General features: G+C 50.0%; 1 protein-coding gene across 1 annotated transcript; it reads left to right on the top strand.

The window, feature by feature from the left end:
- Positions 1 to 73002: 73002 nt before the first annotated feature.
- arhgap31 (Rho GTPase activating protein 31) lies at positions 73003 to 268747 on the top strand. Its single transcript, XM_072514045.1, has 12 exons — positions 73003 to 73606; positions 157874 to 157976; positions 208470 to 208614; positions 211382 to 211464; positions 212822 to 212929; positions 224610 to 224755; positions 229627 to 229825; positions 238011 to 238135; positions 250110 to 250169; positions 254449 to 255069; positions 256567 to 256865; positions 265636 to 268747. Exons 1-12 carry the CDS (start codon positions 73504 to 73506, stop codon positions 267853 to 267855), a joined length of 4212 nt encoding a protein of 1403 aa, XP_072370146.1. The 5' UTR covers positions 73003 to 73503; the 3' UTR covers positions 267856 to 268747.
- Positions 268748 to 288358: the final 19611 nt, after the last annotated feature.

Genomic DNA, 288358 nt, shown 5'->3' with positions numbered 1-288358 from the left:
AGCTTGGGCCTCCTTTTCGACGGTTGAGTGTCGAATTTCAGAGGCATGAAGGGTGCGGGAAAAGAATGCCACGGGTCTGCCTGCCTGGTTTAGAGTGGCAGCAAGGGCGAGGTCTGAAGCGTGGCTTTTTACTTGGAAAGGCAGTGACTCGACCACTGGGCGCATCCCGGCCTTGGCGATGTCTGCTCTGATGCGGGCGAAAGCGTGTTGTGCCTCGGCCGCAAGAGGGAATTGGGTGGACTGGATGAGTGGGCGGGCCTTGTCCGCATAGTTTGGGACCCACTGAGCGTAGTAGTAAAAGAACCCCAGGCAGCGTTTGAGGGCCTTGGGACAGTGGGGGAGGGGAAGTTCCATGAGGGGGCGCATGTGGTCGGGGTCGGGCCCGAGAAGTCCTTTTTGGACTATATAGCTGAGAATGGCTAACCGGGTCGTGCTGAACACAAACTTCTCTTTGTTGCAGGTCAGGTTGAGAAGAGTGGCAGTGCGGAGGAATTTATCGAAGTTGGCATCGTGGTCCTGCTGGTCATGGCCGCAGATGGTGACATTATCTAAGTACGGAAAGGTGGCCCGCAAACCGTACTGTTCGATCATTCGGTCCATCTCTCTTTGGAAGACCGAGACCCCATTTGTGACACCGAAAGGGACCCTAAGGAAATGGTAGAGGCGACCGTCCGCCTCGAAGGCAGTGTATGGTCGGTCCGACTTCCGGATGGGGAGCTGGTGGTAGGCAGATTTCAGGTCAATTGTTGAGAAGACCCGGTACTGTGCAATCTGATTGACCATATCAGATATGCATGGGAGGGGGTACGTGTCGAGCTGCGCGTACCGATTGATGGTCTGGCTGTAGTCCACGACCATCCTGGGGTTCTCCCCAGTTTTAACCCCTGCCACTTGGGCTCTCCAGGGGCTGTTGCTGGCCTTGATAATACCCCCCTTAAGCAGCCGCTGGAACTCGGACCTGATGAAGGTCTTGTCCTGGGTGCTGTACTGTCTGCTCCTCGTGGCAACGTGCTTGCAATCCGCAGTTTGTTTGGCAAAAAAGGAGGGGGGATCGACCTTGAGGGTCGCGAGGCCGCAAACGGTAAGGGGGGGTAAGGGCCCGCCGAATTTGAGGGTGAGGCTCTAGAAGTCCAGGCCCAACAGGAGTGCAGCGCAGAGATTAGGAAGGACATAGAGGCGTAAATTCTACGCCCTGGACCGCACAAAAGCCTCGGATCGGGACGGAGTGGGATCCGGAGGCGAGGGAGATCCTTTGATTGGCAGGGTGGACCGCGAGGGAGCAGCGCCTTACCGTATCTGGGTGAACAAAGCTTTTGGTGCTCCCGGAGTCCAGCAGGCACGAGGTCGCGTGGCCGTTGATTTTAACAGTCGTCGACGCGGTGGCCAGGTTGTGCGGGCGAGATTGGTCCAGCGTCATCGAAGCGAGCTATGTGTAGCCATCAGATGCTTCGGGTGGTTAGCGTGTGCGGTTCCGATGTTGGGATGGCTGGGGACAAAGTGGGGAACAAGATGGTGGCGCCCATGGTGCGCACATTGCGGGGTTGGAACAAGATGGCGGCCCCCATGATGCACACATTGCGGGGTCGGGACAAGATGGCGGCGCCCATGGGGCGCACATGGCCGAAGGGGGACAAGATGGCGGCACCCCTTGGTCGCACATGGACCCGGGAGAAGATGGCGGCTCCCATTGTGCGTCTGGCCTGGGGGAGGGGTGATAGCGGGCGCGATCACAGCGACTGCGCGGGCCTGGCACACAGCCGCGAAGTGGCCCATTTTACTGCAGGCTTTACAAACTGCAGTGCGGGCCGGGCAGTGTTAGCGGGGATGCTTCTGCTGACCACAGAAGTAGCAGCGGGGACCCCCGGGGTGCACGGATTGGCGTGCGGCGCAGGCATATTGTGAAGGCAGGGCCCCAGCTGAGGAGGTCGTTGGCGGGGTCCAGGAGGGGTAGGAAGGGGTAGAAGGGTGGGCAGCGTGGCGGGAGAGGTACGATTGTACGTTACGGGATGCGATGTCATGGAGAGCGCCAAGGTTTTCGTCTCCGCTTGTTTGAGCGTGTCCCCTTCCAGTAATCGTTCTCGGATGCAGTCCGACGCAATCCCCAGCACGAAGGCATCGCGCATGAGGAGATTCGCCTGTTCAGCGGCCTGACAGTCACAGTCCCGGACGAGTGGGATTAGGGCGCGCCAGAAGTCTTCGATGGACTCACCAGGTAGTTGCGAGCGGGTGGCAAGTACATGCCTGGCGAAGGGCGTGTTCGTGGCATCTTGGATCAATGGGAACACGCTGGAGCTCAGTCTGGAGTACAGGACGTTGATCTTCTGAGCCTCCATTGGCACGGGGTCCGCGCGTTGACGTATGCCTCGAAACATGCTAGCCAGTGAGTAAAGTCTTTCCTGGCGTTGGGCGAGTGAGGATCCAGCTGCAGGCGATCGGGCTTAATTCGGATATCCATTCTGTGGAAAATCTGACTGTAATAAATTGATGCACGATCAATTGCACAAAGACTAAAGTTGGGTACCACTGTGGCTTTATTACAGTCAGATGTGTGACCTCCTGCTGCAGCTGGCGAAATGGCAGGGCGTTGGAGGTCATGCATATTTATACAGTTCTCCGTGGGCGGAGCCAGCCGGCAGGAGCTACCGGCGAACCTGTAGTGCAGGTCCTACCTTACATCTCCTATTACAGTGGATCACCACAGAGATCTTCTCGAAAAACCCTTACAACATGATGGCAGCTAATGAGCAAACTCCGAACCAAAGAGGCTGATGGATACCAGAGTCTGGAAAAACTAAAAGAATAGAATCACGACTCACTGAATGTCCATATGAATCAAAGACACTGCTGGAGATCGCCTAAGAAGAATGTCCAATGCAGATGTGTTGGAAGAAAAATACACTCTGCAGTTAAAAGACTGCAGCAGTGCACATGGAGGTCCATTGTGAACCCCCATCGATTATAGAGCCAAAGGGCTAGCGAAGTTGAGCAAATAATTCAGTTCAAAAGTTGAACTTGCCTTTAAATGTCTTCAGGCTATTAATCAAGCAAATCAGTCTATTTCATGGTGGCTGCTAATGAACAAACCCAGAACCAAAGAAGCAAACGGAGAGCGGAGTCTGGAAAAGCTAAAAGAACACCATCCTGACTGACTGAAGTGTATCTGAACCGAAGACACAGCTGGAGGTCACCTAAGAAGAATGTCCAATGCAGATATGTTGGTTGAAGGGCAAAATTGAGGCCTTTGGCAAAAAAAGACTTTCAGGATACATGATAGCTTTGGGATTAGATAAGAAGACAGAGGCTGACCAAATGAATACAATCATGTTCTCAGTACGGTAGCCAATCACATCATTGCAAGGTAAGGAATAAATTAATCTTCAGGTAAGTTTGAAGATGCTCAAAGCCTGGAGAACCCATTGGCAGGTTAGCTGAAGGCTGGGACTATGGCGACCTTAAGTCAGAGCTCAACTGTAACCAAAAAGAAGTTGGAGTGGTTAATGAACCCTATTCAGGAAAAAGAAGACCTGACTCTAGAAAAGGCCATTCAAATAGTCAGGCAGCCTGAAGTTCGCCAACAACACCAGTCCATGTCACATGACTATGTACAGACTATGTCATGATATGCAGGCACACACACACACACACATAATGATACACAGACAAGCAGCTAATGGACACAGAGAACAGGACATGACCAATAAGCAGGCAGGACACTCAGGGGTGGGATCTGACTAAAAAAGACACGAGGCACTCACACTCCGCCTCTTTCCACTGATGAACATCTAGAGAATCAGTCAAGGGTGTTGTTACAATCTCACACCTCCACCACGTGGCTAAGAGCTAGTCTGGTTCAGTCAGACAGAGTAACCACACTTAAGTTATCAGAGAGTCGAACTCACAGAGAACTGTGCTAACTGTGCTATTAGTTCAATAAACCTGATTGAACTAACTTCAAGGTCTGGAGTATCATTCTGATCTAAACTGCATCCAGTTGCAGCCAGTGTTAGACCAGTGTACCTAACACAACAGACTAGACAACACCAAATGCCCAGTTCATCGAGCAACAAAAGGGCAGGGAGACTACAAGCCAAGGAAGTCAATACCGAAACACACCACACAATGGTGGGGACCACCAGCATTGTGGAGTCAAAAGACCTCACAGGTGAGAGAAATATCTAGCAACCTTTGGGCAGTGTTTATATTGTAACTGGCTGCAGCATTTTGGAAAACCGTGCAAGTGTAAGACAGAGACATATGGAGGATCCCAAAACAGTCCATGAGATTGAGGTACCACATCAGAAAGAAGTCCAACCGTACTTTTAAAAAAAATTTATAATGCCCAATTAATTTTTTGAAATTAAGGGGCAATTTAGCATGGCCAATCCACCAAGCCTGCACATCTTTGGGTTGTGGGGGCGAAACCCATGCAAACATGGGGAGAATGTGCAAACTCCACACGGATAGTGACCCAGAGCCAGGATCGAACCTGGGACCTCGGCGCGTGAGGCAGCAGGGCTAACCCACTGCGCCACCGTGCTGCCCCAACTGTACTTCCTGTGAAAGATCTAGGATCTCAAATTATCCTTTTGGAATGTTGACATCTCTGTAAATGGTCACCTCGCCAATTTCAAATTAGCCTTGGAAGCCAGTGTTACTGTTTCCTCGGGTAAGGGACCATAACCGGTGAAGCAATGCCGAGTGCCTCCTCCAACACAGCTGTACAAAGCAGGAAACATTAAGCTCCTAGTTAAAGATACACTGCAAGCCACACTCCAATACAAAACAAAACTAATACAGAGACATTTGTGCTCCACAGTCAAGGGTTTCCCTTCTTGAGCATGGATGCCTTAACCACCTTCAGAAAGTTGCCGAGGTTAACAGTAAGGGTTTGGTTCCATGATGAAGAAAGGGTTTCCGAAACTTTTCACTGGATTGGAGTGACTAAAGACTTTCTACAGTATTACACTGAGAGAGGATGCCAAGCCCATGTGGGGGCCATCGGGGGCCACCGATCCACGGGCGGATGCGATCTGAGGGGGGGGGGGGGCTATGTTTTTGGTGCCAAACCACAGCGTGAGTCAGCCATGTTGCGCGGGGTAACCGATGCAGGCCGCCGCCGTGCGCATGCACGGACCCCCGCCCAGAAGTGCAGGGTCCCGTATCGGCAGCCGGAGCTGTGAGGACTACTCCAGGCCCTGCTAGCCCCCTGCAAATCGGAGAATCACCCTGGATTTTCTCCAGGTAAGTTCAGACTGATTCGCACGCGTTTTGTCGCGGGCGTCGGGACATAGGCCCATTATTTGAGAATCCCGCCCATGGGATGCTGTTATTATAAAGGAAGCTGTCACAGTCACATGTGTTTGAAAGAAGTTCTCTGTCTATCATTGGCCTAAAAGTCACCTTTGAAATGGATAATAAGCCACAGTTACTTGTGAAAATGCCCCCCTCAGAATTCAGGGGTTCCATTTGCAACTTGTGAGCTTGTCACACAATACAGTGTATGTTCAAGGGAAACATCAACCAACAACAGGTACACTATCCGGGGCTACAGTCGATCCCCTTGTGACAGAATATGTCAACGTAGTTGATAAGCTCGAGTCATATTCCCAATAGGTGAGCTAACAACTAATGGCTACCTCAGGAAAGCTTCAGAAAGTACACCTGGAGCAGTTGCAAGATAAGAGTGTGTCTGCATTCATCATTACTGTCAAGAAGGGTGGCCACAGTAGAACCCACGGGACAACGTCATGAACGTCATGGGAGGTTTGATCATAATTACAAAAGGTTTTTATTGGGTAATATGGGTATGTGTTTCTGCTGCTTTGGAGCTCGATAAACAGAGGACACAGATTTCAGGATAATTGTCAAACAAACCAAGGAGGTTAGGAGAAATTATTGTTTATGCAGAAAATTGTTGGCCATGTTTTGAACACCAGAAACACTCTATTGCACTAAATGACCCGCTAAAACTATGTACTATAAAAACATTGAGTAAAGACTTGGGGCAGGTTAGCATAAGGGTATTTGGCATTGCAAGGGTTAATGTGAGACTGGAGAATAGTAATGCCCACAATATGATGTAAAGCAGTGATGGGCAACCTAGGCTAGTGAGTAGGCCACACTTCATCTCAGTGGGCCACAAGATTAAAATTAGGCTTGCTCACTAACCCCATGAGTAAGATTAAATATATTTAATATATGCCAAATATTTCCTAACGAGTTATAGAAAATGTTTAATCATTTCTATATTAACAGAACTCTCATCAACTTCAAATGGTAAAAGTAAAAAAGATATTTACACTTTGGGCGCATGGCAGCTCACAGCTCTCATGGTCAATGTTGTGTTGCAATCTGACTCCACTTACCATTGTTTTACGTGCCTATCGCTTCAATCATACCAGGAGGAAGAAAATCAGTGGAATGTGGCAACCCAGCACGCGGGCAACGGTCAATAAAATGTCTCAAAGGCCGCACTCCAAACCCAGATGGGCTGCATGTGGCCCCCAGGCCGCAGGTTGCCCACCACTGATGTAAAGGGTCCCATGATAGGGACCTAGGACTACCCAAGAGTATGCAGAGACCTGTGTTGAAGTAAGCATGAAGTTAACTCATAGTCTGGGCTATACTTTGCACATATATCCGGGTGGTACAGTTGTACAGTGGCAAAATGGTTAGCACTGCTGCCTCATAGCACCAGGGACCGAGGTTCGATTCTGGCCTTGGATGACTGTCCGTATGGGGTTTGCACGTTTCCTCATGTCTGCGTGGGTTTCCTCTGGGTGCTCCCATTTCCTCCCACAGTCCAAAGATGTGCAGGTTAGGTGGATTGGCCGTGCTAAAATTGCCCCTTAGAATTCAAAGATGTGCAGGTTATGTGGGGTTACAGGGATATTGCGGGGGAGTGGACCTGGGTAGGGTGCTCTTTCACAAGGTCAGTGCAGACTCGATGGGCTGAATGGCCTCCTTCTGCACTGTAGGGATTCGATGTAAAAAGTTATGTGTTCCCAATAAACACTACTGTTCAACCTTACAAGCTTCTGAACTTCTGCATGAGACCTACTGAACAAACCATTACAATAGGTCCAGCAGTATTTGTGGAGACAAACAGTCTTTATGGTCATAGGAGACCCTGTGGCTGAAAATAAATCTTGTAATACACGGAAGTTGAGGGAATCCTTTTCATGTGAGGTAGTAGTTTAAAGCAGATAATTTTGGATTCGCATGCATTCTACATCTCTTCTGATTTGCATTAATGCTGCTTACTTTAGACGAGAAGATCATCTGTTCTGACCTGTTTAAAATCTCCAAGTGATCAAGTGAAGAGCCAATGAATAACAGCCTAATTTTTAACTGCTAACTCATATCATTTTTGCCTGGAAGTTTGGGGTAAGGTTGACCCCCAATGACTGGAGAACTAGCACAGTACTTTGAAGCTTAAAAATAGATGTCTTTTTACTCCCTCAACTGCAGTCAATGTTTCTATTCTAAGAGCCCCACTTTATATCCACTATTTTTTTATAGCCTTCCTGTTCTGCTGAGCGCTCGTAAATGCTTCACCTACAGTCAGCTTTCCGGTTATTTTGCAGACATTACGCTATCTTTTCCAAACATTGTTGTTCTGTACAAACACTTCACATGTTCATACTGAGACGCTCTGTGATTTATTTTATTTTACTTTAACTCACATGCAATAGCTAATTTAATGTCTGCCTTCAAAGATTTTGTGTAAGGCCATGTGGAATTCAGGTAGAATTCAGGTATTCAGTTTTGTGGAAGACAGGAGAAGCTGGAGTGATCGCCTTAACACAGAGAAGATTATAGAATCATCATAGAATCATAGAATTTACAGTGCAGAAGGAGGCCATTCGGCCCATCGAGTCTGCACCGGCTCTTGGAAAGCGCACCCTACCCAAGGTCCACACGTCCACCCTATCCCCATAACCCAGTAACCCCACCCACCACTAAGGGCAATTTTGGACACTATGGGCAATTTAGCATGGCCAATCCACCTAACCCGCACATCTTTGGACTGTGGGAGGAAACCGGAGCACCCGGAGGAAACCCACGCACACACGGGGAGGATGTGCAGACTCCGCATAGACAGTGACCCAAGCCGGAATCGAACCTGGGACCCTGGAGCTGTGAAGCATTTGTGCTATCCACAATGCTACCGTGCTGCCCAGGGGAGGTTTGATCATAATTACAAAAGGTTTTTATTGGGTATTTATTGGGTAATATGGGTATGTGTTTCTGCTGCTTTGGAGCTCGATAAACAGAGGACACAGATTTCAGGATAATTGTCAAACAAACCAAGGAGGTTAGGAGAAATTATTGTTTATGCAGAAAATTGTTGGCCAGGTTTTGCTGTAACAGGATATCTAACAGCATCTGCTGTTAGCGAGACTTCCCCTTGCATGTTTAGGTTTTAATTTTTTCCCATGGCAAGTTGCTGAAAGTATAAACTGTTAAAGTCACAGTAAAGGAAAGTGGGCAGCTGTGTACCTCCTCAACCAATCAAATTGAAGATTTATGAAATTAACAGCGCCAAAGATGAGAAGCGAGTATAAAATAGAGATGGGCAGTGTTATGTTTTAACGGGTTTTGAGTTTTACTTCACAGTGGAGACAAAGGTTAAGCAGGTTGCCACGTACACCATAGGTTACTTAACCAGTTTATGACAGGGGTGGTGCTTTCTAAAAGTCCTAGGTGAGAAAAAGGGAAATCTCCCAAATGCCTCTGGTGATGTCACCACATATCACGTGACATACTATACAGAAGGACATTGGTTACAATACATAACAGGTAGGAAAGTAAATTGTGAAGAGGAAATTAGGAGTCTGCAAAGTGACATAGATAGGTTACGTGAGTGGGCAATAATTGGGTAGATGGAGTACAATGTGGGAAAATGTGACCTTGTCCAATTTGGCAGGAAGAATGAAAAAGCAGTGTATGATTTAATTGGAGAGAGATGCAGAACCCGGTGGTACAGAGGGATCTGGGTGTCCTGGTACATGAATCACAAAAAGTCAATATGCGGGTACAGAAAGCGATTGGGAAGGTAAATGGAATATTGGCCCGTAACATCCGACCAGCGGTGGGAAGCCACGAGCTACCGATTTAAAGGAAAAATCTGCATAGTTACCTGTGCTCCGATGATGTGACAAACCTTCCTTTACCTTCAGCAGCCTCAGGCCTCCTGATTCAGGCCTTCAGGTCTCAATTGCCAAAGTTAAGCTTCTTCACTCAGCTCAAGGAAGCATCCCAAACAACAGGAGGACAAAAGAAGCTCTTCAAAGACACCTTGTAGTCTTACCTCAAGAAATGGAACATTGACGTCGATGCCTGGAGCCTTTGCTCAGAAGAGATCTACTTGGAGCAACCTCCTGACTGAAGGGTCACAATTCTTCGAGAATTCCTGACGGCAAGGGGAGATCCGGAAAAGGAGCTTGAGAAAGGAATACTCGTAACTTAGCGTCCAAGGTCCGATCCCACCTTTTGGAAACTCCTGCCAAGTGAGTGATTGAAGATGTGGCTCTAGGATCGGGCTCATCAGCCACACAAGGACCCACTAAACCCACGGCCAGTAACGCAGAGTATCTTAGGTGGACAATCATACCTGTTAGCGAATGATCACCGCATTCTATCCATTATAGTTCCTTTAATGGAATTAACATCCTCATGACTAAAATAAATCACTGTTTTACCTTCTGTAACTTCAAACTCACTTTACACAGTAAAGTATCCTTTTAATGGAATTAACAGCCTTGTGATGAAGCAAAGTTTAAGAAACATAAAAAATATATCTTCCTTATTTGCATTTTAAACATATTTATAAATGCTAAATACTAATTATATAAAACATTAACCCACCCAAAAAATGTCTCCCGATGTCTCCTGCTTCTGCTAGACTGAAACATTTCCATGTAATACAAAAGGTGCAAAAACTCACCAAAAATCTGGGTAAATGGTCCAGGTTAGCGCTGCAGCTGGATTTTTCATTCTGCAGCTCCAGCTTAGATCATAGATCATAGAAAATAGCATTTACAGTGCAGAAGGAGGACATTCAGCCCATCGGGTCTGCACAGGCTCTTGGAAAGAGCACCCTACCTAAGCCCACACCTCCGCCCTATTACTGAAACCCAGTAACCCCACCTAACATTTTTGGACGCTAAGGGCAATTTACCATGGCCAATCTACCTAACCTGCACATCTTTGAACTGTGGGAGGAAGCCGGAGCACCCGGAGGAAACCCACGCAGACACAGGCAGAACTTGCAGACTCCGCACAGACAGTGACCCAAGACAGGAATCGAACCTGGGACCCTGTAGCTGTGAAGCAGCTGTGCTAACCACTATGCTACCCTGCTGCTTCACGCTGTCAAAATAAAACCAGCTGGGAGGTTGAGCGCCACGTCTATACGCCCACACTTCCGGATCGTCGCGCTATGCAAGTGCGACGCACCAGCAACTTTAAGTCAATGGCCGGAGAGGAAGTTAAGGGCCATTGTTGTTTATTGCAAGGGAGCTGGGATATAAAAATTGAGAATTTTTGTTACAGTTGCAGTAGAGTTTGCTGCAGTGAGGAGGGGTGATATGTCAGCAGCTCCTCAATTGAGGTCATATAGGATGAACTTAAAAACAAAAAGGGACAATCACTTGCTGGGAGTGTACCATGGGCCCCCAAACAGTCAGGGAGAGATAGAAGAGCAGTTACATAGGTAAATCTCAGAGAAGTGTAAAAATAATAGGGTAATAATAGGAGGGGATTTCAGCTTCTGGAGTGTGAAAGGCTTAGAGGTGGTGGAATTCTTAAAGTGTATCCAGGAGACCTTTTTGAGCCAGCACATAGAAAGTCCTTCAAGAGAGGGGTGATACTTGACTTAGTTTTAGGGAATGAAGTTGGGCAGGTGGTAGAAGTGACAGTGGGGGAGCATTTCAGTGATAGTGCCCATAACTCAGAAAGATTTTAGACATTATGGAAAAGGACAAGGGTGGACTGGAAATAAAGGTTCTGAATAGGAGTAGACTGATTTTAATAGAATAAGACAGGAAGCAAGGGTTTCAGGGAGATTTAGCAGTTTGGATCAGAAATTGGCTAGCTGGAAGAAGACAAAGGGTGGTGGTTGATGGGAAGTGTTCAGACTGGAGTCCAGTTACTAGTGGTGTACCACAAGGATCTGTTTTGGGGCAACTGCTGTTTGTCATTTTTATAAATGACCTGGAGGAGGGCATAGAAGGATGGGTAAGTAAATTTGCAGATGACACTAAAGTCGGTGGAGTTGTGGACAGTGCGGAAGGATGTTACAAGTTACAGAGGGACATAGATAAGCTGCAGCGCTGGGCTGAGAGGTGGCAAATGGAGTTTAATGCAGAAAAGTGTGAGGTGATTCATTTTGGAAGGAATAACAGGAAGACAGAGTACTGGGCTAATGGTAAGATTCTTGGTAGTGTGGATAAGCAGAGAGATCTCGGTGTCCATGTACATAGATCCATGAAAGTTGCCACCCAGGTTGAGAGGGTTGTTGAGAAGGCATACGGTGTGTTAGCTTTTATTGGTAGAGGGATTGAGTTTCGGAGCCATGAGGTCATGTTGCAGCTGTACAAAACTCTGGTGCGGCCGCATTTGGAGTATTGTGTGCAATTCTGGTCACCGCATTATAGGAAGGATGTGGAAGCATTGGAAAGGGTGCAGAGGAGATTTACCAGTATGTTGCCTGGTGTGGAGGGAAGATCTTATGAGGAAAGGCTGAGGGACTTGAGGCTGTTTTCGTTAGAGAGAAGAAGGTTAAGAGGTGACTTAATTGAGGCATACAGGATGATCAGAGGATTGGATAGGGTGGACAGTGAGAGCCTTTTTCCTCGGATGGTGATGTCTAGCACGAGGGGACATAGCTTTAAATTGAGGGGAGATAGATATAAGACAGACGTCAGAGGTAGGTTCTTTACTCAGAGAGTAGTAAGGGTGTGGAATGCCCTGCCTGCAACAGTAGTGGACTCGCCAACACTAAGGGCATTCAAATGGTCATTGGATAGACATATGGACGATAAGGGAATAGTGTAAATGGGCTTTAGAGTGGTTTCACAGGTCGGCGCAACATCAAGGGCCGAAGGGCCTGTACTGCGCTGTAATGTTCTATGTTCTATGGATCTGGCATAAGTGGACTGGGAGCAGCTACTTGTAGGAGAATCCACATCAGAGCAGTGGGAGTCAGTCAAAAAGGAAATAGAGAGAGTGCAAAGCCATCATGTTCCTGTGAAGGTAAAGGTGGGAACAAAGGTCCAGAGAACCCTCGATGTCAAGAAAAATAATGGATTGGATCAGGAAAAAAGTGAGGCTTTGTGGCAGATACAGAAAGGTGAAAAGAGTGGCTGCCTCAGAGGAGTATAGAAAGTTCAGAGGGTACTTGAACAATAAATCAGGAGAGCGAAGTGGGGGCATGAAAAAACACTGGCGGGAAAAATAAAGGAGAATCCCAATGTGTTTTATAAGCATACTAAGGGGAAGAGGGTAACTGGGGAATTAGTAAGGCTTATTAGGGCCCAAAGAGGCAAAATTGTGAGTGGAGCTGGACAACATAGGTGAGGTACTAAAGAGTGTTTTGCATCTGTGTTCATTATGGAGAAGGACTCTGTAGACATAGAAAGCAGGGAGGTGACTGACACCATTGAACAGATTAGCCTTGAGAAGGAGGAGGTCTAAGCTGTTTTAGCAGGCTTAAAAGTGGATAAATCCCCATCATCCTCCTTAGGGTAAAAGAGCACAAAGAAATGAATGGCCACAAAAAGTAGAAAGCAGAAGGTATGGTTAAATAGATGCATGATGATTCAGGTTTACGTATTCAGCATTTTTGTTTCATGCTCAAAGCGCAGTTTCCACAAGATTTCTGAACTGAATTCTGCTGAAACTTAATAATGTGCAATATATTATCAGCTACACTCCATCAGTATAGAAAGAGGGAAGTAGAGTTAAAATTTCAGATCAATGGCCTTCCAACAATTCTGAAATGTTAACTCTGCTTCTCTCCCCATTGATGTTGCCTGGCCTGAGTATTTCCAGCACTTTCTTTTCTTTAAATACATAACAGTGCTCTACAAAGATCAGTGATAAGAGCTAGCGTTGAGTCTTCTCACTGTAGTCCATCCTCCCTTGATGTGATTTTTCTATCCCAATAAAATCCAGGCACCTCGATGCTTCAGAGCCTGTCAGGTGATCCTGGCATTCGCGAGGTCTTGTACATGAGGCATCAAGGTGTGAATTGGTTTCCTTGGCGATGGGGCCCCACGCAGAGGCCCCGCCCCTTTCCTCTCCGCCCTGCTCCTCTCCGCCCCGCACACTAACAGCGCATGGGTGTCAGACACGCATGTGCTGTCAGTGTGTGGGGCAGAGAGGAAACAGGGTGTCTGCCGCCACCAAGGAAACCAAATAACACGTTTCGGGAGGTGGCTTGCAAATCAGTTGTCTCCCTTTGAGCATATCAATGAGAAAAAGCGTACTTCCGTATTCTAACGGATTTTCCGTATAAAATACGGATGATACGTGCTAGTTGGTGTTGCTCTATTTAGCCTTAGTTTTATTACCGCTGATTATGTCACCTTTGCTCACGAGTCGCCAGGTATCTTTCTGATACCGCCACGTGGTTCAAGCTCGAGTTATGATTAATAAGTCAGCACACCGCTAAGTAAGATTGAAATCAACGGTCATTTATTATATACAACAAGTAATGTTTACACAATAAACCTACTATCTATATCGAAACCTACCACTACTGGCCAATACTTAACTTTAGGAAGGGCCCACCAGGTCAGGGAAACAAATGGCTTATCGAATCGGATCTGGCCCGCGGGATTCAAAAGGCTGATATGGGTTGATGGCTAGGAGTCTTTATCGGGTAGCAATCGCTGGCGTCAAACTTACGGTTCTTTGTTGATGTTCTTGCGAAGGTCGCGAGCAGGCGAAGAAGGGAGAGAGAGAGAGATCTGAACTTGACCCCTCACTTTATAGGGCCCAGGGGCTTCCTGCCACTCGGAGCGGCCCTTGACCCTGAGTCCCAAGTGATTGGACTTGTTCCTAATCACTGGGTTCGATATGCTCCAATAATGGGGCGATTCCTCGATCGGGGGGTGGTCGTTCACCTGTCTTTGTTTCGTCCACTGCAGGCGTCGACAGGTCTGGCCCAGCATTCAATTGCTAATATGTTGCAATTGTTCCCGGGGATAGCCGATTAAACTGCAGATGTCTGGGTTGATGTGCTGCTAATAGTCCTGCGTATCGATCTGGGCCGACTTCCCCAGAGCCGAATACACTATTCTGTCTGCAGCTGTCCGTTTGTGTCCTGTTGGCTGCTTTTCCCATCAGCCTTTTCGGTTAGCCATTTTAAATCAGGTTTTGGCCAAATTAATAGGGAATCAGCCATTTTAGGTGGCTACAGACCCTCCTTGTGATCCTAACGCGAAGCGTGAAGGATCACATAAATTTTGTCCTTTCCGTCCCCTGACCGGGGGCGGTGGGGGGGGCGGGGGGGGGGGGTAACCTCCTACATGGCCACTATTCTGACCCTAGCTATGCACAAAAATTTACCTAAACAATTCTTGAGGGCGCTATGTCAGGCAGGGGCATGTATCTAAAAAATAAAAAATTGGAACATCTAATTTTACCTAAATACACTCATTAAGCATTGCATCATCCTATCTCTCTAAAACATACAACAACAATCAAAATATTCCATATATTCTTTCCTGGCTTGGCAGTCAAGCTCAGGATCATACATTTTTTCTTGTTATAAGGCAGTTTTGTACATCTTTTATTTACAGGAAAACGCAAGTGCTTGTTCTTTATTTTTGTATTATAGGTCGCAGGGGACTGGGTCTGGTCATACCCGAACATAGGGGATTGGATCCGATATACCGCGGTTCGAGCGCGGTTCTCCATTTGGGGAGGCGCATAGTCTGTACTGCACAGCAGAGTATTGCCAACGCTAATAGTGCTTCAATGACGTACGACAGGGAGTACCAAGTTGTGAACTTGGCACACCAGGATAATGCAGCGTGGTTGGTGACTGGGCCCTCGGTACTGCGGGGCAGTGAAACATTAATGGCAGGGGAGTTTGAAGTAATGGGGTCAGCGTTCCCGCGCAACCAAATGTTCAGTATAAAAATCTTGATCACGATGAAAGAAGTCCTCATGGCTGTCTTCTTTCTTTTTCTGTCTTTGTGTTCTCTGTTTTCTCCGGTCCTGGAGCTTCTGGAGTTCTGTAAAACAAGCATAGTATCTGTAACTACCATGGTATAATATCCGGTATGTTAGTGCGTCTGTCCTTCGGGGCCAATTATTCCCTTATAATTGGTCACTCTATGTGACTCCCTTATTTTTTTTTTTTCAAAACAAATGTTAGGACACGGCACACTTCCCAATGGTGGACCAGTGCTAAGTTGCCTAAATAAATAAAACTGTTTTTGAAAGGAAAAGGTCGAATGAGGTGCGTATGGGCCGCGACGGGTAAGATTTGGATGGAGTCCCCGGGTAGGACGGCTACCAATACCGTATCTCCCCGACCCGAGCGTTTTTTTTTTTTTTTGACCAACGGGGGGGTCCCCAGGCAGGCAGGGCGGGTCTCACGCCGTTTCTCCACTGCCTGAGCAACCGACAAGAACGGGCAAAAATGTAGTCATCATGGTGGGGTTGCTGCTGTGATTCTCCCGTCAAATCAGATCGGGCATCTGGCCTTGAACCAGTACCAGCTGAAAAGCTGGTGCTGTGCTTCTACCATCGAATCAGAACGGGCGTCTGGCACTTGGACCCGTACCAGCTGAAAAGTTAGTTCCTCTGAACGGGCATGTGGTCTGTTGACCAGGTATCTGCAGATAAGCTGGTACCACTGAACAAGCGTCTGGCCGCGGTGGGTCTCTGAGGCAAGTCCTCAGCGGTTTCGGCAGAACGGGCAAGTGAGAAAAATGCTCCTGTCCGACGAACAACACTTAAACAAACATACAAACAACGTAAAACATCCTGCAGGTTCCATCAGGAAGGACAACACTTTTCACCAAGTGTCTCCTTTAAATCATCATGTGGACACCTCAGATCTCTGTTGCGAACAGGGTCGCAAAGGGGTTGGCAGATTGGGGGTCTGACTCGGGGTCGTCCCCTTCTCCCGGGTGCCAAACTCTGGAGTGAATTAATGTTGAGAGGGCTGCGTGGTGTGAGTTGGGGTTGCTTTCGTCGTTGCGGACGAGTCTGTAGGAGTTGTCGCGGTGCCAATGGCGTTCGTCAAATTGTGTGGGGACAAAGTCGGGGTCGTCCGTGTGGTTCGGTGGTCGGTGGTGTGGTTTGTTTAAGAAAGTGATGAGGAAGGGATCACTGGAGTCGAACTCGGAGTCGCTGGGTGTGGGACCAGGATAGTAGGGAGGCATGCTGTGGCTGTCGTTGGAGTCACAGTCGCTGTCTCTGCTGCTGCAGTCTGTGGGCGTTCCGGGGCGGAGTGTAAAGTTTGTGGGTGGAGTCGGGGGCGAGTCCGTGTCTGGGCTGGACGTGGAAGGGGTGGGTGTGGTGACGTTGGCTGTGGGCGGGGTTTGGTCTGCTGCGTCAAGCATGACGTGGTGGGCGTGGTTTGACTGTGCTCCATAAGCCTTTAGCTGGTTTATGTGAAACCACGCAGTCTTACCATTTGGGTATTTGATTTTATATACCGATGGGCTTACTTTATCCGTAATGGAGTACGGACCTGAGTATTTCGGAGACAGAAATGTGCTGGGGTTATACACAGACAACATTACTTGGTGTCCTATATCATACTCCGTTGCATGTACTGCCTTATCAAAACAGGCCTTGCTCTGTTTTCTTTTAATGCCCAATTTAACAGCGGCTGCTAACTGAGCCGTTTTAACATTTACAAGTAATTGTTCAACAGCTTTCTCATGGGTGAGGGCCGTAACTTCAGGGCTGGTCAGGTCTAAACCCAACAAGTACTCTGTCCCTTTCATGGGGCGTCCGGTCATGAGGGTGTGTGGGGTGAAACCTGTGGAGGTGGAAACAGTGTTACGCAAAAGCATCAGCACAAAGGGGAGGACCGAATCCCAAGTGGTGTTGTTCTGCTGGACCATTTTTCTAAGGGTGGTTTTTAGGGTCCGATTCATGCGCTCCACTATACCACTTGATTGAGGGTGGTACGCAATGTGAAATTTTTGGGTTATGCCAAATGTCGTGAGGACGTTCTGCATGACCCGTCCCGTAAAGTGAGGACCTTGGTCTGACTCAATACTGCGGGGGAGTCCCCATCTTGTGAAGATGTGGTGGGTTAGGATTTTGGCAGCGGTTTTTGCGGTGTTGGTGCGGGCTGGAAATGCTTCAACCCACTTTGTAAAAGTGTCTATGACCACCAGAACATATTTATAGCCATTCCTGCAAGGGGGCAATGGACCTATAAAATCGATCTGGAGGTTAGTCCAGGGGCCGTTAACGGGTCGAGTGTGGCTGAGATATGCCTTTTTGGCATATCTATCTGGGTTGTTCTGTGCGCAGATGAGGCAATTCTCAATGTAATGGGATACATCCTCTTTGAGATTTGGCCATCAACAAAGCTGTTTGAAGTGGGCTGCGGTGGGTTTGATTCCCTGGTGTCCATGACCATCATGGAATAAACAGATTATTTGGTTCCTATCCTGCTCAGGAACTACATAAAGGGTGTCCTTTAGTACCACAATGTCATGTGTGGTTATTGCATTTCTGTACCTTCGTATGAGGCTGGAAACTTCCCTTTCACGATCTCAGTGAGAGCGCTATCCTGCTTCTGGGCCTCTACTAGATCTTCGATCCTAGTCTGCGTGACCTGAACTGCACTCACTGGCGCACCCACTGGGGCGCTCTCGGGGGGCTTCCAAAAGTGCCCATGCCTGGATCCTGCCTTAGCCAGTGCGTCGGCTTTTACATTTCCAGGGGGGGGGGAACGATGGTGGCTGCGGACTTTTATAATGCCAAAGGTCCGGTTCTTGGCTTTTTGCAAAATATAGCCGAGTAATGGGGCTGAGGGGAGGGGTTTCCCATTCGTGGAACCAAATCCTCTTGTTTCCCAGGGGGGCAGAAATTCAGTGAGGCTGTTGCAGACGTATAGACTGTCTGAATATATGTCTGCTGGGCTGGGGAAGGAATCTGGGTGCTCTACAATGTAAGCGATGGCCGCAAGCTCTGCTGCCTGCGCGCCTAAGTGCCCGGGTAATTTTAATGCGATTTCCTCGAGGGCGCGTCCCTGCGCGTCCTCCACATAAATCCCACAACCTGTTATGCGTTGCCCATCCAGGACTGTGGAAGATCCATCCACATAAATCCTAATGGGGTCACACGTGTCCGGGTGAGGGGGGCTTTCAGATGGAGTGGCTGGTTTTCTGGGGGGTGTTTTCGCTCTAAAGGGGCCTGTATTATGGTGGGGCGAGATGATTTCACACTCATGGGGGGTTCCGGGGTACTGTGTATTGTCCGCTAAGTATGTGTGTGTTTTGGTCCGTTTGACTGTGATGTCCCGTCCTTGTAAGAGAAGAGTCCATCTAGCAGCGCAGATTTGGCTGACGGTACTGTCTTTAAGTCGTCCGTCTCGTAAAAGTTGGGTGGGGGTGTGCTCGGTCAAAATGGTGATGGGGTTCAGTCCGGTAATGTATGAGAAGTACTGGACTGCCCAGAAAACTGCGAGCAGGTGTCGCTCACAGGCTGAGAATCCCTGCTCCACAGCATCTAAAATTCGAGAGGCATAAGCCACGGGTCTTAGCTGGTCGTGCCGTTCCTGCAGGAGCACGGCTGAAAGGGTGCGGTCTGTGGTCGCTACCTCTATGGCGTAAGGGGAAAGCGGGTCGGGAACTTGTAGTGCGGGGGCGGCTATGAGCCCCTGTTTTAATGATTCCACAGCATCCGTATGCTGCGGAAGCCACTCCCAGGGGGCTCCTTTCTTTAGGAGGTCTGAGAGGGGCGCTGCCTTGCTGGCGAAACCGTCAATGTGGTTTCGGCAGTAGCCAACCAGTCCAAATAACGACAGGAGGGCTGAAACGTTTTGGGGAAGGGGCAATTTAGCGATCAAGTCAATTCTTTTGTGCTCGATCTCGCGTTTGCCGTGTGTGATAATACTACCCAAATATATCACTTTCTCTTCCAATATCTGGGCCTTTTTGGGGTTTACTTTACAGCCAATGAAATGTAGTAATTCCAGGAGTTCGGACAGAAGCTCAATGTGCTCTTCCTTTGTGTCTGTCTGCAGTAGTAGATCGTCTACATACTGTACCAGACATTCGGGGCGAGAAAACTTTGCTAGTCCATTTGCCAGCTGTCGGTGGAAAATGGAGGGGGAGTTGTGGAAGCCTTGTGGCAGGCATGTCCACCTGTACTGCTGCGCTCTGAAAGTGAAGGCAAATTTATACTGGCACGCCTTTGCCAATGGAATGGACCAGAATCCATTACTGACGTCCAAAACCGTGAAATACCGGGCATGGAGTCCCTGTTTGAGCATGGTCTCGGGACTTGTTGCAACGGTGGGGGCTGCTACGGGGGTGGCTTTATTGAGTTCCCGATAATCAATGGTCAAGCGCCATGATCCGTCGGGCTTCCTTACTGGCCAAATCGGGGCATTATTAGTTGAGGCTACCGATCTTAGGACGCCCTGCTCTAATAAACTTTCTATAACCTTTAGGATTTCTCCCTCTGCTTCTAGGAGGAATCCGTACTGCTTTTGGGGTCTAGGATCCGGTCCTGTTATTTGTACGGAGCCAGTCATCCGTCCACAGTCGTGTTTGTGGGTCGCGAATGCTGCCCTGTTTTTTTGCAGGACTGCAACCTGTCGGTCCGTGCTGAGTGTGGTGGAGTTGAACCAAAACCTACTGCGCTAATTTTGTTCATATAATCCCCTATATTGAGCGTTGCGGGGGCTCTAGCAGATTTCGCCATCTTCCAGACGCATTGGTTGACTGGATCGAAAGAGAGGTGATGAGAATTCATGAAGTCGATCCCCAAAATGTGCTCTGCTGTTGGGGGCAGGTCGACTAACACTACGGGGTGTTTTGTATTAATGGTTCCGATCTGGATGGGTACAGGGGTTGTGATATGTCCCTGCTGTGAGTGGCCTGTGAAGCCGCTGAGGGTGATAGTGGCTGTGGTGGGCCACGTGTCCTTACCAAGGGTGGAGGAATTTAAGGTTGTGCGGGACCCTCCTGTGTCCCAGAGAAGCTCGATCGGCTGTCCCCTAACCTTTGCTGCGACTACGGGTCGTCCTGACCAATCCCAAAGGGTATCGCAGACCCAGCTGGGGGAGCCTATACACCGTCAGTCCGTTCCGGTCAAGTCTGTCTGATCGGACTGGGCGCTAATGCTATGTATGGGTTCTGCTTTTTTCTTATTGATAGTGCCTATCTGTTGCATTCTTTGGCAAAATGTCCCAATTGTCCACAATTGTAGCATTCTTGCGGTTTTGCTGTGGGGCTGCTCTTTCCCTCGTTTACCCAGGCGGGGTTGTGAAGAGTGGTTCTTACTGCCTGCACGTCTGCGGCGGCTTGGTTTTCCTCGGGGGTTCTAGCTGCGGGTTTACTGTGAGCCGCTTGTTCCCAAACGCAGGACAATCTTTTGACCACCCACTTCTCATTATGAGCCTCCTCCGAGGGGTCATAATTATTACAGGCATTCTGTCCTGCTTCCGCGGCATGGAAGATAAGGGTGCGGGTCCATTTGGCCATATTGTCTGCGGACAAATGGGCACGGTCTACATTTCCGAAAACGGCTTCAAAGTGAATCCACAAGCGTCCTGCGAACGCTGTGGGGTGTTCAGACTTTTTCTGTCTGCACTTATTTAGACCGTCTACGGGGTCGCCCCGGTTATACCCGATCGCATCCAGGATCGTGGTATGCATTTCTGCAAGGATGCCTCCTCCTACATTCTGTGGGTCGGGAAGGGCTGCTGCGACCGATGGGTCTAAGCTGAGGATGGTGAGCTTTACCTGCTCTTTCTCATCCAGGCCGTACATGGTCGCCTGGTATTTGACGGTGGCAAATAAATGGTGTGGGTCTGAAGCGGGGAGGAACGGTGTGATTTTAGCACACGCGTCCCGTAATTGGGTCACTGTGAGGGGGGTGGAATATAAGACTTCCGCCTCGTCTGCTGTGGCGGTGCGGTAGGTTGTTACAGGGTTCATGGGAGCCTGTATAACCTGCTGTGTGGTGGGTGGAGGTGTTCTCCTCCTTTGGGGCTTTCCCTGCGCACATGTTCCCTGAACATATCTCTGCGCTGTCTCTTGCAGTTCTTCCCAATCAGGGCCGTCTTCCTGTTCTAAACTTTCCCCAAAGGTGTCTTGGAATCCCTTTTGGACAGAAAGCATTGATTGCTGGTCTGCAATTTGCTTTCGGCACTTTGCATGGTCTAAGGTACTCTGCCTTTGTTCCGTGGTTGCAGCGTGGAGTGCTCTCAAGGCTGCCTTGAGACCACTACATTGCTTCTGTAGCATCTCCACCTGCTTCTCTGTCTCTTTCTTACCCAGGACTGCACGCTGCGTGTCCTCATACTGGGATTGAAAACTGCTTAAATGCGCCAGACAAGACTGGTGACCCCGTTTGGCGTCAGCCACCTCTTCGTCTTTGGCTTCTAACTGTCTTTTCAATTCCAGCTTCTCTTTTTCCATCTCGCATACATCGATTTTACTCATACGATGTATGCCTTCTATTTCTTTTCAGAGCGTCCTGACGCCCTCCTCTGTGCCTCGCAATTGTGCCATGCAGGACACGATTGCCATCAGCTTGCGCGCTTTCGCTAAGCTTTTCTTATGAATTTCACTCATGTTCTCCCACCAAGTATGCCCTGTACTTCTGGGACCTGCGTCGTCATTATTACAGAAACCGCTCCACACGGGCCATCCTTTGCCCTGCAGAAATTTGCGAATTTCCACTTCCCAAATGGGACACTGTCCCACTTTAATGCTGCTGATCGGTGCGACCGCAAATTCTTCGGGGTTCATGAGGCGTTGCATTGCCTGCATTGCCTGCATGGCCATCTCTCTTATCTGCTTGCTATGTTCAAATTTGGAACGGGGCCTAAGGTGGTGTCGTAGATGCGGGTACGGCTTGCGCTAATGTCCGAAAATACAGAACTCCGACAGTTTTGACGCAACAAAAATCTATCAGTTTTACCTTATAACCCTGTTAGTTACGCATGCATATACACACTTCTGAATTGTGAATTATTAACCAGAACCGCTTGAACACTTGTGGTTTTTGCTTTGTTTTTGTTTCCGATTGGATTCTATTCAAATTGTTGGGGTTCTCCCGAAGTAGTTTTCCACTTCTATGTCGGGTCCCAGCAGAGTCGCCAATTATGTTGCTCTTTTTAGCCTTAGTTTTATTACCTCTGATTATGTCACCTATGCTCACGAGTCGCCAGGTATCTTTCTGATACCGCCACGTGGTTCAAGCTCGAGTTATGATTAATAAGTCAGCACACCGCTTAGTAAGATTGAAATCAACGGTCATTTATTATATACAACAATTAATGCTTACACAATAAACCTACTATCTATATCGAAACCTACCACTACTGGCCAATACTTAACTTTAGGAAGGGCCCACCAGGTCAAGGAATCGAATGGCTTATCGAATCGGATCTGGCCCGCGGGATTCAAAAGGCTGATACGGATCGATGGCTAGGAGTCTTTATCGGGTAGCGATCGCTGGAGTCAAACTTACGGTTCTTTGTTGAAGTTTCTTGCGAAGGTTGCGAGCAGGCGAAGAAGGGAGAGAGAGAGAGATCTGAACTTGGCCCCTCACTTTATAGGGCCCAGGGGCTTCCTGCCTCTCGGGGCGGCCCTTGACCCTGAGTCCCAAGTGATTGGACTTGTTCCTAATCACTGGGTTCGATATGCTCCAATAATGGGGCGATTCCTCGATCGGGGGGTGGTCGTTCCCCTGTCTTTGTTTCGGCCACTGCAGGCGCCGACAGGTCTGGCCCGGCATTCATTTGCTAATATGTCGCAATTGTTCCCAGGGATAGCCGATTAAACTGCAGATGTCTGTGTTGATGTGCTGCTAATAGTCCTGAGTATCGATCTGGGCTGACTTCCCCAGAGCCGAATGCTGAGCAGACAGAGCTATTCTGTCTGCAGCTGTCCGTTTGTGTCCTGTTGGCTGCTTTTCCCATCAGCCTTTTCGGTTAGCCATGTTAAATCGGGTTTTGGCCAAATTAATAGGGAATCAGCCATTTTAGGTGGCTACATTGGCAACTCTGAGATAAGATAGTTAATCATAGCATTTACAGGGCAAAAGGAGGCCATTTGGCCCATCATGTCGGCACTGGCCCTTGGAAAGAGCACCCCACTTAAGCCCACACCTCCACTGTATCCCCGTAACCCAGTAACCCCACCTACCCTTTTTTTTTGCACACTAAAGGTATTTATCATGGCCAATCTACCTAACCTGTACATCTTTGGACTGTGGGAGGAAACTGGAACACCCACAGTAAACCCACACAGACAGGGGCAGAACGTGCAGTAACCCAAGCCGGGAATCGAACCTGGGACCCTGGAGCTGTGAAGCAACTGTGCTAACCACTATGCTACCGTGCTGCCCGTTAAGAAGGTAAATGGGATATTTGCCTTTATTAGCCGAGGCATAGAATATAAGAGCAGGGAAGTTATGATGGAGCTGTATAAAATGCTCGTTAGGCCACAGCTGGAGTATTGTGTACAGTTCTGGTCGCCACACTATAGGAAGGAAGTGTTTGCACTAGAAAGTGTACAGAGAGGACTTCCGGTGGCAGCGATGAGGGAGTGAGCCGCACATTCAGCGGCTCTCACTCCGGACGGATTTTTGGACCTGGTTTCCCGACTTTTTGGAACTTTTGCACGCTAGAAAAGACGGCCACAAAGTTGCTGAGTTAAACGTGCGAAGCTGCACAGAAACAAAGAGGAGCAGAAGCAGCGAAAGCAGGAAAAGAAAGGGCAGAGACAAAGTGGTGTGGGAGCTGACCTGGGATCAAAGATGGCTGACATGCAGAGCGCGGACCAGCCGATCCAAGCAGCGCTGGACAATATGCTGCAGGTCATAAAAGGAAGTTTTGAAGCAATGAAGCGGGATAACTTAGAACCGCTGCAGAAAGCGGTGGAGCAAAACCAAAGACTAGAGTGTCATAATATAAACCAGTATATCATGGTGCAGACACACACTGATGGACACACAGTGGGACCAATCAACACACACAACACCACAGCCAATCACCAGTTAGAGCACATGCACTATAAAGACAGGGGGCATCAGCTTCCGGTGTGGACCATGGAGTAAGTGATCACACACAAGGCAGCTCCTGCCCAAGGTTACAGAAAAGTGCTCTTTTTTAATCAATATGGGATGGAATTTTGATGAAAAGACATAGGTGAATGTTGGAGGGGTACTTCCCCCAGGAATGGTATGTCTCTTGGTTACCAGACCCAGCAGAAACAGTAAAGGATTTGGCTGGAGCTGCTGTAAAGACAAAAGCCTCTTCCAGCATGCAGGTGGGGGAAGGGCAAGCTTAAAGGCTTCAAGCTGACTTGAGGGCATTTATTAAAGGTGAATTCGAGCAGCAGAGGGAACAAATGTGAAAAGATCTCACCAAGGCCATTGAAGAAGCGGGGACGAGGCTTCCGGTGGCGGCCATGGAGGAGTAGGTCGCGCATTCGGCAGCTCCTGTCTAGAACGGACTCTCAGACCTTTTTCAGGAGTTTCCACAGACCTTTGGGGGCAGATTGGTGAAGAGAACACTGCCAATAGGATTCCCTCTCTGTGGGACTTCCGGTGACGGCGGGCGGGAGGCAGCTGCGCGTTGGAGGGCTCCCGTTCGGGAACGACATTGTCGGGGGTTAACGCGCGGTCTTAGGGCCAGCGAAGGCAGTGAAAGTCGGGAGACAGCACAAAGAAGGGAAATGTCGAAGACCGGCAAAAGAACGGCCGTGAAAAAAGCAGCTGAAAGTCCGTCGGGGAATGAAAAGGTCACCGCGGAGTCAGTAAAGAAAATGGAGGCTGGAGCGCTAGGGGAGGCCGCATTGCTTACGGCTGAAGAAATAACTAAGGTGATGGCCGTGGAATTCGAAAGGCAGTTTACGAAACATATGGAGGCAATGAGGAAGGAGATGGGGGCGATTTTGAAAGTGCTGGTGGAGGAGGCGATTACCCCGGTGAGGACGGCGGTGGCGAGCGCAGTGGCGGAGGTGCGGGAGCAAGGGGAGGCGCTGAAGGAAGTGGAAGAGACAGTACTGCAGCACAGTGATCAACTTACCTCGATGGGGAATGAAATGCAGAAGGTGATGGAGATCAACAAGGATCTGCGAGGCAAAATGGAAGACCTAGAAAACAGATCCAGGCGACAGAATTTGAGGATTGTGGGGCTGCCCGAAGGAGTTGAAGGACCGAGGCCGACTGAGTATTTTGCCACGATGTTGGCGAAACTATTGGGGGAGGGGGAGGATCCCTCCCGATATGAACTGGATCGGGCACATCGGTCGTGGAGGCCTGTACCAAAGGCGAGTGAGCCGCCAAGAGTAGTGACTCTGTGCTTCCATAGGTACAGTGTAAAGGAGAAGGTCCTGTGCTGGGCTAAGCAGAAGCTGGTGGTGCAGTGGGCTGGAGCTCGTAGACGCGTATACCAGGACTTTACGGTGGAGCTGGCGAGGAGGCGGGTTGCCTTCAACCGGGTGAAGAGGGCACTGTACGTTAGCAGGGTGCAGTGCGGCATTGTATATCCAGCGAAGCTGAGGGTGACCTACAAGTTCAAGGACTTCTATTTCGGGACGGCAGAAGCAGCGGAGGAGTTTGTGAAGGCAGAAGGATTGTCGTAGAATTTAGAAATGGCCATGTACCAATGTAGCCTCATGACTGTATTTATTTTTCTTTTTTGTTTCACTGCGTGCTGGTGTATGGGCTATAGGAGCCAACGTTGTGCATATTTGGACAAGGGAAGAAAGGGACTTTCAGTCGAAATGAGGGCTCTTTGGGGTGTAGGTGGATATGCGGGGTTTGTGTGCTAACAGGGGACTTCTGGGTTTTTCCTGCGCCCGGGCAAGGGGGAAAGGGACACAGGCGGGGGCCTCCACGCTGGCCGGTTTAAGCCGGCCAGTGAACGGGAGTGAGGTGGGGGGAGTGGCTGCGGCCATCGGAGTCTGGCAGAACAGGGTCTGAGTGGTCTAGCCGGGGTGGAAAGTTGGGGGGAAGGAACCGAGGTTGGGGGGAGCGTTTTACAAGAGGAAGTGGAGGGGGAGGAGTTGGGGGGAGGGGGGGTTTACAACTCTTGGGTGTCATTTACGGTACTCTTTTGGAGGTTGGATGGCATTGAGTGTTGTCGTGGGGGGTGGGGGGGGGGTGGCGACTCTATCGGTTAATGGTGGCCATGGGCGATTCCGGACTCCTTTTTCTTTTTCGCTTTTGTTTTATTTTCCACCGTGGGAGGGTTTGTTTTATTTGAGGCATATATTGACAGTTGGGTGGGGTGGTGGGAGGATGGGATTGTTGTTGATGTTAAGGTTATTGACTTTGTATTTGTTACCGTTTGTTGCCTGTTGGTGGGGTGTACATTTTGAAGGAAAATGTGAAAATGGAGAATAAAAACATTTTTTTAAAAAGACTGGGGGCATCAGAGTTCCCGCTCATTCGAGCTGCAGCTAGATAGGAGGACAGAACTCACAGCCTGCAGCACAGACATCCACCATGTGCTGAGTGCATCGACTGGTTAGGACAAGGCAAAGGTCTTTAGTTAAAGCTAGCATCGTGTTAACCCACAGTCAGAGTATGTTAAACAGTTAATGATTCAATAAAATAGTGTTGCACTATTTCAAGTGTTGGTGACCTCTATGTGTTCCACGGATCCAGAGCACCCAACACAACATGATACTTGTGCGCACCAAACGAAGGGACGGCGACGTCGAAGAACGTAATGCGCAGGTGCTCACCATACACGACCGCACCGCGCAGGCGCGTGGCACAGCGAACGTGCTGACGCTACAGTGTGCGGCAACTGTGGCTCCGCATATTTAAAACGGCAATGCCCTGCCAAATCTCGACAATGCCTAAGATGTGGCAGACTTGGCCACTATGCTGCCTTCTGCCGAGCAGCTCAGCCTGCCAATTCATATCGCTTCAGCCAGCCTCGCAGTAATGTCCGGGCAATCCAACCCACGGTCACCGAGTCCGATGCAGACCTTCCACACAGCAGTGACACCGAGGACCTGAAGGTGCCTTTTCGAGTCGGTGTCGTGACAAAAAACAGGCTGTCCCCGAAGCAAAGACACCAGCCGCTGTCGGTATACAGCATCGATCCAGACGATGAGTGGTGTGTCACCCTGACGGTCAACCGGTCCCAAATACGATTCCGACTGGACACTGGTGCCTCCGCCAATCTCATGGCACGGTCTGACTTCAAAGCCTTCGTGTCAAACCAGCCATCCTTCCATCAGCCTGCCAGCTATTGGATTACAATGGCAATGTCATTGCTGCTAGCGGCTCGTGCCAACTTGAAGTGACGCACAAGTCACGCAAAGCCATCCTTCCTTTTGAAATCGTGGGCTCCTCGAAAGCCTCCCTGCTTGGCACGCAGGCATTCAAGCTGTTGAACCTAGTTCAGAGAGTTCATCTCTCTCTCCTGATGACACGTCTGCCGACTTCAGGGCGCAACTCGACGCCATCATCGACCAGCACCACGACGTCTTCGAAGGCATGGTCACGCTCCCATATACCTACAAGATCTGATTGAAACAAAACGCCACGCCTGTGGTGCACGTACCTCGCAGGGTCCCAGCACCCCTGAAGGACCGCCTCAAGCAGCAGCTGCAGAACCTCCAGGACCAAGGAGTGATCTCCAGAGTCACGGAACCGACCGACTGGAACAGTTCCATGGTATGTGTAAAAAAGCCTTCCGGCGAATTGAGAATTTGCATTGATTCCAAGGATCTAAATCGCAATATCATGAGGGAGCATTATCCATTTCCCAACCGTGAAGAGATCACATGTGAGATGGCTCGCCCCAAGCTCTTCTCCAAACTCGAAGCCTCAAAAGGATTCTGGCAAATCCAGCTTGACAAATCCAGCAGGAAACTGTACATTCAACACCCCCTTTGGCAGATATTGTTACAACAGGATGCCGTTTGGGATCATATCTGCTTCAGAAGTGTTCCATAGGATTATGGAACAAATGATGGAAGGCATTGAAGGTGTTTGCGTCGATGTCGACGACATAATCATTTGGTCCACCACGCCGCAGGAGCATGTCAGTCGCCTCCAGCGCGTGTTCAAACGCATACGTGAGCAGGGCCTACGCCTCAACAGGGCCAAATGCTCTTTTGGTCAGACGGAACTCAAGTTCCTCGGGGACCACATCTCCCAGTTGGGTGTGCGGCTGGATGCGGACAAGGTGGCTGCTATCACAGCCATGAAAATGTCAGAGGACAAGAAGGAGGTCCTCCGATTTTTGGGCATGGTCAGCTTTTTAGGGAAGTTCATCCCTAACCTCGCCTCTCATACCACGGCTCTCAGGAACCTGGTCAGGAAGACGTCAGACTTCCAATGGCTCCCTGCCCACGAGCGCGAATGGAGAGAACTCAAAACAGAACTCACCACGGCCCCGGTCTTCGCTTTCTTTGATCCAGCAAAAGAGACCAAAATTTCGACCGATGCCAGCCAATCCGGCATTGGGGCAGTGCTCCTGCAACGCGATGAGGCCTCATCATGGGCCCCCGTTGCATAGGCGCCGCGCACCATGACCCCCACGGAACAGCGCTACGCGCAGATAGAAAAATAGTGCCTGGGCCTTCTGACCGGTGGGGTTAAGTTTCACGATTATGTGTTTGGACTTCCTCAATTCACCGTCGAGACCGACCATCGCCCGCTGGTCAATATAATACAGCAAGACTTGAACGACATGATGCCTCGCCTCCAGCATATTCTTCTCAAGCTCCGGCGATACGACTTCCAGCTGGTATATACCCCAGGCAAAGACCTCATCATTGCCGACGCTCTCTCCCGGGCAGTCAACACTCCATGTGACCCAGCAGGATTCGTCTGCCAGGTTGACGCCCATGTGGCCTTCGTGGCCTCCAATGTACCTGCCACGGATGAACGCCTCGTCCAAATTCGCCGCGAGACGGCGGCTGACCCTTTGCTACAGCGTGTCATGCGCCACCTAACAGACGGGTGGCTCAAGGGCCAATGCCCTCAGTTCTATAATGTCAGAGATGATCTGGCGGTAGTAGACGGGGTTCTTCTGAAACTGGACCGCATTGTCATCCCGCATAGCATGCGCCTGTTCGTCCTGGAACAGCTACACGAGGGCCATCTTGGGGTGGAAAAGTGCCGCCGACGGTCCCGAGAGGCAGTGTACTGGCCCGGCGTTAATGAGGACATAGCCAACACAGTGCTCAACTGCCCCACTTGTCAGCACTTCCAGCCGGCCCAACCACGTGAGACCCTACAGCCCCATGAGTTGGTCACGTCACCTTGGACCAAGGTGGGCATTGACCTGTTCCACGCGCTGGGTAGGAACTATGTCCTGATTGTGGACTACTTTTCAGATTACCCGGAGGTGATACGGTTGCACGACATCACATCGTCTGCAGTCATCCATGCCTGTAAGGACACCTTTGCTCGACACGGCATCCCACTCACGGTTATGTCGGACAATGACCCCTGATTCGCAAGCCAGGAATGGTCCAACTTTGCCAGGCGGTACAGTTTTGCCCATGTGACATCCAGTCCCCTGTACCCCCAATCCTACGGCAAAGCAGAGAAGGGGGTCCACATAGTCAAACGGCTCCTCTGCAAGTCTGCCGATGCTGGGTTCGATTTCTACCTCGCCTTGCTGGCCTATCGCTCCTCCCCACTGTCCACTGGCCTGTCGCCAGCCCAGTTGCTCATGGGTCGCACCCTGAGGACGACGGCGCCATCCATTCATGTCCCAGACCTCGACCACGTTCCGGTCCTTCGACGGATGCAGCTGTCTCGTGCACAGCACAAGGCGGCTCATGACTCCCGTGCAGCTGATCTCCCTGCTCTGGCTCCAGATGACAACGTCCGCATCCATCTTCCGGATGGTGGCTGGTCTGCAACCGCTGTGGTCCTTCAGCAGGTGGCCACCCACTCGTTCCTGGTTCATATACCGGATGGCTCCATTCTACGCCGCAATCAACTCGCCCTTCGTCTCGTTCCGTGCTCGCTACATGATCCTTCACTGTCGCCTCGCCCTCCTGCTGACTCTGCCATGGACGATGCAGATATCCCGGTCACTCTGCATCTTCCTCACTCTGACGCAGTCCAGCCCGCTCCTTAGCCGGCGGCTCCCGACCCACCCTTGAGGTGGTCAACCAGAATTCGTCGCACACCTCAGTCTTAATTTGTGAACTTTGTGGACTTATGGACTTTCTGATTTGTTCTGTTCTTCCGTTTGATCGTTTACATGGTTTGTATATAGTGTTCATCTCGTTATTCTTGTTGCATACTGCTTCTCTGCACCAGGTACCTTCCCATGTAAATAGCTTAGTTCTCATGTACATAGTCCTGTAAATATTTCGCACACACGTAGTCAGGGACAATCTCACCATACACTATTTATTGCCACACAGGTACATTCTTTTATAAAAGGGGGGATGTCATAATATACACCAGTATATCATGGTGCAGACACACACTGATGGACACACAGTGGGACCAATCAACACACCGCAGCCAATCACCAGTTAGAGCACACGCACTATAAAGACAGGGGGCATCAGAGTTCCCGCTCATTCGAGCTGCAGCTAGCTAGGAGGACAGAGCTCACAGCCTGCAGCACAGACATTCACCATGTGCTGAGTGCATCGACTGGTTATGACAAGGCAAAGATCTTTAGTTGAAGCTAGTATCGTGTTAACCCACAGTCAGAGTATGTTAAACAGTTAATGATTCAATAAAATAGTGTTGCACTATTTCAAGTGTTGGTGACCTGTATGGGTTCCATGGATCCAGAGCACCAAACACAACATAGAGGCCCAGGACAAAAAGGTCAAGGAGCTGGAGCAAGCGGTGGAGGAACAGGCGGACACACAAACGACCCCTGCAATAGAAATAGATGGGTTAAAGGAGCGACAGAGAAGGCTGCTTGACAGAATTGAAGACCTGGAAAACAGAGCCCGCATACAAAATCTAAGAACTGTTGGCCTCCCGGAGGGGGCCGAAGGAGCGGATGCCACAACGTTTGTGGCAGACCTGTTGCAGCATCTGATGGGGGCTAACTCCTTCCCGCGACCGCTGGAGCTGGATGGGGCACACAGAGTGCAGATGAGGCAGCCGCATCCGGGCTTCCCCCCGACCAGTGGTGGTCAGGTTCCACAGGTTCACGGATAAGGAGCGTGTCCTTCAGTGGGCAAAGAGCACAAGGAGCTGTACATGGAAAAACAATGTCCTGCGCATCTACCAGGACCTGAGTCAGGAGGTGGCCAGGCGACGAGCAGCCTTTAAACGAATTAAGGAGATTTTGTTCAAAAAGCAGGTAAAGTTCGGTCTGCTCTTCCCGACGCGTCTTTGGGTCAGGCACCAGAGCCAGTATTACTACTTTGTGGACCCCGATGAGGCGATGGAGTTCGCAAAGGATCAGGGATTGGTGCCGAACTGAGGACCCACGGACTCAAGCCAGAGTCTGAGTATTATGGTTTTCGTGACTTCTCTTTTTCTTGGACTGACTTTCTACTTCATGTTGCTTCACAGGTACTTTGTATTTTTTTCGCTGCCGTTGGTTACAATGGGCGAGGGGGGGACGGGTGCCCCCTCCCTCTTTTCTTTTTTCGGTTCGCTTTTTCTTTGTGTTTTTTCTTTTTGTAGTTTCCATTGTAACAGAAATGTGGCCGGGAAGCAATGGGGGTTAAAGTTATTTGATGCAGGGGGGTTACACGGGTATTGTGCTGCTGTGTTTTTCTTTTATTAATGCGCAGAAAGGGGCGATTGGTATCACTCAGCTGTGTACACAACTGGAATAGCATTACAGCTGGAGCGGTCTCGGTTCTTTGTTTGATTGCCCTTTTTTGTTTGCTCTTCCTTATCTCAGAGAGTCTGCTCGAGCAGGACAGACCAGGGGAATTGGTGTGGATGGATGGGGGGATGAGCTCGGGGGAACAATGGGAGCAAGACAAGTGGGCGCCGGCGAGATGAGTCACCGGGCTAACAGGAAGCTAGTCAAGGAAGTCAGGTGGGGGGCATGCATACAGCCAGTATATGGCAGGGGTCGGGTTTCAGAGGGTTGTTGTTGCTAGGGGGGGGAGGGGGGGAAGCTATTCTGCTGACATGGGAGGGATCTAAATTAGGTAACAGAGAGGAGGTCGGGGGTGGGAACTGCCAGGAGGCGACGCGGCACATGGGCTGGGTCGGGCCCATGAAGGGTTATGGTTGACCAGCACGGGGGGGAGGGGGGGGGGGGGGGGGGGGGGGGGGGGGGAGGTGCCCTCCAACCAGGCTGATCATCTGGAATGTCAGAAGACTAAATGGGCCAGTCAAGAGGGCGCGTGTGTTTGCGCATTTGCGGGCTCTAAAGGCGGACGTAATCATGCTGCAGGAGACACATCTGAAAGTGACTGACCAGACCAGACTAAGGAAGGGCTGGATTAGCCAGGTCTGCCACTCGGGCTTAGACTCTAAGTCCAGGGGGGTGGCAATCATGATCAAGAAACGGGTTCAATTTGAGGCGGAGGGCACAATTGCAGACGGAGGTGGTAGATTTCTTATGGTCCGTGGTAAGCTTGAGGGGGTGAGGGTAGTCCTGGTGAATGTATATGCTCCAAATTGGGACGATGCTGACTTCATTAAAAGGGTGCTTGGGAAAATCCCAGACTTAGACTCACGTAAGCTGATCATGGGTGGGGATTTCAACACGGTCCTCGACCCCGGACTGGAGCATGCTACAGGACGGGTAGGCTCCCAGCGATGGCAAGGGAATTGAGGGGGTTCATGGAGCAGATGGAGACCCATGGAGATCCAGACGGCCGATGGGGAGAGAATATTCATTCTACTCGCATGCTCACAAAATATATTATAGAATCGATTTCTTCGTCATGAGCAGGGACTGTGTAGGCGGGGTAAAAAATACGGAGTACTCGGCGATCACCATCTCGGATCATGCCCCACACTGGGTTGACCTGCAGGTCTGCAAAGGGAGTTACCAACACCCGTAATGGAGGTTAGACGTAGCATTACTAGCGGAGGAGGGGGTGTGCGAGAGATTGCGGTAGTGCATGCAGGACTACCTGCAGGTTAATGACACAGAGGAAGTCTCAGCAGCGATCCTATGGGAGGCGCTGAAGGCGGTGGTAAGGGGGGAGCTGATTTCAATCCGGGCCGACAGAGATAGAACGGACAGAGCGGAGATGCACAGACTGGTCAAGGAGATTCACCAGACAGACAGGGAATACGCAGAGGCCCCGAGGGAGGACCTACTTAAAGATAGACGGAGACTGCAGGCTGAGCTGGGAGTGTTGTCCACGAGCAAAGCCGTTGAACAACTTAGGGAGGCAAAGGGTGTGGTATATGAGCATGGGGAGAAAGCCAGTAGAATGCTTGCGCAGCAACTCAGTAGGAAGGAGGCGGCCAGACAAATAGGCAGGGTAGTTGACGGTATGGGGAACAGAGTGGATGACCCGTCAGGACCGAACAAGCTCTATTCCTCGGAACCCCCTGAGGAGCCAGAGGAGATGAAGCACTTCTTAGACGGACTGACCTTCCCAAAAGTGGGCAGGGGGCTAGTAGACAGACTGGGGGCCCCGATCAGAGCTGAGGAAGTACTGGGGGGCTTGAAGGCCATGCAGTCAGTAAAACCCCCGGGGCCGGATGGATACCCAGTGGAGTTCTACAAAAGGTTCTCGGAGATAGTGGGGCCGGTGCTGACTAGGGTATTTAACGAGGCGAGGGACAGGGGATGCTACCCCCGACGATGTCACAGGCTACCATTTCGCTGATATTAAAACGGGATAAAGACTCGGGAGCATGTGGGTCATACAGACCAATCTCCCTGATCAACGTCGACGCCAAGCTCCTGGCCAAGGCCTTGGCGTTTAGAATTGAGAACTGTGTCCCGGAGGTGATCGGGGAAGACCAAACAGGGTTTGTTAAAGGCAGACAGCTGGTAGCCAACTTAAGAAGACTACTCAGCGTGATCATGATGCCCCCGGAGGGCAGAGAGGTAGAGGCAGTGGTGGCAATGGATGCCGAGAAGGCCGTTGACAGGGTGGCGTGGGACTATTTGTGGGAGGTACTCGGACGGTTCGGGTTCGGAGAGGGCTTTGTCGACTGGGTCAGACTATTGTACCAGGCCCCAAAGGCTAGCGTAAGGACGACATCGGTCTATTTTAGACTACACCGGGGGACCAGACAGGGATGTTCACTCTCCCCGTTGGTGTTCGCACTGGCTATAGAACCTCTGGCGATTGCCCTGAGAGCTGCGAGGGGGTGGAAGGGAATGATTAGAGGAGGCGTGGAACACAGGGTCTCACTTTACGCGGACCACCTGCTCCTGTATGTATCGGACCCACTGGCCGGGGTGGACAGTATACTGGGAATATTGAGAAAATTTGGCCTGTTCTCAGGGTACAAACTGAACATGACTAAGAGTGAGATGTTTGTAGTGCAGGCGAGGGGCCAGGAGAATCGGTTGAAGGGGCTGCCATTTAGGATGGTCGGAGAAAGTTTCTGATACTTGGGGATACAGGTGGTGCGAGACTGGGGCAGGCTGCACAAGCTAAATTTGACTAGAGTGGTGGAACAAATGAAGAGCGAGTTTCGGAGATGGGATGCACTGCTGCTATCACTTGCGGGGAGAGTGCAGACGGTAAAGATGACAATGTTTCCAAGGTTCCTGTTTATTTTTCAGTGCCTCCCGATTTTCATCCTGCGGTCCTTCTTCAAAAGGATCAACAAGATTATTATGGGCTTTGTCTGGGTGGGAAAGTCCCCGCGGGTGAAGAAAGCGATGCTTGAGAGGAACCGTAGCGAGGGAGGGCTGGCACAACCTTATCAACTACTACTGGGCGGCCAACATAGCCATGGTAAGGAGTTGGATGGTGGCTATTTGGGGGCGAGTGGAGGCAGCTTTGCGCAGGGGCACCAGTTTGGCAGCCCTGGTCATGGCTCCCCTATCACTCCCGCCGGCCAGGTACTCCACCAGCCCGGTAGTGGTGGCAGCCCTGCCGATCTGGGACCAGTGGAGGAAACATGTAGGGAAGGTGGGAGCATCAGTCTGGTATCCATTATGCGACAACCACCGATTCGCCGCAGGAACATGGACGGTGGATTCCGAGCATGGCGGTGGGCGCGGGTGGGGAGGATGGGCGATATGTTCTTGGGGGGAGCTTCGTGAGCTTGAGGGCCTTGGAGGATAAATTCGGACTATTAAGGGGGAATGACTTTAGGTACTTGCAAGTGCGTGACTTCATACACAGACAGGTCCCATCCTTCCCACGTCTCCCACCAAATGGGATCCAGGAAAGAGTAGTTTCCAGGGGAGAGGTAGGAGAGGGGGAAGTCTCGGATGTTTACCAAGAACTCATGAAAGGGGAGGAGTCCCAGACAGAGGAACTGAAGCTCAAGTGGGAGGAGGAACTTGGCGAGGAGACGGAGGACGGGGTATGGGCGGAAGCCCTGAGTAGGGTAAATTCAACTGCAACATGTGCTAGGCTCTGCCTGATTCAGTTCAAGGTTGTCCACCGGGCCCACATGACGGTGGCCTGGATGAGCAAATTTTTTTGGGTGGAAGACAAGTGTGTTAGATGTGCGGGGGGACCAGCGAATCACATCCACATGTTTTGGGCATGTCCTAAACCTAGGAGATACTGGGAGGGATTTGCAGACGTCATGTCCCAGGTACTGAAAGCTAGGGTGGTGATGAGTCCAGTAGTGGCAATTTTTGGGGTCTCGGAAGACCCGGGGGTCCAGGAAGAGAATGAGACCGACGTCTTAGCCTTTGCTTCCCTGATAGCCCAGCGATGTATACTGCTGGCATGGAGGGACTCAAAGCCCCCGAACACCGAAGTATGGCTCTCGGACATGTCGAGCCTTCTTGGTCTGGAAAACATTAAGTTCGCCTTCAGAGGATCTGTATTAGGGTTCGCCCAAAGGTGGCAACCATTCATCGACTTCTTCGCGAGGAATTGAACGTCTGCGGGGGAGGGGGGGGGGGGTAGATTAGAATGGAATATGGGGGATAAATAGGCGGGTACTGTTTATGAGAGGGGATTGGTTATTTGCACTATGTGTTGTTGATATTTGCACATTACTGTACACTGTAACTGTTTACAATGTCAAAAATACCTCAATAAAATTGTTTATTAAAAACTGTACAGAGAAGATTCACCAGGATGTTGCCTGGGCTGGAGCATTTCAGCTATGAAGAGAGGCTGGTTAGGCTGGGGTTGTTCTCCGTAGAGCAGATAAGGCTGAGGAGGGACCAGATCAAGGTGTACAAAATTCTAATAGTCATAGAAAGGTTAGATAGGAAGTAACGTTTCCCTTAGTTGAGGTATCAATAACCAGGGGGCATAGATTTAAGGACCAGGGGGCATAGGTTTAAGGTAATGGGCAGGAGATTTAGAGTGGATTTGAGGGAAAACGTTTTCACCCAGAGGCTGGTGGGGATCTGGAACTCGCTGCCTGAAAGGGTGATCGAGGGGAGAACCCTTACAACTTCACAACGAGAATCCAACTATTTTCAATTTGTAAAACTGTGAGAAAATCTTATTGCACCACAGGAGAGATAACACTGACCAATGGGTTTCTTTAACATTAAAACATTAATCACAGATCAAACCACATTTGCAACAAAGAAATAGCTTTACAATTAACAGTTACTTACCATTGTTCCTAAGTAAAAGAAAAAACCTTGGACGTGATTATCTGGAAAAAAATCTGTGTGTGCCAGTGAGTTGCTGCGGGTTTCCCAGCGCTCGGGGTCAGCACACAGGGGTGCTGTCAACAGGTGAGCCCTAGCATTCCGGTCCAAGAGCACCCACAGGACGCCCACCAGGGGCATCGAAGGCCACGGGACGAGGTGAGAAGCTGGCTGCCTCCACCTCAGATGTGCATCCTGGGGAGACACCTAGACATAGTGGTAGAGCTAGGAAGGCAAATCACATCGAGGATCACTGAGGGCACCGGGGGAGGGGGGAACAGGGTGGTGAGGGGGTGTGGAGGGTGGGAGTTGGGGGGGGGGGGGTGAACGGAGGTGTCGAGGGTGGGGGTGTGGGGGTTGGGGGGGCGTCACCATTGGGAGAGTGGGGACCTGTATTGAACTATGAACATCCTTGTGCACAACCAGTAGGAAGCCTCTGTCACTTTCTTCCTCAATGTCTCACCATGTGCAGGTGATGGGTGTGAGCGAGCACTCAGCAGACTGGCAGGGGTCAGACTATGGCATAGATTGAGGAGAACCAGCGCCCAGCTCTTTGCGGGTTATCATCATCCTACCGCCCTCGACAGTGACCTGCTGACAAGGCCGACACAGTCCCAGCTCCCTGGAGTGACGTGACACATACCCTGGGAGGGTGAAAATTGTGAGCGGGGTTGTGGGTAAGGTTGCGATGATGGACCAGGCCATGTCCTCAGTGAATCGGGCGTGTAAGAGGGCCTCCCTAGACCTCCGGGCTGGCCGGACTCTCACCGCTGCCGCTTGTCCTGCAGCCTCCGTCTGACCTTCGGTTCCTCCCCGGTCTCGTCCTCCAGCCTCTGATGGTCCGGCGCCTGCTCATCATCCTCGTCCTGCTCCTCAGAGGTGGCCACATGTTCCTCGTCACCAACCTCCAGCTCGTCATCCCGCTGCTATGCAAGGTTGTGGAGGACACAGTGGACCACAATAAAGCGGGCGACCCTCCGGGGGGTGTACTGCAGGGCACCACCAGATCAGTCGAGGCATCGGAACCGCATCTTGAGGAGTCCGATGCACAGCTCAATGACAGCCTGTGTGGCTGCATCGGCTTCGTTGTCCCGGGTCTCTGCTTCTGCCGACAGTCTGTGGTGAATGTATAATTACTGATAATTCATCAGTGCACTGTGTTATGTTATGTTAATAACCCTGTGGGCTCTGTCTATGGGCCATTGTGTGGCTTCACCCACAGGGGATATGTTGGGGCATGTATGGGCTCAGCCCATGGCTCCACCCCCTTTACAGGAAGTATAAGAGCTGCTGACCTGCGGGGCCGCCTTCAGTGTTGTACCAGTCACAGGCAGGCTCAGTTCTAAGCTGATTAAAACCACGGTTTACTTCTCCACGTGTCTTCGAGTGACTTCTGCCACCCGGGGGTTACCCGGCCCGCCCATTACATCAAGGCCCGCAACCTGCCCTACTCCACCGAGGCGGTCAGAGCTATAACCAGAGACTGCCAAATCTGTGCGGAGTGTAAACCGCACTTCTATCGACCAGATAAGGCCCACCTGGTAAAAGCATCCCGGCCCTTTGAATGCCTCAGTATCGATTTCAAAGGGTCCCTCCCCTCCAATAACCACAACACGTACTTCCTGAACATCATAGATGAGTTCTCCCGCTTCCCGTTTGCCATCCCCTGCTCTGATATGACCACCCCCACTGTCATTAGAACTGCGTCAGTACCTGCTCTGTAAGGGCATCGCCTCGAGCAGGACTACCTGTTATAACCCCAGGGGAAATGGGCAGGTGGAGAGGGAGAATGCGGCGGTCTGGAAGACCGTCCTACTGACCCTGCGGTCCAGGAATCTCCCAGTTTCTCACTGGCAGGAGGTCCTCCCCGATGTGCTCCACTCTATTAGGTCCCTCCTTTGCACGGCCACAAACCAAACGCCTCATGATCGTATGTTTGCTTTTCCTAGGGGAGCTACCTCAGGGGCCTCGCTTCCGCCCTGGCTGATGACACCGGGTCCAGTCCTCCTCCGCAAACATGTTCGGACCCATAAAACCGACCCCCTGGTAGAGAGGGTCCAGCTCCTGCACTCCAACCCACACTATGCGTATGTCGAACACCCCGATGGCCGGCAAGATACCGTCTCCCTCCGGGACCTGGTGCCCGCAGGCTCCAACACCACTCCCACTACTGCATCCCCCACACTATGTCCCTTCCAACCTCCCATGTTCAGCGCTCCCACCCCTGTATGGTTCCCGCGCTCCCTCCAACCCGCCACACCGGTCCACAGGAATGAAGCTCAGGAAGAGCCGCTCCCGGAGTCCACGCCTGTGCCTGCTCCGGACCCACTTCCACAGCCACCCGAAGCGGCTGCAACACCAGTGCTTCGGCGGTCGCAACGTACGATCCGTGCACCAGACCGACTGAATCTATGAGACCGTCACCCCCGCCGGACTTCATTTTTAAACAGGGGGTGAATGTGGTGAATGTATAATTACTGATAATTCACCAGTGCACTGTGTTATGTTATTAATCCTGTGGGCTCTACCTATGGGCCATTGTGTGACTTCACCCACAGGGGATATGTCCAGCCATGGCTCCACCCCCTTTTTAGGAAGTATAAGAGCTGCTGACCTGCGGGGCCGCCTTCAGTGTTGTACCGGTCACAGGCAGGCTCAGTTCTAAGCTGATTAAAACCGCAGTTTACTTCTCTACGTGTCTTCGAGTGAATTGATGGTCGCATCACAGCCTCCGTACTGACATCATTAGCCAGGTCCTCAGCAGATACCCCTTATCCCCCAAGAGACACCCGTCCAACCTGGGGTGCTACTCAAAGATGGCAGGGATGACGACTGCCCCAGAACGTAGCTATCGTGCACACTCCCCAGGAAGCATGCACACACATGCACTATCTTCATCTGGTGGTCGCACACGATCTGTAAATTGAGGGAGTGGAACCCCTTCCTGTTAACGTCGGGCACCCCCAGATGGCCCGGCGAGCACAGGACAAGATGCGTGGCACCTATTACTCCCTGGACCTCATGCATTCTAGCAATGGTGGAGAATCCTGCTGCCCAGGCACCTTGCTGAGCTTGGTCCATTTCAAAAATGATGTTGTTTTTCGCCTGGGAAAACAGGACATTCGTGACCTGCCGGATGCATGTGTGGGCTGTTGCCTGTGAGATACCACACAGATTCCTGCTTGAGCCCTGGAATGATCCTGAGACCTAAAAGTTCAGGACTGCAGTGCTCTTGATGGCTACCGGGGAGCGGGTGTCCTCCTCCTCCATGTGGCGCCAAGTCCGCAAGGGTATGGCACAGGTGTTGCACCGCCTCCTTGTTGAGGCAGAGCCTCCCTTGGTATGCGCTGTCCGTCATTTGTTCAAAGGACCAACGAAGCCTGTACACTTTGGGCCATCACGGGACTCCCCCTCTGGGTCTCTCACCTTTCAGAAGCAAACTGAAACATTTCTGTTCAGATTAGCGTTCTAGGACCTCCAGACTCTACAGACCTCTCCTCCCTTTAACTACATCAGCTGTACCCAAAGGATAAGGAATTATTTTGTCTCTTCTTACAAGGATCAAACACAGTACCACTCATAAATGACCTACAACCCAGGGGTCATAGAACATAGAACATAGAAAATACAGCACAGAACAGGCCCTTCGGCCCATGATGTTGTGCCGAACCTTTGTCCTAGATTAATCATAGATTATCATTAAATTTACAGTGCAGAAGGAGGCCATTCGGCCCCTTGAGTCTGCACCGGCTCTTGGAAAGAGCACCCCACCCAAACTCAACACCTCCACCCAACACCAAGGGCAATTTGGACACTAAGGGCAATTTATCATGGCCAATCCACCTACCCTGCACATCTTTGGACTGTGGGAGGAAACCGGAGAACCCGGAGGAAACCCACGCAGACACGGGGAGGACGTGCAGACTCCGCACAGACAGTGACCCAAGCCGGAATCGAACCTGGGACCCTGGAGCTGTGAAGCAATTGTGCTATCCACAATGCTACCGTGCTGCCCTTAAAAACAAATAAATCTACACTATATCATTTTACCGTAATCCATGTACCTATCCAATAGCTGCTTGAAGGTCCCTAATGTTTCCGATTCAACTACTTCCACAGGCAGTGCATTCCATGCCCCCACTACTCTCTGGGTAAAGAACCTACCTCTGATATCCCTCCTATATCTTCCACCTTTCACCTTAAATTTATGTCCCCTTGTAATGGTTTGTTCAACCCGGGGAAAAAGTCTCTGACTGTCTACTCTATCTATTCCCCTGATCATCTTATAAACCTCTATCAAGTCGCCCCTCGTCCTTCTCCGTTCTAATGAGAAAAGGCCTAGCACCCTCAACCTTTCCTCGTAAGACCTACTCTCCATTCCAGGTAACATCCTGGTAAATCTTCTTTGCACCTTTTCCAAAGCTTCCACATCCTTCCTAAAATGAGGCGACCAGAACTGTACACAGTACTCCAAATGTGACCTTACCAAAGTTTTGTACAGCTGCATCATCACCTCACGGCTCTTAAATTCAATCCCTCTGTTAATGAACGCGAGCACACCATAGGCCTTCTTCACAGCTCTATCCACTTGAGTGGCAACTTTCAAAGATGTATGAACATAGACCCCAAGATCTCTCTGCTCCTCCACATTGCCAAGAACTCTACCGTTAACCCTGGATTCCGCATTCATATTTGTCCTTCCAAAATGGACAACCTCACACTTTTCAGGGTTAAACTCCATCTGCCACTTCTCAACCCAGCTCTGCATCCTATCTATGTCTCTTTGCAGCCGACAACAGCCCTCCTTACTATCCACAACTCCACCAATCTTCGTATTGTCTGCAAATTTACTGACCCACCCTTCAACTCCCTCATCCAAGTCATTAATGAAAATCACAAACAGCAGAGGACCCAGAACTGATCCCTGTGGTACGCCACTGGTAACTGGGATCCAGGCTGAATATTTGCCATCCACCACCACTCTCTGACTTCTATCGGTTAGCCAGTTCGTTATCCAACTGGACAAATTTCCCACTATCCCATGCCTCCTTACTTTCTGCAGAAGCCTACCATGGGGAACCTTATCAAATGCCTTACTAAAATCCATGTACACTACATCCACTGCTTTACCTTCATCCACATGCTTGGTCACCTCCTCAAAGAATTCAATAAGATTTGTAAGGCAAGACCTACCCCTCACAAATCCGTGCTGACTATCCCTAATCAAGCAGTGTCTTTCCAGATGCTCAGAAAGCCTATCCTTCAGTACCCTTTCCATTACTTTGCCTACCACCGAAGTAAGACTAACTGGCCTGTAATTCCTAGGGTTATCCCTAGTCCCTTTTTTGAACAGGGGCACGGCATTCACCACTCTCCAATCCCCTGGTACCACCCCTGTTGACAGTGAGGATGAAAAGATCATTGCCAACGGCTCTGCAATTTCATCTCTTGCTTCCCATAGAATCCTTGGATATATCCCGTCAGGCCCGGGGGACTTGTCTATCCTCAAGTTTTTCAAAATGCCCAACACATCTTCCTTCCTAACAAGTATTTCCTCGAGCTTACCAGTCTGTTTCACACTGTCCTCTCCAACAATATCGCCCCTCTCATTTGTAAATACAGAAGAAAAGCACTCGTTCAAGACCTCTCCTATCTCTTCAGACTCAATACACAATCTCCCACTACTGTCCTTGATCGGACCTACCCTCGCTCTAGTCATTCTCATATTTCTCACATATGTGTAAAAGGCCTTGGGGTTTTCCTTGATCCTACCCGCCAAAGATTGTTCATGCCCTCTCTTAGCTCTCCTAATCCCTTTCTTCAGTTCCCTCCTGGCTATCTTGTATCCCTCCAATGCCCTGTCTGAACCTTGTTTCCTCAGCCTTATATAAGTCTCCTTTTTCCTCTTAACAAGACATTCAACCTCTCTTGTCAACCATGGTTCCCTCACTCGACCATCTCTTCCCTGCCTGACAGGGACATACATATCAAGGACACGTAATACCTGTTCCTTGAACAAGTTCCACATTTCACTTGTGTCCTTCCCTGACAGCCTATGTTCCCAACTTATGCACTTCAATTCTTGTCTGACAACATCGTATTTACCCTTCCCCCAATTGTAAACCTTGCCCTGTTGCACGCACCTATCCCTCTCCATTACTAAAGTGAAAGTCACAGAATTGTGGTCACTATCTCCAAAATGCTCCCCCACTAACAAATCTATCACTTGCCCTGGTTCATTACCAAGTACTAAATCCAATATTGCCCCTCCTCTGGTCGGACAATCTACATACTGTGTTAGAAAAGCTTCCTGGGCACACTGCACAAACACCACCCCATCCAAACTATTTGATCTAAAGAGTTTCCACTCAATGTTTGGGAAGTTAAAGTCACCCATGACTACTACCCTGTGACTTCTGCACCTTTCCAAAATCTGTTTCCCAATCTGTTCCTCCACATCTCTGCTACTATTGGGGGGCCTATAGAAAACTCCTAACAAGGTGACTGCTCCTTTCCTATTTCTGACTTCAACCCATACTACCTCATTAGGGTGATACTCCTCGAACTGCCTTTCTGCAGCTGTTACACTATCTCTAATTAACAATGCCACGCCCCCACCTCTTTTACCACCCTCCCTAATCTTATTGAAACATCTATAACCAGGGACCTCCAACAACCATTTCTGCCCCTCTTCTATCCAAGTTTCCGTGATGGCCACCACATCGTAGTCCCAAGTACCGATCCATGCCTTAAGTTCACCCACCTTATTCCTGATGCTTCTTGCGTTGAAGTATACACACTTGAACCCATCTCCGTGCCTGCAAGTACTCTCCTTTGTCAGTGTTCCCTTCCCCACTGCCTCATTACACGCTTTGGTCCTACAAACCTGAACAATATTCCATGGGCTAGCTATCTGTAAACAAGAGAATGGTTCTCAATATCTATTAGCAGAGCTCTTCATCTGCAAGTCAACGATGACCTCACTTTTAAGACATCTTAATCATTGCTCCAGCGGTCATGCTGTCTGTATGCATCTTAACCCAGGTTTTGATAACACTGTAAAAAAAATATTTAAAATGACAATTTCTTACATTCTTTACACAGCATTTAAGAAGCATTTAGATAGTCACTTGAACACCATTGCATACAAGGTTATGGATCAAGTGCTGGAAAATGGGATTAGAATAGAAGGATGCTTGATGGCTGACAGAGACACGATGGACTGAAGGGCCTCTTTCTGTGCTGTAAAACTGTATGACTCGACAGGGCAGTAGTGAGACTGCATCAAGAGTATTGTGTACAATATTGGTCTCCTTAATTAAGAAAGATAATAAATACATTAGAAACAGTTTGTGGAAGGTTCACCTGACTGATGCCTGGGATGGGAGGGGTGCGGGTTATTTTATGAGGAAAGATTCGGCAGGCTAGACCTTATCTATTGCAGTTTAAGAGATTGCGGGGTGATCTTATTGAAACACATAAGATCCAGAGGGGACTTGACAGAGCGGGTGCTGAAAGGATGCTTCCTCTTGTGGGACAGGCTAAAACTAGGGAATACAGTATAAAAGTAAGGGATCCCCCATTTTAGACGGAGATTAGAAAAAACTTTTTCTCTCCGAGGCTTGAGGGTCTTTGGAACTCTCTTTCCCAGGGAGTGGTGGAGGCAGCGTCGCTGAATATTTTTAAAGCAGAGGTAGATAGATTCTGAACTAACAAGAGATTCAAAAGTTAGCGGAGAGTGGTGGAATCTGGAGTTGTGGCGGCAATCAGATCAGCCATGACCTTATTGAATAGCGGAGCAGGCGTGAGGGGCTGAATGGTCTAATCCTGCTCCTAATTCATATGCTCGTACATATGTTCAGATGAATTCAATGCCAAATCAGTTGAGAAAGAGAAATTAAGTGAAATAAAGTTTGACTTGGAGAGAGAGAACTAGAGACAGGACGGAAAAGAGAAGATAATAAATTTGACATATTTAACATCTCCAGCAGTAATGAATATCTGAAGAAATGAGAATCCGTACTTGTAATAGTTAATTTTCAGAACCAGAGAGGTTCATTGCCAGTAATTAACACCTGCCGCATTGTTAAACATGTGCTTAGAATTGAAATTACATTTATTTTGTATCTACCATGATAACAGAGGAACGCCAAACATTCAATGGGAGCCAGAGAGCAAAGCTAATGGCACAGCAGCCCATCTCAGAGAGCAAAGTTGGAGTTTGCCATGCATCTGCCCATCATCTGAAGTTGCTGCAGTTTTTTTGCATTAATAATGCTGAGTGCCATTACCCTCTCCATTACTTGGGAGAGCAAATCTGGCCCTTTATGATCTGGGAAAAGTTGCCAGAGGTGGAAACGTGGCTGCTTCCAAAAAGGAATTGCAGATGTGCTTGAAAGAAAGGAATGGTTGAGCTATGGGGTGAAATCAGAGCAGTGGGTCGACGTGGATAGCTCATTAGCAGAGCTATTGCAGGTATAATAGACTGAATGGTCACCTTTTGTGCTGTAAGATTTTATGATTCAAAAAAGAAGCAGATTTGAAAAATACGCTCCAATGTTCAGCTGCTTGGTTGAACATAAATAAAACACCTACAAACGACTGGACAAAAAAAACATTCATGTAAGGCCTGTGTCTCTTCAAGAGTTCCAGAGCTTCTCCTTTGTGCTCTTGCCGGTCAGATGGGCAGAGCACACAAGACAATTCTGGTGTAAACAGCGAGGAAATCACACAAGGAGACATTTAAATCTACTTGCATATAATAATGATACTTTCCCTACACAACAAACTACAGCATTTCAGGTTGTTAAAAGCATCCCTCAGAGCCAAGCCTACAGGCATCACCTAATTGCCAGATATGCCTGTTCTGCACCAATGTGGACAATCCCACGAAGATCATTGCTGCAACAAAGATAATGATGAAGATAATGCAAGATCTTCTGGCTCATCAACTCTCCGAATAATCATATTTTCAAAGAAAGCAGTGAGCTTTTAAAAAGCAAAGAAATGCCCCGAGCCCCATCAAAGAAAATGAGATTGGAGAAATCTGAGCAGATGTCAAGTGATTTCTGGATTACTTGGTATCGTGAAGATTGGATTATTGCTATTGAATCTCAACTGCTGAATCGTGGCAGATGCCACAAGCGGGATTCTCTATTGCCTGACACCGAAATAGGGAACGGTGACCGGGCGGAAATGCCATAATCGCGGCAGGCGCCAGTTTGAAGTTGGGTCATGATGCTCTTCCCCCTCCAAATTGGCAACATCGAGACGCGCACAGTCGCAACCCCGTTGGTCATTAATAGACCCACCTGCGATGCTCCACCTCTGATAGGCCACGTTCCTGACAGCGCGGTCATGAGCCTGGCGTAGTGGCTGCGGAGGGTGAGACAGGGCACGCGGACAGTGTCTGGCACCGCCACACTCGGCTGATATCCATACCGCTGGCCGGGGAGCTTCTGCCAGGACTGAGGGGAGTGGTGGAGAGTGGCCAGGAGGTGGGCTGTGGGGTCGGGGTGGGCGGATACGCGGTTCAACACAGCCGCGCTATCTTTTCCGTAGCAATCAGTGCATGTGTGGGGTTGTAGGTGTACGCCCGGTTGCAGTTTGTCAGCCCTGCACAGACCCGGCGATTCTCCTACCATTTTCCATGTGTTCCACGGGTGTTTCACGCGGTGCCGGTGCTAGCCCCTCACCGGTAGCAGAATCGCTGCAGGTTTTACGCTGATTTTCCCGTTGTGAACCACCATAAATACTCGGTTGCCGTCGGCACTTCCAGTCCCACACCTTTCAGGTGAGATTGGAAACTGAGAATCTGTCTATCCTTTTGAGACGATGTAAAATATTCCATATTGGACTATTTCGAAATTGAGCAGTGCAATTCCCATTGGTGTCCTGAACAATATTTGAACCTCATCCCACATGACTAAAACAGATTAATAGGTTATCTGTGAGACTTTGCATTGCACAAATTGGTTGCTTCACTGCTTCCCCACATGACGACAGGGACAACATTTCAAAGGTACAGGATGAAAGGAAGTCCTGAGGAAAGTGCGATATAAATATAAGTTCTTTTATTTGCAATTTGTGTCATGGAAAACTCTGACTGACCATGACTAGAATGTAGTAGTTCTCGGGGGTACACGTGGGATTGTTAAGGGGAGGGGAGCCTCACTCGTGGTAATCCTCCCCTCCCCACCCACCTTTCAAGGCCATTTATGGGTGTCTGCTTTTTACAATCTGCACTCATTTGTTTGCTTTCTTGTCTGCCTCCACTGGGACACACACAGTCTTTTCCTGTTAAGGAGGGCCAGCAAAACAAAACAATGCATTGCAGCCGTGCCTCACAAATCACGTCAGTCAGGCCTCTGTAATGTATGTCTGCCTTTTGCTATATTTCATTTGTCTTACTGAAAGAAGCAGATACTCTGCCTTGTCCTCTGGCCTGGGTCTCACCAGTTGCCCACCGATATCCCCTTCCCCCAGCATTCAGGACAGGCTGATATTCTTTTAATTTTCCGGGACTAAAACGGGGGCTGCCAACACTGTTTAAACTAACGCCTTGAGGATTCAACACACGACCAACCAACCCAATGGATCAGACTGTCTTCTTACCTCCACCTACAATAATTCTAAAATTAGTAAACAAAAGGCTTCAAAGCAAATGCAAAAAAATTAAGTGCACGTTGGCCCTGGTGATAACGTTGTGCGGCCTCCCCTGCAGGCCCAGGCGCCATGTCCTGATCATCGTCCCCCTCCCCCGCATTCTCCTTGTCAGACGAGCCCTGCCCTTCCTCCTCCTCCAGCACATCGTCCCTTTGCTGCGCGATGTGGTGGTGGATACAGCAGGCCGCCACGATGCGGGCGACCCTCTCAGCATCACACTGGAGGGCCCCACCAGAGTGATCCAGGCACCTGAAGTGCATCTTCAGGATGCCGAAGCACCGCTCGATCACACTCCTGGTCGTTGTATGGGCGTCGTTGTAGTGGGTTTCCACGTCGGTCTGTGGCCTCCGGAAAGGTGTCATCAGCCACGGCCGCAGCGGGTAATCTCTGTCACCCAGGAGTCAATCCCTCAGCCGGAGGGAGGTGCCCCTCGAACATGTCAGGAATCACCGAGTGTGCCAGGATGAAGGAGTCATGCACACTGCCCGGGTATCGAGCAAAGAGGTGCGCGATGTGCAGCTGGTGGTCACAGACCAGCTGTACGTTCATTGAGTGGTATCCCCTTCGGTTTGTGTACAGTGGCCTGTTATCCTTAGGTGCCCATAGGTCGACATACATCCCGTCTATCGCCCCCTGGTCCCGGGGCATCCCGGCAATGACAGCGAATCCCGCTGCCCGGGTATCCTGGTGGGCTCGGTCCACATGAAATGGATCCGCCCCGGGACATAAGGGTTCCATGATGCACCTGTGCGCCGAGATCTGTGAGATCCCAGACAGGTCCTCATTCGGCGACTGGAAAGACCCCATCGCGTAGATGCTCAGCGTGACCGTCACCTTGACGGTCACTGGAAGCGGGTATCCTCCCCCATACCCCCGTGGTACTAGGTGTGCCATTATCTGGCAGATGCATCACACCGTCTCTCTGCTCAGCCGGAGTCTCCGATGGCATGCCCAGTTCGGCGGCTCCTCATTAGCCCCTCCTCCTCCTCGGCCTGTTGGGCGACCGGCTCTCCAGCCTGTGCGGCCACCACATGCCCCTCTGCAGCCCGGTCCTTTGCAGTCCGTTGCTCTGCAGCCTGGATCTCTTCTGGCCGTTCCGCTGCTACAGCTTCCCCCTCCTCTCCGAGCGGCTCCCGCTCACACGGCTGCAGAGCATCACACAGAGCTGCGACCATCACCACGGCAGCCAGCATTGCTCGTCGAACTCCTAACGCCATTGTCTACAGGGGGTGATGTTAGCATGGCGCATACTCCCGTGCCTAACCAGGTTCCATGGTCTACACGGTGGACCTGGTTGGCACTGCGGGCTCCGGCTATGCATGTCCCTTCCCCACCTCTGCCCTGTTGGTATCCGGCCCCCAGTCGTGGTGCCCATCCCTGCTGCCAGGGGTACCATTGGCTGGCACTGCCCTCACTGGGGGCTGCCAGGGTGTGGCACTGGGTGGTCCCCCAGTGGGTGGCGACAGGCTGGGTGGGGTGTTTGGGGGCGGGGCGCGTGTTGTGGCTGAGGAGGGGTGAAGGGGGGGGGAACACCCATACGGACGGTGTCACTGTGTAGAACCAGGGGCCAAGCTGGGTGGTCAGTGGGTGTGCAGCAAGGTGGCCGCCGTAATGGCGGTCGGTGTCTGGACACCACCCTAGAGTCCTGTTGGCGGGCACCCCGGCTGCTCGGCCTGTGCCGCCCCTTCCCCTCCCCTCCTCCGGCTCTGGCAGGGGCCCCCACTGCAGCCATTCAGTCAGTGTCTGGGCCGGCAGCACGCAGTCACTGCACGCCATTTCCTACCACCTCTTTTTCGCTCAGCAGCCAGGACGCCAGGTTCACAATTTTTCAGACCACAAGTGAACCACGCCGTCGGGAACTTGGCCCATCAGAGGCGGTGAATCTCGGAGGCCCCGTAGAATAGGGTGTCAGGCTCGCTAATGATATGCCTACTGTACTTTAACCCTGCGCGGCGAGCAGCGCATTTGCGCATTTTCAGAGTGTCAGAGCATCTGATTTGGCGTCAAACCGGTGCCAAAATCGGGGTAGGCGCTGGTTTGATATTCTCCGCCCATTCGCTTTTCGCGATTTCTACATCGGCAAGCGGAGAATCCCGCACTTCGTCTCAGGAAGGAAGAATCCAGTCCATTATCTCTGACAGCTAGAAAATGATGCTCAAGAGTAGAAAAGAACCAATGAATCTTCCAGTCAGTACAGAACACTTTTATTGTGCTAATTTTGGGAGAATTACTTAATGTTCAATTTCTTCAACTCGCTGTCTTATACATTGCACGTGCTAAGTCACATTTGGCCATACAATTAAAATCATTTTCCCACAAACTTCATGAATATTATATTGAACTTGTGTACATTGCCACAATTTGAATTTGACTCTGAGCATTTAAGGGCTGACTTTAATCCTCCCTCCCCAGAAGGAACAGTGCAGGCAGAGGCGTAAGATGGAGGATTGTGCTCCCAGCCCCTTCCCGACTATTTGTATTTACCTCATATCAGACACAGGAAGGTCACCTGCCCCATAGGAACCAGGGCTGAATTTAAATCGCAGTGTTTTACCCACTTGCCATTTCAATAGTGGATCACTCACACCAGCTACGTCAGATGGTAGCAAGGTTCTAGCCCCAGGTTAGGAATTATTAAAAACGATTTCAGGTTCCTTCAACTATTACAAGGTTAGGAGAAGCAGGAGCACTGACATAAGTTTCCTGATCATGGTTGCTGACTGCCCAATCTATCAATTTCTTCTGAGGCACTGTTTTTATGGGTCTGGACCGATTCAACGACCATTAAGGGGCTAGCACCATATGGAACACAATCGATTCCAATGAGAAAGAGTGCCAGGTAGCACTTCGCCGAGGACCCGGGTTCGATCCCTGCCCCGGGTCACTGTCCGTGTGGAGTGTGCACATTCTCCCCGTGTCTGTGTGGGTCTCACCCCCACAACCCAAAACGATGTGTAGAGCAGGTTAATTGGACACACTAAATTGACCCTTAATTGGAAAAAAAGAATTGGGCACTCTAAATTTATATATTTTTTTTAAATGTGCCAGATTCACTGGGTCCGCAATTGACACTCAGGAGGCTGACAAGCTGTAGCCGCATATACTCCCCACACACACCATCCCAGCCAACAAGGTGGCACAGAGGAGAGCAGCATCCGAGCTTGATACCTTGCTGGACGTCGTGAAGGAGAGGCGGGCTACCCTGTACTCCGGCCTGGGAAGGAGACTGCCCGCCGCTGTGGTTCACCGTGCTTGGGCGGGCAGAGGCTGTATGTGCCGTGAACAACACCATCCGGACTGGCCAGCAGTACCGTGAGAAACTGCACAACCTCCTCAGGGCGACCAGGGTGATTAGGCAGCCCTCTGTCCCAGGCTCCAACCCGTGATCCACACAGTCCCCACCTGCCCCTCCAACAACGTACAGGAGCAGGAGATTGTGCCGGCCATGCGTGCCACCCAGGCCAACACCCAACACCGCATGGGCAGTGTCCATGGTGGAAGCCTTTGGGGCGAAGATTTGGCTATGGATCAGAGTATCCAAGGCCTGGAGAAATCGGTGCAGGTGGTGCACTCTCACAGGCAGCCATGTGCCAGAGCCACCTGGATATTGCAGGGCGCTCTCAGCATGGCCCAGTCACAGCAGGCCATGATTGAGAGCACGGCGGCATTGTCTAGGCGCTGGCCAACGTGGCACAGACACAGTGGGAGGTGGCCCAGTCCCACAGGGAGGCGGCACAGTCATTGGCTGATGTAGCACAGACCCAGAAGGTCGTGGCACAGTCACAGCGTGATGTGGCGCAGTCCCAGACGGAGGTGATCCCACTCCCTGTACTCCATGACCACGATCATGCAGACCCTGGGTGAGACAGTAGTGGGCCTCCAGAACTGGCAGTGCCAGGTGGCAGGGCAGCCGCAGGGGATCGCTCTGCTCGCAACCTCCCCAGTCCCATGGAGTAGCCCGGGGGCCGGAGGAGATGATGGGACCCATGCCGGTGAATCCTGCAAGGGAGGTGCCAGAACATCGTAACACCTCGGACTCCCTCCTCCTGTTCCTGGCGCATCTGGTGGGCAGCGGGCAGAACAGGACAGCACCAAACCACCTGGGACACACGAGCAGATGCCAGGCCCAGACAGGCTCAGTCACTCCAGAAGACGCCATCCAAAGGGCACCCAGGTGATAGGGCGGGAATCACAGCAGGCCGCCTCCACTCCTGATGTACCATCTGGGGATCCACCTCGCCGTAGCATTGGGGCGCATAAGACCAGAAAAGTAGACACCTCTAAGGTGGCATGGGTGCCGGGCACAGTTTAGCGATTGGGACGAGGGCAAGTATCTTTATTTTTGTTTTCCCATTGAACACCCCTGTGCACAATGTCACAGCCTGCATCAGTGCTCTGTCAGATGTGTGTGAGGAGTGGTCTGGTCTGGGCTGACCGCAGCAGGGGCATTGGGGTGGGGGGTGGGGGATGGAATGGGCGGATGTTCAGGGGGGGCTTGGCTCAGCGACTGTAGTTCAACCAGCGCTCACCGCTCCGGTATTCCCCCCCCCCCCCCCCACCCCTCTCCCCACCCCCACCCTCCACTGTCCTCACTTCTGCCATCCCAGGGTTTCAATGGGACTGTGTGATGTAATGGCCATGCAGAGATCACCCAGGTGGACAGGGAAAGAGATTGCATGGGCAGAAATCAGACTTTGTTGAACGACGCGGAGCACCGGATTCATCGCAGAGCAGGTCATCACCATCACCCCTCCAACCCATAGACCCAGCCCGCTGTTACTGCCAACCCAACGCCCGCACGACTAGTGCAGCAGGTATGTATCATGGAGGGATTGCAGGCGGGGACAGGGTGGTTGGCCATGTTTGGGGGGGTGTTTGGGATGCGGCGTCTATGCCCCTGGCCAGCCCCCCCTAGTCAATGAACCTGGAGGCAATCAGAGCGTCCATGCGCATTGGCACTGGCGTACACATGCAGCCTCCCGTGCCTACCTGGGCCCCATGTTCTGCCCATCCTCATCCTCCTCGTCGGACATGGACTGGCGTTCACCCTCCTCCTCCAGCAGGTCGCCCCTCTGTTGTGCGATGTTGTGGAGGATACAGCAGACTGCCATGATGCGGCACTAGTGCCATACTGGTGAGCCTCTCCAGAGCGGTCCAGGCACCTAAACCGCAACTTCAGGAGGCCGAAACACTGCTCGATCATGCTCCTGTTCGCTGCATGGGCTTCGTAGTAGCAGGTCTCTCTGTCGGTTTGTGGGCTCCGTTTCGCATCATCAGCCACGACCACAGTGGATAACCCCTGTCACCCAGGAGACAACCCCCCCAGCTGGGGTGCGTCTCAAAGAGGCCTTGAATCGTTGAGTGAGCCAGGATGAAGGCGTTGTGCTCACTGCCCGGGTATCAGGCGCAGACATGCATGACGTGCATCTAGTCACATACCAGTTCCACGTTCAATAAGCAGAAGCCCTTTCAGTTTGTGTAAAGCAACCTGTCATCTGCAGGGGCTCGTAGCGGGACATATATCCCGTCAATCACCCCCTGGACCCAGGGCATCTCGGTGATGGTGGTGAACCTCACTGCCTGGGCACCCTGGTGGGCTCGGGCCACATTGAAATGGATGTATTGTGCCGACTGGGCATATAGGGACTCCGTGATGGCGTGTGTCAACTAAGCGGTCACCTGGAGCGGGTGCCCTCTCTCATTCCCCCGCGGTGCCAGGTGCGCCATGACCTGGCAGATATGTCGCACTGTCCTTTTGCTCAGCCGGAGTCTTCGACGGCAAGCCCAGTCTGACGGGTCCTCGAATGACAGGCGCTGCCGGTACAAACGAGGCCTCATGCGGCACCTCCTTTGCACCTCCTCTTCGTCCTCCTCCTCAGCCTGTTGATCGGCCGGCTCGCCATCATTAGCGGTTGCCTCCTGTTCCTCTGGGGCACGCTCTGCTGCTGCAGCTTCCTCCTCCTCGAGCAGCTCCAGCTTGTAACAGCCGCAGGACAACCCCCAGGCTGCGGCGACCAGCAGGAAATCCACCATTGCTGGGTGAACTCCAATATCCATTGTCTGCAGGGGGTAAAAGGTCGACATGTTAGCATGGTGTTAACCCCCGTGCCCAACCAGGTCCACTGGGCTACACGATGGGGCCTGCTGGCACTGCGGATTCTTCCCCCGCATGTTCCCCCCCCACCGCATCCCCGCACCCCTGGCCTGGAGCCCTCGCTGCTTCCAGGCTACCATCGGCTGACACTGCCCTTGCCAGCGGTATGCTCTGTGGTTCAAGTCCAGTGCCCCCTTTAATAATAATAATAATCTTTATTGTCACAAGTAGGCTTACACTAACACTGCAATGAAGTTACTTTGAAAAGCCCCTAGTCGCCACAGTCCCCCCTGCCCGCGGACCGGCGCTCCCCCGATTGTGGCGCCACTGAACTGAGTTCACAGCCACCACGCTGAGCTCCTGACAAAAAACAGCAAGAGAGACCCGCGCTGTCGGGAACTCGACCGGTCGGGCATCGAAAACGTTCAGGTAATAGGCCATCGATACGGCTTGCGGCCTACTCCTAGAGTTCGGGTACACAGAGGCAGAATTCAGAATTCTCGGTACGGGAGCTGAACCCGTGTTGCTGGCCTTGTTCTGCATTACAAACCAGCTGTCTAGCCCACTGAGCTAAAGCTACTGTTGCCGTTGCCCCTGGGCGGGCCACGTGATGCCCCGATGGTTGGTGGCGTGGTATGGTGGAGGGTGGGGTGGAGGGTGAGGACTGGGGTGGTGGGAGGTGGCCACCCATATGGCCAGTGTTACTGCAGAATGAGGGGACAAGGTGGGTGGTCAGTGGGGTGCGCAGCAAGATGGTTGCTTGCAGGCTGCGGCAATGGCAGTCCATGCCTGGATACTGCCCCAGTCCCACAGGGGGTCACCCCACTCCATGGTCTGTCCCCACATCGCCCCCACCACCCAGCTCTGGAAGGGCCATTCCCCAGACAGCCAGGCCAGTGTCCAGCCCAGACGCCCACGGTCGCGCCTCTCTCAGGTCGCAAACTGTGGCAACGTTGGACATTTTCCATGTCTCCTCACTCTCCCTCATCAGCCACAACATCTGTTTCTCGATTTTTAAAAGCACAAGTGAACCTCACCATCGGGAATTTCTCCCAGTCGAGACGGAGAATCACGGAGGCCTGGGAGAATTGGATTGGAATGGATTGGATTTGTTTATTGTCACGTGTACCGAGGTACAGCGAAAAGTATTTTTCTGCGTGCAGCTCAACAGATCATTAAATACATGGGAAGAAAAGGGAAGAAAAGAAAATACATAATAGGGCAACACAAGGTACACAATGTAACTACGGGTCAGGCCCGCCAATGATATGCCAACGGTGTATACTGTGCGTGCGGAGTGGAATGCATTGACTCCGCTGTTGAGGCACTGGAGAATTGCGGTTTGACGTGAACCTGGGGCAAAATTCTCCCCCAACGGCGGGATGTCCGCCGACTGGCGCCAAAGCCGGCGCCAATCAGACAGGCATCGCGCCGGCCCAAAGGTGCGGAAGGCTCCGCATCTTTGGCGGCCTAGCCCCAACATTGAGGGGCTAGGCCGACGCCGGAGGGATTTCCGCCCCGCCAGCTGGCGGAAATGGCGTTTGTTTCCCCGCCAGCTGGCGCGGAAATGTGGCGCATGCGCGGGAGCGTCAGCGGCCGCTGTCAGTTTCCCAGCGCATGCGCGGGAGCGTCAGCGGCCGCTGTCAGTTTCCCGCGCATGCGCAGTGGGGAGAGTCTCCTCCGCCTCCGCCATGGTGGAGGCCGTAGCGGAGGCGGAAGGGAAAGAGTGCCCCCACGGTACAGGCCCGCCCGCGGATCGGTGGGCCCCGATCGCGGGCCAGGCCATCGTGGGAGCACCCCCCGGGGTCAGATTGCCCCGCGCCCCCCCCCCAGGACCCCGGAGCCCGCCCACGCCGCCTGGTCCCGCCAGTAAATACCAGGTTTGATTTACGTCGGTGGGACAGGCAATTCCTGGGCGGGACTTCGGCCCATCCGGGCCGGAGAATCCAGCGAGGGGTCCCGCCAACCGGCGCGGCCGGATTCCCGCCCCCGCCCAATCTCCGGGAGCGGAGACTTCGGCGGGGGGTCGGAGAATGACGCCCCTGGCGTCCAATTTTGGTGTCAGAACCGATTCTCCAAACAATCAGCCAACGGAGAATCCAGCTCCAGAAGTTTGATTTTGGGGGAACAAAGGCGATGCAGGGAAAAACATAGAGCTGGATTCTCTGATTTTTAGGCTATGTCCTGATGCCGGCGTGGGAACGGTGGCTTTTTATGACCAGAAATCTGGCGCAAAACGGCCACCGATCCTCCGTTTGGTGGGGGGTGGGAGCTAGCAGACAGGCAGCGTAGAGCACCCAGCTCTAGCTGCCATTACTGCCGGAGAATTGCTGGGTCCGTGCAACAAGGCGCCGGCACGCGCGCGGACCCGGCCTGCCAAATAGTGCCCCCCCTTTGGCCAGGCTCGCGACCCCCGGACCACCCCCTAACAGTGCCCCCAGACCCTGCCAAAGTCTCCCCTGCCCGCGGATCGGCTCTCCCCTGATTGTGGCGCCACTGGACACAGCCACCACGCTGAGTTCGTGACAAAAAACAGCAAGAGAGACCCACGCTGTTCGGAACTCGACCGGTCGGGCATCAATAACGTTCAGGTAATAGGCCATCGATATGGCTTGGCAGGGGCGAAGCATCGCAAAAACTGTGGCGCCCACCGATTTCATCACCAACAGGGATTCTCCGGCCGATCGCCGAATGTGATTGCGGCATTGGAGACTGGAGAATCCCGCCCATGATGTGGGGCAAAGGTTCGGAAGTGCACATTGGCCAGAGTCAGAAAAATGAAGTCCCAGTTGTAGAGCTAGAGAAAACGTGGTAGTGTCTTAGGCCCAAACAACTTCTGCTGTTTTATCAACGACCTTCCTTCCATCATAAGGTCAAAAGCGGGGATGGCCGCTGTGGTATTACAGTACCCAAGAGGCTGAAGACCATTGGTTAAACCTAGGAGTTTACCATTAGCTGTTAGTATGTAGCTCTGCCTTGATAGGCGGGAATAAGAACTGGTGCCGTCCCAGCACCCTTCACTTTCTGTACCGAAGCTGCTGGGGAACAGTTCTAGTCGATTAAAGCCTTCAGTTATGTTACAACCTCGTCTTTGATTGTAATTGATCGTGCATCAGCCGCTATTGCTCAATGTTCAGCACCATTCGTGATTCCTCAGACACTGAAGCAATCTGTGTCCATATGTAACAAAACCCTGTTACGTTTCTGTGTTGCCACAAAGAGAAAAAGTTTGGAGGTGTCCTCTGGATTCTTGTAAAATACAATGAGAGGTTTATTAAGGGTAGATTCAATACAATTGCGATGGTAATCTGCTCAGTGCTCGCGGAAACATTCGGCGGTTGTCACTACACATCACGTGATGCATATCCGGCAGGAATGTATTCTCAAATGCATAACAGCCCGCCCCCCCTCCGCCTTTGCTCCACCTAGTGCACCGACAACAATTATAATTTATACAACAGATCCCTTGATATGTTATTCCTATACATATCTACAATTCAATAAGACAGTCTCGTTCGTGGATGTTTGTTCCTTTTTGGTAGAATTCCGTGTTCTTGAACTCAGCTACTTGTGACCTCTGAAGGGTCCTTATTCCTTTCTGTAGATGGTACTTCTTCAGTAGCTGTTTCAGTGTCTGTCACAATAGGCAATGATCAGTCCTCAGAAACAGAATCTGAACTCATCATTGTCCCTGAATTCTGTTCCAAAATATATCTTTCTAGATCTTCTAAAGGTTGAACCTCTTGAGAAGTTTCTCCAAACTCACTTTCTGCAGCAAATAACTAATCAGCATGATGCCGCCAAAATGTATCATCATTGTCTGTACGGTGTATGATATTGGACCTGTCTTCGCTAGGACCATAGCTGTTATTCCATTTCTCATTAGTGGTATAATTCCTAGCTAGCACGCTCTCTCCATGGTTGAATACTCACTCTTTAGAGATTTTCTCTCTCATTGCAATTTGTGCTTGTTGTTGTCGTTTGACAATCTCTGAAGTATTAGGTGAAGTTAACAAATCAAACTGTATTCAAAGTTTCCTCTTAAACAACGGCATTGCCGGTGAACTTTGCATGGCAGCATTTACAGTTTTCCCACAAGATATTAGGGGCGGGGTTCTCCGTTAGCCGGTGCCAAAATCGGGAAAGGTGATTGGGCCGAGAATTGGTTCAGACGCCAAAATCGCAGCAGCCGCCAATTTGATGCCAAATCGCAATGCTCCAGCACCTCGACAGCGGCGTCAATGCGCTCCGGAACGCACATACAATAGACACCGTTTGCATATCATAAGCGGGCCCGACCTGCTATTCTCCGGGGCCTCCGCGATTCTCTGCCTCCGATGGGCCGAATTCCTGACGGCGTGGTTCACTTGTGCTTTTAAAAATCGTGCAACCAGCCTGGCCGCTGCTGAGGGAGAGAGAGGGAAGGTGTCCATCATCACCATAGTTTGCTGACAGTTGTGCCGCTGGCCGGGTACTTCTGCCAGGGTCGGGTGGAGTAGCGGGGTGTGGCCAGGAGGTGGGCCGTAGGGTTGGGGTGGACGGGCACAGAACACTATTGCCACAGACAGTAAGGCAGCCATGCTCCGCACACCACTAACAGCCCACTTTGAACTTAGTGCCACGGGCTGTATCGGTGTCCCCACAGGGCACTCCCCTGGGTGCCCTCTGGCCCCAGCAAATCCATCAGCTGTATGCACGCGTTCCATCACAACCAGTGCATTATTTTGGCTGGGTTGAGTGTGTGTGGGGGATTGTAATGTGAATCCGGTGTTCCAAATCTTGTGAATACTTTGTCTAGTTTCTCAATGGTTTGCGCAGTCGTCGTTGGCTTATCACAAAATCTGGCTACTTAGAGTGTGTGTCCACAATCAATAAGAACCTGTGCCCCTCTAGTGGACCAGTATAATCGATGTAGATTCTCTGCCATGGCTGAGTTGGCCATTCCCATGATGTAATGCTGTATGGTATGGTAGAGTGTTCCTTAGTTTTGCACAAGATTGCCATTGCCCAACTCTCTCTTCAATTTGTGCATATAATCCTGGTCACCAAAAATAACTGTGTGTCAATTCCTTCATCTTTACCACACCAGGATGTCCCTCACACAATTGGTGAAGGATTCTACTGTTCCTTACCAATCTGTCTAGTTCTTCATCAAACTTCGACTTAACGGTGTATAGTACTGTTCTAGCTTTGAGACATTTGGGTGCGCAGTCTGGCTTGACTTTTAGGTGTACTTCAATTCCAGTCATAAAGCCTAGCAAATCTTCAAACTCCTTCTTGTACTTTTTCAGAAGTTGTTGCAAGTTGCTCTTTGAATCCACTAATTGATTGACTGTTTCCCAGTTCAGCCTAATCTTAGCTCACCACACTCTGCCAAATAGAGCAAGAAATTTTCCCGGACAACGTGAAGAAGCAACTTTGACGTCTGTCCATTTGCTTCTACGTTCGCCATAATGCATCCTTTTAAAGTTGCGAGCTCTTCAATATATGTCCTTAGGATCACATTTGACGGTTTTAAAGCAAAATGCCTCAGCTTTTGATGATAAATCATCCCAGGTATTAGCGATAGTGCTGTATCCAAAATTTGTTGTTGATCTCCCTGCATTGACAAGACACTTAGCTTTCGCTCTTGCTGTAATTGGGTTTTGCTGTCTTTTGAGTGATCTTGACCTTTGTCCACTAAGTTGTTGACATGACTAGGTTGCTTACTTTTATTGATCTTCTTGTACTTTCTTGGTGTAGAAGAGGTTTTCTGAGCTCAATATGCTTTGGCAATGTGGCTCTTCTTATCACAACTTCTTGAATATATTTGATTTACTCCAGCATTCCCCCACTGAGTGTTCAACCCGTGTACAACTGTGACATGGTTGCACCTTTGCAGTCTTGTTCCTTGAGGTATCCATTTTGTGGACCTTTGCTCCAGCCCTATCTCCGAAGCTTCTCTCATAGCAAGATCCATAGATGTGGCAACTCCCACAGCAGCTTTCAGAGTAAAATCACATACAGTAAGCAGCTTCCTCTAAATTGCTTCACTGAGTCACCCTCAAACCAGCCTGTTTCGAAGAGTATCATCAAATGCTGTACCAAATCCACAATATCTAACTAATCTTCTTAAAGATGCTATAAATTGTAAAACTATTTCACCTTCTTACACACTATGGTGGAAGTGGAACCTTTCTGCAATCTGCAATGGTTTAGGAGAGAAATGTCCCTCTAAGATTTTCATTATTTCACTGAAGGACTTGTCTCCTAGACTTGCTGGGTGAACAAGGTTCTGTAGCAGCTTAACCTGTTTACAGCTACTAAGTTGAGAATTGTTGTGCACTTTAGGTTCTCCGGTGTCGGCTTAGCTATCAAAAACAATTGGAAATGTTATTCATATAAATTTCATGTTTCATAATCCTCATCAAATGTGTCCATGGCACCCGTTTTCCCCGCCATTTTTGGATCCCGGCTCCTAGGGTCTATATTTCCTCCTTTCCGACTGTGTTGGAAAGTATGGAACAAACAATCCCTTGAACAAGCAACTAGGAAATCTTTCCCTTTTTTGCCTGAGTATTTTGACATTTCTCCCGAGTAAGAGCTCGTGCAGAGTCGCCGAACTTTGAAATCAGCGTTTGTCGCAAGCCGTGTAACTTTGCCACATGAACAGTCCCTGACCCATTCACTTCAATGCAAGCAAGTCTTCCCCGACTGTCGGTCTTCTTACTCACAGTTGCTGTTAAAACCTTTTTTTAATCCTTCACATCAGTGGCAGTGTTTCGCCCGATATCTGTGTGTCTACAAATCCATTGCTCCCATTGCTGTCCCACAATTAATCAATGAAAATCTTCTTTTCACCGATTTTTTTTGCCTCAATCCTCATCGCCAGTTTTCTCTTCTGTTATATTTCTTTATTCCTGCAAAGATAAAAGGTATGGAGGTTCCCACACTCTGGATTCTTGTAAAGCACGATGAGATGTTTATTAAGGGTAGAATCAATACAATCGAGATGTGGATCTGCTCTAAACCCATGCAAACACTCTGCTGACATCATTACACATCACGTGATGCAGAACCAGCAGGAATGTATTCTCAGATACATAACAGGCCTGGACAATATTCAGGCTTGGGTTGATAAGTGACAAGTAATATTTATGCCACACAAGTGCCAGACAATGACTGTCTTCAACAAGAGAGAATCTAATCATCGCCTCTTGACAGTCAATGGCACTGCCATCGCTGAATCTCCCACCACCAATATCCTGATGATTATCATTAACTAGAAACTGAACTGGGCCAGTCATATAAATACTGTGACTGCAAGAGCAGTTCAGAGGCTGGGAATTCTGCAGAGAATAACTCACCTCCTGACATCCCAAAGCCCATCCACAATCTACAAGGCACAAGTCAGGAGTATGATGGAATACTCTGCATTTGCCTGAATGAGTGCAGCTCTAACAACACCCAAGAATTTCAACACTAGCCAGAACAAAGCAGCCCCCTCAAGAAATATGAATGACTGCAATTTAACTATGAAAGGCCACAATAGACATCCATCACCATCACACTGTAGCAGCAGGAACTCACCAAGGCTCTGATTGACAGCACCTTCCAAGCCCACAAACCCTATCACCTGAAAGGAGCCAGGCAGCAGACACATGGGAACACCCCCACCTGCAAGTTCCCCTCCAAGCCACATACTGACTTGGAAATATATCACCGTTCCTTCACTGTCGCTGGGTCCAAATTCTGGACCTCCCTTCCTAACAGCATTGATATAGCTACACCACATGTACTGTAGAAGTTCAAGAAGCAGCTTACTACCACCTTCTCAAGGACAATAAATTCTGGCCTAGCCAGCGATGCCCACATCCCATGAATGAATATAAAGAAAAGGGAGATTTGCGGCCATGGAATTGTTATGGGCTAGGGATTGGAGGACCCCAAGGAGTATCATGTAGTTCACTTGACTCACAACTTTTAATAGATTGTGGTATGGGGAGCACACGGCCCACTCTACAGGTGTGGTACAGCAGAAATGGAAAAGTATTTTTTAAAGCAAAACAATGTTTATTCTGTGAACTCAAGTTAACCTTTTTAAAACATACAATGAACATCTTAGCAACCATCAATTCAAATACAACCCCCAAAGACTACAACACTGAGTAATCCTTGAGCTTTCCTTTTAACATCCAGAAGACTTAAAACAAAACCTTTTAACAGAAGCACCTCAGGTTTAAATTCACTACTGAGAACAGTTACCACGTTGAAATCAGCAAATAGACACTCATAAGCTTGCAGAGATTCACATACATCCTGCTGTGATTGCAGCTTCTCCAAAACGAAAATGAAACCAAACCCACCCTGCAGCAAAAAGCCTGAAGCGAAAGTAAAAAGCAGACAGACAGCCCAGCTCCACCCACTCTCTGACATCACTGCAGTAATAAACACCCATTTCTTAAAGGTACTCTCACTACAGATATTTATATACACACCCATTTATAAACACCCATTTCTTAAAGGTACTCTCACATGACAGAATGATATACCTCTCACAAGAATGAGAATTTGAAACTTTAGGCATTTGGAGCAGGGGATAAATGTAGGTCAGTGAGGATGTGATATCAGACAAGTAGGACATGTTTCAGGGGAGGATATATGTCGTCAAGTCTTGGATGCAGGAAGGTAGAGGATAGAAAGTTGGTGGAGAACATTGGAGTAATTGAAATAAAAACAGAAAATGCCAGAAGGTCGAGCAGCATGTCGAGTCCATTGACCCTCCTGCCCTCCTGCTGCTGCCTGATCTGCTGAGTTTATTCAGCAGTTTCTGTTTTTATTTCAGATTTCCAGCAACCATATTGCTTTTATTGGACTTATTGGGCGGGATACTCCGACCCCCCGCCGGGTCAGAGAATCGCCGGGGGGCGGCGTGAATCCCACCCCCGCCAGCCGCCGAATTCTCTGGCACTGGAGATTTGGCGGGGGCGGGAATCGCACTGCGCCGGTCGGCGGGGCCCCCCCCGGTGATTCTCCGGCCCACGAAGTCCCACTGCTCTAATGCCGGTCCCGCCTCCATTACCAGCGGGACCTGGCGGCGTGAGCAGGCTCCGGGGTCCTGGGGCGGGCGCGGGGCGATCTGGCCCCGAGGGGTGCCCCCACGGTGGCCTGGCCCGCGATCGGGGCCCGCCAATCCGCGGGCGGGCCTGTGCCGTGGGGGCACTCTTTCCCCTCCGCGTCAGCCGTGTAGGTCTCCGCGATGGCCGACACGGAGCTGACCCCTCCCTGCGCATGCGCGGGGATGGCGTCAGCAACCGCTGACGCTCCCGCGCATGCGTGGACTTCCGCCGGCCGACGGAGTCCCTTCGGCCCTGGCTGGCATGGCGCCAAAAGCCTTCCAGGCCAGCCGGTGGGACGGCAACCACTCCGGCACGGGCCTAGCCCCTAAAGGTGAGGGCTTGGCCCCTAAAGGTGCGGAGAAATCCGCATCTTTGGGGTTGCCCGACGCCGGAGTGGTTCACGCCACTCCATCCCGCCAGGTAGGGGAGAATCCTACCCATTGAGTGTGGAAGTGGCAACAGAATGAATGAATATTGCCAACATCTGGATTTGTTGTCTTGAGAATTATTGGTTAGAACCTATTATTTATTACTTTTCCTTTGTTTTTCGACTCAAGGGAAACAAAAACCATGAACCTGAGGGATTCTTGTAGATATTTACCTAGTCAGTGTTCAACATAACCCGTAGCTGATGGGTTATACACAGTCCAGGTGGGGGAAGCATTGCTCTGATCTATTTGAATTGTAAAATCACTAAGACAGAATGCATCAGTGATGTTGCGACACATGATGATCAGAACAATTCTTCCTTCATGTTTAGTACTTTCATGTTACACATATCAGACAGATACCCAGATGTGGTTTGCACCAGTCCATAATATGAATAGTAGAGTCTGCAATTCTTTCTGTTTTGCCTCTTTCCAACCTAAACAAATATTTTTTTCAATATCTGCCTGGGGACATTTTGTTTCAGGTCATTTGGTAATAAAAGCTGGACATGCTTTCAAGCAAATAACCATCATTATACACCACAAATTGCAGGTAATATTAAGTCATCATCTTTAAGATTTAGTGTTGGAATGAAGCGATGAGTTTAATTATTTCAGGAGCTGGTAAGAATGTAGTATTAGAAAGGAAATTATCCCAACAATGAAAAAGCTGGGAGTGAACAAGGCCTTCCAAAAATAGCCAAACAGTCGTCTCTGCCTTACTTGTCAGGAGTCCAGATAAAACAGTGCCAAGCACTGACTGACATCATGGCACACGTCACCAGATTACCTAAACACAATAGAACAGAGCCTGACTGAAGACATGAACGTTTAATAGAGACTATGGTAATGCTTGAGTATCACCTCCATCTCCCCTGATTATGTCTCATGGGATTCCACTCAAATCTTTTTTTTTAAATAAATTTAGAGTACCCAATTCATTTTTTTCCAATTGAGGGGCAATTTAGCATGGCCAATCCACCTACCCTGTACATCTTTGGGTTGTGGGGGCGAAACCCACGCAAACACGGGGAGAATGTGCAAACTCCACACAGACAATGACCCAGAGCTGGGATCGAACCTGGGACCTCGGCGCCGTGAGGCATCAGGGCTAACCCATTGCACCACCGTGCTGCCCCCTGGATTCCACTCACATCTGTCGGCATTGCATACATACAAATGCCATAATAAATTTGAGGCAGTCTTGAGTTTACAAAGCTTCAGAAAGTGGATTCTAAATTAAAATCATTCTATTTTCATTTTATATTTTTCAATTTCCTCATCATATCCAATATTGGTTTAATGGAGCTGCTCTGAAAAGGTTTCCTTTTTAGAACCTGTAAAATGACACCATAAAAATGAAAGGTTCCTTTAAGGAACTCTGTCTGGTGAGATCCAAAACTGTACAGATTTGGCTACTGATCAAACTAAGCAAGCTAATAAGAAGTGAGCCCTGCCTCTCTGCTGCCTTCTCTGAGGGTGATTTAAAGATTTGATATTGGATCTTCCCTTCTACTTTCTCCCTGCAAGAAAACACTCAGTGTCCTGAACCAAAGTACTGCAACTCCTCATCACTATCCATACACTAGTGCACAGGTGAGGACTAAAATGACTGCATGATTTATTAACCTGATTCATCAAGGTTCGTACATGGAGGATGCCTGTCTTGGTCGGGGTCCAAGGATTTGATAGCATCAATGAAACCCACAGCAGAGAAGGGGAGAAAAATAAAAGAGCAGTGCTCTAATTATCATCAATAAAGAAACAAAGGACTAACACCTTTAAAGTGCTTTACGGCTACTGAAACGTCTTTTGAAGTGCATCTACTGTTGTAATCCAATTTGCACATTGCAAGCTCCCACAGACAGCAATGAGATAAGTCCAGGTGTTCTTTTATTAAAGGGTGGCACAGTGGTTAGCACCGCTGCCTCACAGCACCTGGGACCCAGGTTCAATTCCGGTTACTGTCTGTGTGGAGTCTGCACGATCTCCCTGTGCCGGCGTGGGTTTCCTCCGTGTGCTTCCATTTCCTCCCACAGTCCAAAGATGTGTAGGTGAATTGGCCATGACAAATTGCCCCTTAGTGTCCAGGGATGTGCAGATTAGGTTATTGAGGCAGCACGGTGGTGCAGTGGGTTAGCCCTGCTGCCTCAGGTCCCAGGTTCGAACCTGGCTCTGGGTCACTGTCAGTGTGGAGTTTGCACATTCTCCCCGTGTTTTTGTGGGTTTCGCCCCCACAACCCAAAGATGTGCAGGCTAGGTGGATTGGCCACGCTAAACTGCCCCTTAATTGGAAAAAATGAATTGGGTACTCTAAATTTATATTAAAAAAAGATTAGGTTATTGGGTTACGGGGATAGGACAGGGTGGATGGTTGAGTGGACATGTGTGAAGTGTTCTTTTGAAGGGTTGGTACAGACTCGATGGACCAAATGGCCTCCTGCACTGTAGCGATTTTATGATATTGGTTGAGGGATTAAAATTGGCCAGGACACTGGGGAGAACTCATCAATGTTCCCTGTAAACTATGTGCTATGCAGCAATCCAAAAGTCCCCATGCAGGTCATGCACTAGTTAGCCCCTTTAAATTAACATCCAGACGCGGTCAAAGGAGCTGTGTACATTAATGCATCACCATGTCTTCAAATGGAATTAGGGGGAACCTGCTCTTCTTCAAAATAGTGCCATGGGAGCTGTTAGCATCCATTTGAGAACAGGGTTCATATTCAAATAACAGCACCTCTGACAATCCAGTGCTCACTCAGTATTACATTTTAGTGTCAGTCTCAATGTTGTTCTGCTCCAGTCTCTGGAACGAGACCTGAATCATGATCTTCCGGCTCAGAGGCAAGGGTATTGAACCAGGGCTGACACAGTGAATAATGATGGCCGTTGGGAGGGTTCAGTGTGCTGATGACACATTGGAGCCCAGAGCAAAGGATTGGAGAAAACAAAGGAAATTGTAAATAGCAGCATCGACAATGTGATAAAATTTTTGGCTACATGGGGGTCAAAATATTTACCCTTAGAATAAAACAGGCAACTTATTCCATAAAACTGCTAGTCTGGTCATTTTTCTGTTAGAAATTGTGGTTTGTGGAGACTTCCGGTTGCGGCTATGCGGAGTTAAGTCGCACATTTGGCGGCTCCCGCAAAAACGGACTTTTGGGCTCTTTTCAGGGCCCCCAAGGGCACTTTTTCGATGTTTCCCAGTGTGGGAAGGAGTTAATAATAGCTCCCCGTCAGTATATGGTTTTAACTAGGAGAAGGGTGACAGAAAAGGTGGTGATGGACCCGAAGAAGGGAGGGAAGAAGGACAAAATGGCGGCAGGCGGAGACCAGGCAGCGTGGAGGCAGTGGGCAGAGGAGCAACAGGAGGGTATCCAGCGCTGCCTCAGAGAGATTAACACAGATCTGCTAGAGCCGATGAAGGCTTCTATTGATAAGCTGCTGGAGACACAGATGGCCCAGGGGGTGGCGATCCGAGAGGCTCGACAAAAGATCTCTGACAATGAGAACGAGATCTTAGGCCTGGCAGTAAAGGTGGAGGCACACGAGGCGCTCCACAAGAAATGGCAGGAGCGGTTCGAGGAGATGGAGAATCGGTCGAGGCGGAAGAATCTGCGGATTTGGGGCCTCCCGGAGGGGCTGGAGGGGCCGGTCGTAGGGGCCTATGTGGTCACCATGTTGAACTCGCTGATGGGAGCAGGGTCCTTCCAAGGGCCCCTGGAGCTGGAAGGGGCCCATAGAGTGTTGGCGAGGAGGCCCAAGGCTAACGAGCCTCCGCGGGCGGTGCTGGTGCGGTTCCATCGGTTCGTCGATCGGGAGTGTGTGCTCAGGTGGGCCAAGAAGGAGAGGAGCAGCAGGTGGGAGAACGCGGAGGTTCGGATATACCAGGACTGGAGTGCGGAGGTGGCGAAGAGGAGGGCCGGGTACAATCGAGCGAAGGCGGTGCTGCACAGGAAGGGGGTGAAGTTTGGCATGTTGCAGCCGGTGCGACTGTGGGTTACCTACAAGGACCGGCACCATTATTTTGAGTCTCCGGAGGAGGCGTGGGCCTTTGTTCAGGCCGAGAAGCTGGACACAGACTGAGGGTCGGGATGGGCGATTGGGGACTGCGGTGGATATGTTATGCCTATTTTTTGTTCGGGGGTTGGGGGGGGGGCTTTGCATTGTTTGGGTTTCTTTTTCTCTGTGTTTTTCTCTTTCGGGTTGGGGAGGGTGGATGGGGCGGGTTGGGCACTGTATTGGTTGGTGGCAGGGCCTGGTAGGTGGAGAGCACGGGCTTTTATCCTGCACCGAAGACTGGGGGGGCGGGGCCGGGGAGCGAGGATTGTTTCCCTTGCTTAGAACGGAGGGGGGAGGGGGAGAGCTTGTGGATGGGGAGCGGGAGAGGAGGGTGTGCCACACAATGGGAGGTGTCGAAGGGGAGGCGGGAGTGGCCGGGGTCAGCAGGAGTCAGCTGACTTGCAGAAGTGCAATGGGGGGAGTAGACCAGCTAGGATGGGTCCTAGCCCGGGGGGGGGGGGGGGGGGGGATCGAGTTGCTGCTGCTAAGGTCAAGGAGGAGCTGGAGCGAGTGGGGGGGGTCGAGACGGGGGTATAGCGCTGTGGGGAACGGGCCAGGTGTGGGGTGTGGGCGCTTGGCTAGTCGGCGGAGGGGGGGGGGAGGGTAGCACCCTGCTCCGGCTGATCACCTGGAATGTAAGGGGACTGAATGGGCCGGTTAAGAGGGCCCGCGTGTTCGCGCACCCGAAGGGGCTCAAGGCGGATGTGGTTATGCTCCAGGAGACACACCTGAAGGTGGCAGACCAGGTAAGACTGAGGAAAGGGTGGGTAGGTCAGGTGTTTCACTCGGGGCTAGATGCCAAAAATCGAGGGGTGGCGATCTTGGTGGGAAAGAAGGTGTCATTCGAGGCGTGGCAGATAATGGCGGTAGGTACATAATGGTAAATGGTAAGTTGCAGGGAGAGAGGGTGGTACTGGTCAATGTGTATGCTCCGAACTGGGACGATGCGGGTTTTATGCGGCGTATGTTGGGTCGGATCCCAGACTTGGAAGTGGGGGGCCTGATAATGGGGGGAGACTTTAACACGGTGTTGGAACCGGCACTGGATCGCTCCAGGTCTAGGACGGGTAGGAAGCCGGCGGCGGCTAGAGTGTTGAAGGGATTTATGGACCAAATGTGGGGGGGAGGACCCTTGGAGATTTGCAAGGCCGGGGGCTGGGGAATTTTCATTCTTCTCACATGTCCATAAGGCTTATTCTCGAATCGACTTTTTCATTTTGAGCAGGACGCTGATAGCGAGAGTAGAGGATACCGAGTATTCGGCAATAGCCATTTCGGACCACGCCCCGCATTGGCTGGTCTTGGAGATGGGGAGGAGAGGGACCAGCGCCCGCTATGGCGCTTGGAGGTGGGGCTGTTGGTGGACGAGGAGATGAGCGAGCAGATCCGAGGAAGTATAGAGAGGTACTTGGAGACCAACGACAATGGGGAGGTCCGAGTGGGGATGGTATGGGAGGCACTGAAGGTGGTGGTGAGGGGAGAACTGATCTCCATTAGGGCCCACAAGGAGCGGAGGGAGGGGGGGGAGAGGGAGAGGTTGGTGGGGGAGATGGTGAGGGTAGACAGGAGGTATGCGGAAGAGCCTGAGGAAGGATTGTTGAGGAAGAGGCGCAGCCTCCAGGCCGAATTCGACCTGGTGACCACCAGGAAGGCGGAGGTGCAGTGGAGGAAGGCCCATGGGGCGGTCTACGAGTATGGGGAAAAGGCAAGCCGGATGCTGGCGCATCAGCTTCGGAAGCGGGACGCAGCTAGGGAGATCGGGGGAGTTAAGGACAGGGGAGGGAGCGTGGTGCGGAGAGGGGTTGGCATCAATGGGGTCTTCAGGGACTTCTACGAGGAATTGTACCGATCCGAGCCCCCACGGGAGGAGGGAGGGATGGGCCGTTTCCTGGACCAATTGAGGTTTCCAAAGGTGGAAGAGGGACTGGTGGCGGGACTGGGGGCCCCGATTGGGCTGGAGGAGCTGATCAAAGGGATAGGAAGCATGCAGGCGGGGAAGGCTCCGGGGCCGGACGGTTTCCCGGTCGAGTTCTATAAAAAATATATGGACCTGTTGGGCCCACTGTTAGTTAGGACCTTTAATGAGTCAAGGGAGTGGGGAGCATTACCCCCGACGACGTCCCGGGCACTGATCTCCTTGATCCTGAAGCGGGACAAGGATCCCCTGCAATGTGGGTCTTACAGACCAATTTCCTTGCTAAATGTAGATGCCAAGGTGCTGGCGAAGGTCTTAGCCACGAGGATTGAGGATTGTGTGCCGCAGATCATCCATGAAGACCAGACGGGGTTCGTGAAGGGGAGGCAGTTGAATGCGAATGTGCAGAGGTTTTTGAACGTTATCATGATGCCGGCGAGGGAGGGGGAGGTGGAGATGGTGGTGACGATGGACGCTGAGAAAGCCTTCGATAGGGTAGAGTGGGGGTACCTGTGGGAGGTGCTGAAGAGGTTCGGGTTTGGGGAGTGGTTTGTCAGGTGGGTTAGGCTGTTGTATGAGCTCCCGATGGCGAGTGTGGCCACAAACAGGAGGAGGTACGAGTACTTTCGGTTGCACCGAGGGACGCTGTCCCCCCTGCTCTTCGCACTGGTGATTGAACCCCTGGCTATGGCACTGAGAGAGTCGAGGAACTGGAGGGGGTTGGTGCGGGGTGGGGAGGAACATAGGGTGCCGCTTTATGTGGACGACCTGCTGCTGTATGTGGCGGACCCGGTGGGAGGAATGCCAGAGGTAATGAGGATCCTTAGGGAATTCGGGGACTTTTCGGGGTACAAGCTCAGTATGGGGAAAAGCGAGCTGTTCGTAGTTCAGCTAGGGGACCAGGAGAGGGGGATTGGCAAGCTCCCACTAAAAAGGGTGGAGAGGAGCTTCAGATATTTGGGGGTCCAGGTGGCCAGGAGCTGGGGGGCCCTGCATAGGCTTAACTTTACAAGGTGGGTGGAATGGAGGAGGAGTTCAAGAGGTGGGACGCGTGGCCGCTGTCCTTGGCGGGTAGGGTGCAGTCAATCATAATGACGGTGCTCCCAAGATTTTTGTTCCTGTTCCAGTGCCTCCCCGTGTTTATCCCGAAGGCTTTTTTCAGGCTGGTTAACAGGAGTATAATGGGGTTTGTGTGGGCGCGAGGGACTCCCAAGAGTGAAAAGGGTATTCCTGGAGCGGAGTAGAGATAGGGGGGGGCTGCCGCTGCCCAACCTCTGAGGGTACTACTGGGCCACCAATGCGACGATGGTGCGCAAGTGCGTGATGGAGGGGGTGGGGGCTGCATGGAAGAGGCTGGAGACGGTGTCCTGTGTGGGTACGAGTCTGGGGGCACTGGCAACGGTGCCGCTGCCGCTCCCTCCAAGGAGGTATACCACGAGCCCGGTGGTGGTGGCGGCCCTCAAAATGTGGGAGTAGTGGAGGCGGCATAGGGGGGAAGTTGGGGCCTCGGCGTGGACCCCATTACAGGGGAACCACCGGTTCGCCCCAGGAAGAACAGGTGGAGGGTTTTCGGGGTGGCACAGAGCAGGGATACGAAAGTTGGGGGACCTGTTTGTGGACGGGAAGTTCGCGAGCTTGGGTGAGCTGGAGGAGAAGTACAGGCTCCCCCCGGGAACACCTTCAGGTACTTACAGGTAAGGGCGTTTGCAAGACGGCAGGTGGTGGAATTCCCGCGGCTACTGCCACACACAATGCAGGACAGGGTGCTCTCGGGGGGGGTGGGTGGGAGTGGGGAAGATCTCGGAAACGTACCAGGTGATGCAGGAGGCCTCGGTGGTGGAGTTGAAAGGTAAGTGGGAGGAGGAGTTGGGAGAGGAGATCGAAGAGGGGACGTGGGCAGATGCCCTAGGGAGGGTAAACTCTTCCTCTTCGTGCGCAAGGATCAGCCTCATACAGTTTAAGGTGCTGCACAGGGCACACATGACCGGGACAAGGATGAGCTGGTTCTTTCGGGGTGAGGATAGGTGTGTTAGGTGCTCAGGGAGCCCAGCAAATCACACCCATATGTTCTGGGCATGCCCAGCGCTGGAGGAATTTTGGAAGGGCGTAGCGAGGACGGTGTCGGGGCTGGTAGGATCCAGGGTCAAACCGGGCTGGGGGCTCGCAATATTTGGGGTGGCAGAGGAGCCGGGAGTGCAGGAGGCCAAAGAGGCCGGAATTCTGGCCTTTGCGTCCCTGGTAGCCCGGCGAAGGATTCTCCTTCAGTGGAAAGATGCGAGGCCCCCAAGCGTGGAATCCTGGATCAGCGATATGGCAGGGTTCATTAAATTGGACAGGGTGAAATTTGCCTTGAGAGGGTCGGTACAAGGGTTCTTTAGGCGGTGGCAACCGTTGTTAAACTTTCTGGCAGAACGATAGACATTGGTCAATGGCAGCAGCAGCTCGGCGGGGGGGGGTTACTTTATTTTTGTTTTTGTCTTTCCACTGGAGGGTCTGAGGGGGTGTATATACCTGTTGTGTTAAGTCGGGGTGTTAATGTTAATTTATTATTTATGTACAGGGGGGAGGGGTTTGGGGGGTTGCTTTTTTAGATTGTGGTTTGTACTTAACCCTGTTGGGTTCATTTTTCTTTCTCATTTTGTTATTGATATTTTATGAAAACTTTTAATAAAAATTATTTTTTTTAAAAGAAATTGTGGTTTGTTATTCGCAACTCTGACACAGAATAGCGCTCTATATATAACAAAGCACATAGCTGCACACTGCAAAAGTACTTCATTGGCTGCAAAGAGGATTGGGACATCCTGAGGTCATAGTAACATATAAAGTGTTCTTAGTTTCCTTCAAACATTCATTGCAAACTGCCACAAATTACATTTCATTATTAAGAAAAAACTTTTAAATCCATATTTTTTCATTTTGACAGTGAGTACCTGTTGTGCTTTGCCTCGACACAAATTGAGCAAATCTGACAGCCAAATAATAGGTTGATTTTGTCCAAATATCTCATGCAAGAGGAGGGAACCAGTTACGTAGCTCTGGGCTGCAGGTTAAATCAACACAGCTCATTCAGTTCGACCTCTTGGCAGGTTGTAGATAAGTATGAGAAATCTCAGTCAGTTACTTCAGAATAAATGTGGACATTTATATTATTAACCAGTCTGTAGAGAATTTCTTGAAGGGTGGCACGGTAGCACAGTGGTTAGCACTGTTGCTTCACAGAGCCAGGGACTTGGGTTTGATTCCCAGCATGGGTCACTGTCTGTGCGGAGTCTGCACGTTCTCCCCGTGTCTGCGTGGGTTTCCTCTGGGTGCTCCGGTTTCCTCCCACAGTCCAAAGGTGTGTGGGTTCGGTGGATTGGTCATGCTAAATTGCCCTTAGTGTCCAAAATGTTTAGGTGGGGTTACGGTGGAGGTGTGGGCTTAGGTGCAGACTCGATGGGCCAAATGGCCTACTTCTGTACTGTAAATTCTATGATCTATGAAGAATGCACAATGTTTAGGAGGAAAGTAACCACAATGTGTTGTAGTAATTTAAACATTGATTTGATTTTGCAGCAGAACCCAAACAAATATCTTCAGACTAGCAACGTAATTCAACTTGCTGGTCCATGAAATGAAATATTTTTAAAGTGTAATTAGCTGTGTTTGAATACCATTAGACAGCTATGTGGTAAAGATGTTTCCATAATTATAACCATGTCATAACATTATGGTACTCGCTTAACAAAAACCATAGCAGATTTTTTTCCTTGTGTGTGAGTTTTGAAAGAGACTGCAACAGGATGTGGTTTAACACTGAGCACCAAGCCTGGCCTACACCAGGTTTCCTGTCAGGCTTTGACTATTAAAGACTGGGGCCGTTATCTCCCTGCTGTCAGGCCCGACTAACAGTAACGCTTGTCCTTAGTGCCTCACTTCCTTGGTTTCTTACAGCATTTCCTGAACACAAATTGATAAACCATTGACATGCTTTGGAAGGGGGGAAAAGGCACAGGAAGCTGCTGTTTAAACTCTCAGTCTTAACGGGGTCTCGAAGAGAGAGGAGAAAATTCCAATTTTTTTTTTGTTAAATACAAATTTGGAGCTGTGCTAACTTCGGAGTTTGGTGCCAAGCAGTTAAACTGACTCTCGTAAACGGACGGCGGAGGAACCCTATCGTTTCTTTCCACACAGTGTGGATTCTGCAAAAGTCAATGCTATTACTACAGGCTGACTGATGGTGTTCAGGATGTGAGTCTGCACTGCTTGCTGGCGAAGGCAGATTCACTGAGATTTTGTTTTTGTTTTTCTAAACTGATGGTTGTTTGCAGACAGCTCTTGTGTAGAGCAATTTGAGGCACAGATTATTTAAGTCATCTTGTTCACCCATGAAGAACAAAGCGGCAAAGCAGAAAGGAAAACGAAAAGGTGCGAAGGACACGGCGTTTGGTTGTGACCTGGGCGACTACTTACAGAACTCTGGACAGGATGGTAAAGTAAACGGCTTCTCCTGTTTTAAAGTTGCTGCTTCTAAGTAAGGGTGCTGATCTTTGCATGCCAACCGGGGCTTCTATCTCTGCTATGAGCTGCTCTGCGCTGTCATCTGGAAACTTGGTGGAGGGAGCATGAACTAAATCGTTCACAGCACTAGCTAGAGGATGGCAGAAATTTAAATCGTACGGCCGTGGGTCCTTTGTGCTTTACAGTCTGATTGTGAAATCAAAATGCGAAACTTCAAAAGAATTTCCATGCAAGTCGCAGACATTTGCAGGCTCTGAGGTCAATCTCAGTTTTGTTGATTTCGAACCATTGCCTCCGCAAAGCAGTTAAAAACACTCCCTACCACCTCTCTGCTCCCTGCCTGGTCAATTCCACCGGTGCTTAGCCAGGAATACTACAATTTCTAGGAACTTTTCTCTAACGCCACGGTCTGGAGTTACTTGTTAAATCAGACAGTCAGTCTGGGGCAGAAGGTTGTCCTTGCTGGTGCCAGTCCATGGGAGAGGTGAACGAGGAGGGTGGTGGCGAGGATTAGGGTTACAAGGGCGAGAGGGTGCCAGGGAGGCACAGCCCCCGCCCCCCCCCCCCCCCCTTCCTTGGCTTGCAGACTGCTCGACTGAGGCTGCGAAAGGTGGGGGTTGATTTCCCAACAAAAAAAACAGGTCAGAATCTTTGGCCGGTTGCCAAACAGCTGGCAAACAGATTTTTCTTGGTGACTCCACAATTCAACGATGCTGCGGAAGGTATTTCTGACGGCTGGAAACTCTCGGTTGCTGGCAGGTGAAACAAAAAGTAATAATTTCTGCAAAGCCAGGGGTTCATCTGAGGTTGAAAGCGGCTATGGTGAAATATGGAGCCTATTGCGGGGAAAGCCTCCTCTAATTTCTGAGAGGAGGTCATATTCTCCTCTAGAAATTCTATCCTGTTTATCAGTAACTACTCGGCAAGCCCCCACTGATTGCTAAAGAAAGAGTATCTGATGTATAAACACACACACATTCTTCCAACAAACAAAACAAAGAAAAGTACAGCATAGGAACAGGCCCTTCGGCCCTCCAAGACTGTGCCGACCATGCTGCCCGTCTAAACTAAAATCTTCTACACTTCCTGGGTCCATATCCCTCTATTCCCATCCTATTCATGTATTTGTCAAGATGCCCCTTAAATGTCACTATCGTCCCTGCTTCCACCACCTCTTCAGGCAGCAAGTTCCAGACACCCACTACCCTCTGTGTAAAAAACTTGCCTCGTACATCTCCTCTAAACCTTGCCCCTCGCACCTTAAACCTATGCCCCCTAGTAATTGACCCCTCTACCCTGGGGAAAAGCCTCTGACTATCCACTCTGTCTATGCCCCTCATAATTTTGTAGACCTCTATCGCCCCTCAACCTCCGTCGTTCCAGTGAGAACAAACCGAGTTTATTCAACCGCTCCTCATAGCTAATGCCCTCCATACTAGGCAACATTCTGGTAAATCTCTTCTGCACCCTCTCTAAAGCCTCCACATCCTTCTGGTAGTGTGGCGACCAGAATTGAACACTATACTCCAAGTGTGGCCTTGCAACATGCTGCAACATGACTTGCCAATTCTTATACTCAATGCGCCGGCCAATGAAGGCAAGCATGCCGTATGCCTTCTTGACCACCTTCTCCACCTGTGTTGCCCCTTTCAGTGACCTGTGGGCCTGTACACCTAGATCTCTCTGACTGTCAATACTCTTGAGGGTTTTACCATTCACTGTATATTCCCCACCTGCATTAGACCTTCCAAAATGCATTACCTCACAAAATTTTCCGGATTAAACTCCATCTGTCATCTCTCTGCCAAGTCTCCAAACGATCTAAATCCTGCTGTATCCTCTGACAGTCCTCATCGCTATCTGCAATTCCACCAAACTTTGTAAACTTACTAATCAGACCAGTTACATTTTCCTCCAAATCATTTATATATACTATGAACAGCAAAGGTCCCAGCACTGATCCCTGCGGAACACCACTAGTCACAGCCCTCCAATCAGAAAAGCACCCTTCAATTGCTACGCTCTGCCTTCTATGACCTAGCCAGTTCTGTATTCATCTTGCCAGTTCACCCCTGATCCTGTGTTACTTCACCTTTTGTACCAGTCTGCCATGAGGGACCTTGTCAAAGGCCTTACTGAAGTCCATTTGGACAACATCCGCTGCCCTACCTCGAAAAACTCTATCAAGTTAGTGAGACACGACCTCCCCTTCACAAAACCATGCTGCCTCTCGCTAATACGTCCATTTGCTTCCAAATGGGAGTAGATCCTGTCTCAAAGAATTATCTCCAGTAAGGGCTAAATCGCTGGCTTTGAAAGCAGACCAAGGCAGGCCAGCAGCACGGTTCAATTCCCATAACAGCCTCCCCGAACAGGCGCCGGAATGTGGCGACTAGGGGCTTTTCACAGTAACTTCATTTGAAGCCTACTTGTGACAATAAGCGATTTTCATTTCATTTCATTTCAATTTCCCTACCACTGACGTAAGGCTCACCGGCCTGTAGTTCCCTGGATTATCCATGCAACCCTTCTTAAACAAAGGAACAATCTTGGCTATTCTCCAGTCCTCCGGGACATCACCTGAAGACAGTGAGGATCCAAAGATTTCTGTCAAGGCCTCAGCAATTTCCTCTCTAGCCTCCTTCAGTATTCTGGTATAACAATACAGATATATTACAGCTGTTGCTCAAATCCAGTTGTCATTGTTTATCCAAAAGTGCAAGCAAGCTCCAAGTCAGACCTGCCCTCTGGTTGGAGAATCACTGGAGATTGCTTATATCATCTCTCTGCCAGCACCACACTTTGCTTCCTGTTCTGTTTGTTGGGAAACACAGGTTTTCTTTTTAGACCAAATCTCCACTCATTTGAACATTGAGCTCCTTTCCAAATGTTTAAAAGGGTACAAGCGGCACTGTGCCACACAAATGAAAGTGTTTTGTGTCGGCTCACCATCCAAGTCCAGTTGCTCAAGGCTGGTCAGCAAGGTTGAATGATTGGGAGTTTTTGTTTGCTCATTTTAGCGAAGGAGCAGCCTTGAATAGCAGGGGGCAAACTGCCAGTGCCGAGCAACCTTATTTGTGTTTATGCTCAGGGTATTGCAACTCTGTTAAAAGCATCCATCCAGAGAGCAGCGGGCAAAGTGCTACTTTCAAAGGCTTGTTAACAGTTCATTAGGAGCCATTTTTGCTTAATGATGATCAGGAGGTAGGAGAGGAAAATAATTCAATAATGTATAATTAACTCCAGTTCACAAGGCAACAGAGGAGAAGTTCGACAGCATTTGTGTCCATTTTGGGGGCAGTGGGAAGTTTGAAAAGATGTGTTTAGATTATGGTCTGTGGTACGGTGTCCGTTCTCCCCTGAAAGTGTGTGGAATGCCATATTGGAAGCAGATGACTTTTAGTTGTGGAGGACATCCACTAGAAACAGGCCTTATCCTTTCATGTGCCAATCAGGGTTCTAAAGTCACTTGTACAAATCCTGAATGAAGTTGGCATATAAATGCACAGAACTTGTACCCAGCCTTCAGAATTGTTCATCCAATCTGTTGTATCTGTTGTAACTCCGTTATGTAGGAGGATACGTACTCTATGCCATGTACCTCCTCGTCACCCATCATCAGTGCTACCCTTTCATTTTCAGTGCTCTATGATTTTCTTCTTTCTTCAAAATCTTCTGTGCTTTATATGTTTCTGTGCTACTGCCTGTCAGAGTAATAACCTGTGTTGGTGTGCTCAGAGGTGCAATCGTGCTTTGCCTTGAAGGTTGACCTTTGCCTAAGGAGGGATTAGTTGGCTAACACGCAAACTTTGGGTACTGCATTGTACTATCAAACAGTGACGCACAATCATTGTGGGTGGAGATGTTGGTGCAAATCCTAGTAAACCTAAACGAGTGCTGCCCAACTGTGGAGTCTTGGCCGTTTCACTACATCAAAGGCACTACATAAATGCAAGTTGTTGTTGTTGCTCTTCTCCAACCTCTGAAGGATTTGTGCTTTCTAAGCTGTCCCCAACAAAGAATTCAACAACAATGTCCACATAAGCAGTGTCCTGTTTTTCGCCTGGTGGCCCACTAACTGGTTCACACTGTAAGGTTTGGAGGTATGCCAGTTTAGTCTTTACAACAAGAGCAATTTCTTTCTGCAGTTCATTTCCCTTGCCATCTCCTTGCTTGCGAATATCATTCACGGAGTAATATTAATTTCTATTATTTGCAACATCTTCACTAACATTTCTCGTAGTGAGTACAATGCTCTTGCATATATGCTTAACATCTCTTCACACCACATAACTCCTACTTTACACTGACATTCAAACCCTATCCTTTCTGTGCGCAGAAATTCTTCTGGATCTGCCGAAAAGTTTGGAAAGTCATGAGAAAGTGCTGATGACCTGTCACATCACTTGCACCTTTAGCAATGTTGAATCAAAACCACTCATATTTCATCAGTGCAGGGGCTGCCGGTAACTGGTATCTAACAGTGTTTTTTTGTACATGCTGTCAATCATTTCTCACTCTACAACTAGGTGTAGAGATCATTGACACCTACTCTAGTTAAACTATTATTAGCTGCTTGCGAAATGCGAAAGATTTATTGCTATTATGGTGCTGTGATGGGTTGTGTCATTTTTATTTGCACGAATGAAATAGCATTCTCTAAAAACATGTAGACCACACCTATCCACAATTTCATCAGTGTTTTTAAAGTCCCTCTAATTGACCTACACTCCTACCTTCTTCCTCAAACTAGAGGGACTAAAATGTTGAGAGAACCAACTCTCTGGTCCATTTTGATAATTGCATTCCCTTGCTGCATGGTGAAGTTGGCATTTGTCATTTGGGGGAGACTGAAGAGTTCACAGTGGATCTTTAAATTATTATTACAGAGAACTACAAGCTCCTGTGTCCCCAAGAAATAGGACCAGGTCATCAAGTCATATAAGTTTTAATTTGATGTCTTCAAGAGCCTAGGGTCCATTTTGCTTTTGCTTCTGTCATCCTGGAGATGCATTTGGGCTAACACAGACATTTTATAAGAAGCTACACAAAAAATGAATGCACTGTGACAATTCCTATAGCAATGAGGAGCAATATGTTGAAACCTGTGCAGTTATGAAGTTGCTTTTTTTTCCTAAAAACATTATTTATTTTCTGTCACCCTCCAAACTCCTATCTGGGGCAATCCACAAAACACTTCCAATCTAGTTTTTGACAGAAATTCCACAGCCACGAATTCTCCAAGGAGCTCATTCACAAAAGCTTTAGGTTGTGAGTTACTTTGTGGAGCTTCACACCATCATGTATTTTATATTTTTATTATATTTGCCAGTCAGAGTATATAAACAGCCATAGCCTGGGTGCTTCTGCTTCACCTGGCTTACATTACCCGACTCATATTGTATGGCATCACCTGTGCCAGCTATGCCTCAGTTGATAGCACTCTGGCCTTTCATCCGAATGTTCTGGGTTCAAGTCACACACCCGGATTTGAACACAAAAGTTAAGGCTCCAGTGCAATACAGGTGGATAGCTGCATTGTCAGAGATGGCTGGATTCTCCGATTTTGAGGCTATGTCCCCAGGCTAGCATGAGAATGATGGCGTTTTATGACACAAATTAGGTGTAAAACAGCCACCGGTCCTTGGTTTGGCTGGGGGCTAGCATCAAGGCAGCGTGGAGCACCCAGCTCTAGTTGCTGATATGGCCTGGAGAATTGCCGAGTCCGTGGCTGCGCATGCGCACGGTGGTGGCCTGCAGCGGCCGCGCCGTGCAACATGGCTGCGGCCGCTCACGGACCCGGCCCATGAAATAGCTCCCCCCTTTGGCCGGCTCATGCACCCTGGACCACCCCCCACAGTGCCCCTAGCCCCTGATAATGTCCCCCCTGCCCACGGATCAGCCTTCCCCCGATTGTGGTGGCGCTGGACTGAGTCCGCAGCCGCCACGTCGATTTTCCAACAGATGAGACCACAGGCGACCGATGCCGGCGGGAACTCGGCCAGTCGGGGGGCGGACCTCAGGCAATGTCCTGAGGCCATCGATACGCCGCTTTGGAGGGGGTGGAGCATCGTGAAAGCAGCGCCGCCCCCGATTTGGTCGGGAACTGTGCTTCTGCGGCCGATCGCCAAATGCGATTTCAGCATCCGCGACCAGAGACTCCAACCCAGTGTCTTTTGGTCTGTTTTCTCAAGTTGGTGCAAAAGATCCCATGGCACAATTTCCGGGAAAAGCACCGCAGTTATTCCTGGTGTTCTGACCAATATTTATACCGTGGGGAGCACGGTAGCACAGTGGGTAGCACTGTTATTTCTCAGCGCCAGGGTCCCAGGTCCGATTCCCGGCTTGGGTCACTGTCTGTGTGGAGTCTGTACATTCTCCCCATGTCTTCGTGGGTTTCCTCCGGGTGCTCCGGTTTCCTTCCATAAGTCCCAAAAGACGTGCTGTTAGGTAATTTGGACATTCTGAATTCTCAATCACCATTGCAAAAACTGATTATCTGGTCAGACTAACTTTGCTGTTGTGGGAGTTTGCTCTGTGCAAACTGGCTGCTGTGCTTTCTAGGTCACTACAATAACTACACTGCTAAAGTATTCCATTGGCTATAATGGGCTTTGTCATATCCAGTAGTCATGAATGGTGTGATAGAAACACAAGTCTTTCTTTTTTCCATTTGTTTCCTGGAATGCAAACATCCCTGGCAAAGCCAGTATTTACTGGCCTTTCCTAATTGCCTTTCAAAAGCTGGCGGCGATCTGCCTTCTTGATCTGCTGCAGTCCATATGGTGTAGGTACACCCACTGTGCTGATAGGGAGGGAGTTCCAGGATTTTGACTCAATGCTAGTGAAGGAGCATCGAGATGGTGGCAAGTCAGGATGGTGTGTGGATGTGAGTGAACGTGCAGTGTGGTGGTGTCCCCAGTGTCTGCTGCCCTCATCCTTCTGGGTGATAAAGGTCGCAGGTTTGCAAGATGCTGTTGTTTGGTTTGCATTTTTCCAATATTATGATGAATATTCAAAATTCACTAGGGATCATCAGTAAGATAGAAGGCATGTGAGGAGCTTTTTTAAATTCATTGAAGGGATGTGTGCTTCGTTGGCTAGGCCTGCATTTATTGCCCCTCATTAATTGTCCTTAAGATGGTGGTGAGCTGCCTTCTTAAATGACTTAAAAATTAGATTGCATTCTATCTACCATTCAAAGTTTACTACCTTTTGATATCACTAACCAGTTAGTACAGGATACTATGAGTGTTGTCCCCTTGAGTTATTTCATATACAATAGGCAGATACTGTCACTAAAAGAATCAGCTTTCATTGCCCATCCTGGTTATCATTAGGTGGACCTTCTATTTGAACCACTGGTAATGGTTTCATAGAATCATAAAATTTACAGTGCAGGAGGCCATTCAGCCCATCGCGTTTGCACCGGCTCTTGGAAAGAGAGCCCTACTTAAGCCCACGCCTTCTCCCCATCCCTGTAACCCAGTAACCCTACCAAACCTTTTGGACACTGAGATGAAGTTTGGCATGGCCAATCCACCTAACCTGCACATCTTTAGACTGTAGGAGGAAACTAGAGGAAACCACCCAGACACGGGGAGAAAGTGCAAACTCCACACAGACAGTCACCCAAGGCCAGAATTGAACCCCGGTCCCTGGAGCTGTGTGGCAGCAGGGCTAAACACTGTGCCACCCCCGGGGCGGGATTCTCTGACCCCCCGCCAGGTCGGAGAATCGCCGGGGGCTGGCGTGAATCCCGCCCCCGCCGGTTGCCGAATTCTCCGGCATCGGATATTCGGCGGGGGTGGAAATCGCGCCGCGCCAGTTGCTGCTGGAATGCCTGTCCCGCCGGTGAGAATCAAACCACCTCTCTTACCGGCGGGACAAGGTGGCGCGGGCGGGCTCCGGGGTCCTGGGGGGGGCGCGGGGCGATCTGGCCCTGGGGAGTGCCCCTACGGTGGCCTGGCCCGCGATCAGGTCCCACCGATCCGCGGGCGGGCCTGTGCCGTGGGGGCACTCTTTTCCTTCCGCCTTCGCCATGGTCTCCACTATGGCAGAGGCGGAAGAGACCCCCTCCACTGCGCATGCACGGGGATGCCATGAGCACCCGCTGGCGTATGCGCCGCACGGCAAAGTCAGTTTCGCGCCAGCTGGCGGGCACCAAAGGCCTTTCCCGACAGCTGGCGGGGCGGAAATCAGTCCGGCGCGGGCCTAGCCCCTCAAGGTTAGGGCTGGACCCCTCAAGATGCGGAGAATTCCGCACCTTTGGGGCGGCGCGATGCCGGACTGATTCGTGCCGTTTTTGGCGCCGGTCGGCAGACATCGCGCCAAGTGCGGAGAATCCCGCCCCCGATGTTTGATACAACCTCTTGTTAGATCAGAGGGCTACTTCACAGGGCAGTTAAGCCTCAACCACACTTGTGCAGAATTGGTGTTACCTGTAGGCTAAAACCAGATAAGGTTTCCTTGCCTGTAGGACAATGAACAGAATTCAAATTTTCAAACAGCCATTGTGGGATTTGGTACTCATGTCCCCGGGTTTAGGAGTTCAGGCCTCTGGATTGTTGGCCCTATAACAATACTCTTAAACAGGCAAATATACTCATGTGATGGAAATGATTGAATTACCTGCTCAGTGATCAACTTAAGAACATCTGTCAGTTAGTTACTGCACCTTCTCAACCTCTATATATGAATATTAGCATAGAGAAATTAGACTAACCACAGAGACAATTTTAAAAGCAATCGGCAAGTGATGGTGCTGTTGGGGTGGAAGGCGGTGGTTTTATATGCAAAGCCAAATGCGAAAATGAACAGTGACAAGATACTCCTCATACATGCAGTCTTTCTCATTGATGATTCCTATTAGATTCATTCACTGATTGGTCAGGAAAAATCAATTATACTTTTCAACTTTTCACTTACTCTTTCATGCGATGTGGGTGTTACTGGCTGGGACAGCATTTGATGCCATCCCTAATTGCCCTTGAACTGATTGGCTTGCTGGGCCATTTCAGAGGACATTTAAGAGCATTGCTGTGGGTCTGGAGTCCTTTGTATGCCAAATTTTCTTCTCTAAAGGACACTAGTGAACCAGAAGGGTTTTTCGGACCATCGACAATGGGTTCATGATCATCATTAGACATTTAGTTCCAGATTTGTAATGGCTTTAAACTCAATATTGACCATGAGTCAAACCAAGAGCCACAAAATAATAGTGTAGATCCATTCAGATTAGAATTGAAATCAGAAAGAAAGCTGCATGTTGCAGCAGAAGATTTTCATCTCTCACAGTCTACCTGCAGTCAGCTCTGGTACCAGTGCTAAGAAAAGCCCTTCCAGGTCTATGGACTTTAGTTAGAGGGTAAGAAATATGAGAACAAATGGAACAGGGTGGCCTGAAGACCAGGGTTCATGAGTCAGGGATTATTTGAACAGTGGTAATTTGAGTATATAGAATCGCTACAGTATAGAAGGAGGTCCATCAAAACGGCACCGACCCTTTAGATTGAGCTACCCATTTACACTCCCCCGTCCTATCCCCGTAACCCCATAGCCTAACCTGCACACCAAGGGACAATTTAGCATGGCCAATCTTCCTAGCCTGCATATCTAAATATATTTAGCAAGTATGTGCAATAATGGGGGAGACAAGACTGTATATGACATTATCAATCATTAAGGGCCAGAGACAATGTTCGGAATCACAATTTGAAAATTAAGCAATCTACCCGAGTCTAAACATCTGAGCTATTGTTGAAGTATTTTGCAACATATATAAGCTAATTACTGGGAAGTTAGCAGAACTGTTACACAATCTGATTTTCAATAAATGGAGAAGGTTCAATCATCAGGACAGCAAGTCTCACAGTTTCAAATCTCACAGATTCAAATCAACATCTGTTTTCTCGAAAAGACAGCCTATCTCGGAGAGACGGACTCAACGACAAAACAATGAAAAGCAGTCAACAAAAACAACTTCCAAGCAAAATTCTTGTGTTAATTAAGGACTTTATTGGGATATTAAGTGTTTTTACAATTCCATTAGTGTTGTGAAATTGGCAGTCCAACAGAGACCTGTAAACTCTGTGAGCCGTGTCCTCCATTTATCCTGCCTTCACCCATTACTCCAAATCAATGCCCACTCTAGGTCGAAGGTCCATTACTGATGGCAAATAGTGGAGTAGCTGGTTGTGAACATACAGCTACAAGTAAGACTCCAATGGCAACTCATGAAATCCACAAAGACCTGAGTTCCCAATACCATCCAGATTTATTGTCTCATTTCAGAGAGAGACAACAATAGCTGGGCTATTGTGTGCTTGTTCTCAGCAATGCTCTCTCAGGGTAAAGGTGTCAATTGTGTAAACTGAAAAGGAGTAGGACTGTCTGCTAACATTTGAATGGATTGTCGTGCAAATGCACCAAGTGACCACCCACTACCACAGCTGGCAACTGCAATCTTTCTTGTTCCCAAAGGGATTATGGATCACTGCAACATTAGCAAAATGCTGCGGATGCTGGAAATGTAAACAGAAAATGCTGGAAGCCGGTCCGGCAGTATCTGTAGAGAGAAACAGAGTTCACGTTTCAGGTGAATGACCTTTATTAGATCTGGAGATTAGTGTAACTACCCTCTTAGTTCACCTTTTGTCTTGTATGTAGAAATAGCTGAAAACTGAATTATTCTGAAGTAAGAACAGAAATGTCGGAAACTCATCTGTGGAGAGAGAACAGAGCTAACGTCTCGGGTCTAGATGACTCTTCGTCAGAGCTAGAGAGAACTGGAAATATGTTGAGATTAGTACTGTGGGGGAGGGGAAGGGGAGTGTAGCAGTAGGGCTGAATAGAGGGCAAGTGCTGGGTGGAGGCTGAGGAGGGATTGGCAGAGATGTCATGGACAAAAAGTCGAAGGGAATGTAAATGCATGGTGATCATGGCTAAGATGGTGGCACATCAAGAGATAAAAATGTGTTAATGGCAGAACAAAGGTCAGCAGTATGCCAAAGGACAACCTGGAATGGAAAAGATAGCCCTAGTGGGGTGGGGTGGTGGGAGGGGGACGGGGTGGTAAGGGAAAACTGAGATGGAAAGTGGGGTGAAAAGGCAGACGGAAAATGAATCAATGGAAGAAATAAAATGAATTGACAGAAATAAAAATGGTGTGAAGGTGGAGGAGAGTTCACAATCTGAACTTGTTGAAGTCAAAGTACAGTGATTACTACAAATGTTCTCATTAGCATATTGACGCATTCGAAACTTCTAAGGAATTCTGCATTTTACTAAACCTGTGTGCCATATAATTACAATTAAAGGTGATTTTTTTCCTGCATCATGCATCTTCAACAGATTTACCTTGATTTGCTTCAGCCTGATAAGGGCTTCAGCAGTCATCCAGCTAAAGCCCAGCCTCCAAATCAGGGACAGAATTCTGTTTTATAAGTTGCCTTATGTTGGAGCCAGGAAATGCCATAGGGGGGGCTCATAAAGAGCTCATCAGGTGGTCTTTATATTTATTCAGTGCATTGAAGCAATTAATTGCCTTTTAAACATGGAAGTTCTGACATTTATCACTACAATAAAATCTGTTTACTAAGACTTGGTCAGTTGTCCTGGGGAATGTAGGAGCCAGATTGGCCATTCGGCTGTGCCAGCCCGACCACTAGTCAATAGAATTAGGGCTGACTCGGTTGTGATCTCTGCTCGACGTTCCTGTCTAACCCCCATAACCCATGACTCACTTGCCTCACAAAAATCTGACTAACGCTGCCTTAAATAATTTCAATGACCTTGAATTTAAGAGCCGTGAGGTGATGATGCAGCTGTACAAAACTTTGGTAAGGCCACATTTGGAGTACTGTGTACAGTTCTGGTCGCCTCATTTTAGGAAGGATGTGGAAGCTTTGGAAAAGGTGCAAAGAAGATTTACCAGGATGTTGCCTGCAATGGAGAGTAGGTCTTACGAGGAAAGGTTGAGGGTGCTAGGCCTTTTCTCATTAGAACGGAGAAGGACGAGGGGCGACTTGATAGAGGTTTATAAGATGACCAGGGGAATAGATAGAGTAGACAGTCAGAGACTTTTTCCCCGGGTGGAACAAACCATTACAAGGGGACATAAATTTAAGGTGAAAGGTGGAAGATATAGGAGGGATATCAGAGGTAGGTTCTTTAACCAGAGAGTAGTGGAGTCATGGAATGCACTGCCTGTGGAAGTAGTTGAGTCGGAAACATTAAGGACCTTCAAGCAGCTATTGGATAGGTACATAGATTATGGTAAAATGATATAGTGTAGATTTATTTGTTCTTAAGGGCAGCACGGTAGCATTGTGGATAACACAATTGCTTCACAGCTCCAGGGTCCCAGGTTCGATTCCGTCTTGGGTGACTGTCTGTGCGGAGTCTGCACGTCCTCCCCGTGTCTGCGTGGGTTTCCTCCGGGTTCTCCGGTTTCCTCCCACAGTCCAAAGATGTGCAGGTTAGGTGGCTTGGCCATGATAAATTGCCCTTAGTGTCCAAAATTGCCCTTGGTGTTGGGTGGAGGTGTTGAGTTTGGGTAGGGTGCTCTTTCCAAGAGCCGGTGCAGACTCAAAGGGCCGAATGGCCTCCTTCTGCACTGTAAATTCAATGATAATCTATGATTAATCTAGGACAAAGGTTCGGCACAACATCGTGGGCCGAAGGGCATGTTCTGTGCTGTATTTTCTATGTTCTATGTTCTATGTTCTATGACCTAGTCTCTACTTTCTTGGGAAGAAAATTCCACACACCAACAATCCTGTGGATGAAAAAGTTTCTCCTCATCTCTATCTTAAAAGGGAGACCTCGTGGGCGAAATTCTCCCCCAACGGCGCTATGTCCGCCGACTGGCGCCAAAAACGGCGCCAATCAGACGGGCATCGCGCCGGCCCAAAGGTGCGGAATGTTCTGCATCTTTGGGGGCCGAGCCCCAACATTGAGGGGCTAGGCCGGCGCCAGAGGGATTTCCGCCCCACCAGCTGGCGGAAATGGCGTTTGTTGCCCCGCCAGCAGGCGCGGAAATGCGGCGCATGCGCGGGAGCGTCAGCGGCCGCCGACAGTTTCCCGCGCATGCACAGTGGGGAGAGTCTCTTCCGCCTCCGCCATGGTGGAGGCCGTGGCGGAGGCGGAAGGGAAAGAGCGCCCCCACGGCACAGGCCCGCCCGCGGATCGGTGGGCCCCGATCGCGGGCCAGGCCACCGTGGGGGCACCCCCGGGGTCAGATCACCCAGCGCCCCCCCCCAGGACCCCGGAGCCCGCCCACGCCGCCTGGTCCCGCCGGTAAATACCAGCTTTGATTTACTCCGGCGGGACATGCAATTTCTGGGCGGGACTTCGGCCATTCCGGGCCGGAGAATTGAGCGGGTGGTCCCGCCAACCGGCGCGGCCCAATTCCCGCCCCCGCCCAATCTCGGGTACCAGAGACTTGGGCGGGGGCGGGATTCACGGCGGCCAGCGGCCATTCTCCGACCCGGCGGGGGGTCGGAGAATGACGCCCCTGATTCTTAAACAATGATGTCCCCTCGTTTTTATCTCCCCCACAAGAAGAATCATCCACCAGAGGATCTTATATGTTTCAAAGAGACCACCTTCCATTCTTCTGAATTCCAATGGGTATCATCCAAACCTGTTCCATCTCAATTTCTTTCTAAGATAACCCCTTTATCCCAGGAATGAGTCCAGTGAATGTTCTTGGAATGCCTTCCAAAGCAATTATATATCTTTTTTTTAAGTAAGAAGACCAAAACTGCACGGTACTCTGTGTGGTTTCTACAGTGTAACTACTGTTAGGACGCCTAGAAAGTATTCCCACAAGTGACCCCTTACCTTTCCTACTTCTCATCACCAGCCACAGTGATTGTATATTTTGCTCTTTCAAGCTAAGGTCTCTCAGTTCTGGAGTGAATTAATGCCAGCCTTAATTAACAGAGCTACCCTGCCACTTTATCCGAGCTTGCGGTCGTTCTGAAATGTCAAATACTCTTCAACATTCAACAGTTGCTTCACAGCTTCAGGGTCCCAGGTTTGATTCCTGGCTTAGGTCATTGTCTGTGCGGAGTCTGCACGTTCTCCCCATGTCTGCGCGGGTTTCCTACGGGTGCTCCGGTTTCCTCCCACAGTCCAAAGATGTGCAGGTTAGGTGGATTGGCCAAGATAAATTGCCCTTAGTGTCCAAAAAGGTTAGGTTGGGTTACTGGGTTACAGGGGCAGGGTGGAGGTGTGGACTTAAGTAGGGTGCTCTTTCCAAGAGAGACTCTTGGGCCGAATGGGCTCCTTCTGCACTGTCAATTGTATGAAATCTATGATTTTATGATCCCAGCTTTAGGCACCTTTCAACCATGTCCCTAATGCCTATCAATTCATACATATTTCTCTCTCCTTGTGCTAACAATTCATCCCTTTTGTTACAAATTTGATATACATTCAGATACTGAGCCTTAAATTCTTTTTTATCATTTTCAGCCTCAGCTGTCGGTACATGCTTACTATTGTGTGCTCTGCCCTTTCCTGCCACTCTCTGGAACTCATTACCCAAATTACTGCCCTGCTCTACGACTTTGTTGTTTCCCTTTACTTTCCTATATCTTCTCCAACATGCTCCCTGGCCACCAATATTTAGTTTAAAGCTCTCTCTACCACTCTAGTTATACAATTCACCAGAACACTGGTCCCAGCACGTTTCAGGTGCAGAAAGTCCCAATGGTACAGCTCCCACTTTCCCTCGCTCTGGTGCCAGGGCCATGAATCAAAATCCATTTCTCCCAGAACAATCTTTGAGGTACACACTCACCTCTCTAAGTTTATGTACCTTCCGCCAATTTGCTTGCGGCTCAGGTAATAATCCAGAGATGATTTCCCTTGAGGTTCTGCTCTTTAATTTAACCCTTAGTTGCTTATACTCCCTAAGCAGAGCCTCTTTTCCAGGCCCATCTGTATAATTGGTGCCTACTTGGACCACAACCCTTAGAACCTCCTCCTCCCATTGCAAGTCCTTCTCCAGCCCAACGAAGATGTCCTTAACCCTGCCACAGGGCAGGCAACACAGCTGTCTAGGCTCATACTCTCGACTGCAGATAACAGTATCTAACCCCCTGACTGTACTGTCTCCTATCACCACCACATTCCTCTTCGCTCCTCCCACTTGAATGGCATCATTCACCATGGTGCCATGGTCAAACCGCTCATTCACCGTGAAGTCATTCTCATCAGCTGCACAGTAGTAAGCACCTTGTAGCCATTGGACAAAGTCAGGTGCTGAATCTTCTCCATCACGGAAGCAACTCTAAATTTCTGCCTAACCCAAGGTCAGTGACTGCCTCCTAGAAGAAAGTGTCCATGTAACTCTCCCCTTCCCTGATGCCCTGCATTGTCTGCAACTCGGACTCCGGCTCAGCAGCTCGGAACCAGTGTTGCCTAAGCTGCAGACACTTCCTGCAGATATGGTTGCTCGGGACTAGAGTACATTCCACAGTCTCCCACATGCTGCAGTTAAAGCACACCTTCAGTCCTGCTATTTCTGTCCACCCCTTTTCCTTTAATTTCTTATTTAGCTAATAATTTGCACAAACAAGGAATAGAAAATTTCAATCTAGCTTGGAGACAAAGAAGGAAATCCAACAACCACTGGAAGCTGGAAAAAAAGTAGAAAAAGGAGCAAGTCTTTGCACCTCAGCCCCTAATTCCCACCTGAACTAAATTCCCAACGCCTCACTCAATCCACATCTTACTCAGATGTGTCTCATATCTGTGTGCTCCATTCTGCGTGCAGATTTAAAACCTCGCGGCTTGTATATGGAGAGCCTCTGATGACTCATTCAGCTTTCTGCTACAGTAATTACCACCTATTGAGGGGAACTACTTTTAGCTGATTGACAGATAACTGCAACTTCAGGCAGCTCCCTATTTTACTCGCCTATTCAACTAATAACTTTTGAAAGTTTGAACCTAACCCTCAATCTAAATTTGAAGGAAAGCTCACTAGAATTTCCCACCTGAACTAAGTCCCAAACTCCTCACTCAATTCATGTTCCATTCAGGCGTAGCCTCGTGTCTGCATGCCCCTTTCAGTGGAGGGGTTAGAGAAGCAGAAGATGCTGGATTGTGAGAGCTAGAGCCAAGGATCATGGCCCATTCATAAAAGTATCATTCGAGAGGGTAGAGTGGTCAGAAGACAGGGCTGTGAGGGAAGAGTGGTCAATCGCCAGGGAGATCAGAGGGCAGGGAGATCAGAGGCTAGACTGATCAAGCGGTAGTGTGTTCAAGGTGTGTGTTGTCATGGGAAGGCAGGGCAGAATTAAGGCAGCTTGTGGCACAAATAACAATTGTGCCACACAAGGGCCAGGCAATGACTATCTCCAGCAAGAGAGATTCTAACCTTCACCCCTGGACACTCATTGGCATAACCATCGCTGAATACCCCACTATTAACCTCTTGGGGGTTACCATTGACCACAATCGGAACTGGACTAGCCATATAAATATTGTGGCTATAAAAGCAGGTCAGAGGCTAGGAATCCTATGGCAAGTAACTCACCTCCTGACTCCCTAAAGCCTGTCCACCATCTACAAAGCTCAAGTCAGGAATGTGGGGACTCTCCACTTGCCTGGATGAGTGCAGCTCAAACAACATTCAACATGCTTGACATCATCCAGAACAAAGCAACGCACTTGATTGGCACCCCATCCACAAACGCACATTGGAAGTAGTGTGAACCATCTACATTATGCACTGTAGGAACTCACCAAGGCTCCTTAGGCAGTATCTTCCAAACCGACGACTCCTATCACCTAGAAGGACAAGAGCAGTAGATGTGTGGGAACACAATCAAATGGAAGTGCCCCTCCAAGTCATTCACCATCCTGATTTGGAAATATATCGACATTCCTTCACTGTCGCTTGTTTAAAATCCTAGAAATGCCACCCTAACAGCACTGTGGTAGTACCTACGCCACATGGATTACCATTCCAGGTTCAAGAGGACAGTTCACCACCACCTTCTCAAAAGTAATTGGGAATGGGCAAGAAATGCTGATGTAGCCAGCGAAGCCCACCTCTTGTAATTCATTTTTTAAAATACCCAATGAGTGTTAACTTTAGAGGTCACAGAAGAAGAGTAAACAACAGCTTTCCAACTTCAAGAACAGTTCTATTCCATAAGATGTTTCATACGGTTAATATTAACTAGAAATTTTAACAACTAAGTTCATGGAGGTGAAATTGGTCTCCAGCAGCAGTGTGAAACAGGCTCATAACAAAATTGGCAGATGTTTTTTTAACTGCACCGATCTTCTTTCCACTGGATTTCCCAAGACGATAGTTCAAACGCTATTCGGAAACTTGTTTCCTGGTCTCAGAGTCACTTTTACTTGATTTGAAATTAAAATTTTGGGGCGCAATCGAATCGCTTCGTCCTGCCTGACTCGGTGACGCGAGAGGCCTCTCGTCAGTGCAGGAAGTGAGTTAAGTGTGGCCTCGGCAGGGTGTCCCTCACCTAGGCCAAAATTAACGACAGAGTCCCGTTTGATAGCAGGGTCGTTCTCAGCGCTCTAGGCACCGAGAAACAACCCACTACACGTGGCCAAAATGGGACTGTTTATTGCATGTAAAATCATGCCCCTTGTCAATATTATCCAAGTCAATGGAAAGTAAAAATGCGTGCAGTTTGCTTTGCTGGCATCAGCCTTAAAACATTAGACCCTTAAACTCTTTGACCTTTGAACAACTTCTGACAGGAAATCTAATAAACCTTAACTAGACTTTGGAAAATATAATTTAATTACAATTGATGTTTTATTACAGCGTTCAACTATTTTTACAAATTTAAACAATTATCAACAACATTAAATATTTAATGATCTTAGATCAACATTTGAAATCTTTGAATACATTGGATAAATTTATGTAAACTTTGGCAAATATTACAGCTTTGGAAAACTGTCAAAAATTTAAGCAAAAGTTTAACTAATGGGCCCTGATTTTACACAGGAGTTTGGGTATGGCACAAATCCAGGAAATCAGGGGCATAGGAGTCAAGCCATAAATTGTCTATGAATCCTGTTCAAACCTGGCGGGGAACAAGAATTCAGCAGCAGAAGGCCGCAGCTGGCGAAATATGAGAACATATCCAGCAATCAATAGAGTGTTGAGGGTGAGGGTGGCGAGGGGGAGATAGGGAGAGCTCTGGATTCGATTGTGTACTCAGGTCTACAAAGAAACCTAAAATACCATTATACCCAATTAATAACGATTTATTCTTTTTTACTCCCATTTTGCAAGGAGAGAAAAAAGGATTGAACAACTAGTTAGAATTTGCTTCAACTTTTCTTCTGATAGTCACTCATGCTATGAAATAAATCACCGTAACATTTCGTATCTTGCCTTATTTCACCAAATCTTCTCAGTATGTTTCACACTTGTAGGGACATTGAACCAAATAAATGGTACCCAGTTCAGATCACAAGACTACAGCTACAAACCGCAGATTAGTTTATTGTAAAACAGGATATTGGACACACTCCTCACTCCTGAACATAGGGCACTCAGTCAGCTATGAGAGAACCACTGCATCCGAACGAATGTCAGAATCTGACTAAAGGGCATTGAGCTGAAACATTGGGCCCAGTTTAAATGCTGTCCAAGGGAATGAGTTTTGAGTGAGCTTAACTCCCACCCTTTAACTCTGTCTTTGCTGAATATTTCCAGCATTCTCCCGTTTACAAGTCACTTACATCTACTGATTTAATGACTCAACCAGCTCTCTGAGGTGTACGTATGATGAGCTTTTAACCTTAAAGACAGCCAGGGCCTGAAAGGGCACAGCTTGCAGTCAAACTAAGCAGCTGACTGACAAATCTTTGCGTACTAACAATGTTGGGACCAGTATTAAGTTAGAATTCACCGCCTGAAAGAGTGGTGGAAGCAGATTCGATAGTAATTTTCAAAAGGGAATTGGTTACATGCATATTCAGAAAGGGAGAAACTTCGGAACTTTGTTTAATAACTATCAAAGCTGGGTATAGACATAATTCGATGAGTGGTCTCATTCTATACTGTGTTATCCTTTAATAGGTGGACAAGTTATCAGTGTAATCATTCATATATTCACTGATAAATGTCATTTATTCTCATCAACAGTTTAGTTACACCACACCAGGATGAAGTTGTATGGTGAATCCAGATTGCTTTGACTGTAGAGCCTGATGAATCTCTTAATAAGGGACAGTATTCTCAGAGTATGTGACTGATGAGCTGGGTTTTCTAAGGCTATAATTCAATCCAGGAGTCACAAGGATCGTGGTATTGTGGGTTCTTTAATCAGGCACCTGGGACAACAAACAAATCAGACACATTAGGAAAAAGACATTCCATTCCCATACAGCTCAATGCTTCCCTGCTCTGAATTGTGTGCTCCCTGACCCCTGAATTAGCAGAATATATTAGCATTGTACTATAACTGGGATAAGTGGAGGCATAAGGCAAGATATCAGGGATCAAGTGCTCGAGCAGAAATCTCACAATTTGCAACCTTTAGCTTTCTCCATAATATGAAACACTTGCATCCAGCACAAGTATTTAGTGAAAGGGGTAGTGGATAATTCTGATCAGAAACAACGCCCCATGCTGCCCGGAATGAAACCCCTGCCTTTACAGGCACTTTCTCCAACGGTGAATGCACAGAACCAGGAAATTTCTGAACTCCCATTAAACATCCCCCCCCCCCCAATACTGAAAATCCAGCCCTTTATATCTAAGTGAAGCAAATATGCCATTCTATGACGTAAAGTGCTCTATCTCCCCTCCTCGGTGTAAACTCTAACAGAGGCTGATAATTGGACATCTTCCCTCGAGAAAAAAGTAATCCGAAAAATACCCCTGAATTTGCTGAACATGGATAGGGATTCTCCAACCCCGCGGCGGGTTGGAGAATCGGCGGGTGGGGGCGTGAATCACGCGACGCCGCTCTGCCGGTTGCCAATGGTGCCGGTCGGGGGCCGCTCAACGCGCCCCCCCCCCCCCCCCCCCGCACCCGGCGATTCTCCCTCCGCGATGGGCCGAGTCCCGCCGGCATCGTTCTCGTCTGGTCCTACCCGGCAGGACCTCGGCGTTCTGGTTGCGGGGGGCGGCCTGGTGGGGGAGGGGGGATCCGACCAGGGGGGGGGGGGGCCTCCACGGTTGCCTGGCCCGCGATCGGGGCCTACCGATCGGCGGGCGGGCTTATCCCGGTGGGGGCCTATGTTCCTCCGCCTGTAGGTCTCCGCCATGTTGCGTCGGGGCCGGCAACCCACGCGCATGCGCAGACCCGCGCTGCCCGTGCTGACACCCGTATCGGCAGCTGGAGCAGCGTGAGGCTCTCCAGTGCCATGCTGGCCCCCTGTGCGGCGCAGGAATACTGATCCTAGGGGCCAGATGACACCGTCGTAAAATGATCCGGCGTTTACGACGGCATCAACACTTAGCCCTAGGATCGGAGAATCCCGCCGAAGACATTTCTTGCTGTGCTCTGTGAGCTGGGGTTTTCCCTTACCCTTCAGTTTGTAAACATTCTTGTATTGAAATTTGCTGAAAGTTTAAGTTGAGAATGGTATGGGAAGTTCAATGGGACATCTGGAACCCTGTGAAGGATGAAACCATCTCCTTATTCTGCAACATTTAAGGATATTGAAAGTAACAGGGTGTATTGGGCCAAAATTGCATATAAAAAGAGAAACAAAGAGAGGGAAAATAGATTTAATTAAGAGAGATAAATAAAGAAAGTGTTATGGGCGAGGCTTTTCAGAACCCCAAAATGTATCATGGAGTTCAACCAACCTCTCCCTTTAATGGATTTGTTGATTTTCCTAGCACACAGCTTTTTCCCTAGGTGTGGTATTACAATTATGGACACGTGGGTTTTTAAATACAAAACACTGTTTATTCCATGAACTCAACTAAACATCTTAAATAAACATTGGATCTCTTAACACCCCTTACTGAAAAGATAACTCAGAAAATATTGCAACAGTAAATAATTCCTTAAAATGTTCCTTCAAACTTCCAAGAGACTTAACACCTTTAAACAAAATCACATCAGGTTAAAGGCTTTGCAATTATGAGTTTAAATCACCCAAATGATCCAGAGATGGTCTTTTATGGCAGACATCACAGCTCACTGCAAAACACAGACACACACAAGCTGTTTTAAAACTGCAAAACATCAGGCACTTTTAAACTGCTCTCAGCAAAACCAGCCAGGCACTTTTCAAAACTGAAACTTCAAAATGGCTGAACTGAGCTGAGCTCCACCCACTCTCTGACATCACTGTTTTCTTAAAGGTACATTGCTTATACATCCATTTCTTAAAGGCATTCTTGCATGACAAAAGAGACAGAGAGGAAAAGAAAACTAATTTCCTTAATCAATAAAACTTCTAGGACCAAGTTATTACCTCAAAGGAATAAGATTTTATAATTTCAATTGTTACTAGGCCAGAGAGTTTGTGATGGCAGGAACATGTGATTTGTCATTTTAAAAGTCCTTAAGCTGTTAAATAATAACTTTTGGCAGCAAGTTTAATTCACATTAGCATTGCAAATGCAGCCATCTCTTGAAGCCATTCTCTTGATATAGAATCTGGTGAGCTGGTGCGACGACAATAATCTCTCCCTCAATGTCAACAAAACGAAGGAGATTGTCATCGACTTCAGGAAGTGTAGTGGGGAACATGCCCCTGTCTACATCAATGATAAAGAAGTAGAAAGGGTCGAGAGCTTCAAGTTTTTAGGTTTACAGATCACCAACAACCTGTCCTGGTCCCCCCATGCCGACACCATAGTTAAGAAAGCCCACCAACGACTCTACTTTCTCAGAGGACTAAGGAAATTTGGCATGTCAGCTATGACTCTCACCAACTTCTACAGATGCCCCATAGAAAGCATTCTTTCTGGTTGTATACCAGCTTGGTATGGAGCCTGCTCTGCCCAAGACCGCAGGAAATTACAAAAGATCGTGAATGTAGCCCAATCCATCACGGAAACCAGCCTCCCATCCATTGACTATCTATAATTCCCGCTGCCACGGAAAGGCAGCCTGCATAATTAAGGACCCCACGCACCCCGGACATACTCTCTTCCATCATCTTCCATCAGGAAAAAGATACCAAAGTTTGAGGTCACGTACCAACCGACTCAAGAGCAACTTCTTCCCTACTGCCATCAGACTTTTGAATGGACCTACTTCGTATTAAGTTGATCTTCTCTACACCTTGCTATAACTGTAACGTTATATTCTGCAGTCTCTCCTTCCTTCCCTATATACGGTATGCATTGTTTGTACAGCATGCAAGAAACAATACTTTTCACTGTATACTCATACATGTGACAATAATAAACCAAATCAAACCAAATCAAATTCAAAAAGCTCAAGTATAGCGGTATATGTTACCTAAAGTTTAAAATGTAATCGCCTCGCCATAAAAACTGAAGACTAGGTGAAAGTCTTTACTCTGGGAGACGCATGGGCTGGATTCTCCGTACCCCGATGCCGAAATCCCGTTCGGCGTCGGGGTGGAGAATCCAATTTCACGCATGAAATCAGGACCAGCGCCGGTTCTGCAATTCTCCGGCCCCGGAAAGCCGCGCCGAGTATCCACCACCTCAGGCCATTGCTCGAGGCCTGCCCCGCTATTCTCTGCCCCCGACTGGCCGAAGTCCCAATTCAGTCCGCGGCCGCCATAGTCGGGGCAGGCCGATCGGAGGGCCGGAGAGGCCTCATACGGGATTGGGCCTTTATTGTGCGGGCAGTCCGGGTCGGGCCCATGGCCGATCAGGGGCACTATTTCCACGGTCCAAGTCTGCGGTCTGAGTCCAGCATGGAGCACGGTGCGGCCACTGGAGGTCGTCGCCATGCAGCCCCTGACCCATAAGTGCAGGGGGCCGTATCGGCAGCTGGAGCTGCGTGCTCCACGACAGCTGCCTGTTGCCCCCTGCAGGGCTGTGAATCTGTGGCCTTTTTGACGGCAGTTCCTCTGGCGTAAAAGACCACGGGCGGGATTCTCCGACCCCCCGCTGGGTCGGAGAATCGCCGGGGGGGGCGGCGTGAATCCCGCCCCCGCCGACTGCCGTATTCTCTGGCACCGGGATTTTGGCCAGGCCGGGAATCGCGCCGTGCCGGTCGGCGGCCGCTGGTAGCGGCCCCCTGGCGATTCTCCGGCCCGCGATGGACCGAGTGGCCGCTCGTTTTCAGCGGGTCCCGCCAGCGTAAATCACAACAGGCCCTTACCGGCGGGACCTGGCTCCACGGGTGGCATGCAGAGTCCTCGTGGGGGCGCGAGGAGATCTGGCCCCGGGGAGTGCCCCAATGGTGGCCTGGCCCGCGATCGGGGCCCACCGATCCGCAGGCGGGCTTGTGCCATAGGGGCACTCTTTCCCTCCGCACCGGCTGCTGTGAACCTCCACCATGGCTGGTGCGGAGAAGAACCCCCCTGCGCATGCGCTGGTATGACGCCAGCACACGCTGGCGCTCCCGCGCATGCGTCAAACTCGTGCCAGCCGACTGAGGCTCTTCGGCACCAGTTGGCATGGTGCCAAGCACTTTTGCACTGGCTGGCGCGGCGCCAAACACTCCGGCGCCAGCCTAGCCCCTGCAGGTGCAGAGGATTCCGCACCTTCGGGGTGGCTTGACGCTGGAGTGGTTCACGCCAGAGAATCCCGCCCCACAGTTTTCACAATGGCATGGGGACATAGATCGGGATTCTCCGACCCCGCGCCGGGTCGTAGAATCGACGGGGGGTGGGTGTGCGGGAATCACGTGACGCCGCTCCGTCGCTGGTCCGCCAATTCTCCGGTGACCGGAGAATCAGCACCATTAGCGCCAGCGCGGCCGGCGATTCTCCCGGCACGATGGGCCGAGTGCCCACCGAGTTAGGCTGAGTCCCGCCGGCGACGTTCTCGTGCGGTCCTACCCGGTGGGATCTCGCCGTTCATGCTGTGGGGGTGGCCTAGTTGGGGGGGGTGGAGGGATGACCCGACTCCGGGGGTGGGTGGGCCTCCACGGTGGTCTGGCCCACGATCGGGGCCTACCGATCGGTGGGCGGGCTTATCCCGGTGGGGGCATATGTTCCTTCGTGCCGGGCCCCAGTAGGTTTCCGCCATGTTGCATCAGGGCCGGCACGGAGAAGGTAACACACACGCTCCGACCATGGCGCGCATGCGCGAACCCGTGCCGCCCGTGCTGACGCCCATATCAGCAGCTGGAGCAGTGTGAGGCTCTCCAGTGCCGCGCTGGCCCCCTGTACGGTGCAGGATCGCTGATCCTAGGGGCCAAATGACGCAGTCATAAAACGTTCCGGCGTTTACGACGGCGTCAACACTTGGCCCCAGGATCGGAGAATCCCGCCCATAGTCCCTGAAACGGAAAAACCAGCCCCATTTCTTTTATCATTCTGATCAATCCGACAGATAAACAAATTCCATATCACCACAGGGTGTTACAATATCGCAGGCCAGGTATGGAATCACAACATGTCTCACTTGTGCTTGGCAGTAAAATCATTTAAAAACTAAAAATTCAAGTTTCCTTTTCTCTGGTAAGGAAACCTGTATTAATTATTTGTCCCAGATTAATGTTTTTTTTGTCTTTGTCTTCAAGTGCAAATAGTTGCTTTGTTGTTTTTCTGAAACTGTCAATCATGTTTCAAATCCTTTACCAAACCATCCAAATTGTGCCTTTAACACCCAGTGGAAACAAGTTGGCCAGCTACGTAAACCAGTGTTTTTCAAACCTTTTTGTTCGTACCCATTTTTACCAAGCAGCCATCCTTCAGCACCCACGCCGGCCGACCTTTGCAACCCATTCCGCCCAAACTTCGTGACCCACCAGTTTCACTTACCTTTAATGTGACAGGTGAGCCTGCGTGGTCCTCACGATCTCACTTGCTTTGTCATTCAATGTTACATTCCTGATAATGACTTCTGCTGATGATTTAAGATCTCATTGCACCCGTTGAAAAAAATAAATAGGTCTTTGAAGTTTTGAGGGTTTTAAACTTTAATTTACCAGTGCGTCCCTGCACAACACACATGGACTTTGAATCCTGATTTGCAATGGCACAATTAATAACCCACGCCTCAAGTAATCATCTTTATGCTGCTTTTTTCGTGTTTTCAGCTCCTTCTTCATGGGTTGTTCACCAGAGGCCCTGGAGTTCACACCAGCACTGCTGGCAGGTGCAAAATGGAGGAATCACTTTCTCGCACCCAGAACACGTGACGTCACGCGTAATGGGCGTGTGGCCTGCTCTCTGCCACCATTCCAGGCAGGAATGCTCCAGCGATCTGAAAAACGAATTCTCCTGGGTCAGCACGCTGATGTCAGAAGGAGACGTTCTGCCCCGCTGCACTCTGGGCACTGCTGAGGGGGCATGCATGCAAGGAATAGCCAGCATTGAAAGCCAGTCACGGCTGGCATTTTTAAAAGCCAGTCGAGCCATTGAGCACTTCTTCCTGCAATCGGGAATGCCTCAATGTATGGCCTCGCATCCCTCCCGACACCCGCCCACAACCCTGGGGTTGAAAATGACTGATGAGATTTGGCGAAGACATGCTGGCACTTCACATTTCCACTGATAACCCAGACATTTAGCCTTCCACATGTTCACTCTGCCTTGTGTTATAGCAGGTCTATTGTAGTAAACACTTATACCTGAATATGAATGTCAGCATGTGCATGCGTGTGTGTATGAGTGTAACAGGAGTTCTGGTTCTGTTTGTCATTACAGAGCTCTCCCAAAAGGCACTTTCCTTTGGTGACATCTGAAGCTATGGAGGCAGCAGTTTGGTTTTTTTACCCATGTCAAAATCAGGGGTTACCATTGCTGCACGATATTGTAAACAATATACCAGTCATGGTTGGAAAATAATTCATACAATTGTCCTACCAATAGGACAAATATAGATTTCCCATTGGCTAATGCATGTTCCTATAACCTTAGTCTGAAAAGCAATCGATAACAACAATTCAACGATGAATACAAGAACATACGGAGTGTTAAGAAATCGTATTTTTTAAGCAGAAGAGAAATAATGATAATGACTTGCATTTATACAGTTCCTTTTACTCTGGATATCCCAAATCCAGTTTAAGTATGAGCAACTCTTGTGCAATTCGAATAATGATATTTATATGTGCTCCAGAATTTGCCGCACCCCTTGCCAAGCTGTTCCAGTACAGCTACAACACTGGTATATACCCAGCAATGTGGAAAATTGCCCAAGTATGTCCTGTATACAAAAAGCAGGACAAATCCAACCTGGCCAATTACCGATCTATCGGTATACCCTTAATCATCAGTTAAGTGATGGAAGGGGTCATCAACAGTGCTATCAAACGACACTTATTCAGGAATGACTTGCTCCCAGACACTCAATTTGGGTTCTGCCAGGGTCACTCAGCTCCTGACCTCATTACAGCCTTGGCTCAAACATGGACAAAAGAGCTGAATGCCAGAGGTGAGGTGAGAGTGACTGCTCTTGACATCAAGGCAGCATTTGACTGAGTAGAGCAAAACTGGATTCAATGGCAATCAGCGGGGAAACTCTCTGCTGGTTAGAGTCATACCTGGCACAAAAGAAGATGGTTGTGGTGGTTGGAGGTCAATCATCTTAGCTCCAGGACATCACTGTAGGAGTTCCTCAGGGTAGTGTCCTAGGCCCAACCATCTTTAGTTGCTTCATCAATGATGTCCCTTCCATCATAAGGTCAGAAGTGGGATGACTGCACATTGTTCAGCACCATTCGCGACTCCTTAGATAATGAAGCCGTCCATGCCCAAATGCAGCAAGACCTGGACAATATCCAGGCTAGGACTGACAAGTGGCAAGTTACATTCGCACAACACAAGTGCCAGACAATGACCATCTCCTACAAGAAAGGATCATCACTCCTTCACATTCAATGGCATTACCATCGCTGAATCCCCTCACCATCCTAGGGGTTACCATTGATCAGAAACTGAACTGGATTAGCCATATTAATACTGTGGCTACCAAGGCAGGTCAAAGGCTCAGCATCCTATGGCGCTTGACTCACTCCCTGACCCCTCCAAAGCCTGTCCACCCTTTACAAGGCACAATTCAGGAGTGTAATGGAATGCTCTCCACTTCCACTTGAGTGCAGCTCCAACAACACTCCAGAAGCTCAACACCATCCAGGACAAAGCAGCCCTCGCTTGATTACTCCCCCTTCCACAAAAATTCAAACCCTCCACCACCGCCGGACAATGGCAGCCGTGTGTCCCCATCTACAAGATGCACTGCAGTAACTCACCAAGATTCCTTGGACAGAACTTTTCAAACCCATGACCACTACCATCTAGAAGGACAAGAGCAGCAGATACCTGGGAACCCCATCACCTAGAGGTTCCCCTCCAAGTCCCTCACCATCCTGACTTGAAAATATATCGCCATTCCTTCACTTTTGCTGGGGTAAAATCCTGGAACTCCCTCCCTAACAGCACAGTGGGTGCACCTACACCTCAGGGAGTGCAGCGGTTTAAGAAGGTAACTCACCACCACCTTCTGAAGGGCAACTAAGGATGGGCAATAAATGCTGGCTTTACATCCTCGTCAATGAATTTTTAAAAAATATATATGTATATATACATATATATAATTGTGGATAGCACAATTGCTTCACAGTTCCAGGGTCCCAGGTTCGATTCCGGCTTGGGTCACTGTCTGTGCGGAGTCTGCACATTCTCCCCGTGTGTGCGTGGGTTTCCTCCGGGTGCTCCGGTTTCCTCCCATAGTCCAAAGATGTGCAGGTTAGGTGGATTTGCCGTGATAAATTGCCCTTAGTGTCCAAAATTGCCCTTAGTGTTGGGTGGGGTTACTGGGTGATGGGGATACGGTGGAGGCGTTGACTGTGGGTAGGGTGCTCTTTCCAAGAGCCGGTGCAGACCCGATGGGCTGAATGGCCTCCTTCTGCACTGTAAATTCTACGCTAATCTATGATATATATATACAGTAATGCAAAACCAGATGGCAGCTCTTTGATGTTGTACATGAGGAATTTGCGCATGGCAACTGTCACCAAATTCCCTGCTGCTGTACTTTTGGATTGTGCTAAATATCTATTTAAAACAATATCATTTAATAAAAGGCAGCCTCAGAGAATAAATGAAGTGGCAGCAGTAAGGTTCTTGTCATTATGAAAACCAATGTCCTCTGAGCTATTCAAAGTATAAGTCTTTGACAGATTTATGACTGAGTAAGACTAAATGACTTTTTTATTCTTACACACATTGGGAAGAGGAGTTGAGGTATTGAAAGTATTTTTTCCTGTTTGCCTTTTGCAATTCTTTCTCTTCATAAAAAAATGATGTATTTGTTGAGTTTGTATCTAATGCTGTGTAGCAACCTATAGTATGTTTCCTTAAAAATTCCATGTTTTCTCTGGAAGAGTTGTTCACCTTTGACATTAACTTTGGAAAAACAATGGACTGAAATTGGATTTCTGTCAAAAACGTCTACTTCATTTCCATGTGTTTTTTTTGGTGTCCTTTGTGCAACAAGATAGTGTTTGAAACTATTTGCTTAGCTACACTGCTTAAATCGCCAACTGTAATCTTTTTGTCCTCTTTAAATTGTTTTTAATAAGCTCAGCTTTGTACAATTCCTTTCAATTGAATTTGTGCCCTTAGGTTCAAGGTTTCATGAATACGTTTGGTTATATAAATAATTTGTTGCCCTCATTGGCAACATCAACACTCTCCCATCAAGCCACAACCTTGTGATGTTTAATCTAAAAATATCAGACAGGAAGCTCTTTGAGAGACCTCTTATACTTACTGGTATCAAAAATAAATGATGGGTCTGCTCAACTCTAAAGGCTGTCTCCTGGTTTTCTGTCTAATTTAAAAATGTTGAGGTAAAAATCCACTCCTGGTGCCTGTGGAATTAAACAGCTATCACAATTCCCTGTCTGCCTGTTTTTATCTACCTCTGTCAATAGACAGCCATGTTGAGACTGCATGTGTTCGGATTTCTGCTCCCGTTGTATAGCAGGAGTGGAGAGGTGCGACAGCATTTTTGCCACTTAACTTCTCTCCTTTTTGGCCATGTAGGCAGTCTTCTTGGCTCGGATTATCCCTTTTCTTGAGGAGAAAGAGTTAATAATCTTTTGTTAACAGCTTTCAATAAAGCAAAATATAAATGCAAAATTTTAAAACAGAGTACTAATGTATTATTTCTGACAATCCCAAGAGGTTTTAACCCTTGTGATCTCCTTCGAAGTATGTTTGTTAAGTATATTTTTGTGATTGTTTAAATATATAATTTTGCAGCCTGTGTGCGACAAATGGTTTTGTCCATTTTAGGAATGCACAACTCTCGAACAAATGTCTGAGTGGGTCAGCTGTACTGCTACTGTGATTTGTCTCAGTTAAGTAGCCTTTGTACTACCTGACATTTGTTTACCTATACATGTTGTATTACATAATCTGTAATTAAAAACATCATGGGCGAAATTCTCCACCAACGGCGCGATGTCCGCCGACTGGCGCCAAAAACGGCGCCAATCAGACGGGCATCGCGCCGGCCCAAAGGTGCAGAATGCTCCTTGCCGGAGGGATTTCCACCCCGCCAGCTGGCGGAAATGGCGTTTGTTGCCCCACCAGCTGGCGCGGAAATGCGGCGCATGCGCGGGAGCGTCAGCGGCCGCTGACAGTTTCCCGGCACATGCGCGGGAGCGTTTAGCGGGTGCCGACAGTTTCCCCCGCATGCACAGTGGGGAGAGTCTCTTCCGCCTCTGCCATGGTGGAGGCCGTGGCGGAGGCGGAAGGGAAAGAGTGCCCCCACGGCACAGGCCCGCCCGCAGATCGGTGGGCCCCGATCGCGGGCCAGGCCACCGTGGGGGCACCCCCCGGGGTCAGATCGCCCCAGAGCCCGCCCACGCCGCCTGGTCCTGCCGGTAAATACCAGGTTTGATTTACGCCGGCGGGACAGGCAATTTCTGGGCGGGACTTCGGCCCATCCGGGCCGGAGAATTGAGCGGGGGTTCCCGCCAACCGGCTCAGCCCGATTCCCGCCCCCGCCCAATCTCCGGTACCGGAGACTTCGGCGGGGGCGGGATTCACGGCGGCCAACGGCCATTCTCCGACCCGGCGGGGGGTCGGAGAATGACGCCCCATGTCTCTATAAATCAAGAGTTTTGACTTTCAACGTGGGCCATCTCCTCCAAATGTTAACACACTTCTAGGGACCTCCTAAATTTTGAAAGAAAGTGGGCTGATTCTCCGGTTCCACAATCACGCGTTTATCGGCAGATTCTCTCTTCCCGCCGCTTGTCAATGGAACTTCTCATTGTAACCACCCCAAACCTCCAGGAAACCCTTTCCAATGCCCTTTATGATTGGTCCCTTGAATGAAAACCTTTGACATTAAACAGCACCAACAGGCAATTTCACGATGGTCATACGGTAGAACAGGATTTTTCAGTTCGGGTCGCGACCCACGGGTGGGTCATGGGCGGGTGTTGGGAGGGTTGTAGAGTGATCGGTCATGGCATTCCCAATCACGGGAAAAGCGACCAATGGCCATGATCATTTTTTTAAATGCCTGCCGCAACCAGTTTTCAGGAATGCTGGCCATCTCACGTATGCGCGTCCCCTCGGGCGGATTCGGCAGTGCGCAGGCCCGTAGCCCAGTGACACAGACAGCATTCTCCTGATTTCAGCGTGTTGTCCCAGTACCGTCTCCTCCTGATGTTAGCGCGCTGTCCCTGGACCAGGTTTCTTGTTAAAAACAAAGGAGTCTTCCCGCCAGAAGCAGCGGCAGAGAGCTGGTCACGCGCCTGGCATGTACACTGACGTCATGTGCCCTGTACGTCCGAGCTTTGAGCGCAAAATCACAGAGGAGAGATTCTTCCAGTTTGTAGCTGCCAGCAAGCAACAGGATTGTGAAGAGCTAAAGATAGTTATTTTGTAATAAGGAAGAGAGGGCCAGAGGCACTAACAGGCCAGGATTTCATAATTGAATCTGCTGGAGAGAGCTGCACAGGAGAGTCCATGGCAGGACAAAGCAGTGCTTGCGTGATCTGGAGGCAGAGCTGGTGAACTCTGGTGAACTTCCTATTGAAATTGGGAACAAAGCAGTATAAAGATGATGGGCGGGATTCTCCCCTACCCGACGGGGGGGGGGGGGGGGGGGGGGTCCCAGCGCCGAGGAGTGGCGTGAACCACTCCGGCATCCAGCCACCCCAAAGATGTGGAATCCTCCGCACCTTCAGGGTCTAGGCCGGCCCCGGAGTGGTTTGCGCCGTGCCGGCCGGTGGGGAAGGGGCTTGGCGCCACGCCAACCGACGCCGAAGGGCCTCCGTCGGCCGGCGCGAGTTGGCGCATGAGCAGGAGCGCCAACGTGTGCTGGCGTCATCCCAGCGCATGCGCAGGGTGGGTTCATCTCCGCGTCGGCCATCGCGGAGGGCCACAGCAGCCGACGCGGAACAATAGAGTGCCCCTACGGCACAGGCCCGCCGCGGATCGGTGGGCCCCGATCGCGGGCCAGGCCACTGTGGGGGCACCCCCCCGGGGCCAGAGCCCCCCCATGCCCCGGAGGACCCCGGAGGCCGCTCGCGCAGCCAGGTCCCACCGGCAAATACCTGGTGTAACATACGTCGGCGGGATTGGCCGGAAACGGGTAGCCACTCGGCTCATCACGGGCCGGATAATCGTCTGGGGGGGGCACTGCCAGCGGCCACCAACCGGCGCGCCGTGATTCCCACCCCCGCCAAATCCCCGGCACCGGAGAATTCAGCAGCTGGCGGGGGCGGGATTCATGCCGCCCCCCGACAATTCTCCGACCCGGCGGGGGGTCGGAGAATCCCGCCCGATATCTGGATGTATGGCTTTGTTAATTATGCCAATGCAAAGCCCATGTGAGTTATATGCAGGGAAAATGAGAGTTGGATGCTAACTATATCTTACCTTGCAGATATCTTTTCAATTCTAAATGAACTGAATCTCAAATTTCAAGGGAAGGATGATGATTGCTTTCAGCACTGTGAAGAAATAGATGCTTTCCAAAAGTCACTGAAAGTTTGGCAAGTGCGAGTACAAAGCCAAAACGACTACATGTTCCCCACACTGCTGTGACACATCGAAGAAAACAATGTTAGTAAGGGAATTATCAATAGACTGGAAAGCCTTATTTAATCGCATCTGGCTACGCTGATCAACAGTTTTGTCACTACGTTCCAGAGAAGTTTTAGATTTTGTAAGAGAAGACATGGGTGAAAAATCCTTCTGAATTTGAGACCCCAGAGTCAATTATTGACTTGTAACTGATTACAAATGAAGAGACTGAACATTTGTGCCTTACCTGTGACACGCCGAAAGTCCATGAGGCTGTCAGCATTCTGGCGTAGCGTCTCCGAGGTGTATCCAGTGCTGAGTAAAACAAGCATTTTGTTGCTACTGCCATACACAACGACTTACATGAGCGATGAAGATAAGCACAAAGGAACCGACTGAACTCTGCACCTGATATTGCCAATGCCCTCTCCTCCTGTGAATCTGATTGGAGTGAGATCATGAGGATGAATTAGGTTCACCTGTTACATTAAAAGTAGGCGAATGATCGGCCGGCATGGGTTACAAAGGTCGGCCAGCAAGGCTCCCGAAAGTCAGCTGGTTGGTCCTGGGGAAAATAAGTTTGAAAAACACTGCTGCAGAAATTATTTGTTCTTTTTTTTTTTTAAGTTTTTTATTTAAAACAAATTTGTAACATTTCCAGAAAGAAAACAGGGCCTTTGCAAAGGGCCTTAACATAGTGAAAACAAACAGTGGGAAAGAATAAACATGTTAACAAAGCATTTCCCCTATCAGCTCTGTTTGCCATGCCCCATGTGTTCAACTAAACTAACGTGGCTCTAACCCTCCCCCCCCCGCCCCTCGGGTGCTGCTGCTATCGGTTTCCTGCGCCGCTGCTGTCTTCTTCTTTTCCATTCCCTCTATCTTTCTGTGAGGTATTCGACGAACGGTTGCCACCGCCTGGTGAACCCTTGAGCCGATCCCCTTAGGACGAACTTATTCCGTTCCAACTTTATAAACCCTGCCATGTCATTTATCCAGGTCTCCACACCCGGGGGCTTGGCTTCCTTCCACATCAACATTATCCTGCGCCAGACTACTAGGGACGCAAAGGCCAAAACATCAGCCTCTTTCGCCTCCTGCACTCCCGGCTCCTCTGCAACCCCGAATATAGCCAACCCCCAGCTTGGTTCGACCCGGACCCCCACCACCTTCGAAAGCACCTTTGTCACCCCCACCCAAAACCCCTGTAGTGCCGGACATGACCAGAACATGTGGGTGTGATTCGCTGGGCTTCTCGAGCATCTCGCACACCTATCCTCTACTCCAAAAAATTTACTGAGCCGTGCTCTGGTCATATGCGCCCTGTGTAACACCTTAAATTGTATCAGGCTTAGCCTGGCACACGAGGACGATGAGTTTACCCTACTTAGGGCATCAGCCCACAGCCCCTCCTCAATCTCCTCCCCCAGCTCCTCTTCCCATTTCCCTTTCAGCTCATCTACCATAATCTCCCCCTCGTCCCTCATTTCCCTATATATGTCTGATACCTTACCGTCCCCCACCCATGTCTTTGAGATCACTCTGTCCTGCACCTCCTGCGTCGGGAGCTGCGGGAATTCCCTCACCTGTTGCCTCACAAAAGCCCTCAGTTGCATATACCGGAATGCATTCCCTTGGGGCAACCCATATTTTTCGGTCAGCGCTCCCAGACTTGCAAACGTCCCATCTACAAACAGATCTCTCAATTGTGTTACTCCCGCTCTTTGCCATGTTCCAAATCCCCCATCCATTCTCCCCGGAGCAAACCTATGGTTATTTCTTATCGGGGACCACACCGAGGCTCCCGTCTTACCCCTATGCCGTCTCCACTGCCCCCAGATTTTCAGAGTAGCCACCACCACCGGGCTTGTGGTGTATTTCTTCGGTGAGAACGGCAACGGCGCCGTCACCATAGCTTGTAGGCTAGTCCCCCTGCAGGACGCCCTCTCCAATCTCTTCCACGCCGCTCCCTCCTCTTCTCCCATCCACTTACATACCATTGAGATATTGGCGGCCCAGTAGTACTCACTTAGGCTCGGTAGTGCCAGCCCCCCCCTATCCCTACTACGCTGCAAAAATCCCCTCCTCACTCTCGGGGTCTTCCCGGCCCACACAAAACTCATGATATTCTTCTCAATCCTTTTGAAAAAAGCCTTCGTGATCACCAGCGGGAGGCACTGAAACACAAAAAGGAATCTCGGGAGGACCACCATTTTAACCGCCTGCACCCTCCCTGCCAGTGACAGGGATACCATGTCCCATCTCTTGAAGTCCTCTTCCATCTGTTCCACCAACCGCGTTAAATTTAACCTATGCAATGTACCCCAAATCTTGGCTATCTGGATCCCCAAGTAGCGAAAGTCCCTTGTTACCTTCCTCAGCGGTAAGTCCTCTATTTCTCTGCTCTGCCCCCCTGGATGCACCACAAACAACTCACTTTTCCCCATGTTCAGTTTATATCCTGAAAATTCTCCAAACTCCCCAAGTATCCGCATTATCTCTGGCATCCCCTCCGCCGGGTCCGCCACATACAACAACAAATCGTCCGCATACAGAGATACCCGGTGTTCTTCTCCTCCCCTGAGTACTCCCCTCCACTTCCTGGAACCCCTCAATGCTATTGCCAGGGGCTCAATCGCCAGTGCAAACAATAATGGGGACAGAGGACATCCCTGTCTCGTCCCTCTATGGAGCCGAAAATATGCAGACCCCCGTCCATTCGTGACCACGCTCGCCATCGGGGCCCTATACAGCAGCTGTACCCATCTAATATACTCATCTCCAAAGCCAAATCTCCTCAACACCTCCCACAAATAATCCCACTCCACTCTATCAAATGCTTTCTCAGCATCCATCGCCACCACTATCTCCGCTTCCCCCTCTGGTGGGGGCATCATCATTACCCCTAGCAGCCTCCGTATATTCGTATTCAGCTATCTCCCCTTCACAAACCCAGTTTGGTCCTCATGGACCACCCCCGGGACACAATCCTCTATCCTCATTTCCATTACCTTGGCCAGAATCTTAGCGTCTACATTCAGGAGGGAAATAGGCCTATAGGACCCGCATTGCAGTGGGTCTTTTTCTTTCTTTAGGAGAAGCGATATCGTTGCCTCTGACATAGTCGGGGGCAGCTGTCCCCTTTCCCTCGCCTCATTAAAGGTTCTCATCAGTAGCGGGGCGAGCAAGTCCACATATTTCCTGTAAAATTCAACTGGGAATCCATCCGGTCCCGGAGCCTTCCCCGCCTGCATGCTCCTAATTCCTTTCACTACTTCCTCCATTTCGATCTGTGCTCCCAGTCCCACCCTCTCCTGCTCCTCCGCCTGAGGAAATTCCATCTGGTCCAGAAAACACATCATTCTCTCCTTCCCATTCGGGGGCTGAGCTTCATATAATCTTTCATAGAATGCCTTGAACACTCCATTCACTCTCTCCGCTCCCCGTTCCATCTCTCCCTCCTCATCCCTCACTCCCCCTATTTCCCACGCTGCTCCCCTTTTCCTCAATTGGTGGGCCAGCAATCTGCTCGCCTTCTCCCCATATTCGTATTGTACACCCTGTGCCTTCCTCCACTGTGCCTCTGCAGTACCCGTAGTCAGCAAATCAAATTCTACGTGTAGCCTTTGCCTTTCCCTGTACAGTCCCTCCTCCGGTGCCTCCGCATATTGCCTGTCCACCCTCAGAAGTTCTTGCAGCAACCGCTCCCGTTCCCTACTCTCCTGCTTTCCTTTATGTGCCCTGATTGATATCAGCTCCCCTCTAACCACTGCCTTCAGCGCCTCCCAGACCACTCCCACCTGGACCTCCCCATTATCATTGAGTTCCAAGTACTTTTCAATACACCCCCTCACCCTTAGACACACCCCCTCATTCGACATTAGTCCCATGTCCATTCTCCAGGGTGGACGCCGTTCTTTTTCCTCCCCTATCTCCAAGTCCACCCAATGTGGAGCGTGATCCAAAATAGCTATAGCCGTATACTCCGTCCCCCTCACCTTCGGGATCAACGCCCTTCCCAAAACAAAAAAGTCTATTCGCGAACAAACTTTGTGGACATAGGAGAAAAACAAAAACTCCTTACTCCTAGGTCTACTAAATCTCCATGGGTCTACTCCTCCCATCTGTTCCAAAAAGTCTTTAAGCACCTTGGCTGCTGCCGGCCTCCTTCCAGTCCTGGACCTCGATCTGTCCAGCCCTGGTTCCAGCACCGTGTTAAAATCTCCACCCATTACCAACTTCCCCACCTCCAGGTCCGGGATACGTCCTAACATGCGCCTCATGAAGTTGGCATCATCCCAGTTCGGGGCATATACGTTCACTAAGACCACCGCCTCCCCCTGTAATTTGCCACTCATCATCACGTATCTGCCCCCACTATCCGCCACTATGGTCTTTGCCTCAAACATTACTCGCTTCCCCACTAATATAGCCACCCCCCTGTTTTTCGCATCTAGCCCCGAATGAAACACCTGCCCCAGCCATCCTTTGCGTAGTCTAACCTGGTCTATCAGTTTCAAATGCGTCTCCTGTAACATAACCACATCTGCCTTAAGTTTCTTTAGGTGTGCGAGTACCCGTGCCCTCTTTATCGACCCGTTCAGCCCTCTCACATTCCACGTGATCAGCCGGGTTGGGGGGCTCTTTACCCCCCCCCTTGTCGATTAGCCATCCCCTTTTACCCAGCTCCTCACCCGGTTCCCACGCAACTGTGTCCCCCCCAGGCGGTGCCCCCCCCGCCCCGCCCACCCCACCCCATACCAGCTCCCCCTTCTCCCCAGCAGCAGCAACCCAGTAAATCCCCCCCTCCCCCCCCCCCCGCTAGATCCCCCACTAGCATAGTTACACCCCCCATGTTGCTCCCAGAAGTCAGCAAACTCTGGCCGACCTCGGCTTCCCCCCGTGACCTCGGCTCGCACCGTGCGACGCCCCCTCCTTCCTGCTTCCCTATTCCTGCCCTAATTATCATAGCGCGGGAACAAAGCCCGCGCTTCCCTTTTGGCCCTGCCCCCAATGGCCAACGCCCCCAACTCCTCCACCTCCCTTCCTCCCTCCCCCACAACCTGTGGAAGAGAGAAAAGTTACCGGGTCGCAGGATTAACAACATAAAAATCATCTCTCCCCCCTCTTCGCCCCCCATATTCGCCCCACCACTTTGTCTCAGACGTTCTTTTTTAATAACCCACTCATTCCAATTTCTCTTCAACAATAAATGTCCACGCCTCATCCGCCGTTTCAAAGTAGTGGTGCTTCCCTTGATATGTGACCCACAGTCTTGCCGGCTGCAGCATTCCAAATTTGATCTTCTTTTTATGAAGCACCGCCTTGGCCCGATTAAAGCTCGCCCTCCTTCTCGCCACCTCCGCACTCCAGTCTTGATATACGCGGATCACCGCGTTCTCCCATCTACTGCTCCGAGTTTTCTTTGCCCATCTTAGGACCATCTCTCTGTCCTTAAAACGGAGGAATCTCACCACTATGGCTCGAGGAATTTCTCCAGCCCTCGGTCTTCGCGCCATAACTCGATAGGCTCCCTCCACCTCCAGCGGACCCGTCGGGGCCTCCGATCCCATCAACGAGTGCAGCATCGTGCTCACATATGCCCTGACGTCCGCCCCTTCTGCACCTTCAGGAAGACCCAGAATCCTTAAATTCTTCCTCCGCGCATTATTCTCCAGCACCTCCAGCCTTTCCACACATCGTTTATGGTGTGCCTCGTGCATCTCCGTCTTCACCACCAGGCCCTGTATATCGTCCTCATTCTCGGCAGCCTTTGCCTTCACGACCCGAAGCTCCCGCTCCTGGGTCTTTTGCTCATCTTTTAGCCCTTCGATCGCCTGTAATATCGGGGCCAACAGCTCCTTCTTCATCTCCTTTTTAAGCTCTTCCACGCAGCGTTTCAAAAACTCGTGTTGTTCAGGGCCCCATATTAAACTGCCACCTTCCGACGCCATCTTGGTTTTTGCTTGCCTTCCTTGCCGCTGCTCTAAAGGATCCACCGCAATCCGGCCACTTCCTCTCCTTTTTCCATCCGTATCCAGGGGGGATTCCCTCCTGGTTTACCGCACAGTGCTTTTAGCCGTTAAAATTGCCATTGGGGCTCTTATTAAGAGCCCAAAAGTCCGTTCCACCGGGAGCTGCCGAAACGTGCGACTTAGCTGGTCATCGCCGCACCCGGAAGTCCCCCTACAGATTCATAATTAACTATACACTTTAAAATGAAGCAATCAGTCGATCGGGGGCCCTGGTCGTCCTCTGTGATCATCGAAGCTTCGGTGGTGACTCAGGTGGAGGCTCGGGCGTCTGTGATTCCGGGAGCGCGGCCTCGATCTCTGTGGCAGCTTCAACACCCCTAGACGGCGCTGGTAGGGAAAACGGTTGACCTGGGAAGGGAACATCTGCGGGGTGCATCGGTGGGTGGGGGGGGCCTAGACGGGGCTGGCGGAAGGACCGATCCTCCTGTAAGGTGTACTGGTGGGAGGGAGGGTGGGACTGGTGGCTGGCGTGTGCGTGGCGATCCGGCGGGCACCAGGTTTCGTAGGGAGACCATATCTTTTTGGCCGTCGGGGTATGCCACGTAGGAGTACTGGGGGTTAGCGTGGAGAAGATGGACCCTCTCGACCAACGGGTCCGACTTGTGCGCCCGCACGTGTTTTCGGAGCAGGATGGGTCCGGGAGCTGCCAGCCAGGTTGGGAGCGACGTCCCAGAAGAGGACTTCCTGGGGAAGACAAGGAGACGTTCGTGAGGTGTTTGGTTGGGCGTGGTACAAAGCAGGGACCTGATGGAGTGGAGGGCATCCGGGAGGACTTACTGCCAGCGGGACACTGGGTGATTCCTGGGCCAGTAGGACTGTCTTCCAGACCGTTCCGTTCTCCCTCTCTACCTGTCCGTTACTCCGGGGGTTGTAACTGGTCGTCCTGCTCGAGGCGATGCTCTTGCTGAGCAGGAATTGACGCAGTTTGTCGCTCATAAAGGAGGACCCCCTATCACTATGCATGTAAGCGGGAAACCCGAACGGTGCAAAGATGGTATGGAGGGCTTTGGTGGTTGCGGTAATGTCGGGGCAGGGGATGGCGAATGGGAACAGGGAGTACTCGTCAATCATGTTCAGGAAGTACGCGTTGCGGTCGGTGGAGGGGAGGGAGCCTTTGAAGTCCATGCTGAGGCGTTCAAAGGGACGGGAAGCCTTTATCAGGTGCACTTTCTCTGGCCGGTAGAAGTGCGGTTTGCACTCTGCGCAGATTTGGCAGTCCCTGGTGGCTGTCCTGACCTCCTCGATGGAGTTGGGCAGGTTGCGGGTCTTGATAAAGTGGAAAAAGCGAGTGACCCCCGGGTGGCAGAGGTCCTCGTGGAGGGCTCGGAGGCGGTCCACTTGTGCGTTGGCACATGTGCCACGGGACAGGGCATCAGGAGGCTCGTTTAGCTTCCCGGGACGATACAAGATCTCGTAGTTGTAGGTGGAGAGTTCGATCCTCCACCGCATGATCTTATCGTTGTTTAACTTGCCCCGCTGTGTATTATCGAACATGAAAGCAACCGACCGTTGGTCAGTGAGGAGAGTGAATCTCCTGTCGGCCAGGTAATGCCTCCAATGTGGCACAGCTTCTACTATGGCCTGGGCCTCCTTTTCGACTGAGGAGTGGCAGATTTCGGAAGCATGGAGGGTATGTGAGAAGAAGGCCTCGGGTCTGCCAGCTTGGTTGAGGGTGGCCGCCAGAGCTACGGCAGACGCGTCGCTCTCGACCTGGAAGGGGAGGGACTCGGCGATGGCGTACATCGTGGTCTTTGCAATGTCTGCTTTGATGCGGCTGAAGGCCTGGCGGGCCTCTATCGACAGGGGAAAAACTGTGGATTGGATCAGGAGACGGGCCTTGTCCGCATAGTTGGGGACCCACTGGGCATAGTAACTGAATAACCCTAGGCAGCGCCTCAGGGCCTTGGAGCGGTGAGGGAGGGGGAACTCCATCAGGGGGCACATGCGTTCAGGGTCTGTCATGATATACATCAGCATATCATGGTGCAATCACACACACACACTGACACACTGATGGACATACAGTAGGACCAACCAGCATACACAACATTGCAGCCAATCACGAGTGAGAACACACGCACTATAAAGACAGGGGACATCAGAGTTCCCGCTGATTCCAGCAGCAGCCAGCTCAGAACACAGAGCTCACAGCCTGCCTCTCAGATATTCACCATGTGCTGAGTGCCTCACCTAGATAGTGATAGGACAGGGTCCACAGATAAGCTGGTAATGCACGTACCCAAGTTAGCAGTGCGTTGTTACAGTTGAGTTGTTAATAAAATAGAGTTACACCATCTCCAGCCGTGTTGACCTGTTTGTAGACCAGAACACCCAACACAACATGGTTCCAGGAGTGGATGCATACTAGCCCCTGTGAGACCTCCCTGCAGCTTATCAGCAATCCACCATCCTGCAGCATGGAGAGCATCAACCCGCTGCCGCCGCTGCACATCGCTGGCAATCTCGGGGTGAATTGGAAGCTTTTTAAACAGCGCTTCCAGCTCTTCCTAGAGGCCACAGACAGGGAGAATGCATTGGACACCAGGAAGATTGCCCTTCTTCTCTCCACGGGAGGGCAACACGCCATCCACATCTTTAACTCCCTTACATTCGCGGATGGCGAGGACAAAACCAAATACAAGATGGTGCTCCTAAAATCTGATGAACACTTCAGCGTTGAAGTTAACAAAAGCTTCGAAAGGTACCTGTTCCAGCAGTGCCTGCAGGGTAAGGACGAGCCTTTCCAGTCTTATTTAACGCACCTCCGCATCATCACGCAGTCCTGCAGCTATGGGCCCACCTCTGACTCCTTGATACGCGACCAGATAGTTTTTGGGGTCATGTCGGACACCCTGCGCCAGCAGCTCCTTAAAATCAAGCAACTCACCCTAGCGACGGCCATCGAGACCAAGCTTACAGTATGTTCTTACAGTTGAGTTGTTAATAAAATAGAGTTACACCATCTCCAGCCATGTTGACCTGTTTGTAGACCAGAACACCCAACACGACAGGGCCATTAACTCCATTTCGCACTACGTAGCCGAGGATGGCTAGGCGGTCAGTGCTCAACACGCATTTATCCTTGTTATATGTAAGGTTAAGGATCTTTGCGGTCTGGAGGAATTTTCGAAGGTTGGTGACGTGGTCCTGCTGGTCGTGGCCGCAGATGGTGACATTATCGAGATACGGGAATGTTGCCCGTAAACCGTACCGGTCAACCATTCGGTCCATCTCGTGCTGGAAGACCGAGACCCCGTTGGTGACACCGAAGGGAACCCTTAAAAAGTGATAGAGCCGCCCATCTGCCTCGAAGGCAGTATATTTGCGGTCACTAGTGCGGATGGGGAGCTGGTGGTAGGCGGACCTAAGATCCACCGTGGAGAAGACCTTATAATGCACGATCCTGTTTACCAGGTCGGATATGCGGGGGAGAGGGTACGCGTCCAGCTGCGTAAACCTGTTGATGATCTGACTGTAGTCGATGACCATCCTATGCTTCTCCCCGGTCTTTACCACCACTACTTGAGCTCTCCAGGGACAGTTGCTAGCTTCAATGACTCCTTCCCTCAGTAGCCTTTGGACCTCTGACCTAATAAAGATCCGATCCTGGGCACTGTAGCGTCTGCTCCTGGTGGCAACAGGTTTGCAATCCGGGGTGAGGTTCGCAAACAGGGAAGGCGGATTGACCTTGAGGGTCAATGAGTGAGGGGGGGTATAGGGCCACCGAATTTGAAAGTTAGACTTTGGAGATTACACTGGAAGTCTAAACCCAGGAGTGTGGCCTCGCAGAGGTGGAGAAGGACGTAGAGCCGGTAATTTTTAAACTCCTTTCCCTAGACTGTGAGGTAGGTTTGCGTCACAAAACCCCTTTATCTTTACTGAGTGGGAACCGGAGGCCAGGGAGATTTTTTGGTTACGGGGTGGACGAGGAGAGAACAGCGCCTTACCGTGTCGGGGTATATGAAGCTCTCCGTGCCCCAGAGTCGATTAAGCAGGACGTCTCGTGCCCGTTGATTAGTACTATTGTTGAAGCAGTTGAGAGTGTTCGAGGCCGGGACTGGTCCAGGGTCACCGAGGCTAATCGCAGCAGTTGTGTGTTCTCTTCGGGCGGTGTGCGGTCAACCGAGCTGGGGTCCTGGGAGTCCATCCAAGATGGCGGCTCCCATTGGTCGCACATGGCTGGGGGTGCACAAAATGGCGGCGCCCATCCTTCGAACGTGGCGTCCGCGGGACAAGATGGCGGCGCCCGGGGGCCGCACGTGGCCCTGGAGGAGGAAGATGGCTGCACCCACTGGCCGCACAGAGACCGTGGAGAGGATTGTGGTGGCGGTCCGTATTTGCCGCCGGAGACCGCGGCGACCGCACGAGCCTGGCATACCACCGTGAAGTGGCTCTTTTTACCGCATCCCTTGCAGGTGGATGCGCTGGCCGGGCAGCGCTGCCGGGGGTGCTTGGCCTGCCTGCAAAAGTAGCAGCGGGACCCCCGGGGTTGCCAGGCCACCTTGCAGCACAAGCTTGTGGGGGGGATGGGGGATGTCTCGGGGTCGGCTGCGGAGGGGCTCCACGCTGCCCAGGGGGCTGCCGCGCGGTCGGGAACGTAAGCGCGGGCGTTTCTGGTGGCCACATTCAGGGAGCCTGCAAGGGCCCATGCCTCCATGAGGCCTAGGGTGTCTTTTTCCAGCAATCGCTGGCGGATTTGGGAGGACAGCATACCTGTCACGAAAGCGGCCTGGACCAAGAGTTCTGTGTGGTTTCTCCCCGAAACTTGTGGGCAGCTGCAGTTTCTCCCCAACACCAGGAGTGCACGGTAGATTTCTTCCAGCGATTCCCCAGGGATTTGTCGCCTCGTTGCTAACAGATGTCGGGCGTAGACCTGGTTTACCGGGCGAATATAATGTCCTTTTAGCAACTCCATTGCTGCATCGAAGTCGTCCGCGTCCTCGATGAGGGTGTAAATCTCCGGGCTCACCCTCAAGTGCAGGACTTGCAATTTCTGTTCTCCCGTGGGTGTGTTTTCGGCCGTTCCGATATATCCTTTAAAACACGCCAGCCAGTGCTTGAAGGTTGCCGCTGAATTCGCCAGGTGGCACTCCGGCTTGCTTCGGTGCTCCATCCTTTTAAATCTAGCTTATTAAATTGATGCATGATCAATGACCACTAAAGCGAGGTTGTAGTCCAACTGAAGGCTTTAATAAGCTAGATGTTTCCCCCAGCAGCTCAGGTACAGAAAGAAGGCTGCTGGGGCGGCATGGGCTTTTATACCCCGCCTTGCAGGGCGGAGCTACCATACAGCTTGACCAATAGGAGACATACAATATCTACCAATTGTGATTCAGCATTACCAGGTACCGTAATACCTCTACACAGACTACCACAGTCTCAAAATTGTAGTGGAATTCCTCAAACGTAACCCACAGCTTCGCAGGATACAGCATTCCAAACCTCACCTTTTTGTAGAGGGCTGCCTTCACCTTGATGAATCCTGCCACCTCTTGGCCAGCTCCATTTCCAAGTCCTGGTAAATGCGCACCTCGCAATTCTCCCATCAGCTGCTCCTCTCCGCCTTGGCCCATCGCAGCATACGATCCCTGTCAGCAAGCCGGTGAAAACGGACCACCAAGGCCCTCGGTCGGTCGCCCATCCTGGGCTTCCTTGCGGGGGCTCTATGTGTCCCATCCAACTCCAGGAGTTGGGGGAAGGCCTCCGGCCCCATCAGTGCCTCGAGCATACCTTCCATGTATGCACCCACATCCGACCCCTCGTAGCCCTCAGGGAGGCCAACGATCCTCCTGGCTCTGTTCCCCAGCTCTTCAAGCTGCTCCTGCATCCTCCTCTGGCAGGCTCCAGCTCCGCCACCGTGTCCGCCTAGCTGGAGAGCTTCCCCTCGACCTCCCTGAGCGCCTTCTCCTGGACCGCCTGCGCCTCGACCATTCGGTCCATTACCGCCCTCATCGGGTCCAACGTGTCCCTCTTCAATTCGGCGAAACAGTTCTTAAAAAACTCCATCTGCTGCTCCCTTGGCCAGTGAGCCTCCGCTCCCTGGTCCCTGCTGTCCGCCATGTTTCGCTGTCCGGCCTGGGGTCCCCGCTGCTCCCGCTTCGAGCCCTGCCGCTCCACTCGACCACTTCTGGTCCAGCTGCTTGTACCCCGGGGGTGAAGCCTCTTCCCTATCGTCTCCTCAACCTAACCAGGTCGCCAGGTCCCGCAAAAGTCCGTTTAACAGGTTTGTTTGCCCATCGCGGGCGGGAGAGATCCGACCTGCGACCTGCTTCCTCGAGGGTGCCACCGGAAATCGAAATTGTTTGTTCATTGATGGTCATTGCAGAGCTAGCAACATGAGTACACAACTTATATAAAATTGTAACCTGAGTCAAAGAAAGTAATAATAAATTATTAAATGGCAGCATATTTGCAACACGTGCACATCCTTTCTCAAATACTTTTTACAATATTGCAAGAAATTTGAAACACATTGCAGTCTGCAATAGGACTTAAGGCATGTCTGAAAAAAGCACATGGACAATCATCAAATGTTAATGTAAGCAGAAACGAAATAGGCTGACGTTTGGTTTAGAGTGAGAATCGGAATTTGAGGTTAGTTTAGAAAGAGAGTCACCCTTACGTAGGCGTAGATGAACTATAAAATGTTCTAGGGAGACAGCAACAGTTTCTCAAAAAGTGCAGAAATGCATTTTTCGTGATAATTGTCAAATCTATACTTGAGTTTGAGTATTCCCCCTTGAAGACCAGATATTGATTTTAACCGTGTGCTTCAAATTATACATTTTTCTTTGGCTGTCTTCACAATATATAAGAAAGCACGATTTGAAAATTTTCCACAATTATATGACATTGTTGCAATTATTTCAGTGCTAAATTATATTCAGAGTAGCGCACTGAAATATTGATGCATTACACCTTTCCTTCACGTGAACTGCATTGTGTATTTCAAAAATGAATGCCATTAAGAAAGCGATGTTTTTAATAAAACACATCAGAATTATTTATAGCAGCAGTGCATTGTTGCTGGACACCACTATATATAAATTTGATTTAAACAATGAGTACGAGCTGTGCTGACACTTCAAAATGTGCACTTCCTTTGTCGCACCGATCACCATACTAACTTTGTGTAGCCCCACAAAAGTTTTCTCAAGACAGGCCTTTGAAGTCCTTAATGAGAAACATTTTTTATTTTCTTTCACTCATTTTACAATGGAAGCAGGCTATGGTAATAACAGATGAAAAGACCATGGGCGGGATTCTCTGATCCCCGATTTCGCGATCGGGGAGAGAGTCCCTTTTTGTGATGGAATCGGGGGCGGCGCCGGCTTTTGGATGCTCCGCCTCCTCCAAGATGGCATCATCGAGGAGCTCGCCGCAAACAGTTGGGATGGCCTCAGGAAGTTACCTGAAGGCCCTCTCCCGATGCTCCGCCCCTGATGGGCCGAGTTCCCGACTGCGCGGTTGACGTGTGGTCTCAGCGGTTGGGAACCTGGCGTGGCGGCTGCGGACTGTGTCCAGTGCCGCCAACAGTTGGGCAGGAGTTGTGCTGCTCGCCTGGGGGTTTCTCTGAGGGCTGGAGGGACTGGTGGGGGGTGGCCCAGGGTGGCGAGTGGGTGTCCAGAGGTCACTGTCTGGCAGGTCGGGTCTGTGAACAGCCTGCGCCATGTTGTACGGCATGACCGCTGCAGGTCATCGCCATGTGCAAGCACGGCCACGGACCCGGCAATTCTCCAGGCGTTTATATCGGGAAGGCTGTGCGGTTTACGTGGCGCGGCTGCTAGCCCCTCACCGGTCGGAGGATCCTTGCTGGGGCCCTGCCGATTTTCCCCAGTAAAACACCATGGGTACTTTGGACATAGCCCCCACATTGGAGAATCCAGACTATGTTTGTTGTCTGCCAGATTTACTTACCCCTTCACTCACGTCTATCATCTTCTTTAAATGAAATCCAGAGGAACATCTCCAGCCAGTTAGGATTTATTTTTTGAGAACACTATGGAACACTGTCTTCTCTTTGTTACGGTTGGTGCTTTAGTCTTTGGGTTTAAATCTGGGGCTGATGATACCAGGATTATTCTGAATGGAGCCCTGTGGTACTAACCATGCCAATGGTTGTCGGATCAGTAGGCGAGCACCTCATTAGCATGTGGCTGGTAGGTGCATGTGCTACTTTCTGCAGTTCACTGGTGGGTATACCAGTTCTCACAAACACATTGGGGCTGATGGAGACTTACCCTGTTGTTAGAGCCCAACAGGAGGCCCAGGGCTCAGCAACCTCAGAGTCACTGTGGCCTCACCTGAGTACGATTTACCCAGATGAGGGGGGCGGGGCTACCACCCCTTTTCCTAGGACTGCTGGGACATAAATACCCCTGCCTCGGTGTGGCTGGACGCAGGAGACCCTTCGAGGTGTTGGTGTAAAATAGTAAGGAGAATAAATTGAAACATTTCTACAGCCATCGCCTCCAATTGGTCGCTTGCCTGAGACTTCATGCCGGTTAACTCCCTGGGCATAGTGGAGAGGGATGCATCCGTCTAATTTAAAAATAATTATTTTGAAGGCCAAGGTTGAGTGGGGATTCGCATATGCCTTTAGTGGAAGGTGGTATTAAACAAGCTCTTAATTTCCTACTTCACACATATAGGGCGAAATTCTCCTACCCGCCCCGCCACATTTCTGCCCCGACCGGCTGGCGGGAGTCTCCGTAACACCGGCTGGTCAATGGGGTTTCCCATTGTGGGGCAGCCCCACGCCGTCGGGAAACCCCCGGGCGCCGGCAAAACGGAGAGTCCCGCCGGTGGAGAATGACGCCCCATAGATCCAACCCATTCTTGTCACCAGATATGTGTTTTGTGCCTCAGGACTCTCACCAGATTGGGTGAACAGGAGCTTTATTAAATTCTTTGAAGATGTCTCCATTTTCATGCTTACTGTTCGCTTTCAGTTTCTCAGTAACTACATCTATAAATTGACTTGCAGCATACACACACAGTTAGTTGAACAGGCATACACATTCAAACACCAAACAACTGAACACAAAGGGAGGGATTCTCCCGCAATTGGTGGGATGCCCCGACCCCGGCACCAAGAACAGCACGAACCACTCTGGAGTCGGGCCACCCGAAAGTTGCGGAATCCCCCGCACTTCCGGGGGCTAGGCCGGCGCTGGAGGGGTTGGCGCCGTGCCAATCGGCGGCGAAGGGCCGGCATGGTCCCGCGCATGCGCAGAACCGCCGCCGTGTTCTTGCGCATGCGCAGGGGGTTTCTTCTCCACGGCGGCCATGGCGGAACACTACAGAGGCTGGAGCGGAAGGAAGCAGTGCCCCCACGGCACAGGCCTGCCTGCAGATCTGTGGGCCCCGATCTGGGCGCGCTGGTTAAATACTGGGAAAGACCTAAATCGAGATTTGGACCGGGCGTGTTTCAGTTTGCCTTCTAACTGGCCCACTCTCGATAGCGACTTCCGGATCTCACCCAGATATGGTGAGCAGATGATACCAAGTTGGTTGGGAAGGTGAACTATGATGAGGATGCAGAGATCCTACAGCATGATCTGGACAGGTTGGGCGAGACGACAAATCAATGGCAGATGCAGTATAATTTGGATAAGTGTGAGGTTATTCACATTGAAAGCAAAAACAGGAAGGCAGATTATTACCTGAACAGCTGTAAATTGGGAGAGGGGAGTGTGCAGCAGGACCTGGATGTCCTTGTGCACCAGTCGCTGAAGGTAAGCATGCAGGTGCAGCAGGCGGTAAAGAAGGCAAATGGTATGTTGGCCTTTATTGCAAGAAGTTTCAAGTACAGGAGCAGGGATGTGTTGTTGCAATTATACAGGGCCTTGGTGAGGCCACACCTGGAATATTGAGTGCAATTTTGGTCTCCTCTGAACAAGGATGTTCTTGCTCTTGTGCTCTTGAGGGAGTGCAGCGAAGGTTTACCAGACTGATTCCAGGGATGGCGGGACTGTCATATGAGGAGAGATTGACTAGGTTAGGATTGTTTTCGTTGGAGTTCAGAAGAATGAGGGGGGATCTCATAGAGACTTATAAAATTCTAACAGGACAAGACAGGGTAGATGCAGGGAAGATGGTCCCGATGGTGGGTGGGTCCAGAACCAGGGGTCACAGTCTGAGGAATCAGGGTAAACCATTTTGGACAGAGATGAGAGGACATTTCTTCACCCAAAGAGTGGTGAGCCTGACGACTAGATATAGCACTTGGGGCAAATGGGATCAAAGGCTATGGGGAGAAAGCAGGATTAGGCTATTGAGTTGGATGATCAGCCAGGATCGTGATAAATGGCAGAGCAGGCTCGAAGGGCCAAAAGGCCTCCTCCTGCTCCTATTTTCTTTTTTTTTTCTTTTTTTTTATTAAATGTTTTATTGAAAATTTTTGGTCAACCAACACAGTACATTGTGCATCCTTTACACAATATTATAACAACACAAATAACAATGACCTATTTTATAAACAAAAAATGAATAAATAATAAATAACAAAAATGAAAACTAGCCCTAATTGGCAACTGCCTTGTCACAAGTAACACTCTCCAAAAATATAATTTAACAGTCCAATATATAATTATCTGTAGCAACGACCTATACATACTATACAGTATATATTAACAACCCTGAGAGTCCTTCTGGTTCCTCCTCCCCCCCCCCACCCCTCCCCCCCCACCCCCCCCACCCCCCCCGATCCTGGGCTGCTGCTGCTGCCTTCTTTTTCCCATTCCGTCTATCTTTCTGCGAGGTATTCGACGAACGGTTGCCACCGCCTGGTGAACCCTTGAGCCGACCCCCTTAGGACGAACTTAATCCGCTCTAGCTTTTATGTCATTTATCCAGGTCTCAACCCCCGGGGGCTTGGCTTCTTTCCACATTAGCAATATCCTGCGCTGGGCTACTAGGAACGCAAAGGCCAAAACATCAGCCTCTCTCGCCTCCTGCACTCCCGGCTCTTGTGCAACCCCAAATATAGCCAACCCCCAGCCTGGTTCGACCCGGACTCCTACTACTTTTGAAAGCACCTTTGTCACCCCCATCCAAAACCCCTGTAGTGCCGGGCATGACCAAAACATATGGGTATGATTCGCTGGGCTTCTCGAGCACCTCGCACACCTATCCTCCACCCCAAAAAATTTACTGAGCCGTGCTCCAGTCATATGTGCCCTGTGTAATACCTTAAACTGAATCAGGCTTAGCCTGGCACACGAGGACTTCGAGTTTACCCTGCTTAGGGCATCTGCCCACAGCCCCTCCTCGATCTCCTCCCCCAGCTCTTCTTCCCATTTCCCTTTTAGTTCATCTACCATAGTCTCCCCTTCGTCCCTCATTTCCCTATATATATCTGACACCTTACCATCCCCCACCCATGTCTTTGAGATCACTCTGTCCTGCACCTCTTGTGTCGGGAGCTGCGGGAATTCCCTCACCTGTTGCCTCGCAAAAGCCCTCAGTTGCATATACCTGAATGCATTCCCTTGGGGCAACCCATATTTCTCGGTCAGCGATCCCAGACTCACGAACTTCCCATCCACAAACAGATCTTTCAGTTGCTTTATTCCTGCTCTTTGCCACATTCCATATCCCCCATCCATTCCCCCCGGGGCAAACCTATGGTTGTTTCTTATCGGGGACCCCCCCAAGGCTCCAGTCTTTCCCCTATGCCGTCTCCACTGTCCCCAAATCTTCAGTGTAGCCACCACCACCGGGCCTGTGGTGTAGTTCCTCGGTGAGAACGGCAATGGGGCTGTCACCATAGCCTGTAGGCTAGTCCCCCTACAGGACGCCCTCTCTAATCTCTTCCACGCCGCTCCCTCCTCCTCTCCCATCCACTTACTCACCATTGAAATATTAGCGGCCCAATAATACTCACTTAGGCTCGGTAGTGACAGCCCCCCCCTATCCCTGCTACGCTGTAAGAATCCCTTCCTCACTCTCGGGGTCTTCCCGGCCCACACAAAACCCATGATGCTCTTTTCAATCCTTTTAAAAAAAGCCTTCGCGATCATCACCGGGAGGCACTGAAACACAAAGAGGAATCTCGGGAGGACCACCATCTTAACCGCCTGCACCCTCCCTGCCATTGACAGGGATACCATATCCCATCTCTTGAAATCCTCCTCCATCTGTTCCACCAACCGCGTTAAATTTAACCTATGCAATGTGCCCCAATTCTTAGCTATCTGGATCACCAGGTAACAAAAGTCCCTTGTTACCTTCCTCAACGGTAGGTCCTCTATTTCTCTACTCTGCTCCCCTGGATGCACCACAAACAACTCACTTTTCCCCATGTTCAATTTATACCCTGAAAAATCCCCAAACTCCCCAAGTATCCGCATTATTTCTGGCATCCCCTCCGCCGGGTCCGCCACGTATAGTAGCAAATCGTCCGCATACAAAGATACCCGGTGCTCTTCTCCTCCCCTAAGTACTCCCCTCCACTTCTTGGAACCCCTCAACGCTATCGCCAGGGGCTCAATCGCCAGTGCAAACAATAATGGGGACAGAGGGCATCCCTGCCTTGTCCCTCTATGGAGCCGAAAATATGCAGATCCCCGTCCATTCGTGACCACGCTCGCCACTGGGGCCCTATACAACAGCTGCACCCATCTAACATACCCCTCTCCAAAACCAAATCTCCTCAACACCTCCCACAAATAATCCCACTCCACTCTATCAAATGCTTTCTCGGCATCCATCGCCACTACTATCTCCGTTTCTCCCTCTGGTGGGGCCATCATCATTACCCCTAACAAACTCCGTATATTCGTGTTCAGCTGTCTCCCCTTCACAAACCCAGTTTGGTCCTCGTGGACCACCCCCGGGACACATTCCTCTATTCTCATTGCCATTACCTTGGCCAGGACCTTGGCATCTACATTTAGGAGGGAAATAGGTTTATAGGACCCGCATTGTAGCGGGTCCTTTTCCTTCTTTAAGAGAAGCGATATCGTTGCTTCAGACATAGTCGGGGGCAGTTGTCCCCTTTCCTTTGCCTCATTAAAGGTCCTCGTCAGTACCGGGGCGAGCAAGTCCACATATTTTCTATAGAATTCGACTGGGAATCCATCCGGTCCCGGGGCCTTTCCCGCCTGCATGCTCCTAATTCCTTTCACCACTTCTTCTACCTCGATCTGTGCTCCCAGTCCCACCCTTTCCTGCTCTTCCACCTTGGGAAATTCCAGCCGATCCAAGAAGCCCATCATTCTCTCCCTCCCATCCGGGGGTTGAGCTTCATATAATTTTTTATAAAATGTCTTGAACACTCCATTCACTCTCTCCGCTCCCCGCTCCATCTCTCCTTCCTCATCCCTCACTCCCCCTATTTCCCTCGCTGCTCCCCTTTTCCTCAATTGGTGTGCCAGCAACCTGCTCGCCTTCTCCCCATATTCGTACTGTACACCCTGTGCCTTCCTCCATTGTGCCTCTGCAGTGCCTGTAGTCAGCAAGTCAAATTCTACATGTAGCCTTTGCCTTTCCCTGTACAGTCCCTCCTCCGGTGCTTCCGCATATTGTCTGTCCACCCTCAAAAGTTCTTGCAGCAACCGCTCCCGTTCCTTACTCTCCTGCTTCCCTTTATGTGCCCTTATTGATATCAGCTCCCCTCTAACCACCGCCTTCAACGCCTCCCAGACCACTCCCACCTGGACCTCCCCATTATCATTGAGTTCCAAGTACTTTTCAATGCACCCCCTCACCCTTAGACACACCCCCTCATCTACCATTAGTCCCATGTCCATTCTCCAGGGTGGGCGCCCTCCTGTTTCCTCCCCTATCTCCAAGTCCACCCAGTGTGGAGCGTGATCTGAAATGGCTATAGCCGTATACTCCGTTCCCCTCACCTTCGGGATCAATGCCCTACCCAGCACAAAAAAGTCTATTCGCGAGTAGACTTTATGGACATAGGAGAAAAACGAGAACTCCTTACTCCTAGGTCTGCTAAATCTCCACGGGTCTACACCTCCCATCTGCTCCATAAAATCTTTAAGTACCTTGGCTGCTGCCGGCCTCCTTCCAGTCCTGGACTTCGACCTATCCAGCCCTGGTTCCAACACCGTATTAAAATCTCCCCCCATTATCAGCTTTCCCATCTCTAGGTCCGGAATGCGTCCTAGCATCCGCCTCATAAAATTGGCATCATCCCAGTTCGGGGCATATACGTTTACCAAAACCACCGTCTCCCCCTGTAGTTTGCCACTCACCATCACGTATCTGCCCCCGTTATCCGCCACTATAGTCTTTGCCTCGAACATTACCCGCTTCCCCACTAATATAGCCACCCCCCTGTTTTTCGCATCTAGCCCCGAATGGAACACCTGCCCCACCCATCCTTTGCGTAGCCTAACCTGGTCTATCAGTTTCAGGTGCGTTTCCTGTAACATAACCACATCTGCCTTAAGTTTCTTAAGGTGTGCGAGTATCCGTGCCCTCTTTATCGGCCCGTTCAGCCCTCTCACGTTCCACGTGATCAGCCGAGTTGGGGGTCTTCCTACCCCCCCCCCCTTGTCGATTAGCCATCACCGTTTTCCAGCTCCTCACCCGGTTCCCACGCAGCTGTATCTCCCCCAGGCGGTGCCCCCCCCGCCCATCCTCTCCCATACCAGCTCCCCCCTCTCCCCAGCAGCAGCAACCCAGTAATTCCCCCCTCCCACCCCCCCCGCTAGATCCCCCGCTAGCGTAATTACTCCCCCCATGTTGCTCCCAGAAGTCAGCAAACTCTGGCTGACCTCGGCTTCCCCCCGTGACCTCGGCTCGCACCGTGCGACGCCCCCTCCTTCCTGCTTCTCTATTCCCGCCATGATTATCATAGCGCGGGAACCAAGCCCGCGCTTCTCCCTTGGCCCCGCCCCCAATGGCCAACGCCCCATCTCCTCCACCTCCCCTCCTCCCCCCATCACCACCTGTGGGAGAGAGAAAAGTTACCACATCGCAGGATTAGTACATAAAACCCCTCTTTGCCCCCCACATTCGCCCCACCACTTTGTTCGAACGTTCTTTTTAATAACCCGCTCATTCCAGTTTTTCTTCCACAATAAAAGTCCACGCTTCATCCGCCGTCTCAAAGTAGTGGTGCCTCCCTCGATATGTGACCCACAGTCTTGCCGGTTGCAGCATTCCAAATTTTATCTTCTTTTTATGAAGCACCGCCTTGGCCCGATTAAAGCTCGCCCTCCTTCTCGCCACCTCCGCACTCCAGTCTTGATAAACGCGGATCACCGCGTTCTCCCATTTACTGCTCCGAGTTTTCTTCGCCCATCTAAGGACCATTTCTCTATCCTTAAAACGGAGGAATCTCACCACTATGGCTCTGGGAATTTCTCCTGCTCTCGGTCCTCGCGCCATCACTCGGTATGCTCCCTCCACCTCCAACGGACCCGCCGGGGCCTCCGCTCCCATTAACGAGTGCAGCATCGTGCTCACATATGCCCCGACGTCCGCTCCCTCCACACCTTCAGGAAGACCAAGAATCCTCAGGTTGTTCCTCCTTGCGTTGTTTTCCAGTGCCTCCAACCTTTCCACACATCGTTTCTGATGTGCCTCCTGCGTCTCCGTCTTCACCACCAGGCCCTGTATATCGTCCTCATTCTCGGCTGCCTTTGCCTTCACGACCCGAAGCTCCCGCTCCTGGGTCTTTTGTTCCTCCTTTAGCCCTTCGATCGCCTGTAGTATCGGGGCCAACAGCTCTTTCTTCATTTCCTTTTTGATCTCTTCCACACAGCATTTCAAGAACTCTTGTTGTTCAGGGCCCCATGTTAAACTGCCACCTTCCGACGCCATCTTGGTTTTTGCTTGCCTTCCTTGCCGCTGTTCTAAAGGATCCACTGCAATCTGGCCACTCTCTCCTCCTTTTTCCACCCGTATCCAGGGGGGATTCCCTTCTGGTTTACCGCACAGTGTTTTTAGCCGTCAAAATTGCCGTTGGGGCTCCTATCAAGAGCCCAAAAGTCCGTTTCACAGGGAGCTGCCGAAACGTGCGACTCAGCTGGTCATCGCCGCACCCGGAAGTCCTGCTCCTATTTTCTATGTACCTGTGTATCTATGTACCCTGGGAATTACCTGGCACCCCAGCGAGAAATCACGCAGGCATTCTTGGTCCTCCTTTTTAAAAACCTGAGGCTGGCATAATGGCTGCTGGGGGGGAACTGAGGAGATGAGTAGCCATTTTCATTTTTGGTAATGTAGCTCAAGAGGCTCAGGCTTAGTTGGGGGGCTGAAGTGTTCCAGGTTGGAGGTTTGCTCTGGGTTGGGGGTGGTGGGGTGGAGTAGGGGGCTTTTCTTCTGTGAGGTCTTGAAGCCATCTTTAAATATTGTGGATATTGATAACAGGGGCAACTATAGCTGCTACCTCTCTGTCCTACCACTTTTGACAACGAGTCAGCCAGACTCAAAATGTTAGCTCCCTTCTCTCTCCACTGATGCTATCAGAACCTCTGAGATTGTGCAGTATTTTCTGGTTTTGTTTCAGATTCCAGCATCTGCAGTCATTTGCTTTCATCTTCCAGGACAGTGCCTGTTTTTGGGTATATGCTGACGGTCGTTTTAACTCTGTTTGACTGTGAGCAGTCTCTAGCTTCACAACTGAAGGCTGCTGCAAATAAGGAATTGACCTTATTAGTTTTGAGAGCACTTCACAGCTGCAGGTTGTGTTTGCTGCTTGCTCCTGCTGGTGACTTGCAAATGCCTGAAGGCTGCTGTAGCTGAGTTTGTTTGCTGCTGCCTCTTCCCCTTGGGCATCCTTGCTGCTTACTGGATGGTGGGAAGGAAGAAAGAAGATAGTTGCCTTTCGATCTCTTTTACCTGGAGTGCAGTGAGGGGAGGATTTTGGCGGGCCTATTACCAGTTTGAGGATGTCGGAGGACTTGCTCGAGCAGTCTGTGGATGTTTTTAAAGGCCTGTTTTGTGCGTTGACTGTATATTCTGTTCTGGGCCTGTGGGTCACTTGTTAATGCCCCGTGTTCCTGTGACCTGGTCCTCGGACAGGGTAGTGGTGAAAGGTCAGACGGCGATACTACAGGAGAGGAGGTTGCGGCCGGACACTTAATAGACTACCGCTGACCTTTTATGTTCAGCAGCCATCTGCTGCTTCCTCTATGAGAGCTGTGTCGGTCACTGGTGTTTCTTGGTTTACTTTTGTTCTGCGTTTGGTCTGTTTGTGGGGGGGGCAATTGTATGAAGGATGCCACGTAACTAGTTTATTTTTTTCCCCTGGTTTCAGCCCCTCCTGCCTCTGTGGCCTGGGAGTCATTGGAATGAGGCGCTGCCAGTGCTGGAGAGCGGGAGGTGGCTTTTGCTTTCTTTCCCTCCTCCGCTGTGCTCCATGTCGGAGCAACCTTCCGGTGGTTGGCTCGCCAAGCGGCTTTCCACTGATGCAGGTCCTCTGTAGGGGCTGGGGGGGGTGAGTCATTTTTGCACTATTGGCAGTATGTTGGGAGGGACACACATTGACATGCTGGGCCCAGGTGACACCAGCAGTGCCAGTGTACCACCCTGCCCAAAGGGCATGCACCTGGGCTCTCTGATCCTCTGTGGGACCCCCAGGAGTGTCATTCCATCTGGTCCCCATCTGAGACCAGTACTGAACTGTGCTAGCCCGGGGTTTCCAATATGAAGGGTATAGATCCCAATGCCCCGGCTACCTTGGGACACTGTACATTAAAGTGAGACTAGCTGCCTTGCTTTAATTTCAGATTTGCCTAAAAGTGATCCCGCCTGTCATGATATTCAAACACACACATCATGATGGACACACTAACAGGCAAATCAGAGTACACAACACCACAACCAATCACAGACAAGAACACCAACCACATAAAAAGCACGAGCACGACACCTGGTGGTCAGTAGGTCTGGGGAGAAGGGAACAAGAAAGAGCTGTTAAAACATCACAAGCAGGGAACCCCCCACGTGCAGAGTGCAAAGACCAAACTGTAAATAGTAAGTTTAAATAAAGTAGCGTTGTACCATATGCAACCGTGTTGGCTCATCTGTGTGTCAGAACACCCAACACCACATGGTACAGGAGTGGATCGATACCTGCCTACCAACCTGCCATTCTGGACATGGACCACACCGGCAAACCGCAGCCGATGCAAGCCGCGGGGAACCTAGGTACCAACTGGAAGCTCTACAGGCAGCGATTTGACCTGTACATCCGTGCCACCGAAAAACAGAATGTCTCGGATGACACGAAGATTGCAATGCTCCTCTTCTACGCAGGTCCGCACGCCACCGACGTCTTCAACTCACTGGTGTTCGAAGAAGGCGAAAACCAAGCCAAATATGACACGGTCATCCTCAAACTGGACCAGCACTTTCAAGTTGAAATAAATGAAAGTTTTGAAAGATACCTCTTTCAGCAACGCCTGCAAGGTAAGGAGGAGCTTTTTCAACCCTTTTTGACGCACCTCCGGATTCTAGTGCAGTCCTGCGGTTACGGCACCACCACAGAGTCCATGATCAGGGACCAGATTGTTTTTGGCGTTGCCTCTAGTGGCCTACGCCAGCAGCTTCTTAAAATGAAAAGCCTCACCTTAGCGTCTGCTGTGGAAGCCTGTGTCCTCCACGAAAATGCTACCTGCCGTTTTGCCCGATTTCAGGCGTCCGAGTTGGCACACAGGGGGTCCCCAGCCGTCGAATCGGCAAGCCAGGCCGCCCACGACGTCGAACGCATCCAGGCCGTCGATTACTTCCCGACCCACGGCCCGGACGACGGCGGCCGCTTCCCGCGCTTTTCGCGGTCTCCCGCGCAGGTGTGCGCCAAAAATAACGGCCACAACGAGGGACGCACTGCGCAGGCGCACCCACCGCAAGATCGCACTGCGCATGCGCAGTGGCGCAACGAACGCCGTGACGTCATGACGTGCGGCAATTGTGGAGCTCTACATTTAAAAGGGCAATGTCCTGCAAAAAACCGACAGTGCCACAGATGTGGCACGATGGGCCACTACGCAGCCCACTGTCGTTCGGCTCAACCCATGGATCCGGCGCATCCTCGACAACCTCGCAGACGAGTCAGGACCGTCCAGCCCACGCATCAAGACTTCCAGTTAAGTGATGCAGATGACCAGGATGCCTTCCGAGTTTCCGTCATTGATGTCAACAAGGTCAATGCCATCAATCCAGCCGATGAGTGGTTTGCCACCCTGACGGTCAACCCGAACTCGTCGCAAGCCCATTAGACTGGACTTATAATACCGTTCATATGTTTAACAAGTTGCACAATTTTACATGATAACCTGTTGTTGTTTATCGTTCCAGATGTCGTCTGACTGGACAACTGTTCAAGTTTTTTTTTCTTCTTCTCTCGTTCGCATTTATGTTATGTTATGGTACAACTTGGTTCATGTGACGCACCCGACATCGCCCCATGTACATAGTTCTGTCATATGCACATGCTGCACACGACACACACACACTCTTAGATGCACTCACGACACGATCATATTTATTACCACGTAGGCACATATCTTTGTAAAAAGGGGGGATGTCATGATATTCAAACACACACATCATGATGGACACACTAACAGGCAAATCAGAGTACACAACACCACAACCAATCACAGACAAGAACACCAACCACATAAAAAGCACGAGCACGACACCTGGTGGTCAGTAGGTCTGGGGAGAAGGGAACAAGAAAGAGCTGTTAAAACATCACAAGCAGGGAACCCCCCACGTGCAGAGTGCAAAGACCAAACTGTAAATAGTAAGTTTAAATAAAGTAGCGTTGTACCATATGCAACCGTGTTGGCTCATCTGTGTGTCAGAACACCCAACACCACACCGCCCACATCGGCGGGATTTACATCGCAATGTCTTGTGAGATCATGTTAGATCTCGCGAGGCATTGCGAATCTGGAAGATCCTGTGAGCGGGATCTCCAAGCCTCTATCGGCCACACTGCACCGCGGCGTGCTCCTTTTCGGGCGCAGCGTGGCCATTCGATTCCCCCCAATGTGTTTCTTAAAGAGCATGCAGTGCCACCTCTCTAGTTTTCCTCCAGAGACTAGGCCTAGGTGGTCCAATACACCCAGGTACAGCCACAAAGGAACCTTCTCACTCCACTGGAGCGAGGCTGGAAAAGTTCATAGGAAATGGTCACAAACATTTCCTGCAGTTTGTGATTGTTTTGTCATTGTGTTTCCAAGGAGCCTCTGCTGGGATGTTTGTACAATATTCAGTCGGGTGCTTCATTGTTTTTGATTAACAATGGGAGAACCATCTAACCACAAAGACAGCATTGTTAGCTCAGCACTGATTCATAGCGGCTAAATAAAGGATTCAGATTTGCACTGAATAGAACCAACTGGCATTAGAACCCAGAAATCCAGATGTTACAGCATTTTAGAACACGATATTCACCTGTGGGATAGATCTGAATCCAGACTGCATAGTAGAAAGAGTTTGACCATTTAGTTTCCAGTTGAGGCTTTTTGACACCAAGGAGCTTCAAACACAAGCCAAAATCCAAATTAGTCTTGATCAGGAACAATTAATCTGCTATCTGAACAGGGTATTTTCATAGATTACCATAGAATTTACAGTGCAAGAGGAGGCCATTCGGCCCATCGAGTCTGCAACGGCTCTTGGAAAGAGCACCCTATCCAAGGTCAACATCTCCACCCTATCCCCATAACCCAGTGACCTCACCCAATACTAAGGGCAATTTTGGACACTAAGGGCAATTTATCATGGCCAATCCACCTAACCTGCACATCTTTGGACTGTGGGAGGAAACCGGAGCACCCGGAGCAAACCCACGCACACACGGGGAGGATGTGCAGACTCCGCACAGAGAGTGACCCAAGCCGGAATCGAATCTGGGACCCTGGAGCTATGAAGCAATTGTGCTATCCGCAATGCTACCATGCTGCCATGGTTATGTTACAGGACTTGTCAATTAGAGGCTTATACGGTGTGTTCAATCTCACTGTGGCAATTTGTGAATTTGTCTTCACATTTTAAAAAAGTGCAAATAAAGTGAAAGTGTCCAAAAGCCTTTAGATTGTGGCAAACATCCAATTGGTTAATTGATGGCGCATAGGAAAAGAAGCATTCAGTCATTGCCTAGCCTGGCCTATATGTTAACTTGTAACTACCCTCAGTTATATTGCCACCTTCTCAAGGCAACAAGAAGTGTGTTGGACCCATAAACCAGCAGTCAATGGAACAAAACCATTCTCTGCTATTTATGTTTCAGCACCAGGGTGGCACAGTCGATTGCACTGCTGCCTCACAGCGCCAGGGACCCGGGTTTGATTCTGGCCTTGGGTGACTGTGTGCAGTTTGCAATTTTTCCCTGTGTCTGTGTGGATTTCTTCCAGGTTCTCTGGTTTCCTCCCACAGTCCAAAGATGTGCAGGTTAGGTGGATTGGCCATGCTAAATTGCCCATTAGTGTCAAGGGATTTGCAGGTTCGGTTACGAGGATAGGGCAACGTGGATGGGGGTGTGGACATGGGTAGAGTGGTCTTTTGGAGAGTCAGTGCTTACCTGATAGGCCATACGGCCTCTTTCTGAACTGTAGGGATCCTGTGGATTCTATGGAAGAAACATAGGAAATAGGAGCAGGAATAGACCAATAAGCCCCTCGAACCAGCTGCACCATTCAATTAGATCACGTCTGATTTTCTTGCCACTGCCATTTTCTCACACCAAGCCCATATCCCTTGGTTTACCGATTAGAAATCAACCACTTTCTGTCTTGAATATATTCAATGGCTAATCCTCCACAGCTCTAAGGGGTCAAATAATTACACAAATTTGCCACCCTCTGAAATGCTTGCTCATCTCAGTCCTCAATGGCCTACTTCTTACCCTGAGACTGTGTCCCGTGGATCTAGTCTCTCCAGCCAGGAGAACATCCTTCCTCCATCTATCCTGTCGAGCCCTGTAAAGATGTTGTATGTCTTTGAAACTCAGAATATAGGCTCCATCTCCTCATAGGACAATCCCACTATCCCAGGACATTCTGGTGAGCCTTTGTTGCATTCCCTCTCTGGCAAGTACATCCTTCCCAGTTCAGGAGACCAAAAGTGTACATAATGCTCCAGGTTAAGTCTCATCAAGGCTGTATACAATTGTAGCAATGCTTCTATACTCCTGTACTCAAATCAAAGTCAAAGGGATGCACAATAAACTCCCACAACCTGAAAATGAACTAAAAAGCACATCTGCTCCCTTGGTCCCTTCATGTAGTAAAGCATTTATTCTGTGCTTAGCCAGTGTGTTGACTGTGAGTGTGGTTTCCTACTTTGTGACGGGCTGCAATGTTACCTCATCCTTCAGCAGAATTGCAGCTGTATTGACTAATAAAGAACTTTCATAATTGAGTTCAGCATTTTGTTCCTTGCCCATTTTTGGTTAAACTACCCTTCTCAATGGTAAGATACAATAGGTACATTTGTGTTGACCTGCTAACATTATTGCAATCAGGAAGCCACAGATTGCGCCAGTAAAACAGAAGCCGAGGCCAACAGGATGCACACTTTGATAAACCATCCTCGTACTAATATTGTCCTGATACATTTTTACTAAGTAAAATCCAGTCTGCATGTGAACCTTAACCATCAGCAAGGTGTTGTGGAATCCGCATCACAAGAATACACAGAGCATTCCCTCTGGCCACCAACATGTCACAATATCTACACAATTATGTTTTGAGTAGTCAGGTTCAAGCATTGTACACATTAACTATTCTAAGTTCTTAGAATAGTGTTACAGCATCTTTAATTTTTTTTGTTTGTTCAGGCGATGTGGCCATCGCTGGGTGGGCCAGCATTTATTGCCTGGCATTTATTGGCAGCACAGTAGCATAGTGGTTAGCCCTATGGCTTCACAGCGCCAGGGACTCAGGTTCAATTCCTGCTTGGGCCACTGTCTGTGTGGAGTCTGTATGTTCTCCCTGTGTCTGCGTGGGTTTCCTCCGGGTGCTCTGGTTTCCCCCCACAGTCCAAAGATGTGCAGGTTAGGGGGATTGGTCATGTCAAATTACCCTTAGGTTAGATGGGGTTGCAGGATTATGGGGATAGGGTGAAGATGTGGGGTTAAGTAGCTCTTAAGGGGTTCTTTCCAAGAGCTGGTGCAGACTCGATGGGCCGAATGGCCTCCTTCTGCACTGTAAATTCTATGATTACCCTTGAACTGAGAGGCCATTTCAGAGGGCATTTAAGAGTCAACCACATTGCTGTGGTTCTGGACACATGTAGGCCAGACCAGATAAAGGTGGCAGATTGTTTTCTCTAAAGGACATTAGTGAACCATATGGGGTTTTACGACAATTGAATAATGGTTTCATGGTCACCATTCGATTTTAATTGAATTCTAATTTCACCATCTGCTGTGGTAAGATTCGAACCTGGGTCCTCAGAGCATTACCCCGGGTCTCTGCATAGCAGTCCAGTGACAATGCCAGTATGCCACTGCCTCCCCTTAATATTCATTTATGACAGCAGATGGTGCCGCAGTTAAACAATCCATCCGTAAGATGGCACCCCTGAGAGTGCAGCACCTCCCTCAATATTGGACAAGTATGTCAGTCTAGATTTTCGGCTGAAATCTATGGAATGGGACTTGAACTCACCACCTTCTGATTGAGACACAGGTGAGCCACTGCTAACGCACTGATGTCAGATGCGTACAGAATCACGTTCACATGCGATGCCCCCCAAAGTCGAATATTCTGCTGCTGTTCACAACTGAAACTTACACGTGAAGTGTGAGCCCTTGGGGGAGGGTTTTGTTAATGCTCATTTAGCATGACTCAATCCGTCAGAAAAAGAGAGTAAAATTGGGCAAAGGGAAGAGTCACGTGATGTAGGTTGATGTTTATCATTCCTAGAATCTTTGAGGCTCTTGAGATAGAATCTCTCCATTAGTCTCATTTTTGCTGTATAAATCTGTGGGTGAACCTCGAGTTTGGAATTTAGTGCTGAGTTAGTGCACAAAGCTTCTGAATCACTGAAAGGGTCCAATACATTTCTGTGAACTCTTTTGGATCAGTCATTAGGAAGGATAAGTAACCGCATTATTTAATTTTATTTTTAGGAACCTCTTTCAACTAGAAAAGCTGTGGAATAGATTGTATATCCGTAATTTCTAATTGGAGCGCAATACGATTCTCTGTCAAGGTGTGGTTATTTCACATAGGTTATTGTCAATATTTCTCCAGATCTTTTTAATAATCTTTATTGTCACAAGTAGGCTTATGTTAACACTGCAATGAAGTTACTGTGTAAAGCCCCTAGTCGCCATATTCTGGCGCCTGTTCGGGTACACAACGGGAGAATTCAGAATGTCTTTTGGGACTTGTGGGAGGAAACCGGAGCACCCGGAGGAAACCTATGCAAGCACAGAGAGAACGTGCAGACTCCACACAGACAGTGAATCGAACCTGGGATCCTGGCTCTGTGAAGCAACAGTGCTCATCACTGCGCTACCGCTATCATATGGGCAGCACGGTAGCATTGTGGATAGCACAATTGCTTCACAGCTCCAGGTTCCCGGGTTTGATTCCGGCTTGGGTCACTGTCTGTGCGGAGTCTGCACATCCTCCCCGTGTGTGCGTGGGTTTCCTCCGGGTGCTCCGGTTTCCTCCCACAGTCCAAAGTAGTGCAGGTTAGGTGGATTGGCCATGATAAATTGCCCTTAGTGTCCAAAATTGCCCTTAGTGTTGGGTGGGGTTACTGGGTTATGGGGATAGGGTGGAGGTGTGGACCTTGGGTAGGGTGCTCTTTCCAAGAGCCGGTGCAGACGAGGTGGGCCGAATGGCCTCCTTCTGCACTGTAAATTCTATGATATGTATCATAGCAGTGGTAATGTCACTGGACTAGTAATCCTGAGACCCCCTAATTCTCAGGGGACATGGGTTCAAATCCCACCATGGCAGCTGGTGGAGTTTGAATTCAAGTAATAAATCTGGAATATAAAGCTAACCTCAGTGATTATGTCAATGAAGACTACCATCAATTGTCGTAAGCCCATTTGCTTCATTAATGTCCTTTGGAGAAGAAAATCTGTCATCCTAACCTGGTCTGGCTTACATGTGACTCCGCACCCATAGCTATATGGTTGACTCCGACTCACAGCATGGGTTCAATTCCCTTACCAGCTGAGGTTATTCAGGAAGTCACCACCTTTTTAACCTTATCCCTCGCTTGAGTGTGGTGATCCTCGGATTAAATCGCCACAAGTCAGCTCTCCCCCTCAAAGCGGAAAGCAGTCTAAGGTCATCTGGGACAACGGCAACTTTACTTTAGGGGCGGAAATATGGCACAGTGGTTAGCACTGCTGCCTCACAGTGCCAGGGACCCGGGTTCAATTTTAGCTTTGGGTGGCTATCTGTGTGGAGTTTGCACTTTCTCCCCGTGTGGGCGTGGGTTTCCTCCGGGTGCTCCGATTTCCTCCCACAGTTCAAAGATGTGCAGGTTAGGTGGATTGGCCACACTAAATTGCCTCTTGGTGTCCAGGGATGTGCAGGTTAGGTTATGGGGCTACGGGAAAGTGGACAAAGAATAAAGAACAATACAGCACAAGAACAGGCCCTTCGGTCCTGCAAATCTGTACCGCTCATGATACCAACCTTGGCCAAAACCCTCAACACTTCCTTGTGTCATATCCCTCTATTCCCATCCTACCCATGCATTTGTCAGGATGCCTTTTGAACGCCATAGGTAGAGTGCTCTTTCGAATGGTTAGTGCCGACTTGAAGGGCCGAATGGCCTCCTTCTGCACTGTAGGGATTCTATGATTCTATTCTATGAGTATGAAAAGCTATATCATGGTGATGGAGTAATGGGTTAAGAAAACAGATGGCAGAAACCTAAAGTCTAGCTAGTTAAGGAAACTAGAGAAATGAAGATAGGTTTCCAAGAAGTTAACTGAATAGGGGAAACTGGGAACCAGAATCAATTTCTGTTCAGTAAAGGCGCAGAGAGTTGAAAAGGCATTGAATCATGAGAGGCAGTATCTGCAGTAGTGCTGAGGTTTGTTTGAAATTACTATAGTTTGGGAGACATTATTTGAAATAATTTTGGAAATCAATGGCTGGACCTCGGAGTTTGTGTAAAAGCCTTTAAGACAAAGGAAACCTGAAGGGAGGGGTGTAAAACCTGCCAGTGAAACCTTGATGGAAAGAGCAGAGGGAAAACATAATTTAAAAGAAGATTTGAAAGTGTGACTATTGAAAGTGGAATTTGAAATCTCTCATGTGGAAACCGGAGTTCAGTGAGACAGGGTGGCTCACGGAATAAGAATCATCTGGGGGGATTTTGAGGAGAAATCCACAGACATTCACTTGGGTTCAGAGAGGAGTGTGTCTTACCACATTCATCCTGTGTGCTTACAAGGGACTTTGTGTGTTAGAGAGACCATTGCAGCTTAAGATGTACTTTGCAATCCATGTTAATCATAAAATCTGTGTTAATGTTAAGCTAAGAGAGGAGGGAGTAAAGGAGTTTTGTATCATACTTTTTCATGTTTAATAAATATTTTTTTTCTTGTTGTTAAAACTATTAGCAGTCCTATGACTCCGTTCCTCCACATTTTGTAACAAAAAAGTATAAGTTATGGTCTGTTGAGCCATGATTCTATTCCAGGACCTTCCTGCCCAGTTATAACATCAACTGGAATCGTAACAAAAATCAACTGTCAATCTGAACACCACTGATGTAGTAAGCTTCACAACCTATCATCATTCTGAACATATCCTCATAAACAATTTAATTCAATTCTCCTCCTAAACCATAGTGCATTCACTTTGTTTAATTGAATATCTTACCTGTTGATCTACAGTGTACTTCAGACCACAGCCTCTCACAATATTGCCTCTAGGTGTGCAAGGCTTTACCTTAACCTACAACATCCTTTTCAAATCACAGAATGCAAGCAAGCTTTCATGTATACTCTTCAAAATGCCTGAAGTACTAACCTCAAGTTACTTTCCTTACAGGTTTTGATACTGAGGGTCAACATTCAGGAGCAATACATGGTTTACATTAGGCATGTGATTATGCATTTTACATTGATATTTGTCACACAGTGAGAATGGTGAAGTGACAGGGCCACATACATTTTGACATCCATTAACAGAAAGGAGAATTTATCCTTTTAAAAATCAAAATCAGGTGAAAATTGTTTCTCACTGATCCAGTAACCTGGAAAAGTTCAAGACTTTACTGGCAAAACCTATTTTAGAAGTCAGTATGTAGCATTACAGATGGAAAGTGATTGGGCAGATTAAATCACACTGTACAATAGATACTGTTTACACAGTGAGTGACGCAGGCTGTATTTGAGTCAATGTCATATGAAGTACTAAAGAATAGCCAGGACGTGAGTACTGGTGCTATCTGGCTTCTCTCCAGAGGTGGTTAGTCTCTTTCAGAGGAACGTTGACTATCACCTGCAATTGTTTCCAATTCTCTCTGAAGGTCTATCAAATGTATGCATTTTTACTGAAAGATTCACAAGTACAATGTGAATACTGGACATGTTAATGTTTTTTTATTATTCAGTGGGATTTGGGAATTGCTCGCAAAGCCAGCATTTGTTGCCTATCACTAATTACCCTTGAGAAGGTGGCGTGAGCCACTTTCTTAACCACTGCAGTCCACCTGGTGGACTGCTTGGATAGGAGTTCCAGGATTCTGATCCAGCGACAATGAAGGAATGGTGATATAGGTCACAATTTACCGCCCGCATCGCGCCGGAATCAGATTCTTCCAGGTTCCTGACGGTTGTTCCGCCTCGGGACATCGGGTTAGTTCTCATGAGGTGTCGCGATCTCGCATGCTTAAATGAGTTGAAAAACCCACTTAGCCCTGCTGGTGTTAGATTGAACGGCCACCCGGCATCTACCAGCCTCACCAAGGAGATCCCAGACGGGTGCCATTTAATATTGGTCCTCAGAAATAGAAATAGCGCGTTCCGGCGCTTGGGAGGGTCTGCCATGTGATTTGAGGCTCCCGGGTGGTCAGCCTCCAGGCATGGTAGCACCCCGGCACTGCTGCTGCCAGGTGCCAGCCTGACAATATCAGGGTGCTCATATGGCACTACAAGGCTGGCAGGGGCACTGCTAGGGTGCTATGCTGGCAGTGCCAAGGTGTCAGGCTGGCATTTTGCCCACACAGGGCATCAGGCTTGGTCGTGCCCTGCCCGTGTTAGGTGGGATGCTTGGGGGCCGAGGACCCTCTTATGGTGAGTTGAGGCGCCATTTCAAAATGGTGTCCCATCTCTTCCTGCAATGAGGAACTCCCCTTGTTGAAGTTACTCAGTGCAAGAAATGGCCTCGGGGGGGTGGGGGGCATTCCACGCCGGGACCCAAAATAGCAACAGAGTGCAGTAAGATAGCGGGTTCATTCCCGGGAAGAACAACACCGCTAATCCCGTCCAGAGCCAGCCCTGATTTTGTTTGGTTAGTTCGTGCCCAAAGTTCCAAGTCAGAATGTTGTGTGACTTGGAGGGAAACTTGCAGGTGGTGGCATTTTCATTCATTTGCTGCCTTTGCCCTTCTAAGTTGTTGAGGTCATAGGTTTGAATGGTGCCTTGGTGAGTTGTTGCTGTGCATCTTATATAGTAAACACTGCTGCCATTGTGTGTAGTGGTGGAGGGCATAAATATTTAAGGTGGTGAATGGGGTGCCAATAAAGCAGGCTGCTTTCGCCTGGATGATGTTGAGCTCTCTGAATGTTGGAGCTGCACTCATCCAGGCAAGTGGAGAGTATTCCATCACCCTGCCGGGTCGGAGAATGGCCGTTGGCCGCCGTGAATCCCGCCCCCGCCCACGCCGAAGTCTCCGGTACCGGAGATTGGGCGGGGGCGGGAATCGGGCCGCGCCGGTTGGCGGGACCCCCCGCTCGATTCTCCGGCCCGGATGGGCCGAAGTCCCGCCCAGAAATTGCCTGTCCCGCCGGCGTAAATCAAAGCTGGTATCTACCGGCGGGACCAGGTGCGTGGGCGGGCTCCGGGGTCCTGGGGGGGGCACGGGGCGATCTGACCCCGGGGGGTTCCCCCACGGTGGCCTGGCCCGCGATCGGGGCCCACCGATCCGCTGGCGGGCCTGTGCCATGGGGGCACTCTTTCGCTTCCGCCTCCGCCACGGCCTCCACCATGGCGGAGGCGGAAGAGACTCTCCCCACTGCGCATGCGCAGGAAACTGTCGGCAGCCGCTGACGCTCCCGCGCATGCGCCGCATTTCCGCGCCAGCTGGCGGGGCACCAAACGCCATTTCCGCCAGCTGGCGGGGCGGAAATCCCTCCGGCGCCGGCCTAGCCCCTCAATGTTGGGGCTCGGCCCCCAAAGATGTGGAGCATTCCGCACCTTTGGAACGGCGCGATGCCCGTCTGATTGGCGCCGTTTTTGGCGCCAGTCGGCGGACATCGCGCCGTTGGGGGAGAATTTCGCCCCTGATGTCACTTGTCAGCCCAAGTCTGGATATTGTCCCGGTCTTGCAGCATTAGGACACAGACTGCTTCAGTATCTGAGGAGTTGCAAATGACACTGAATATTGGCTAGATTGGTCTTTTCCTGCTTTCTGTGGACAGGACATTGTCACACAGTGTCAGGTAGATGCAGTTTGTAGCCATAATGGAACAGCTTGGCTAGGGAACAGCTAGTTATGGAGCACAAGTCTTCCATATTACTGCCAGGATGTTGTCCAGGCCCATAGTCTTTGTCATATCCAGTGCCTTCAGCCATTTCTTGATATCATGTGGAATGAATCAAAATGCTGGAAGTCTGGCATCTGTGATGCTGGGGACCTCTGGAGGAGGCTGAAAGGAATCATTTACTGGGCGTTTCAGGCTGAAGTTGGTTGCAAATCGGATATAGTGATATTTGTGGAGCCTGCTCCTCCTGTTAGTTGTTTAATTGCCCATCATCATTCATTACAGCATGTGGCAGGACTGCAGAGCTATATCTGATCCGTTGGTTGTCAAATCACTTCACTCTGCCTCTCACCTCTTGTTTATGCTGTTTGGGACACAAGTAATCCTGTGTTGTCGCTTCACCAGGTTGACACCTCGTTTTTAGTGATGCCTGGTTCTGCTTCTGGCATACCCTCCTACACTCTTCATTGAACCAGGGCGATCCCTTGGCTTGATGGTAATAGAGGGGAGGATGTGCCAGGCCATGAGGTTATAGTTTGTGATTGAATGTAATAATTGCCAAGAGCGCCTCATGGTTGCCCAGTTTTGAGCTTGGTTCTGAATCTATTTCATTTAGCATTGTGGATTAGTACCATACAACATGATTCAGGGTCTACTAAGTATGAAGATGGGGCTTTGTCTTCACAGGAACTGTCCGGGAGGAGGGTCCCAAATCATATTCTGTTTTAGAGCCTTTACAACCTCAGCCCGCAAACTTGGAGAGTTTGATTTGTCGTTTGATTCTGGGTGAGCAAAGCTTTGAGCAATAGGATACAACATGGCTTGAATCTGATTCAAATAGCTGAGAAGGTCAGCAATATTGACACATACCAGCGAGTGCAAAAAATGTCTTTCCATGCCCAGCTTCCTTTAAAGAAATAAATGAACATATTCAGAAATCTATCCAGGGAGACACAAGAATTCAACTATTAGTAGGTTTTGATGAAGGCCAGAATCTAGATACTGTGCCTTTGAATATAATTCATACTTACGCAGCAACATACAGTCTCATACTGTTCAAACTTATGAATACAGCAATTCAAGTAGCCAGTTTGGGACAGTCTCAAGGTTTTTCATTCATCCTACTTGGGTTGTCTCCAACAAGAGAAAAACATGCAGACAGTGGTGAGTGTGGATCGAATCCAGTCCAGAGCTGGTTTCTATAGACATCACCACAACAGTCTCATGGCTCACAGATGGAATCCAAGGATGATTCGCTCCCCTGCAAGGCAGGAATCCAGTTAATAAAATTAAAATTTGCATTTATGTAGCTACTTCTACTGCCTCAAGGATGTCCCAAAGTACTTAGCAGCCAATGAAGTACTTTTGAATGTGGTCACCGCTGTAATGCATGAAATGTGACAGGCAGTGTGCACACAGCAAATCCCACAAGCAGCAATCTGATAATGGCCAGATAATGTGACTCTTGGTGATGTTGTTGATTGAGGAATAAATATTGGACAGGAAATTTCCCTACTCTCCCATATACCTGTCTGAGGCTGGGCAATGACTGGAAAGGATTTGCATGTAAAGTTGTAAAAAGTGGAGTTGCAGCCTTGTGCAAATAATGGGTCAACAGCTAATAAGTGAGGCATTACGAATGAAGCATTGTAACACCGTCAGCTATCACTATCGTGCCAAGTTTAAAAGATGCAATGTCGCCAAGTAGAAATGGGAGATGAACACTTACTTTCAGCCTTCAGCCATTATATGCCCAATGGGGCAGTCTGCAAAGCACTCTATCTAGGATACGAGAGTTGTTTGGATTTGGGGGAAATACAATTCGCAGTTTCCCTTTGAAAGAAATTATCTGGTTTCATATTGAAATGTTTCTGAAACAGTGCCTGCCTTGACCATTGTGGTAATGGCTGCAAGTCAAGCAGAATACTGTGGACTTGTTTATCATAACCCCCTTATCAATACAGCTATCCGTTCTCATGTACAACGAACCACTTCTTGTTTTGTAATTCTCCTCACACTTTTGTTTTTCTTTCTCTTCTCCAGCGGCCTGGTGACTATATCAGCAGCTGATTGTTGTGTCACTCTCCAGTTCTACGGCGGTCAGACACGGGGGGTGGGGCAGAAGAGAGCAGCATCAGCATTAGCCCTGTGCTTCAATTTTGCTGCCTTCTCTTTGTCTCTCTCTTTCCCCAACCCACTTTAACTCCAATCTCTTTCTCCAGTCTTTGTATACAAAGAACAAAGAAATGTACAGCACAGGAACAGGCCCTTCGGCCCTCCAAGCCCGTGCCGACCATGCTGCCCGACTAAACTACAATCTTCTACACTTCCTGGGTCCGTATCCTTCTATTCCCATCCTATTCATATATTTGTCAAGATGCCCCTTAAATGTCCCTATCGTCCCTGCTTCCACTACCTCTTCCGGTAGCGAGTTCCAGGCACCCACTACCCTCTGCGTAAAAAACTTGCCTCGTACATCTACTCTAAACCTTGCCCCTCTCACCTTAAACCTATGACCCCTAGTAATTGACCCCTCTACCCTGGGGAAAAGCCTCTGACTATCCACTCTGTCTATGCCCCTCATAATTTTGTATACCTCTATCAGGTCACCCCTCAACCTCCTTCGTTCCAGTGAGAACAAACCGAGTTTATTCAATCGCTCCTCATAGATAATGCCCTCCATACCAGGCAACATTCTGGTAAATCTCTTCTGCACCCTCTCTAAAGCCTCCACATCCTTCTGGTAGTGTGGCGACCAGAATTGAACATATTTCTCTTCCCAAGATTATTTTTCTCCCAGTCTCTCTCTCTCTCCCAGTCTGTATCTGTGATGTGGAGATGCCGGTGTTGGACTGGGGTGAGCACAGTAAGAAGTCTTACAACACCAGGTTAAAGTCCAACAGGTTTGTTTCAAATCACTAACTTTCGGAGCACTGCTCCTTCCTCAGGTGAATCTGAGGAAGGAGTACTGTCGTCTGTATCTGCAGTCTCCCTGGGCGCGATTCTCCGCTCCTGCGCCGGTTGGGACAATCGCCTGGGTCGCCAAATTTTCCCACGACGCCGGTCCGACGCCCTCCCGCGATTCTCCCAAGCGGCGATAACGGCCCCGCCGAGTTCCGCGCAGCGCAGGCCGGAGAATCGCCCGAGACACCCAAAATGGTGATTCTCCAGCACCCCTGCTATTCTCAGGCCTGGATGGGCCGAGCGACCAGACCAAAACGGCGGGTTCCCCCCGGTGCTGTCCACACCTGGTAGCTGCCGGCGGGAACAGCGCGGGAACGCTGGGGGGGGGCGGCCTGGGGGGGGGGGGGGGGGGATCCTGCACTGGGGGGGGGCGGGGGGGAGCCTCAAATCTACTGCCTCAAATGGGAGGTCCTCACTGAAGGAGGACCTCCTTTCTTCTGCAGCCCCGCAAGATCCGTCTGACATCTTCTTGCGGGGCGGACTCGGAGAGGACGGCAACCACACATGCGTGGGTTACGGCAGTTATGTGGCGCCGGCCGCGTCATGTATGCGGCGCCGCCTTGACGCAGCTCCAAGGCCTGGCGCGCGTAAATGACGCGGCGCCGCTCCTAGCCCATTATCGGGCTCTGAATCGGTTGGGATAGGGGCCATTTCGCGCCGTCGTGAATCTCGACGGCGTTCACGGCGGCGCGAACACTCTGCCTCCATTTCGGAGAATCCCGCCCCCTATCTCTCATCTGTCTCTTTCTCTATATTTTCTCTCCAGTTTCTCTCTCTCTCTCGCTTCTCCCTTATTGAACACTCTCTCTCACTCGCTCTCCCTCTGCAGTCTCTCTTTTCCGAGCTAGAAACAGTGTAATTGTAGTCCGGACTTCAGAAGAGGAAGGGAGAAACAGCCTCTCAGATATAGTGAGAACCATTGAACAGGAAGTGGACTAAGTTAAAGACATGTGACCATCTCTGAATGGGTTAAAGACATGTGACCAGCTCCGGAGTTCAGACACATTGATGAATCACCCCAGCCACCCATCATTGTACATGAGCTTTCAATACAGAAGTCTTTTAAACAGAAATGCTACTAACCTCTCCCAGGTAGTGCAGCTGTAAAACTGAATATGACAAATTGCAATTTTGTTTGTATTAACATTTCATAACTGGTTCTCAAGTTTCTCCTTTATTTCGTCCTATGTTGTCGATTTATGTGTCAGGATATACTTTGGGATCATTGTTTAATGGGTGTTGGTTGTGACATTGTTGAGCTGTGTATTCAGAGAACAAGTAAAGTAAGGCTGGAAAATCATAAGGAAATAAACATGATAAAGCAACTATCTCCCAGTTAGGTTGTTAATCCCATTAACAGGTTTGTTTCGATGTCACTAGCTTTCGGAGCGTTGCTCCTTCCTCAGGTGAATGCAGAGGTATGTTCCAGAAACATATATGTAGACAGATTCAAATATACCAGACAATGCTTGGAATGCGAGCATTAGCAGGTGATTAAATCTTTACAGATCCAGAGATGGGGTAACCCCAGGTTAAAGAGGTGTGAATTGTGTCAAGCCAGGACAGTTGGTAGGATTTCGCAGGCCAGATGGTGGGGGATGAATGTAATGCAACATGAATCCCAGGTCCCGGTTGACGCCGCACTCATGTGTGCGGAACTTGGCTATAAGCTTCTGCTCGGCGATTCTGCGTTGTCGCGCGTCCTGAAGGCCGCCTTGGAGAACGCTGACCCGGAGATCAGAGGCTGAATGCCCTTGACTGCTGAAGTGTTCCCCGACTGGAAGGGAACATTCCTGCCTGGTGATTATCGCGCGATGTCCGGAACATCGAAACATCTAGTGACATCGAAACAAACCTGTTGGACTTTAACCTGGTGTTGACTGTGCTCACCTCAGTCCAACGCCAGCATCTCCATATTACAATTATAAGAATATCTAACTTCTGTTCATTATAATTTCATAGCAGAGACAGGTCCATATGTTTTTCATTCAAATCACAGATGTGCAATTGAACTTTTATAAATACCCCTCTCAGAGGGCAGCATGGTGGTGTAGTGGTTAGCACTGGGACTACGGCGCTGAGGACCCGGGTTCGAATCCCGGCCCTGGGTCACTGTCCGTGTGGAGTGTGCACATTTTCCCCGTGCTGGTTAGGTGGATTGGCCACGCTAAATTGCCCCTTAATTGGAAAAAAAAATTGGGTACTGATGACCCTCTCAGGTCATTTATCTCCAGTGCATTGAAGATGGTAAATCCTGGTAAATCTTGCACTTAATCAATCATGTCGTTTGGGGAATAATTCTACATCAGGTTAAAGAGATAAATATGGACAGAGATGGATCAAATATTCCTTGAGCTGACGGTTACTGTACTGCTGGGAAGAAGGATTTTTTTGGCTGTGAAGGCCAGGATTATGATGAATATTCTGGATTTCACTCGATACCCTATTAGAATCAGGAGGTTTTTATGCAGACATTGCCTCAGCAGATTGGTTGGACAGATGTGTGTAGATTGTACTTAGACTGAAAGGATTAGGCTCAAAAAGGAATGGCCTTTTCTTAACTCAGTGCTGTTTTGTGTTCTCAATGTGCCATTGTCTTCTTATAGTCATCAATTAGTACAAGAGTTAAACCAATGTAAATGTTTGACTAAAAATCACTTTACACTTTCTGACCAGTATATACAGTGCTCCCTGTCTAAATTCATTGATTAGATACATACAACAGGATTGATCCAAATTAAAAGACCAGTGAGTTTAGTAAGATTATCATTGAATCATAGAAACTCTATACTGCAGAAGGAGGCCATTCGGCCCATCGGGTCTGCACCGATCCTTCGAAAGACCACTCTACCCATGTCCACTTACCACTCTATCACCATAACCCCATAACCTAACCTGCACTTCCCTAATGATCCCCCTGGGTCCACCACCCTTTCTCTAGTTTTGTATAATGGCAAACTCCTAAGAGGACTCCACTAAACTTGCTGAAGAGCTTAACATGAAAAAGGGATGACCTTTCTCCATGATTGAACGCCGAGACTGATCCTTCAGCTCGCTGACATATTTTATTACCCCTAGGTGAAATATTATCTTGAGAACCTTGCAAGCTTTAGCTTTTAATCTGCTCTCCATCCTGTGTGTCATTCCAAAGCCTAAAGTTTTGTAGACCACAAATGAGTCCAAATCGAGAAATCTGGAGAAAACTTGGCTTATTACAACACAATATACATCAGACCCCAGCTGAGTCTGTGCTGTCAGTCCTGACTGACTATGCACAGAACTTAACCATGGAAGATTTAAGGCTGTCCGCCCCCTCAGCGGGGGTGCTGGTATTTGGCGAGACTCACGGGGAGACTGGTTGGTCCAACCCCGTAGGTCTCGTGGGGTTATAACATAAAGCGAAACCAACAATGAGGCCTAGTCCAAAGCAGGAAGAATGGAAACAGTACAGATAGCGTTAGAGCCACAAACATCAAGACCTGAAGAAAAATACACAAAGCCAATTTCAGATTTGTAGCACCGTCAATATGACGCGAGGCAGGTTGAGGTAATGTCAATTGAAGGCTTTATTAAGCAGAACTTTATCCCCAGCAGCGTGGTTACAGAATGCAACTGCTGAGGGAAATGGAGGGAAAAACTGGGTTCTTGTACCGGCATTTCTGGGTGGAGTCCAGTAGGTGGCAGATCCTATCAGGACCTGGCATCCCTCCACCAATAGCCTGTCAACACGTGGTGTACCGTATTACCCCTAATACAAACTTCTAAGATCCTGGGGGGACTTGACAGGGTGCATGCTAAAAGGAGGTTTACCCTTGTGGGAGAGACCAGAACTAGAGGACACAGTTTAAAACATTTAAGGCGGAGATGAGGGGCAGAATTTTACCACCCCATCACACACTTCAAAGGCTCTACTGAAAAACTGACACTGCAGAAATGGGATCTTGGAATTTGGCCCTGACTGGGGGTGGGGTCATAAAATGCAGTGAGCTGTTCAATACTCCATTGACTTTGGTGGACCAGAAGATACATCAAAGGAGAGTGTTCTTTCTCTGAGTGCTGAGAGTCTTTGGAACTCTTCCCCAGAGAGCAATGGAGGCAAGGCCATTGAAAATTTTCAAGGCAGAGGTAGATAATTGTTGACTAATGAAGGAGTCAAAGGGTATCGAGGTAGACGGAATGTGGAGTTGGGGCCACAATCAAATCACCATGTCCTTTTAAAGGCTGGAGGAGGCTCGAAGGGGCCGAATGACCTACAACTGATTAATATATTTTTAGTGTTGGCTTGATATTCTTACTGGCGAGCTGGCGAGAAAGGTTCTCACTGAGCAGACTAACACAAGTCTTATTGTTGGCTACAAAATGTATCCTCGCTGTGACCTCGTGAACTTACTCCTACAAGAAACACGTGGCTGAAACATGTGTGGGAAACATGCCAATCAAAACAAGCACCATTTGGTCTTCTCCTGGAACTGGGGAGGTAACAATCAGGGTGGAGTCTCTTCCTGGAGACCCACTTGGAACTAATTACACTGCAGTTGTGTAATTGACCATTGAGGACACTATTCTCAAACCAAGGTGATCACCAGGACACCAGGCCACCAAGACCAAAGAACCCTTGAGAGGATAAGTAGGCTTGACCCCTGACCTACATTCCTGCCTCGGGAACTGTACATGCAGGATTTTCTGTAACTTCATAAATTATACATGGGAACATACACTCTCATAAAATACTTACGAATATGCTTCAAAACATAGAATTAGCTCATTTTATTAAATATGGGAATGTTTTCTTCATAATACAATTTGCAAATGTACAGCTACAACAGCTTCCTAAAATATTTATTTTACAATTAGATACCCCAATTAGATCCATAAAAATAATACTAAGTTTTTTTCTGTCTGTTTTGATTGATCAGTTTAAAGACCGGTGGTGGGATTATTTGGTGGGAAGTGCTAGTGTGTACAAAGGCAGTTGGAGCACGAGGAGGACTGGAGCTCAAGATGCACAAGCGGTTGCCAGGTTCGATTCCCGGCTTGGGTCACTGTCTGCATAGAGTCTGCACGTTCTCCCCGTGTATGCGTGGGTTTCCTTCGAATGCTCCGATTTCCTCCAAAGATATGCAGGTTAGGTGGATTGGCCATGATAATTTGCCCTCAGTGTCCAAAAAGGTTAGTTGGGGTTACTGGGTTACAGGGATAGGGTGAAGGCATGGGCTTAAGGTGCTCTTTCCAAGAGCCGGTGCAGACTCGATGGGCCGAATGGCCTCCTTCTGCCCTGTAAATTCTATGATTCTATGATAAATCATAGTCTGCATGAGGGAGCCTTTTGAAAGGTAAGTCCAAACGGTACTCCTCATGCCTCCCATGCCAAGGTATGCACCCCACCAACTCCCAATGGACCCTCATGCCTCTCCCTCCCTAGGTATGACTCTTTTATACCCCCAGAAACCCCTTATGCCTTATTCCAAGTTTGGGCACCTCCACATCCATTCATCCTTTGTACACGGTAGAAAACCAATGAACCCTATAATGACACAATTGTATTTTTAAAAACCAGCCATTCATTGCTAACTTCCTATTTTCTGAAGAAAAAAATAATTTTTACTATGGGCCAATAAAAGTGTCAATATATCAATAGCAGAACCTGAAAGCACTTGAATCCTTTAAATGTGTGTAAATAAATATTGTGCAATTGACAGAAGAAATCAGAGAGCCAGAGCTGTCAAACAATGTTTCCTTATGAATCAGCTGTTTCCATAGTCAAATAGATTTCTGGACCAACCTCGTTATGCTTTCTAGGCTTAGAGCCCAGAAAACCATTAGACTGCTGAAACAGCTGCGCCCTAGAGAAAGCATTGCTTGATTGACAGCTCTGGCTCTCTGATGTCTTCTGTACAATGTTTCTTTTCACAAAATAGAGAATTCAAATACTTGCAGTTTCAGCTAATCATATATTAAAGGGTCAGCATGTTTGACACTTTTGAAAATGAGATTTTCAGAAAGTGGAACATTATCCATCAATTACTGTTTTGTAAAAACAATATTTTTTACACGTCCTATTGTCAATGTAGCATTCATTGTTTCTATGCAATGTATAATGGGTGAAAAGGCATGGTGGTTCCACAGCTTGACATGGAAGCATGAGGGGCCATAGGTGGGTGGGGGGGGGGGGGGCATAAGGTGGCATGGATGGGGCATGGGAAGTCTGTGGGGTGAGGGCTAGGGGGCCTTATGTTTTTTCATTATAACTGAGATGAAGCCCCACAGCCCATAGCTGATCCTTTGTAAGCTGCCTGCCTCAGCAATTGGCAGTCCCTGGGCTGCCTCTGAACGTTTACCAGTGTCAGCTACCCCAATTGCAACCTGCATCCCCCCTCCCCCAGCCACCCGTGCCCCCGAATGAAAGTCCTGTCTTCCCAGGCAATTTTTCCCGAGGCAGGAGGTACAGGGATTTTTCCAATTCTTGCTCCCTGCCTCAAGGATGAAAATTCAGCCTTAGGTTAGTCTCGAGAAAGGACTGATTATGATGGTGCTCCAAAGCATGAATCCTAAACACGAACCTTATCATGGAGCAACTTTGATAATTAGGAATTTACTTTCTTCGAAGATCGATGCTGATGTTATAACAGGTAGATTTCAGGCCCCGAACAGGCGCTGGAATGTGGCCACTAGGGGCTTGTCACAGTAACTTCATTTGAAGCCTACTTGTGACAATAAGCGACTTTCATTTCATTTTTTTTTATTTCAAGGAAATATATCTCTAATAATATTGAGTCCAACAGAGATATATCTGCCTTTTCAAGTCAGAAGGAGACAGTTCCCATTTAGGCATTTCTGTTCGATACCTAGAAACATGGTAGCCTTGTGGATAGCACAATTGCTTCACAGCTCCAGGGTCCCAGGTTCGATTCCAGCTTGGGTCACTGTCTGTGCGGAGTCTGCACATCCTCCCCGTGTGTGCGTGGGTTTCCTCCGGGTGCTCCGGTTTCCTCCCACAGTCCAAAGATGTGCAGGTTAGGTGGATTGGCCATGATAAATTGCCCTTAGTGTCCAAAATTGCCCTTAGTGTTGGGTGGGGTTACTGGGTTATGGGGATAGGGTGGCGGTGTTGACCTTGGGTAGGGTACTCTTTCCAAGAGCCGGTGCAGACTTGATGGGCCGAATGGCCTCCTTCTGCACTGTAAATTCTATGATAAGTCACAAGGCCAAACCCTTGACAGAATTTGTGCTTAATATTCCTCGGCCTGTTTTTACACGTGGAAACTTTGGATAGGATTCTCTGGTCCTTCCTGCTGGCGGGTTCTTCCAGTCCCTTTCCGCAGCAGGTTCCCCAATGGAGAAACTGGCAAGCCACACAAAATGTCCAGTTGCCAATGGCAAGCTGCCTCCGCTGGAAAACATGCCCCGGGTGGGAGGGGACGGGACCAGAAAATCCTGTTCCATTTCGTAACTTTTTCCAGAGTGAGAATTAAGATTCTGTTAAGATTCTTTGGTGAAAGAATAACTAGAAATCCTGGACAGGATTCCCCAATCTCGCGGCAGATTGTCCACGCCGTCGTAAATGCCGTCGTGTTTTACGACGGTGTGAACGGGCCGCTCCCAGGATTAATTCTGTCTTCTACAGGGGGCCAGCACGGCGTGGAGCGGTTTGCGCCACTCCAGCTGCCGATCCCGGCGCAAACTGTGCGCCGCGGGATCCGCACATGGGCAGTTGCGCCAGCGCCAACACGCGCATGTGCAGTGGCCTGCTTCAACACGCCGGCCCCGACGCAACATGGCGCAGGACTACAGGGGCCGGCGTGTAGGAAAGGAGGCCCCAAATCACAGAGGCCGGCCCACAGATCGGTGGGCCCCAATCGCAGGCCAGACCAGGCCACATCAAAGCCCCCCCCCCCACCCCCACAGGCCGCTACCCGAGCCTTCAACGCCGAGGTCCTGCCGGCTCAGAGCAGGTTAGAACGGCACCGGCGGGACTCGGCTCTTTTCTTATGGCTGCTTAATCGGCGGGCCGGCCGTGGAGAGCAGCCCACGACCGGCGCCGCGCCAGCGCCGATTCTCTGCTCTGCGGATAATCGCGTGCCATCGTCGGGGCGGCCTGGCCCATTCGCGGGGATTCTCCGACCCGGCCAGGGCTGGGAGAATCCCGCCCCCTGTACTGTTGCAACAAAGATATCAATTTGATGTTTACAAGTCTCTGCTAGTATATTTTATAAACGACAGAGGGTGCGCTTACTAAACATGCAAATCAATCAAAAATTGTGTAAGGCCAACTTCCTTATTTTTCCCAGAAACCACTTTTACTCCCTCTAATCTAGGAATAGATCTATATAATTCCTTTTTCCCCAACTGCAGCTTGAGATGGAGGGCATAATTCAGTTGCAAAATGTGCGGCTGCATTCAACACCAGCGGAACATTCAAATTTTGGGTGTGTTGCTTTTTTCTACTGAAACAAACAACCAATTTTCACTTCCTGTGACCTCAACCTTCCTGCTTGGACTGGAAAGAGCATTTGAAATCTCTATTTAGCAATTACGTAAAGCAGGGGATGAGGTGGTGACAAAAGTGCCAAACCCACAGCCACACTTCGGAGAATAACACTGAAAAAAATTAATGTACTCTTTCTGATGGGCATGCATGTTTAGCAGAACATATGTTACTGCCGTAATATTCTGCTATTCTCTCATTATATCCAATTTGGTCTCTTTTCAGTTCACTTCCTGCATGTTGTACATCTGTGCTGCCTTAATTCAAAGTCACTTCATTCCAATAATCTGATTATTATTCATTCGTGGGATGTGGATTTGGTGAGGCCAGTATTTATTGCTCATCCCTAAATGCCCTTGAGAATGTGGTGGTGAGCTGCTTCCTGAACTGCTGCTGTCCATGTGATTTAGGTACACCCACAGTGCTGTTAGGGAGGGAGTTTCATAATTTTGACCCAGTGACACTGAAGAAATGGCGACACATATCCTACCCTAAGTTGAGGGTCAACTGGACCTCCGGATAAATAATGAGACCAATAGTCGATCTCCCTAACCAATGAGATTTAAGGACTGGGGAAAAAACGCAAAAAGAAGGAAATAGGATCAGAAATGAAGAGAGGGAAAGAAATATTAGATGCAGAGAGAGAAAAAAGAGGCAGAAATGAAAAACAACAAAAAAGTAGAAATGATATTTTATTCCCTATTTTTAATGGAAAGGTTGATTAGCAAAACTCACATTGTTATGTACCAGCTCTTCAAAAGAGTTTACTGGGCAATTAATCCACAAATGCATTCATTTCATGAAACTCATGGAGAAGTTGAGGTTGAGCTGTTATGTGCATGCGGCTAACAGCATGGCAATGCAAATCCCCCAGCGCCTTGTGCTGATTCAAGTAAAGTGAGCATCATGTTGACCTGCCTGTGACAGACTCAGGAGTCACGTGCCTCACCATCTTCTTTTCTTTTCCACACCATAAGTTGCTGGGCGTTTCATACATTAACAATGGTAAGCACCATTGATCTGGGTGTTCAGCCAACAAATGCTGGCCCCTCTCAGTTTAAATCAGCTTTACAGTCATGAGGTTTTTAAATAGTTAGGTTACATCAGCATGCAGCCCTTTTTTTCCCCAATTTTGAGCACTATGCTCAGCTGACAATATATTAATGATTCTCACCCCTCTTGAACATTACCTCGAACAGAACACGAACCACAACGTTAAAGGAAAAAAGAAAGTTGCATTGATATAGCACCTTTCATGACCTCAGGACACTCCAAAGCTCCTTACAGCCAATGAAGTGCTTTTGTAGTCGAACTGCGGTAGCAATTTGAGCACAGCAAGCTCCCACAAACAGCAAATATGAGAAATAAACACAGGGGGTGATTCTCCCAAATGGAGCCCAAGTGTTCGCGCCATCGCGAAACGGGCACGGGGATGACCGATTCTGGCCCTCATAGGGGGCTAGCACGGTGCTGGAGTGGTTCACGCCGCTCCAGCTTCCCATCCCGGCGCCAAATGGGCACCGTGCCAACCCGCGTATGCGCCGGCCCCGACTCAACATGGCATCGGTGTTCAGGGGCCGGCCGCGCAGGAAAGTAGGCCCGGGAGGGGAGAGGCCGGCCCGCCGATCGGTGGGTCCCGATCGCGGGCCAGACCCCATCGGAGGCCCCCCCCCCCCCCCCCCCCGGGGTCAGAGACCCCCTCCCTCCCCCACAGGCCGCCCCCCCGACCATTCGTGCAGAGTTCCCACCGGCAGCAACCAGGGGTGAACGGCACCGGCGGGACTCTGTCTTATCCGCACCGGAGAATCGGCGGCCTCGTCGATTCCAGCAGCCCGCGGCCAGCGCCGCACCAACCGTGCCAGTGCCACACCTCGGAGAATCGCATGCCGCCATCAGGGCGTCGTGGCGTGGTTGCGGCGATTCTCCGGCCCGGCGTGGGGCTGGGAGAATCGCCCCCAGAGAATCTGTTTTAGGTATGTGGTTGAGAGAAGAATTCACCAACGACACCAAAAGAAGTCCTCTCCTCTTCTTCAATTTATCCTGTGTTCAACCACCTGAGAGGGTAGTTGAAATTTAATTTTAACATCTCATCCAAAAGACAGTATAGCACTTCCTCAGTACTGCACTGAATTACCAGCCTGGATTATGTGTTGAAGACCCTGGAATGAGACTTAAATCCAAAAACTTCAGACTTTATTTTAAAAAGTTCCTGGCTACAAATCTTGCAATTTGACTTCCCTGCAAAGTATTCACTGAAACGGCTGGATACTTTTTTTTAAAGAACAAAAATGTTTATTGCAATTTCTAAACTGAACTCTCAGTGAAGTGAAAATAATGTTGAGTAAAGTGAGCATCATGTTGACCTGCCTGTGTAGTGTGCCATGTCTCACAGCCTCAGGAGTCACTTGTCTCACCATCTTCCTATCCTGCTGTTTGTAGCTGTGTTCCAACCACAGTGAGCACGCTCACACATGATGCAACCCAACTAACACCAGCTGGCAGCGCTCCACCACATCCTCCGCCAACAGGAGTCTCCACTTCAGCGGGCGGGGGTGAGGGTGCAGTGTTGACTCCAACAATGCTGAGAGTTTGTTCAATATGCAACCCAGTCCCTCTGTCGAGTGCTGCAGTATTGTGTTCAGTGGTCTGGTTGCGTTATGTTAAGAAAACATTGAATAAAACCGTAATGGGAGATTCCCCACAGTATTATGTATTCCGTCCACACTCCTTGGTGCCGCGGTAGTTGCTTGCAGGCCCTGAGACCAGGGTTTTATTTCAAGAGATTTGTTTTGCATTCATTTCCATTGATCACTCTTTGTGGCTATTGCTGTTGTCTTTTCAAATTCTGCCAGGAATTGCTTGAAACAGCTCTGAGGGTGAACAAATGCCTAAATCCCTTTCTCAATCCAATGTAGATGCCAGGAAAACACTTCCATTCTTTTAGGGTACCTCAGTAAAGGCTGGAAACCTGTTTACTGCATGTCTTATCTCTTAGTCTCTGAACTCCACAGATACTGGAGTTAAATCCCACAGTATATCTGAAATCAGTCAAAGTGATATCTTCAGAAATTTCAGAAATTGCTTTGGCTATTTTGAAGGCATCCTGAATGCTGCTTGAGTTTTCTTCTGGGGCCCATTTCCACCAGCAACAGCAGTTCTCTATGATTGCAATAAATGACAGAATGACTCACATTGCATGTTATTATATTATTTTTATTTTAATGTAATTTTAAAGTAAGTATAAAAAATGCGTTTGTGCAGTAGTACGGAACAGTCAATGTCATTTAATCTCAGACTCATTCAAATGTTGCCTGGATAATGGCACCAAGTTTCATGGCGAGGAAGATCATGAGGTCATAGAAAATAGAAGAATGTGCCATTTGGTCCCTCAGGGGTGGTTAATCTTTGGTATTCCTCAGGCAGGAAAAATGCTCCATCATTCAATAAGATCATGACCTTACTCTATTTTCCTGCCGGCTTCCAATAATCCTTGGGTTCCTTTGAAAATCAAAAATCGGTCTTACTCAGTTTTGAATATATCCAGTAACCCAACCTTCACTGCTGTAGGATAGAGAGTGCCAAAGATTAACCACCTTTAAGAGAAGGAAATTTCTCCCTATCTCTGTCTTAAATGGGAGGCTCCCCCTCTCCCCGCCCCGCTTATTTTTAAATTGTGCTCCGAGTTCTAAATTCCCCCACAGGGAGGAACATCCCCTCACTATCCAGCCTGTCAAGCCCCTCAGAATCTTACAGGTTTCAATAATATTACCTCATTTTTCTAAACTCCACACAGTGCCAGGGACTCGGGTTCAATTCCAACCTCGGGTGACTGTCTGTGTGGAGTATGCACATTCCCCCGTGTCTGCATGGATTTCCTCCGGTTCTCCGGTTTCCTCCTGCAGTCCAAAGATGTGCAGGTTAAGTGGAGTGGCCATGCTAAAATTGCCCCGTAGTGTCCAAAGATGTGTCAGTTAGGATATGGGGTTCTGGGGATGGAGCAGGTTAGTGGGCCTAGGTAGAGTACTTTTTCGGAGGGCGGTTCAGACTCAATGGGTTGAATGGCCTTGTACACTGTAGGGATTCTATGATTCCAGCATGTATAGGCTCTACCTGCTCAACCTTTCCTCATAAGATCTTCATTCCTCGAATCAGCCTGGTGAACCTTCACTGAACTGTTCCCACTGCAAGCACATCCCTTTCTCAATAAGGAGAACAAAACTGTACAAAGTTCTCCAGGTGTGTTCTTACCAATGCCCAGTACAGTTTTAGCAATGCTTTCCTACTTTTCTACTCCATCTCCTTTGCAATAAATGTCAACATGTTTTAGTCCTGTACATGAGTTCATAGCTGTTGCTGAGTATCATTTGATTCAGTGTATCTTATCTTAAAGCAGACACTTAGAAATTTCAGCCTATAACACAGTTACTTTTTCCACATATGCACTGCTCCCCGTACAATCACTTGCCAGAAGCTTTGCACAGCACAGTAGCTATAGTGGGCAATGTTGCTTGATACAATTCTGGATAGAGGGTCTGTGTTCAATTTGAAGAAAATTAAATCAGGGGTTAAATAAAGAGACCAAAGAAAAAAAGCTGGAAAACCTCAGCAGGTCTGGCAGCATCTGTAGGGAGATAAAAGAGCCAACGTTTTGAGTCCCGATGACCCTTTGTTAAATAAAGAGGAGGTTCACATAGAACATAAATATCTGCATGGACTGTAGGGTCAAATAGCTTGTTGCAAAAACTGCTGCAAAAACTTTGTAACTTCATTATTTTTGGAAATGGATTAATGAAAAGGGATTGACGCTCTTTTCAAACCTATCCCTGTTTTCTCTTGTGGGTTATGATTCACTCCAGGATATGCTATCAAAATAATACATTTTTTAAATGTATTTCTATTCAGAGGCTGCTAGAACATGTAATTTAATGTTTGTAACTGCGATTATTAAAAAAGGTTTTGATAAAGTATTACGTTGAGAACTGAACCAACTTGTCACTTCTTCTCTTCACACAGTTCCTCAAGTCCTCAAAAGTTGTGCAGAATTCATTGAGAAACATGGCATCGTAGATGGTGTCTACAGGCTCTCGGGAATTACATCCAACATTCAGAGGCTGAGGTAAAGCATCACTCGCAATGTAAAGTTTCATGCACTTTTATTAGCCTGAAATTACTTGGATTTAGAACTCTTAAGTTTCTCAATACCTGGTGTAAATGGGAGCAGTGAAGGGCTCAAAGTTGAGTCAGTTGCCTTAACACTAGTGAAGAGGCTGGTGACAATTTCAAATGGACCTAGGTTTGGATGCCCAAAGAGCCTGCCTATCCTAGGCTATAGGTGGCTTTTATTATGCGATTTGTCAATGTTAGACTGGAATTGGTAGGGAATGCTCGCGGCACATTCTGGACAATACATCACAAGCTCCTCCACAGCCTAAACAAAAATAATCTGGGCCACCACCACCCAGGAACCCCACCCTTCGCGATCATGATCCTATCGCCCAAACTGACCTTACCATCAACTAGAAAAGCCCAACATTGGAAAGTCTCAATTTGGCAAACTGCATCAGAACACCCATTTGGCCACACCCCACTCTACCTGAATACCCACCTCCACTCTCCCCCATTCTCCTTCCACCCATCCTCCTCCCAACTGCCTGTGGTATTTTTAAAGGATAGGCTTGCAGACCACGAAGATACAAACAAACAAGAGCTTTAATAGAAAGGTGTTTACTCTACAGGTTGTTAGGATAAACTGCCCAATTGCCCGTGCAAACGGCCGATGATGTTACCAAAATGTCATGTAATCAGATGCTTAAAGAGTCCTTGTTCTAATTGGAAACAAACATGAATGCACAACATTTACCTCCTCCTTTACATTACAGATTCTTGCAATGAAACACAATTTAACATTAACAATCAAAGTTTATAATATGAACAATTAACAAACACAGCAGTCAATATGTTCGACATTTTGGAGGACGTTAATTTCTGTGTGATTGTCGGCAAAACTCTGGAATTTGCTTTTTCATGTTGACTGTAACCTTTGGTGTTTTTGCTTCAGTTTGGATGTTATTCGTATTGAGCCCTGGCCACCAAAAATAGCATCTGGCTATCTCCTTCATCCTTATTATCCCACAGAGACCTTCATGAAGTTGGTTTAGGGATACATTTCCTTAACAATGACAGAATGATGACCCTCATTCCCCAGAGGAGACAACCAGTCTGTACAGATAGTTTGAGTCTTCAGGCAACATGTGGCTTCTACTCCAGGTTTGCTCCCGTGGCCTTGCCACAAAGTACCATGTCCATAACTTCTGACAGCAGTAGATTATTTTTGGTATACTTCTTAACTTGTCCTGTGGTTACAGGAGTGTTATCGACTTCTTCAAAATAGAAAATAATATCACTCAAACTATTCACTGATGACTTATTAGGTAATGGTAGTCTAGAGAGTCCATCAGCATTGTCATGGAGATTTGATTGACAATATTATATTGTGTATCTATGTGCTGACAACAGCAATGCCCATCTCTGCATCCGGCTCGCTGCTATAGATGGAATCCCGGTGTGCGGCCCAAGTATCATTGTTAGTGGTCGATGATCCATTAGTAATGTAAATTTCCATCCATATAGGTATTGGTAAAAACTTTTGATTCTGAAAATGATGCCCAGAGCTTCCTTCTCTATCTGTGTATCGTTCACTTCTGCTTTTTCAAGGACCTTGCTGCAAATGCTGTTGGCTTCTCTTCACCATTGGGGATTATGTGAGAAACCACTGCTCCCACCCCATAAGGCGGCACAGTGGTTAGCGCTGATGCCTCACAGTGCCAGGGACCCAGGTTCGATTCCAGCCTTGGATGATTGTGTGGCGATTTCCTCCCACTGTCCAAAGATGTAGGGGATTCTCTGGTTCTATTCTATGGAAGTGTTGCGTCGCAAGCCAGTTGCAAGGGTAGCTTCAGATCAAAGTATATCAGGACCTCTGACTTTAGTAGTGCTTCTTTAGCTAGTATGAAGGCTTTCTCACACTGATCCTCCCATTTCCATTTCGTGTTTTGACACAGTAAGTTGTGTAGAGGCTTGAGAATAGATGCCAGATTTGGAACAAACCTTCCATAATAGCCCAGAAACGATCAAAGTTGATTTACGTCTTGAGGTGCAGGTGCCTCAGTTATAACTTTTGTTTTTGAAGGCGATTTGTATAGTCCCTTTGCATCCAAGACGTTTCCCAGGTATTCAACAGAAGATTTGAAGAATTCACATTTATACTTCAATACTCGTGGTCTGTAATCTTCTAATCCCAGGACTGTAGCATCTAAATTTTGAAGATGCTCTTCTTCATTCCTTCCAATAACTAAGCTATCATCTAAGCAGCACTGGACTCCTTCTAGTCTGCTTAGAATTTGATCCATGGCACGTTGGAACAACACAGGTGCGGAAGTGATGCCAAATGGAAATGTTTTATATCTGAACAGCCCTTTGTGTGTCACGATTGTCAAATATTGTTGTGAATTTAGTGGTTAGCACTGCTGCCTCATGGCGCTGCGGACCCAGGTTCGATCTCGGCCCCGGGTCACTGTCCGTGTGGAGTTTGCACATTCTCCCATTTCTGCGTGGGTCTGACCCCTACAACCCATGAAGATGTGCAGGGTAGGTGGATTGGCCACGCTAAATTGCCCTTTAATTGGAAAAATTAAAAAATATATATTGTTGTGAACCTGGATCCACATTTATCTGGAGATAAGCTTGACTAAGATCAACCTGACTGAAATGTTGGCCTCCAGCCATCCCAACAAATAATTAATCAATTAATGGAAGAGGATACTGCTCTGTAAACAGTACCGGATGCATAGTAACTTTAAAATCGCCACATAAGTGTACTGAACCATCTTTCATCATCACAAGTACTATGGGCGTATCATACATTGACGTGTTCAACCCATCTTAATTCTGTCTTGACCTTACACCTGATGGCGCACGGCACAGACCTAGCCTTTAAACATCTTATTTGGCTTTTGCCCTTAACTTTAGCTTGACTGCGATCTCTTTCTTCTTTCCCAGCTCCCCATTAAAGGCAATGGCATGTTCCTTTAAAATCTTTGGTACACCTGCTGCAGACTCCGACATGAGATTCTCCTCAGCCCAGATTAGCTCTATTCTCTCCAGCCAGGTTCTCCCCATTAGGGCTGGATACTTACCTTTAACAATGTGCAGGGACAAGTCTGCGGTCTGTCCGTTTAGTTGCACATTTACATTGATAAAGCCCCTCAATGGAAGCACTTCCCCAGTACAGTATTTAGTATTATCCTTGAGGGTTTTAAGTTGATGTGTCATTGTTTCTCTTGGTAAACAATTTCTGCTACCAACAAACTTGCTCCAGTGTCCACCTCCATTTTCACCAGTTTCTCATGGTTTTCAGTAGTCTTTTCCTCTGGCATGGATACCCTGGCTCCATGGGCACACTGGGTTCTTGAAATGTCTAACATCTCATCCTGAAAGATTTTCGACCAAGGAGCGAGAAAGTGTACTGATTCACCATTCTGAAAGACTCCAAACGGGTCTGCTTGTCGAGAAAGAACTTGCATTCATAAAATTCTTACCACGTCCTCAGGATATTCCAAAGTGCTTCTCAACTGATGCACGATCAATTGCACAAAGACGAGAGTTGAATACAACTGAGGCTTTATTACACTAAGATGTGTGGCCTCCTACAGCAGCTGGCGAAATGGCTGCTGTATGGGGAGCACACATATTTCTACTCCGCCTACTGGGCAGAGCCAGCAGGCAGGGACTACCCCCGTACCTGTAGTACAGGGCCTTACCACACATCTCCTAATATATACAACAGTGGTGATTACCACATTCACCCCCTGTTAAAATTGAGTCCGGCGGAGGTGGCGGAGAACTACATATAGAACAAGTTTTAATACACAGAGGCAAAAAAAATTTTGGAGTCCAGTACATGGTGCTTTAACAGTCCCGAACCAATTACAGGTATAGCCGGTCCGGGACCTTGATCTGACGCTGGGAGCGACGCAGTGGTGGCGGCGATTCCGGTGCCGGACTGGTCCTCGGTGACTCCGGGAGTGTGCCGAAATCCTCCTCATCCTCGGGCGTGGGCAGGGGGAGGACTGATGGTCCCGGGGGGGGTTGCTGCTGGGTGTGTCGGGGGAGGGGAGTGTGGCGCCGAGCCAGAGGGGTGTGTGTGTAGGGAACCTGCTGGTGCCAGGTCCCTGAGGGAGACAGTATCCTGGCGGCCGTCGGGGTACGCTACGTAGGCATACTGGGGGTTAGCGTGGAGTAACTGCACCCTTTCAACCAACGGGTCCGCCTTGTGGAGGTGTACGTGCTTACGGAGGAGTACGGGTCCTGGAGCTGCGAGCCAAGTCGGGAGCGACACCCCGGAGATGGACTTCCTGGGGAAGGCGAAGAGACGTTCATGGGGGTGTGTCGTTAGTCGCAGTGCATAGGAGCAACCGAATGGAGTGCAGTGCATCGGGGAGGACCTCCTGCCAGCGGGAGACCGGGAGATTTCTGGACCGTAGGGCCAGCTGGATGGCCCTCCAGACCGTCCTGTTCCCCGGTGGTTGTAGCTGGTCGTCCTGCTGGAGGCGATACCCCTGCTGAGCAGGAACTGACGCAGCTCATCGCTCATGAATGAGGATTCCCTGTCGCTGTGGATGTAGGCGGGGAAGCCGAACAGAGTGACGATGGTGTTGAGGGCTTTGATGACGGTGGCAGACATCATGTCGGGGCATGGGACGGCGAAGGGGAATCTGGAGAACTCATCGACCAGACTGAGGAAATACGTGTTACGGTCGGTGGAGGGGAGGGCTTTGAAATCCATGCTGAGACGTTCAAAGGGGCGGGAGGCCTTCACCAGGTGCGTGCAGTCTGGCTGGTAGAAGTGCAGTTTGCACTCCGCACAGACCTGGCAGTCTCAGATGATGCCCGTACTTCCTCGACGGAATAGGGCAGATTGCGGGCCTTGATGAAGTGGTACAACCGTGTGACTCCCGGGTGACAAATGTTGTCGTGCAGAGTCCGGAGATGGTCTGCCTGTGCGCTGGCACATGTACCTCGGGATAGGGCATCGGGGGGCTCGTTGAGCTTACCGCGGCGAAACAAAATCTCGTCGTTGTAGGTGCAGAGCTCGATCCTCCACCGCAAGATTATATCGTTTTTGATCTTGTCCCGCTGTGTGTTGTTAAACATGAACACTACCGACCGTTGGTCAGTGAGGAGAGTGAATCTCCTGCCGGCCAGGTAATGCCTCCAATGCCACACAGCTTCAACAATAGCCTGGGCCTCTTTGTCAAATTTCGGAGGCATGAAGGGTTCGTGAAAAGAATGCCACGGGCCTGCCTGCCTGATTGAGGGTGGCGGCTAGGGCGACGTCTGATGCGTCGCTCTCCACTTGAAAGGGTAACGTCTCGTCTACTGCGTGCGTCGCGGGCTTGGCGATGTCGGCCCTAATACGGTTGAAGGCCTGTTGAGCCTCGGCCGTCAGGGGGAAAAGAGTGGACTGGATGAGTGGGCGGGCCTTGTCCGCATAGTTTGGGACCCACTGGGCGTAGTAAGAAAAGAACCCCAGGCAGCGTTTGAGGGCCTTGGGGCAGTGGGGAAGGGGGAGTTCCATGAGGGGGCACATGCGGTCCGGATCGGGCCCCAGAACTCCGTTCTGGACCACATAGCCGAGGATGGCTAAGCGGTTTGTGCTGAATACGCACTTCTCCTTGTTTTCGGTGAGGTTTAGGAGAGTGGCGGTGTGGAGAAATTTGGTAAGGTTTGCATCATGATCCTGCTGATCGTGGCCGCAGATGGTGACATTGCCTAGGTACGGGAAAGTGGCCCGCAGCCCGTACCGGTCGACCATTCGGTCCATCTCCCTTTGGAAGACCGAGACCCCGTTGGTGACACCGAAGGGAACCCTAAGAAAATGGTAGAGGTGGCCATGTGCCTCGAAGGCAGTGTATGGGCGGTCCGCCTTACGGATGGGGAGCTGGTGATAGGCGGATTTTAGGTCTACCATTGAGAAGACCCGGTACTGTGCAATCTGACTGGCCATATCAGATATGCGTGGGAGAGGGTACGCGTCGATCTGCGTGTACCGATTGATGGTCTGGCTGTAGTCCACGACCATTCGGTGTTTCTCCCCAGTTTTCACCACTACCACTTGGGCTCTCCAGGGGCTGTTGCTCGCCTCGATGATGCCTTCCCGAAGCAGCCGCTGGACCTCAGACCTGATGAACGTCCTGTCCTGGGTGCTGTACTGTCTGCTCCTGGTGACGACGGGTTTGCAATCCGGGGTTAGGCTTGCGAATAGGGAAGGTGGGTCGACCTTTAGGGTCGCGAGGCCGCACACAGTAAGGGGTGGTAGGGGCCCGCCGAATTTCAATGTAAGGCTCTGGAGGTTACACTAGAAATCCAGGCCGAGTAGCAGGGCAGCGCAGAGGTTGGGGAGGACGTAGATGCGGAAGCCACTGAATTCTACGCCCTGGATCGTGAGCGTGGCTATACAGTACCCCCGGATCACCACGGAGTGGGACCCGGAGGCCAGGGAGATTCTTTGATTGGCGGGGTGTACTGCAAGGGAACAGCGCCTTACGGTATCGGGATGGATGAAGCTTTCGGTGCTCCCGGAGTCCAGCAGACAGGAGATCTCGTGCCTATCGATCTTCACCAGGGGAATTAAAGCACGCCAGAAATCTTCTACGGACTCACCAGGGAGCTTACTACGAGTAGAGAGTATGTGTCTGGCGAAGAGCGTGTTCGTCTGTTGGGCGCAATTCTCTTTCAGTTGCGCCATGGCTTCATCATAGGTCAGCACGTCCTGGATAAGCGGAAAAACGTTGGAGCTCAGCCGCGAGTAGAGGATCTGGATCTTCTGAGCTTCCGGAATTGGGTCTGGTGCAGACCTGATGTAAGCTTCGAAACAAGCTAGCCAATGTTCAAAGTCCTTTTTGGCGTTGCTTGATTGCGGATCCAGCTGCAGGCGATCCGGCTTGATGCGGAGGTCCATCTTCTGAAAACTTTAGTGTAATAAATTGATGCACGATCAATTGCACAAAGACGAGAGTTGAATACAACTGAGGCTTTATTACACTAAGATGTGTGGCCTCCGACAGCAGCTGGCGAAATGGCTGCTGTATGGGGAGCTCACATATTTATACTCCGCCTATTGGGCGGAGCCAGCAGGCAGGGACTATCCCCGTACCTGTAGTACAGGGCCTTACCACACATCTCCTAATATATACAACAGTGTTGATTATCACATCAACCAATGAGAAAAACGTTACAGCAGAAGCAGCAAATGACAACTGTATAAATGAACGACATGAATGGTTATTGAAAGTGTTAGTTAAGGGAAGAATGATGGCCATGTTATGAAGAAAAAGCCTCTTCAAATGGTGCCAGGCGATATTTTACAACCAACTGACCAGGCAGTGAGGTCTCATTAGCTTCCATCAGAAGAATAATAACTAAAACAATTCAGCACACCCTCACTACAGCACTGAAGTGGCATGTGCTCAAGTGAGAAAGAGAGCAACTGGATTGCTATCCTTCTTGGAATGTTTCCAATGCTCATTAAGCACTATCTTCTCCAGTTTCTTGTTTATGCATTTTTGCATCTACGCATCATTCCACTTGTAAACAAATACGGATATTACTTTTAGGCTGTACAATGGCCTGGCATTGTGATCTTTTCTCCCAGTTAAGGTGGTAGCTGGACCATGATGGACAGTGAATGATTTACTATACTCGGGGGTTAATCATTAGACTATTGTTATGCAAATTGAAACTCAACAAAGATTAGAGAACAGGATTGGGTGCGGGGGCACTGGGGAATGGTGCAAAATGTTTAATTTGTCATCCGTTACTCATTATGGACTGGAGTGGACAGGGAAATAAAGTGTGGTATCTAATGGGCTGCCAAGATTGATATTGGCAATTTAACCATCTTTCAAAGCCCCCCCCCCCACCCACCCCCCTCCACATCTAGGTTCAGAAACTGGAGTTTTATTCATAAAAAGCAGAGGGCACTCAGCATGTAGGCCATCAGTATTGAGACAAAAGACCTCCACTGGAAGAGTTATAGACAAGGCAGTAGCCATTGCACTTATGCAGCATACTCTATAATGGCCTTTCTGCCTGATGCCAGGCTCCTGATCCTTCGATGGGCCGCTCCAACACCCGGAAAAACACAGCAATGCCATCAATTAGCCCCTAGTTGATCCCGTACATGACTTAATAGATACTATTGGGTAGGGAGCCACTGCCATGTTGATTCCACCTGTGGAAAGATTGCTCAGAGGTGGGTAAATGCGGGGGAGCCAGCCCAATGCGCAAATCTCACATTTTGCTCCTGAACCCACTTCCAAATATGCCTCCATGAGGCTGGCGACATTCCATCCTTGGGGCGAGATTTTCGATCCCCTCCCATTGGAAGGATCTTCTGGTCCCGCGAAAGACAATCGACACGCGGCTGGCTCACCACATTTGCTGCAATGAGACTCACCCCACCAGGCCGGAAAATACCGGTCTTCGTCTGTTTATTGAAAATGCATTAGCCATTTTGTTGCATTTCTGGCACTTTTTAAATCTTCAAAACTACAATTATTTCAGCTGTTATGGATGAATTCTGACTCCCTGTATCTCTACAAAAGTTCAACTTTCCCTTAAAATCCAGAGACCTCAATCATAATACATGCAATGCAATTAACAGCAAGCTGTTTTCTGAGCAGTGCAGTCAAAGGAAAATCTTATCTATTTAAGATGATTTCAGGCTGCAAAACTGGTAGTATGTCCCATCAAACCTCATGCTTAAATTTAGGGTGGGATTGGGCACCTCCCCTTAAACCTAGATTCAAAAAACAAATATGCAAACCGATCCTCGAACAAAACACAAGCTTGATAAGAGGACCTGGACCACAATTGTGACTGGATTGGGCAGCCTTTAGCTTAACCTAGATAAATAGGTGCAATTTTTCTCATACGATCATTTATGAAAAATGAAATTAAATTAAATTAAAGAATAGATGTTGGGAGAAAATGTAACAGTAATCATGGTTTGACTGTGCCTTCCATGTCATTGAATCGCTACAGTGCAGATGGAGGCCATTCGGCCCATCACATTTGCACAGATCTTCTGAAAGAGCACCCAATCTAGGCCCACCCTCCCATCCAATCCCCGTAACCCCACCTAACCTGCATATTTTGGACTATGGGAGGAAACCGGAGCACCTGAAGGAAACTCATGCAGACATGGGGAGAAAGTGCAAATTCCACACAGTCGCCCAGGGCCAGAATCGAACCCAGGTCCCTGGCGCAATGAAGCAACAGTGCTAACCACTGTGTCACCATGCCACACATGTACAAAGAAATAAACGTGTGGCTGGTGAATGTAAACATCTGCACCTGCAAATTCCCCTCCATACAGCATCCTTTTAAAAAATAATTCTAATTACGGGGCAATTTAGCGTGGCCAATCCACCTACCCTGCACATCTTTGGGTTGTGAGGGTGAGACTCACACAGACCTGGGGATAATGTGCAAACTCCACACGGACAGTCCCCCGGGCCCGGGATCGAACCCAGGTCCTCAGCGCCGTGAGCCAGCAGTGCTAACCACTTTGCCACCTTGCTGTCATGAAATGAAATGAAAAATGAAATGAAAATTGCTTATTGTCACGAGTAGGCTATTCAAATGCATTCTGATGCAGTGGGGAGATCAAACATTTTGGCATTATATTCAGAATAGGGGTTTCTTCACCCTGCACCTCTGCTGCACATGACTTGGGGCTACCACTGATACTTATCTTCAGAAATGTGAAATATAAACAAAGTCTTAAAAAAGAAATTATATAACCATACAGCGCAGAAGAAGGCCATTCAGCATGATGTCTGTCAGCTCTTTGTAATTTTTGAAAGAACCTATCTTCTTTGATTCATTCCGTTAAATATTAATGGTTTGGAATTACACTGAGCAATAACAGGAAAGAACATCTTTACAGGTTCATATGAAATTCCTTTGATGATTAATTAAAGGAAGACATTAATGCATATTAATCCTTTAACTGTTAATAGTTAAAGAGCCATTTTTAAATTCATTTACGGGATGTGGGCATCATTGGCTGTGCCAGAAGTTATTGCCCATCCCTACCTGCCCTCCATTTCAGAGGGCATTTGAGAGTCAGCAACATTGGTGTGGAGCTGGAGTCACATGTAGGCCAGACCAGGTAAGGACAGCAGATGGGGGTGGGTGGGTGGGCGCAAATGATTGTGGCATATTCTCAGGGGTGGAGTGGGCATCCCTGAGCTGAAAAAGATTAACCAAAATCCATCACACCAGGCAAGGCCCTCCTGTCACCTTAGCAACACTGGCCCTAGGCACACCACAGTTGAAGCCTCACATTCCCATAGCACTCAAGACATCAGGAATGCCTATCATCAGCTAATGATTTGAATCACCATCTCCAAATATGGACAGACATCTTCAATATCAACCATCACTCCTGGTAGTCAGATGCTTCCAGAGAGCCAGATGAACAACTTCCCCACCACATTTCTCAATCCCATTAACCGAGAACTGCCAAAATCAGGAAATAGAAGTTCAGAAAAACCAGCCCTTGTATTTTGCCATTTCTCAGATCAATCACGCACTACCATGGACTTTCTAAGAGACGTTTAATAAAATTGTGGGCACTGTTATTTTGTGGGCTTGTGATCGCAAAACACTAGATAATAACTGCACAAATTCATTTTGTATACAATCCTAATGGCAAAAGCCCAGCGGAGGCTTTCATCCAATTGACCAAAGTTGGATTCGAACCCAGGCACTAAGGCGAAAGCACTGTGTACTAATTTACTTCATCATCCAATTATCCTGCAAAATTAAAGGAGTAAAGAGCCGATGGTTATCAATCCCGACCCAACTCAAACTAAAACCAGTCATTATGGGTGAGAAAACCATGCTGGGTTGTAATTTGAAAAAATGCACAGTGACGCAATTAGTGAAGCAATTACAGTGCTGGCTCAGAAATTGTGATTGCCGGTAATGTTTTCATCCATCGCCTGACTAAAATCTAGCAATGAACCACCAAATTACTATTGGCTGCTCTCCCATTCTCACTGCAGCAGCTCTAGGGGGTGGAATTTCTCAATTTGTGCCCTTGGCACGGAGTGTGTTTACCGCTGGTAAAATAGGTGCTATACCGCTCCTGAGTGCAGGCAAAAAATCATATCGGTGATATTTGTTTCTTCCCAGTGTCAACCAGAAACTGTAGACATGTCTCCCTGCTGATGAAAATATTCTACCTAACTTTACATTTCTGAATACCAAACCTGCAGGATCATGCGGCTCTATGGGGTACAAGAGACACCCGCCCCAGAACAGTCAGGGTTCACATCAGCCGGGGTTCAAAGTACATACCAGTAAAGAAAGTGCACACAGCAAGAATTCAGAGTTGGGACCAGTTGAGTGCCTAGAGCTCATACCATTACACAGACAGATCTACAGAAGAGAAAAGCAGATTTACTCTTCTAAGTGATGGGTACATTCTAGACCATGGTCCTCAAATTCTGTCCTGCCTCTACACTGGAGGAGTCTTTCAGCACTAAAATCAAGGGTCCCTTAAACATCCCACGGTAGTTTACAGAGAAGCAGGGCTGGACTTTCATCACCGAAGCAGGAACCGGGGTTGGGAATTTTCCAAAGTCATCATCCTGCCTCCAACCTTGCAGTACCAGTCAGCAGGATTTTCATCAAGGGGGAAGCAGGGATGTCAGGCTGAGGCAGAGACAGAGATGGGCCTATGCCAAAGTGGCCAGGTTAAAAGGCCCACCTCTGTTTACAGAGTTCTGAAGATCAGGATAAAACTTGCCACACCCTCACTAGCCTCACCCTCATTTCCCTACCCCACTTCATCTCCTACAATCCATCACACTTCGATCCAATCAAACTCTTCACCCCCTTCAGCCCTCCTCACTTCTCCTTCACCCCCCTTACCCCCTTCACCCTGCTCAGACACCTTCATCCCCACAAGCCAATAACCCAGTTTCCACTTTATAAAAAGAGCTCACAAGCCCAATAATAACATTTGGAAGGCTTCGAAAAGCTCATAAATCTGTCAAAAAAAATGAACATCACTTGAATAGACATTTAAAAATATATATCCTCTTAGAATCTTGTAAATCTATCAAAATAATCAAACTCACATTCCCCAGGACAGCTGTGTAAAAAAACCCTGCAGTACAGAATCCATTAATGCCTTTGAAAACTGTCATAATGTCAGACATCAGTCAAAGCTTTCAAACAGACAAATAGATAGTTGAGTTGTTCTGTAAAGAATGAGTGAAAAGTTTGCACAATCAATTGTTGATCTCACATAGGGCTATGCCTTTCATATTGTATCAGGCGGAATAGCATTTTATCCAGTGGATGACCTAATGCAACTGAAGACTTTTCCACTTTTGCAATGGTGTTCTTTCACTTGAAATGAAAATCGCTTATTGTCACAAGTAGGCTTCAAATTGAAGTTACTGTGAAAAGCCCCTAGTCGCCACATTCCGGCACCTGTTCGGGGAGGCTGGTACGGGAATTGAACCGTGCTGTTGGTCTGCCTTGGTCTGCTTTAAAAGCCAGCTATTTAGCCCAGTGTGCTAAATCAGCCCCAGCCCCACTTGACAGCTCACCTTTTCCAATCACAGCACTGTCAATGTTCACTTCAGTAAACGTTGGATTAACTTGAAGGAAAGCTGTCTCGCTGAAAGTTGCAGAGGTACTGAAATGACCGCTTCCAGGCTGATGTTGGCAAATTCTAGGCAGCAGCATGCGGTTTTCCCAACCCAACCCCTTTCCCTCTCTGTTGAAAATAATCAGAGACGGAAATGGAGCTGGGATATCTGGATCAGCACTTTTAATGACCAATTGAGGAGGAGTAAATTGGCTCCCCTGCTTTTTCAGCCCCCTTGGTTGGTCACAACACATTTATTTTCCCCATGAATGCCTTTCCTAATTTATTTGTTAATAAGGAGCCAATCAAACTGGGTTTTCATGAGTCAAAGATAGATTACGTTTATTAGTTACTAAATTAAGAAAGATAATAAAGTTATGATGACACACACACACTTATCATAAATAAGAAAGCTCAAGTGCCAATAAAAGTTCAAAGAATATACGACTAAATCCCTTTGCTTGTCCATGAGGCATAATTTGTTGAAAATGCAGACATTTGAGCTGCTTTCCTTTAAAATCCTGGAATCAATTTGAAGTTCAAACACTGTCCTTTGTTGGAGATGCTCTTAGCGTCAGGGAGATTCCTCACTGTTTTTTTCAACATTTCTTTTCAGATGAATTTAATGATTTCTCTCTGTTTCTGACTTTGCAAAATCAGTTCTTAAACCTCCTGTTTGTTTATTCCAGGGAGATATTTGCTTAACATGTCTCGCAGTCATTGTTGTCAACCAAATGCAAAGGTGATTCTGGATAGGAGCGAAAGCAACAGGGTAGTTGTTATGGGGGACTTTAACTTTCCAAATATTGACTGGAAACGCTATTGTTTGAGTACTTTAGATTTTGTCCAATGTGTGCAGGAGGGTTTCCTGACACAGTATGTAGATAAGCCAATGAGAGGCGCGGCCATATTGGATTTGCTACTGAGTAATGAACCAGGACAGGTGTTAGATTAGGAGGTAGGGGAGCACTTTGGTGATAGTGACCACAATTCGATTACGTTTACTTTAGTGATGGAAAAGGATAGGTATATACCACAGGGCAAGAGTTATGTCTGTGGGAAAGGCAATTATGATGTGATGAGGCAAGTCTTAGGATGCATCGGATGGAGAGGAAAACTGCAGGGGATGGGCACAATGGAAATGTGGAGCTTGTTCAAGGAACAGCTACTGCGTGTCCTTGATAAGTATGTACCTGTCAGGCAGGGAGGAAGTGGTCGAGTGAGGGAACCGTGGTTTACTAAAGCAGTCGAAACAGTTGTCAAGAGGAAGAAGGAGGCTTATGTAAAGATCAGACATGAAGGTTCAGTTAGGGCACTCGAGAGTTACAAGTTAGCTAGGGAGGACCTAAAGAGAGAGCTAAGAAGAGCAAGGAGGGGACATGAGAAGTCTTTGGCAGGTAGGATCAAGGATAACCCTAAAGCTTTCTATAGATATCTCAGGAATGAAAGAATGACTAGGGTAAGAGTAGGGCGAGTCAAGGACAGTAGTGGGAAGTTGTGCGTGGAGTCCGAGGAGATAGGAGAGGTGTTAAATGAATATTTTTCATCAATATTCACACAGGAAAAAGACAATGTTGTCGAGGAGAATACTGAGATTCAGGCTACTAGATTAGAAGGGCTTGAGGTTCATAAGGAGGAGGTGTTAGCAATTCTGGAAAGTGTGAAAATAGATAAGTCCCCTGGGCCGGATGGGATTTATCCTAGGATTCTCTGGGAAGCTAGGGAGGAGGTTGCTGAGACTTTGGCTTTGATCTTTAAGTCATCTTTGTCTACAGGAATAGTGCCAGAAGACTGGAGGATAGCAAATGTTGTCCCCTTGTTCAAGCAGGGGAGTAGAGACAACCCCGGTAACTATAGACCAGTGAGTCTTACTTCTGTTGTGGGCAAGTCTTGGAAAGGTTTATAAGAGATAGGCTGTATAATCATCTGTAAAGGAATAATTTGATTAGAGATAGTCAACACGGTTTTGGGAAGGGTAGGTCGTGCCTCACAAACCTTATTGAGTTCTTTGAGAAGGTGACCAAACAGGTGGATGAGGGTAAAGCAGTCGATGTGTATATGGATTTTAGTAAAGCGTTTGATAAGGTTCCCCATGGTAGGCTACTGCAGAAAATATGGAGGCATGGGATTCAGGGTGATTTAGCAGTTTGGATCTGAAATTGGCTAGCTGGAAGAAGACAAAGGGGGGTGGTTGATGGGAAATGTTCAGACTGGAGTCCAGTTACTAGTGGTGTACCACAAGGATCTGTTTTGGGGCCACTGCTATTTGTCATTTTTGTAAATGACCTGGAGGAGGGCGTAGAAGGATGGGTGAGTAAATTTGCAGATGACACTAAAGTCGGTGGAGTTGTGGACAGTGTGGAAGGATGCTACAAGTTACAGAGGGACATAGATAAACTGCAGCGCTGGGCTGAGAGGTGGCAAATGGAGTTTAATGCAGAAAAGTGTGAGGTGATTCATTTTGGAAGGAATAACAGGAAGACAGAGTACTGGGCTAATGGTAAGATTCTTGGTTGTGTGGATGAGCAGAGAGATCTCGGTGTCCATGTACATAGATCCCTGAAAGTTGCCACCCAGGTTGAGAGGGTTGTTAAGAAGGCGTACGGTGTGTTAGCTTTTATTGGTAGAGGGATTGAGTTTCGGGGCCATGAGGTCATGTTGCAGCTGTACAAAACTCTGGTGCGGCCGCATTTGGAGTATTGCGTGCAATTCTGGTCGCCGCATTATAGGAAGGATGTGGAAGCATTGGAAAGGGTGCAGAGGAGATTTACCAGAATGTTGCCTGGTATGGAGGGAAGATCTTGGGCGCGATTCTCCGTTCCCGCAACTAAGTGCCCACTCCGTCGTGAGCGCCGTCGAGTTTCATGACAGCGTGAAACGGCCCCGATCGCGACCGATTCAGGGCCCGAAAATGGGCTAGGAGCGGGGCCGCGGGGAACTCGGGGGGCGTGGCGCGAAAGCAGCGTTGTACGTGCACGAAGACCGAATGACGTGGTGCTGCGCCATAAATGGCACGATCCGCGCACAGAAGGACCCAGAAGGAGGAGAGATTGCTGAGCCCTGACGAGCCACACCAAGGTACACCATGGTCCTGGACACCCTGCTCGGTGAGGTTGAAAACCGAAGGGTCACCCTCTTCCCAAGACGTGGGCACCGCCAGCCATCCAGCATGGTGAGGCGCAGTTGGCGTGAAGTTGGCACCGCTGTGAGTGCTGTGGGGCACACCCCCCGGTCCGGGGAGCAGTGTCGGAAGAAGCTGCACGACCTCACTCAGGCTGCCAGGGTAAGTGCCGTGGGGGTGCCCCCGGGTCACAACCAACCCACCCCCCCCTGGGCACGAGGGGGGGAAGTGGGGTGGCGGGATGGGGGGGGGGTTCAGCGTGCACAACGCTGTACTCGACCCACATGAGCACCGCGACCCCCTGGAGAGATGCCATGGCGTGACTCCAACTGTCTCCTCACCCAGCATTAATATAGCCTATATCTGCACGCCCTGATAATACCCGCCTAATCGTGATGCTTTATCCAACACCCCCCCCATCCCCCCCTCCCAGGACAAGACAGCTCACAACCAACGTGAGCGTATGAGAACCGGAGGGGGTTCTCCTGTGCTGCACACCTAAATGTTCACGAGCAGAGGGCCTTGGACCTCACTGGGGGATCCGCCACCCGGGAGGTCGCGACATGCCAGGTCGGAGGCGCAGAAGCAAGTGAGACAACCCTGCATGTCCTCACCCCCACCCCCCCCCCCCTCCAACCCGTCATCGCCCCCGTCACACTCTGGCCACTGCACCCTCGATCCCCTCCCCCTCACACTCTGGCCACTGCACCCTCGATCCCCTCCCCCTCACACTCTGGCCATTGCACCCTCGATCCCCTCCCCCCTCACACTCTGGCCACTGCACCCTCGATCCCCTCCCCCCTCACACTCTGGCCACTGCACCCTCGATCCCCTCCCCCCTCACACTGGCCACTGCACCCTCGATCCCCTCCCCCCTCACACTCTGGCCACTGCACCCTCGATCCACTCCCCCCTCACACTCATGCCACTGCACCCCCATCCCCTTTCCCCCTCACACACTGCCCCCACCACCACCATACACCCGGCCCAGCGTGTCTAATGAACCCCATATCGTTGTGTTCCCCAGGGCCAGCCGCCAAACGTCCAGGGTCATCTCGGCCAAGATACAGCCAACCATCTCCAACCTCAAGCGCACCCAGGGATGCACGCCAGCGGGTGGCAGTCGGTCGGACAGGAGGGCCATCCTCTCAGTATGGGACGCTGGAAGGGGACGCACATACGACAGACAGAGACAATACTGAGGGGCACAGGATGGACAGTGACGATGACGCACAGAGAACGGCCACACAGACCACGGATTCACCTGGAGGGCAACATGACATGGGCCGCATGCACCTTGCGCCAGGCCATGAGGGGGACCAGTACACACCAGGCTTCTTAACGGACGATGGCCTTGAGCTAGCGGCACTGCTGTCTCCCAAACCATCCACCATCGCAGAGACACTCACCTCGGTTGGGCAGATAAGTGATGAGGCTCCCGGGTCACGGTCTGGTGCGCACCACACAGCCGAGCCAGTACAGCAGGTGGAGTTTGGAGCAGCCGAGGGGCTGGACGGTCGGAGGGCAGCCCAGGCCCAGCAAACAGCTGCCACCCAGACGGTTCCCGTGTTCCTGGATGTACTTGACCCACCCGGACAACGAATTCATGTGGACACCCAGGGACTGAATAACGGGATGAGGGCCATCTTCCAGGACCTGCACACGCAGTTGGAGGAGTCCATTCGCGTCCAGGAGCAGGAAGTGGTGCCGCTCATCGCAGCCACCCAGGCCGACACCACACGGTTGGCGTCCGCGGTGGAGGCAATGGGTGATACGGTATCGGCCATTGGTCAGGTTCTGCAAGACGTTGGGCTTCACGTGCACGCGTCATCCATGGCCCAGGAGCGGGCTGCCCTCTCACAGGTAGCCATGTGCCAGAGCCAACAGGACATTGCCGCCGCTCTCCGGGCCCTGGCCGAGTCTCACCATGCCATGGCCCGGTCCCAGCAGGCGATGGCACAGTCCCAGCAGTCAGTCGCGGAGAGCAGAGACTGCCTGGCGCACGTGATGGATGGCGTAGCGCACTCACAGGTTGAGATAGCACAGTCCCTGGCAGGAATGTCGCACTCCCTGGGCTCTGTCTCTGCGAGCATTCGGACCGTGGTCGATACCGCTGCTGGCCTCCAGGACTGGCAGCGTCAGGTGTCGGTGGTGCGACAGGGCATGTCTCCGATTGCACCTCCGTCCCACAGTGAGGCCTGGGGACCACCGGGCTCCCCGAGGGAGGAGGAGGTTCTGGGGCCCATCCTGGTACCTCCAGCAAGGGACGTCCCGGCACACTCGGCCTCTTCCCGTTCCGTCCCTGGTGCATCTTGTGGGCAGCGGGCAGGACAAGGTGGCACCACGCCATCCAGCACGCCCGCCGAGCATCCTGGCCCATCGAAGCCGGGCCGCCACAGGAAACGCGTGCCGACGGGGAGCCATGTCGAAGGGCGTGATTCTCAGCAATCCGCCTCCACTCCTGCTGTACCATCTGGGGAGACACCAAGACGTAGTGGTAGGGCCTGTAAGGCAAAGAAGTTAGGCACATAATAAGTTGGCATGGGTGCAGGGCACAGTTTAGTTGTGGGGGTAGGGCACCTGTATGTGAATGTCACAATTAACTTGCAAGACTCTGTGCTATGTCCGGTGCCAGGGGGCTCGTGAGGGTGACCGAATGGCGCTGGGGTTAACGAGCGGTTCAACGTCGGTGACGGAAGTGCTGTTCCTTTCCCCCCCTGCCTCCCAAAATCGGACACCGTAGTCCTCGGCACTCCGACACCAGCTACCCCAGATGGGCACGTGATGAAATGTCCGTAACGAAGGCCGTGACCACCGGAGTGCATGGTTCAGCTATAGCCATGAGTCAGACCTCGGCTGGCGAATCTCAGCTCACAGCACATCGCAGAGCGGGCTGTCGTCATTCAACATGGCACTGATCACAACCGCTTACCCAATCATCAATGTTGTGCAATCCCGTAGTGCCGCAGTGGTAAGGTGATGTGGAATTGGTGCCGTGAACGCGGTGCGGTGGTGCGGGGGTGGGTGGTGGGTGCTGTGTGGTACCCGTGTGCAGGACTGACGGTGTAAGTGGCAGTGTTCAGCGAATCCCTCCCCCATGGTGCGTGAACCGTGCGGCCACCAACGCGTCACGTGCCCGCTGTCCTCGACGGTGCCGTCGTGCAGCCTCCTGGACGTAACCAGCACCCGGGCAGTGTCTGTGTCCTGCGCCCCTCCCCCACCCTGATGCACGCCATCCTCCTCCTCCTCCTCCTCTTCCTCCTCCCCTTTGTTTGCGTTAGCTCCGGTGCTGTCGGGTCCTCCCTCCGACTCCTCCACCAGGGCATCTCCCCTCTGCATGGCAATGTTGTGCAGCGCACAGCAGACCACAACTATGCGACCGGCCCTGTCGGGCCGGTACTGCAGGGCCCCTCCGGAGCGGTCCAGGCATCTGAATCGCATCTTCAGCAGCCCGAAGCACCGCTCCACCACACCCCTGGTTGCTGCATGGGCCTCGTGGTATAGGCTCTCCGCATTGCTCTGATGCCTCCCTATTGACGTCATCAGCCATGACCTCAACGGATAGCCCCTGTCGCCCAGCAACCAGCCCCTCAGCCGGGGGGGGGGGGGGGCGGCATCCATCGAACATTGCGGGGATGAACAACTGTGCCAGAATGTAGGCATCATGCACACTCCCGGGGTACCTTGCACACACGTGCATGATCTTCATGTGGGGGTCGCAGACCACCTGAATGTTCATGGAGTATGCACCCTTCCTGTTCATGAACACTTCCCTGTTGTCTGCAGGTGGGCGCAGGGGACGTGTACACCATCGATGACACCCTGGACCATCGGTATCCCGGCCACCTTGGCGAATCCATGTGCCCGTGCTTCCTGCTGTGCTCGGTCCTCGGGGAATTTAATGTACCTGTCCGCGATGGCGTACAAGGCGTCGGTCACGGCCCTGATGCACCTGTGGACCGATGCCTGTGAGATCCCGGATAAATCCCCACTCGGCAGCTAGAAGGAACCGGTAGCGTAAAAGTTTAGGGCCACCGTCACCTTGACGGAGACTGGTATCGCGTGTCCTCCACCCGTTCCAAGTGGTGCGAGGTGCGCCACGAGGTGGCATATATGTGCGACCGTCTCCCTGCTGAACCGTAGTCTCCTCCTGCATGTGATTCCGGTAGGGCCTCGAACGACATTCTGTCACGGTACACCCTCGGCCTTGCTGGACGCCTGTGGCGCCATGGCACCACCATCAGTGGATCCCCCTGCTCCTACTCCCCAAGCACTTCGATATCAGTGCCCGCTTCCTGTGCATTCCTCGCCGTCGGGGGGTCAATGTTCCCCTTGGCATCCCCTGGACATTCCGGGCCTGAGCGCCTGCGGCCTGCGCGGCGACGACGGGCCACTCCGCGGCCATCCCCTCTGCTGCACCGGCAACCGCTGCCTCTGCAGCCACTGTGGGCCGTCTGCGTCTACGCTGCCGGATGGCCACCTGCAGAGCTGCGGCTCCAACCACGGCAGTGAACATCGCTGTCTGGTTGGCATACATGGTGACCTGCAGGAGGGTGGTGGGGGGCAGAGAAACGACATGTTACACGGAGGTTCTTCCACACCTCGCCAGCCGGGTTGCATGGGATACCTGTGTGCCCCGGTGGCCTGGTCGCGCTGCAGACACGCAGCCAGCCTAACACCTGGTCACTGTCTGTGCCCAACGGTCACTTCACACCGCACTGCTCACCAGTGTGCCAGTCGCCTGTGTCTATCAGCCACACGACAACCTGCGTCCGTGTCCTCTTCACCGTCCTGCCATATCAGGGCGGCTGTCATGTGGCATCCGGGGATGGACGACACCCTCCACACTCTCCCTCACCCCCTCCCACCTCCACTCCCTCCCTCAACCCCCTCCCACCTCCACTCCCTCCCTCACCCCCCTCCCAACTCCACTCCCTCCCTCACCCTCCTCCCACCTCCACTCCCTCCCTCACCCCCCTCCCACATCCAATCCCTCTCTCACCTCCCTCCCACCTCCACTCCCTCCCTCAGCACCCTCCCACCTCCACTCCCTCCCTCACCCCCCCCCCCACCTCCACTCCCTCTCCTCACCCCCTCCCACCTCCACACTCTCCTTCACCCTCCCTCCCGCCTGTGAACGGCGACGGCGTGAACTGGGGTCACGCCGTCGGGACTTCGGCCCATCCGGGCCGGAGAATAGCGGGGGTAGCGGAGAATCATCATTTTGGGTGTCTCGGGCGATTCTCCGGCCTGCGCCGCGCAGAATTTGACGGGGCCAATCTCGCCGCTTGGGTGAATCGCGGGAGGGCGTCGGACCGGCGTCGCGTGGAAAAATGGCGCGCCAGGCGATTCTCCCAACCGGCGTGGCATCGGAGAATCGCGCCCCTTATGAGGGAAGGCTGAGGGACTTAAGGCTGTTTTCTTTAGAGAGAAGAAGGTTAAGAGGTGACTTAATTGAGGCATACAAGATGATCAGAGGATTAGATGGGGTGGACAGTGAGAGCCTTTTTCCTCGGATGGTGATGTCGAGCACGAGGGGACATTGCTTTAAATTGAGGGGAGATAGATATAGAACAGATGACAAAGGTAGGTTCTTTACTCAGAGAGTAGTAAGGGCGTGGAATGCCCTGCCTGCAACAGTAGTGGACTCGCCAACACTAAGGGCATTCAAATGGTCATTGGATAGACATATGGACGATAAGGGAATAGTGTAGATGGGCTTTAGAGTGGTTTCACAGGTCGGCGCAAGATCGAGGGCCGAAGGGCCTGTACTGCGCTGTAATGTTCTATGTTCTATGTTCTAAATAATCTTTGATCTCAAAAACTTTTGTTTTGAGGTTAGTGCTTGATTGAGGCCATTGCTGCAAAAGAACGGGGTCAATGTAAGTTGGGTCTGTTAAGTTTGCAGCTGCTCTCGACTATAGGAACCAAGGTGAGAGCCATGCGCAACCATTGAGGGGCTGATCTATCAGTGTCTGTGCAGTGTTGATACATTGTGATTAATCACAGATGGTTGTTGACTGTAACGGATAAAGTGCAGGTGCTGGTCATAGGATCCATTCCAGTCATGGATTGGATATGGAGACCAATTTCAGGTGAAAAGTGAATTTAGCTGCTGGCTTTAGGCCTGTCAGTCCGCATACTTAGAATTATGTGTCCAGGAGGCCAATTGGCTCATTGTGCCTCTGGCAGCTCATGGAAAGAACTATCTGTGCCTGAGTCCCATTCCCCTGTTTGTCCCATACGCCTGCGGATTCTCCCTTTGCAAGTATTTCGCCAATTTTGTAAGTTACAATTGACTGTGCTTGTGCTACTCTTTCAGACTGTGAATTCACAACTTCAACAAAGCAATTTTAAAATGTAAATGATAAATCTCAGACTCATGCAGATGGACTTTGTGCTGAAACCGACGGTAATGTTCACCCATTTTGGAGCTCTGCAACTGGTGGGGTCTGTGGAAAGTGGCTAAATGGCAGAAGTCCCTGGAAAACAAAGAAAAATAAAATACCAGGACACATTTTCTGCATTTTAGGAGATACTTTCAACTAGAGATCTGAACTACCTCCCCCAATATCTCCGTTTGCACCAAAATCCACAGCACTGCAATCATCCATTTCCTTTATGAATGTTCTCCGTGCTCCCCGTCATGTCACAGGATACTGAATATCAGCCTTGGACTAAAAAAGACCCAAGAAGCAAAACAGATACTCAGACTTAAAAAACAATTAAGATCACTTTCAAACTTAATAAAGCAAGTTATTTGGGAAATCATTTCCTCGTTGATTTTTAGACGCACAATTTGATTGCATGAATAAAGTCAAATCAATGCTTCCTTGCTGCTTATGCCTGCTGGTATCATGATAAGAATGGCACTCCCAAATTCTTGCCTTCCACGATAAAGAAAGGCTCGCTGAATACCTTCCCACCTATACAGTGCCCTTTTACTACTTTATCCTATTCATTGATTTCCATCATTCCACCATTGGTAGCCATGTTTTCTTTTGCTTGGGTCCCAAGTGCTGCAATTTCTTCCCTAAACCTCTCCTCCTCCCTAATGCTCTCTCCTCCTTTAAGATGCTCCTTAAGGCTGATTTCATGACCCAAGATTTTGGTCACTTGTCCTCATATCTTCTTGGTGTCAAATTTAATTTGGTACCGGCGAAGCACCTTGGAAAGTTTTACTCTGCTAAAGGGTGCTACAAAACCGAAAGATGTCGGTGTTATTGAACAAAATAACCTTAAAGATGTCATAATCAATGTCCTACAGCAGCCTGTCAGAAATTGGCAGAAGGAGCACTGAGCTGGAATGTGACAAAGTTATTTTAAAAGATAACACAGTCAACCTAGAGCAATATCGAGAGACTGCGGAAAGGTTTGACCAAGTGGGGTTCTCTTTCCAAGGGCTGGTGCAGACTCGATGGGTCGAATGGCCTCCTTCTGCACTGTATATTCTACGTTCTATGTTCACAGCTCCCATGAGATTATCTTGGCAATAATCCAAAGAAAGGGGGGGAGGGGGGAGGGGGGGAGGGGGTGGGGGGGGAGGGGGGAGGGGGGAGGGGTGGTGGGGGGGGTGGGGGGGAGGGGGGGTGGGGTGGGGGGGGAGTGGGGGGTGGGGAGGGGGGGAGAGGGGGAGGGGGTGGGGGGGAGAGAGGGGGGAGAGGGGGAGAGGGGGGGGAGAGGGGGAGAGGGGGGGGAGAGGGGGATGGGGGGAGAGGGGGAGAGGGGGGGGAGAGGGGGATGGGGGGAGAGGGGGAGGGGGGAGGAGGGGGGATGGGGGGTGGGCTTAAGTGAGGTGCTCTTTCCAAGGGCTGGTGCAGACTCGATGGGTCGAATGGCCTCCTTCTGCACTGTATATTCTACGTTCTATGTTCACAGCTCCCATGAGATTATCTTGGCAATAATCCAAAGAAAGGTTATGGTTGCTATTCAGTTGGATCTTGAAGCTTTTGTCACACTCTTCCCTGTGCCATCTGTTTATTGTGCCAAATACTGTGCTGTTTCCATGGGACTCCTTGCAATCAGCTTGTGCTCCCTGGTGTCGCACCTCAATATTGTAGCTCATCATCATGGCATCATCCATTACGCACAATCGGCCTTAATTCACAAACGAGGCAAGGGGATATATTTAATTTTGGGTGGGTAGTGTAGAACAGGGGTATACCTGATCAGCTGCTTGTCACACATCTCTCCTCAAAATCGGAAGGGAAGTGACTGATCTGGGGCGAAATTCTCCGGTATCGGCGCGATGTCCGCCGACCGGCGCCCAAAACGGCGCAAATCAGTCGGACATCGCGCCGCCCCAAAGGTGCGGAATCCTCCGCAACTTTGGGGGCCGAGCCCCAACCTTAAGGGGCTAGACCCGCGGCGGACTAATTTCCGCCCCGCCAGCTGGCGCGGAAATGACATCTCCGGGCGGCGCATGCGCGGGAGCGTCAGCGGGTGCTCACAGCATCCCCGCGCATGCGCTGTGGAGGGAGTCTCTTCCGCCTCCGCCATGGTGGAGACCGTGGTGAAGGTGGAAGGAAAAGAGTGCCCCCACGGCACAGGCCCGCCCGCGGATTGGTGGGCCCCGATCGCAGGCCAGGCCACCGTGGGGGCACCCCCCCGGGGCTAGATCGCCCCAGGACCCCGGAGCCCGCCTGCGCCGCCTTGTCCCGCCGGTAAGATAGGTGGTTTAATCTACGCCGGCAGGACAGGCATTCTAGCAGCGGGACTTCAGCCCCTCCGGGCTGGAGAATCGTGGGGGGGGGGGGGCCGCCAAACGGCGCGGCGCGATTCCCGCCCCCGCCAAATATCCGGTGCCGGAGAATCTCGCCCCAGATATCAACCATATTTTACATATGCCACACTCAAAACTACCCACCATTTTCAGTTAGGATTTTGTCTTCAATTCAGGTCTGTTTTGGTATACAGGAATAATCTTTCATGTAATATTTCCGTTTCACTTGGCTGCTTTGTGACTTAGTAGAGGATATGATGCAACATGATAGGGAATGGATTAAAAACAAACTATAACAGCAATACTTCATAGGTAGGCCTCTTGTTGTAGCTCCCATTCACTCATCAGTAGGATTATCTCTCCTTTCATTGTATAAAAATGATTATTTTAGCTAGTGTGAGGACAACAGTACTGTGATGAGAAGTCACCTTGACCTGTTTCAGCTGCTGCCTGACCTGCTGAGTATTTCCGATATTTGTATGTTATTGGGATAAGAGAGAATTGGTAATGGTTCTGTAGAAATCCAGAGGTACCAACCCTGATAGCAGACAATCAGAGTAACACCATGCTGCTCCAATGGCAGTCCTGAAAATGCTGCAGAGGTGGGTTGGCAGCCATTGTTGGAAATATAATTATTGATCAAGCAAACGATTTACAGGTCACTATCCAGGTCCCAGCCAGGACTTCTCTGCCCAGTCTCCTTTCTGGGCCAGGTTTTATGGCTGTATTCAATTATCTCATTGTTGGCCCCCCTCCCCCTCCCCTCAGCGAGGGAACTTATGTATTCCACGAGGCTGACAGGGAGGCTAATTGGTCCCCCCACCCCCTCTCCAAGTCTTAAGATTCGTCTGAGGAAGGTGGAGCAGGAGGACGCCTGATCTTCTTCCCCGTGGCTGCACTGCCAGCGTCTGCGGGGCCAGATCAGGGGGCCAGAGAACGATGTTATCTTGCCGACCGCCTGGGGGGTGGGGGGGATCACCATTGGTAGCTGTTCCCCGTCCTGCTCACTTTCAGAAGCCTCCAATATCTGGGTCTACATATCCATATCCGACGCCCCAAAGCTTGCTTGGGTCGGAGCGATGTGTTTAGAAGCGGCTCCTCTGGAGGGGTGTGGCTGTGGTCTCCTGTCCATGAGGTGGTCTATATGCTTCTTCATTGTCCGCTCTTACAGCCGCACCTGGTAGGAGATTGGCCCTGTTTGCTGCACCACCATCCCAGAAACCCACTTGGTGCCATCGCTAAAGTTCCGAACGTCACCTGGTCTGAGCTGCCATATCTGAACTCGCCTGACTGGGCTACGCCCCTGCTGCTCCTCATTCCGCCGCACTGTCCCACTAATATCGGGGAGCGTGAGGCAGAGGCAGGTCCTGAACCGTCGGCCCATTAAAAGATCTGTCGATCGCTGACCTCGGTCCACACTACAGGGATGTGAACCTGGAGACAGGCCGGGCTCATTACCCCCACGGAGGCTTGACATGGGATAAGGGGGAAATTATCGCATTCAAGGAGAGCAGAGACAGGCAACAGAAAAGATCAACGAAGCCTTCGCAACCTTCTACTGAGGACTGTATCCCTCCAAACCCCAGAGGGGGACTCGGAGATTAAGCAGTTCCTCGACGGACTGGACAAGTCAGTCATGGGGAAGGTAAGAGACAGGGCCAGGAAGCACCACTCGAACTGAGGGAAGTCATGGAAAGTATCAACTCCATGCAGATGGAGAAGGCGCAGAGACCAGATGGATTCCCGATGGATATCTGGAAAAAGTCTGCATCAGCACTGACCCCGCACTTACGGGAGATGTTCACAGACTTGCTAGTAAGGGGCACCCTGCCACCAACACTGGCCCAAGCGTCAATATCACTGAGACCCAAAAAGGGCAAAGGCCCGATAGAGTGCGGGTCCTACAGGCCCATCTCACTCCTTAATGCGGACACAAAGATCCTGGTGAAAGCCCAGATGAGGCGACTGGAGAACAGCGTGCCAGAGCTAGTCACGGAGGACCAGACAGGCTTTGTCAAGGGCAGGCCGCTGACATTTATCATCAGGCACCTGCCGAACATGATAATGACCCCATCTAGGGAGAGAACATCAGAAGTGATCATCTCCCTGAATGCAGAAAAAGGCCTTTGACTAGTGGTAGTAGCCACGCTCCGAACGTAGTACCAAATGAGGCAACAATTCGGCCTCACCAAAATGGTCACCATGGCCCTCGAGATGGAGCTCGACCATCGAGAAGGCCTCGGGATTGTCATGATATCCACATTAACATATCATGGTGCAATCACACACACACACTGATGGACAGGTAGATGGACCAACCAACACACACACAACATCACAGCCAATCACCAGTGAGAGCACACGCACTATAAAACAGGGAACACCACAGTTCCCGCTCATTCTACCAGGAGATGGCTCAGAGCACAGAGCTCACAGTGTGCCACTCAGACATACACCATGTGCTGAGTGCCTCACTAAGATAGTGCTAGGGCTGGGTCCACAGGTTAGCTGGTAAAGTACGAACCACAGCCAGAAGTTAATAGTTATTATTGTACAGAATAATAAAACAGAGTTGTACCATCTACAACCATGTTGGTTCGTTTGTGTATCGGAACACCCAACACGACAGGGACCATTTTGGCGGTACGGTTTTCCGATTGGGCACTGCCGGTAGTCCTTGTACTTAAGCTAGATAAAACAGTTCGACTGTGTGACGACTATAAGTTGACCATGAATAAGGCCTCCCCTTTGGAGTGGTATCTGATGCCATGAATTGAAGATTTGTACTCGAAATTGGCTGGAGGACATTCATTGAGCCACGCATATCACCCGCTTGAATTGGACCCAGAGTCGAGACATTTTGTCATATGAATACACACAGAAGCTTTTACGAGTTTACAAGTCTGCCATTTGGAGTGTCGTTGGCTTGAGCTATTTTTCAACACATCATGGAAGACATCTTGTGAGGGCTGCCACGCTTGGCGGTTTATTTGGACGATGTCTTGGTCAAAAGAGCCACGAAACAAGAGCAAGGACAGCATGGTGGACAGTGGTGAGCACTGCTGCCTCACAGCGCCAGGGAACCGGGTTCGATTCCAACCTCGGATAACTGGCTGTGTGGAGTTTGCACATTCTCCTCGTGGCTGCCTCGGGCATGGCGGCATGTCGGCTAGGTGTCCTGGGGTTTTGTTTCCCTGCAGCTGCTCCGACCACAAGTGGTACATCGTCTGTGGTCGCCCTCTCCCGACTCAGGGGAGGAGTGCTGTCCGACTTTCGCAGCCCTAGTCCTATCGACTTGGCCTCAGTGGTGCATGGGCCAGGGTGGAGTACCAGGAGGCACTGTACGCTGGGAGGGTGCTCGCCCCATGCTGTTGACCTCCATCCTTGATGTCCCCTGGAGTTCCTGGGCTCCCTTCTCCGCACTTTCTGGTGAAAGGGAGATCTCTACGTTATTTTTGAGGCCCAACAACGGTTCTGCCAACAACTTCCGCTGGGTCGCCATGTTGTTCACTACACATATTAGTCTGTTCTGCAGCATCTCGGGAAGGGATGGGCGATAATCGTAGAATTCTGCTAATTTTCTTAAGTGTATCAAGAACTCATTAATAGACACCCCTGAGGTCCTCTCAACCCCATTGAAATGGTAGCACTTACTATGACAGAAGGGTCACCAGCTCTTTGAATGTCGTGGAGTGGGGGACTGCAGGGTACATGAGAGCCCCACGGCGGTCAGAAAGATCATCGTTGTCGCTCATCTCCGACTATAACGTGAGCCTTATAGAAATAACGCATACGTTCTGCGTATTGCGGCTAGCCCTCCACGCTCGCATTGAAAGCATCAAGTCGTCCAAAGAGCAGCATATTTGAAATGTTGCAAACCTTATTCCGGTACAAAGAGAGGAGGTGGCTGTGGTAGTCGGTATGAGAGGTATTATGGTACCCTGTAATGCTGTAAGACCATTGGTGTAGGAGGTACGGTTTTCATTGGTTAAGCCTGCCTGCTGGTTCCGCCCAGTAAGGCGGAGTATAAGAGTCTGTGTCTCCCCAGCAACTGCCTTCTGTACCTGCGCTGCTGGGGGAAACATCTAATGTAATAAAGCCTTCAATTGTCTCCAATCTCGCTTCTGGAGTTATTGATGGAGCATCAATTTATTACACTAGATTTTAAAGAATGGAGCTTCGAATCAAACCGGAGTGTCTGCAACTCAGCCCCCACGCGGCAAACTCAGCGGCTACCTTCAAGCACTAGCTGGCGTGTTTCAATGGATATCTCAGGATGGCCACAATTACACCCACGGAGGACCAGAAAATGCAAGTTCTGCACATGAGGGTGAGCCCAGAGATCTACACTCTCATCGAGGACGCGGACGATTTCGAGGCCGCAATGAATCTGCTGAAAGGACACTATATTAGCCCTGTAAACCAGGTCTACGCCCGACATCTACTAGCGACGAGGCGACAAATCCCTGGGGAATCGCTGGAGGAGTTCTACCGTGCGCTCCTGGGGGAGGAACTGTAACTGCCCGCAAGTTTCGGCCAGCGATCACACAATACTTTTTGATCCGGGCCGCATTTGTTGCAGGTATGCTGTCCTCCCAAATCCGCCAGCGATTGCTGGAGAAAGAGATACTAGGCCTCAAAGAGGCATGGGCACTTGCTAGCTCCCTGAATGCGGCCTCCCGAAACGCCCACGCTTACGTCCCCGACCGAGCGGCAGCCCCTTGGGCAGCGTGGAACGCCCCCGCGACCGACTCCGATGCATCCCCCATCCCCCCACAAGCTTGTGCTGCGAGAATGCCAGGCAACCCCGGGGGGCACCGCTGCTATTTTTGCAGGCAAGCCAAGCACCCCTGACAACACTGTCCGGCCGGCTCATCTCTCTGCAAAGGATGCGGCAAAAAGGGCCATTTCGTGGCGGTATGCCAGGCCCGGGCGGTCGCTGCGGTTTCCGGAGGCGAATCGGGACCGCCACCACAACCCTCTCCACGGGTCATATGCGGCCAGCGGGCACCGCCATCTTCCTCCTTCAGGGCCACGTGTAGCCTCCGGGCGCCACCACCTTGTCTCTCGGACACCACGTGTGATGGATGGGCGCCGCCACCTTGTGCACCCCCAGCCATGTGCGACTAGTGGGCACCGCCATCTTGGCTGGACTCTCAGGACCCCGACTCGGATGACCCACACACCACCCGAGGAGAACATCCAACTTCTGCCACGACTAGCCTCGGTGACCCTGGACCAGTATCGGCCCCGAACACTCTCGACTGCAACGACGACCGTGCTCATCAATGGGCATGAAACATCCTATCTGATCGACTCTGGGAGCACAGAGAGCTTCATACACCCCAACACGGTAAGGCACTGTTCTCTCCCCGTTCACCCAGTTAACCAAAAAATCTCCTTGGCCTCCAGGTCTCATTCAGTGGAAATCAAGGGGTTCTGCATAGCGAACCTCATGGTCCAGGGAAGGGAGTTTAAAAATTACCGGCCCTATGTCCTTCCCCACCTCTGCGCTGCCACACTCCTAGAGTTAGATTTTCAATGCAACCTCCAAAGCTTAACCTTTAAATTCGGCAGCCCTATACCCCCCTCACTGTCTGCAGCCTCGCAACCTTCAAGGTCGATCCGCCTTCCCTGTTTGTGAACCTCACCCCGGATTGCAAACCCGTCGCCACCGGGAGCAGACGGTACAGTGCCCAGGACCGGAACTTTATTTGGTCGGAGGTCCAGCGATTACTGAGGGAAGGTGTCATTGAGGCTAGCAACAGTCCCTGGAGAGCTCAAGTAGTGGTTGTAAAGACCGGGGAGAAGCATAGGATGGTCATCGATTATAGCCAGACCACAAACAGGTATACGCAGCTTGACGCGTACCCTCTCCACCGCATATCCGATCTGGTCAACAGGATCGCACAATACAAGGTCTTTTCCACGGTGGATCTAAAGTCCGCCTACCACCAGCTCCCCATCCGTCCTAGCGACCGCAAATACACTGCTTTCGAAGCAGATGGGTGGCTCTACCACTTCCTAAGTGTTCCCTTCGGTGTCCTAATGGAGTCTCGGTCTTCCAACGAGAGATGGACCGAATGGTTGACCGGTACGGTTTGCGGGCCACGTTTCCGTACCTCGATAATGTCACCATCTGCGGCCCCGACCAGCAGGACCACGACACCAACCTCCGAAAATACCTTCAAACCGCAAAAATCCTTAATCTCACAGACAACAAGGATAAATGCGTGTTCAGCACCGATCGTCTAGCCGTCCTAGGCTACGTAGTGCATGATGGAGTTATAGGCCCAGACCCTGAACCCATGCGCCGCCTCATGTAGTTCCCCCTCCCTCACTGCTCCAAGGCCCTGAAACGCTGCCTGGGACTTTTCTCTTATGATGCCCAGTGGGTCCCCAGCTATGCAGACAAAGCCCGCCCGCTAATCCAATCCACGGTTTTTCCTCTGTCGACAGAGGCCCTCCAGGCCTTCAGCCGCATCAAAGCGTGACATCGACGAGTCCCTCCCCTTCCAAGTCGAGAGCGACGTGTCCGACATAGCTCTGTCAGCCACCCTCAACCAAGCGGGCAGACCCGTGGCCTTTGTCATGATATTCAAACATAACACATACACAATGACAGACAGACCAACGGACCAATTAGCACACATAACACGACAGCCAATCACAGACAAGAGCAGACACAGTATAAGACAAGAAACACGACACTTCCTGGTCAGTCCATTTGGAGACAGCACAGGGCCAGGACCTCATAGCAAGACACTCACACCGTCACAATGAGCTGAGTACCAAGTCTGATGTATAAATAGTTAAATGGAATAAAACTGCGTTGTACCAATCGCAAACGTGCTGGTTCGTCTGTACCTCAGAGCACCCAACACTTCAGCCTTCTTCTCACGCACCCTTCACGCTTCAGAAATCCGCCATTCCTCAGTTGAAAAGGAGGCCCAGGCCATAGTAGAAGCTGTGCGGCATTGGAGGCATTACCTGGCCGGCAGAAGATTCACTCTCCTCACGGACCAACGGTCGGTGGCCTTCATGTTCGATAATGCACAGCAGGGCAAGATAAAGAACAACAAGATCTTGTTGTTGAGGATCGAACTCTCCACCTACAACTATGAGATCTTATATCGTCCCGGGAAGCTAAACGAGCCTCCTGATGCCCTATCCCACGGCACATGTGCCAACGCACAAGTGGACCGCCTCCGAGCCCTCCACGAGGACCACTGCCACCCGGGGGTCACTCGATTCTTCCATTTCATTAAAACCCGCAACCTGCCCTACTCCATCGAGGAGGTCAGGACAGCCACCAGGAACTAACAAATCTGCGCGGAGTGCAAGCCGCACTTCTACAGGCCAGAGAAAGCGCACCTGATAAAATCTTCCTGTCCCTTTGAACGCCTCAGTATGGACTTCAAAGGGCCCCTCCCCTCCACCGAATGCAACACGTACTTCCTGAACGTGATTGACGAGTACTTCCGGTTCCCATTCGCCATTTCCTGTCCCGACATGATCGCAGCCACCGTCATAAAAGCCCTCCACAGTATCTTTACGCTGTTCGGTTTCCCCGCCTACATACACAGCGATAGGGGGTTCTCCTTTATGAGCGACGAACTGCGTCAATTCCTGCTCAGCAAGGGCATTGCCTCGAGCAGGATGACCAGTTACAACCCCCGGGGAAACGGACAGGTAGAGTGGGAGAACGGAATGGTCTGGAAGACCGTCCTACTGGCCCTATCTCCCAGTCTCCCGCTGGCAGGAGGTCCTCCCGGAGGCCCTCCACTCCATCCGGTCATTGCTGTGTACCACGACCAACCAAACACCTCACGAACGTTTCATTGTCTTCCCTAGGAAGTCCTCCTCCGGGGCTTCACTCCCAACCTGGCTGGCAGCCCCTGGACCCATCCTGCTCCGCAAACACGTGTGGGCACACAAGTCGGACCCATTGGTCGAGAGGGTCCATCTCCTCTTCCTAACTCTCAGTGCCCCGACGGCCGACAGGATCCTGTCTCCCTACGGGACCTGGCGCCCGCTGGATCCCCACACACACCCCCACCACCAATCCCACCCTCCCTCCCACCGGCGCACCCCACAACCGCCCCCTTCCCAGGTGGCTCGGTCCTCCCACCGGTCCCGTCTCGGGTGATGGAGCTGCCCAAGGAGCCAAAGCCACGCTCCCGGAGCCACAGATGCCCGAGCCGGCGCCTGCATCACCATCGAAGCTACAACGATCGCAGAGGATGACCAGGGCCCCCGATCGACTAATTGCTTCATTCTGAACTGTCAATAAATTTTGTAAATAGTTGCGATGTAACGAGGCAAAACCACTGTACTGATGTAAACCGGGTACCTCCATAACCTTAACCTCCACCACTGTGTAATGCGAGGCCACCACTCCCGCCGGACTCTTTTTTTAACGGGGTGAATGTGGTAGTCGGTATTCGAGGTATTACTGTAATGGTGTAAGACCATTAGTGTAGGAGGTACTATTTTCATTGGTTAAGCGTGCCTGCTGGTTCCGCCCAGTAAGGCGGAGTATAAGAGCCCGTGTCTCCCCAGCAGCTGCCTTCTGTACCTGCGCTGCTGGGGGAAACATCTAGTGTAATAAAGCCTTCAATTGTCTCCAATCACGCTCCTGGAGAAATTGATCGAGCATCAGTGGCCATGCTCCAAATGGTTAGCAGCGACAACTGCGAACCATGGGCCCCCCACCCCTCAGCAAGGGAGCTCGTATTCCACAAGGCTTACGGGGAGGCTATTTGGTCCCTCCACATAGGTCTCATGAAGGTTAGAACAGGACTGGAACAGAGTGGGTTTTGAAATGCAATAGTACTACATGTTGGATCTGGCTTGCCGTAGTAATGTGACTCTGCTGTGAAGCAGTCTCACTGTAGGCTGTCATCTTCGAACCGATCGATAAAGACTCTTACTGAGATAGACACTGAAGAAGACTGCCCTATGTATGAAACAGTAAGCTGGCTCTGAATTAAACTTCCAATTCCATTGGACCAAGGGCGGCACGATGGCATCTTTATTGTGCACTGCTGTCTCACAGCGCCAGGGACCCGGGTTCAATTCCAACCTTGGGTAACTGTCTGTGTAGCATTTGCTCATTCTCCCCATGTCTGCGTCTGTTTCCTTCGGGTGTTCCGGTTTCCTCCCACATTCCAAAGATGTTCAGGTTAGGCAGATTGGCCATGCTCACATTGCCCCTGAGTGTCCAAAGGTTAGGTGGGGTGGGGTTCTAGGGTTACGAGGATCGGACCTTTGTGGAGTGCTCTTTCGGAGGGTCGGTACAGACTCGATGGGCCAAATGGCCTCTTTCTGCACTGTAGGATTTCTATATAGGTTTCTATGTGGGGCCCAGTAGGGCCTTAAGTGAAAGGAGTCATTGAGTAGCCCGGGATTCCACCCCAAGTTCTGGAGAAGAATCATCTGCACCCTCACACACCCTGCCCCCGCACTGCTGCGTTTCTTACATGAGGGGAAATGTAAAACATTATGCATTTATGTAGCATCTTTAATGTGGTAAAACAGCCCAAGGCTCTAAAATACAGTCTATTTATTTGTTTTCATATGCTGGGCATAAGCTTTTTTGAGGCTGAATCAGCTGTTTTGAAATTGTTGATCAATTTTAGCTTGGTTCCAGATTGCGCCTTATATGTGCTTCTTAAACTCGAAGACCTGTATCAGATGACCTCAGCTCTAAGCCCTAACATTTACAGTCTTTCTTCACAAGAACACTCCACCCCTGATAAACACACATAACTAAACCTAACCAGGCAGTAAGGATTGAAATTTGAACATTTGATACCGGGAGGAATGTTCATCTGGGTTTCAGAGTGAGGACAATCTTTGGGTGAACAGAAGCAGTTTATTGCTCCAAAATGCTAGGCTGTGCCTGTGAATGCCAATGCTGTCAGGAGGTGCTCACAGTAGGAAATGTTCCTTTCCACATCATCAACCTCCCACAAGTCGGCCTGTAAAAATGTACATTTTCTTTAAGCCCAATGTCAACTCTGTGCAAGTGAATAGGTTTAAATGTATTAAAATCAGGCCCAATAAACGTTTTGGAAAAGCACGTTCCCTCCTTAATCAAACCAGAGAAAACCATATGTCTGGCAATCTTTTTATTAAGGAAATTAAATAAATCAAATGTTCTGTTAACTTGCCAACCCTCACCCTTTCCCGTATGGTATCTTGCTTCACTCCTGAGGCTCCAGCTTTGGGCTTCATCAGCTGGAAGCTATCTCTCTTACCTCCATGACCAATTCTACTGCTTTTGTTACCCTCTACAGCTGGTTATTTAACATTAAAAATTAATGTGAGTTCAAATTTTCGACAACTCAGTGTTGTTAAACAGAAGCCAAGACTTCCTCTCCCACCGCCACTCATGTGGTACTGGCCTGAACTTCACTAATCTCTCAGGCTTTCCTCACAGGCCCAAAGTCTTCATTTTCTGTTCAACCCTAAAATGTCCTTCCCGTTCCCTACCATTGGTTTATCAAGGCCACTTCTTTAAATCTGGAAACTATTGGCACCACCATTCCTATCTCATCCTGCGACCCTAATCCATGGCTTTATCACCTTGAGGATTGTCTTTTCATCTTGGTATTATTTTGCTCTTATTAGCCTTAGTTTTATTAGCTCTGATTATGTCACCTTTGCTCATGAGTCGCCAGGTATCTTTCGGATACCGCCACGTGGTTCAAGCTCGAGTTATGATTAAAAAGTCAGCACACCGCTTTGTAAGTTTGAAATCAACGGTCATTTATTATGTACAGCAATAAATACTTACACAATAATCCTACTTTCTATATCACTACCTACCACTACTGGCCAATACTTAACTTTTGGGGATGGCCCACCAGGTCAGGGAAACAAATGTTTTATCGAATTGGGTCTGGCCTGCGGGATTCAAAGGGCTGATACGGGTCGATGGCTAGGAGTCTCTATCGGGTAGCGATCGCTGGAGTCAAACTTACGGTTTCTGGTCGATGTTCTTGCGAAGGTTGCGAGCAGGAGAAGAAGAGAGAGAGAGAGAGATCTGAACTTGGCCCCTCAATTTATAGGGCCCAGGGGCTTCCTGCCTCTCGGGGCGGCCCTTGACCCTGAGTCCCAAGTGATTGGACTTGTTCCCAATCACTGGGTTCGATATGCTCCAATAATGGGGCGATTCCTCAATCGGGGGGTGGTCGTTCACCTGTCTTTGTTTCGGCCACTGCAGGCGCCGAGAGGTCTGGCCCGGCATTCAATTGCTAATATGTTGCAATTGTTCCCGGGTAAGCCGATTAAACTGCAGATGTCTGTGTTGATGTGCTGCTAATAGTCGCAGGTATCGATCTGGGCCGACTTCCCCAGAGCCGAATACGCTATTCTGTCTGCAGCTGTCCGTTTGTGTCCTGTTGGCTGCTTTTCCCATCAGCCTTTTCGGTTAGCCATTTTATATCGGGTTTTGGCCAAATTAATCAGGAATCAGCCATTTTAGGTGGCTACAGTTCCTCCTTGTGATCCTAACGCGAAGCGTGAAGGATCACATAAATTTTGTCCTTTCTGTTCCCTGGCCAGGGGGATACCTCCTACATGGCCACTACTCTGACCCTAGCTATGCACAAAAATTTACCTAAACAATTCTTGAGGGCGCTATGTCAGGCAGGGGCATGCATCTACAACAATAAAAACTTGGAACCTCTAATTTTACCTAAATACACTCATCAAGCATTGCATCATCCTATCTCTCTAAAACATACAACAACAATTATAACATTCAATATACTCTTTCCTGGCTTGGCAGTCAAGCGCAGGATCATACATTTTCTGTTACTGGGGTTTTGTACATTTTTCTATTTACAGAAAAACGCAAGTGCATGTTTTATTATTATGGTTTTATAGGTCGCGGGGGTCTGGGGTCTGGTCGTAACCAAATATAGGGGATCGGATCCGATGTACCGGGGTTCGAGCGCGGTACGCTCTCCTTCTCCATTTGCGGAGGTGCATAGTCTGCACTGCACAGCAGAGTATCGCCAACGCTAACAGTGCTTCGATCACGTAGGACAGGGAGTACCAGGTTATGAACTTGGCACACCAGGATAATGCAGCGTGGCTGGTGACTGGGCTCTGGGTACTGCGGGGCAGTGAAACATTAACAGCAGGGGGGTTTGAAGTAATGGGGTCAGCGTTCCTGCGCAACCAAGTGTTCATAAGAAATATGTTGAGCACGATGAACGAAGTCCTCATGGCTGTCCTCTTTCTTTGTCTTTCTTTGTGTTCTCTGTTTTTCTCCGGTCCTGGAGCTTCTGGAGTTCTGTAAAGCAAGCATAGTATCTGTAACTACCTTGGTACAATATCCGGTATGTTAGTGTGTCTGTCCTTCGGGGCCAATTATAATTAGTCACTATATGTGACTCCCCCCCCCCCCCATTTTTTTTTTCAAAACAAATGTTAGGACACGGCACATTTCCCAATGGTGGACCAGTGCTAAGTTGATCATCCAAATGTTCCTGGATGTAAATAGCATGAGGCAGCAACCCAAAGGTCGCCTAAATAAATAAAACTGTTTTGAAAGGAAAAGGTCGAATGAGGTTCGTATGGGCCACGACGGGTAAGATTTGGATGGAGTCCCTGGGTAGGATGGCTACCAATACCGTATCTCCCCTACCCTAGCGTTTTTGACCAGCGGGGGGGTCCCCAGGCAGGGCGGGTCTCATGCCGTTTCTCCACTGCCTGAGCAACCGACAAGAACGGGCAAAAATGTAGTTATCATGGTGGGGTTGCTGCTGTGATTCTACCCTCGAATCAGAACGGGTGTCTGGTACCCGAACCAGTACCAGCTGAAAAGCTAGTTCCTCTGAACGAGCGTGTGGTCTGCTGACCAGGTATCTGCAGATAAGCTAGTTCCGCTGAACAAGCGTTTGGTCTGTTGACCAGGTATCTGTGGACAAGTTGGTACCGCTGAACAAGCGTCTGGCCGCGGTGGGTGTGTGACGGTGAGAAACATTCTCCTGTCGGACGAACAACACTTAAACAAAACATACAAACAACATAAAACATCCTGCAGGTTCCATCAGGAAGGACAACACTTTTCCCCAAGTGTCTCCTTTAAATCATCATGTGGACACAGGGTCGCAAAGGGGTTGGCGGATTGGGGGTCCGACTCGAGGTCGTCCCCTTCTCCCGGATGCCAAACTCTGGAGTGAATTAATGTTGAGAGGGCTGCGTGGTGTGAGTTGGGGTTGCTTTCGTCGTTGCGGGCGAGTCTGTAGGAGTTGTCGCGGTGCCAATGGGTTCGTCGAGTTGTGTGGGGACAAAGTCGGGGTCGTCCGTATGGTTCGGTGGTTGGTGGTGTGGTTTGTTTAGGAAAGTGATCAGGAAGGGATCACTGGAGTCAAACTCGGAGTCGCTGGGTGTGGGTCCTGTTGTATGAGGATAGTAAGGAGGCGTGCTGTGGCTATCGTCCGAGTCACAGTCGCTGTCTCTGCTGATGCAGTCTGTGGGCGTTCCGGGGCGGAGTGGAGATTTTGGGGGTGGAGTCGGGGGCGAGTCCGTGTCTGGGCTGGACGTGGCGGGGGTTGGTGTGGTTACGTTGGCTGTGGGCGGGGTTTGGTCTGCTGCGTCAAGCATGACGTGGTGGGCATGGTTTGATTGTGCTCCATAAGCCTTTAACTGGTTTATGTGAAACCACACAGTCTTACCATTTGGGTATTTGATTTTATATACCGATGGGCTTACTTTATCCGTAATGGAGTACGGACCCGAGTATTTCGGAGACAGAAATGTGCTGGGGTTATACACAGACAACATCACTTGTTGTCCTATATTATACTCCGTTGCATGTACTGCCTTATCAAAACAGGCCTTGCTCTATTTTCTTTTAGTGCCCAGTTTAACAGCGGCTGCTAACTGAGCCGTTTTTACATTCGCAACGAATTGCTTAACGGCTTTCTCGTGGGTGAGGGCCGTAGCTTCAGGGCTGGTCAGGTCTAAACCTAAAAAGTACTCTGTCCCTTTCATGGGGCGTCCGGTCATGAGGGTGTGTGGCGTGTAACCTGTGGAGGTGGAAACAGTATTACGCAAAAACATCAGCGCAAACGGGAGGACTGAGTCCCAAGTGGTGTTGTTCTGCTGGACCATTTTTCTAAGGGTGGTTTTTAGGGTCCGATTCATGCGCTCCACTATACCACTCGACTGTGGGTGGTACGCAATGTGAAATTTTTGGGTTATGCCAAATATCGTGAGGACGTTCTGCATGACCCGTCCCGTAAAGTGAGAATCTTGGTCCGATTCAATACTGCGGGGGAGTCTCCATCTTGTAAAGATGTGGTGGGTTAGGATCTTGGCTGTGGTTTCCGCGGTGTTGGTGCGGGCTGGAAATGCTTCCACCCACTTTGTAAATGTGTCTATGACCACCAGAACATATTTATAGCCATTCCTGCAAGGGGGCAATGGATCTATAAAATCGATCTGGAGGTTAGTCCAGGGGCTGTTATCGGGTCTGGTGTGGCTGAGTTGTGCCTTTTTGACATATCTATCTGGGTTGTTCTGTGCGCAGATGAGGCAATTCTCAATGTAATGGGATACATCCTCTTTGAGATTTGGCCACCAACAAAGCTGTTTGAGGTGGGCTGCGGTGGGATCGATTCCCTGGTGACCATGACCATCATGGAATAAACAGATTAATTGGTTCCTATCCTGCTTCGGAACTACATAAAGGGTGTCTTTCAACACCATACCGTCATGTGTGGTTATCGTATTTCTGTACCTCTCATATGGGGCTGGAAACTTCCCTTTCACGATCTCAGTGAGAGCGCTATCCTGCTTCTGGGCCTCTACTAGATCTTCGATCCTAGTCTGCGTGACTTGAACTGCACTCACTGGCGCACTCACTGGGGCGCTTTCGGGGGGCTTCCAAAAGTACCCATGCCTGGATCCTGCCTTAGCCAGTGCGTCGGCTTTTACATTTCCAGGGGGGGAGGAATGATGGTGGCTGCGGACTTTTATAATGCCAAAAGTCCTGTCCTTGGCTTTTTGCAAAATATGGCGGAGTAATGGGGCTGAGGGGAGGGGTTTCCCATCCGCGGAAACAAATCCTCTTGTTTCCCAGAGAGGCAGAAATTCGGTGAGGCTGTTGCAAACGTATAGACTGTCTGAATATATGTCTGCTGGGTGTGGTAGTATGTATTAGGGGTCATGTGGGACTGTGAAGCCGTGATGCTATTGGCTGACAGATCCTGGGTCCTGGTTGGCTGTTGACTCCTGGCTCCGCCCTGAAGGCGGAGTATAAGAACCCGAGCTTCTCCCCGCCGCTCCATTCTGTTGCTGAACTGCTGGGGACAAGTCTCGCTTAATAAAGCCTCATCGACTTCATCTCTACTCATCTCTCTCGTAAGTCATTGTGCGCTACAATTTATTAAGGGAGCTTAAAGGACTATGGAGCTCCGGATCGCCCCGGAATGCCTGCGGATCAGCCCCCACGCAGTGAACTCGGCAGCAGTTTTTAAACACTGGCAAGCATGTTTTGAAGGCTACCTCCGAACAGCCCCCGGCCGGATCACAGAAGACCAGGAAATGCAGGTCCTGCATTCGAGGGTAAGCCCGGAAATTTACCCTCTCATAGAAGACGCAGAGGATTTCCCGACGGCGCTCGCAGCACTGAAGAGCATCTACGTTCGCCCCGTGAACCAGGTCTACGCACGCTACCAACTCGCAACGAGACGGCAAAGTCCCAGAGAATCGTTAGAGGAATTCTACGCCGCGCTGCTAATTTTGGGACGGGGCTGCAGCTGCCCGCCGGTGAACGCAATTGAACACACGGACATGCTAATTCGCGATGCGTTTGTGGCAGGTATGAACTCTCCCCAAATCCGCCAAAGACTTTTAGAAAGAGAGACGCTAGGACTCTCAGAGGCACGGGCCATTGCAGCTTCCCTAGATGTGGCCTCGCAAAATGCCCGCGCCTACGGCCCCGACCGCGCGGCAGCCCCTTGGGCTCCGTGGACCCCCGTCGCGACAAACCCCCCCCCCCCCTCCCTCACAGGCTTGCGCGGTTAAAGCGCCAGATCATCCCGGGGGGGCCCGCTGCTATTTCTGAGGGCAAGCGAAACACCCCCGGCACGCTGCCCGGCTCGCGCAGCTATTTGCAAAAGCTGCGGCAAGAAGGGCCTTTACGCGGCTGTGTGCCGGTCCCGGGGGGTCGCCGCAATCCCCGGAGAAGAACGAGCCCAGCGCATCCCAAACGCTCCCCAACCCCCCCCCAGCGCCCCATGTGCGACCCGCGGGCGCCGCCATTTTGGGTCCCGGGCACCACGAGGGGAGGATGGGCGCCGCCATCTTGTGACTCCCCAGCCACGTGCGATTCATGGGGGTGGCCATTTTGTCCACCCCCGACCACGTGCGATCCATGGGGCGGCCATTTTGTCCACCCCTGGCCGCGTGCGATTCATGGACGCCGCCATCTTGGATGACAACAAAGGACCCCAGCATCGACAGCTTCACGGGGTCCGAAGAAGACGCCGAGACACTACGACCATGACTGGCTTTGGTGACGCTGGATCAATCACGGCCCAGGACACTCCAGACGACGACAACAACGGTGCTGATCAACGGACACGAGACATCATGCCTGATCGACTCCGGGAGCACCGAAAGTTTCATTCACCCCGACACGATAAGACGCTGTTTTCTGACCATCCATCCAAGTACGCAAAAGATTTCCCTAGCTGCAGGATCCCACTCCGTAGAGATCAAAGGGTTCTGCATCGCGAACCTAACGGTGCAAGGGAGGGAGTTTAAAAACGTCCTTCCCCAACTCTGTGCGCCCACATTACTGGGATTAGATTTCCAGTGTAACCTGCAGAGCCTAACATTTCAATTCGGCGGCCCAATACCCCCACTCACTATCTACGGCCTCGCAACTCTCAAGGTTAACCGCCGTCCTTGTTTGCAAACCTCACCCTGGATTGCAAACCCGTCGCCACTAGGAGCAGACGGTACAGCGCCCAGGACCGGATATTTATTCGGTCTGAAGTCCAGCGGTTGCTGAAGGAAGGCATAATCCAGGCCAGCAATAGTCCCTGGAGAGCCCAGGTGGTAGTAGTAAAGACCGGGGAAAAGCAAAGGATGGTCATAGACTATAGCCAGACCATCAACAGGTACACACAGCTAGATGCGTACCCTCTCCCCCGCATATCCGACGTGGTAAATCGGATTGCCCAGTGTAAGGTTTTCTCCACCGTGGACCTCAAGTCCGCCTACCACCAGCTCCCCATCCGCCCAGGTGACCGCAAGTACACAGCCTTCGAGGCAGACGGGCGTCTATACCACTTCCTAAGGGTCCCATTTGGTGTCACAAACGGGGTCTCGGTCTTCCAACGGGAGATGGACCGAATTGTTGACCAGCACGGGTTGCAGGCCACGTTCCCGTATCTCGACAACGTAACCATCTGCGGCCACGATCAGCAGGACCACGACGCCAACCTCCAAAAATTCCTCCAGACCGCTAACGCCTTGAACCTCACATACAACGAGGAAAAGTGCGTTTTTAGCACAAACCGGTTGGTCATCCTGGGATACGTAGTGCGCAATGGGATAATAGGCCCCGACCCCGAACGCATGCGCCCCCTCAGGGAATTTCCCCTCCCCCACTGCTCCAAAGCCCTGAAACGTTGCCTGAGGTTCTTTTCATATTACGCCCAGTGGGTCCCCCAGTATGCAGACAAGGCCCGCCCGCTAATACAGACCACTACCTTCCCCCTGTCGACAGAGGCTCGCCAGGCCTTCAGCCGCATCAAAGCGGATATTGCAAAGGCCACGATGCGCGCCATCGACGAGTCCCTCCCCTTCCAGGTCGAGAGCGACGCCTCCGACGTAGCTCTGGCGGCCACCCTTAACCAAGCGGGCAGACCCGTGGCCTTTTTCTCCCGAACCCTCCACGCCTCAGAAATCCGCCACTCCTCAGTGGAAAAGGAAGCCCAAGCCATAGTGGAAGCTGTGCGACATTGGAGGCATTACCTGGCCGGCAGGAGATTCACTCTCCTCACCGACCAACGGTCGGTAGCCTTCATGTTCGATAATGCACAGCGGGGCAAAATTAAAAATGACAAGATCTTAAGGTGGAGGATCGAGCTCTCCACCTTCAACTACGAGATCTTGTACCGTCCCGGAAAGCTGAACGAGACGTCCGATGCCCTATCCCGCGGCACATGTGCCAACGCACAAATAGACCGTCTCCAAGCCCTCCACGAGGACCTCTGCCACCCGGGGGTCACTCGGTTCTACCATTTTATAAAGTCCCGCAACCATCCCGCAAACCGCACTTTTTCAGGCCGGATAGAGCGCACCTGATCAAGGCTTCCCGCCCCTTTGAACGCCTCAGTTTGGATTTCAAAGGGCTCCTCCCCTCCACCGACCGCAACACATACTTCCTGAACGTGGTGGACGAGTACTCCCGTTTCCCCTTCGCCATCCCCTGCCCCGACATGACAGCGGCCACAGTCAATTAAGCCCTTGGCACCATATTCACACTGTTCGGTTGCCCCGCATATATCCATAGCGACAGGGGGTCCTCCTTCATGAGTGACGAGCTGCGCCAGTTCCTGCTCAGCAAGGGCATAGCCTCGAGCAGGACGACCAGCTACACCCCCGGGGGAACGGGCAACTAGAGAGGGAGAACGGCACGGTCTGGAAGACCGTCCTACTGGCCCTACGGTCCAGGGATCTCCCAGTTTCCCGGTGGCAGGAGGTCCTCCCGGACGCTCTCCACTCCATCCGTTCGCTGCTGTGTACCACCGCTAACCAAACGCCGCATGAGCGCCTCCTTGTCTTCCCCAGGAAGTCCTCCTCCGGAACGTCGCTGCCGACCTGGCTGGCGGCCCCAGGACCCATCTTGCTCCGGAAACATGTGCGGGCGCACAAGTCGGACCCGTTGGTCGAGAGGGTTCACCTCCTCCACGCGAACCCGCAGTACGCCTACGTGGCGTACCCCGACGACCGACAGGACACGGTCTCCCTGCGAGACCTGCCGCCCGCCGGCAACACACACACCTCCCCGACACCGATCATCTCCTCCCTGCCACCAGCGCACCCCGCGACCGCCCCCTTCCCGGGAGGATCGGTCCTCCTCCCGTGTCCGCCCAGGAGTGAAACAGGAACAAACACCGAAAGGCTCCCGGAGACGACACCGCCGGAACAAGCACCTGCACCACCACCGGGGCTGAGGTGATCGACGAGGAAGACCAGACCGCCCGCTCGACTCGTGTCATCGGCGTGACACCAAGAATGTTGTTGGACTGTAACAAAAATTTTCTCTCTTACTAATATTGTAAATAGTTTCACAAACCTTGTACATAGCCCAGTGTAGGGCTAAAACTGTAATGACATGCCCGAAATTGTCCTCCCAGGACCAGCCTTGTAAACCCCTGCCACCATGCAAACCACCACCCCGCCGGGTTCATTTTTTAACAAGGGGTGAATGTGGTAGTATGTATTAGGGGTCATGTGAGACTGTGAAGCCGTGATTCTATTGGCTGACAGATCCCGGGTCCTGGTTGACTGTTGACTCCTGGCTCCGCCCTGAAGGCGGAGTATAAGAACCCGAGCTTCTCCCCGCCGCTCCATTCTGTTGCTGAACTGCTGGGGACAAGTCTCGCTTAATAAAGCCTCATCGACTTCATCTCTACTCGTCTCTCTCGTAAGTCATTGTGCGCTACACTGGGCTGGGGAAGGAATCTGGGTACTCTATAATGTAAGCGATGGCCGCAAGCTCTGCTGCCTGTGCGCCTAAGTGTCCGGGTAATTTTAATGCGATTTCCTCGAGGGCACGTCGCTGCGTGTCCTCCACATAAATCCCACAACCTGTTATGCGTTGCCCATCCAGGACTGTGGAAGATCCATCCACATAGATCCTAATGGGATCACACGTGTCCGGGTGAGGGGGGCTTTGAGATGGAGTGGCCAGTTTTCTGGGGGGTGTTTTCGCGATAAAGGTACCTGTATTATGGTGGGGCGAGATGATTTCACACTCATGGGGGGTTCCGGGGTACTGTAGATTGTCCGCTAAGTATGTGTGTGTTTTGCTCCGTTTGACTGTGATGTCCCGTCCTTGTAAGAGAAGGGTCCACCTAGCAGCGCGGATTTGGCTGACGGTACCGTCTTTAAGTCGTCCGTCTAGTAAAAGTTGGGTGGGGGTGTGCTCGGTCAAAATGGTGATGGGGTTCAGTCCGGTAATGTATGAAAAGTACTGGACTGCCCAGAAAACTGCGAGCAGGTGCCTCTCACAGGCTGAGAATCCCTGCTCCACAGCATCTAAAATTCGGGAGGCATAAGCCACGGGTCTTAGCTGGTCATGCCGTTCCTCCAGGAGCACAGCTGAAAGGGTGCGGTCTGTGGTCGCTACCTCTATTGCGTAAGGGGCAAGCGGGTCTGGAACTTGTAGTGCGGGGGCGGCTATGAGTGCCTGTTTTAATGATTCCACAGCATCCGTATGCTGCGGAAGACATTCCCAGGGGGCTCCTTTCTTTAGGAGGTCTGAGAGGGGTGCTGCCTTGCTGGCGAAACCGTCAATGTGGTTTCGGCAGTAGCCAACCAGTCCTAAAAACGACCGGAGGGCTGAAACGTGTTGGGGAAGGGGCAATTTAGCGATCGAGTCAATTCTCTTGTGCTCGATCTCGCGTTTGCCGTGTGTGATAATAGTACCCAAATATACCACTTTTTCTTCCAATATCTGGGCCTTTTTGAGGTTGACTTTACAGCCAATGGAATGTAGTAATTCCAGGAGTTCGGACAGAAGCTCAATGTGCTCTTTCTTTGTGTCTGTCTGCAGTAGTAGATCGTCTACATACTGTACCAGACATTTGGGGAAGAAAATTTTGTTAGTCCATTTGCCAGCTGTCGGTGGAAAATGGAGGGGGAGTTGTGGAAGCCTTGTGGCAGGCATGTCCACGTGTACTGCTGCGCTCTGAAAGTGAAGGCAAATTTGTACTGGCACGCCTTTGCCAATGGAATGGACCAGAATCCATTACTGAATTCCAAAACCGTGAAATATCGGGCATGGAGTCCCTGTTTCAGCATGGTCTCGGGACTTGTTGCAACGGTGGGGGCTGCTACAGGGGTGACTTTATTGAGTTCCCGATAATCAATGGTCAAGCGCCATGATCCGTCGGGCTTCCTTACTGGCCAAATCGGGGCATTATTAGTTGAGGCTACCGATCTTAGGACGCCCTGCTCTAATAAACTTTCTATAACCTTTAGGATTTCTCCCTCTGCTTCTCGGGGGAATCCATACTGCTTTTGGGGTCTCGGGTCCAGTCCTGTTATTTGTGCGGAGCCAGTCATCCATCCACAGTCATGTTTGTGGGTCTCGAATGCCGCCCTGTTTTTTTGCAGGACTGCCCTAACCTTTTCGGTCCGTGCTGAGTGTGATGGGATTGAACCAAAACTCGCCTACGGCGCTAATTTTGTTCATATAGTTCCCTATATTGAGCGTTGCGGGAGCTCTAGCGGATTTCGCCATCTTCCAGACACACTGGTTGACTGGATCGAAAGAGAGGTGGTGGGAATTCATGAAGTCGATCCCCAAAATGTGCTCTGCTGTTGTGGGCAGGTCGACTAAAACAACGGGGTGTTTTGTGTTAATGGTTCCGATTTGGATGGGTACAGGGATTGTGATGTGTCCCTGTTGTGAGTGGACTGTGAAGCCGCTGAGGGTGATAGTGGCTGTAGTTCGCCACGTGTCCTTACCAAGGGTGGAGGAATTTAAGGTGGTGCGGGACCCTCCTGTGTCCCAGAGAAGCTCGATCGGCTGTCCCCTAACTTTCGCTGCGACTACGGGTCGTCCTGACCTATCCCAAAGGGTATCACAGACCCAACTGGGGGAGCCTGTACACCGTCAATCCGTTCCGGTCAAGTCTGTCTGATCCGACTGGGCGCTAACGCTATGTATGGGCTCTGCCTTTTTCTTATTGAGAGTGCCTGTCTGTTGGGCTCTCTGTGGCTTTTTAGGGGCATTGCATTCTTTGGCAAAATGTCTCAACTGTCCGCAATTGTAGCATTCTTGCGGTTTTGCTGGGGGGCTGCTCTTTCCCTCGTTTACCCAGGCGGGGTTGTGAAGAGTGGTTCTTACTGCCTGCACGTCTGCGGCGGCTTGTTTTTCCTCGGGGGTTCTAGCGGCGGGTTTATTGTGAGCAGACTGTTCCCAAACGCGGGACAATCTTTTGAAACCCACTTCTCATTATGAGCCTCCTCCGAGGGGGTCATAATTACTACAGGCATTCTGTCCTGCTTCCATGCATGGGAGATAAGGGTGCGGGTCCATTTGGCCATATTGTCTGCGGACAAATGGGCACGGTCTACATTCACAAGCGCCCTGCGAACGCTGTGGGGTGTTCCGACTTTTTCTGTCTGCACTTATTTAGGCCATTTACGGGGTCGCCCCGGTTATACCCGATCGCATCCAGAATCGCAGTATGCATTTCTGCAAGGGTGCCTCCTCCTACGAAGGGCTGCTGCGACCGATGGGTCTAAGCTGAGGACCATGAGCTTTACTTGCTCTTTCTCATCCAGGCCGCACATGGTCGCCTGGTGTTTGACGGTGGCAAAGAAATGGTGTGGGTCTGAAGCGGGGAGGAACGGTATGATTTTAGCACACGCGTCCCGTAATTGGGTCACTGTGAGGGGGGTGGAATATAGGAATTCCGCCTCGCCTGCTGTGGCGGTGCGGTGGGTTGTTACAGGTTTCATGGGAACCTGAACTACCTGCTGTGTGGGGGGTGGGGGTGCTTTCCTCCTTTGCAGCTTTCCCTGCGCACATGTTCCCTGAACATATCTCTGCGCTGTCTCCTGCAATTCTTCCCAATCAGGGCCGTCTTCCTGTTCTAAACTTTCCCCAAAGGTTTCTTAGAATCCTTTTTGGACAGAAAGCATTGATTGCAGGTCTGCAATTTGCTTTCGGCACTTCGTGTGGTCTAAGGTACTCTGCCTTTGTTCCGTGGTTGCAGCGTGGAGCGCTCTCAAGGCTGCCTTGAGATCACTACATTGCTTCTGTAGCGTCTCCACCTGCTTCTCTGTCTCTTTCTTAACCAGGACTGCACGCTGTGTGTCCTGATAAGCCTCCTCATACTGGGATTGAAAACTGCATAAATGCGCCAGACAAGACTGGTGACCCCATTTGGCATCAGCCACCTCTTCGTCCTTGGCTTCTAACTGCCTTTTCAATTCCAGGTTCTCTTTCTCCATCTCGCATACATCAATTTTACTCATACGATGTATGCCTTCTATTTCTTTGCGGAGCGTCCTGACGACCTCCTCTGTGCCTCGCAATTGTGCCATACAGGACACGATTGCCATCGGCTTGCGCGCTTTTGCTAAGCTCTTCTTATGGATTTCACTCATGTTCTCCCACCAAGTATGCCCTATACTTCCGGGACCTGAGTCATCATTATTGCAGAAACCGCTCCACACGGGCCATCCTTTGCCCTGTAGAAATTTACGAATTTCCACTTCCCAAATGGGACACTGTCCCACTTTAATGCTGCTGATCGGTGCGACCGCAAATTCTTCGGTGTTCATGAGGCGTTGCAATGCCTGCATGGCCATCTCTCTTATCTGCTTGCTATGATCAAATTTGGAACAGGGGGCTAAGGTGGTGTCGTAGATGCGGGTACGGCTTGCGCTAATTTCCGAAAATACCGACTTCCGACAGTTTTGACGCTACAAAATCTATCAGTTTTACCTTATAACGCTGTTAGTTATGCATGCATACACACACTTCCGAATTGTGAATTATTAACCAGAACCGCTTGAACACGTGTGTTTTTTTTGTTTTTGTTTCCAATTGGATTCTATTCAAATTTCTGGGGTTCTCCCGGAGTGGTTTTCCACTTCTAGACCAGGTCCCGGCTGAGTCGCCAATTATGTTGCTCTTATTAGCCTTAGTTTTATTAGCTCTGATTATGTCACCTTTGCTCATGAGTCGCCAGGTATCTTTCGGATACCGCCACATGGTTCAAGCTCGAGTTATGATTAATAAGTCAGCACACCGCTTAGTAAGATTGAAATCAACGGTCATTTATTATGTACAACAATAAATACTTACACAATAATCCTACATTCTATATCACTACCTACCACTACTGGCCAATACTTAACTTTTGGGGATGGCCCACCAGGTCAGGGAAATGAATGGTTTATCGAATTGGGTCTGGCCTGCGGGATTCAAAAGGCTGATACGGGTCGATGGCTAGGAGTCTCTATCGGGTAGCGATCGCTGGAGTCAAACTTACAGTTTCTGGTCGATGTTCTTGCGAAGGTTGCGAGCAGGAGAAGAAGGGAGAGAGAGAGAGAGATCTGAACATGGCCCCTCAACCTATAGGGCCCAGGGCTTTCCGCCTCTCGGGGCGGCCCTTGACCCTGAGTCCCAAGTGATTGGACTTGTTCCCAATCACTGGGTTCGATATGCTCCAATAATGGGGCGATTCCTCGATCGGGGGGTGGTCGTTCACCTGTCTTCGTTTCGGCCACTGCAGGCGCTGAGAGGTCTGGCCCGGCATTCAATTGCTAATATGTTGCAATTGTTCCAGGGGATAGCCGATTAAACTGCAGATGTCTGTGTTGATGTGCTGCTAATGGTCGCAGGTATCGATCTGGGCCGACTTCCCCAGAGCCGAATACGCTATTCTGTCTGCAGCTGTCCGTTTGTGTCCTGTTGGCTGCTTTTCCCATCAGCCTTTTCGGGTAGCCATTTTATATCGGGTTTTGGCCAAATTAATCGGGAATCAGCCATTTTAGGTGGCTACACTTCCCACTTCCATTTTCTATATAGGCGGGATGCACATCTTTCGAACTTCTCCCACACTTAAGAAACAATCCAATGCCCAGTCTTGGCTAAACATAATTTAACTTCCTCTGCTTTCTGTGCCCCAGTAGATTAAATATAAGAATCTCCTCCTCAATATTAAAATTCCTCCATAGCCTTTCTCACCTTAACCCTGTGATTGCCTCCAACCACACACAGACCTTGGCTCTCTGACATTGGATGCATCATTGCTGCTTCTGCTGAACATGGAGGAGATGCTGGCATAATGGTAATGTCGCTGGGTTAGTATTCCTCAGGCTCTGGGGACACAGATTCAAATCCCATCATGGCAGCTGGTGGAATCTGCATTCAGTTAATAAATCTGGCATATTAAACGAATCTCAGATGACCATGAAACTATCATCAATTGTTGTAAAAATCCATCTGGTTCATTAATGCCCTATAGGGAAGGAAATCTGCTGTCCTTACCCAGTCTGGCCGACCTGTGACCAGACCCACAGCAATGTGGTTGATTAAACTGCCCTCTGAAATGGTCTAACAAGCCACTGAATTCAAGGGTGATTGGAGATATCAGTGATGCCCACATTCAATTAATCCATTTTTAAAAGTAATTCTAACAGACATCTTACATTCTTCCATCTTTCCCCATGCCTCTGCTTTCAAAAGTCTCCTTTAAGCTCTTACCTCTGGCTCTGATATTTGCTCCATTCCCCTTCAACTTTAGGTTTTTCTCTAAAGAACATAGGAACTGGGGTAGACATTTAGCCACTCATGGTTAGTTTGCCATTCAATGATATCCTGGTTTAGCTTCATTCACCTACATTGCCTCATATCCCCAGATTACCTCACCTAAAACACTTCCTTTGCTGCACAGTATTCTCCTTTTCATCCCTCTAATGTGTCAAGGCATTTTTTTCCTGAGGAGAGCTAAAGAAATATATTCCTTAGTCTTATGAAACGTGATGGTGACCTCTACTATGGACTTCAGCCCTTCTCCAGGTTTCTCAGAAGTCATCCATTGTAACATTACAGTTTCATTCATCAATTGAAAATATTGTCACCCTGTGTAATTGTACTTAAGGCAGAACTGGTGGTAATCACTTGTGAGGAAAGTAATTTTCCGTGTTTTTCATTGAAAATGTGGTCCACTAATCATCTCAGCATCTCATTATTGCAACCTTAATATTAAGACCTCAAATAATAATGGCTTTGAACCTGCTATTACAGGCAGGAGTTTGGTGCAGAGCAACTTCCTGACTTGACTAAGGAAGTGTATCTGCAAGATATCCACTGTGTGGGCTCCCTCTGCAAACTCTACTTCCGTGAACTGCCAAACCCTCTTCTCACATATGAGCTCTACAAAAAATTCACAGTGAGTATCCACCTCTTCTGTCTCTTGAATTGTCTTCTCCTAAGGGCAGTGACTTGTGCAGGGGTTCAATCCTACAGGTGGCTGCTAATCCTCCAGCAGCTTGGGTAAGTGAACATCGGCTGGCAGGGAATTTGATCGATGTGAAGGCAGAGGATCTGCAGGATATCAGAACTACCATGGTCTTGTTCACATGCAGCAGTGGTGGGAAGGTGGGGTGGCAAGCTTAGCTGATTTGCTTTTCCTAACCTGTTGATGTTAACAAATCGTAGTACTACCTAGCAATGCCCGAGCTGAGATCAGTCGATAAGGCTTAGTGCCGCACTGGATACCCACTGTGGAACACAGACACATATTGTCCCAGCAAAGAGCTCAACTCCCTGTGTGATAATCCTCCTTCTGAGAATTGAGAGGCCAGCCGCTGATAATACAGGACTAATTGGAGATTTGTATGGTATCCACCAAAATTCACCTTAAAATGGCATCTTCTATTTATGCCTCGATGCTAAATCTAAGAGAATTAGATTCATTACATGTTAAGTATTGGAGGACAAAGACCTCAGCAAACATGAAAGATTTATGACTGACTTACTGATTTTTCAGTAAGGCTACTTATTGTAGAAGCTGTATGTCCACTTTGGGAATTCTATTACTCCTTGTCCTCAATTCCATCAGAGATGGGAGAAGTGCAGGCCCATGCTCAAAGACACAAACACACATCAGGGTAAATTTTATGGAGGCTCCACTCCACCAGCATAGATTAGAATATGTTGACACTTGTGTGCCTGACTTGTGAGGTGATTTGAGTTGAACTAACAGGAGCATCTACTGGCATGCCTGGCTTCAGCATTATATTTAATCCCACTCTAAATGTCCAAAGCCTAAACTTTGTGATTTTGGTTGAGGGCCAGACCAATAAAATCTGGTGTAGTATGATTCTAGGGACCTGGTTTGTGTAGTAGATCGCTTATAGGTGGATTTAAATGTTGGCAGGGGTGGCAGCGTGCCGTTACCCTTGGCTTGTTTTGGATGTGTAGCCTTCTATTTTTGTTTTTTTTGCTTTTTCCCCTTATATTCTGTTCTTGGTTTCTGTTGGCTTTGTACTTGTACCTTATAAGGCAATCCATTCAGAATTCTCATCATGCTGAAGATGAGAAAGAAGAGGAGGAATTTATTCAAAATATCTGCCTCAAAAGTAACTTGTTAATATACATAAATACACACAGTCATGCCTGTAAAGGCTACTCACATGTGCGCTAACCCATCCCATTTCAAGAACATTGGCACAAATGCACACATATGTACACATGGGCATAGGCTCATGTACAAGCAAATGTTTGAATAAACTTGCACAAATTCAGTCACACAGCTAAGTGTTCATGACACTCACAGGGGTATTCTTAGGAACATAGGAACAAGGCAGCCCATCATACCTGCTCCAACATTCAATTAAACCATAGTTGATCTGCACCTCAACCTCATTTCCCCACCGTAGCTCCATAATATCCTTTTATATATTTAGGAGGAACTTCTTCACCCAAAGGGTTGTGAATCTATGGAATTCCTTGCCCAGTGAAGCAGTAGAGGCTCCTTCATTAAATGTTTTTAAGATAAAGATAGATAGTTTTTTGAAGAATAAAGGGATTAAGGGTTATGGTGTTCGGGCCGGAAAGTGGAGCTGAGTCCACAAAAGATCAGCCATGATCTCATTGAATGGTGGAGCAGGCTCGAGGGGCCAGATGGCCTACTCCTGATCCTAATTCTTATGTTCTTATGCACAACACAAATCCATCCAGGTCAGTCTTGAAAGCTCCAGTTGACCCAGCAACCGCTGCCTTTTGGAAGAGAGAGTGCTGAGTTTTTATTGTACTTTAGTGTGAGAAGCTACTTCCTGGTTGCTCTGATAACTGGCCTACCTTTATGTCTCCTCATTCTTGATTACCTCTTCAGTGGAAAATAAATTCCCGTACATGGATGGGCACAAACTGGCAGACACTTTTGGGCATTTGCCACCACTCTTGGCACTGAGCATCTCTGAAATTCCAATAGTCCTTGACTAAATAATGCTTGTGTATATTTATATTAAATACTAATGATCTCTGAAACCAAATAAAATCCGGGGAACTGATTTGACAATGCTAAATGGAATAACGTTCAACTTGTCTGCAATAGTAACTCGAAGAGTTTTAACTAGATCTGCATGGATCTGGTGTCAGTGCACTAGCTTGATTCAGTACTAAGGGGGACCGCTGATATCAAACATGATTTCCAGTGACTTTCCGAGTTAAGCAACCGATTAACAGTCCCCAGTCTACAACGACAGGCACCCTGGCGCAATTTTATTTCTAGAAACTGTCGTGTTGGGTGTTCCGATACACAAACGAACCAACACGGTTGCCGATGGCACAACTCTGTTTTATTATTCTGTACAATAATAACTGTTAACTTCTGGCTGTGGTTCGTACTTCACCAGCTAACCTGTGGACCCAGCCCTATCACTATCTTAGTGAGGCACTCAGCACATGGTCTATGTCTGAGTGGCACGCTGTGAGCTCTGTGCTCTGATCTACCTCCTGTTAGAATGACCGGGAACTGTGGTGTTCCCTGTTTTATAGTGCGTGTGCTCTCACTGGTGATTGGTTGTGATGTTGTGTGTGTGTTGGTTGGTCCATCTACCTGTCCATCAGTGTGTGTGTGTGATTGCACCATGATATGTTAATATGGATATCATGACAGAAACTTCTCTGAGTTCTGTTGTCTTTAACTACAGGAGGCCGTCTCTGCTCAATCAGAGGAGGAGCAGCTGGTCGGAATCCAAAATGTCATCAAAGAGCTACCTCCTCCACATTACAGGTAATTAAAACAGGCTTGATAAATTAGTACTGCAGCAAACAAATATCCGGTGATCATTCAGAACCGTACGTAGTTGTATTTTCTCGTGTACTAAGCCTTTTTTAGACAGTCAACAACAGGAACCAATCTCTCAGCAACAGAATAGTTCCAAGGTGAATAGACCCCATGGGAGAATGCAGACACAAAATACAATTAAAATAAAGGAAGGGAAAGGGATATCATCATATTTTTAAAATGTTTGTTTGTATTTATTGATGCTTTTCCGACCCAAAGATATTGTGCAGATTTGAAGCACACAACCCAGGTCAGCATGGTCTATTTGGTAACAAATAAGGGAAAAGTGAAGGTCTTGTGGCTCAGGAATGGCAGTTGGCTGGACAGCCAGTGTGGATCAGATTGGTGCCAACAGCACGGGGCTGAGTTCTGGCTTCAGTGGATTCAGGACCTGCTTCCTTGGCCTACCTGTGGCGGAGGTTGTGGCGCTGTGGGTAATACGGACTGAGGAGTAGGCCATTTGTCCCTTTGAGCTTGCTCTGCCAATTGGTAAGATCATAGCCGTTCTGATTGAGGTCTCAACTCCACTTTAATTGGGGTCAGACCTGCCTTCAGGCAGAGAACTGAAGACAAAAAGAGGGAAGAGTGTGTTGAAGGAAGATTTCTCAAGCTCTTTTCCTCAACAGTGTATATTATCATAGAATCATAGAACTTACAGTGGAGAAGGAGGCCACTCGGCCCATCGTATCTGCACCGGCCCTTGGAAAGAGCACCCTACTTAAGCCCACACCTCCACCCTATCCCCGTAACCCCACCTAACCTTTTTTGGTCACTAAGGGCAATTATCATGGCCAATCCACCTAACCTGCACATCTTTGGACTGTGGGATGAAACCGGAGCACCCGGAGGAAACCCACGCACACATGGAGAGAACATGCAGACTCCACACAGACAGTGACCCAAGCCGGGAATCGAACCTGGGACCCTGGAGCTGTGAAGCAACTGTGCTAACCACTGTGCTACCGTGCTGCCCAACAACAGGAACCAATTGGAACAAAATATAATTAAAATAAAGGAAGGGAAAGGGATCATTATTAGACAGATTGACACGCAATCGGTATGATTTAAACTGTAGTGATATCTGTCTTGGAACCATTGACACTTCTGCGTCTATTTCACTGTAACATCAGTATATTTAATAGCATGGTTGTGAATATTTTGTTGGGTAAATATGTGTATTCGTGTGATCGCAGCATCTAAATGTTTTTTAACATGGGACATCAAACGGAAATCATCACTTTTTTGTAAAATGGTGATAATCTTGTTCATATTTTCTTTTTGTTGTTTCACCTTACTCTTGTAGAACCTTGGAATACCTGATCAAGCATTTGACGCATATCGCTTCATTTAGCACCGAGACAAACATGCACTCCAGGAACCTGGCCCTTGTCTGGGCTCCTAATTTATTAAGGTTGGCACCTGAAACTTTGAAATCCAAATCTAACCCAGTCCTTTTATGGCTGTGAGTAGTGGAAGAACAAGCTTAATGGATGAAAAAGAAACTGGTACATTAAATAAGTTGTTTTAGTAACATATGGATTCATATCTATGTGATAGCTCATTCGCAAACTTGAGGAGAGAGTGACCAAAATATTTGAAAACAGCTCCCACCTTCCACCCTTCATTCTGCTGCCTGAATCCTAATTTACACACCTACCATTCAGCCATCTCTCCTGTGCTGACTGACCTACACTGTCTCTCAGTACACCAATGCTACAGAGTTAAAGTTCTAACCATTATATTCAAACCCCTCCATGGCTCTCAGTACCCTCCTCCAGCCACACAACCAAAACCACTGCCTTCATCCAGTTCTGGCCTCTTGTGCATCCATGACTTTCTTCACCCCAGCATTGACAACTCCTCCTTCAGTTATAAAGACCCTAAGCACTGGAATCCCCTCCCTAAATCTCTCCCGCTTCCACCTCCCCTCTTTTAAGATTTCCTTAAAACCTAGCTATTTTAGCACGGTTTGGTCAGCTGTCCTAATGTCACTCCATGGGGCTTTGGTGTCAGTTTGTGTCTGATAATGCTTCAGTGAAGGGGGAGGCTTTACCATGTTAAAGGTGTCACAAAAGTGAAATTTGCTGCTGTTGTGTCGTTATTAATCTTCACGACGGTAAACTCGGCAGAAGCTGAAGATCTGTAGACCCTCCTAACAGAAAATCCTGCAGATCCACCAGAGTCTGCACTTTCATTCCTCGAGTGTTTCCCAGCAGGTGAAGCTCCTTATTAGGAGCATGAAATCCTCACATGCACAAGGTTGGCATTCCTTTATGGTCTGTGGTAATACCAGCAGACCTAACGCCCACTTAGATAAACAATCCATGAAGTAATAAACTCCATAGCATAAGGTGAAAAACACGGGTAACTATTTCCTTTCCCAACAAAGGTATTAGAGCGAGAAACTAAATTCTCTTCAGTTCTAGAGATCAACAGTTCACAAAGGGCAAATCCAAAGCTTCCAATCCCTACAAATAACGCAATAATTCCTCTCACCCATCAGGGTTAAATAGAGCTACCATTCCTCACAGTGGAAGCTGGTGGTGTACTGGTAATATCACCAAACCTGTAATCTAGAGGCCCAGGATAATATTCTTGGGGCATGTGTTCAAATCCCACCATGGCAGCTGATAGAATTGAAATATCAATGAATAAATCAGGAATGTAAAGCTCGTCTCAGTAATGATGACCATAACAGCTAATGTTGATTGTTTATAACCTATGTGGTTCACTAAATGCCCTTTAAAGAAGAAAATCTGATGTCCTTGTCTGGTCTGATCTAATCGAATTATGACTCCAGACTCACTGGTTGAATTGTCACTGCCCTCTAAAATAGCCCCGCAAGCTACCCAGTTGAAGAACAATTAGGGACCGGCAACAAATGCTGGCTTTGCCAGTGACATCTACATGAAGCAGACGAAGCACATGCCCATGTCTGTTTTCATGGCAACCTTTTCCTGGAGCAGATCCGGAGCTCTAACCAGAGGCTAGAGCTTGAGGAGTGCCACTCGGATTTAGCATGGCTGATTAGGAGACTGTCCCCTCTTACTGTCTGTCAAAGGCACATTGGAATCATTTACAGTTTGATAATCAACCTGTTTAGCTATGTTATGAACATGCTTTCTATGGCCTTCACTGCAGTGATCTTTACTTGAGTATGTACAGAAGGGACTGATGGGTAATGGAAAGACCACAAGGGGGAGCACTGGCGTGTATAAAAAGGGGAAGCAAGCAGCCCTCTGGGATGTTGGGTGGAGAAGACCGTGAAGAGAACAGGGGCAGAGATTGACCTAAAGGCTGCTAGTGTGGTCAGGCCTAGTTGTAGTGTATAGTAACCTTTCTACTAGTACAGTTCTTAAAGTAAGAACTCACGCAGTTATTTAAGTTGTGTTGCTCAATAAACCTTCTGTAAAACTTCTGGACGACTTCGAGCCTTCTTCCAAAGCCTCTACTGTAACTGAAGTGAGTAGCACAGATTACCTGCCTTTTAGGTAAATGTATCAGGTTGGCTTTAATCAGACAGTACTAGATAGATTAGGTTAGAGACCAGAAAGAACCAAAACAAGCAGCAAAAGTAACGGGCCAGCCGCTCGACTGTGGAAGACTTCACAGCATTTTGATTCCAAACAGCCGACCGAAGCGATGGACCACACGCCACTTCCAGAGTTGCTGAAAACTACCGGTAATTTCAATAGTAACTGGAAAATGTATCAACAGCAGCTTCAAATATACAGGGCAGCTACTGCCTTAAATGCAGCCCCCGACGTGAGAAAGATTGGGATATTACTCTCAACGGCAGGCCGGCAAGCTGTAGACATTTATAACTCTCTTACATATGGTGACAAAGGTGATAAAACTAGCTTTCAAGTGATGATGGCAAAATTTGATGAACACTGTAAATCACTGTCAAATGAAATCATGAAACGATTTAACCTGCGCAACAGATTCCAAAAAAACGGTGAGACTATCTCTAATTTTATCTCAGATCTCCGATTGCTAGCACAAGGTTGTAACTATGCTGATGTAACAGACTCCATCATCAGGGATCAATTAATCTATGGTCTTTCAGATGAAAATTTAAGGGAATCCTTAATGCAGCAAAATGATTTAACTTTAAAAGCTACCATAGCAAAATGCTTACAGCAAGAACAGAAAAAACAGCAGTACCTGGAGCTTCTTGAAAAGAAAAACATGGAGAAAGTACTCCACGAGGTCGGAGATGTAAACATGGTGGCCCCTCCTCACAGGCCTTTTTTTCCGGCCGCTGGCGCCCATTACAGCATGTCTGCGCATGCGCGATCGCTGCCGACACGTGACGTCACGGACGTCATGACGTGCTACCGCCGTGGCACCGCCCATTTAAAAGGGAAATGTCCTGCACTAGGGAAAAGATGTTTAAAGTGCTCCAAGATGAATCATTTTGCATCCCAGTGTCAGTCCACAGCCAAATATTACTCTCCAGTGCAAAGACACGGAAACATCAAGGTTCACACAGTAGATGCAATGGACACTCAGACACCCGAAGAAAACTTTTCCGACCACGAAGAGTTCCACTCCTGGGAGAACACATACGGCGTTGGAATCAGAAATGCCACAGACGAACCGCACGAGCTGACCACACAGCCTCAATACGTGCATACCATTGAATCCACAAGCGAATGGAGTGTCACGGTGCAAGTGAACAACTCCCCAATTACGTTCAAGCTTGACACGGGAGCATCCGTGAACTTGATGACAAGCAAAGATCTCGCATCCATCCCAGGGACACACGAGATGATACCTGCTGCATGCAAGTTAACAGACTACAATCAGATTACCTCGAGGGGATCATGCCACCTACAAGTAGTTCATAAGAAAGTCACGAAAGGACTACGTTTTGAGATCGTGGACGACAAAAGAACGTCACGGTTAGGTGCTGAAGCCTGCAAGGATTTGCAGCTGATACAAAGGATTTTCATGAACACAGTTGACTCACCACGACTGGCTGATGCCATCCAGCTGCTTCTCAGTGAGTATCCTGACGTCTTTTGTGGCATGGGTACGTTACCCTACAAGTACAAAATCCTGCTCAAAGACGATGCAACACCGGTCATTCATGCACCAAGGAGGGTACCAGCTCCGTTGCGGGACAAGCTAAAAGCAGAACTCCAGCGCCTCCAATCTCAAGGCATCATATCACAGGTCACACAGCCGACTGACTGGGTCAGCTCGTTGGTATGTGTCAAGAAGCCATCCGGTGAACTCAGAATCTGTTTAGATTCCAAAAACTTGAACAAAAACATTCGCAGGGACCACTACCCTATCCCCAAGCGAGAGGAGATAACGAACGAAATGGCGAAGGCTCACATATTCACCAAACTTGATGCCTCACAAGGCTTCTGGCAGATGCAGCTCGATGATCCCAGCCAACTGCTGTGTACCTTCAACACAACATTTGGACGATACTGTTATAATCGTATGCCTTTTGGGATTATCTCTGCATCCAAAATATTTCACAGAATTATGGAGCAGATGATGGAGGGCATTGAAGACGTCTGTGTATATGTTGATGACATCATAATATGGTCAACGACAGAGGAAGACCACATTGCTCGGTTAAAACAAGTCTTCCAAAGAATCCACCAATTTGAGCTGAAGCTCAACCAAGCCAAGTGCACCTTTGCACGTTCATCTCTGACCTTCCTGGGTGACACGATATCAGAGCACTGGGTGAAGCCGGACGCTGAGACGATCGCGGCAATCCAGAACATGCAGCGGCCACGTGACAAGAAAACGGTGCTCGGGTTTCTTGGATTCATCAACTTCCCAGGCAAGTTCATATCGACGGCGTTACGACAAGGAATAAGGAAGGACATGGAGTTTGACTGGACTCCACGCCACCAAGACGAGTGGGTGGATCTGAAGCACCAATTGATGGCAGCTCCAACGCTGGCATTCTTTGACCCAGCAAAACCCACAAAGATCTCCACCGACGCCAGTCAACATGGAATTGGTGCGGTGCTACTTCAACAGAATGACCAGTCGGACTGGGTCCCAGTGGCTTACACTTCTCGAGCGATGACCGCCACGGAGTGCAGGTATGCACAGATAGAGAAGGAGTGCCTGGGATTGATCACGGGTATAACAAAATTCCACCACTATGTGTATGGTCTTCCCACATTTCTAGTGGAGACTGATCATAGGCCACTGGTCAACATTAGCAACAAAGATCTCAATGACATGACGCCGCACCTACAACGGATGATGATGAAGTTGCAAAGGTACGACTTCACGCTGGTCTACACTCCTGGGAAGGACCTAATAATAGGTGTCACCTTATCCCGACCCATTGATGCTGTCCACCTCCGGCTTCCATTAATGATGTAGAAGCTCATGCACAGTGGTGCAGGGAGACACTCCCGGCAACGGACGAGAGACTGCAGCAAATTTGTCAGGTGACACGGGAAGATGCGACCCTGCTCCAGGTCATGCACAACCTTCAGCATGGCTGGCCAAGAGGGGGGTGCCCACAGTTCCAAAACGTCCAAACTGAACTGTCCATGGTGGATGGCACCATACTGCGAAATGACAGTATCGTCATTCCTCTGGCGCTCTGGGCGGACATGCTCCGCAGGATTCATGAGGGGCATCTTGGTGTCGAGAAGTGCAAAAGAAGAGCGAGGCAATCTGTGTACTGGCCTGGGATAAACGAGGACATAACAAACAAGGTGCTCACATGTGACATGTGCCAAAAACATCGACCGGCACAATGCAAGGAGCCACTCCAGCAGCATGAGATGGCTACGTCACCGTGGGACAAAGTTGGCATCGACATGTTTCATTCCATGGGTCGACACTATGTTCTTCTCATAGATTATTACTCCAGCTTTCCAGAGGTAATGAAACTCCCGGATCTCACATCGGCGTTAGTTATCAGAGCCTGCAAGGAAACCTACTCGAGGCATGGCATCCCACAGACGGTCATGTCCGACAATGGTCCTTGCTTTGTAAGCTGGGAGTGGTTGGAATTCTCAAAAAAATACAACTTCAAGCACGTGACATCGAGTCCACACTTTCCTCAATCGAATGGCAGGGTGGAGAAAGGTGTCCACATTATTAAGCAACTGATCAGCAAGGCCACTGACTCGAATTCCGACATACACTTGGCTCTGTTGTCATATCGTTCATCGCCTTTGAGCTCTGGGCTGTCACCGGCTCAAATGCTCTTCAATCGAGATGTGAGGACAACGCTACCGGCGTTACACTTCGCCAATCCAGATCACTCACCAGTCCTGGACAAGATGCGTCACCAACGTCACGGACAAAAGCAGCACTATGACCGGCATGCGAAAGTGCTGCATCCGTTAGCGATCAACGACATGGTTAGATTGCAACACCCTGGTGGAGGTTGGTCTAACATGGCAATGGTGCACCGCCAAGTATCGCCACGATCGTACGTTGTGAAGTCTGATGGTGGAGTACTGTTTCGATGCAATCGGCGAGACCTGCTGAATGTTCCACCTCATAAACCTGTATTTCCGACATTAGATCTGCAGGACGCTATCATGCGACATCCCAGGACACCAGCAGTTAGTGCCCAAATGGACATAAAAACCTCTGGGTCTCCATGCCCACTCAGGAGGTCTACCCGAACCAGACATGCACCCGACCGTCTGAACTTGTGAACATGAACTGATACAATCATTGCTCTCTGTTCTGTATTTGTGCATGTAACTAACTGTGTTTGATTTTTTTTAGTTACAGCTCTGCAACTATGGAAAAAAAAGTGAAAAAGGGGGATGTAGTGATCTTTACTTGGGTATGTACAGAAGGGGCTGATGGGTAATGGAAAGACCACTAGGGGGAGCACTGGCGTGTATAAAAAGGGGAAGCAAGCAGCCCTCTGGGCTGTTGGGTGGATTAGACCGTGAGGACAACAGAGGCAGAGATTTAGTTCAGGGCTGCGAATGTGGTCAGGCCTAGTTGTAGTGTATAGTAACCTTTCTACTAGTACAATTCTTAAAGTAAGAACTCACGCAGTTATTTAAGTTGTGTTGCTCAATAAACCTTCTGTAAAACTTCTGGACGACTTTGAGCCTTCTTCCAAAGCCTCTACTGTAACTAAAGTGAGTAGCACAGATTACCTGCCTTACAGGTAACAAAACATTCACGTCCTGGAGTGGATCATGCATCAGGAGCTTCTAGCTCAGAGGTAGGGGCAGTGCCCACTGTGCCACAAGATTATTTACGTTCCTTACCCATCCTCCCCAAACGGCCAGGAATAAAGGAACAGATGGGGTTGGCGGTGGGGTGAGGGGTGCAGTTGATTTGACGTTGTGTGATGGTGTAGAATGGATGATAGACTATTGGCCGCCTGCTTTACGTCACTCCTGATGTTTTTTCCCATCATCCATTTCACATGGCCAGACAAACAAAGTACTGCGGAGTTAAAAATCGAAATAAATTCAAAACATGCTGAAAATACTCAGCAGCTCAGGCAGCGTCAATGGAAAGAGAAACAGAGTTAATCGTTCATCAGAATTGAAAAAAAATGAGAAATGTAATAAATAAGTATAGATTGACGGAAAATGGAGAGGTGGGGGAAGAAGGTTTGTGAAGAGGGGTGGAAACAGAAGATTTAGTAACAAAACGGATGTTGGTCCAATGTAAAAGAGAGTGATAATAAGACAATGAAGAAACCAGATCTAGAGGAGGGGTGAATAGTAAAATAAGAATCCTTAAAAGTCTGAAAAATGGGAGCAGGGTTTATGAGCTGAAATTGTTGAAAGTAATGTTGAACCTAGAAGTGCCCCCACAGAACCAGCCCACCCGCAGATCGGTAGGCCCCGATCGCGGGCCAGGCCACCGTGGGGGCCATCCCTGGGAAGGATCCCCCCCTCCCCCCCCCCCCCCCCCCAGGACAGCCCCCGCACACTTACCTGCCAGGTCCCGCCGTGTGTGAGGTGAGTAATCCACGCTGGCGGAACTGGGCAAAACCTGTCGGCCACTCGAGGAGTATGCCGTGCCGAATATCCACCACCTGAGGCCATTGCCTGAGGCACACCCTGCTATTCTCCGCCCCCGACCGGCCAAATTCCCGACGGCGTATTTCTAATGTGGTCCTGCCGTTCAGGAAACTTGCGTGGCGGCTGTGGACTCAGTACGTTGTTGCCATAGTCGGGGGCGGGGCAATCGGAGGGCAGGGAGGGCCTCACTTGGGACTGTTTTTTTTGTGTGCGGGCTGCCCAGGGCAGGCGAGCGACCAATCGGGGGCACTATTTCCGCGGTCCAGATCCTTAGGCTGAGTCGCCATGGAGCACGGAAGTGCGGGGGGCCGTATTGTCAGCTGGAGCTGCGAGCTCTACGACAGCTGCATGCTAGCCCCCTGCAAGGCTGTGAATATGTGGGGCGGGATTCTCCAATAATGGGGCTATGTCCCCACGCCGGCGGGAAAACTGGCGCCAACCACTACAGCGTCAACGACCCCCGAAAGTGAGGAATTCTCCCCTTTCTAGGGGGCTTGGTTGGCGCCGGAATGGTTGGCAGCGGTTTTGCCGGCTCCAAAGGGCCGGCACGAGTTCGCATATGCGCAGAACTGCCGGCGTATTTCCGCGCATGCGCAGGGGTTCCCTTCTCCGCGCCGGCCCCCGGGCAATATGGCGGAGCCCTACAGGGGCCCGGCACGGAGGAAAAATGTCCTCCACAGAACCAGCCCACCCGCAGATCGGTAGGCCCCGATCGCGGGCCAGGCCACCGTGGGGGCCATCCCTGGGGTTGGATCCCCCCTCCCCCCCCCAGGACAGCCCCCGCACACTTACCTGCCAGGTCCCGCCGTGTGTGAGGTGAGTAATCCACGCTGGCGGAACTGGGCAAAACCTGTCGGCCACTCGGCCCATTTGGGCCTGGTGAATCGCCGGGGGGGGCCGCTGGCGTGACGGGATGCCCGCCGGCACCCAGAAAACAGCACGGGAGAGTAGGGAAGCCGGTGGAGGATCGGAGAATCCCGGCCGTGGCCTTTTGCCGCCATTGTTCTTGGCATAAAAGACCACTGTTTTCACGCGACATGGGGCCATAGTCCCGAAAATGGAAAATCCAGCCCGAGGTCTTGTTCTTCAAGCTTCCATTGTGCTTCAGGAACAGTGTAGGAGTCCAAGCACAGAGAGGTCAGACAGTGGGGGGGGGGGCAAATTAAAATGACAGATGAATGGAAACTTAGGGTTACGCTTGCAGACTGAGCGGAGGAGTTCAGCAAAGTGATCACACTATCTGGGTTTGGTCTCTCCTGTGTAGAGAGTCAAATTACCCCCCAACTGACCCCCAGAGATTAGCTATCTCACCCTCACCACGAAGCAATTTGAAACTCTGGTCTGGAAACGCAATTGCATACTTATTGAAACCATTACAACATAACATTAAAGTAACCGCCCAATGGCTCCAAAGCAAACACAAAAATGAGATCATCTCCAGGCGGCCAAGTTCCCTTCAGATGTTTTTCACTGGGACCAGATGCAAATGACCCAAAATTTTCTGAGTGACTAATTCAAGTGCTTGATGATTCTTCAAATCCCACTTTAGAATAAACTGTTAGACCAATATGATGACATTGTTTATAAACAGGATAGACTTATGTGTGGTCTGACATGCATTAACTCAAACTTCTCAATCCTGAGGCCCCGCTCAGTCAGCACAGTGAAATCGAGGCTTACCAGTGTGTGGTCAATAGCAAAATCTTGCACGTGACCCATCAGCTATCGAGGGAGGAATTTGAACCCACACCTGTAGAGCACAAACAGTTCTGTTTTCCTTAGCCAACAAGAGGAAAGCAGTCAGGTGGTGCAAGAGCTTTTCTGCTTTTTCCACAGTGACCTAATGACCATTTCCTACACCTTAACCATCATCATTGATAACAGAGGTTTAAACATCATATCCTCGTGCTCTGCAATTTGCTTCCAAAACCCTTCCAACTCTCCCAACTTCAGAAATAACGTCTCAGAACACCAATGTTGCCCTCCTTTGACTCTTCTCCTACAGTTTGGTGTTCAGAGCTTCCATCTCCCTCCTTCCCACATACATAGATACAGTTCCTAAAACATTTTGCCAGGTTGAAGGCACTGTTAAATCTTCATTCAGTTCCCTGTGATAATGAAGTGGACATAGGTGTGGAGATCCTTTGCATCCAGTCTCTGTCCCCACAACATTGCCCTAGAAGTTCTTGAAAATAATATAACGATGCCTAGCTCTGCCTGGTATTGACATGATGTGGCGATGCTGGTGTTGGACTGGGGTGGGCACAGTAGGAAGTCTTATAACATCAGGTGATGAAGGAGCTGTGCACTGAAAGCTAGTTGGACTTTAACCTGGTGTTGTATGACTTCTTATTGATAATGTCATGAAATGGTTGGATTTTGCTAACTCCTGCCTTACTTTCCTCTCTGTACCTGATGAGCAGATCCTACAGTCTGATGGGAGGGTTTGCTGTGGGTCAGTGTGCAGCGGGGAGGAGGGTTCAGCAAACACCCAAAAATCAATGTTGCACAATTCCCTCCCTCCCCAACCAGCCAAAAGACACCCATGTTCTTGGCCATACTGATCACAGCATGAGACCAAGCTACAAGGTCTTGAACAGGAGGGCCAGAAAAATGAAGGACATCTCAGCATAATACACCCATCAGATACCAACTGGGGTCTTGAAGAGGAAAATGTGTCCCATACAGGCTGTTGTTATATGAGATTCTGTGAGGAACACCACCCAAACCAATGCACATAAGCTTTCTATCACATCCCTCCCACTTAGGCACATTAGCAAAGGAGGTCAGACCACCCAAATACACAGCACGGTGCAACAAGAACAACTTGCATTTATATAGCACCTTTAACATTATTAAGTGTTGCAAGGCATTTCACCTGAGCATTATGAAAAGAATGTCACACCCCACCATATAAGACGTTATCAGGGCAGTTAACCAAAATGTTGGTCAATAGGAGTAAACTCTAAAGATAACAGAAAGGATAAGATAGGGTAAAGAATTGTGACGGTTTAGGGAGGGAATTCAAGTGCTGAGAGCCTTGGCAATAGTGGATCGGTTAAAATCGGGAAATACACTGGAGGCCAGAATTGAAGGAGCTAAGCAACGGGATTCTCTGATCCCCCCGCCGGGTCGGAGAATCCCCGGACGGGCGGCGCGAATCCCGCCCCGACGCCGGCAGCCGGATTCTCCAGCGCCGGGTTTTGGGCGGGGGCGGGGTTCACGCCACGCCGGTCGGGGGCTGTTGGCGGCGGCCCCTCCGGTAATTCTCCGGGATTCTCCAGCCCCGATGGGCCGAGCGGCCATCCGTTTTTGGCATGGGTTAGACATGGTCCCACAAGGCGGGTCCTGGCAGGTAAGTTGGCTGGGGCCTTCCTCGGGGGGGGCATGGTGGGATTCGACCCCGGAGGGGGCCCCCACGGTGGCCTGGCCCGCGATCGGGGCCCACCGATCTGCGGGCCACCCTGTGCCGTGGGGGCACTCCTTCCTTCCGCGCTCGCCCCTGTAGGGCACCGCCATGGCCAGCGCGGAGAAGCCAACCCCCTGTGCATGTGCCAGAATACGCCGGCCGGTCCAACCCACGCCGGTGGTTCCGCGCATGCGTGAGATCGTGCCAGCCCTTCGGCGCATATGCGACCTCACGCAGTCCCATCGCCGCCGGCTGGCGCGGCGCCAACCCCTCCGGCATCCACCTAGCCCCCGGAAGTGCGGAGAATTCCGTACTTTCATGGGGTTGTTGACGCCAGAATGGTTCACGCCGGTTTTCCTGCCGGCGTGGGGACTTAGTCCCACGAAAGGAGAATATCTTAGAGGGTAGCGTTGCTGGCTACAAAAGTAATCTACAGTAGCATATATTCTGTATTGCAACATGACCTAAACATGCTCAATAAAACAAATCTAACAAAATAAAATTACTTGGAAGTCAGAGGATCCCATGGGAAATTCAGGCTGAGAACAAGATTAGATTAATGAAAAATGTGACTAAGTCACTATTTTGGAGTTGGTTATTAGTGTTCTGTTCTGAACTGTAATGTAACGTGAAAACTTTAAATGTGGTAGTTACAGTCATGTTTTTTTTTTGCACAGATCAAAAGAAATAGAAGGGTCTGGATATAACAACGATGCCGCATTTCTGGAGGTGCGGGTTCAGTCCATTGTTATCGAATTCATCCTCAATCATGTTAACCAGCTCTTCATTAGCAACACAATCCACTCTGGTCAGGACACTGAAGGTAGGAGTGAAGCAACAACAACAAATCATAGAATCCTGACAGTGTCGAAGGAGGCCATTCGGTCCATCGAGTCTGCACCAACCATTGGAAAGAGTACCTAACTAGACCCACACCCCCACTCTATCCCCATAACCCAGTAACCCCACCTAACCTTTGGACACTAAGGGACAATTTAGCATGGCCAATCCACCTAACCTGCACATTTTTGGAAAGGAAACTGGAGTGCCCATAGGAAACCCACGCAGACACAGGAAGAACGTGAAAACTCCACACCGACAGTCACCCGAGGCAGGTTAAACCCAGATCCATGGTGCTGCGAGGCAGCAGTGCTATCCACTGTACCACTGTGCTGCCCCAAAATAGTTAAGGGCAGGATTTTCCCTGCAATCTTCTAACTAGGCCATCAGACTCAAATGTAGCTCGGAATCTTGCACTGTGTGGGTAACAGTCACTGCCATTCCCTGGGATTGCCAATTAATAGCCAAAGAGACAGTTTGCCATCCAATGGAAGGTCAATAAACTGTCCAGCCTGAAAGCAGAGCAGAATGCCATGGCAGGTAAGCGACAGGGAGTGCACTTCAAAATAAAATTGACTTTTGCAGCCAGGTCTGTGGAGGAGGCAATGCAAGGGAGGCAAGGTGGTGGGACGGTGAGGGGGAGGGGAGGAGGAGGAATGGGGGCAATCTGCACTTAGCAGGGAGCAGGCCTGCCTGGAGAGTCGACCTCCTGGTCTGCCTCCAGATAGTTAAACTGGTACCTGCTGCCTGCTGACTGGAAAATCCAAGTCAGCCTTTGTTAACAGGCCTTAATAGTTCATTAATTAACTTAGGCAGCTGTCCACCACTTGTGGGTGGGTAACCCTACTGTCCCCATCCCCACTTCCAGGGAAGTTACCTGGGGCAGGATGGAACCAGAGATCTGGCACACCGGCCATTGGCGCTTTTTTTTAGTGCCCATCTGCCTCTGCTAACAGCCCCAGCAGAGCCTAAAAATCCGGCCCTAGGTTTCCACTCCCAACCCACATCAACCATGACTGATCGGTGGCTGAGTGTGTCATGGGATGGATCATTCAGCCCAAGTCCCTGCTGAATTGTCTGATTGCTATCAGAACAAGTAAAAAAGAGATTGCATTTCTACTTTGCCTTATCATATCCTCAAGGGTCCCAAAGCACTTTGCTGCCAATTAATTATCTTTGAAATGCAGTCACTGCGGAATAACAAGTCGGAAAGTAGAGATGTTGCAGTTGGCTGTATATGTCCTCGTCCGGGGGAAAAGAAAAGCCAGGGATATCGATCCCACTCCTGTTTATCCAATGACTCATGTGGAAACTCATGTGCCCCAATATTTATGAGGAGGCTGAGTGGGGTGTATGGGTAAGCATAGTGTGTATTAAATGTAGAAGTGCAGGGAAGCTGGAGGTCCTGCTATCTTTAACGATAGGACCCCCTCACTGAGATGCTTCTTCACCATTTCCCAGCTAGCCAGATTGAGTTGTTGGCTGGCTGCCATATGGGATGGCTGGAGACAGGGAGCCATGAGGAGGAAGGGAGAGATAGCAGAGTGGCTGGTTGTGGCTGGCAATTAAAGGCCAAGTGGGAGATCAGAGTTTGTGGGAAGATCAACGGTTGGGGAAAATTTGAAAGGCCCGGGGATAGGATGGTGCTTTGGGATGAAATTCGATCCCAGTGGGAGGGGGACCAATTGCAGGAAGAGAAAACCGGGGAGAAAAACAGGATGGTGGTTGACTACAGTCAGACCATCAAACAGTACACACAGCTCAACGCATACCCCCTCCCACGCATATCTGATATGGTCAATCAGATTGCACAGTACCGGGTCTTCTCGACAGTGGACCTGAAATCTGCCTACCACCAGCTCCCCATCCGTAAGGCGGACCGCCCATACACTGCGTTTCAAGCAGACGGCCGCCTTTACCATTTCCTTGGGGTTCCCTTCGGCGTCACCAACGGGGTCTCGGTCTTCCAACGGGAGATGAACCGAATGGTTGACCGGTACGGGCTGCGGGCCACTTTCCCGTAGCTGAACAACGTCACCATCTGCGGCCACGACCAGCAGGACCACGGCGCTAACCTTTCCAAATTTCTCCACGCCGCCACACTCCTCAACCTAACTTACAACAAGGAGAAGTGTGTGTTCAGCACGAACCAATTAGCCAATATCGGCTATGTGGTTCAGGACTGAGTTCTAGGGCCCGACCCCGATCGCATGCGCCCCCTCATGGAACTCCCCCTCCCCCACTGCCCCAAGGCTCTCAAACGATGCCTGGGGCTCTTTTCGTATTACGCCCAGTGGATCCCTAACTATGCGGACAAGGCCCGCCTACTCATTCAATCCACCGCTTTCCCACTGACGGCCGAGGCTCACCAGGCCTTCAACCGTATCAAGGCCTACATCGCCAAGGCCGCGATGCATGAGGTCGACGAGACGCTCCCCTTCCAAGTCAAGAGCGATGCATCAGACGTCGCTCTGGCCGCCACCCTCAGCCAGGCAGGCAGGCCCGTGGCATTCTTTTCCCTCACCCTCCATGCCTCCGAAATTCGGCACTCCTCCGTCGAAAAGGAGGCCCAAGCGATCATTGAAGTTGTGCGACATTGGAGGCATTACCTGTCCGGCAGGAGATTCACTCTCCTCACTGACCAACGGGCGGCTGCCTTCATGTTTAACAACACACAGCGGGGTAAAATCAAAAACGACAAAATCTTGAGGTGGAGGATCGAGCTCTCCACCTACAATTACGAGATTTTGTAGTGCCCCGGTAAGCTCAGCGAGCCCCCCGATGCCCTGTCCCGAGGTACATGTGTCAGCGCACAAGTGGACCGACTCCGGACCCTGCACGGCAATCTCTGTCACCCGGGAGTCACCCGCTTTTACCACTTCATTAAGGCCCGCAATCTGCCCTACTCCATCGAGGAAGTCAGGGCTATCACCAGAGACTGCCAGGTCTGCACGAAGTGTAAACCGCACTTCTACCGGCCAGACCCTGCGCCCCTGGTGAAGGCCTCCCGCCCCTTTGAACGCCTTAGCGTGAACTTCAAAGCGCCCCTCCACTCGACCGACCGCAACACGTACTTTCTTAATGTGGTCGACGAGTATTCCCAATTCCCCTTCGCCGTCCCATGCCCCGATATGACATCTGCCACCGTCATCAAAGCCCGCATAGTTCCACAGCGACCGGGGATCCTCATTTATGAGCTTGGAGCTGCGCCAGTACCTGCTCAACAGGGGCATTGGCTCGAGCAGGACGACCAGCTACAACCCCAGGGCAAATGGGCAGGTGGAGCGGGAGAATGGGATGGTCTGGAGGGCCGTCCAGCTGGTCCTACAGTCCAGAAACCTCCCGGCCTCCCGCTAGCAGGAGGTCTTCCCCAACGCACTTCACTCCATTCGGTCGCTCCTGTGCACCGCGACCAACGAAACCCCCCATGAACATCTCTTTGCCTTCCCCAGGAAGTCCACCTCCGGGGTTTCGCTCCCAACGTGGCTGGCAGCTCCAGGACCCGTTCTCCTCCGCAAGCACGTGCAGCTCCACAAGGCGGACCCATTGGTTGAGAGAGTACAGCTACTCCATGCGAACCCGCTGTACGCCGATGTAGCGTACCCCGATGGCCGCAAAGACACAGTCTCCCTCAGGGATCTGGCACCAGCTGGGTCCCCACATACCCCCCCCTGCCCCGGCGCCACCCTCCCCTCCGGTGACGCACCCCACCGCAGCCCCTGCTCCAGGACAATCCGTCCTCCCCTTGCTCCCACCCGGGGATGAAGAGGATTTCAACACGCTCCCAGAGTCACCAAAGACCAAGCCGACGCCTGAGTTGCCACCAGCACTGCAGCGCTCTCAACGACAGATCAAGGCACCCAATCGTCTAAACTTGTAACCTTCTCTGTAATTTTAAAACCAATCTGTATGTATATAGTTTTCCACCACCCCGCTGGACTCATTTTTAACAGGGGGTAAATGAGGTAGTCACCACTGTTGTATTATGTTGTATATATAGGTATTACGGTAAGGCCCCTGTACTACAGGTATGGGGGTAGATCCCTGCCTGCTGGCTCCGCCCAGGAGGCGGAGTATAAATGTGTGTGCTCTCCGAACAGCAGCCATTTCGTAAGCTGCTGTACGAGTCCACACATTTCTGTGTAATAAAGCCTCGATTACATTCTACTCTCGTCTCGTCGTAATTGATAGTGCATTAGTAGTTCTGAAGTGTCAGCAGTGTTCTAACAGTGTTGTCAAAAGATGCGCGGGTTAGGTGAATTGGCCATGCTAAATTGCCCTTAGTGTCCAAAAGAGGTTAAGTGGGGTTACTGGGTTACGGAGATAGGGTGGAGGTCTGGGCTTAAATAGGGTGATCATTCCAAGGGCCGGTGCAGACTCGATAGGCCGAATGGCCTCCTTCTGCACTGTAAATTCTATGATCTATGAACAAAGGAAATATGACAGCCATATTGTGCACAGCAAGCTCCCACAAACAGCAATGAAATAATGACCATGTAATATGCTGTAATGATTTTGTCTGAGGGGGAACAATGGCCCGGACACTGGGAAAACTTTGTTTCCCTTCTTCAAATAGTGCTCTGGAATCTTATGGGGCCAGTTGATTGAGCGGACAGGGCATCTGGTTTTCATGATTCATATGGTCGAATGGAACTAGGAATATTCCAATTTACCACCAACCAGGTAACCAGGGCATAAGGTGTTGTTTTAAATGGTTATTGTGATTGTCATCTAAATTCAAAATGTTGGTGCTTCCAGACAGTATATTTACACTGGACATGAACAAACAGCAGGCACAAGGAGTGTACATCTTGTAAACATTATTACTCTGTTTATTATGATTTACCCCCACAGCACACAATCCTATTGCTAAATGCAAGTCACTTCCTATTGTATCGCCATCGATGAAGCTTTTAACCTTAGAGGAGGCCCAGGCCAGGACTCTGAGACCAGATCATCCTGCACGTCTTGAAAAATTGCACTCTGCTCCTATGGACACCGGACCGGCTGCTGGGACTATTTATCATACAGTCATTGAACTGCCAGATTCTAGGTATCACACTTGTCAAGTGCTTTTGCTTTCATGCCACAGTCCGCATACCTAGACAGAATTTAACTGCTCTTCTTTGTAATGGGACAGGTTGGCTGATTGATCGAAAGGGAGCGGGGTGGGGGGGAGGGGAGGTGGGGGGAGAGTGGAATGCTGGTGACACAGGTTTCATTGTAGTTGGATTTGGGTGAGGGCGTTGGTGATGACAATTTTGGGTGGGCCTGGAACCAAGGCGGGCCTGGGGTCAGCTGGATCTCCTCATGCTGTGGATATGGCAGATCCTAATGGGGGGGGGGGGGGTGGTCAGAGACTCCCTGTCAGGATGGTCATGTGGAACGTGGGGGGTTAAATGGTCTGGTAAAATGATCCTGAGTATTCGCCCACTTAAAGAACTTGTAATATTCTTGCAGGAGACACATTTGAAGGTTAGAGGTCAAGGAAGGGATGAGTGGAGCAGGCATTTCATTCAAATTTTGATACAAAGTCGAGAGGGGTAGCAACGTTACTTTACGGCAGCCAGTATTGTAACGGATCCTGGGGGTCAATTGGTGCAGGTGTGTGGGGTTATGGCGGGGGTGCCGGTAATTTTAGTTAACATATGTGCTCCGTTTTTATTAAGACATTGGCGGCCATCCCTGACCTTGACTCTCAATCGCGTATTGGACCTGAGGATGCACCTGTCGAACCCCAAGTCCTTTGTAACTTTGTGTTTATGGAGCAGGTGGGAGGTGTACCTGTGGAGGTTTAGTCATGCGAGAGAGAGGGAACTTTCCTTCTTCTCCCACGTGCATTGGGTATGCTCCCGAATAGACTTTTTTTGTGGTGAGGAAATCTGTACTCCCAGGGGTGGTTGGTGCTACGTACACTGCGATAGTAATTTCAGAACATGCACCACATTATGTGGATATGAGGCTGGAGACGGGTCAAGCCCACCGCCCCCGTGGCGGTTAGACATAGCTCTCCAGGCAGACAAGGAGGTCTGTGAGAAGGTAGCCTCGGCCATAGGGAACTATGTGGAGTTCAACCTGAATGGGAAACTCTCGTCCTCTATGTTCTTTGGAGGCGGACCGGCAATACACCACAGCCCCGACAAAAGAGCTGTTAGCGGAGAGAACGAGATTACAGATCTAATCTGATCTGGTGTCAACAGGAAGGCAGTGAACCAACTGCACCTCTCATGGAAAACATTCTATGGGCGCGATTCTCTCAAAAGGGAACAAAGTCCCTTAGCGAGTGCGTTTAGCCACATGTTTCCCAGCACTCTCAGTGCCGAGAAACACATCGCTATTCAAGGGTCTGAATGGGGAATGCGTGGCCGAGGCCACACTTAGCCACGGTTTTAAAGGGGGATCACCGCAAACTGAAACTCCCCATTGTAGTGAGAGATCAGGACGCCATTTTTAAATGGCACCCCGATCTCCAAGGTACCTACCCAATCCCCAACCTCCTCCCCCCTAGCCAAACGCAATATCTCTGTTCCCCCCCCCCCCCCCAACATCCACACCAGGCAACCCCGGCCTGATCATGTGTGCACAAAAATTGCAGCTTGGCAGTGTCCATGCCAGCTGGCAGTACACCTTGGCACCTTGGTAGTGACAGGTTGGCAACCAGTGGCACTGCCAGGGTACCCAGGTGGCACCAGCAGTGCCAAGGCACCACCCTGCCCAAAGTTCATGCCTCTCAAGGCCTCCTGTCTGGTCCCCTTTTGTGGGAACAGCACTCTCCCAAGGTCTCGGAGGTAAAGAGATTGAATCCCAAAGCCTCAGGTACCTTGCGAATCTGCACATTAGAGTGAGGCTTATTGCCTTGCTCGAATGTGCAGATTTGCTAAAAAGTGATCCCGCCCACTGTGGGCAGGATTCACATTGTGTTGAATCTCGTGAGGTGTTGTGAGCCGGGTAGATCCTGGGAAAAGCAGCTTGCTACAGTGCAGTGTGGCCGTTGGATCGCGTATGGGGAGAAGGTCAGCCGTCTATTGGTTCACCAGCTGAGGCGACAGGCAGCTGCACGAGCGATAGCTCAGGTTAAGGACAAGGGGTGAGGGCTAGTGACAGATACGGAAAACATTAATGGCACATCTGAGGCATTTTATGGGGGGCTGAATAGGTCTGAGCCCACAAAGGGAGATGGAACAGATTTTAGACTTCCTGGTGGTGGGGAGGGAACAGGGGTTGGAGGCGCTCTCGGGGCTGGCAGAGGTTATGAAGTGCATCAGTTCCATGCAGTTGGGAAAGGCACTGGGTGGGGATGGTTTCCCAGTGGAATTCTCTGTCACGGGGGGGAGCCGCTGGCCACATTTGGCGCAGGCGTTGATCTCCCTGATCCCGAAGTAGGACAAGGATCCGGTGGAGTGTGGGTCTTATAGGCCTATTTCTTCACTGAATATTGATGCAAAGGTGCTAGCTCAGGATTTGGCAAAATGTCTGGAGGGTTGTTTGTCAGAAGTGGTTTCCAAGGACCAGACTGGGTTTGTTAAGGGGCGACAGTTGTCGGCCAATATCAGGCGACTCTTGAACGTGGTCATGTCCCCATCTCAGGAAAAGGTGCCGTCAGAAATCATCTCCATGGATGCAGAGAAAGCTTTTGATCGGGTGGAGTGATGTAACCCCTTTGAGGTTCTGGGTTGGTTCAGATTTGGGTCAACGTTTATCTCCTGGGTGAGGCGAGTGGACTAACGCGGTGAACTCAGGATACTTCCGGCTGTACAGGAGCATGAGACAGGGATGTCTGTTGTCCCCATTGTTGTTCGCGCTAGCAATTGAACCCTTGGCCATTGCACTTAGGTCTTTGAGAGAGTGAAGAGGTATTTGAGAGGGGGAAAGGAATATAGCGTGCCCCTTTGTGCAGATGACCTGTTGTACGTTTCAGACCCTCTATCCTATGTGGGGAAGATAATGGAATTATTGAGGAAGTTTGAATCCTTCTTAGGGTACAAAATAAATGTGAGCAAGAGCAAAATATTTCCTGTAAACCCTCTAGTCGGTGAGCAGATTTGGGGACACTGCTATTCAAGCTAGCCAAGTCGGAATTTAGATATCTTGGGATTCATGTGGCTCATGGTTGGGCTCTGCTTCACAAATTGAACTTGCTCAGTCTGGTGGAGGGAGTGAAAGGGAATTTGAAGGGGTGGGATGCCCTCCCGCTTTCCTTGGCGGGGAGAGTACAGACGATCAAAATATTATCTTGAATTAATTTAGGCAACATTTTAGATTAAGAGGCATGTGTGTACTGTCGCCAACCTGCGGGAACCATAGATTTGCACCATCTGGGATAGATGCAACGAACAGGATTTGGAAGAGGGAAAGGATTGAGAGATTTAGAGTTCTGTTTGTGGAGGGTAGGTTTGTGGGACTCAGGGAGTTAAAGGAAACTTAAACTCCTGAGGGGGAGCGAGTTTAGCTATATGCAGGTGCAGGACTTTGTTCGCAAAGAACTCTCTTTGTCTCTCCAGTAGCCGAGACATTTTTGGATAAGGTGATGTCTCGTGATGAACTGGGGGATGGGAAGATCTCAGACGTATAGGGGTGTTGCTGGAGACGAGGATGGCTTTTTAGAAGAGATATAGGGGAAGTGGGAAGATGAATTGGGCTTGAGGCTGGAGGGAGGGGCCTAGAGTGAGATTTTGTATAGGGTAAATCCTACTACTTCCTCTTGCACCAGGCTGAGCCTGATACAATTTAAAGTAGTCCATTGGGCACACATGACTAGAGTGCACATGAGTGGGTTCTTCCCTGATGTGGAGGATAGATGTGAGCGGTGTTTATGAGGGCAGGCGAACCATTCGCACATGTTCTCGTCCTTTCTGGGGGTTAGATTGCAACCGTGCCCACTGGTGGGGATCTTTGGGGTATCGGACTTGCCGGAGCTGCTAGAAGGGAAGAGGGCCAATGCCTTGGCCTTCACCTCTCTTATTGCCCGGCGGCGAGTCCTTCTTGGATGGAGGTTGGCGGTGCCACCTAGGGCCTCGGCATGGTTGGGGCACATGGCAGAATGTCTGCAACTGGAAAAGATTAAATATGCCGTTCGGGGGCTGGAGAAAGGGTTTTACCCTTGGTGTAAACCGTTCATCGCTCACTTCCAACATCTGTTTGTGGCCAGCAATTGTGGAGGGGTTGGGGTGGGGTGGGAGGGAGAGGGGAGTCGGTCGGGGGAGGGAGGATTGGAGGTGGGGCTTGGGGCTCTGGGTTATAATAATTAGGTTGTGGAAACAAAAAATGACAAACTGTAATATATTTGAGTGTTTTTTATAAGTTTGTGACATTTTTTGCATTGTTCGGAATAAAAAAATGTTTTTTTTAAATAAATTAGTTTTCCTCCTAGTACCTCCCACATTATACGTTCTCACCAGACATCCTTTCATTACTTACTTAGCTTTTCTAAAATATATGCTTTGGAGGGTGGTTTTACTTAAATCTGTCACCACTTTATTATTTTTAACTTTAAAAATTATTTGAAGTTGGTTAATGCTGTGCGGTCTCGATACTTACCACATAGGGCAGCAAGTTGCTGGATTCAATTCCAAGAGAATGTCACATCTCAGCACCAGCGGGCCAGGGGTGAGAAATAATAGCCGGTACCAGTAGTGAGCAGACACTTGGTTTTAAGCAGTGTTTTCGAAGAGGAGAGTAGGGTGAAGAGACAGAGAGGTTATGTGAGGGAATTCCAAAGCTCTGTGAGGCCAACCATGACCACTAATGATTGGGTTAAGAAAGTGGACAATTCTTGTCCAATTCCAAGACAGAGTTGGAGGACCACAGAGTTTTCAGAGCATTGTGGGTCTGACTGCGATTATCGAGATAGGGACTAGTGAGGCCAAGGAATGATCTGAACATGAGGATGAAAATCAAATTGCCTAACAGCACTCTTCTATGTTCTCAGGGAGCAGCACGTGGGTTGGCCCTGCTGCCTCACGGTGCCGAGGTCCCAGGTTCGATTCCGGCTCTGGGCCACTGTCCGTGTGCAGTTTGCACATTCTCCTCGTGTCTGTGTGGGTTTCGCCCCCAAAAACCAGAAGATGTGCAGGGTAGGTGGATTGGCCATGCTAAATTGCCCCTTAATTGGAAAAAATGAATTGGGTACTCTAAATTGCAGGCAAACATAGTATCATGTTTACACTAGGGTAATTAGAATGTGGAAATCACTGCTAGAGAAGTTCATAAAGTCTTTCAAAAGAAAAATAAACAGTTGCTTGGGAAAGATAGAAGGTATTAGAGTGTAAGTAAACAAGGAGACTCATCATAGAATAAAACCACAGAATTTCTACAGTGCAGAAGGAGGCCATTCGGCCCATCAAGACTGCACCTAGTCCAAAGATGTGCAGGTTAGGTGGATTGGCCATGGTAAATTGCCCTTGGTGTCCAAAAGGTTAGGGAGGGTTACTGGGTTACGGGGATAGTGTGGAGGCCTGGGTTTATGCAGATTTGCCAAAACGTGATCCCACCCACAATGGGCAGGATTTACATCGCAGCATCTCGTGAGATCATGTTGAATCTCACAAGGCGTTGCAAGCCAGGTAGATCCCGGAAGTGCTTTCACCGGCCGCGCTTCGCCATGGCGAGCTGCTTTTCCGGCGTAGTGTCGCCATTGGATCACGCCCTATGATTTAACATGCTAATCAGCATTTCGTTTTGTTGCTTAATTACCCTGACAAGCAATCTAACTCCCTTTGATATTCACCTGAAACCGGGAGAGGGAACAAGTGTTTTGAAAATGCACATGTTGGAGTTGGGGGTTTGCCGTTTTGGGTGGCAGCAACCCATTTTAGGTATTTGCGGCTGTGTGTGGCCTGGGACTGGGCGCGGCTTCATAAGCTGAATTTTCCGATTCTGGTTGGGCGGGTGAAAGCGGATTTATTGAGGTAGGACAGTCTTCCCCTGTCGCTGGCAGGTCGGGGGGGGTGGGTTTTGGGCCTTCTGAACTTGTTGTATTACTACTGACGGCAAACACGGAGAAGGTGCGGGACTGGAGTAGGGACATGGAGGCATTATGGTGAGAATGGAGGCAGGTTCTTGTAGGGGTCAGAGTTGCAGGCACTGGCAACAGCAATGCTTCTGTTTTCCCAGGGAAGTATTTGGGAAGTCATGTGGTGGTTGCCACGATGAAGATTTGGAGGCAATTTAGGCAACACTTTAGGTTGGGAGCAGGGTCGAGATTGATGTTGATCTGGCGGCATGGATTTGAGCGGGGGAGGATGGAGGCAAGGTTTTGGGGATGGGAAGAGAAAGGAGTGAAGGATTGAAGGTCTGTGTTTGAAGAGGAGGAGCTTGGAGGAGTTGAGGGGGAAGTTTGGGTTTCTGCATGAGGAGGGTTTTCGATATATGCAAGTGCGAAACATGGCTAGAAAGGGGTTTACGACCTTTCCAATAGTGCCTGCCTCCTCATTGTTGGAAGAGGTGCTATCGGTAATGGAGGGTGGGGTCGTCTCGGTGATTTATGGGAGGATTTTGGAGGAAGATAAAGTGTGTCCATGGAGGGGGGTTAAAGCCAAGTAGGAGGAGGGTTTGGGAATGGTACTGGAGGAAGGACTGTGGTGTGAGGTGCTGCAGAAGGTGAATGCCTCAACCACAAGCGTGAGGCTGGGGTTGATACAGTTGAAGGTGGTGCACAGGGCATATTTGATGAAGTCAAGGATGAGCTGGCTGTTTGAGGGGGTAGAGGGTACTTGCGAACGGTATGGGAGGGGCCTGGCTAATCATGTGCACATTTACGGGTCCTGCCCTAAGTTGGAGAAATTTTGAGGGTCATTTTTCAGCACCATGTCGGTGATCCTGCAGATAGATTTGGAGCTGAGTCCCCTGGGGGCCATATTTGGGATGGCGGACCTGCCAACAGGAATGGGGACAGATGTTTTAGCCGTCGCCTCCTGATCACTCACAGGTGGGTTCTGCTGGGGTGGAGATCAACTTCTCCACCCTATGCCTCGGCGTGGCGGGATCTAATGGAGTCCTTACATCTTGAGAAGCTGAAACTTCTCCGAAGAGGGGGCAAATGAGTCATTCCACAAGAGATGGTGTTTGTTTATTTTGCATTTTGGAGTGCTAGTTCGCGTCAACTGTTGGAGGGGGGGTGCGGTTGGGTGGGGGTGCGTGGTTGGTGCAGTATTTCTTGTATTTGGGGGTGTAATATTTTTTTGTTTTGTTTTGTAAAATGTTAAAATGCTAAAAATTTGAATTAAAATACTTTACAAAAAAAAAGAAAATGCAGATGTGTCTGAACACCAAAGAAAAGAAAATACAAGTTATTATTAGACAACAACTCTTGAACAGCTGACAGCTGAACATCAATTAAAGTGAATGATGCTGTTTAATTAAATAAGTTTGATCCAGTTTCAACTGAGCCCTGCAGTTTAACATTCAGCCTCGACTGAGTTAACTGATTTCAGTCGATGTGCAAAGGAGGAGCTATGCAATTGGCCACAGCATCCCTGTGGGAGGAAGAGACGGAAAGACAATCAGCCATTGATCCTGATTATTATCCAACAGGGGAACCATTCATGGCAACTTAGAAGATTATCTCATTTATAACAACAGAAAGGTTTGCAGAATGTAGAAATAACATCAAGACTGCTGATTTGCTTAATAAATCCCGTTTCATTTTGATAATTTGCATTCTGAGGTTTCCAGTTGTAATATCCCACGGGACCTACAGGGTAGGAATGCTTGTCTTCCCCGTGCTCCTTGCAGAGTACGAGCACCCCTGCTAGGGGGTGGGGTATCTCAACTAACCCATGTATATAAGGTCGGTCAGTAAGGCGCTGACAGAGGGAGAGGAACCCGATCGGGATCTTCCGGTTAATGTGTATATCATTTATATAAATAAAACTATGTGGGCTCTGTTACGAATCAGTTCTGGAAGGTGGAATGAGGTTGTGCCTTTGGGAGCAATGCTGTACTTTGATAGCAGCAGGGATTTGATAGTCCTGCGGAGAGATAGTCCTGGGAAATGGTAATACTTTGTTAGGTGTTGTCAGCTTCAAATCATCATGGTGGAAATGACAATGCACCATCATGTCACATATGGTGCTTGTATGTAACAATTATATTCCATTGATTTGGACTGTTCAGGCAACCTGGAATCCAGAACTGAGTTGAAATTGTAGATTTTGGCACAAGGTTTTCATATGTAATATAAGCTAGGCATATTGTTTTGCCTGTGGTTGAACTGTAAGGACCCTGTTCTCTTCTTCCAGGAGAAAACTTCCTGCAAAGACAAAGAAATGGAAATCCATATTTAACCTGGGACGATTAGGAAATGATTCGAAGGGTAAACTAAGCAGGAATGGCAGCGTGTTTGTGAGAGGACATCAATTTTCAGGTAAGGAGAATACTGACACCTGGTGGCACTTTGGTGGATCATTTTAGTGATCACAACAGGGCCTGGTTTCATCAAACACATTTTGGTAAAATAAAAGGAAATTATGAGTGGAATTTGGAACCTTCGGTATGAAAGAGGCGTAAAAAAGTAGCCAATCAGCTGCCGCATATAAATCCAACAAACTCTCTTTCTCCCATCATCCCCCTCATCTCGACTTACTCTTTTCAGAGATTTCTATAGAAGCAGAGAATTCGAGGAAATTGCTCTGGTATGGAAATTGGCAGAACAAATAAGAATTGAATGTTCACAAGTACAAAGTGTTACATGCTAGGAGAAAACATAGCAGCATATGTATACATTTGAAGGAAATAGATTTAGTACAGGGAGATTTGAAACTGGGCAATATGGAATCAGCTGACAGTTATTCATCTCTCCCCACACTGGTTTCCATATGCATTTCAATGAGAGCTGTATAGCAGATGACTGATTGATATTATCCATTGCGTACTATATTCAGTCTGTCTGGAGGCTGGATCGTTCTTTTAGACCTCCTCAGCTCTGGCGATGCGGCGGGCACGGTTGTTGCAGGTGGTGACTCCAGGGGCGTTGTGTCTGGAGCTTGAGCCTCTGTCCGGCGTGTCGGAGATGGTTGAATGGTAGGGGTAGGCAGGAAGGTGGTGGGTAGCAGCAGTGCCGGCGTGGGACAATACAGGTGACCCAGGGGGCGTAAGGGGTGCTGGGGGTGGTGGTAGGCCACGGGGAGGGGGGAGCGTTGGCAGGGGAACCAGCTGGGGCCAGGTCTCGTAGGGAGACCGTATCTTGCTGTCCGTCCTGGTGCGCGATGTAGGTGTACTGGGGGTTGGCGTGGAGCAGCTTGACCCTCTCGACCAGGGGGTGGGTTTTATGGCTCCTCATGTGCCTCCAGAGAAGGACAGGTCCTGGAGTCATCAGCCAAGATGGAAGCGAGATCCCGGAAATGGACTTCTTGGGGAAAACAAACAGACAGTCTTGAGGGGTCTCAGGGGTGGAGAAGGACAGATTGCGGGCCTTAATGAAGTGGGTAAGCCGGGTGACCCCCGGGTCACAGAGATCATCGTGGATAGCCTGAAGTCGGTCCTCTTGCACGCTGGCGCATGTGCCGCGGGACAGGGCATCTGGCGGCTCATTGAGATTCCCAGATGATACTTGATATTGTAATTGTAGGTGGAGAGTTCGATCCTCCACCTCAAGATTTAGTCATTTTTTTATTTTGCCCCGTTGTGCGTTGTTAAACATGAAGGCGGCCGACCGCTGTTCGGTGATGAGGGTGAACCTCCTACCGGTTAGGTAGTACCACCAGTGCCGCACGGCTTCCACTATGGCTTGTGCTTCCTTCTTGACCGAGGAGTGTCGGATTTCGGAAGCGTGGAGGGTTCTAGAGAAGAATGCTACTGGCCTGCCCACCTGGTTGAGTGTGGCGGCCAGTGCGTCGTCTGACACATCGCTCTCTACCTGGAAAGGGATGGACTCGTCCACTGCGTGCATTGCGGCCTTGGTGATGTCGGCCTTGATGCGGCTGAAGGCCGAGTGGGCCTCAGCTGTCAGGGGAAAAGTGGTGGTTTGAATCAGTGGGCGGGCTTTGTCCGCATAGTTGGGGATCCACTAGGCGTAGTAGGAGAACAGCCCCAGGCATCGTTTGAGGGCCTTGAGGCTGTGGCGAAGGGGGAGTTCCATGAGGGGGCTCATATGGTCGGGATCAGGCCCTAGGACTCCGTTCTCCACGACGTAGCCGAGGATGGCCAGTCGGGTAGTGCGGAAAACGCACTTCTCTTTGTTATAAGTGAGGTTGAGGGATTGGGCGGCCTGGAGGAACCTCGGAAGGTTGGCGTCATGGTCCTGCTTATCATGGCCGCAGAGGGCGACATTGTCCAAGTACGGGTATGTAGACCGCAAACCGTACTGGTCCACCATTCGGCCCATAGTTCTCTGAAAGACCGAGACCCCGTTAGTGATGCCGAAGCGAACCCTAAGGAAGTAGAGGAGTCGGCCGGCTGCTTCAAAGGCAGTGTAGTGGCGCTCTTCCGGGCGGACTGGGAGCTGGTGGCAGGCCGACTTCAGATCGACCATTGAGAACACACGGTACTGAGCGATCTGGTTAACCATCTCCGCTATGCGGGGGAGGGGGTACGCATCCAGTTGCATGAACCGGTTAATGGTCTGGCTGTAGTCCACAACCATCCGGTTCTTTTCTCGGTCCGGACGACCAACGCTCTCCAGGGGCTGTTGCTGGCCTCGATGATCCCTTCACTCAACAGTCGTCACTGACGTCCGACTTAATAAAAATCATGTCAAGGTAACTGTACCGTCTGCTCCTGGTGGCGATGGGCTTACAGTCAGGAGTGAGGTTCGCAAAGAGCGAAGGGAGGGAGACCTTGAGGGTCACGAGGCTGCACACCATGAGAGGGGGCAAGGGTCCGCCGAACTGTAAGGTCAGGCTTCGGTGACTACATTGGAAGTCTAATCCGAGCAGTAGGGGGGTGCAGAGGTGGGGGAGGACGTAGAGCTTAAAACTAGCGTACTCTGCGCCCTGCATTGCGAGATTGGCGATACAGTACCCCCGGATCTGGATTGTTTGTGATGCGACAATAGGTATGGAGGGAGCAGCGCCTTACCGTGTCGGGGTGGACAAAGCTCTCCGTGCTCCTGGAGTCGAAAAGACAGGGGGTCTTGTGCCCGTTTACCCGGATGACCATCATTGAGTTTTTCAGGTGCTTTGGCTGCGACTGGTCGAGGGTGATCACCTGCGCCAAGTTGCGGTAGCCTGTGTGGTCGGTGGTATCACAAGATGGCAGCCCCCATGAGTCGCACGTGTTGGGCTGGAGCGAAGATGGTGACCATGATGGCCGCCCCCATCGGTCGCACGTGTTGGCCGGTGTTGGAGCCGGCGGCCAAGATGGCGGCCCCCACGAGTCGCACGAGGCTGATGATGCGTCTGAAGGGGGCGTTCCAGGCAGGCAGACGGCCACATTGCGGGGTCTGCGGGCCTGCGAGTCCATGGGTCGGGCCTGGTGAGCTTTTGATTTCTGGGCCTTAGGTCAGCCCAGACAGACTCGAGCGAAGTGTCCCTTTTTCCCACAGTCACTGCACGTCGCTGTGCCGGCTGGGCAACGCTGCCGGGGTGTTGACCCTGGCCACAGAAGTAGCAGTGCGGTTCCCCGGACTGGGCCGGCAGGCACGCGGCACAGGCCTGTGACGTAGTCTGGTCCGACGGGGGCCACGACGATGGTGTCCACGAGGGGTTTGCCAGGCCAGCAGGGAATGCACGGAGGCTCTGGTAGGCCACCTCTAACAAGGTAGCTAGCTTTACCGTGTCCCGCAGGTCAGGTCCCGTTTTCCAGCAGGCGCTGCCTGATGTAGTTCGATCGGACCCCAGTGTGGTAGTATGTATTAGGGGTCATGTGGGACTGTGAAGCCGTGATGCTATTGGCTGACAGATCCCGGGTCCTGGTTGGCTGCTGACTCCTGGCTCCGCCCTGAAGGCGGAGTATAAGAACCCGAGCTTCTCCCCGCCGCTCCATTCTGTTGCTGAACTGCTGGGGACAAGTCTCGCTTAATAAAGCCTCATCGACTTCATCTCTACTCGTCTCTCTCGTAAGTCATTGTGCGCTACAATTTATTAAGCGAGCTTAAAGGACTATGGAGCTCCGGATCGCCCCGAAATGCCTGCGGATCAGCCCCCACGCAGCGAACTCGGCAGCAGTTTTTAAACTCTGGCAAGCTTGTTTTGAAGGCTACCTCCGAACGGCCCCCGGCCGGATCACAGAAGACCAGAAAATGAAGGTCCTGCATTCGAGGGTAAGCCCGGAAATTTACCCTCTCATAGAAGACGCAGAGGATTTCCCGACGGCGCTCGCAGCACTGAAGAGCATCTACGTTTGCCCCGTGAACCAGGTCTACGCACGCTACCAACTCGCAACGAGACGGCAAAGTCCCGGAGAATCGTTAGAGGAATTCTACGCCGCGCTGCTAATTTTGGGACGGGGCTGCAGCTGCCCGCCGGTGAACGCGATTGAACACACGGACATGCTAATTCGCGATGCGTTTGTGGCAGGTATGAACTCCCCAAATACGCCAAAGACTTTTAGAAAGAGAGTCGCTAGGACTCTCAGAGGCACGAGCCATTGCAGCTTCCCTAGATGTGGCCTCGCAAAACGCCCGCGCCTACGGCCCCGACCGCACGGCAGCCCCTTGGGCTCCGTGGACCCCCGTCGCGACAAACCCCCCCCCCTCCCTCACAGGCTTGCGCGGTTAAAGCGCCAGATCATCCCGGGGGGGCACGCTGCTATTTCTGCGGGCAAGGGAAACACCCCCAGCAGCGCTGCCCGGCCCGCGCAGCTATTTGCAAAAGCTGCGGCAAGAAGGGCCATTACGCGGCTGTGTGCCGGTCCCGGGGGGTCGCCGCAATCCCCGGAGAAGAACGAGCCCAGCGCATCCCAAACGCTCCCCAACCCCCCACAGCGCCCCATGTGCGACCCGCGGGCGCCGCCATTTTGGGTCCCGGGCACCACGAGGGGAGGATGGGCGCCGCCATCTTGTGACTCCCCAGCCACGTGCGATTCATGGGGGCGGCCATTTTGTCCACCCCCAACCACGTGCGATCCTTGGGGGCGGCCATTTTGTCCACCCCCGGCCGCGGGTGATTCATGGACGCCGCCATCTTGGATGACAACAAAGGACCCCAGCATCGACGGCTCCACGGGGTCCGAAGAAGACGCCGAGACACTACGACCACGACTGGCTTCGGTGACGCTGGATCAATCACGGCCCCGGACGCTCCAGACGATGACAACAACGGTGCTGATCAACGGACACGAGTCATCATGCCTGATCGACTCCGGGAGCACCGAAAGTTTCATTCACCCCGACACGGTAAGACGCTGTTTTCTGACCATCCATCCAAGTACGCAAAAGATTTCCCTAGCTGCAGGATCCCACTCCGTAGAGATCAAAGGGTTCTGCATCGCGAACCTAACGGTGCAAGGGAGGGAGTTTAAAAACTACAGGCTCTACGTCCTTCCCCAACTCTGCGCGCCCACATTACTGGGATTAGATTTCCAGTGTAACCTGCAGAGCCTAACATTTCAATTCCGCGGCCCAATACCCCCACTCACTATCTGCGGCCTTGCAACTCTCAAGGTTGAACCGCCGTCCTTGTTTGCAAACCTCACCCCGGATTGCAAACCCGTCGCCACTAGGAGTAGACGGTACAGCGCCCAGGACAGGATATTTATTCGGTCTGAAGTCCAGCGGTTGCTGAAGGAAGGCATAATCCAGGCCAGCAATAGTCCCTGGAGAGCCCAGGTGGTAGTAGTAAAGACCGGGGAAAAGCAAAGGATGGTCATAGACTATAGCCAGACCATCAACAGGTACACACAGCTAGATGCGTACCCTCTCCCCCGCATATCCGACATGGTAAATCGGATTGCCCAGTATAAGGTTTTCTCCACTTTGGACCTCAAGTCCGCCTACCACCAGCTCCCCATCCGCCCAGGTGACCGCAAGTACACAGCCTTCGAGGCAGACGGGCATCTATACCACTTCCTAAGGGTCCCATTTGGTGTCACGAACAGGGTCTCGGTCTTCCAACGGGAGATGGACCGAATGGTTGACCAGCACGGGTTGCAGGCCACGTTCCCGTATCTCGACAACGTAACCATCTGCGGCCACGATCAGCAGGACCATGACGCCATCCTCCAAAAATTCCTCCAGACCGCTAACGCCTTGAACCTCACATTCAACGAGGAAAAGTGCGTTTTTAGCACAAACCGGTTGGCCATCCTGGGATACGTAGTGCGCAATGGGATAATAGGCCCCGACCCCAAATGCATGCGCCCCCTCATGGAATTTCCCCTCCCCCACTGCTCCAAAGCCCTGAAACGTTGCCTGGGGTTCTTTTCATATTACGCCCAGTGGGTCCCCCAGTATGCAGACAAGGCCCGCCCGCTAATACAGACCACTACCTTCCCCCTGTCGACAGAGGCTCGCCAGGCCTTCAGCCGCATCAAAGCGGTTATCGCAAAGGCCACGATGCGCACCATCGACGAGTCCCTCCCCTTCCAGGTCGAGAGCGACGCCTCCGACGTAGCTCTGGCGGCCACCCTTAACCAAGCGGGCAGACCCGTGGCCTTTTTCTCCCGAACCCTCCACGCCTCAGAAATCCGCCACTCCTCAGTGGAAAAGGAAGCCCAAGCCATAGTGGAAGCTGTGCGACATTGGAGGCATTACCTGGCCGGCAGGAGATTCACTCTCCTCACCGACCAACGGTCGGTAACCTTCATGTTCGATAATGCACAGCGGGGCAAACTTAAAAATGACAAGATCTTAAGGTGGAGGATCGAGCTCTCCACCTTCAACTACGAGATCTTGTACCGTCCCAGAAAGCTGAACGAGCCGTCCGATGCCCTATCCCGCGGCACATGTGCCAACGCACAAATAGACCGTCTCCAAGCCCTCCACGAGGACCTCTGCCACCCGGGGGTCACTCGGTTCTACCATTTTATAAAGTCCCGCAACCTCGCCTACTCTGTGGAGGAGGTCCGTACAGTCACCAGGAACTGCCACATCTGCGCGGAGTGCAAACCGCACTTTTTCAGGCCGGATAGAGCGCACCTGATCAAGGCTTCCCGCCCCTTTGAACGCCTCAGTCTGGATTTCAAAGGGCCCCTCCCCTCCACCGACCGCAACACATACTTCCTGGACGTGGTGGACGAGTACTCCCATTTCCCCTTCGCCATCCCCTGCCCCGACATGACAGCGGCCACAGTCATTAAAGCCCTTGGCACCATATTCACACTGCTCGGTTGCCCCGCATATATCCATAGCGACAGGGGGTCCTCCTTCATGAGTGACGAGCTGCGCCAGTTCCTGCTCAGCAAGGGCATAGCCTCGAGCAGGACGACCAGCTACAACCCCCGGGGGAACGGGCAAGTAGAGAGGGAGAACGGCACGGTCTGGAAGACCGTCCTACTGGCTCTACGGTCCAGGGATCTCCCAGTTTCCCGGTGGCAGGAGGTCCTCCCGGACGCTCCCCACTCCATCCGGTCGCTGCTGTGTACCACCACTAACCAAACGCCTCATGAGCGCCTCCTTGTCTTCCCCAGGAAGTCCTCCTCCGGAACGTCGCTGCCGACCTGGCTAGCGGCCCCAGGACCGAACTTGCTCCGGAAACACGTGCGGGCACACAAGTCGGACCCATTGGTCGAGAGGGTTCACCTCCTCCACTCGAACCCGCAGTACGCCTCCGTGGCGTACCCCGACGGCCGACAGGACACGGTCTCCCTGCGAGACCTGGCGCCCTCCGGCAACACACACACCCCCCCGACACCGATCATCCCCTCCCTACCACCGGCGCACCCCGCGACCGCCCTCTTCCCGGGAGGATCGGTCCTCCTCCCGTGTCCGCCCAGGAGTGAAACAGGAACAAACACCGAAACGCTCCCGGAGACGACAACGCCAGAACAAGCACCTGCACCACCACCGGGGCTGAGGCGATCGACGAGGAAGACCAGACCGCCCGCTCGACTCGTGGCATCGGCGTGACACCAAGAATGTTGTTGCACTGTAACAAAAAAAAATTCTGTTTCTAACATTGTAAATAGTTTCACAAACCTTGTACATAGCCCAGTGTAGGGCTAAAACTGTAATGACATGCCCGAAATTTTCCTCCCAGGACCAGCCTTGTAAACCCCTACCACCATGCGAACCACCACCCCGGCGGGTTCATTTTTAACAAGGGGTGAATGTGGTAGTATGTATTAGGGGTCATGTGGGACTGTGAAGCCGTGATGCTATTGGCTGACAGATCCCCAGTCCTGGTTGGCTGCTGACTCCTGGCTTCTCCCCGCCGCTCCATTCTGTTGCTGAACTGCTGGTGACAAGTCTCGCTTAATAAAGCCTCATCGACTTCATCTCTACTCGTCTCTCTCGTAAGTCATTGTGCACTACACCCAGCCACGTAGTGTCCCGCATATGTAGGTTCATGTGTTCCTCCACCATCACATCCCGATAGCTGCAGTTCCTCGCGAGTAGAGTCAGGGTTTCCAGGTACTCATCCAACGATTCTCCGGCGCATTGACGGCGAGTAGTGAGAAGGTGGCGGGCGAACACCTCGTTTACGGGCTTCACGAAATGTGCCTTGAGGGTTGCGACCGCCGCCTCGTACATGGCAGCTTTCTCGATCATAACGGAGATTCGATGGCTCACCTGAGCATGGAGAAGTCCCAGCTTGAGGGTTTCTGTGTGAGGCATTGTGGAGGAGTTGAGGTAGACCTCGTAGCAGCTAAGCCAATGTTCGAAGATCTCCTTGGCCTCTGACGCGTGCACGTAGAGTTCGAGCTTATCTGGCTTTAGAGCGGCTTCCATGGTGCTGTCGATGGTTAATAAATTGTTGTACCATCAATTCACTGTGAGACCGTGAGAGTGTGTGGACATTAGGCTTTATTAACCATGAACTTTATTAACCATGAACCATGAACTGCCAGAGTCGGCTGTACAAATGAGTGCCACCCACAGGTGGCCGGCCTAAATATGGCCCCAACAGGGGTTCCAGTACAGTACCTGGAAGTAGCTTGTATCATCACTTCCAGGTCATGGGTCACAATAGGTCACATCATTATACAGGCAGCTCATGCATTAGGTGAATATATTCACCACAGAAATCAAGCAGAATATTGGGGTACATTGCTGGACTAGGGCAGTGTATGTCTACAGAGGTCTTGCTGAGGTTTTCTGATGGCCTGGTTAAGCCCAACAGATATGCAACTTTGGTTATCACACTCGAGAAATATTTGGCCATTGGTAAAGGTAGAGGGGGGAATGATTCTCAATATTAAGGCGATTAAACTATGGGAAAATAGAAACCTGAGGGAAGATTTATGGGTGATTGTATTGAGCCACTTAATGCATTAAATGGCATAGATATATTGAATACTGAGTAATACTTCAGGGTCTTCAAGTAAGGCTGTGGAATCAAAGACATTGTCAATGGTCAAAATGTAGTTTGACTTTAGCTTGGTAAGTTGGTGTGACGGTGGAATGAGTCGATTGGACAAATATCCACTTCCTGTCCTTTATTTTAATTGGGCTTTTAGTTGGCAAGTACAAGTGTAGGGAAAGTCTGGATGATGTGTGTTTTGCATGTTAATAGCTGGTAAATGTCTAGTTCACCTGAATGATATGAACTGATTGAACAAATGTGTAATCTACTTGTTAAAGAAAAATATGATGAGTCTTTAAATTACATTGCGCAGTTTCATAAAAGATATGTATTAATAAACAGCAATAATGTGATGTTTTGAGATTTCACACTATGGCCCATTCTGCTTTTTCGAGAAGGATGCAGTCAGTTTTCACAAAAAGTTGACAACGTAGTCAGATTTGAAAAATAAAGAAACACAGGTACCAAGGAGGACAGTAAGATAGCTGAGTGCTGTGAAAAGAATAAAAGACAGGAGTTGTACTGCAAAGCAATTCTGCCTTAGACTGTATGTTAGAATAAAGGGGGAAGTAATTCTGCTTCAGTGAAGTAAAGTGAACAACAAGGCACTGTGTGATCATAATTTCTATGTCTCACAGTAATCAAGGTTTACTGATTGAACTGTTTGGGGGAAAAGAGTGCTTAACAAACTGAACCAAGCCTCATCTTGTCTAACTTGGTCCATTTTTGGAAAGATTGGAAAAATGCACATGAAATAAGTAAGGGCCTGGCCCAGATCACAAGGGAATTATACTTTCAACTGCTGGATCCCATTTTTATGCAAATCTAGATGGAGGAGTGTAAACGAATTCCCAGAAGTGTAACTTGGCAGCACGTAGCATTGTGGATAGCACAATTGCTTCACAGCTCCAGGGTCCCAGGTTCGATTCCGGCTTGGGTCACTGTCTGTGTGGAGTCTGCACATCCTCCCCGTGTGTGCGTGGGTTTCCTCTGGGTGCTCCGGTTTCCACCCACAGTCCAAAGATGTGCAGGTTAGGTGGATTGGCCATGATAAATTGCCCTTAGTGTCCAAAATTGCCCTCAGTGTTGGGTGGGGTTACTGGGTTATGGGGATAGGGTGGAGGTGTTGACCTTGGGTAGGGTGCTCTTTCCAAGAGCTGGTGCAGACTCGATGGACCGAATGGCCTCCTTCTGCACTGTAAATTCTATGATAATCTATGACTGATGTCACTGAACCCAAGAACGTATTTAAATCAGATCCAAAATTGGAAGGATTTCATCACATATTTCTGCGGTTGTACACCTTGATACATAGGGGTATATGTTATTCTCTAAGTCTGAATAAAGATTGTAGACTTCCAGTTAACACAAATACTTTATTCAGTGGGTTTGTTCTGTTTCCAGAGCTTAACTAGATATAATGCAGTCAAGAGGTATGACCAGTGAAGCTAAGGTAAACTGCCTATGCTGAGCTGTCTCTGTCTGCTGCTGCTCACTAGCCCTGTGCTTCTGAAAGAGGTGGATCCTCCCTTGGGCTGGACCCTTTATACCTGTCTGTGTTGCTGCCCTCTAGTGATGCTGTGGCTGTTACATCTGTGCTGTAGTGCCTGGTGTATGTGCAGATGTATGTATAGATGTACAGATCACTACAGGGTACATTTTCCAAAGGGGAAACTGGCCATCCAACTTGCACAGAATTGTGTGTGTAAAAGGAAAGCTTCATCCAGCTTTCCTGTCTCAAATATGAAGAGCAGCAGTCAATGGCCCCAAGGCTCGAAGACCATTCTGGACTGACGAAAAGCTTCCTACATTTCCAGCTCCATTCCATTTTACCATATGTTTTCTCCAGGACCACATGCAAACCCTCCAGCCCATGAGGTTGTGGAGAAAGCCCCTATGCCAGGTTTCTTGGGGAGCCTCTCAACTATCATAAGGGCCTTCTTCCTGCTTCTCCTCTTCGCTACACAACTAGGTGTTGATGGGCAGGAAAAAAGGAGAGCGCTCCTTATATAATTTTAATAATAATCACTTATTGTCACAAGTAGGCTTTAATGAAGTTACTGTGAAGAGCCGTAGTCGCCACATTCCGGCGCCTGTTCGGGGAGGCCGGTAGGGAAATATGTGCACTCATATACCAAAATATGCAATCGCCTTCAAATACAAACATGAACACACTATGCAAACATTAATGTAACAATGTTTTAAGTATTTGTATGTCTTTTCTTTCTCTTTTGTTTAATGGCGATATTAAGCCAATTTATTTCAGACATGTTAATGTCTCTACAGTTGGAGATCCTGGTACTCCCACAAAACAATTTCAAGTCTAACTGTGGGCTGAAATAATATCAAATTGACAGAACTGTATTCAATTGTAGCAAGGTGACTGGATTGTAAAGGTACTACTGGAAATGTAACAATTTGCTAGTGTATGCTGTTTTTGACATTTCCTTATAATGATACAGATTGTTTTCTTATCTGGAATATGATTGTTTATCATTCTGGCACAGAAGTCCTAGAACATTCCTGAAACCACAACAATATGACATCTTCACAGGGTGCGCTGCCAACGGAGAATCCCGCTGCAGGTTTCCCAGGAGAACTCCTAAGTTCTTCTTCAACCAGTGCCAGCGCCTACTGTGCATCCACCTGAATGGGCAGTTAGTGCCTCGGCTTAACATCTCGTCTGAGCAATGGATCTCTGACAATGCAGCTCTTCATCAGTACTGTGCTGAGGTTTCAGCTTCTGTGCTCAAGTCTCTGAACTAACACACTTCTGCTGCAAAGACGGCAATGTGTCCACCAAGCCTAGGCTGACAGCAAATGGTTACAATCCAATTTTGTGGTACAGGGCATGGGCATAAATGACCAAGCTTTGTTCAAAGTGTATAAAGTCGGAACAGATCATTAGGTCTTAGTCTTATGACTCTCTCCCCAGTTTTATTATTCCAACCATATTCCTCACTGACCAGATCTCTATTCTATTTCCTTGTGTTCAAACAGAGAAGGCAATCATGCGACCTGCTAAGAGTATGGAGTCCCTTTGCTCTTTGTCAACAGAAGGTAAGACATTCTATCCATTGTGTTATTCACATTCTCATATTTTTGAAGGAAAATGGTTGTAAACTAGTGTTCAATTCAGCCTGAAATCGGCAGTGTTATAGAAGGCAATACACCAGATTAATATAACCAGAAGTTCAAATTTTAAAAACTTAGCACTGCAAAGTGAGAACACACTGGGAGAGCTTTCCACGCTGCATGACACCACCCCAAGACCATTACAGCTTTACTGGCAGATTACCTGCAATGGGAGACAATAAAAAGGAGACATTGTGAAGATCCTGCATTTAAAAAGATAAACAAAGAATTCTGAATCATCTTGGCATCCTTTTCTAAGAAGTGTCTCATCTACTCCTATTGAATCTTCTTCCATGTGTGAACACCAGTGGTATAATTCAGTGTACTGGTATATTTAAATTGCTGAGCTTGGGAATACAAAGGAAGAAAATTAACATTAGAAGGAGCACAGAAAATTCATCCCATCTTTTCCTGTCAGGCTGACGAGCTGTCACATCTACCATTATGTTTTCTGCATTTGCCAATTAAACAAAAATTGTAGAAAGTATGATCAAAGTGTTTTTAAAAAAAGAAGAAACCAATGTTAAACTTAATTATAATTGTCACTTTTCTGTAGCTTAATGGATAATTGAAACAATGATGTGATACTCAGTCATAGATAGATCCAAGATTTGAACTCTGCCATGTGATCTCATCAACAGCTACAATGGGTTTTCCTAGCTCAGTTAGCTGGACAGCTGATTCATGATGCGGAGCAACATCAACAGCGCAGGTTCAATTCCTGTACCAGCTGAGGTTATTCATGAAGGCCCCACCTTCTCAACCTTGTCCCTCACCTGAGGTGTGATGACCCTCAGCTAAATCAGCACCAGTCAGCTCTCAAAAGGGGAGAGCAGGCTGTGGGGGCATTTTGAGTTTTACCTTGTGGCATGAATAGAAACATTCCCCTGGTTCGCCGCTCTTGACTGGTGACCCCTGTTGAAGATACCTGCCTTCCATTAACGTGTGAGGACAAGATTGTCTTTGAACTCGGATGGCTCCCATTTAAAAAGATTATCAATTTTATCAAGAGATTGTAATGTAAATTCCAGTAGAGAGATAAAGGCAGACCAATTCAATTCATTACATTTTTTATTCATTCATGGGGTGTGGGCATTGTTGGATGGACAAGCATTTATTGTCCATCCCTAATTACTCTTGAACTGAAGGCCATTTCAGAGAACATTTGAGAGTCAACCACATTGCTGTGGGTTTGGAGTCAGGCATGTAGACCAGACAAAGACCATAGATTGCTTTCCCCAAAGAGGCATTAATGAACCAGGTGGATTTTACCACTTTTAATTTTGATTAAATTCAAATTTGGTGGGATTTAAACCCGGAGCACCAGAGCAGTATCCTGGATCTTTGGATTACTAATCCAGTGCCAATACCATTATGCCATTACCTCCCCCAACTATTTGGAGATAATAAAACTCACACCAGTTCCTCATTCGCAATATCCATATAGATTTTACTTGTAATCCTTAGTAATCATGGAATTGAAGTAATCTTTTGATTGAAACTAATCTCTATACTTGAGTAGCACTTTTCCCTTTACCACCAATACCATGACAGTTAGATTTCTTAATAAAAATTTATTTCTGGCATTAATTCAGTTTCTGTGGCTGCAATATTTTGTATTTAATGAAACGAGTAATTCCATATTTTTGGCAGAGGGTGTGATATATTCTTCCTGGCTGCATATCAGGCTAGATTCAATGGAAAACTAAACAACTACAAATTGGTCTCAAAAAATAGGCTTCCAGTGTCAGAAGTGGAATATGCTAATTCTGTCCATCTCCATTTCCCTACAAATCGGAATGTTAATCAGATCGGTGCTGAGACTGGAAAAATTGAGGTTAATAGGAATGTGTAACACCATTTGATCCAACCTACCTTATTCATCCAGCATAATGAAAGTCCTTTCATTATATCATCCAATTGTTTCTTGAAAGGCTCTAGGATTGTTGTCCCTACTTCGAAGTTTGTTCCTGTGCTACACACTCCATGTGAAGAATACAGCCTGTACTGCGCTGTAATGTTCTATGTTCTATGTTCTAAATTTGCTTTTCACCAATTCAAACGTGAGCTTCCTTGCTTCCCGAGGCTTATCTTGTCTACAATGTTCACAACCTTGTGCCATTTGTTTTTAGGTATAAAGCCCATTTACTCCAGTTTCTCCTGGCAACTCCGCCTGACACCAAAAATAATTCTAGTCTCTTCTCTGCATTGATTTGAGGAATTATGGGCGGGATTCTCCACCAACCGGCGGGGCGGGCAATTCCGGCGCGAAGGAGTGGCGTGAACCACTCCAGCGTCGGGCCGCCCCGAAGGTGTGGAATCCTCCGCACTTTCAGGGGCTAGGCCGGCGCCGGAGTGGTTTGCGCCGCACCGGCTGGCGCGGAAGGGGCTTGGCGCCATGCCAACTGGCGCCAAAGGGCCTCTGCCGGCCGGTGCGAGTTGGCGCATGCACGGGAGCGCCAGCGTGTGCTGGCGTCATCCCAGCGCATGCGCAGGGGGGGATCATCTCTGCGTCGGCCATCGCGGAGGACCACAGCAGCCAATGCGGAGGAATAGAGTGCCCACACGGCACAGGTCCTCCCGGGGATCGGTGGGTCCCAATCGCGGGCCAGGCCACTGTGGGGGCACCTCCCGGGGCCAGATCCCCCCCGAGGACCCCGGAGGCTGCCCGCGCAGCCAGGTCCCGCCAGTAGGTACCTACTCTAATTTACGCCGGCGGGACAGGCCGAAAACGGGCGGCCACCCGGCCCATCGCGGGCCGGAGAATCTCCAGGGGGGGGGGCGCTGCCAGCAACCGCTGACCGGCTCGTCGCGATTCATGCCCCCGCCAAATCCCCGGCCCCGGATAATTCGGTAGCCAGCGAGGGCGGGATTCACGCCGCCCCCCAGTGATTCTCTGACCTGGCGGGGGTCGGAGAATCCCGCCCTGTCTCTCTTTGTCTTGATGATCAAAAGAAAAACCATGGTGTAGCCTGACTGTGTCCGAGATCTGTCCAGTTTAAAAATGGCACATTCTGAATTTAAACTCCGCAGGTTTGGCATTCAGTTCAACATTCTATTTTACGTTTGCATGTTGTACCATAGCAACTGGATGGGAGTTGGTTAAAAGCTGTGGAGCTACTTTCAACTATTCATTAAGTTCAAATAACACTCCTTTATTTTCCCAACGCAACATTTTACACTTGGCTCAATTGCAATAATGGACAACATCAACCTATCTCTCTCTCTCACTCTTGCATTTTTTAAAAGCCTACTTCTTTGACCACACATTCCACCTTCTGACCTAAATTCGCTTCTGTGTCTTGGGTCATATTTTGTTTTGAAGCATCTTGGGATGTTTTATTTGGTTAAGGCACTTTATAAATGTAAGTTGTTGTTATATGGCACAGTGATTAGCACCATTGCTCACAGCGCCGGGGACCCGGGTTTGATTCCCAGTTTGGGTTACTGTCTGTGCGGAGTCTGCACGTTCACGTGTGTCTGCGTGGGTTTCCTCCGGGTGCTCCGGTTTCCTCCCGAAAGACGTGCTTGTTAGGTGAATTGGACATTCTGAATTCTCCCTCAGTGTACCCCAATAGGCGCCGGAGTGTGGTCACTACGGAATTTTCACAGTAACTTCATTGAAGTGTTAATGTAAGCCTACTTATGACACCAATAAAGATTATTATTATTTAGAGCAACATGGTGGTGCAGTGGTTCGCACTGGGACTACGGCGCTGAGGACCCGGGTTCGAATACCGGCCCTGGGTCACTGTCCGTGTGGAGTTTGCACATTCTCCCGTGTCTGCGTGGGTTTCACCCCCACAACCCAAAGATGTGCTGGTTAGGTGGATTGGCCATGCTAAATTGCCCCTTAATTGGAAAAAAAATAATTGGGTACTCTAAATTTAAGAAATAGATTATTATTATTTATCATCATAAAACATCCCAAGCTGCAGATAGACAACTAATCGGAGAAAACTGGATGTGAATTTGTTACATGTACCAGCTTTAACAAAATGAGGGTGATGTCCCACAATAAGTCCTCTCCCTTCTCTCTTGATCAGGGAACAGCTCATGGTCTGAGAAGAATTGAGTAAGTTGCTTCCAAACCAGAAGGGGGTGAATTGGAAAGTTGTCCAGACCCTTTACCATAAAGTTAGAAATCTAATTTGTACAGCGTTTTACTTCAAACCTTCTTAAATATTTCATTTCTGTTTCTTAGATGACGACAAGGGACGTCGATTTAAACATGCTGCAGTTCTTGGAGGAAATCTTTCACCAACACTGAAATCACATACACTTGGCTCAGGAAGTTCGTACAGTCTAGGTAGGAGGCACAGTGATTGGGATCAGGAAGATCTCATTGGTGCTATTGGAGGATGTGCCAGTAATGTTGGTCACGAAACATCTGCCAAGGAACGAAAACCATTCAGGTCACAACCGGAGCAGCTGAAGGTTTTTTGTGGAGATTCCTTCAACAAATCAGAACCAACATCACCAAAGACGAGGCGGTTGTTTTATTCGACAAATCACATTGATTCTTCAACAAAATCTAACTTCCCAAGTAACCTGTTTCCCCTTGAAGCATCACCGCAACATCACAGAAAGCCAATGGCATTGAATATTTCTGAGCCTTTCTCTGTGTCTGTGCCATTACACATCTCAGGAATGATCAACACCAGCACCACACCCTGTAGGGAAGCACAAGATCTAAAAGACGCGGGTTTGGAAAAATCGGCAAATGGAACATCACAAGATGAAAGCATTACTGTACCCATAACCGTGGCAGAGGAAGGAGATCCTCCCAGTGAGCAGTCCAATACAGAAAGATGTGAACTGAATGGTATGTTCCACACTCTGAATGGATACTCTGTTTCTCCTGCTGAGTATGAATATGATGCGTTTAATATGTGTTTAACTCCTCATTTATGAACTCTTGTGTTAGCTTCAAGTAAAGTGTTAAGAAGCTGGCTACATTTGTTTGTTTCCTGCAGTCAGTCAACTATAGTATTTTAAATTGTTTCATAGTTGTATCGCATGTTAAAATCAGTTTGGTTAAACCTGAAACACACAGCTATGTAAAGCTAACTCTTTATAAATGCCCTAAGTGATTAAGCATGGTAATAAACTGTACATATTAAGAATAGATCCATCTTTATCCCCTATTTATTTCCCTTATGTGAACAGATTTGTTGGTAATTACGGTGAGACCTGAAGGTTTCAGCGCCTCGGAGAGAAATTAATCTTGTGTTTACTCCGATTGTTAAGCAGTGATCAGTCAGAAAGAGATCATGGACTGGATTCTCCGATTCTGAGGCTATGTCCCCACACTGGCGTGAGAACAGTGGCGTTTTATGCCAGAAAAATGACGTAACACGGCCACCGATTCTCCGTGTAGCTGGGGGCTAACATGCCGGCAGTGTGGAGCATCCGGCTCTAGCTGCCGATACGTCCCAGAGAATTGCCGGGTCCGTGGCCGCCCATGCTCAAGGTGGCAGCCTGCAGCGGCCGCACAATGCTACACAGCGGAGGCCGCTTGCGGACCCGGCCTGCGAAATAGTGCCCCCCTTTGGCCGACTCGCGCACCCCAGACCACCCTCACACAGTGCCTCAACCCCAGGTAAAGTCCCCCCCTATGCCCACAGATCGGCCCTCCGCCGGCGCTGGACTGAGTCCGCTGACTTCCCGACGGATGAGACCGCACATGACCGATGCTGTCGGGAACTCGGCCGGTCGAGGGTGGAGCATTGGGGGTCGGGCCTCATGCAATATCCTGAGGCCGTCGATACGTGGTGCGGCATACTCTCCGAGTACGCCACTTTTGAGGAGGCGGAGCATCACGAAAGCGGCACCGCCCCTCGATTTGGTCGGGTACTTTGATTGTCTGGCCGATTGCCAAACACGATTTCAGCGTCGCCGACAGGAGAATCCAGCCCCCTATTAATACTGGAAGACGACAAGTATTGAAGTGGACCATAATGTTCTTCCTCATTGGTTAGCCATTTAGCATTCAACTACCGCAGATGAATGAAGATGTCCACAACAGTAAGAACCTTCCAGAGAGGAAGGGAGAAATGACCACCTCATTTCAAAATATTGCATTGATTAATTGCTTTATTATTTTCAATTTCTTCAAATTGTCAAAGTAAAGATTTTTCACTTGTTTTATGTGCGGACACATCACCAATAGAATTTTAATATCTCTGTTTGGAAGATTACAGAATACCTCATATTGGAAAAGGTGGAATAAATTTCAGTAGTCACTTTTCTGAGTGTCTCTGGATATGTTAATTATATTTATCGAAATCCAAAAATGCATTTTATTTTTCTCCGATTTTAGATGACCAGGAAATTGAGAAACTCCAATTGCAGCCTGAGCCCCTCACTGATTCTTCAAACTCACTATCACAAAATCAGCCACAACCCTCCCCAAACCCCACATGTCAACATGCTGATCCACTGCAGCTCATCACACGCTCATCATCATTGACCAACGCACTTGTATCTCCAAACCTTCCTGAGGAAAGGAAGCTGGATGAAACACATCCATCACTTGTTCCCCTGACGCGGGAATCATGTCAACATGGATGCCACGCAGCATGGATCAGCAACACAGAAGAGCAACTGGCAACTAAACAGGTTAGAACATTATCATTTTGACAGAACGGGAGTACTTATCTGATCTTGCACTGTATAATACAGAAGATGTCAAATGTGTGCACGTGGATGTCGATTGTATTTCACAGTGAAGCCTCCACCTTCCTGGTTATCTATTAGAATTATTGCAGAACAATTAGACGTTCCATTGTACAATCAGTTAACATGTTGCGATAGTTTTGATTTTGGGAGAGATGACAGATCAGACATTTTTGATTCAGTCGCCCATGATATACCTCTTCAGTAAATCAGGTGCTTTTGGCTGATGTCAGCCAGGTCAGTACAGGCCAGTGAGAACCTATGTGACAGAATAACTCACTAACTGAATTTACAAGCATCTAGGAAGAACTCCCAATAGAATTATTCCCAATATCAATTTCTGGAATATTTTCTTCAAAAATAAACTCCCCTCAGAAGGTCAGACCTCCGATGATAAAATTTGAAGCCCCCCGCCCCCACTTTATGACATTAAACAACAACTTTCATTTACATACTGCGTTTAACGCGGTCAGATGTCCTGAGTGTTTTGTTATGTTTCCTTTGTAACATAAGCGGCTTCCTTGTGTTGCATTTGTCAAGGAAGGTCGAGACGTGTAAATAACTTCAACTCATTTATTTACACTATGTACACTTTTATAACTTGAGTTCGACACTACTGCTAATCCTATTGTAGCTACCTAAACTGACTAACCAACTGCTGTCTTCCACGTGGTGGGTGTGATAATGAATCAACCCTGTGCCTCTCCTCACTGACTGTCTCCACTGGCCAAAAGGGCTGATCATGTGTGTGGTGTCCTTTATGTATCGGTTGGTGTAATGCCCCCCTGTGGTCGTGTCACCTCCTTGTGTATCGTGAATGTCCATTGGTCGCCTCAACAATCTATTGGTTGAGTGTGTGTGTGTGATGTTTCTGGTGCTCCCTCTAGTGTCTGTCTAGCTTACATGTATTTACAGTGATGCACATCACCACATCCTCCCCTTTTTATATGTTCATATTTTCTGTACACTTTAAGAAAAACTGAACAAAGAACAGGTAGAGAAGGTAAGGTATATACACATCATGGGAACGGTGATCAAACAATAAGTCCAAATCATTCATGTGAGTCCAGAAACCATCAATCATCATGGTCAAATGTCTCTCTTGGTTATGAACGCCATCAACAGGAACCAAGAAGTGGTCGAATCACTGCGCTGTCCGATTTGGAGTCTTTTTCTTTTTTCTTTTTATGTTTGTGGTGGTGCTGTCGGATGGCATCTTGTAGCTGATAGGTCGTTGACATTGAAGAGGTACCATCAACAGTATCATTCGAGATCATGGATGTGCCAGATTTTGAAGTCGGATGAGACTGTGCATACTGGTTCTGGCCACATGCTGTGCTGGAAGGGTGATTCTGCTGAGAAGCGTTGAAGCATGTCGATTTGGAGACAGAATTGCTGCTCGCATCAGTGTCTGGTGATGGTGTGAAACTAGAACCTTGCATCTGATAGGAATATGCTGTCTGGCCAGGCTGTGGTGCAGCAAATCCTGGGCAGTAACTAAGGTATCCAGTCTGTAGTGCAGATTGCGCTGGCGGTAGTCCTCCTTCGGTCTTGATTCCATTAGTGGGCAATCCGTAGTGTTGGCCTGTTTGAGAATATGCTGCATAGACTGCTGGCTGCTGCAGGCTTGAATACTGGGTCTGTCCACCCTGAGCTGTCATTGGCCGCATGTCGATGTGGAACAAATGTGTGGACATAGCTGTGGTGAAAATTGGTGTATTCCTCTTGGACTGTAGCTGCTGCTTGTTATTGCTGACCCAGTGTGATTGTCACGTGATCCATCTCCTGTCGTTGTGGCATCTGCTGTCACCCTGAGCGTGCCATCACTGAGTTTGCGACACTGCCTGTCTGGAGTAAAGTCTGGCTTACGTGAATCAGAGTCGCCGTTTGGTTGCTCCCCATCTGGAGTCTGGTCTGTTTTTTGTTGATGCTCCCCGTCCGGAGTCTTAGCAGGTTCACTGGAGTCAGCTGAGATTTCTTGAAGCTGCACGTCTGGAGTCGGAACATGCAGGAATGCATTGACTAGTGGAGAGGTTCGAGCAATTGAGGGTGGAAGTAGTGTGGTGTCACCGGAGTCACCAGTGGTCTCACCATGATCATCGAGTGCCTCTGTATGCACTAGCTGAGGTCTGTCACTTTGCACCTTTTGCATGGGAAGTGGGATGCTGTCGTCACTCGTTTCACATACCGTGGGTAGATCCTCAGTAGCTGCTTGCTGTTCACTAGGGTTGGGTAAATTGTCAGAGTTTTCATCTGGTGGTGCAAACAATGTGGGTGTACTGTCATTGTCTTGCCGTTGTCCTTCCTTTGGGCTTTTCTTCTTTGGAATTTTAAATCTTCCCCCAGACATTGCAGAACCTTGTTCATTTCCCTCAATTTCTCCCATATGTAGGGCATCAAATGTTAGATCCAATGTTTCGTCATTGTACTAGTTTCCAAAGAACAGTCCGTTTCAATTTTCTTCTCAGTTACTTCATATGCAACCTTTTCTAATGTACATGCCTTCATAGCCTCTGGCTCTGATTTTACTGGGACTGGCACAGTCACAGTCTCTCTTTTACTGTTCTCAATTACCCACATTCTACTCCCCAGACACAAATACTTAGGGCCGGGTTCTCCACTCCCACGCCAAAGTGGCCGCGCCGTCATGAACGCCGTCGAGGTTCACGACGGCGTGGAACGGCCCCGGTCCCGATCGATTCAGGCCCTGACAATGGGCCAGGATCGGGGCCGCGTCATCTACACGCACCAGGCCTTGTCGCCCGCGTAAAAGCGGCGCCGCATAGATGACGTGGCCGGCGCCACATAACGGACGTCATCCGCGCATGCGCGGGTTGGCCGGCGCCAACCTGCGCATGCGTGGTTGTCGTCCTCTCTAAATCCGCCCCGCAAGAAGATGGGGGACGGATCTTGCGGGGCCGCGGAACGAAGCAGGTCCTCCTTCAGCGAGGACGGCCCGACGATCGGTGGGCACCGATCGCGGGCCACCCCACATTCCAGGTGAAGCCCGGTGCAGGATCCCGCCTCGCCCCCCCACAGGCCGCCCCCCCCAGGGTTCACGCACCGCCCACGACTGCAGCGACCAGATGTGGACGGCGCCGGGGGGAACCCTCCGTTTTGGCCTGGCCGCTCGGCCCATCTGGGCCTCAGAATAGTGGGGGTGCTGGAGAATCACCATTGTGGGTGTCTCCGGCGAGTCTCCGGCCTGCGAAACTCGACCGGGCCGTTCCCGCCACTTGGGAGAATCGCAGGAGGGCGTCGGACTGGCGTCCCCGGAAATTTTGGCGGCCCAGGCGATTCTCCCAACCGGCATGAGAGTGGAGAATCACGCCCTTAATCTCTGGAGTTAATGTGGTACAATGGATAATCGGGTCGACCTTATCTGCATCTTCACCATCACTGGAAAGCACAATTGGTTCACTTGAAACTGCTGCGGGTTTTAAGTGCTTTATCTGGCTACTCGATGTCGGTGTCCTCAGGATTCTTGCTCCAATGTTCTGCTCATTTATCAGTGGAGTGTGTATAGGTTCAATGCGATTAATATTCCCATCAGGGTTTGAAGAGTCATTACTCACTAACTGCTGGTCTCTGTAGTTGGGACTTTGCGATTTTGTGTTGAAGGGAGACAGTTGTCCCTGCTGTAGATATGATTCAGGTTGTGTTATTTCCATTAAATGAGGATCAATGTCTTGTCCATTTTTTCGATCCGTACTAAAGCAATGGCAATTTTCAGTCTGCTCCTTGCAAGTTAGACATACAAGTAATTTCTTTAGCAAATCCTCAACAACCTTCTGTGACTGTGCAGCATTATTAATATCTCTTCGGCTAGAATGATCCTGAAGGTCAGCGCATAATCCTTTTTTCTTCGGGCTTGGAAGAGGCGATTCCTTTGGCTTGTCTTCATTTGGGCTTGAACAGTCATCAGCGCTGTGCCCTTCATTGTAGCATGATAGACCGTCATGGTCATCCTGCTGTGCAGTGGAGCGTGGTAGACTGTTATAGCCTTCTTGCTGTTTACGTGAGACTTGCATCGTCTGCCACTAGTTGGTCAGAAGAGGTTGCTCGACTCTCATGGTCTTGTTCCTGCAAGGACTGCGCATCGGAGTCATGCGTTTCTGCAATTGTTTAGTCTGTCCACGAGCTTGCTGTGGAGTCTTGTGACACTGGAGTCATGTCTTGTTCCTGCAAGGACTGCGGTGTGGAGTCTTGCATGTCTTCTTTCGTAGAGTCGGGAACCCTGAGCGGGGCGTGGACCACGCTCTGTGTGGCAGCAGGCCGCTCTCTGTGGGCTTGCACCGCTCCCTGTCTCCTAATTTCAGGCTGCAGCATCATCCGGCACTGATGAGTTGGGACGTCATATCTGCTGGGTTGAAGATCTTCAAATCCGAAAAATGAATCCGCATCTGCGTCGGATTCAATGCGGGGGTCGCCAGTGTTCAACACGAAAGGTTCGTCCGAGTCGTAGTCGGCTAGAACCATGGAGCTGTCATTGGGCTCGCGAGGTCCAGAAAAAATGTAAAGATCTGTATCGAAGTATTCGAGGTCGGAATCATCGGTTTGTGCGTAGGTAACTGCTTGTTGCAGGGTTCTTCGGAGGCTAAATTCATTTCCTTTTTCAATTTGAGGCATTGTGTTGTCATTCCAGGTGAAGGAAGGTTGTTTTACAGCTTTAAAAGATTTTTTCTTTGATTTGGGACGTTTCCCCTTTAAATTGGATTTGGGACGTTTCCCCTTTAAATTGGTGCAGTCTGGGGCCTCTGACGTCATGACGCGCGTGACGTAGCATGTAGGAAGCGATTGCGCATGCGCAGATCGCTGTTCCTTTACCGATGGCTGTTTTCTTGATTGCGCATGCATGGCGTCTCGCGCATGCGCAAACGAACCTTCCGGTTCTGCGCACTTCTCGCGCAACTGCGCTAGTGTAATCCCTTTGGTAAGATGGCCGCCGACCTCGACCCAAATCGCTCTGCGGTCCGGGATTTCGGCCTCGAGGTGAGTACTGCCACTTTTCTTACCTTTCCTCGCCAATTGGAGTGTGTTTTCCTCACAGTATTTGGCGAATTTGTCCAGGACTGCCTGGAAGTTGTACCTGTTTTGCCCCTTGGAGAAGTTGAATTTTTAAAAGATTTCTTCTGCTCTTGCACCGGCGATGGGGAGGAGAAACTCTATTTTTTCATCATCGGCTAGGTCTTTAAGTTCGGCTGCCACCGGGAAGAGCTCAAACGTTTGCCTGAATCGCTGCCAGTTTTCACGGAGATCGCCGTGGCATTGGAGCGGCTGCAGAACCAGGAGCTCGTACATCTTGCCTGGGTATTGCTGGTTGTCACTGTACGCTGAGGTATGGCTATCTGGATTTAAGCAGTTCACTACTGGTACCATGTTTTGTTATGTTTCCTTTGTAACATAAGCGGCTTCCTTGTGTTGCATTTGTCAAGGAAGGTCGAGACGTGTAAATAACTTCAACTCATTTATTTACACTATGTACACTTTTATAACTTGAGTTCGACACTACTGCTAATCCTATTGTAGCTACCTAAACTGACTAACCAACTGCTGTCTTCCACGTGGTGGGTGTGATAATGAATCAACCCTGTGCCTCTCCTCACTGACTGTCTCCACTGGCCAAAAGGGCTGATCATGTGTGTGGTGTCCTTTATGTATCGGTTGGTGTAATGCCCCCCTGTGGTCGTGTCACCTCCTTGTGTATCGTGAATGTCCATTGGTCGCCTCCCATCTAACTTATCTATTGGTTGAGTGTGTGTGTGTGATGTTTCTGGTGCTCCCTCTAGTGTCTGTCTAGCTTACATGTATTTACAGTGATGCACATCACCACACTGAGGGGCTTCACAGGATTTAATCTTGTAATTTCTGCTGGAAGTGAATGTTTATGGAAAAGCAAATGATTGGATCAGACCCCTGCTAATTTCAGTACGGAATAATCTGCTGACACTATCAAGACTCACACTTGATAAGGTTAATTGTAACAAGAATGCAAATGTTTTTAGATTGAGGAATCTTTGTTTGCCAGATACCACCAACTGTCGAGGACAGTTCGTCCCAGATGTTCCGAGTCGTCCCATCCAAACTGCAGGTAGTTTACCAGTGGGTAGGAGGAGGGAAATGGCATGAGTCCCAGTTAGCCACCCAATCCAGTACACACCTGATTTATGGCTGCAATATCCAGCAGTCCATCCCTAAAATATACTGACTGATTTGAATAAGGCAATGATGATCCATGGCATCATAAGTCTTACATTGCATCATTCCCATTCATTACACATGTATCAAACACACCTATATTAAACAGTGGCTCAGTGTTGCTAGGTGATAAATAAGGGGGAACACATTGATTCAAAGCATCCAGCAGGCACTTTAAAAATGGCCGTAGAAAGTTGATTTTTCAGCCAATTTTAATTTTAAACCTGTCGACAAATACTTTACCATTTACCTTTATGCCTCCTGCTCCTGGGCTCCCATTCATAGATACATAGAATTTACAGTGCAGAAGGAGGCCATTCAGTCCATCAAGCCTGCACCGGCCCTTGGAAAGAGCACACCCATTTAAGCCCAGAACTCCGCCCCAGACCCATAACCCAGCAACCCCACCCAACCCCTTTGGACGCTAAGGGCAATTTATCATGGCCAATCCATCTAACCTGCACGTCTTTGGACTGTGGGAGGAAACCGGAGCACCCGGAGAAAACCCACGCAGACACGGGGAGAACGTGCAGACTCCGCATAGACAATGACCCAAGCCGGGAATCGAACCTGGGACCCTGAAGCTGTGAAGCGACAATACTAACCACTGTGCTACCGTGCCGCCCACCACCCACCACCCATCAATTCCAAAAAGGCCGCAATGAATTTCCCATGGGAAATCTCCCATTGGAAAATGAAGACTATAACCGAGAAGCCAGGCTGGCCAGACAGCACAGGACAAACCTGCCACCCACCCACTGGTAATCCCACAACAGAATATACAGACACTGATTTTTCCACCTCCAATTGATTCAGAAGTAGCGTTTACAGAGGCTAGATTTCACTAACAGTGCTATCACATAATCCAACACCCAGCTGCAGCCCACCTCCACTCCCATGTGCCACAATGTCACTGAAAATGTCACAACTGCCTTAAGCTTGCAAACAGTCATTCTTCAAGCGTGTACTTTATAGAGTGGTCCCTTACGCTGCTGCAGGCTTTAAATGCAACCCCCTTCCATAAAACCATTAGACATAGGAGCAGAATTAGGCCACTCAGCCCATTGAGTCTGCTCCGCCATTCAATCATGGCTGATATTTTTCTCATCCCCATTTTCCTGCCTTCTCCCCATAACTCCTGATCCCCCACACAATATCCAGTCAGAAGTGGTACTATCACACAGATCCTTTTTGGAATCAATTTTTGGAAGTGATTGATCCTTTTTGGAATTATAGAATCCAGTAAGTGCAAAAGAAGGCCATCCAGCCCATTGAGTCTGCACCAACCCGCTAAAAGAGCACCTTACCTAGGTCCACACTGCGCTCTATCCCACAACCCCACATAACCTGCATACTGAGGAGCAGTTTTAGCTGGGCCAATCCACCTAACGTGCGTATCTTTGGACTGTCGGAGGAAACTGCAGCACCCAGACGAAACCCACTCATTCACAGGGAGAACGTGCAAACTACCCACAGTCACCCAAGGTCAGAATTGAACTCGGGTCCCTGGCGCTGTGAGGCAGCAATGCTAACCACTGTGCTGCCTATTTTAACTAGCTTGACTCTGGAAAATGTGGTGGGGTAACTGTAATAATCCACAGGAAGCAGGTGTACCGTCACTACACCAGTATTTATTTGCAATAACTATATCCAAGAGCAGCTCCAAACAGTGCTGCTAGTATTCCAGTCAACTTAAGGCTGGTTCACAAAGCCTTCACAGGTGCTTATATGGGCCCCCTCAATGAGCTATCATTGAGGGAGCTCATACTCCAATTGGCCAACCAACAATGCCAATTGGAGGTCATTACAGTAACCTATCTCCCTTCCTTTGACTGCGAATCACTATTTACCACTTGAATATGTCCTTTCAGCAGAAATTCTCAGTTTTCTGATCCAAGTGATTAAAAGAGGATTATTTGCTCATGGGGAAAATCCAATAAATATTTGTGTTTTATATTGCAATACAAACCGATCTATCTAATTATTCCTTGCTTGCACTACAGAATTTTGATTTTTTTTTTTGCAAAATATCATTTTTAGTTCAATGTAAGGACTGAAAGGGCTTTATCAGCCATCCATTGTTATGTAGCACAGATGTCCTCGAGTGGAAGGAATGAATACCAGTGTTTTGACTTCTCATTGTCATTGGTATTTAAAGGCAGGCTTGACAAACATGTATTTTTCAACAGGAGTTACTGGGAGCGAGAATTCTGCTAGATTCCCCACATTCCAGGATTAATCTAATTGTTTCCTTTAGCTGAGATCAGTTACCCCAGCATGATCCCTCCACTGAACATTCTTGATCTATAAGTCTAAGAACATTAGGCAGTGCATTAACTCAACTGAACTATCCTCCAGCTTACACCAATATATAAACACCCATAGACTTTAATGACAGGTAGCAACACACGCTCACCGTCTGATGCACTAGTCAGCAAAAACAATTAACAAATGTTAAAAATCCAATTTCAGTGCACAAAATGAAGGCTTTATTATGTTGTGTGTATTTTCACAGGACACAGAATCCTCTGCTAAGGCGTTTATGGACCAACTATGGCCAGATGCTAAAGAGCTCATGATCACTGAACCGGAGGAGGTCACTGTGACAAACCATTTTCAAGAAAAGGTGGAGGAAAGATTTGTTCAGTCACATGACAAGAGTGATATTGAGGACAAGCCCCCGGCTGATGCCCCAGTAAGACTAAAGTTTAAAGGACATCAAAGAATACACAGTCTCCCCGACCTTTTCTTACAAAGCCGCCCTCCAATGGTTGAAAGTAACACGGAAGAAGTGTGGCTAAACTCCGTAAATAATGTAGATACGAGTGAAGGAAACAGCACCAAAATATCTGAACCTAGCCCGACTCTGCCTCAGCAAGGTCCATCTACTGAGCCCTTGTTAAGTGATTGCTCAAAGGTGGAGCTTACTCAATTGATATCAGATGAAAACAATTTGACAACACCAATCGAGAGCCCACCAATAGCACGTTTAGGAATTTATACAGATTGTTTCATCTCAAATGATCCTAAATCTGATCCAAATCAATTGATCGATCCTACTTCAGATGAAAAGTATCAATGTCCAACTGTTGTCCATGAATATCAGTGCTCAGATCCCTGCATCAGGGATAATATCTATAACAAACCTGAACCAAAATCAAAAACAGATGTCAATCATTCAGGAGCCTGTCCAGAAGATGTCCTCGACATGCAGAATGAACATACGACAGTTTATCTATCCAATGGCAAATGTGATCAAAAGGAGCATTTAACAGATATTCAGTCAAATCAGAAATGTGTGGCATCAGAAACCGATAGCAGTGAGCTCCTGCTACCTGAAGGCTGGATGGATAATGACACAATAAAACTGCCGAGTTCCCATTCGGCCCAGCTGGGTGAAGCTACGGAAGATGAGGAAGAATGTTTGACATTAATATCACCAATACTAACACTGGGTGAAAGACAGGAGACATTATCTCCTGATGTTTGTACAGAGATAATATCTCTTAAAGGTCTTAACAATACATCATTTCAATTTTCTATCAATGATATTGACTTGAACCCAGAGACTTTTTTAGAAATCCACAATGGTGAGTCTTTAAAAAATGGCTCTCCTCTAACTAAATGTGTAAATTTCCCAGAAGAAGTGGACGGAATCTCTACAAGTAATCAGCTGCATGTTTCATTAACCGAAGACAATCCATTATCATTCAAGGAATCAGAGAGTTTATGCATTTTAAGCGCAGGGGCAACACCTTGTTTAAAGTCTGCAGGAACTGAACCCATCAGGATAATGCCTGATAGAAATCAGGAAGGCTGCTTGAAGTCAAATGATGAGGACTCATTACTTGTTTTATACCCTATGGTCAATGACCAGCCTCCTTTATCTGATGGCTATCCAATTCAATCAATCCCAATTGGTGTCACTGCTGTTCGAATGACTTACATGATAAAGACATGTCAAGTCAAAGCCATTCCTGTCATCCCACCAAAAGTGCAGTTTACCCAAGTCCCTCAACCTTTGGCAAAAAATAATCTCACTCCTCCCTCTCTCCCTCTGGATAAAGTATTAACGATTTTGCAACCTTTTACAGTATGTGAACAGAGTAGTCCTGAGAACAAAAATAGACTGGATTTTTCTTTAGTCAATTCTTCGGTAGCAGAATGTAAAGACGGGAAAGAAAATGGCCTCCCCAAGTTTCAAAGACCTGAACATGGAAGTTGTACAGTTTCACCAGACACCTTGCTTGTGCAGCCCAAAGCCACCCAAGAGGCACCAATTGTGAAAAGAACCTGCAAAGCAAATGGGGAGGATGTAACCGACAGTCCAACCTCTTCAAGAATGGAGCGATCTCCAGTGCAACAAAAACCTGGGTTTATGCGGCATGCACAGCTCAGATCAAAGGCAGGCCGGCCTCAAAGCCTCATCCTGTTCAGTCCACCCTGGCCTAGTGTGGAACGGCCTTCTCCCATTGACTCCAACAAGGTGCATCTTAGTCCAGTACAATCCAGCCCTGAGCAGCAGTTGCCTACAGAATCGGATCTCTCGGCCCCTAGCAGCTACGCACATGAACTTAATGACAATCAGAAAGGGCCAGAGCCAGGTGTCACTCTTCGAAGTCGAATGAGCATGCCAAAAAATGGGCAAAGGCTGGAGACCTCAACAAGTTGTTTCTACCAACCTCAAAGGAGATCCATGATATTTGAAAATAGAGGTGGCAGGCAAATTGAATGACTACCTTTTACTGATTCTACGATCTTCAGACTGGCTGCACAAGATTTATTTCTTTATGACCTCTTTCAGTCACAATCTGTACATATTCTTCCAACCCCTGCTCAAAAGTTTGTCAAAGTTTTAAACTGTTGATTAGAACAAGCAGGAGATAAAATATATAAAGTAGCTGGGCTTGTACAAGGTGAGAAATATAGGTTATTCAGCTTAAGTATTAAATAAACAAAAAGTGCAAGCTTAATTCTGCCATTGATTGCAACACAACTTAACAATGACTTAACAATGTTAAAACGAATAAAGGATAAATCCAAAATATATAAATAGCCAAACAGTTCTTTAAAAATGTGTAAGCCTTCTCTAAACTAAATGTGTGCAATGAATTTGAGAAGTGGCCACTGCCAAACTGTATAGTATCACCTTATTGACAGTTCAGTTCATCTCTCACAATAGAATGGGTGTCCCTGTGTGATTTGTTAGAAGGGTTACTTTACTGTACTATTTATTGCACCTTGTAGTAAACCTTATAAGGAGGTGAGTGGAGACATTTTGCTATAAGTATTATGGTAATAGAGAAATGTCCATTCAAATTATTGTATCTTCCAAATTTATACTGATCCAATTATACCTCATAGAAAAACAAGCCATGGAGAATTGTCATTCACTTTTGACCAAAGCAGATAATTACAATAGAATATACTACTGTATTATTTATCTTGATACAGCCATCTCAGAGGATATGTGACATCAATGTTTCTGTAAATGCTTCAACATCTCAGTTTCAATGTTTATATCTTTCTCACGTATTGAAATTATTTCTATATTGTCAATTATTAAATCTAAGTATGTTTTACAATTCTGAGAATTAAAATGTCTGAATAACAATGTACTTCACAAACATTTTGCCATTTTTATTTATTTCATATCTTGAATCATGACGTATGGGTGACTCAATGGCCTGAATTTGCAGGCCCTTCACAGAGGGATATGGAGACAGATGGGGTCAGAAACTTAAGGCTGGGTGGCATGTCAGCTTCCTGATCCTGGATTGGCCAACATGACTTTCCGAGCCCGAAATTCAGGAGGTGAGCATACAATTAAGCCCATTAAAAAACATTGTTGGAAGTAGTTAATGAAGGCCGAGTGGGAATTTTCAGTTTCCCAGCACAATGGGAGGTAAATCAACCACCTGGAAGCGAGCACCCAGCAGGCTGGTAGGCCTACTGGTGGAGGTATAGCCAAAGGTCACCCTATAGAGTGACTCCACATTTCTCCATCACCTCCTTGCCCACCAGCCCCCTCTCTTGTCCGCCAACCCCCTCTCTTGTCCCCCCGCACAGTGAAGGCTTGGTTGCTTTTTGTATTTTTTTTTATTAATGCTTTTCAAAAATGGCTGAGAGGGCACCTTGTTGTGGCGCACACCCAATTACTTAATTACCTTGTACTGCAGCAGGCCCTTCATTAATCACCATTGGGAACTCCTTGTTCCTGGTAGGGCCACCCATGACAGAAAGGCTGAGGGTGGGGGGGGGCGTGTCAATCAAAATGCAATCCAGTACAGGCGAAGGATGACTGTGGGGTGGATTCTCTATTCAGTGATGTCGGAATCACGATCGTGCAGAGGGTCGGGCGTCATCCGAAACTCGAGGTCGGTTACGGGCGCCCAACAGACCGTCATGCTCTGGAGCCTTGTTGGCTGCGTGAATGCATTCCACGCCTCAAGCCGGTGTGGGCATGCAGAACATACAGTAGCATGCATTAACGGGCTTGACTCAGTACTCTCTGGCGTCCCGCGATGCTCCACCTGCCAGGCACAAGTGACGCCAGCGTGGTTCACTTGTGGTATTTAAAAACAGGAGCCGGGCTCCGTGGCTCCTGAGGGAGAGAGAGGAGGTAAGAAAAGTTTCCAAAATAGCAACAATGGGCTGACAGGCGTGCGGCTGGCTGGGGGCGGCTGCCAGGGCAGGGGGACTAGCCGGGGATGACTAGGAGATGGGCCATTGAGTCGGGTTGTCCCTCCTGTGTCCGGGCATGGAGCTCTGTTGCCACGGCCTACAAGGCAGCCATCCAGTTGCGCACTCCATTGACTGCCCAATGTGCAGAGCGCCACCGGCCATATGGGTGCCCCCCCACCCCACCCAGGCCTTAAAATCTCCACCCGCGGTGGCTCCCCTGCTCTTGGCTCCTGCCTTAGAGACCTGTGTGCTCTAGCCACCTATGGGGCCTTGTCCTGCACCCCCATGGCCACCAGCCTCGCCAGCATCCTCGAAACGTGTCGCGTGGCACTCGTGCCTTCCACCCCTTCAGGCAGGCCGACGATGTGCGGTTCTGCCTTCTAGATCTGTTCTTCTGCTCCTCTACCTTTGCTCTTATCACCTTGTAAAGGTCCACCAGGAACCCCACCTTCGCCTCCAATACTACCACCTGATTACTGTTATCCGACATCACCTTCAACATCTTCCAGATCTGTGTCCCCTGTGCCTCCAAACACTTCTGAACTCTCTCCATCGAGCCTTTCGGGGGTGTAACCTCTCTCTCGATGGCCTTCAATCGGTTTTCCTGCATTTCCTTTCTTTGTTGGCAAAACCCCTCTTTGATAAACGCCATCAGTTACTCCATCTGGGGTTTTCCAACCTGCGGCGACCCTTCCCCCTCTGCTAATTGTTGCTGTGCCACAGGTCTCTTCTAGTTCCTTGGCCAGGACTTTCACCTTCTTCTGCCGGGTCTGATAACCAGCAGACACACCACTCCCGGAGGTGACCTTCTCCTCCACACCTTCAGCTACACTTTCCTGTCAAAATACTCCCGGTTTCGGGTAAAAAGAACCTGGAGCTGCCCTGTGTGTGACCACTCACTCCATGGCTGCCACCGGCAGTCCACATGGTGAAATTGCTGGCCCATTAGCATGTCCTGAATGACTCCGGCACTGGCGCCTCCACCGGGACCAGCGACCACCCTCCCATTCAGTCCTGGTCAGCACTTAGTCTCTCAAATGGAGAATCCTGCCCCGTGTGACTCACTGGCTGTAAAGGCTGCAGTGGCAAGGTGGCCCCAGTCACGGTGGCACAGTGGTTATCACTGTTGCCTCACAGCTCCAGAGACCTGGGTTCAATTCCGGCCTTGGGTGATTGGCTGTATGGATTTTGCACTTTATCCCCGTGTCTGGGTGGGTTTCCCTCACCCTGGGAAGCTCGGGCGAGCGCTGTTTGCTACTGGTCCCCACAAATGGGGACCAGACGGAACAGCATTCGTGGGGGTCTCCAAGGGGATGGGAGGCCCCCAGCTACATGCCCTTTGGGCAGGGTAGTGCCCTGACACTGCTGGTGCCAGCCTGGTACTGTCAAGGTGCCCAGTTGGCACTGCCAGCTAGCATGGTCACTGCCAAGATGCCAGGTTTGCACTGTCAAGGTGCCAAGCTGGCATTTTGTGCGTGCATACGATCGGGCCAAGGTTGCCTGGTGTGGGTGTTGGGCGGGTGCAAGGGGAGACCGGGGGACCCTCCCATATTGCATTTAGGCTGGGGGGGGGGAGGTTGGGAATTTTTTTGGGGCCTCGGAGATCGGGACAGGATGCCATTTAAAAATGGCGACCCGATCTCTCACTTCAATGGGGTGTTCCAGCGAGCAGCGTACCCCATTGTAAAAAAACAGGGCTATGTGCGGCCTCGGCCGTGCATTCGCTGTTCAGGATCCCTATTCACCACAAGTTGCGTTGAATAGCCATGTGGTTCTTTACACTGCGAGTGCCGGGAAACACGCGGCTAAACGTGCTCGCTCGGGGACTTTGTACCGATCGCACCTAAGTGTCATTTTGGGCGAGTTTGGCAGGGTGTTTTCGTAGGCCTTTTGGGTGAGATCCAGATCGGTATCCACTCACACTGGGTCAGTTTTTTGGGGCTTGGGGAGTTTCTCACCGGTCAATCCCAAATTTAGACATTTTTGCAGCGGCAGGGAACTGAACTCCCTGGCCAGACCGTCTCCTCAGAGATCATGGTGCTATCTTGAAAGGGTGTCCGATCTCAAAGTGAGGTTGAGGGCCCCCCACACCCTCCAACACATGGATAATGCGACCCCCATCACTGAAAGTGTGTGCCCCGCACCACCACCCAGGTATGAGGGTGACCCTGCCCCACATCCATCCATCCTTGTCGGCATTGGGGCATCGGCCGAAACCCCCCAAGGGAGCATACCCCACTATGGGATTGTGAAGGCCTCCTCCCCTTTCAGGAACTCCCTTCACCTCGCCAACTTTCATGATGCCTCTTTATGCCCACCTTCACACCCCCCCCCCCCCCCCCCCCCTCCACACCGCCCTGCACACCCTGCCTTCAATGGGCAAATCCCTCCTCAGGCACTGGCCCTTGGAACCACAAACTTGCCACCTTGCTCCCGGGCACTGCCGTTGACCCCCTTCCAGTGCCAGTGCACTGTCTTGCCGTGTCCAATGGCTTCCGAGACCCCCCGGAGTGACCATTGTGCCTGGTATTGGCTTGTGGAGACCAGTACTAATCAGTGCCCATGTGAGGCCTCGCTGGTGAGGCCGGTGACTCCCAGGATTCAGGAGACTGCGGCCTCAAACTTGCCATGCATATCTCAATGAGCCTATTGGCATGATTATCTGGATCATGCCCAGCAAGCGCATGATCCAGATCATGCTGGGTGCCCCAGATCCGGTGACTCGCGTGTGTTTCAGCCCCCCCCCCCCCCCCCCCGGCAAAGCCCTTTTTGGGCCTCTCTCGGGATGCAACGGGATTAGCGCAGGGCCCAACTGGCTGGAGAAATCACACACTGAGCCTCTTAGAGAAAAATAACTGAGTGGGTGTTGTTTACCCAGTCATTCTGGCAGGGTCATTCTGGCGAGACTCACAGAGCCGGCAACCAGTTCCTCAGAGATAGCGATGCCATCTTCAAAGGGCATCCCAATCATCACTACAGCCTAACAGCCCCCAGAACCCGTCACGAAGGTATTGGGGGCTCTTGCACCAACACCGCAGTCCAACATTCATCGTCAGCATCCCGCCCCCCCCCCCTCCCCCACCTCTGACATGCATCGCTGGCATTGAACCGCACTCTCCCCACCCCCCAACCAACACCAGAGAAGTATCACCAGCACTCCACCACCCCCCCCATGTCTGCTCTTTCTCTAGCCCCCCCCCCACCACACATTAATGCACCCTCCCTCACCATGGGGCTCCCACAAACGCTTAGCCCTTGAACTACACCCGGCACAGTTTGGTGCTGCAACCTGTGCCAGTGGGCAGTGCCAGGGCACTAGCCGGGCATGTCCCTCTACCCCCCTCGGATGCTGTACTTCCCCCGTGTACCCGGAGGGACCCCTCCACTGCTTCTGGTTTGGCCAAACCTGTTGTAAACACGTTTAGTGATGGGGGATCATGTGGCAGGGGGCCCGCTAATAATATTTAACTACATGTAAAACTATTGAAATTATGTTCACCCCCTTTGTGGGCATAAACCGCGCGACGTCCCCAGCATGGCGTGTGGAAAATCAGAAAACTCGATCTCACCGGTGTGAATAGCGTTTCCTGAATCTCGTAGGATTTTCCCCCCGCACTGCCGATCCTGTGGATGATACTGGAGGGCTCAAGATCACCCTCTATATCTCTAAGCTGGGGATAAATCAGACTATGGAAACTGTTGAGGTATTTAGCTCTCATCTATAGCAGGGAAAGTCCAGACACAAACCATCATGAATAGCCTGTTTCCTGAGGCTGAGGAAGTCCTCCAAGAGACAGCGAGTGCTTTTAGAGGACCCTCTGGCATGGTCTTTGTTGTCAGACGAATCCAAGAAAAATGTTGAGAACAAAACCAGGAACTCCCCATTGCATTCATTAACCAGGCCAAAACCTTCGACTTAGTAAAGTCATGAGACTCGATGGATTGTGCACCAAAGATTTGGATGTCCAAGAAACTTCAGTCCTGTAACTGCTTCATGATTACATGACTGAAATTGTCTTGAGTGGGAGAGCTGAAACAGACACCTTCAAAATTGGGACCCGTGCCAACCAAGGCTTTGTGATAACCCTCATACAATTTACAGTCCACTTGATGGTGGCTATTCACCTCATCAATAATCAACTGCCCTCTGGTGACAGTACTATATAATGCCTGATGAAAACGTCTTTAATCTCTATCACCGTCTCCTTGTTGGGACGGAGCCTCCTGCGCTATGCACTGTCCACCATCTTCTCGAATGGCCAATGACATCTGTACACCCTGGGCCGTCGCAGCCTCCTCATCTGGGTCTCACCCTGACCTGATGAGCGACTGGGTTCTCAAGAGTGTGGGGTTGCCACCTTGAGCCTCTGCAGACACTGCTGCTACGGTCGTCTCCGGCACCGGGGTTCGAATCCGACCTTGGGTGACTGTCTATGTTGAGTTTGCACTTTCGCCCCATGTCTGCGTGGGTTTCCTCTGGATTCTCCGGTTTCCTCCCACAGTCCAGAGATGTGCAGGGTAGGTGGATTGGCCATGCTCAATTGCCCCTTAGGGTGGGGTTGCAGGAATAGGATGGGGGATTGAGCCTAGGTAGGGTGGTCTTTCAAAGGGTCGGTGCAGACTCAATGGGCCAAATGGCCTCCTTCTGCATTGTAGGGATTCTATGACCCGATGCCAAAATACAACTGGCCACCTTAGGCGTACACAGTTTGCGGATGACTGCAGTGTCGTTCCCCATTCTGTATTAGATTTGCAAACTACTCTTGATCTATTCAAAACTAGAAACTTTGGGCGCGATTCTCTGGCCTTGTTGCACTCGAGCGAGAGCGCGCCAAGGCCGGTTAATAGTGGGAGAAGCTATAAAATAGAACTACGCCAGACGCCAAATGGTTTGTGATGCATCCAGCCCGCTCCCATCGGCGAAATCGGGATCTCACCATAGCCAATAATCACCACTTAAGCCCCATTTCCATACAATTAACGGGAGCCCCCACATATCTCACCGCTTCCCGTGATTCAGCGGCCTCCCCAGCAAGTGGTCACGCTGGGGCCGATTAGTACTCCTTTTGAAAATATGTGAACCTGGCAGAAGGGCTTCTGAGGGAAGCCGAGGAGGTGAGTAGCCATCTTCGTTCACACGCAAAGAGCCCGGGGACACTGGCCTTGCTGCCCCAGTGCTCAGCAGGGGATGGGGGGGGACACCCTTGGCTGGGCTGGGCCACAATGGAGGGGGTGAGTGGAGGGGATGGTCCTCTGGAGGGCAACCGCACGTGGCTGCGCCATACCAACCCCCGCATCGCGTGCACCTGTTCCAGGGGGAACCCTTGTCCTTGCCCGTCTGCCCCACCGACTGCAGAAGTCTCTGGCCATGCGGCTGAAGGCTATTCTGAATTGGCAATCGTAGTTAAGTGAGCACTTCACACATCCCAAGTGGATTCCATTCGGTGGGCGGGCCATGTAGCATGTGAAGGTTACTGCCCAGCATCCCAATCAGACTGTGATGCCTGGAGACTGTGCCTGAATACTGCGGGAAGCAACACCACACATGCAGCAGCCAACATCCGAACACCCAGGGATTGGACACAGCCCCGGGGTCATGTCCATGGCCGGAGGGTGGGTGAGTGCAACAGGGAGGGGCCAGCACCCGGTCCAGTTAACGTTATGTGTGGGTGCAGAGTTTGGGGTCTGTTGATGGGTTGCCCGCAGCGGCCGGGTGTGCGTGCACAGGACGTGCCGGATGTGGGGGAGAGGGGAAGATCAATGGGGGAATGGAGGGTCCCGGGGTGGGAGCCACTGCTGTTTGTCAGTCTAACACCCTGTCCCAATGCCTTACAGATACTCAATGGTATGGACAGTTTTTGGACCCCACAGAGCAGGCCCTGGTGGTGTTGCTGCAAGGCCAGGCGGCCAGATGCCGGAGACGGCCACAGCAACAGAGTCTGCAGAGGCAAAGGCAATTGTCAATGTGCCAGTCCCCACCCCACACCCTGAGGACCCAGCTGCCCATCAGGCCAGGGTGAGATCCAGACGGGGAGTCCCGCAGCAGCCCAGCGTGTACAGGCATTGTTGGCCATTCGAGCAGATGATGGACGGAGAGTGCGTGTCGCAGGAGGCTCCGCCTCAACAAGGAGTGGATGTGACACCTGTGCCATGTCCTCGCGGACTTGGCACCACGTGGAGAAACTGGGCACTCCCTCTCGGTGGCTGTCAAGGTCACCAAGGCCCAGAGCGTTTATGCCTCGAGATCCTTCCAGGGCTCGAGTGGGGATCTGTGTGGCATTTTCAGGCCTCAGCCCACAGGTGCATCCGACAGGTCACGGATGCCCGGATGCCTAATTTTCCGGGGCAAAAAACTATATCAACTGCAACATGGACCAAGTCCAACAAGATGCCCGAGCGTCACGATTTTCCCCCATCACCGGGTTGCCCCAGGTCCGGGGACTGACAGACTGCACACATGTCGCCTTGCACGCACCAGGCCAGCTGGGAGTGCCCTGCATTGACAGAAACTGGTTCCACTCCCAGAATGTCCAGCTCATGTGTGACCACCACATGCAGCTCATGCACGTGTGTGGATGCTTTCCGGGAGTCTGTACGACAGCTACATCCTGAGCCAGTCAGACATGCCCGGCCTCTTCGAGGACCACACAAGGATGGCCGACTGGCTCTTGGGGATAACAGATATCCACTGAGGACCTGGCTACTGATGCCAGTACGGAGGCCGGAGACCGAAGCGGAGACCCGGTACAATGAGGCCCATGTGGCCATCCGGGCTGTCATTGAGCGGTGCATCGGCTGCTCAAAATGCAGATCCGATGCCTTGACCGCTTCGGTGGTGCACTGCAGTACACCCCACAGAGGGTCGCCTGCTTTGTGGTGGTCTGCTGTGTCCTCCACAACCTGACACAGCAGCAGGGCGACGCGCTGGAGTTGGGGCGTGAGGAATATTTGGCCACCGAGGAGGAGAAGGAGGATGAGGATAATGAGGAGGCGCCAGCCCAGCAGGGGTGGGAGGACAATCCCAGGAAGGGCCCAGGGGACCAGCCAGAGGTTCCAGGACAGGCGGCAGCAGCGAGTTCCTGGCAAGCCCAGAGAGCTAGGGAGGCCCTTATACTCGCCCGCTTCACATACGGCATGACCTGGTCCATCATCGCTACCTTCCCTCCTCCACCCTCCTCCCTGCCCCCATTTCCTACCCTCCCAGGTTATGTGTAGCATCGCTCCAGGGTACTGATATTGTGACGGCAACATCAGCGGGTCACTGTCGAGGGTCCGTGTGTGGTGATAGCCCGCAGAGAGCTGAGCGGCAGTGCTCCTCAATCTATGCCAAAGTCTGACCCCTGCCTGCCTCCTGAGTGTTTGCTCACATCCATCACCTGCACGCGGTTTGCACGGAGAGGGGGTGTGCCTGGAGAGATGGGCCAAAAGTTCGGAGGTCGGCCCGCATTGCGGACGACAGTGACTGAGGCATCATACTGGTTGTGGTGAAGGGTTTTTAATGCTTTACTAGTGTCCAACAATGCTGCACTCTCCCAAATGTGTCACCCCACTCTCTCTCTCCCCCCCCCCCCCCCCCCGGACCTACCCCCACCCAGAACCAGGATAGGGTCCCGCTTGGCCTCACTTTTTACCCCACCAACCTCTGCATTCAAAGAATCATCCTCCGCCAGTTTCGGCAACTCCAGCATGATTCCCCCACCAAACATATCTTCCCCTCACTTCCCCATCAGCATTTCACAGGGACCATTCATCCGGGTCCACCCCTCCATCACCCCCAACACCTCACTCTCTTCCCATGGCACCTTCCCATGCAATCGGAGAAGGTGTAACACCTGTCCCTTTGCCTCCTCCCTGCTCACCAGCCCAGGTCCTAAACACTCATTTCAAGTGAGGCAGCGCTTCGCGAGCACCTCCTTCAATCTGGCCTATTGCATTTGCTGCTCCAATGCAGTCTACTCTACATTGAAGAGACTAAATGCAGACTAGGTAACCGCTTTGCAGAACACCTTCAGTCTATCCACGACAGGACCCAGACCTTCCTGTCGCTTGCCATTTCAACTCATTGTCCTGCTCTCACATCCATATGTCCATCTTTGGCCTGCTGCAATGTTCCAGTGAAGCCAAGCGCAAACTGGAGGATCAGCACCTCATCTTCCGATGAGACACGTTACAGCCTTCCGGACTTAACATTGAGTTCAACAACTTCAGACTGTGAACTCTCCTCCACCTTCACCCCATTTTTATTTCTATAAATTTATTTTTATTTTATTTTCTTCCATTGAGCTGTTTTTCTCTCACCATTGTCCCCCCACTTACACCACTCCACTTGGGCCATCTGTTCCTAGTTCCCTTTGAGACACTGCTCAACTTTGTTCTGCCATTCGCACATTCTAATCTCTTCATGTGTCACTATCAGCTCCCTTCTTAGACTTAATAACCTCCATTTACATTATAGATATATAGATTTCTAGAATTTACAGTGCAGAAGGAGGCCATTCGGCCCATCAAGTCTGCACCGGCTCTTTGAAAAGCACCCCACCCAAGCCCACACCTCCACCCTATCCCCATAACCCACTAACCCCGCCCAACACTAAGGGCAATTTTGGACACTAAGGGCAATTTAGCATGGCCAATCCACCTAACCTGCACATCTTTGGACTGTGGGAAGAAATCGGAGCATCTGGAGGAAACCCCGCAGGCACAAGGAGAACGTGCAGACTCCGCACAGTCAGAGAGCCAAGCCGGGAATCGAACCTGGGTCCCTGGAGCTGTGAAGCAATTGTGCTAACCACTATGCTACCGTGCTGCCCATTCCTTTTGTCTTCTGTACTCGGCATCTTTGTCTATCTGCACCTATCGCTGGCCCACTATCAGCCTCACTGCTCCACCGCCCCCTCCCACAACTGTATAAATCTGACCCTATTTCCAGTCCTCTCCAGCTTTGACAAAGAGTCATCCAGACTCGAAACGTTAGCTCCCTTCTCCCTCCACCGATGCTGTCAGACCTGCTGAGATTGTCCAGTACTTTCTGTTTTTGTTTCAGATTCCAGCATCCGCAGTAATTTGCTTTCACCTCTCTGCCTTCTGTTGGTAAGGAATTGCAGGATCCAATTTAAAAATATCCCCCTGATTCCACAGCAATGAAGTTTGGACAAGGCCATTCCCATGCAGTATCTGGCTTTTTCTTTAATGACTCCAGGTTTTGGCCTCCACTACTCTACCCAGAAGCCCAATTATGTTTGGGCCATAATTTTCCGGGTGCCTCGCTGTACCCATTTACCTCTGCTAAGTTTCTTCAGCGCCTGTCTCGCCTGACCTTCCCAATTCAGGCTGCACGATATCCAGGCATCGCAGCGCGTTCCCAGGTTCAGCCTCAGAGTATCAAAGCAGCAAAGTGAAGGAGGACTGCACTAGCTGCCATACAACAGGTGAGTTTAAAGTTCCTATTGAAAATAACAGGCCAGGGAGAAGGTAAGTAACTTCATTGCATTGTAAGCCTACTTGTGACAATAAAAATTATTACTGAAAAAAATTATTATTATAAGTGTCTAAGGTAAGTGGATGGGATTTGGTGGGGGGGGGGGGGGGAGGAGTCTTGTTTAGGGTGACAGAATCCTGTGCCGAGCTGGGGGGGTGGGGGGGGGGGGGTGCGAAACCCTATGCACAGGGGGCTGGGGTTGGGGAATACATGGGGGTGGGTGGTGTCGCTTAATGGAGGGGGGAGTGTGCTGGTTGAGGGGGTGGGGGGGGGGTGGGGGTGGGGGGAGTCCTGTGCGGGGCTCTGGGTTTTTAAAGAAGTTAAACTGAAGTTAGACGTGGCTTTATTTCTTTTAACTCTTTCAGAGTAACCCTCAGCATAACACTGGCACAGCCATCTGAAGTTCGTGATTTAAATCGCTTTTTCGGATGGTTCCCAGCACAGCGCAATTGCACACGGGAAGTTAGCGCTTCAGGGTAATTGCCACGCAAAGCATTACCTTGGAACGTCGGAAAGGGATTCCCCGGTGCATCATTGGGATATCCCCAAATCTGATGATGGGGAGCCAGGAAGGTGTGGGCCGGAATCACTTCTTGTAAGAGATCTTAATTTTGTGTAATAGCACAAAACAGGTCAAGAAGTTTGGGGGAAAAGAATTGAAAAAGATGTCAAATGGGCTGTCAATTTCTTCTATTTTACTGTGTTGTACAAGATCAAAACCTCCCAGCTGGTATGAAGTACAGCTTCTTGACATTAGTTATAAATTCCACACAGTTCTGGGATGCACACGTTATGTTAGTCATGTCATCAGAGCATGCATGACAATATCGCGAAGGACAAACATGTATCCCATATCTTGATTTTCCTGCTAAATGTTTCCAGTGTGGAGGTTTGGGTGTCAAGCTTACCTTAGATGCAGTGGGCGGAATTCTGAGACTAAGTGTTGATGCTGTTGCAGAATCCGTGGAGTTCTACGACAACAAAACCGGCGCGCACCTGGACCGATTCTGCTGCTGTTAAGGGACTAGCACCGGCGCCACGTGGAACACAATCCAATGAGAAACGGTGTTGGATTCGCCGATTTCGCAATTAACACTCAGGAGATTGACGAGCTGCAGCCGCATATACACACTGCACTCCCCACACACGCGATCACAGCCAACAAGATGGCAGCAAGACGCATGGCCCCACATTTTGCAGAGGCAGAGCTCGAGACCCTGCTGGACGCGGTGGAGAGAGGCGGATGACGCTGTACCCCGGCCCGGGAAGGAGGCTGCCAGCCGCCGCCATTCAGCGTGCCTGAGCGCAGGTGACAGAGTTGGACAGCGCTGTAGGCAACACCATCCGGACCAGCCAGCAGTGCCGAAAGAAACTGCACAACCTCCTCAGAGCAGCCAGGGTGAGTAGGCAGCACTGTGTCCTTGGCACCAAACCCCATCCCACACACCCGTAACCCTACCCCCCAATCCGAGGGCAATTGAAAACCCACCGTGCACCACATGCCGGTGCCATGGCCACTGAGGCCATCAGCTACCCACCCCCTATAACACCCCTGTCTAATACTGTCATTTTCTGTTTCCCCCCCACCCCCCCAACCCAGGAGAAGGCCACCCACAACCGCTGGGGGTGGGAGAAGACAGGGGTGGACTGCTGGACCTGCAGCCCCTAACCATGGAAGAGCAGATAGTCCTGGATGTGGTCAGTAGCCCGGAGGAAAAGGAGGTCACCGGGGTGGAGTTTGACTGTGGGTGAGGAAGTGAGATCCCATTTAATTGCGGTTCTCCATGACACAGGACGGTGTCTTGCAGGAGCTGCTGGAGATGGGGCGGGTCCATCCGGAGACCCTGCCCCCAGCCCTCCGGCAGCTGGAGCTCCCCCCCGTGAGGGTGGTATGGGGGTGAGGGTGGTGATGGGGTGGTGTTGAGGGGGTGTGGGGTGGGATGCGTTGTCCGTGCCCCTCCCAAGATCCCTCCCCCCCCCACCCCACCCCACCCCCGCCCCAAGTTAATGAACCTGTAGGCAATCAGAGCGCCCCGTGTACGTTGGCCCTGGCGCACACGTCAAGCGGCCTCCCGTGCCTGCCTGGGCCCCATGTCCATGTCCTCACCCTCCCCGCATCCTCCTTGTCGGACGAGGCCTGGCATTCCTCCTCCTCCTCCAGCAATTCGCTCCTCTGCTTTGTGATGTTGTGGAGAATGCAGCAGGCCACCACAATGCAGGCGACCCTCTCAGCGTTATATTGGAGGACCCCTCCAGAGCGGTCCAGAAACGTGGACCGCATCTTCAGGAGGCCGAAGCACTGCTCGATCACAAACCCAATCACTGTATAGGCGTCGTTGTAATGGGTCTTTGCGTCGTTCCGTGGACTCCGGATAGGTGTCAGCAGCGGATAACCCTTGTAACCCAGGAGCCAACTCCCCAGCCAGGGGCGCATCTCGATCATGTCAGGAATCGTTGAGTGTGCCAGGATGAAGGTGTCGTGCACACTGGGCATCGGCCGCAGACATGTATGATGCACAGCTGATTGCCACATATCAGCTGCACGTTCATCGAGTGGAACCCCTTTTGGTCTGCGTAGAGCGGCCTGTCATCTGCAAGTGCTTTAAGGGGAACTTCCATCCCATCGATCACCTCCTGGATCCGGGACAACTCACATCGATGGCGGCGAAACCTGCTGCCTTGTATCCTGGTGGGCTTGGACCACATTGAAGTGGATGTATTGAGCCGCCTGGGCATAAAGGGTGTTGCTAACGTTTGGTTGGTTCAATTGGTTCTGTTTTATAATCTTTGCTCTAGAGTCGCCAGGTATCTTTATGATACCGCCACGAGGTTCAAGTTCAAGTAATGATCAATAACTCAACACACCAATTAGTAAGATTCAAATCAAAACACATTTATTATACACAGTAAATCACTACTCATGCATAAACTCTACTTTCTAAGCTATTTCTATAACTAACAGGCCTATACTTAGCTTCGGACTGGCCCACCAGGTCAGGGGAACAAATGGCCTTTCGTTCAGGTCCTGAGTCTGCAGGATTCAAAAGCTCATATGGACTGGTAGCTAGGAGCGCCTATCTCATAGCGAGCGTTGACTGGAGACTTACTTGCTTGGAGGGAACAAGACAGGTCACTGTCAAGGGTTGGTTCAAGTTGCTGAGTGACCCTGCCAAAGAAGGACGATTTGAACTTGGGGGCTTTACTTTATAGTCCCCAGGGGCTTCCCGCCCTTCGGGGCAGACCCCGTACCTGGTTCCAAGTGATTGGACTACTTTCCGACCACTTGGATCGATTTCTCCAATGCTGAAGCGGTTCCCTGATCGCTAGGCGGTCCTAAGTGTCCGTTGGCCTTCCTTTGTCTTGGCTCTTGCTGGCGCCGAGGAGTCTGGCTTTGTTTACCTTAACTGTTGCCATTGTGCCTGGGAATCGCACATTACTATCGAGATGGCTGCTACATTACTCTGCAGATGGCTGCTGGTTTAGGTGCTGTCTGGTTGTTTTGCAGGTTCCAATATACATGATCTCTGTATTTGCTAGTCTTTGCCTGCGTTGGCTGAATTTCCCTTCAGCCTTTGCTGTTCTCCATTTTAAGTCGTGAAGTGGCCAACTCAGGTGGCTACAAGGGTCTCCGTGATGGCGCGGATGCACCTGTGCACCGAGGTCTGTGAGATCCCGGACAGGTCCCCGTCGGCACCTGGAACGACCCCGTGGCGAAAACGTTCAAGAAAACCGTTACCGTGACAGCCACCGGGAGCAGGTGTCCTCCCCCATAACCCCACGGTGCCAATTGCACCATGATCTGGCAGATATGTCGCACTGTCTCTCTGCTCAGCCAGACGGCACGCCCGGTCTGGCAAGTTCTCGAATGACAGACCTCATGCGGTGTCTCCTTGGCACCTCATCCTCCTCGGCCTGTTGGGCGGCTGGCTCTCCAACCTGGGCGGTTGCCTCCTGTCCCTCTGGGGCACGCTCCACTGCTGCAGCTTCCTGTGGTAGTATGCATTAGGGGTCATGTGGGACTGTGCAGCCATGATGTCATTGGCTGACAGATCCCGGGTCCTGGTTGGACGTTGACCTCTAGCTCCGCCCTGAAGGCGGAGTATAAGTACCTGGAGTCCTCCCCCGCAGGCAGTCTACTACTGAACTGCGGGGGAAACAGTCACGCTTAATAAAGCCTCATCGACTTCACTCTATTCGTCTCTCGGAGTCTTTGTGCGCTACAATTTATTAAGCGTGCCTAAAAAAGACTATGGAGCTCAGGATCATCCCGGAATGCCTGAGGATCAGCCCCCACGCAGTGAACGCGGCAGCAGCTTTCAAGCATTGGCAGACTTGTTTCGAGGCCTACCTCAGAACGGCCACCGGCCGGGTCACAGAAGACCAAAAACTACAGGTCCTGCACTCGAGGTTAAGCACGGAGATTTTCTCTTTCATCGAAGACGCAGAGGATTTCCAGACGGCGTTCGCAGCACTGAAAAGTCTCTATGTCTGCCCAGTAAACCAGATCTACGCTCGCTATCAGCTCGCAACGAGACGGCAAAGTCCCGGAGAATCGATAGATGAATTCTACGCCGCGCTACTAATTTTGGGACGAGCCTGCAGCTGCCCGTCGGTGAACGCAATTGAACACATGGACATGTTAATGCGCGATGCTTTTGTGGCAGGTATGAACACCTCCCAAATCCGCCAAAGACTTCTAGAAAAAGAGTCGCTAGGACTCTCAGAGGCACCGGCCCTAGCAGCCTCCCTGGACGTGGCCGCGCGAAATACCCGCGCCTACGGCCCCGACCGCGCGGCAGCCCATCGGGCTCCGTACGTACCCGTCGCGACAAACCCACCCCCCCCCGGACACCCCACAGGCTTGCGCAGTCCAAACGCCATGTCGCACCGGGGGCGTCCGCTGCTATTTCTGCGGCCAGGCGAAACACCCCCGGCAGCGCTGCCCGGCCCGCGCAGCGATCTGCAAGAGCTGCGGGAAAAAGGGCCATTTCGCGGTTGTGTACCGGTCCCGCGAGGTCGCCGCTGTCCCGGGAGAACAGGGAGCCCTGCACGCCGCTTACGCTCCCCAACCCCCCCCAGCGCCCCATGTATGACCCGCAGGCGCAGCCACTCTGGGTCCCGACCACCGCGGTCCCGGGAGAACAGGGAGCCCTGCACGCCGCTTACGCTCCCAACCCCCCCCCCCCCGCCCCATGTATGACCCGACGGCGCTACCACTTTGGGTCCCGACCACCGCTCTCCACGAAGAAGAGGGAGTTCTGCGCGTCTCTAACGCCCCCCAAACCCCCCCCCCGCGCCCCACGTATGACCCGCCAGCGCTACCAATTTGGGTCCCGACCACCGCTGTCCCCAGATATGAGGGAGCCCCACGCATTCCTAACGCTCCCCAACCCCCCCAGCGCCCCATGTGCGACCCGCAGATGCCGCCATTTTGGGTCCCGGCCACCACGAGGGGAGGAAGGGCGCCGCCATCATGGACCACCCCAGACCTGTACGACGCATGGGGGCGGCCATTTTGTCCACCCCCGCCGCCATCTTGTGACCCCCCAGCCATGTGCGATGCATGGGGGCAGCCATTTTGTTCATCCCCGACGCCATCTTGGACGGCAACAACGGACCCCAGTGTCAACGGCTCCACGGGGTTCGAAGAAGACGCTCAACTACTACAACCACATCTCGCTTCAATAACGCTGGACCAAGCTCGGCCCCGGACACTCCAGACGACGACGACAACGGTGCTGATAAACGGGCATGAGACACCATGCCTAGTCAACTCCGGGAGCACGGAGAGCTTTATCCACCCCGACTCGGTAAGACGCTGTTCTTTGACCACCCATCGCAGCGCACAAAAGATTTCCCTAGCTGCAGGATCCCACTCCGTACAGATCAAAGGTTTCTGCGTAGTTACCCTAACGGTGCAGGGGAGGGAGTTCAAAAACTACAGGCTCCACGTCCTTCCCCAACTCTGCGCCCCCACATTACTGGGATTAGACTTCCAGTGCAATCTACAGAGCCTTACCTTCAAATTCGGCGGCCCAATACCCCCACTCACTATCTGCGGCCTCGCAACCCTCAAGGTGCAACCACGTCCTTGTTTGCGAACCTCACCCGGATTGCAAACCCGTCGCCACTAGGAGCAGACGGTACAGCGCCCAGGACCGGACCTTCATTCGGTCCGAAGTCCAGCAGCTACTAAAGGAAGGCATAATCCAGGCCAGCAATAGTCCCTGGAGAGCACAGGTGGTAGTAGTGAAGACAGGGGAGAAGCAAAGGATGGTCATAGACTATAGCCAGACCATCAACAGGTACACACAACTAGACGCGTACCCTCTCCCCCGCATATCCGACATGGTCAATCGGATTGCCCAATATAAAGTCTTCTCCACCGTGGACCTCAAGTCCGCCTACCATCAGCTCCCCATCCGCCCAAGTGACCGCATGTACACAGCCTTCGAGGCAGACGGGCGATTATACCGTTTCCTAAGGGTCCCATTTGGCGTCACAAACAGGGTCTCGGTCTTCCAACGAGAGATGGACCGAATGGTTGATCAACACGGGTTGCGGGCCACGTTCCCGTATCTCGACAATGTAACCATCTGCGGCCACGACCAGCAGGACCACGACGCCAACCTCCAAAAATTCCTCCAGACCGCTAAAGCCTTGAACCTCACGTACAACGAGGACAAGTGCGTTTTTAGCACCAACCGGCTAGCCATCCTGGGCTACGTAGTGCACAATGGGATAATAGGCCCCGATCCCGAACGTTTGTGCGCCCTCATGGAATTTCCCCTCCCGCACTGCTCAAAAGCCCTGAAACGCTGCCTGGGGTTCTTTTCATACTACGCCCAGTGGGTCCCCCAGTACGCAGACAAGGCCCGCCCTCTAATACAGACCACGACCTTCCCTCTGTCGACAGGCCTTCAGCCGCATCAAAGCGGATATCGCAAAGGCCACGATGCGCGCCATCGACGAGTCCCTCCCCTTCCAGGTCGAGAGCGACGCCTCCGATGTAGCTCTAGCGGCCACCCTTAACCAAGCGGGCAGACCCGTGGCCTTTTTCTCCCGAACCCTCCACGCCTCAGAAATCCGCCACTCCTCAGTGGAAAAGGAAGCCCAAGCCATAGTGGAAGCTGTGCGACATTGGAAGCATTACCTGGCCGGCAGGAGATTCACTCTCCTCACTGACCAACGGTCGGTAGCCTTCATGTTCGATAATGCACAGCGGGGCAAAATCAAAAACGACAAGATCTTAATGTGGAGGATCGAGCTCTCCACCTTCAACTACGAGATCTTGTATCGTCCCAGAAAGCTGAACGAGCCGTCCGATGCCCTATCCCGCGGCACATGTGCCAACGCACAAATTAACCGCCTCCAAACCCTCCACGAGGACCTCTGCCACCCGGGGGTCACTCGGTTTTTCCACTTTATCAAGTCCTGCAACCTCCCATACTCCTTAGAGGAGGTCCGTACAGTCACAAGGAACTGCCACATCTGCGCAGAGTGCAAACCGCATTTTTTCAGGCCGGATGGTGCGCACCTGATTAAGGCTTCCCGCCCCTTTGAACGCCTTAGTCTGGATTTCAAAGGACCCCTCCCCTCCACCGACCGCAACACATACTTCCTTAATGTGGTGGACGAGTACTCCCGCTTCCCATTCGCCATCCCCTGTTCTGACGTGACCGCGGCCACAGTCATTAAAGCCCTGAACACCATATTCACACTGTTCGGTTGCCCCGCATACGTCCACAGCGACAGGGGGTCCTCTTTCATGAGTGACGAGCTGCGCCAGTTCCTGCTCAGCAACGGGATAGCCTCGAGCAGGGCGGCCAGCTACAACCCCCGGGGGAACGGGCAAGTAGAGAGGGAGAACGGCACGGTCTGGAAGACCGTCCTACTGGCCCTACGGTCCAGGGACCTCCCAGTTTCCCGGTGGCAGGAGGTCCTTCCGGACGCCCTCCACTCCATCCGGTCACTACTGTGTACTAGCACTAATCAAACGCCTCATGAGCGCCTCCTTGTCTTCCCCAGGAAGTCCTCCTCTGGAACGTCGCTGCCGACCTGGCTGGTGGCCCCAGGACCCATCTTGCTCCGAAAGCACGTGCGGGCGCACAAGTCGGACCCGTTGGTCGAAAGGGTTCACCTCCTTCACGCGAACCCGCAGTACGCCTACGTGGAGTACCCCGACGGCCGACAGGACACGGTCTCTCTGCGAGATCTGGCGCCCGCCGGCAACACACACACACCCCCGACACCAATCACCCAACCCCCCCCCCCCCTTCCTGCCACCGCCGCACCCCGCGACCACCCCCTTCCCAGGAGGATCAGTCCTCCTCCCAGGCCCGACCAGGAATAAAGCCCAAGCTGAAACCGTAAGGCTCCCGGAGAAGACAACACCGGAACAAGCACCACCACCACCGGGGCCGAGGCGATCGACACGGACGACCAGACCGCCCGACCGACTCATGGCGTCGATCTAACACTACAATATGTACTTTAACGAGAACTTTTTGTCTTTTTCTGACGATTACTGTAAATAGTTTGAAAAAAAAAAACATTGTACATACTGTTATAACATGTGAAAGTTTTCCTCCCAGGACCAGCCTTGTAAACCCTTACCACCATGCGAAGCATCACCCCGCCGGGTTCATTTTTAACAAGGGGTGAATGTGGTAGTATGCATTAGGGGTCATGTGGGACTGTGCAGCCATGATGTCATTGGCTGACAGATCCCGGGTCCTGGTTGGATGTTGACCTCTAGCTCCGCCCTGAAGGCGGAGTATAAGTACCTGGAGTCCTCCCCCGCAGGCAGTCTACTACCGAACTGCGGGGGAAACAGTCACACTTAATAAAGCCTCATCGACTTCACTCTATTCGTCTCTCGGAGTCTTTGCGCGCTACACTTCCTCCTCCTACTCGAGCAGCGCCAGCTCATACAGCCACAGGGCATTCCCCAGGGCTTCCGCCACTCGCTGGAAGGCCACCATTGCTGGTTGAATGTCAATATCCATCGTCTGCAAGGGGGTGAAAGGCCGACATGTTAGCATAGTGCATATCCCCATGCCAAACCTGGTCCAAC

This window comes from Scyliorhinus torazame, chromosome 8, assembly GCF_047496885.1.
Source record: "Scyliorhinus torazame isolate Kashiwa2021f chromosome 8, sScyTor2.1, whole genome shotgun sequence".
Classification (NCBI taxonomy): domain Eukaryota; kingdom Metazoa; phylum Chordata; class Chondrichthyes; order Carcharhiniformes; family Scyliorhinidae; genus Scyliorhinus; species Scyliorhinus torazame.
The sequence above is the reverse complement of the archived record's forward strand: the minus strand, read 5'-3'. Positions and strand labels throughout refer to the sequence as shown.

What these genes read in the sequence shown, in the direction of transcription:
- arhgap31 (XM_072514045.1), top strand. Translation starts at nt 73,504, where the DNA reads ATGAAGAACAAAGCGGCAAAGCAGAAAGGAAAACGAAAAGGTGCGAAG. An exon ending in CTCTGGTCAGGACACTGAAG is followed by an intron (nt 224,756 to 229,626) that starts GTAGGAGTGAAG and finishes TTACCCCCACAG; the next exon opens with CACACAATCCTATTGCTAAA. An exon ending in AGCAACTGGCAACTAAACAG is followed by an intron (nt 256,866 to 265,635) that starts GTTAGAACATTA and finishes GTATTTTCACAG; the next exon opens with GACACAGAATCCTCTGCTAA.